Source organism: Choloepus didactylus, chromosome 13, assembly GCF_015220235.1.
Source record: "Choloepus didactylus isolate mChoDid1 chromosome 13, mChoDid1.pri, whole genome shotgun sequence".
NCBI lineage: Eukaryota > Metazoa > Chordata > Mammalia > Pilosa > Megalonychidae > Choloepus > Choloepus didactylus.
Window position 1 is genome coordinate 72377363 of NC_051319.1, and position 285587 is coordinate 72662949.

Sequence of the window (285587 nt, forward strand, 5' to 3'; positions counted from 1 at the left end):
CAGGGAGTGAGGGGGTACAGAAGTAACTTAAGCTTGGCTTCTGACACCCTTGGCACCTGGCTAGAACAGGATCCACTGAGAATTAAAGGGACCACATTTCTTTACACCAGTGGGGAGCTGTGGACTGACAGGCACCACCTGTTGGGAAGGACTGGAAAAGGGCAGAGTCTGAAGGCCTTACAGGAAAGTCTGGCAACCTGCTGAGTCTCAGCCTCAGGAAAATTTGTTACTGATTACATCTTGCTCCTGAGACCTAGGCCTGTCCTGGTCTGGGAAATCTGATTGGGGGTAATCAAGGAAATCAGATGCCTAGACAATAAAAAGTATGAGCCCCCCACTAGGGAAAATGAAATTATGGCCTGGTCAAAAGAAACAAACTTACATTTCAAATGAGATACAGGACTTGAAACAACTAATTAAAGATGTTCAAGCAAATCTTCTAAATCCGATTGATGAGGCAAAGGAAAATATAACAAAGAGATGAAGGATATAAAGAAGACACTGGGTGTAATCACAAGGGTCCTTCAAAATAGGGGAGGATATAAGAATGATGCAATGTGAGAAGAACTCGATTACTGGCTTTGAAGATGGAGGAAGGAGGCCATCAGTCAAGGAATGAAGGAAGCTTCTAGAAGCAGGAAAAGGCAAGGAAATGGATCCTCCCCTAGAGCCTCCAGAAAGAAATGCAGCCCTGCAGACACCTTGATGTTGAGCCCAGTGAGACCCATGTTGGAGTTTCAGCCTACAGACTACATGATAATAAATTTTCATTGTTTCAAGCAAAAACAAGGTGGGGGGGGGGCATGAGGAAATTTGGAGGGTGATGGATGTGTTCATTATCCTGATTGTGGTGATGGTTTCACAGGTGTATGCATATGTCAAAACTTTTCCAATTGTACATTTTAAATATATGCAGTTCACTAGATAAGCCAATTAAAACTTAATAAAGCTGTTAAAATATATACTGAAATGCCATAGTGATTTTTTAAAGTGTGGTATTGGTGAAAGAATAAATAAATGGTAGCAGTGGACCAGAAGAGAGAGCTCAGAGATAGACCCATGTGCTTTATTATACATGAGACCTTCATCTTTGTTAAAAGTTGTCTCCTCAAATCAATGAGGAAAGGACTGATGTTTAGTTAGTAGATGGTGTGGAGAAGCCTGATTTACTTTAAGGAGAAAAAAAGATAGGATTTCTTCAAAATTAAGGATTTCCCTTTGATAACATATACCATAAACAATGTTATCAGATAATTAAAATATTTTAATGTCTAAAACTGGCAAGGAAGGGACTATTATTTAGAATAGACAAAGGAATTTCTGGAAATCAACCCGAAAAAACACAATGGAAAAAAGGGCAAATGACATGAACAAGTAATTTACAAAATGGAAATCCAAAAGCTAAAACTAAATGAAGATGCTCTCACTGAGTGGGGCCCATGCACATTGCATGGGAGTCTTCCATTTATTTAGAATATTAGAAACTTCCTCTGTTGTCTTAGAAGGGTGCTAGCACAATATGCTCAGACCCACTCCCTCTCTTTCCAGTGGGTCCCCTAGCCATTTCAGGCCAGGGGTTAGAATTTTATTTCCTATGGGGTCAGGGACCAAGAACAACAGCTGATTTTTAATTCAGTACTTAATGAATACAAAATACTTCTGAATATCTATCAATTAGAAAAAAGTTAATAAAACCTGTGTTCCTTTCTCATTTAAAATATAAAATATTCCTTTAACTCTAAACCCAGTGTGTGTCCCTCCTGTCTCACATTCTCCTCCAGCTCAGAGGAATAACTGTCCTGAAATTGTTGTCTCATCCTCTTGCTTACCATCATATGATGGTATTCTGAAGGGTTTAAATACATACAAAATAACATACCTGCAAATATCGTTAATGTCTTCTGAGGATAATGTTCTTGAAAGCAATTAAAGACATTAAATTTTATTCTACCTAAAAAAATGAAGATGCTCAAGCTCATTAGTAGTAAGAAAAATGAAAATTCAAGCAATGATAAGACATTGTACTTGTAAGACTGGCAAAAATTAGAAAACCAGATAATATCTAGATTTGGCTGGGATGTGGAGGAATAGAGACTCTCATGTATTGCTAATGGGAGTGTAGAATCAAAGAGGAATATGAATGTGTGTGGTTGCTAATACAGCATTTTACCTTTCTGCTCTTGGGTTTATATACCTGAGAAATATTGATTGCTGAGGGAACATGTAGGAGAATATTTATTGCAGTCTTATTTGAAGTGTCAGGAAGTTGGATACAATGTGGGTGTCTTTTGGAGAGTAGAAAATGGCAATGGAGGATGTGGTTAAAATAAAAAGCAAACTAAAAGAGAGGCCTTGCATGGATCAGTGATAATATGAATAATGATATCAACCCTTGGCTCCTGAGTTATGTTTGTCTCTATATGTATTTATGAATAAATCTATCTCTTCTATTTATCTGTAATTATGTCCCTTTTTGCATTCTAATGTTGTTGGAGTCTGTTTACTTTCTAGATCAATATTGCCCTTTTCAAAGAATACACTTTTGATTTTGTTAATCTTTGTTTTCTAATTTATTAATGTGCACTTTTGTTATTTCCTCCCTTTTACTTAATTTTTAGATTTGCTCTATTTCCTCCTAAACTTCTTCAGGAGGCTACTTAGCCCCTTGATTACAAAATCACCATTTTCCAACACCCAATTTAACAGTTGATTTAGGTAAGAATCATCAAAGGTTATTACAAAATCGTTGGAGAACAGGATATTTACACTATCTCAAAGTGTCACCCCACACATTTCTTCTTAATTACTAAAAAAGAAAGCTACCTTACAATGAAGACACTACCTTAACCAAGCAATTAAAGATATCATCACCAGCCAATTGTTTTTTGAAAAGGTGGCAAAGACCACTCAATTGGGAAAGAACAGTCTTTTCAACAAATGGTGCTAGGAAAACTGGATCTCCACTTGCCAAAAAAAAAAAAAAAATGGATGACCCCTACATACAAAAATCAACTCAAAATGAATCAAAAACCTAAATATAAGAGCCAGAGCTATAAAACTCCTAGAACAAATCATAGGGAAGCATCTTCAGGACTTTTTGTTAGGCAATGTTTTCTTAGACTTTACACCCAAAGCTCAAGCAACAAAAGAAAAAATAGATAAATGGGACCTCATTGAAACAGAAAACTTTTGTGCCTCAAAGGACTTTATCATGAAAGTAAAATGACAACCTATAAAAAGGGAGAAAATATTTGGACCACATATCCAATAAAAGTTTAATATCCAGAATATATAAAGAAATCCTTCAACTTAAAAAAAGACAAACAACCCAATTTAAAAATGGGCAAAATGCTTCAATAGATATCTCTCCAAAGAAGATAGTCAAAAAACACATGAAAAGATGCTCAATATCAGTAGCCTTCAGGGAAATGCAAATCAAAACCACAATGAGATTCCTTTCACACCCATTAGAATGGCTGTTATTAAAAAGGTGGAAAATAATGAGTGTTGAAGAGAATGTAGAGAAGTGGAAACACTATTCATTGCTGGTGGCAATGTAAAATGGCAGAACCACTGTGGAAGACAGTTTGACATTTCCTCAGAAAGCTAAGTATAGAGCTACCATATGATCTGGCAACCCCACCACTAGGTGCTCAAACATATATTTGCACACCGATGTTCATAGCAGCATTATTCACAATTGTCAAAAGATGGAAGCAACTCAAGTGTCCATCAACAAATGAAGGGATAAACAAAATGTGATATATACATACACATTAAAAAGGAATGAAGTCTGATACAAGCAGCAACCTGGATGAATCTTGAAGACATCATGGTGAGTGAAATAAGCCAGTCACAAAAAGACAAATATTGTATGGTCTCACTGATTTGAAACAATTAGAATAAGCAAACTCGTAGGGTCAGCTCTAGACTGTAGGTTACCAGGAGTCAGGGTGGGGATAGGGAATGGGAAGTTAAGGCTTAAAACATACAGGGTTCCTATTAGGAATGATGGAAATGTTTTGGTGATGGACAGTGATGATGATAGCACAACACTGTGAACACAATTAACAGCATTAAAATAGATATCTGAATATGATTAAAAGGGAAAATGTTCAATTGTATCTATGGTAACAGAATGAAAAATTTTTTTAAATATCCATGGAACTACCCTACACACTGAACCCTAAGTTAAACCATGGGCTTTAATTAATAGTACAATTATAAACATGTGCTATCATCAATTGTAACAAATATTCCACACCAACGCAAGGTGTTGGTGGTGGGGGCAAATGGGAATCCTGTATTTTATACATGATTGTTCTATAAACCCACAACTTCTCTAATAAAGAAAAATACATAAAGTATTTTTGAAATGCAACCTGGGAGCAAGCAGATGCCAGCCACGTGCCTTCATGGCTAACAAACGTTTTCAGACACCATTGGCCCTCCTTCAGTGAAAGTACCCTGTGTTGATGCCTTACGTTGGACACTTTATGGCCTTAAGACTGTAACTTTGTGTGCCAGTTTGAATGTATTATGTTCCCCCAAATGCCATTGTCTTTGATGTAATCTTGTGTGGGTAGACCTATCAGTGTTAATTAGATTGTAATTCTTTGAATGTTTCCATGGAGATACACCCCATCCAACTGTGGGTGATGACTCTAATTGGATAATTTCCATGGAGGTGTTGGCCAGCCCATTCAGGGTGGGTCTGAATTAAATTACTGGAGCAGTATATAAGATCAGACAGAAGGAGCAAGCTGCTACAGCCAAGAGGGACACTGAAGAAAGCACAGGAGCTGCAGATGAGAGACAGTTTGAAGACAGCCGTTGAAAGCAGACTCTTGCTCTGGAGAAGCTAAGAGAGGACAAATACCCCAAGTGCAACTAAGATTGACATTTTTGAGGAACTGCTACCTAGAGAGGAACGTCCTGGGAGAAAGCCATTTTGAAACCAGAACTCTGGAGCAGACACCAGCCACGTGCCTTCCCAGCTAACAGAGGTTTTCCAGACACCATGGACATCCTCCAGTGAAGGTACCTGATTGCTGATGTGTTACCTTGGACACTTTATGGCCGTAAGAGTATAACTTTGTAACCAAATAAACCCCCTTTATAAAAGCTGATCCATTTCTGGTGTTTTGCATTCCAGCATTAGCAAACTAGAACATTTTGTAACCAAATAAACCCCCTTTATAAAAGCCACTCCATCTCTGGTACTTTGCTAATAGCAGCATGCAAACTGGAACAGATTTTGGTACCAGAGAAGTGGGGTGCTGCTGAGCTTGCAAATACCAAACATGGAACCCAACCACCATTTCAGTACAAGCCAGGATTGGAGATGGAGTTATCCAGACAGGATTTGTGGAAAATACTGTTGTCTGATGGTTTTAACCCCTGTGTGCTACATGCCAAGCCAACCAGATATTTGTGAGGTCTATATATACGGAACCACTGCAGGTCTGGTCTGGAAGGGACACAGAAGGAACAAATTGAAGGAAAAATTTTTTCAAGGACAGAATCATGGAAATTGAGGTCTGGAGTCAAGAAATCTCAGGCAAAAAGAGCAGAGCAATCCAGAGCAATCCACATGGAAAGGGTGAGTTTGCCCTGGAGGTCGAGGGTAGGCCTTCCACCTCAATGCTCAGGAAGAGTGCTGCCACTCCAGGCCCAAGAGACAGTGGAGCACATTCCCTGGGGATTGGGAGAGCCTGGCTGCCACCCCACTGTTCAGAGAGGGGAGAGCTTTTGCCTCGGAGAGGCAGAGTCCAGGTGACATCCCGATGTGTGAGGCAGGTGGGGCTGAGAAGAAGGTGGTCTTCCCAATGTGTGGATATATTAGAGCACTCACCCCAGCGTTTGGAGAGAAAAGGGCTGCCACATAAGCCCATGGAAAGCATAGGACTGCCACTCTCTCAAGCCCCAAGGATAAAATGTCATTCCTTAAATGACTCTCCGACTTTGAAATTGAATGGAGTTTGCCCTGCAGGTTTTAGGAACTGTTTTGGTCCCTTAAACCCTGTTTTTCTAACTGTTTCTCCTTATGGCAATGGGAATGTTTATACTATCAATGTCCCTCCTTTGTATATTGGAAGTACATAACTTGTTCTAAGTTTCACAGTTCCACAATCAGAGGGGAATTTTTGCTTTAGGACAGACCACTCCTGTAACTGATTTTGATGGGATCTTGTGCTTACCTATTGTTACTGAAATGACTTAAGTTTCTGTGATATTGTGATGGGATGAATCTATTTTGTATTTGGAAAGAACATGTTTTCCTGGGGTCCAGTGGGTGGAATGTGCTGGTTCACATATATTATATCCCCCAGAAAAAGCCATATTCTTTAATGCAACCTTATGGGGGCAGATGTATTAGTGTTGATTAGATTGGAACCTTCTGATTAGGTTGTTTCCATGGAGATGTGACCCACCCAACTGTAGTGATGACTCTGATTAGATAATTTCCATGGAGGTATGGCTCTACCCATTCAGCATGGGCCTTGATTAGTTCACTGGAGCCCTATACAAGCTCAGACAAAAGGAGCTCACTGATAGCTGCAGCTGAAAGACACATTGTGAAGACAGCTGTTGGAAGCTGACACTGACATTTTGGAGAAGACCATTTTGAAATGCAACCTGGGAGCAAGCAGATGCCAGCCACATGCCTTCCCAGCTAATAGAGGGTTTCAGACACCATTGGCCATCCTTCAGTGAAAGTACCCTGTGCTGATGCCTTACCTTGGACACTGTATGTCCTTAAGACTGTAACTTTGTAACAAAATAAACCCCCTTTATAAAAGCCATTCTATCTCTGGTATTTTGCAAACAGCAGCATTAGAAAACTGGAACAGATACCATCACCAATGATGGAATAAACTGACATTATGTGCTTCCTAATGTGATGCAATGGAAAGTACACATCAATATAAAGAAAAATTAACAGATCTAATTACAAGGAAGCAACGAGGCAATTCAACAATTTTAAGACTTCCTATAAGTTAATGGTCTGGACTCTTAAAAATATCAACATCATGAAAAATAAAAATGTTCCAGAACAAAGAGGCAATAACTAAATGTATTGCATTAAACATGACTAAATTTTAGATCTAAAAATTATAAAGAACATTATTGAAATAATTGGAAAGATTTTAATACTTGTATAGATAAGTCTTAAGGTATATTTTGGGTACACAGGAAAATGTTCTTGTTCTTAGGAGACATCTGAAGTATTTAAGAATGAAGTATGTTGTCTGCAACTTATTTTGTGTTTCAGCACAAAAAGTATATATACAAAAAGAGAAAGCAAATGCAATAAATATTAATAATTGGTGAATCTAAGTAAAAGGGGTACATACAGATGTTCACTGTACCATTTTTTCACTTTTCTCTAGGTTCAAAAATTTTTTAAATGAAAAGTTAGGGGAGACAGGGGTGTAAATCTCCCTGGCAATGCAGGATATGACTCCCGGGGATGAATCTGGACCTGGCATCATGGGATTGAGAATATCTTCTTGACCAAAAGGGGGATGCAAAATGAGACAAAATACTTTCAGTGGCTGAGAGATTTCAAGTGGAGTCAAGAGGACACTGTGGTGGACATTCTTATGCACTATTAGATAACACCTCTTAGATTTTAATGTATTGGAATAGCTAGAAGTAAATACCTGAAACTACCAAACTCCAACCCAGTAGTCTGGACTCCTGAAGATGATTGTATGATAATGTAGATTACAAGGGGTGACAGTGTGATTGTGAAGGCCTTGTGGCTCACACTCCCTTTGTCTAGTGTGTGGATGGATGTGTAGAAAAGTGGGGACAAAAACTAAATGACAAATAGGGTGGGATGGGGAGGAATGGTTTGGGTGTTCTTTTTTCACTTTTATTTTTTATTCTTATTCTGATTCTTTCTGATGTAAGGAAAATGTTCAGAAATAGATTGTGGTGAATGCATAACTATATGATCGTGCTGTGAACAGTTGATTGTATACCATGGATGATTGTATGGTATGTGAATATATTTCAATAAAACTGTGTTTAAAAAAAAAAAAGTTAGGGGAGAATAAAACTGTAGCTTATTCAGCATTTTGTTGTGAGAAGAGCTGTAGTTCACCATGTTGCCAAACTTAGAAATCAAGATACTATTCTTTTAGAAGAAAATAAGTTTCTAAAATGTCTTCCTGGCAACGTACTGCTAGTATCTCTAGGCTTCATGGGATAAGAAATCTTTCATTCAATGAAATGTGATTTAGGCCTTCAAGTTAGGATATTTTTCTGCTATAATCTTATTCTTATTTCAGCTGAATGCAGTCTCTTCATTTGCTCAAGCAACAGGAACTGCATGCTTGCCTAGGTTCAAGCTAAAGGCTAGGAGCCAGGGATCCAAAATCAAGACAACCTTGTGGGGAAGACCAGCAAGTAAATGAGCAATTATGGTATGGTTAGTGTAAAATAGGGATTAACATAGGGTCTTAAGAATATAACAATAATTTATTATAAAGTGGTTTATAAAAATATAATAATTATACAATATGATGTGTTTTTAGTCTCTTAAAGAAATAAACAGGTATAAAATAACTTGTACCTAACACCATTTAAAAAAAATAAATTGGAATGAGAAAAACAGGATTCTATTCATGAGGAGGGAGAACTTTGGTGGGACTTAAGCTTTCTACCACAAAATGCCCTGTGTAGCTTCCTTTTGACTCTTATGTTTTATTCTAGCAACGGAAAGGTGAAAAGTCCCCTTGTATCAGATTCTCAAGAGACTCTAAGATAGAGACTTGCCTAAAGGAGGTTTAAATTAAAGCGTGCCCTCAAGAATAACCCCTGTAGGGAGTAAGGGTAGCTAGACTGGGCAGAGGGAGTTGTTGAACTGTGGGTGCAACTACAAAGGGAGCCTGGAGCTGAAATGGCCCTTTAGAGATTTTCTTTTCTTTTTCTTTTTATTTTAACAGTTTTATTCACACATCATACAATCCATCCTAAGAGAACAATCAATGGCTTTTGGTATAATCACATAGTTATGCATTCACCACTACAGTTAAAATGAGAACATAGTCATTTCTTCGAAGAAAAAAATCCCATACCCCTTATATCCCCCTATTATTTACGTTAAGCTTTGGTATAATGCCTTTGTTATATTTAATGAAAGACTATTACAATGTTACTGTTAACTAAAGACCTTAGTTTACATTAATTGTATTTTCCCCATATACCACCCTAATACTAACACCTTGTAATAGTGATATATGTTTGTTCTAGTTAATGTAAGAACTTTCTTATATTTATACAATTATCCACCATCATTGTCCACTCTAGATTTTGCTAAATTATACAGTCCCAGTTTTTGTCCTCTAGTTTACCTTCTGGTGACACACGACTCTAACCTTCCTTTCTCAACCATATTCACACTCAGCTTTGTTAATTACACTTACAGTATTGTGCTACCATCACACAGTATTGTGCTATCAATTTTCAAACCTTTACAATCAACCTTATTGAACATTCTGTACTCCTTAAACATCAATTGCCCAATTTCTTCCCTCTTTCTATCTCCTGATAACCTATGCTCTCTAATTTAACTCTCAGAGTTTTCTCATTATAGTTAGTTCATATTAGTGAGAGCATACAGTATTTGTCCTGTTGTTTCTGGCTTATTTTGCATAACATAATGTCCTCAAGGTTCATCCATGTTGTTGCATGCATCATGACTTTATTCCATCTTACAGCTGCTTAATATTCTATCATGTGTATATACCACAGTTTGTTTATACACTCATCAGTTGATGGGTATTTGGGCTGTTTCCATCTATTGGCAATCGTGAATAACACTGCCATAAACATTGGTGTGCAAATGTCTGTTCGTGTCCCTGCTTTCAGTTCTTCCAAGTATGTACCTAGTAATGGGATTGCTGGATCATATGGCAATTCTATACTTAGCTTGCTGAGGAACTGCCAAACTGCTTTCTAGAGAGGCTGAACTATTCTACATTCCCACCAATAGTGAATACGTGTACCTATTTCTCCACATCCTTTCCAGCATTTATAGTTTTCTGGTTTTTTGATAATGGCCACTCTAGTAGGTGTGAGATGGTATCTAATTGTGGTTTTGATTTGCATTTTCTGAATAGCTAGTGAAGTTGAGCATCTATACACATGCGTTTGAGCCATTTGTATTTCTTTGAAAAAGTTTCTATCCATGTCTTTTGCCCATTTTTAAATTGGGCTGTTTGTCTTTTTGTTGTTCAGTTGTAGGATCTCTTTATAGATTCTGGATATTAAACCCTTATGTTGTTTCCAATTATTGTCTCCCATTGAGTAGGCTGCCTTTTTACTTTCTTGACAAAGTCCTTTGACATACAAAAGTATTCAATTTTGAGGAGATTCCAATTATCTATTTCTTCTTTCATTGCTTGCACTTTGGGTGTTGGAGTAGTTCTGAATCAAGGCAAGGCAACCTAGCCTTGGGTGAGGCAACTACCTTCAATGGGGCAACTTATAGAAAGAGCAGTAACTGTGAGCATCCAGCAGCAAGAGTTCTGTGGCCAACACTTCCAGTAGATGAGAGAATGAGTGCCTGCTTTTGAAGAGGGCATCTGTGCACTACATCTCAGACTCCACTGTACCAAAGAAGGACTTCACATAATTAGCTCAAGCAGCTTGGGCAGGGAAAGCAGAATTCGAAAGCTGAGTGTTTCTCTTCTGGAAAGTAAGTACCCCAGGGACAGTTTGTTACCTACTCAGACCAAAAGAAGGCCAAGCCCTTTAGAAAAGAGGTAATTGCAAGTTGAGATCTAAGTGAGTTAATGCATAGAGTCATTCATTCATTCAACAATTATCTAGCATCACCTGGAGAAGGCCCACTGAAGAGGGAGCAGGAGACTAGTTCTAGTAACAGTTCTGTCACTGAAAACAGGATCTTTGAGGAAATCGTTTATTGTCCCTAGGCTTCCGTTTCTTTTTCTGTTCAATGAGAAGGTGGATTAGATGCTGCATTAGTTAGAATTATTTTATTTGTGAGCACTAGAACCCACTTTAGCCAGCTTAAAAATAAAAAAGAAAGGGGGGGATTAAATAAATTTGTATCTCACTGATTCAGGGGCTGGATCGAAGCTGGGCTTCAGGAACAGACTGAAGTGCTGTATACACTCCATCCCCACATCTCTGCATCTGCTTCATTCTTTAGTCTTGCTGCAGTGCAGTTGACTCCATTCTTAGATTCACGTGAGGAAAATCTACAGTAGCTTGCAGTTCTATTCTCCTTTCCTCAAGAGAGCAGCCACAATCAGGCTAGCATTTTCTGGTCCCAGTTCCATGCTGTCTGGGAACACAGAGCTCATTAGCCTCATTTGGATCAAGGAAACAACCTCTGATTCAACTGTGTCCAGGTAGCAAACACAGTGAGGGAGGGAGGTTTCCAGAAAAGATTGAGGGAAAAGTTCAAACCTGTTGTCCACTGCTGTTATCTCTAAAATCCTATGATTTGGTAAAAGAAATAACTCCCAAAGTAAATCTCATTTTTCACTGATCCTTAAATAATGCTTTAAATTGTCATTTAAAAATTATGATGGTTAATTAAAATTATAAATTATCAATAGAAATTCAATAATTAAATGAAGAACACTGAAGCAAAAAACTCTAGGCAAAATGCACTGACAACTTCCCTGTTCCTATTTAGACCCAAAACAAAACTGACAGTGTTCACCTAGTAATAACACATCTAGAAGTGCAGAGGAGAAAATGGCTGAGTTTTTAAACCATTGGGACTGCAGTTGGTTTTTCCTGATTCCTAATTAGTTTGTGGCTTATACAAATTTCTGATACTCACTTACAGTAAAGGTCATAATCTATAACCAGGAGCATAGTTGTCATAACAGTTGTGAAGTGATTGACAGAAAGAGGCCATTGACACAAGCAGAGGATTCTGTCTCCTTTAATTTAGGTAAAGGATACAGCTCATCTGCACACAGAGCAGGGGACACGGCAGTGTTCCCAGGCCTAGGTGCAAACTTCCCTGTCCTTCAAACCCACAAAGCCATGCTGCCAATGAAGTGATCTGACTTGGAAGATGATCCAATAGGTCTTTCAAGAAGTCCATTCCCTTCCATCTCAGTGACCTTTATGCCACATTAACTCCTTCAAACCATTCTGGAGACTCTCACCACCTGATTGCCTGGGGATAGTTTACTGCGGAAGTTGATGTTGATTCACCTACTCATGCCATAAATACTCAGGAATGAGCTAAGGTAGGTTAGACTGGGTAAACCTGTATCAACCTTGCCAATGAAAAATCTCCAAGCAGGATCAGACCACAGACCTACCTACAGTCATTTTTTATCAATGCAAGAAAATACAGAAATACACAAGTATTTAGCAATTTTGGTGACAGTCTAGAGCAAAGATTGGCACACTACAGCCAGAGCACCAAATCCAGCCCTCCATCAGTTTTTGTAAATAAACTTTTGTTGGAACACAGCCATGCCCATTCATTTGTGTATCATCTATGGCTACTTTTTTGCTATAGCAGCAGAATTGAGTAGTTACGACAGAGACTAGATGGCCCACAAAGCCTAAAGTATTTACTCTCTGACCCTTTATAGAAAAATTTTGCTGACCCCTGGTCCACAGACAAAAGAAAATTACTCATAACATCTATATTGACAATCTATAACATTACAAATTTGCCACATAGTTATATACGATCCTGCTTTAAAGACTTGTTTTCTGAATGTGATTTCTCATGTAGACTTGTCTTAAAAATGTGATTTAGAAGAGATGTTCTTTTCCATAAATGGAGCTGGGTGAATAGGATGTCAATATGGAAAAAAGAAATCTTGGACCACAGCTCATGCTATACTCAAAAATCCATTCCCAATGGTGTATAGATCTAAACATGAAAGATAAAACAATAAAACTTTAAAAGAAAAACATAGGTGAATATCTTCATGACTTTGGAGTAGGCAAAGATTTCTTACATAGGACACAACAAAGCATTAACCATAAAGAAAAAAAATGTTAATTAGGCTACATTAAAGTTGAGAACCTCTTTTACTTTCCACAGACGGCCGCAACCATGAGAACATCATCTTCTGCCATTAAGTCCCAATTACACCCATGTCCGTTTCCCTGCCTGGTGTGTTCTTTGGTCTTAAGGCTATGCTGGGCTGAAACACTGACCTTCTACCAATGCCCACTCCATTCCCTGACCATCTCCAAATATGCAGAATTCTCTGACCTCCCAAATGACTTTTCAATCACTATCCTAGCCCCAAAGAGCTCCAATCACTGACCTTCCCACAAGGACACCCTAATCACCGACCAACCTCTAGGACACTCCATCCCTCACTTCCCCCTCAAGAATGTCCCAATCACTGACTTACCCTTAACGGCATATAATCACTGTCCTCCCTTCCCTCCCCCCGGAAAGCCCTAATCTGTGACCTCTTCCCAAGGTTGCTCCAATCACTGACTTTCTCCCAAGAACACCCGAATCGCTGACCTTTCCCCAAAGATACCACAACCACTGATCTCCCAAATGATGCCCTAATCACTGTCCTCAATACCCATCTCCCCCCAAAAAAACACTTAAGAACCTCTGTTTGCCAAAAGATACCACCAAGAAAGTGCATATGCATGCTACATGATGGAAGAGGATATTTGCAACACACATAACTGACTCATATCCAGAATGTATAAAGAATTCCTACAAATCAATATACAAAAGACAGATACATTGGGAAAATTATCATAAACTTGAATGACAGCTCAAAATAGGGTATATCTAATTGGCCAAATCTGTGAAAAGGTGTTCAACTTTATTAGTCAACATGGAAATGCAAAATAAAACTTCATTGCAATATCACCACATGCCCTCTACAGTGAGTAAAATGTAGAATGACAGATAATACCAAGTATTGGCAAGGATGTAGATCATCTGGAACTTTCATATGCTGCTGACAGGAATATAAATTGGTATTATTTACTAAAGATAATATCAGTATCTACTAAAGATGGACATATTCATATCCCATGGGCCAGCATTTCCACTCTGAGATATGGAACTATGTTCACTAAAAAACAAGTACAAAAATTTTCATAGCATTACTGTTTATAACAGCCCAAACTGGAAATAATTCATAACCAAAATAGTAGAATGAATAAATAAATTGTGGGTATATTCATACCAACAATAAGAGTAAAAAATATTGCTACACACAACATCATGGATAAATCTCACAAACAAAATGTTGGGTTGAAAAAGTTAGACATGAAGGAATACATGCTTTATGATTCCATATACATAAAGATTAAAAATAGGTGAAACTAAAAGATTGGGGACTGACAGCTTGATGTGCTGAGCCCTCTGTCTTGGGGCTGGCCCCTATGAAGCTTGTTGCTGCAAAGAGAGGCTAAACCTGCTTATAATTGTGCCTAAGAGTCTCCCCCTGGGCCTCTTTGTTGCTCAGATGTGGCCCTCTCTCCCTAACTAAGCCACCTTGGCGGGTGATCTCGCTGCCCTCCCTCTACGTGGGACCTGACTCACAGGGGTGTAAATCTCCCTGGCAACACAGGATATGACTCCCAGGGATGAATCTGGACCCGGCATCTTGGGATTGAGAACATCTTCTTGACCAAAAGGGGGATGCGAAATGAAATGAAATAAAGATTCAGTGGCTGAAAGATTTCAAATGGAGTCGAGAGGTCACTCTGGTGGACATTCTTACACACTATACAGATAACACTTTTTAAGTTTTAATATATGGGAATAGCTAGAAGTAAATACCTGAAACTAACAACCTCCAACCCAGTAGCCTTGACTCTTGAAGACAATTGTATAACAATGGAGCTTACAAGGGGTGGCACTGTGATTGCACCCCCTTTATCCAGTGTATGGATGGATGAGTAGAAAAATGGGGATAAAACCTAAATGAAAAATAGGGCTGGATGAGGGTGTGTGTGATTGGGGTGTTCTTTTTTTATTTTTATTTTTTATTCTGATTCTTATCCTTTCTGGTGTAAGGAAAATGTTCAAAAACAGATTGGGATGATGAATGCACAACTATAAGATGGTACTGTGAACAGTTGATTGTACCCAGTGGATGATTGTATGGTTTGTGAATATATCTCAATGAAACTGAATTTAAAAAAAAATAGGTGAAACTAATCTATGGTGTTAGAAACCAGGATAGTGGTTACCTTTGGGGTTGGGAGAAATGACTGGAAGGGGACAAAAGGGGACTTCCAGGATGCTGATAATGTTCTATTGTTTTATTCTGGGTGCTGGTTATATGAGTGTTCAATTTATGAAAATATATTGGTTGTATGCTTATGATTTGTGCAGGTTTTTTTGTGTATATATTATACTTTTATTTTAAAGTTCTTTTTGAAAAAGGCTAAAGCAAATCAGTGTCACAGAAGTTGGGACAGTGGATAACTTTCAAGAGAAGGCAGATAACAATTAGGAAAAGGAACGAGTACAGATAATGTTCTATATTTTGATCTAAGTGGGAGTTTTATAGTCATGTTCACACTTGTGATTTCTGTTCCTTTCTGTTTATGTGTATGTTATACTACAATAAAAAAGTTTATTTTAAAAAGAAAGTTTGATTTATGTTAGATTGTTCGTGTCTGTGGTCTTGACATAGTGACTTGAACACAATATGTATTCTAAAATACATTTTTTTGTTACTGATAATTATATGGATTACACCAACAACTGGTAAGCCCAGGATCCTGTTATGGTTCAGTATTTAAAAATCATCAGTTACCATTGAACCAAGTCTGATACTAGGAAGTTTTCTGGGAGCAGCTTATATATAAATCATATTTGTTGTTTATTCTGATTGTTCTTTGTGCCAATTTGGATATACTATGTTCTCCACAAAAGCCATGTTCTTTTAATCCAATCTTGTGGGATATTTGAATTAGGTTATTTCCATGGAGATATGACTCACCCAACCGTAGGTGAGACATTTTGATTAGATATTTCCATGAAGGTGTGGCATCGCCATTCAGGGTGGGCCTTAGATCACTGGAGTCCTTTAAGAGGTTCAGGAAGAGAGACAGGAACAGAACCTGACAGAGATGCACAGAGATACTGGGAGATGCAGGCAGAAGATGGTTGGAGATGCTAAGCTAAGAGATGAAGCCCAGAGTTTGCCCCAGAGAAGCTAAGAGAGGACTCCCAGATGGTTAGAGAGAAACGCAACCCAGGAGCAAAGGACAAGCAGACGCCAGCCACGTGACTTCCCAACTGACAGAGGTGTTCTGGACGCCACTGGCCTTTTTCATAGTCAAGGTTTCTTTCTCTGGATGCCTTAGTTTGGACACTTTTACAGCCTTAGAACTATAAATTTGTGACGTAATAAACCCCCTTAAAAAAAGCTAATCCATTTCTGGTGTTTGGCATATTTGCATAACAGCTTTAGCAAACTGGAACATGCCTCAATATCCTTTTCAGAAGAATGAAATACTGTCTGTTTGCACTAAAAATAAAAGCTGGCCATTTTTTTTCTAGCAACTGCAGCACTTTATTACTTCCCTCCACAATTCAGTGGGATGAATCATTAGCTATTGTACTCAGAACTGGAGCTGCTATAACGTCATTTGCAAAAACATCATGTTGTGGCTTTGATACACACGCAATGGAGAAAAAGGAAAATTGTGGGTTGCCACAGCAACTGTAATGTAGGTATTTATCTGAATAAGGTTTTGATTATTTCTGCTAATGATTACTCTAATTCCTTTATATTTTTGTATCGATATGGCTGAGTAATGGTTGATACGGGAATTACTTAGAAGTATTGAATTTCCATAAATGTAAGTTGTCAGTGCATAATGCTCTGGTCATATGCTTGCCTTTAATTATGTCATTTGTTTTAAGAATAACCCTGTTTTAAAAATACTTTTGACATTTTTTCTCAGGAAATATTTCTAAGCAAGCAGCAAACAACACATTTCCATCTGGAACATCACATTTAGCTAATGTGACTTTAAGGCACTTTGATAGAGTATTCTATTATAGTTGTAGAAAATGAGACAGAAGCAGAAAGATAATAAATTACTTAAGGTCATAAAGCAAATTAGGGCAGAACTATTTTTGAGATTTTGCTCAGTATGAGCCATTCGTTAGGTCTAGTTTTAGTGAAACATGTGCTGTGACCTGTTTAGTATAGCACAATTCTACCATAATCAAATGCCTGTTCACATTTGACTATACTCTTCCAGTTACACACACTTATTTGTGTGTCTCCAAGTCCAGTGTATCTCCAGGAGTACCTCACCTGAGATTTTAAATGTTCTGCTCATCCAAACTGTCTTCCAGCCAAATTAATATATACAAAGCACAGCACTAGGTGCTATACAAAATACAAAAGTGAGAAATGTGATCTCCAGCCTCAGAGATTACAATTTAATATTTCTTTGCATGAGCACAGTATCAGTAAAAACAAAACAAACAAAAAAAAAAAAACAAGGAGACTCTGGAATGCCCACTCTCTTTCTCCAGAGTTTGGCACATTCCTGGACTACTTTTATTTCAAAATGGACACACTTCATGTCTAACAGAATATTCTTTGATTTCTTTATCTCATTTTCCCCCTTCTACACACAATTTCTAAAGTAAAGAGGAAAATGTTACTCTTCCTCATTTTTTTCTCCATTTGCAGCCTTCTTTTTTCCCTCTCCCTCTTCCCACTTCCTATCAGCTCTTTTCCATTGATGAATTGTATAAATTTAATGTATCACTAATTTGTCAAATATTGACACTGAACAGAATATGCTGAGTTACCAAACCATGCTGAGTTGATTCACATGTTTTGTGAAGGGAGAAATCATTTAAATAAACTCTAGCTGAAGGATATCCACAATAAACATTGTATAAAATTGTATAAAATTATAATTTTAAGGCAATTAGACAATTAGCAACATGAACAAGGTATCACTCCCCAAACCATTCAAACAGCTCTAACTCAGCATTATACAAAGTTCACACAGATGACTATTCCCTGAAATTGTTTGAATTTAAAAGAAAGAGTAGCTAAATTTTTCTGTTACTATATTTGGAAGACAGAAATTTCTAGTTAATAAAAATTGGCTAATTTAGGATGGAATATCAAAATGAAAGATGGATTTTTCGCAAGCACACAAAGTAAGTAAAGAATTCTCGATAATCCAAAAGTTCCTGAATCCTCAGATCGAGGCCATATTCTATAGTGGTTAAGGGCATATTGGGTACTAGATGGCGTGGGTTGACTCCCAGCCTTCCCACAAGCTGTGTGTGCAAAGGACAGCTTATCTAACCTCTCAGTGCCTCAGGTTGCTCATGTAAAGGGAGACTAATAGTCACGACTTAAAACTGATACATTTAAACTACTTAGAACAGTGCCTGGCACATTAACAGCCCAAAGTTGTTAATATGTTAGTTGTTATTTGCATTATTTGATAGTGACATTGATTCAAAGAAACCAGAGCTATTACTAAATGAAATTTAAAACAAATGAAAATGAATAGAAGTGAAGACGCTTGCACATTGCTGCACTTGCCTATGCATTTCTCCTGCATGTATATTGTTAGATGAGTACACAGCAATCCTATTTTGACTTCAGATGGCACACCATCTGTTCCTGGCCCAGTGGTTTTATCTCAGTAGGCTTCTTTAGCACAGTGGTGTGTGCACTGGCATAGGGCACAGAGGAGGACCTGAGTGGCAGCCCTCACAAAGAGAGATAAAGATGACAATATCATTTTCCACCTCCATCCTACCACTTGTTTCAGTTTTTGCTTCTGACTCTGCTGCCAAGCTTCCAGCTTTGCCCTAGATTCAAGTCTGCAGGCCTCATTTTCTGAAAGGCACAATAAGCACTGAGTGGTTTCTTAGCTAATGTAATTAAGTCATTGTCACCCCATCCATTTTCTTAAAATAGCAGATTATTTTCTCTCCTTCCTCCTAGCACCATTTCTTGGCTAATTTAATTGACTCATCATCACCCTATCCATTTACTTAAAATAGAAGATTGTTTTCTACCCCTTCTTTCTTCTTCCTTTCCAGTCCTAAGTGAAATTCAGTTGACTATAAAATGTAATGGCTTCTTTGTTTCTTCTATTTCCACCCAACATTTTTTTTTAAAGCTACTCACCCAATTTTTAATTCTAATCTGGAGGGTCTTCAAAATAGAATTGAATGTCAGTAACCAACAGAAAGACCTGCTTTTTCTGGCCTGGTCCTAAATATGTATGGGACATGTTTTCAGCCCTGTGACACCTGACTGCCCCTCTTGAGACAGGGAATGTTTCAGCAGGATGAGTACTTGGGAAGAATGCCCTGTAGGACATAGCTGCTACCTTTTAAGATGACTTTCCATTGATCTGACAAACACTCTGCTTTCTTATGCTCAACATTATAAATAACATTCTTAAAATGTAATTTTCTACATAAAATAAATATGCCCTCAAAGTGGCTTGATACCATGGATAACCTATTCATGTTCTGTTTTAAAGCCAGTTTCCCCACTTATGCACTAGATCCCATCCTCTCTTACCCTTTAAAGGACATTGCTCCAGTAGCTCTCACTCTCTTTTCCCATATCATCAATTTTTTCACTCTCTACTACATCATTTCCATCAGTCCATAAGCATGACACTATTTCTACCATCTCTAATAAAAATGCATAAAAACTACTTTTGATCCCACTTCCTCCTCTGTCTACTGCCCAATTTCTCTACAGCTAAATGCCTCAAAAGAGTCATCTGTGCATTCTGTCTCCAATTTTTCCTTTTCCTCTCTTTCTCTTGAACCTACTCCAGTAAAGTTTTTTACCCCACATTTCACCAAAATTGTTCTTGTCAAGGCCACCAAGTGACTTCCATGTTGATAATTCCAGTGCTCAATTCTCAGTTCTCATCTTACCTGACCTGTTAGGGGCATTTGACAATATTGATCATTCTCTCCTCCTTGATGTACTTTTTTCACTTGGCTTCCACCACACCACACCACACTCTTGGTTTTCTTCCTACATCCCTGGATGTTTCTTTTCAGTCCCTGGCTGTCTTTGCCTCTTCTCCCTAACCTCTTTTTTTTTTTTTTTTTTTTTTTTTTTTTTTTTTTTTTACTTGTTTATGCCATCTCCAGTATGGTTCTTTCTTTTTTTTTTTTAAATAAATTCAAAGTTATAGGAACAGTTGCAAAAATAATACTAACCCCATACACAGAATTCCCTCATACCCTGACCCCCCTCCCCCAATAGCTCAATCCACCAACTTTAACATGCTGTCACATCACTATTTCTTTCCCTCCCTCCCTCCTTATCATCCATTATCTATTGCTCTGTCTTCTGAACATATGAGAGCTAGCTGCACACATCCTTGAACATACGCTATAATTCATGTATACACTTCCCATGAACAAGAACGTTCTTTTATGCAATCCCATTAAGCGCAGCTAAGAAGTACAAGAGATTCAACAATGATACAAAGCTTACATTCTATATTTCCTTCTCCTTATGTCTCAACTGTGTCCCTTTGAGCCACCTGTCCTCCATCTTCCAATCCCATCCAAGTTCATCCTTGGCATTCAATTGTCATCTATTTAGACTGTCTTTTTTTTTTTTTTTTTTTTTTTCAGTTGTGGAAACATATATACTGCCTAAATCTTCCCATTCCACCCCCTCTCTAGCCTTCCATTAGTGGGATTAATCACATTTAGAATGTTGTAATGCTCTTTCCCACCATCCATTACTAGAAATTTCCCTTCACCTCAAACAGCAACCCTACACTCATTTCTTAACTCCCCATTGCCCCTTTCCCCATTTCTCTTAACCCATACTCTACTTTTCATCTCTATGGTTATATTCTCTGATAATTTCTTTGTGTTTACTGTGGGGCTTAAAATTAACCTCTTAAATCCATAACAATCTTGTTTTTCTTTGATACCACCTTCACTTCAATACGACACATAAACTATGTTCCTATACTCCTCCATTCCCCCACCTTTATATAGTTGTCTAAAATTACATATTTTACATTGAGTTCAAAACCACTGATTTGTCATTAGGTTTGTGTATTTTATATCATGTAGGAAGTAAATAGTGGAGTTACAGTTCAAAAATTATTGACTTCTATTTGTATTCCATTGTGGTTGGAGAATGTGTTTTGAGTAGATTCAATTTTTTTTTTTTTAAATTTCTTGAGGCTTGTTTTATGTCCCAGTTTATGGTCCCCTCTGGAGAAAGATCTGTGATCACTAGAGAAAAATGAGTGTCCTGGTGATTTGGGATGTAAGGTACTATACATGTCTGTTAAAATTCTCTATATCTCTTTCTCCTTTCCTTGTTTCTCTGTTGGTTGGGCTCCCTTTAGTATCTGAAATAGGGCAGGTCTTTTATTGGCAAAGTCTCTCAGCATTTGTTTGTCTATGAAAAATTTAAGCTCTCCCTCAAATTTGAAGGAGAGTTTTGCTGGATAAAGTATTCTTGGTTGGAAATTTTTGTCTCTCAGAATTTTAAATATGTCATGCCACTGCCGTCTCGCCTCCATGGTGGCCGCTGAGTAGTCACTACTTAGTCTTATGTTGTTTCCTTTGTATGTGGTAAATTGCTTTTCTCTTGCTGCTTTCAGAACTTGCTCCTTCGCTTCAGTATTTGAGAGTCTGATCAGAATATGTTTCAGAGTGGGTTTATTTGGATTTATTCTATTTGGAGTTCGCTGGGCATTTATGCTTTGTGTGTTTATATTGTGTAGAAGGTTTGGGAAGTTTTCCCCAACAATTTCTTTGAATACTCTTCCTAGACCTTTACCCTTTTCTTCCCCTTCTGGGACACCAATGAGTCTTAAGTTTGGACATTTTATTTTATCTATTGTATCCCTGAGAACCATTTCAATTTTTTCGATTTTTTTCTCCATTCTTTCTTTTGTTTTTTCATTTTCTGTTCTGTGGACTTCTAGGACATTGAGACATTGTTCAGCTTCCTCTAGTCTTGTATTGTGAATATCCAGAGTCTTTCTAATTTGGCCAACAGTTTCTTTTATTTCCATAAGATCTTCTATTTTTTTATTTACTCTTGCAATGTCTTCTTTATGCTCTTCTAGGGTCTTCTTTATGTCGCTTATTTCCTGGGCCATGGACTTCTTGATGTCCTTTAAGTCCTGTGCCATGTTTTCATTCCTTGATTGAAGCTCTTTGATTAATTTTGCCAGGTACTGTGTCTCTTCAGATATCTTGATTTATGTGTTTGGAGTTGGATTCTCCATATCGTCTGGTTTTATCATATGCATTAAGATTTTCTGTTGTTTTTGGCCTCTTGGCATTTGCTTTGCTTGATAGGGTTCTTTCAAGTTGGAAAAAAAATACCAATCTAATTTTTCAGAAACACAGTTTGGTGATGCACACTTTCTCTAACTAACCAGCAGATGGCATCTGTGAGTCACCTATACCCCTCAAGTCAGTTCTCCACCTTGTCCCCGCAGTGTGTGGGGAAATGATTCTTGTGGGGTTCAGTTGGAGAACTCAGTTTGGGTGTGTTGCTGGAGCCGTCTGCCCTGAATGTGGGGTGTGTGTACAGATGGCCAGGGAGGAAGGACAGTTTTAATATATAAATCCCCCAGGTTTCAGGAGATTAAAGGCCGCCACAAGAGTCTAAGCCTTTGTTTCATTTCAGCCCCAGACCCTCTCTCTCGCTGTCCCACAAACCAGCGGACTTGGCGTAGTGTCCCTGGGTTCTCCGTGCGGGTCCCCTCTCCCATCCACGATCCTCCAGGGCCTCTGCCGAGAGAATGCTGTGCTACGTCACCAGTGCGTGCCGTCCCTCAAGGGAAGCCCTGGGCCACGGAGGGGCGCTTTCAGCCTGATGCAAAGATGGCTGAACGGGGCATCTCAACCCCACCTCCTCGCACAGTTCCTCCTTCCCAGCTCCGGGATAACTGGCGGGGCTCTGGGCTGTGGGCAAGGCCCCGGGCAGGAGTTTATCCAGCCCTCCGGGGAGCCAGCTGCTAGCTGCAGGGTTTCTTTCTGCTTCCGGCTCCCCCATCCATTTCCCCAGCCCCAAGGGAATCTGCAGCGGGTTATCTTCCAGGCCAGACACAGAGAGGCTGGCCCAGCCCCCTCTTGCTGTGTTTTACTGCGTGGTTCCCACTATTGCAACTGCAGCTGCTCCAGGGTTTTTCCCTTTTTTTTAAAAAAAAAAGAGCCCATCGGTCTCCAAACACCAAACCCTGGCTTCCCCAGACTGCCACGCAGCTGCGGGACTTCCAGCCAGCTTACTCGCTCGTTTCAGAATGCAGACTCCCGGTTTCACCAAGTATACGGCCCCTCTGGAACTAGGAGACCTCATCCAGCTGGTGCATTGCTGTACTGGTATTCTGGGTCACTTTCTGGTTTTTATCTAGTGTTTTTCACAGAGGTGTTTTTTCGCCCTGTCACACCTAGCCACCATTTTAGTTTCTCCTCTCCCTAACCTCTTAAAGTTGGAGTGACCCAGGCTCAGTCCTCAGCATTCGCATTCTGTCTCTCTATATCTACACTCACTCCTGTCATGACCTCATCTATGTTCCAGGCTGTAAATGCCATCTCTAGTCCAACAACTCCAAATATATCTCTCCAGCTCAGACTTCTTTCTTGAATTCCTGACTACTTAACATCTCCACTTGTATAGTACCTCAAACATAATTCCGGATCTTACACTTCGCGCAGGTCCCATTTGCAGACTTCCCCATCTTAGTTCATGGGCACTCCATCCTGCATCTGCTCAGGTCAAAAATCTTTTTAGAGTTATCCTTGACTCCCTTCTCTTTCACACCTTACACCCAATCTGCCAGCAAATCCTATTTGGCTCTACCTTCAAAATATACCCAAAATCTGATTATTTCTCACCATTTCACAGTTATATCCACTATCCTGGCCATGAGCCACCATCCTCTCTGCCTTGGACTAATCCAATAGCCTCTCTCTTATCTCCCTTCCTCCTCCTTTCGCCCCATAGACTAGTCTCGAAATAGCAACCAGAGTGAGCTTTTAAAGTGTGAGATGGATCATGTCTGTTCAGAAAAATCCTCCAGAAACTTCTCATTTTACCCAAAGTAAAAAACAAAACTCTTACAAAAGGCTCCAGCTCCTTCCTAACCTGGCACCCCATTACCTCCCTGACCTTACCTTTTTTTCTACTCTCCCCCTCACTCACTGGCCTCCTTGCTCCTGCTTGCCTACCCCAGCGTACACCTGTTTGAGGATTTTTCCTCTGGTTATTCCCTCTGCCACAAATGCTCCTTCCCCAGGTATCCTCTTTGCTCTTCCTCCCTTCCTTCAAGGCTTCTGTCAAATGTAAACTTCTCATTGAGACCCACCCTGACCATCTACTAAAACTGTGTGTGCAGACACGCTCAATCGCAAACATGCACATGACCATTTACACATCCCGCTGGTGCTCCTGGTCACCCTCACTCTGTTCTATTTGTTCTTTTTTTTTTCTGTTGCAGTCACCACCTTCTAATATAAAATTTACTTATTTATTTATTTATTGTCTGTCTTCTTAGATAAAACTAAGTTCCTTTTTTTAATTCACAGATGTGCTCTAAGCAGTTGGCAAAATATGTGCATTTGGTAGAAAGCTGCTGATCTATGTAAAATAATGAAGAGTCACTTTCTCAGGTAATGCCAAATGAGATTTTAAAAATCCTGTGGTGGACTAATAGTCCTCCATATTCTAATGCAGAGTGAGGCCCACACCCACTACCAGATGTGTTTGTTTTCACTGATTGAGCCACCAGTGAAGGCAGCTTCTAGGAAAAAGTATTTCAACTATATTCCTAATAGGAATTCAAACTGAATGGAAGACTGGTTAAAAGAAAAGTGGATTATGCAACTCCTGAAAAAGAATTTATCTCAAAGGAAGCATCCCAGCATGAAAAACTCAACTCAGTAATAAGGCCTGAGATTTCAAAAGGAGTTTGGGCTATAGAGTAATGCTGGGATTGAATTTACCTCTGACCCAACCTCCCACAACTTCTCTCACCTTCCTAATCACTAGCATGGAGTACATGGACAGGAAAATGTGTGAATAAATACTTAAGGTTCCAACTCCTTAAACTGGGTAACACCTCAGGCCCCAAGCACCCCCAATTTGGTATTCTACAAGAGGGCAGAACACAGGGAAGAGGAAACAGTTTCCCAACCCATTTTAGAAAAGTGGACACTAGCAGTGTGGGGCAGAGTGTGGTGACAGCGGAGCATGCTGACTGGTAGCTGCAGTCACCCTGTCATCTGCTACCAGCAGCATATGGGTAGACTGACAGCATCAGGGCAAGCAGCAGCCCCAATTCCACTAGTCTGAAAGTTCTGATGCACGTAACTGCAAAACCTTGGACTTCTTTCACTGTTGTCTCTTACATGCATATCTCTGGGGTTGTAGAGGTTGTCAGATAGTATCATATATCAGATGAGGCCACTGTGTGTGACACTGCTTTGACTTTGCTCTGGGCTCTGTTTGGAGGGGCCTGTCCCCAGCATGAGCAACAACGCAAGGGAGGGGGGCTGGGGTCCTGGTGAAGCAGCTAGGATGGGCGAGGCCAACTTGTGAACGGTGACTTTAAGTGGAGCACTGAGCAGCAGTTCAGAGCAGAGCTGTGGTGCCAACTTGCACAGCAGCCTGGCTGAGGGCCTGGAGCAGGGGGAGGGCAGAGCCAGGCAGATCCCAGAGCAAAGTGAAAGCAAGGTCACACACACAGTGGCCTCGCCTGATTATGACAGCAGATGGCAAGCTCTAAAAACCCCAGAGATGTGTCCTTAAAGAGAGAACCTCAAAAGAGGTCCAAAGTTTTACAGTTACATAAGTGAGAGCTTTCAAACTAATGGAATTTGGGCCTAAATATTAAGGTGATTTTATTTGTTCCCATAAGCCAGACAGTTATAGGGACAATTAGAATTACAAACATGCTTATGACTGTCCCAAAAGAAATGCTGTCTCACGCAGTAGCAAAGTAGAGATTTCTGGAACACAAACACAAAGGCTAATCCTGTGGGTGACTAAATTATAAGCAAATTGAATTTTCAATCCCCTGGGTCTCTTTTGTTCAAGTTAGGGCATTGACGGGGAAAAAAAGGGACTTTGAAAACTGGTATGGGGACCCTACGGTCAGATTCTAGTGACACTTGTTACATGGCCTCTAAATGCTGCTGAGCATTCTTTGCTAGTAGAAGCAGACCCTCTTCCTTGTGTGACCTATGAGGAGGCACCAAACACACCAAAAGAATAGCAAGACTTTGCCAATTTAGACTGATAGGAACATGTAGAATATGTATGAGATCTTAAGATTGGATCAGGGTAGAGGGAATAGAAAGTAGGTTCAAATCAACTTTATTGATATGGGTGTACAAAGCAGAGATTCTGGATTCAATATGTAAGCTCTGGAAACTGAGCGGCTTTAACCGTTTGCTTGGTTGTTCACTGAAACTGTTCCTGAAGGATGATATGATTCTGGGTGGCAAGGACCAAGTGGTTGTGCTTATTCAGCAAAGACAAGGTGAGTGTGGCCAACGTAATGGGCAGCTCAGTTGAAGCAGTAGTCAGAACTGTTTGACCCTGAGAGATCTTTGGTGTTAGTGACTGATTGTCGTGACTCTTTGATCTAAATTAGATGGACAATCTAGTGAAGTCTTACTTTAGTATAATAATTTAGTATAATCTGTATTTTGCATGATTTGTATCAGCAGGAAAGTGCTGATGAACAGAAAGAAGTCTGACTCAAATCACACAATAGAAAGTCCTAGTTCCTTAACCAATTCCCAGATTTGAGCCTGTTCACACACCCAGAGCCCCTGAATAGAAGGGAGGCTAGGTTCCCCTAAGGAAGGACCTTGCTACACACCCAGAAATTAATAATGTAAGTCTTCTTCCTACCCTTCCCAAAGGGACCTGTAGTCATTGACCAGGGTGACTGTGCATTGGGAAAGGTGGAATAACCACACTTTATAGAGATTACAAGTCCCTGGCTCTAAACTGGCACTAATTGCTAGAGGATCAAAGCCCCACCACCAATCCGAGTACAGGCTTATGAAGGTCAAGTGAATATTGGAGTTTTGGCATAGATCTGCTTCCCAGCAAGCCCATCGGGTTCCTGAACTCATTCTGTGGTTATTTCTCCAGTTCTGGAAGGCATAGTTGGAATAGACATTGTGTTAGTCTGCTAATGCTGCCGGAATGCAAAACACCAGAGATGGATTGGCTTTTATAAAAGGGGGTTATTTGGTTACACAGTTACAGTCTTAAGGCCATAAAGCATCCAAGTTAAGACATCAGCAATTGACTACCTTCACTGGAGGATGACCAATGGTGTCCGGAAAACCTCTGTTAGCTGGGAAGGCACATGGCTGGTGTCTGCTCCAAGTGCTGGTTTCAAAATGGCTTTCTCCCAGGACATTCCTCTCTAGGCTGCAGTTCCTCAAAAGTGTCACTCTTAGTTGCACTTGGGGTATTTGTCCTCTCTTAGCTTCTCCGGGGCAAGAGTCTGCTTTCAACGGCCGTCTTCAACTGTCTCTCATCTGCAGCTCCTGTGCTTTCTTCAAAGTGTCCCTCTTGGCTGTTGCTCCTCTTCAAAATGTCACTCACAGCTGCACTGAGTTCCCTCTGCCCGTCAGCTCATTTATATGGCTCCACTGATCAAGGCCCACCCTAAATGGGTGGGGCCACACCTCCACGGAAATATCTCATCAGAGTTATCACCTACCATTGGGTGGGGCGCATTTCCATGCAAACAACCTAATCCAAACGTTCCAATTTAATCCCCACTAATATGTCTGCCCCACAAGATTGCATCAAAGAATATGGCTTTTTCTGGGGGACATAATACATTCAAACCAGCACAGACATACTCAGACGTGAGCTGTATCCCCACATTTATTTCCTGACTCTTGGAGTAAGGCTATTATGGTAGGAAAGACCACATGGAAGCCACCAGAACTGCTTCTACTTACCAAATAGTGTTCTTACTGGTTTGCCTCCCTGCTCAAACCCTGATTGATACAACTACTAACTCAGATTATTTTAAAGTTTACCTGGGACACTAATATGATTCCAGCTATATATAATTAGGGAGAAATATGGAGAAAAGAAGACTGATGACTTGGTACTCAGCTGCTAGTCATTCCAGAAGCAGCACCATCACTGTCATTAATATACATGGCGTTTTAAAAAACTTTTTACAATATGTGATCATACAAAGAAGTAGGAATTTATACTTATGAAATTTAACTGTTATATTTGGTAGTACATGGCTTAATGTCAGATTGGGTACATTTATTTTATAAAACTAAAATAGAATATTAAATTATAGGATTAAGTTTATTTTGGGCCTTTATATTTTAGTCTCCTTTGGCAATGTCTCTTGCCAAGGATAAAAGTGAACATTTCTGCTTATTTGGGTTATCAAAATCCAATGGCTTTCAAATATGGTATAGTTCACTGATTTCCAGAATTCTAGAATTGAATGTGTAATAAAGAAGTTTGCAAAAGGAAATTTTAGAATTAGCAATGCCAGTTTGAATGTATTATGTCCCCCAAAATGTCATTATCTTTGATGCAGTCTTTTGTGGGCAGGCATATTAGTGTTGATTCTATTGTAATTCTTTGAATGACTGTTTCCATGGAGATGTGACCCACCTATTCAGCGTGGGCCTTGATTAGTTCACTGGAGCCCTATAAAAACTCAGACAGAAGGAGTGAGCTTGCTAAAGCCATGAGGGTCATGTTGCAGAATGCACAGGAACTGAGAGAGGAACTGCAGACAGTTTGAAGACGGCCATTGAAAGCAGACTTTTGTTCTGGAGAAGCTAAGAGAGGAAAAACACCCCAAGAGCAACTGAGAGTGAAATTTTTGAGGAACTGCAGCCTAGAAAGGAGCGTGTTGGGAGAAAGTCATTTTGAAACCAGAACTCTGGAGCAGATGCCAGCCACGTGCCTTCCCAGCTAACAGAGGTTTTCCAGACGCCATTGGCCATCCTCCAGTGAAGGTACCTGATTGTTGATGACTTACCTTGGACACTTTATGGCCTTAAGACTGTAACTTTGTAACCAAATAAATCACCTTTATAAAAGCAGATCCATTTCTGGTGTTTTGCATTCCAGCAGCATTAGCAAACTAAAACAAATGGTAACCACTAATTTACTGGGATGATAGTAAATGTGTACGGAGGAGTGGGGCATTTGTTCAGGGTATATAACCAACTTCATGGGTGATAACATATTAGACACGAATTTCATTGCCCGCCCCACCCACAGCACCATGTAAAGAACCTACCCCAAGGGCTATAAACAGAGAGCAGCCTTTTCTCTGGTGGCTTTCTTGTTCGCATGAAATACATTTGAATTTTGGCTTTGGTCTTTGACTTCTGTGAGATTTACATCCTTTATTTGAGCTATTCGGAAGACTCTGATCTCTCCAAACAAAAAAGATTTGACACTAAAAGCAATTAGAAATAGCTCCATTTTTCTAGAGTGCATCTAGCAAGCAGACTTAGCTCCTCTCCCTCTTTCAGAAGTTTTTCTTGAAGTTCTTGAGATTTCAGGGTGCTAAAATCTATGTGAAGCAAAATCAACTGCATAGACCCAATCTCTCATTCCTGCAATTAACAATCTATTGCATAGAATCATAATTACCTTTTTTAAATCAGACTGTGAAATAAGCTCACTAAATAGTGGCACAAAGGAAATACGGATACGTGATGCTATCAAATTTCTTTTTGGTCTTAAAATTATTTTTTCATATAATATTTACTAAGATTTAATTCCCTATATAATTTCTGCCTGCCTCCTATAATTTAATTCACTATGTAATTGGTTTTTTTTTTAATTTTACTCTAAGTAATAAAAACTGTTTAAGAAAATTTTGAGCTCTGACCTAAAATAAATTTTCTTAAAAAAAAAAAGAGAAAACTATGACAGACACCTATGAACAATGGCACCTGAATTTGACATGTTATCAGTTTATCATGTTTCTCTTGAATATTGTTTCTTTTCTTTTACAAAATGAAACCTTTCAGATATCATTTATAAGTATGTACTGAGTTTTGTTTAATGATCTAGTATCCAAGAGTGTTGCTGAATGTCCTATTTGTTCTAAGGACAATTCTGTTTCCTTCTTTTAATTTCTTATAATTCATTTCCTTTGTTTATTCTATTGCCCAGACCAGGGCTTCCAGTACAGTACAATGTTCACTGGAAAACAGGGAGAGGAGGTATCTTTGTTCTATTTTTTTCCTTAATGGGAAATCGTCAAATGTTTCACCATTAATAATAATGGTCGTGGAAGTCTGGTAAATAACTGTATTAGTTATTAACCAGTCAGAAAAACAGAAATCACTGTAAGTATTTCAAACAGAGGGAAGTTCACTCAGAGAACTAATTACAAAATTATTAAAAAGGCAAAAAAGCAAAAAAGATGAAAGTGGTGTTACTCAGAGCCCAGAAATGCTGCTGCTGCTGCCTTTGGAGCCAGAAGCAGAAGGAAACAAACGGCTCTTTGCCCCTTACCACTTTTTAATTCCTCAGCATTGTCTCCCTCCCACTGGTAGACCCTAACCAAACCCCAGCTGGCCAAGGGCGTATGGGAAATGTAGTTGCCAGGCTTCTACCCTCTGTGATAGAGAAGAGAAAATCCAAGTGCAGGAATGGAGCTGACAGTGAAGACAAATAAACTGCACAATATCCTTTTTCAGAGAAGGGATGTTTCTGTCCATTCACAGTCTTTGAAGAGTTTTTATCATGCTTGCTTTTCTACATTAATGACATGATAATATGGGTTTTCTTTTTTAATTTCTTAATGAGGACAATTATGAATGATGTTGAAGATTTTCTCGTTAAACTTGCCTCACATTCCTGCTATAAATCCTACTTGGTCATGATGCATTATAATCACATATATACACACGTACATATATTTTATCTGTATATGCACATATATGCCAGATTTTATTTGCTAATATTTTATTTAGGGCTTTTACATCTATGTTCATCAGCAAAATTGACCTTTAATTTTCCTTTCTTCAAGCTGTCCTTGTGCAATTTTGTATCAAAGTTATACCAGTTATACCAGTTTGTGTCTTTTCCTTACTTTTTAATTCTCTGGAAGATTATGTGTTATTTGAAAGTTTCGCTTTAAAAATCTCATATAAAACTCTAAACCTGGTACTTTAAATTAGGATATATTTTAGATTAATGGTTTTATGTTTATTCATATTTTCTTTTCTTTTTTGAATCAGTTTCTAGAATAATATTTTTCTAGAAAATTGTGTTTTTAAAAGGTTTTCAAATTTAATAACATAAAAGCATTTAAAAGTATTTTATTATAATTTTTTAAATCTCAACTCTATCAGCTAGCTTTTGCTGCATAACAAAACTTGTCAAAATATAGTTGCAAAAAACATTAAGCATTTATTATTTGTTATGATTCTATGGGTCAGATAGAAAACTGTGGATCAGTTTTCTTCTGGTCTGGACCAGTTTGGGGCTGGATGATTAGTCTGGCATGACCTTTCTCACATATCTAGTGGTTGACAGGCTGTTTGATCTAGGGAGGCCTGTCTGAAAATATCTTTTCTTTTACTTGGGAGTTTAATCAGTTCAGGCTTATTGTGATTTCTGATATATTTGAATCTTTTATTACTACCAATCCTATTGTGTGCCTTTTCTTTTTTTGCCTTGTGTTGGAGTAATTGACTTTTCCTTACCCTTATTCTTATTTAGAGTTACACGTTTTATATCTGTTCTTCTAATGATCACCTTAAAATTTTTATCCTGCATACATGTCTTTAAAATATTCAAATCTACAAATATGTCTACCTTCTTCCTGACTAATTCTCACCACTACTTCTCTGCCTAACTCCTATCATCTTCCATAGTATTGTTCTCTGGTAGTTTGGTTTATTTATAAATATTTTATGTTTTGACTAAGCTTACATACCAAAACAAAAATAAACAAAAAACAATTTGAAAGCTACAAAATGGTGTACAGTGAAAAGACTTCCTCCCATCTCTGTCCCTTGCCTCCAAGGTCCCTTTCCACAGACGTCCCTTAGTACCAGCTTCTTGTATATCCATCCTGAGGCAGTGTGTGCATAAGCAAGCACTTAAGGGTGTGTACATTTTTTCCTTTCTCATGTAAATGGTATCATGTGACTTACATAGTTCTACACATTGATTTTTTATCTAAAATATTTCTTGGGGAGTATTTTATATCACTACATACAGAGCTTCCTCATTCTTTTTTATAGCTATATAATAACCATTTTATGTATGCATCATAATATATTTAAGCAATCACCTACTATAGATATTGAAGTTTTCATGTTTTTGCTACTAAAAACAATACTGTAGGGAATATATTTGTATAGACCTCATTCTATACAATATATGTATATATCTGTAGGATCAATTCCTCCAAGTGTAATTGCTGTGTCAAATGGCATGTTTGTTTTCCTTTCAATAAATTCTTCTCCAAATCCATTTCATTATCTTCCTGTAGCCTGTCCCATTAAAACTTACTGTGTAACCTTCTCCATGTACTTTCTGCTTTTTCTGGCTACATATTGACAGTCAGAGTAACCTTGTAAGTCACATGTTAAAAAGGACAGAGTCACCATCAGCTGAGGTCCCTGTGTGACTTCAAGAATCAGACCTCCACTTCTATACCCTCTCCTCCCTCCCCTGCCCCTGCCACTAGGAAATCTTGCACTGGGCTATTTTGTGCACAAAAAATACAGTTTGTTTCTGTTAAATAAATGGAATTGTGGAGTTTATTTGAATCAGCAACTAACATTTCTCTATCCAATGATCTTACAAGCTTATCAAATATATTTTTAACATAATGTAAGAAAGAAACTATTTCTTCATATCCTTGCCACAGTGTACAAGAAACTCTTGTCTAGAAATCAGACAGGTAAAGAAGGTATCATATTCAAGTTGCATTTCTCTTTTATGACTTCAGTCAAAAGTCTCTTTCTCTGTTTTCAAATGTTTAAGAGCCATTGGCTTGTTCAAACATTACAATTACATGGAACTTTGAATAGGAAGTGAGCTATGGTAGGTCTGTATAGATCAGAATGAAATAGCAACACATCCTAAAGTAATTTGGGTTGAGAATAAAAATGTATATTGGGGGCCCCCGTGAAGAGCTGGGGGAGGATGCAAAGGTGTTGGACTTCCTCACCTGGATTGTTGCTGATGTTCTCACAAACACTGGGGACTGACGGCTTGATGTGCTGAGCCCTCTGTCTTGGATCTGGCCCCTATAAAGCTTGTTACTGCAAGGAGAGGCTAAACCTGCTTATAATTGTGCCTAAGAGTCTCCCCCTGAATGCCTCTTTGTTGCTCAGATGTGGCCCTCTCTCTCTAACTAAGCCACCTTGGGGGTGACCTCGCTGCCCTCCCCCACTATGTGGGACCTGACTCCAAGGGGTATAAATCTCCCTGGCAATGCAGGATATGACTCCCAGGGATGAATCTGGACCCAGCATCTTGGGATTGAGAACATCTTCTTGACCAAAAGGGGGATGCGAAATGAAACGAAATAAAGTTTCAGTGGCTGAGAGATTTCAAATGGCGTCGAGAGGTCACTCTGGTGGACATTCTTACGCACTATATAGATAACATTTCTTAGGTTTTAATATATGGGAATAGCTAGAAGTAAATACCTGAAACTACCAAACTCCAACCCAGTAGCCTCGACTCTTGAAGATGATTGTATAACAATGTAGCTTACAATGGGTGACAGTGTGATTGTGAAAACCCTGTGGATCACACTCCCTGTATCCAGTGTATGGCTGGATGAGTAGAAAAATGGGAACAAAACCCAAATGAAAAATAGGGTGGGATGGGGGGGTGATTTGGGTGTTCTTTTTTTATTTTTATTTTTATTTTTATTTCTTATTCTTATTCTTATCCCTTCTGGTGTAAGCAAAATGTTCAAAAATAGATTGGGGTGATGAATGCACAACTATAAGATGGTAATGTGAATAGTTGATTGTACACCATGGATGATTGTATGGTATATGAATGTATCTCAACAAAACTGAATTTTTTAAAAAAGTGCCATTGGCATTTCCTTCTCTGTGAACAGTCAGTTCATATACTATGCCCATATTTCTGTGGAATTGTGGTCTTTTTCTTATGTTCATCATTACTTGCATGTATTTTTTTCCCAGGTTGTCATTTGTCTTTTAACTTTGCATATGGTACTTTTTTTTGTCCTGCAGGAATTTTTTGTTTTATATGGGATAAGGTTTTCAATATTTTTCTTTATGATTTCCTGGTTTTTTCTTCTTTTTTGTCATATGTAGATAGCCCTTCCCCACTTCAAAATTTTAATATATTTTCTTCCATATTTTTATAGTTTGATTTTTTACATTTAAATCTTTGATACATCTAGATTTTATTTTAGTGTAGGGTTTTAGGTAAACAGGAGTCAAATTTGTTTTTTTCCCGTATAGGTCCCAGTCTTTCTAATACACTAATTGCTTAATCTACCTCCTCTGCAAGTGCTATCATATACTAAATTCCAACATATTAGAATCATTTCTGTGCTTTCTCTTCCATTCCACTGATTTGTCTATCTATTGGCATGCCAGTACTACATTATTCCAATTATTGTAACTTTATAACATTTTAATGTCTTATAGGGAGAGTTCTTATTCATTACTCTTTTATTTCATATTTTCCCCAAATTATTCTGGCTTATTTTTCCTTATAGACTCTGAAATCACCTTATCTAGTTCTCATAGATAGAATCTGCTTTTTGGGGGGGAGGGGGGAGAGATCACCTTATTTTAAACACCCAAATTATCATTCTTCCTGTTGTTTTATTAGGTCAATGCTCATTTGGCTTTATGCATATGTTTACTAGTTCTTTGATCGCCATCACTTGTTGCACCTCACTCTTCCTTAACTTGTTCTTTCGGTTTAAGAGAGTTCTTTCCATTTAGGTCTGTAAGAGGCAGACTCCCTCCATCTGCTTGTTTGTAAACGTCTTAATTTCCTTTTCACTGTTGAACAATAGTTTCACTAGAAATAGAATGGTATTTTGACAGTTCTTTACCTCCACCACTTTGAAAGTATTATTCTTTGTTTTCTGGTTTCTATTGATATAGTTGCTGTTGTCCATGAAATTTTTCTTCCAGGTTGCCTTTCAGATTTTTCTCAGTGTCTGAGGTGTTTTGTAGTCCCATTGTTTTTTCCAGGTTGGCTTAAGAATTATTTTATTTTAGATATTTGTATTATCATTGTAATATATCTGGGTGTGAACTGATTTTTATTTCATCTTCTCCAAACTCAGTGTGCAACTTTAATCTGGAGATTTAGTTCTGTCATCATTTCTAGAAAATTCTCAACTGTTATGTTTTGTATATAGCCTCTCCTGCATTTTCTCCATTCTCTCTGAAGCCACTTTTAGACATATACTGGGTCTTTCAGTCTGTCCTTCATATCTCTTAGCCTCTCAGTTTGATTCTCCATCCTTTTCTGAACCATTCTGAATAATTTTCTTGGTTCCATTTTCCATTTTACTACATCTTTCTTCAGCTATATATAATCTTTATTTAAAGAAGTACACTGAATATTTAAATTCAAATGACTGAGTTTTCATTTCTAGAAATTATATATTTTTAATGAAAATTCTCTGCTTTCTTTCATATTTATTATCCTGTAATTTTGGTTCCTATTTTTTTCTTTTAGCTTTTTAATAATTTGAAAGATAATTGTTTTGCAGACATATTTTTCTATAACCCAAGTTCTTAAGGTTGCTTATCCTCCTGTTTCTTGTATTTTTTGTGGACTGTTTTCCAATTTCATGTTTTGTCATTTTTTTATTGTGTACCTTGAACAAATTTTTTCATTTTTGACTGTGACTCTTGAGTGCAGAATTCATGTGGCCATTGTTGAAGGAGCATCCCTATACAGCAGTTTTGTGTTTGCTTCTGCCAGGCACCCTAGGAGTTTTTCACTGGAATCTAGTGCCAGTTTTAATATTAATATCTCAGCTTGGAGTTCCCTCACCACAGGGGTAGAATAAATTCAGAGTCCACATCCAGGAGAGGCTTGGCTTTAAGTTTTGGCTTCCCATGGAGGAGAGGAAGGGAGAATCTTTATCCCAGAGTTTTGCTCCGAGCAAGCTTCCTTGACTCTTTTCTGATTTGACAGTTTTTTCTAGTGCTTTTAACCCCAGAGAGGAGCTCCTTCCAAGCGTCATCACTTTTTATAGGAAGTATCAGTTCCATATCTCTGCCTTGAAAGGTCCAAGGCCGTATGATGTTCTCCTAGGAATATTAACCCCAGCCTCTGGCTATTAAAGTCTATATTTATAACCAGTAATTTGCCTTAGTATCAGTTAATACACCTCCCACTCTAGAGATGAGTTATCTATCATTTCTGGCTCCTGAACTTTCTCTTTCTTTTAGGCTCAGTTACAGATTTTAAATATTTCTCTATGTTTTATGGAACATTTTTCTGAGTTCAAAAATTCATTTTAAGATTTTTATTATGTTCTGTTTTAGCTCAGAATCTACACTAATTTTCTATCACTTATTCATAAATGCAGCAGTATTGGGTTTCTGTGCACTAACATTCCATTGTATGTTTATTTTTGCCTGGTTACCTCTCAAACTGTACATCTAATTGGTACTGCCCATTTAGTTTAGGATCTCATCAAAGCTATTAAGAAAGTGCATTTATATACTGAGGTGTAACCAAGCATAACTCTTAGCCCTCTGCTGTGTTCTAGATAGATCTTTTTCAGAATTAAGAGTAAACATAATTGTGAGAGCATCACAAAACAAGTGACTTAGGCTCTTGTTTACCTGTGATTTGATGTCATGCCCTCTGGCTTATAAAGTTTTGAATAGCAATTCCTGTTTTTAATAAAACCACAATAAAAATATTTTCTATTATGTTATCCAACACCCATTATACATAAAAGGGCTTATGATAAATTTGTCCTAAAGTTTAGTTCTGGAAAAACATGTGCCCACATCAAAGATTTTGCATATATTCCCATATCAGAAAATGAAAAATGTACTCTGTAATGTACTTTATGTTCACTTATGTTCACCTCAATTACCAGGAAACATGAAGTCCAAACCAGTGCTTATTGACAATAAATAAATTTCTGGCGCATGCCAGATAACTTCTACCCCCTGAATTCCCTTCAGATAATTTATGTTTCTTTCAAAATTGTAAAATCGTGTTCTCATTTTGCGTGGTGCTTCCATTCTAACCTGTCAAATTAATAATTCATTAAACATGGAATCTTCCTATGTATTACTGTACATAAGCTTTTTTTCCTTTCTCTAGAATTTGGCTCTCAAAGCTAGGTGCTCTTACCTTTCTATCTTATACTCTCTCTTCTCTGCTGTTATCACCACTATTTCTTTAGACTTCATCATGTGCCACATAAGATTTAAGTTTGCTAATAGCATTTTATTTTGTGTAGAAGTCAACAATTTACAATGCCCTTTTACTCTGAACTCGTTTTAAAGTCATTTTTCTCTGATCCCAGAGGATGAATTGTCTTTTCCCTCCACAGTGCCAAATCCTCTGCAGAGGCTCCTGATCCACCCCCTCGACATCCCCAGACATGCTTGCATTCTTTATGTCTTCTCCCTTATCTTCCGTCTCTTCCTGTTCACTGAATCATTATTCTAAGAACTTTCATAATTCCCTCATCTTCTTCATGCATTTCCTCAAATGTCATCTTCTCAATGAAGTCTACATTGACCACCCTCTTTGAAATTTCAACCCCTCTCCACTTCCTATTCCTCTTTCCTTACCTGCTTGTTTCTTTAGTCCTTAGCACTTATCTTTAGCACTGCTCTCTGAAGAGACATATATTTTTTATATGTACATTTTTACCATCTCCTCACTTGGCATATAGTAGGCAGTCAATAAACACTGGTTGAATGAATGGATAATAGCATTGCTCTTCATTTGTCTAACCTACAGTAAATACTATATCTTATTAGATATCTGAATTTTAATTTGGCTTGATACTCTCCCATCCATATATCACACAACTATTATTCTCCTGCTAGCATGCATTTATCTCATCTAAGTTATTATTTTTAAGGAGGAATCTAAAGGGTAGATGGCAGCTATGGGAAAATGTCCAGAAAACAGAAATGAATTTTGGATTTTTTCTCCTCCTCTACTTCAGTACTATCTATCCTAAATGATAATATTTGGGGTAAATGAACAAAGTGTGTCCCTTCACTTCTTTGATGCTTCCACTTGCTTATTATAATCAGGATAAGTTGTCTTGTGAAATCAATAGCTGAGAACTGTAAGAATTGGTTTGTCTATGTATTCTCTCTAGAAATAGTCTCTATATATTTGCAAGAGCTTTACTGATTCTTTCTAAAGTTTCATGACTCATTTCTTGTAAATAGCTTTCTTCTTTGAATTTCACCGAAGTCCTAATGGAGCAAATGACTCCATTCACACAGGAAAGTAATGGATTGGATCAGCAAGCAGAGTCTATCTCAGACAGAGCCAGCTTCACGTGTGTGCAATCTGTGCTCAGCCCAAAGGCAATGATAGAATTTTTATTCTACTTTTCCATAGACCCAAGTACACTACTGGTGACATTGTTCACTGTGCATTCCACCATGAATTTCCCATCTTCCACTTTTCTTGTTATTGTGCTTTTTTCCCATTCCATTCCTGGTGTTGAACCAATACACTGTTTGTAAAGTTGCAGACATTCTGGTTTTTTCTGCCATCAGCTTTATTTTCTCCAAACTTCTTTCCCAGGTTATAAAAAACTATCTTGTGCCCTCAGTTATTATGGTGAGGGATTTGCTGTCAGAAGCAATGCCACGACCTGCCTTGGCCATCACACCCATTTTTTTGCAGAGCTGGCATGGGACCGTTGCTTGCCTATCATTAAAAAGCACGGATTCTTGGTGAAAATGGAGGGTTCTGATGTCAATATAAATTAAAAATTCCTTATAGATTGAGCCAGTGTTTCTGGTTTAGCCAAGAAGGCTCACAAACAATCTCAGACCATGAGGAAGTAGACTTGGATCTAGGAATAGGTATTCTGGAATTGTCTAAGTTGTCTGCTGCCCAGGCCCATACCTGCAGTATATGCCTATAAAGGAATCACAGATCTCAACAACAACAATGGAAGCCAAAAGACAGTGGCATCTTACCTCAATGTGTTGATAGAAAATAACTGTCAAATTAGAATTCAGTACGTTCCCATTGTTTTGTGTAGAGACATGGAAGATGAAAGAAAAAAGATGGAAAAGTTCCACCGCGTGAATACTAACCACAGGAAAGCTGATGTAGCTTTAATATTATCAGGCTTTTACACAAAAAGCATTACTGTAGATAAAGGAACACTTTGTAATGATAAAAGGTCCAGGTCAATTCATCAGGAAGATAAAAAATATTCTAAATTTGTATGGACTTAATAATATGGCCTCAAATTTTAAAAAGCAAAAATTGACATCACTACAAGTGGAATTAGACAAAACCATACTTATGGTGGGTGATTTTAACCCACCTCTTTGGATATTGACAGAATATGCAGACTCAAAAAATTAGAAAGGATATAGAAGATTTAAACTGCATGATTAGCAAACTTTACTTAAAAGACATATGGAGGAAACTGTACCCACAACTCAGGAAACATTCATTTCAAGCACACAAAGAACATTTTCAATGATAGAATATGGACTGGGCAAGTCTTAACCAAATTTCAAAAGACTGTAATCAAGCAGTGTGTTTTATGACCTCAGCAGAATTAAGTAAGAAATCAATATCTGAAAATTGCCATACCTTGGAAATTTTACAAGATCATTACAAATAACCCATGGGTCAAAGAAATCACAAAGAAAATTAGAAAATATTTTGAAATGACTGAAAATAAAAATAAAAACTTGTGGGAATGGAGTTAAAGCAGTGCTTAATGAAAAATCTGTACCTTTAATACATATACTGGAAAATAAGCAAAGCTAAAATGAGCTAAATATTAATAATAGTAACTTAAAAGAAAAACAAATTAAACCCAAGGAAAATAAAAACACAAAAATAATAAATATGAGAGCAAAATTAATGAAACAAAAAGCAAACATTCAGTAGAAAGGATCAAGAAAATCAAAGGTGTGTTCTTTGAAAAGACTATTAAAATTGATAATATATACATGTATATATGGCATCAGTACTGATTTTATAGATAATAAATATATAATAAAAAATGTAAATAAATTTATACCAATACATTTGAAAATTTAGATGAAAAATCCCTAGAAAAATACTATTAACTAATAAACAAAAAGAAATAAAAAATGATATCATTATAACTATTAAGGAAATTAAATATTTAATTAAAACCCTTGCCACAAAGAAAACACTAAGTCCAAATGGCTTTGCTAGTTAATTCTAAAGAACATTTAAATAAGTAATAATGCCAACCTTACACACACTCTTCCAGAGAATAGAAAAAGAGAAAGTACTCTCTAATTTACTTTAGGAGATTATCAAGGAAATGAGACCAAAATCTGACAATGATAGTACAGGAAAGAAATAAGAAATCTTACTTGTGAAAATATATGCAAAAAATTTCCAAACAAAACATTAGGAAAACAAAAGTACAGGTATCAAAAGCATACTATATTATGACAATGCATTCCTAGACTATAACGTAGATTTAACATTAGAAAATCAATCAGACTAAAGGAGAGTAAAGGATAAAACATTCAACAAATTAAAAAGTCATATCATACTAATGGATGCAGAAAAATAATTTGGTAACAGTTAACATTTATTAATGATTTTTAAAAAGTCTTTAGCAAGCTAGAATAGAAGGGAACTTTCTTAAGCTGATAAAGATAACTGCACAAAAACTACAGTAAATGTTAGACAATGGTGAATATTGAAAGTTTTCCCTTTGATAATGGAATCTAGACAAAGATTGATGCCCACTAACACCATTTCTAGCCAACTTTAAAATTGAGGTAGTAGCCAGTAAAGTAAGGCAAGAGAAAAAAAAAAGGTATAAAAATAAGAAAAGAAGAAATAAAATTGATTGTATTTGAATACTTTGACAATATAAAAGAAGCTCTCAGGAATCATTAGGATTAACAAGTTCGGTTTAGCAAGTTGTTGACAATATGTAACTACACAGAAATTAATTTTAATTCAATGTGCTAGCCACAATGTTAAAAAATGAAATTGTAAAAAATAGTATTTACAATAGCATCAAAATATACAATATACTTAGGGAGACATCTAATGAAAGATGTGCAAGAATGCTATGCAAAAATCTATAAAATACTATTGAGAGATATTCTTTAGGTAATAAATTGAAAAATAACCAAAATATAGCCAATCATGGATTGGGAGATTCTAAATTCTAAAGATGTCAGTTTTCCCAAAAATGATTTTTTTATAGTCCCAAACAGAACTCCAGAAACCCTTCTTTTTTGTAAAAATTAATAAGCTGACTCCAAAAGTTATATGGGAATATAAAGGGCCTAGAATAGTCAAAGCAATTTTTAAAAAGAAAAAATAAAATTGGAGACTATGCACTACCTAATTTCAAGACATATTATAAAGCTAAAGTAAATAAAGCTACAGTAAATCAAGACATCGTGCTTTTGGCGTAAGTATAGACATATAGATCAGTGAAATAAATAGAGAGTACAGAAATATGATCCAGGCATACTTGTATGGTCAAATGATGTTTATCAAAAGGGCCAATGTAATTTATTAGGGAAATAATATTTACTTCAATAAATAATGCTGGAATTGGATATCATATAGAATATGAATGAATCTCAACTCTTACCTCACACCACATACAAAAATTAACTCAAAATGAATCGTATACTTAAAAATAAAACTATAAAATTTCTAGAAGAAACATGGAGAAAGTTTTCTGACACATTGGAGTAGGCAAAGATTCCTTATATGCAACACAAAAAGTGAAAACCACACAAGAAAAAAAAAGGTGAAAAATTTGACTTCAACAAAATTTGTATCTTCTGCTCTTCCAAAGACATCATGAAAAAATGAAAAGGCAAGCCACAGACTGGAGAATATATTTGCAATACATGTATCTGACAAATGACTTATATCCAGAATTATATAAAGAACTCTTACAAGGGAATATTAAGAAGACAACAAATTTTTAAATAGGCGAAAGATTTACTCATATCAAAAAAAGCCAAAAAATGAATGAAAAGATGCTCAACATCATTAATCAACAGAGAAATGCAAACTTAAATCACAATGAAATACCACTCCACATACACTAGAATGGCTAAAATTAAAGACTGACAATACAAGTGTTGGTAAGGATATAGAGCAACTGGAACTCTCACTCATTACTACTAGGTATGTAGAATTGGAAAACAATTTCCAGTTTGGAAAACAATTTGGCAGTTTCTCATAATGCTAACTAAATACTTCCTATATGACCCATGAATTCGACTTCATTTCCCAAGAGAAATGAAAACATATACACACGACTGTTCATAGCAGCTTTGTCCATAATAGGAAAAACTGGAAGCAATCACTCCAAATGTCCATCAATAGGTAAATGCATAAACAAATCATGGTACATCCATAAAATGGAATACCACTCAGAACTAAAAAGGAATGAACTACTGATACATGTAATAATGGATGAATCTCAGAAATATTACGCGGCCCAAAAGAAGTCAGACACAAAACAGTACATATCTATGACTCCATTTATATGAAATTCTAGAAAATGCAAAATGATCTATAGTAGCAGAAAGCACATCATTGGTTACCTTGAGCCAGGGTTGGGATGGGATATAAAGGAACATGAGGGATCTATTTAGGGAGATGAAAATATTCTATATTTTGAAGGTGGTGGTGGTTATATAGTTACACATTTATTGAAAGTCATCAGTTTCAATATTTAACTGTGTGTACAGTTAACTGCAGACTTAAATGATTGTACTGTTAACTTCACATAACTTAACACTTAACCATACACAAAACTATACACTTAAATTATTGCATTTGAAATTATACCTCAGTAAAATCTATTTTAAGAAAGTTTTTTTTTCTAATCATCTAAAGATGATTCTAAAATGTATATGGCAATGCAAAGGGCCAAATATAGTTGAGGCATTCTCAAAGAACAAGAGGAAAAACTTGCTGTACTAGATAGTAAGACAATGTAAGCAGAGTAATTGAAACAGTGTGGTTGAGGAGAGACAAGTCCAGACAGCCTTGGCTTTTCCTTCCACTTTTTGTGGATTCTAAGCAGCTGGCTCAGCAGGTCCTCCTTGCTAACAAGGCCACTTCCTGGCCCAGCCTGCAAGGCTTAGTGGCAGGTCACAGGAGGGCAGTGGCCAGGTGTTTGAAACCCCAGGGGGCACTTAAGACCAAGATGTCTGCCAACCCAGGAGTGAGTGGAGTGGCCACAGCTTCTGGGATCCCAGGAGCAGGAAGGGCTGCTGAGGATTTTCCTCCAAGCCCTGAGGGGTCAGGGTTACAGCAGCAAGATGTACCAGCCCTCAAAACCTGAAAAATACTCTGAAGGGAGGTGGATTCACTATAAAAGGAAAACACTGGGTAGTTTACCAACCAGAAAAACAAACAAACATGCAAATGTGCATTATTTATGGCTAAATTTGAGACATGAAAAATTACAAGGGGAATCATGACAAGGGACAGCAGGAGCTATTCTTATAGTACACAGAGAAAATGTAAGGAAAAAGACAAGGTAGGGGCTACAGAGCTGCTCAGAAATGTAGCCGGATGGATGGGCTGATACAAATACCTGGACTGGATTTGGCAGCTTCTGTGGAGCAAAAAACACAGATAAGCTAATAGACTGATGGGAAAACCCAAACTAGAATAAGAAAATTATGGGAACAGAAAAAAAGGACAGGGATTGTCTGGGAACTAGTTCCCAACTTCTTTTATGGAGGAGGCCCCAAATGTTCTTGAATTTGCTGAATACCAGAGGCTACAGGTGGTTATTTTAGGTTTTTGGTTTGTTTGTTTTTTAATTTATTTTTGGTCAGGACTGCCCTTGATGTCCTTTTGTCAGCCTCTATAATTGATATGGATGTTCTGGATATGAAACATACTGGTTCTGTTTATTCAATATCACCCTTGTTGGTGACCTTGATAACAATTAGCCAGATTCGTAGTCAAGAACAGCCTGTCCTTGCCAAGATTGTGTATTCAAACAATGTTTCATACCAAGAAGAAAAAAATACTTAGTTTTCTTGTATACAATTCAATATATGGATGGTTACACATTGCTATCTCCTGGTTTAATAGTCCCGAAGGCAGGTAGAAGTCGCCAGTGTTTTACATGCTTACCATGGACCATTGAGGCTTAAACAGAACAGTGACCAACATTATTCCCACAGTGCAGTGATTCCTAAACTTTACTGCCTGTTAGGGTCACTTAGATAGCTTCTAAGAACTCCCAATACCAGACGAATATTCTGATATAAGACTTAAGTCAATTGCATTCCCAGATACTAACAGCCAACAACTTCAAAACATAATTAAAGAGAAATAGTATCAGAGAATATCAAGTATCTAGGAATAACTATAACAAAAAATATCAAGGACCTCTTTAGGGGAAATCATAAAACTTTATTAAGAAATATATAAGTCCTAAATAAATGGAGAGATATCTTTGTGTTCATGAATAGAAAGACTTATTGTTGTGAATAGATCAATTCTCGCCAAACTGATCTAAACACCCAGTGTAATTCAATTGAAATTCCTACAGGAGTTTTCATGGAACTTGATAAGATTATCCTAAAATTTATATTGAAGAGAAGAAGCTCACAGAAAGAGGGTTTTCTCTTCCAGGTACCAAGATTTTGGTATATTAAAAGTTATAGTTAATAAGATGGTGTGGGATTGGTACAACAACAGACAAATTGACCAGTGGAATCAAATGGTTATTCGTTGGGAAAAAGATGTAACTGGATTCCTACCTCACATCATATTAAAGACGTCTACTCAAGAGGAATTGATAACTTTACTGTCAATAAAAAAAAAAGCAACTTTAAATCTTTTAGTAGAAAGTATAGATGAACATCTGTTAGACTGTATTAAAAGTGAGAACTTTTGTTCAATAGCACTAATAATCAGAGAAATGCAATAAAGACAACAGTGAGATACCATTTTACATCAGTTTTAAAGAGAACAACCTAAAAAGTCTGTGCTAAGTGTTGGGAAGGCTGTAGATCTGCAGAACCAGATATTGCTCATGGAAATGCAAATTGGCAAATTGGTGTGGTATTTTGGGGAAAAATGTTGTCATTATCAGCCCAAATTGAGCATTCATATAACCTATGGTTCAACAATCCACTCCTGGGAACACATGAAAAGAACAATGTAAAAAATGATTGTATCCCCACTTATCATAAAAGCAAAAACAGAAATGTCCCATTTGCCCCTCAACAGGACAGTGGATGAATAATTTGTGATATATTCACAGGAAAATATTGCACAGGAGTCAAAATGAATAAATTACAGTGATGTTAACAATCTGGGTTAATCTTGGCAACATAATGTTACTTGAGAAGGATAAGTCCCAAATTATTACCTATAGTATGAGAGGCTTTTTATAAATATGAAAACAATTAAAAATGCACTTTTAAAGAATACAAATAGATGCAATAAAACTATATAAAAACAAAGCTAAAGAATGAGAGCTATAACAATATAGCTGCTTGTTAGAATTCTTACTGAATGACTAACTGATTTTAATATTTTATATATTTGTTTTATCGATTGGTGTACTGGTTTGTATATATTATGTCCCCCAGAAAAAGCCCCGTTCTTTGATGCAATCTTGTCAGAGCAGACATATTAGTGGGGATTAAGTTGGAATATTTGGATTAGGTTGTTTCCATGGAAATGCGTCCCACCCAATGTGGGTGATAACTGACTGGAGAGTTTCCACGGAGGTGTGGCCTCACCCATTCAGCGGGGGCCTTGATTAGTTTACTGAAGCACTATGTAAGCTCGGACAGAAGAAACAAGCCTTCTACAGCCAAGAGGGACACTTTGAAGACTGCACAGGAGCTCCAGATGAGAGACAGTTTGAATATGGCCGTTGAAACCAGACTTTTGCTCTGGAGAAGCTAAAAGAGGAAAAACGTCCCAAGAGCAACTAAGAGTGACATTTTTGAGGAACTGCAGCCTAGAGAGGAACATTCTGGGAGAAAGCCATTTTTAAAACCAGAACTTCGGAGCCAATGCCAGCAACGTGCCTTCCCAGCTGACAGAGATTTCCTGGACACCATTGGCCATCCTCCAGTGAAGGTACCTGATTGCTGATGTGTTACCTTGGACACTTTATGGCCTTAAGATTGTAACTGTGTAACCAAATAAACCCTCTTTTGTAAAAGCCAATCCATTTCTGGTGTTTTGCATTCTGGCAGCATTAGCAAACTAGAACAATATAACCTGTATATTGGCAATATACAGGTTAATGGAACATGAAAGTAGAACTGAAATTGTTCTGTGATGGACAAAACAGTATGTTGGGCAGGTCTTGTTTGGATCAGGAAACTGCGATAAGCCCCTATGAGTAACTTCCTCTTTTCTAAACCAAGAAATTGCTATGGAGATAATTCTTTTTAATAAAGGTAACTTAAAAATTTCTTTTTCATCTTTCTCCTCCAGCTTTTACAAAGATGTTCAAAGAAAAACAATATGACGTTTAGTACACATATTAAAATATTTTTATATGTGGGAGAACAAATTAATGTCAATCTTGCAAGGTATTGAAAAAGGGATGATATTAGGGGAAAAATATAATCAATGAGTAGAAAAATGGGGACAAAATTAATTGAAAATAGGGTGGGTTGGAGGGGGATGGAATGCTTTGGGTGTTCTTTTTTATCTTTATTTTTATTTTTGTTTTTATTTTTTTTTGGAGTAAGAAAATGTTCAAAAATTGATTGCAGTGATGAATGCACAACTATATGATGGTACTGTGAACAGCTGATTGTACACTGTGGATGATTGTATGGTATGTGAATATATCTCAATAAAACTGAATTTAAAAATATATGACATTAAAAAATTCCTATTAACTTGTCAAACAGCCAAAACGATAACCCCAAATAAAATAAGCAATTTAATTTCTCTTTTTATTAGAGAATTTGTAGGTTTACAGAAAAATCATGGATAAAATACAGGCTTGCCATATACGACCCTATTATTAACACCTTGCATTAGTGTCATACATTTGTGGTACTTGAAAGAACATTTTTATAATTGTTCTATTAACTATACTCCATTGTTTATAATAGGATTTATTCTAGTAACATATATAGTCTAAAATTTCCTCTTTTAATCACATTCAAATATATAATTCAGTGTTGTTAATTATGTTCACGATGTTGTGCTACCATCACCACCATCCATTACCAAAATTTTACAGTCAACCCAGATAGAAACTCTGTAAAATTTAAGCATTTGCTTCCCTTTCCTTACACCTACCTCAGCCTCTGGTAACCTTTATTTTAGATTCTGACTCTGAGTTTGCTTATTCTAATTATTTCATATCATGCATAATATTCCATTGTATGTTTATACCACATTTTATTTATCCATTCATCAGTTCCTGGTCACTTGGGTTGCTTCCAACTTTTGCCAATTGTGAATAATGCTGCTATGGAGTGACGTCATCAACGTGGCAATGTCAGACATTCCCTGAAAAAGTCTCCCCAGAGATTTAGTGACTAAAAGGACAAATCCTACTTGTTTAGAATCTGGAGGATAGTAGAGCCTGGAGGAGGACTCCACAATAGATGAATCAAAGAAACAAAAAATATCAGGTAGGAGCATTCCTGAACGCGGGTCCATTCCATTCCCCTCCTCCTACTCAGTCGTGAGCAGTGCGGGAGTCGCACACTGGCCTCCCACAGCAGACAGAGACTGGACTGACTCCCAGCAGCAAGTTAGAACTCCACACGTTTCCAGGCTCGGGGACTTTTTCTTTCTACCTACTTCTTGGTAGGGTAGAATATGTAATTCTATCTTGTCAAAGAAGGGAAAAATGAAAGAAAAAGAAAAAAATGTCTAGAAGACAATACATGTGCTGTTTTGAAGCTGTTATGTACCCCTGGAAAGGCCATGTTCTTTTAACCCATTCCTGTGGGGGCAGAACTATTAAGGGTGGGACTTTTGGGTTAGGTTATTTCAACTGAGAAGTGACCCACCCATTCAACGTGGGTCTTAATCCTTTACTGGAGTCCTTTGTGAGAGGATAAAAGGCAGAAAAAGCCAAGAGAGACAGAGAGAAACTCCCAGAGAGCTTGGAGAGAAAAACCCCAGAGTTGCTAAGAGAGGACCCACAAAAACTCAGAGAGGAGGCCACTGGAACCAGAATATGAAAGCAATGAGACCTGGGAGCAAAGGAGCAGCAGACACTGGCCATGTGCCTTGCTATCTGACAGGGGAGCCTCAGATGCCAGCAGCCTGTCTTCAGAGTCCCTTCTGATGCCTTAATTGGGACATTTTCATGCCCTTAGAACTGTAAATTTGTGAATTCCCATTGTAAAAGCCAACCTATTTCTGGTATATGGCATTCTGGCAGCTTTAGCAAACCAAAACCATGCATAAATAGTAGAATGCTGCATGGAATTGAAATGGCCCAGGCAGAATCTCATGTGAGGATAATTACTCCTTATAAGGGGAAAACCCCAATTATTAAGAATGTTCAGATTAATGGAAATTAAACTGGGGAAGAAATCAACTTCCAAAATGCTGGTGATTGATTAAAAGCAAACAGATGAGGACCAAGATGTGGCAAAGGTGCTTTTCCCCCAAAGAATCTTTGAACAACTACTGAAAACTGGCAGAGTCATGACCTCAAAGCTCTGGAAAAGGTTTGCAGTAACTGGGAGAATGCCAAATCAAGAAAATGCAGTCTTTAGCACCATAGGAAAAAGTTTGTGGTTCCCTTGCTAGCCCTTCCTCAATGCCTCCCTGGTGCAGTGTACAGCCAACCTGTGCTCCCATTGACAGTACCAGGCCCTGTTCTGGAGGAAGCAGAGTAACCCCTATGCACATACTGGGTAAACTGTATGTTAGGGCTGATCTATCAGGTGACAGCCTGAAAGACTGAACCAGGAAACCCTCTTGGGCTTACCCTCCTAGAACTTACCCTGCAGGCGGAATTAGCTTGCAAACAGCTAAAGATGTATAAGAAACAATTAAGTTGAGGTGTTCCGGGGCAAAGAATAACCTGCTTTAAGTCATACAAAAGGAGGGGGAGAAAGTCAATTTCATAGGGAGTAGATGGGGCATTCAAATACCTGGATATGGAGGAATTCCTAAGTCCATGAGCAAGCACAAGCTCAGGACAAGACATAGGTTCAGAAGAGATGGAAAAGACCCTGCACATCACATTTGCCTCAGGCCAATCTTCTTGATAGGAGGCTAGACTCTAAGGGAGTGTACCAGTCAATACAGAGCCACTTGCAAAGACTGTGAAAGGTGTTTTGTGGTTTGGTTTGTAGTTTTTGTTAGCTTCTGCTACTCAAGGAAATTCTGTCATATCACTAGCTGATAGAAACTTAAGAAATAGCTCAGAAACTAAATCCCAGAGTTAGCACTTTAAAATATTAAAATGTACAGTGAGCAACAAAACATTACAAGATGAACAAAGAAACAGGAAATGGTGCCCATTTGAAAGAACAAAATAGAAAACCAGAAACCATTCACAAACAGACCATACTTTAGACATAGTGCTCAAGGAGATAAAGGAAAACACAGAGAATGAACTAAAGGATATCAGGAGAACAATGAATGAACAATATGAGAATCTCAGTAAAGAGACAGAAATTTTAAAAAGAAACCAAACAAATACAGGAGTCAAAGAACACAATAACTGAAATGAAAAATTCCCTAGAGGGTTTCAACAGTAGATTGGAGATTGCAGAAAAAAATAATCTGTGAACTTGAAGACAAGACAATTGAAATTATTCAGGCTGAGGAGCAGATGGAAAAAAGGATGTAAAAAATGAACAGAGCTTAGGACACATCATCAAGTGTACCAATACACTCATTGTATGAGTCCTAGGAGGAGAAGAAAGAAAGAAAAGGGAAAAAGGAATTCAAAGAAATAATGGCCAAAAAAATTCCCAAATTTAATGAAAGATATGAATATGTATAATCAAGATGCCCAAGAAACCCCAAACAGGATAAATTTGAAGAGACCCACACCCATACACATAGTAGCCAAAGGTTGAATACCAAGGACAAGGAGAGAGTTCTGAAAGCTGTAAGAGAAAGGCAATGTGTTATATAAAATGGAATTCCCAAAAGATTAAGTGCCAATTGATCAGAGAAAGTTACTATATACTGATAAAGGGGTCAATTCAACAAGTAGATATAACAATTATAAGTTTTTATGCACCTAATGGAAGAGACTCAAAGTATATGAAGCAAATATTGACAGATTTGAAGGGAGAAATATCACGTTCTACTTAAATAGTAGGAGACTTCAATTCACCACTTTAAATAATGGACAGAACTTTTAGACAGATCAATAAGGGAATAGAAGATTCATACAATACTATAAACCGACTAGACCTTACAGACATATATAGAACGCTTCCACTCAGTAGCAGCAGAATACACATTCTTCTCCAGTGCAAATGGATCATTCTCCAGAATATACCATCTGTTAGGTCACAAAACAAGTTTCAACAAATCCAAAAATATTGAAATCATACAATGTATATTCTCCAGCCACAGTGGAATGAAGCTAGGTATCAATAACAGAAGGAGGATTGAAGAATTCACAAATATGTGGAAATTAAACAACACACTCTTACACAACCAGTGAGTCACAAAAAAAGCACAAGGGAAATTAGGAAATATTTTGAGGCAAATGAAAATGAAAACACAGCATACTGTAACTTACGGGATGCAGAAAAGGCAGTGCTGAGAATGAAATGTATAGCTCTAAATGCTTACATTTGAAAAGAAAAAAAAAAAGATCTCAAATCAGAGGCTTAACCTCACAACTGGGTTGGGGTGGGGTGTTCTAGAAAAGAAAGGCAAACTAAACCCAAAGTGAGCATAAGAAAGTAAACCACATACACACAAAAAGTGGAGATAAATGAAATAGAGAACAGAAAACAATAGAGAGAATAAATGAAACCAAAAGTTGGTTCTTTGAAAAGATCAATAAAATCAACAAACCATTAGCTAGACTGACAAAAAAAGAGAGAGAATGACAGTAACTAAAATCAGAAATGAAAGGAGGACATTACTACTAACCTCAAAGAAATAAAAAGGACCCTAAGAGAATGCTATGAACAACTGTGTGCCAAAAAAATGAGATAACACATGAAGTGGACAAATTCCAGAAAAACACAAACTACCTATACTGACTCAAGAAGAAATTGATCTTAACAGACCAATAATAAGTAAGGAGATAATCAATACCTCCCAACAAAGAAAAGCCTAGGATCAGATGGCTTCACTGGTGAATTTTACCAAACATTCCTTGAAGAATTAACACCAATCCTGCCCAAACTCTTCCAAGAAATTGAAGAGGAGGGAACACTCCCTAACTCATTCTGTCAGGCCAACTTGACCCAAATACCAAAGCCAAACAAAGATACGACAGGAAATGATCATTACAGACCAATATTCCTTATGGATATGGAGGCAAAAAACCTTAACAAAATATGAGCAAACTGAATCAAATAGCATGCTAGAGGAATTACATACCACGATCAAGTAGGATTTATCGCAGGTATGCCAGGGTAGTTCAACATAAGAAAATCAATTAATGTAATACATCACATTAACAGAACAAAGGAAAAAAAACACACCTGATCATCACAATTGATGCAGAAAAGGTATTTGATGAAAGCTAACACCCCCTTTTCATAAAAATATGTAGAAAACTAGGAATAGAAGGAAATTTCCTCAACATGATAAAGGGTGTATATGAAAAACCCACTGTTAACATCATACTGAATGATGAAAAACTGAAAACTTTCCTCTAACATCAGGAATAAGACATGGATGCCCACTGTCACCACTGTTATTCAACATTGCACTGGGAGTTCTAGCCAGAGTGACCAGGCAAGAAAAGATATAAAATCATCCAAAGTTTAAAGGAAGAGGCAAAACTTCCCAATTTGCAGATGACTTGGCCTTATAGGTAGAAAATCCTGAAAAATCCACAACAAAGCTACTGGAGCTAATAAATGAATTCAGAAAAGTGGTGGAGAACAAGATTGGCACAAAAAATTGGTAGTGTTTCTATACACTGGTAATCAATACCTTGAAAAAAAAATTCCATTTACAATAGCAACTAAAAGAATCAAATATCTAGGAACAAATTTAACCAAGGATGTAAAGTACTTGTCCATGGGAAACTACAAACATTGCTAAAAGAAATCAAATAAGACCTAAATAAATAGATATAGTCCATGTTCATGGATTGGATGACCAAATAATATTAAGATGTCAATTCTACCCAAAGAGATTTACAGATTCAACACAATCTCAATCAAAATTTCAACAGCTTTCTTTGCAGAAATGTAAATGCCAATCATCACATTTATATGGAAGGTTAAGGGGCCCAAATAGCCAAAATCATCTTGAAAAAGAAGGATGCAATTGGAAGACTCACAGACTCACAGTTTTCGATTTTAAAACTTATTACAAAGCTGCAGTAACCCAACAGTACGGTACTGGCACGAAGATAATATGTAGACAAATGGAATAGAATTGAGAGTTCAGAAATAGATCCTCATATCTATGACCATCTGATTTTTGACGAGGGTGCCAAGTCCACTCAATGGGGAAAGAATAATATCTTAAACAAATGTTGTTAGGAAAACTACATATCCATAGGCAAAAAATGAAGGTGGACCCCTACCTCATGCAATATACAAAATTAACTCAAAGTAGATCAAAGACCTAAATATAAGAACCAGAACCAGAAAACTCTTAGAACAAAATACAGGGAAGCATCCTCTGGGCCTTGTGTTAGGCAATGTTTTCTTAGACTTTGCAGCAAAAACCCAAACAACAAAAGAAAAAATAGATAAATGGGGCCTCATCAAAATTTAAAACTTTTGTGCATCAAAGGACTTTATCACAATTTAAAGCACAACCTGCAGAATGAGAGAAAACATTTGGAAACCACATATCCAATAAGGATTTAATATCCAGAATACATAAAGGAATGCTACAACTCAACAACAAAAAGGCAAACAGCTCAACAACAGGAAAATAAGAAGTGTCGGAGAACATGTAGAGAAATAGGAACACTGGTTCATTGTTAATGGGAATGTATAATGGTCCAGCCACTTTGATGAACAGTTTGTTCATTTTTCTGTTAAGTATAGAATTACTGTATTTCCTGCAATCTCACTTCTAAGTATATATCCAAAAGACTTGAAAGTAGGAGCCCAAACAAATATTTGCACAATGAAGTTCATAGCAGCATTATTCACAATTGCCAGATGATGAAAGCAATCCAAATGTCCATCCACAGATGATGGATAAACAAAATGTGTTATATATATACAATAGAATATTATTCAGCTGTAAAAAGAATGAATTTCTGATGCATGTTACAATATGGATGAACCTTGAATACAGCATTGTGAGTAAAATAAGCCAGACACACAAAGACAAATATTGTATGAGTTCACTGATATGTAATAATTAGAATAAGCAAATTCATGGAGTTGGAAACTTAAATACAGGTTACCAGGGCTGGGATGGGGGTAGGGAATGGGGAGTTAATGTTTAATGAGTACAGAATTTATGTTTGGGTGATGGAAAAGTTTTGGTCATGGATGGTGGTGATGGTAGCACAACAATGTGAATGTAATTAACACCTCTGCATTGCATAATAGAATGGTGTTAAAATGGGAAATTTTAGGTTATAGGTATGTTACCAGTTTAAAAACTTTAAAAATCCGTTAAAACACAGTGAACTCTAATGTAAATATGGACTATACTTAATAGTATAATCATAATAATATTTTTCATCAAAGATAACATATTTATCCTTGATTTTAATAATCATTACTGTAGCACACTAATGCAAAGTGCTAAATAGAGAAACTTCACATGTGAAGGGGGTCTAGGGGAACACTTGTATTTTCTGCATGATTTTTCTGCAAACCTACAAGTTCTCCAATTAAAAAAAAACTTGAAAAAAAAGCAAACATAAGCTTGAAATAATCATGAAGGTGCACTATCTTTTATGAATGATTGCTGTGTAGAGGTTTCAAGGAAGTAATTTAAGCAACAATATTTTAAAGTTCAAAGGTTATATAGGATATGTTAATTACATGCTCATATAGTTAAACTTTACTGTTGAAGCAACATAATTAGCATATTTTATCTTTCTGCCTGACTCATTGCTACCTTCTAAATAAATCCAAACTCCTCAGCATGACCTGGTCTGTCTCCACAGGTCCAACCTCATTTTCTCTCTGTGTCCCCTTCCACCCTTCTCTAGCCATACATTCATTCTCTAGTTCTCTAAGGGCATCATACACTTTCATGTCTCACTGATTTTATACATGCTGTCCTTTTATACCTAGAAAATCTCAAGCTTCCTTTCTTTCTTTGATAATTCCTCTCAAGCATCTATTCTTTTAGAAAGCCCTTCTGGACTTCTACAGGCTGAGTCAAATGTCCTTTTCTAGAACTATTTCTATGATAACACTTAGCAAACTGCACCCAACTTCCTCTTCTCAAGAGAGAAGTGTTGAAGCCGGAAGTTGTGGTGGCAGCTTCTTGATTCATCAGCTTCCTGACTAAAGCTAAGCCAGAGCAGGGCGTGGGCAGAGTCTGCATGCAGTTGCAACGCAAGGGACAGAGTATGAGATGCTCAATCCCATGGCAAGGTGGCACTGGGAACACGGTCAAGACCAAGAGCCATCTTTGAAATGGTGGGTTAGACACAAAGAGGAGACAAGTTGTTTGTGGGTACAAAAGGCAGAGCCTGGGAAGACCCCAGAGGCAGAAAGGTATCAGAGGTAGCATGAGTTTCAAGGAGCTGTAGAAACACAAAACAGTGCCGTATTGCTGGTTTTACTTGTTTTTCACTATCCCCCACCCCCATCCCCACCCCATCAGTTTTAAGAGCAGAGATTTTCATCACTGAATCTCCAGCACCTACTATGGGCCCTGCCACACAGTAGGTAGGCAGTAAACATCTGTTAAATTGAATTGAGTTAAATTGAATTGAGCCTTATTAACCCTCATTTAAAGACCATTCTTTAAAACCTCTTGCAAAGTACAATTCTAGGAAACCTTCCCTCATCCTCCACTTAAAAGGATCCTCTTAGAAATACTAGCTGTATGTCTCTTGGTATCTCTCAGGGTTTCTTTAAACATTCTACCTAGTATCATACATGTTTGGATGTGTCCTATTTCTTCTGAGTGTATCCTCCCTATGGGCAAGATCATTGTCTGAAACATCTTTGAAGGTCCCACAGGGCTTTCTACACAGTAGAAGTGTCACAGGTTGATTTCTTGATTGAAATGATGAGTCTTTTGATGGCTGCTGTGCATTACTCCTATTTCCCACCATTTCTGATTTGTTTTAGTCTTTGTTCTTCCATATGGGTATTGAATTATAAAGAAACAACCTTGTGTAGAATCCAAAGTCAGTCCAATGTCTTTAAAAGAAAAAGGAAATAAATATATTTTCCTTTACTAAAATTCCTTTAAAAACCAACGAGTATTCTTTTGTACGAGATAGGTTTTTGTTTTAACCTAGCTATCAGAGTTGCTCAGTATTACTTTACTTTGGCTATGTAGATCTGATTTGTGGTACATTTTGGAATTTGAAATGAGAAACTCATGTACCACTTATACTCTGATCCTCTGATTGAACTGTGCCTCCTTATAACTGAGAATTGTTGGTTAAAACACACACACACACACACACACACCAAACCCCATTTAGGTTTTGTCTGTGCCATTAAATGTGTGATGTGTGTGTGTCTTCTTATATATATGTAAGTATTTATCATCAATTTTCTTTTTTAAGAATTACAAAAGGGTAAAGGGGCATTTTTTGAAATACTTATTTAATCTAGGACTGAGCTGTTTAATACCATGGCCATAATTACATGTTGCTGTTCAAGTGCATGAGCACTTGAAATGTGACTATTCAAATTGGGATGAGCTCTAAGTTTAACAAATATAAACCAGATCGGACATTTAGTTCGAAAAATATAAAATATCATTAATAGATTTTTATATTGATTACATGTTGAAATGACAATATTTTTTATATATTGGGTTAAATAAACTATATTATTAATATTATTTTACCTGTTTGTTTTCTGAGCCTACAAAACATTTAAAATTACAGGTATGACTTGCATTATATTTCTGTAGGATAGTATTGGTCTAGTATGTACTACAATTTAGTTTACTTTTACTATAAAAATATTGCAAGGAAGTTGTGAAAAAATTCTACTCTGATAATGGAGACAAATTATTGATAGTCTACTGTGCTGCAGGCATTGATATTTTACATGAGTTATTTCATTTAATCCTCCCCAAACCTTACTAGATAGGTATTATTCCTGGTAGGCTAGAGCTCAGAAAGGTTAAGAAAATTGCCTCCAGGTCTAAGATCAGATAGCTAACAAGCTGCAAAACAAACCCAAATCCACCTGACCCTAGAGTTGGTTCTTTTTTCACTAAAGAACCTGACTTTCCACTGTCTTTCCTTTCCAGAGACTGCACCAAATGCTACCAGAAATTCTAAAACCACCCTCAGTTATGAGTCCTCACTAGCCTATTACTTCAAAGTAAGGTCACATTTCCTTTTTTTGCCTAAATGAAAATAATTCATAAATTATGCATAAATCCCCACCTCAAATTATTAGGAATTCCAGTCTTTCCCCATGGTCCTTGTTCTGGTTTGCTAAAGCTGCCGTTATGCAAAATACCAGAAATGGATGGGCTTTTGTAAAGGGGATTTATTAGGTTACACATTTATAGTTCTAAGGCCATAAAAGTGTCCCAACTAAGGCATCAACAAGAGGACACATTCACTGAAGAAAGGCTGATGGCATCCAGAACACATTTGTCAGCCAGGAAGGCACTTGGCTGGAGTCTACTGGTCCTTTGCTCCCAGGTTCTAATTTCAAAATGACTTTCTCCAAAATGTCTCTGGGCTTCTGTCTCTCTTAGCTTCTCTCTCTCAGAAACTGTGCATCCTTGCTTGTCTCCCAGGTCTTTTCTCTCTAAGCCTCTGAGGGTTCTCTTTTAGCTTCTCTAGGGCAAACTCGGTGCTTCATCTCTTAACTAGCATCTCCAAGCGTCTGGGTCTGTGTTGGCCCTTGAACTCTCTTAAGAACTACAGCAAACCAAAGAAGACCCACCCTGAATGGGCAGGAGTCACATCTCCATGGAAATAACCTAATCAAAAGATTGCAACCACAATAGGTCTGTCCCCACAAGATTGGATTAAAAGAACAGTCCTTTCTGGGGTACATAATAGAGTCAAACTGGAACAGTCCTCCTGCCCCATATAATCAAAAATGACGCATGTTTGTTTACTAATGCCTGAAAATTGATCCACTTGTCTTTGTGGCTTGACAGTGGAGTGGAAACTCAGATACGCTCTTCAGGCTAGCAGACCACCCTGCAGCTGGCCTAGAGAAGGGTTGATTCAGTGACAGGGAGTGGCTGTATTAGTTTTCTTTTGCTGTGTAACAATTTACCACAAATCTAGTGGCTTGAAACAGTAACCATTTGTTAGTTCATAATTTCAGTAGGTCAGAAGTCCAGCACAGTGTGGCTAAGTTCTTTGCTCACGATATCACAGGCTGAAACCAAGGTGTTGGCTGGACTGAATTGTTGTCTGGAGGCTCTGGGAAGAAAATCTATTTCCAAGTTCATTTTTATTGTTGGCAGAATTCAGTTCCTTGCAGTTATAGGACTGATGTCCCCTTTCCTTGCTGGGTGTCAGCAGGGGCTGCTGTGGGTTCCTAGAGTTTGCCTGCATTCCTTGCCAGGTAGCCCCCTTCATCTTCAAGCCAGCAATGCCACATTGAATACTTTTCATACTTTGAATTTCTCTGACTTCTCCTTCTGCCACCAGCCAGAGAAAGCTCTCTGCTTTTAAGGGTTCATGTGATTAGATCAGGCTCACTAGACAATCTCTATATCTTAGGGTCGACTCTGCCATTGTAACAGAATGTAACATAATCACAGGAATGAGATCTCATCCTATTGATGCAGAACATTAAAGGGGGCCATTTTTAGAATTTTGTCTGACACAGTCCCAGGGATTACATAGGACATGTACATTACCACATTGACAGTGGCAGAGAGCAAGTCACCAGAATCCTCCCCACTATTTAGCTTAGCTAGTCATGAGGACAAAAGCCAGTGCTTAATCACTCTCAGGCAGCAACACTTGCTGGGGCCTGGAATGGGGAATGGGATGTTAAGGATCTTGGTTTGTCATCTTCCCTTTCTTTCAACTTCACCCCTACTTCTTACTCATCAGCACACCTTCTTGTGAAAGTAACATGTAGAGCTCTGTGTTGGGATGAAGTGGCCACATTTCTGTCCCACCTGTTTTGAGGGCGTGAATCTCTGGGAGCTTTGGGGGCTGCTAGCAGATCAGTGTCCACTCTTGCTGGAGCCCTGATAAACCACAATGATGGAGTCCCACTGTATCTGCTGAGTGGCTTCCTGCCAGGTCACTGGGATTGGTTCTGCTGGTTCCTCTGGGCCAAGGATCTTCCTCAAGGTACAGGCAAGAGGGCTTTCTGCTCTGAGTGAAGCCCTGGTGCTGAGATTGAATCACTGGTACATACTCTACTCCTGCTTGGTTATCTGCCAATACTCAGCACAAAATCAGCTGCGGTTCTTGGTCTCTCTGGGAACATATCTTTAATGTGCCAATTGCTGAACCTTTGTTCACTAAGCTTTGTGCTCCTTTTTAAAATGCCTTTCTCTTTATTGCCACTGTTTTGGTTTGCTAAAGCTGCCAGAATGCAATATATCAGAAATTGGTTGGATTTTTCAATGGGGATTTATTAGTTAGCAGATTTACAGTTCTAAGGCCATGAAAACGTCCAAATTAAGGCATCAAGAGGAAACTACTTTCTGTGAGAAGAGGCTGCTGGCATCCGGGGCTCCTCTGTCACATGGGAAGGCACATGGTGATGTCTGCTGGTCCTTCTCTCCTGGGACCTGGTTTCAAAATGGCTCTGTCAGTTTCTGTGGGTCCTTCTTGCTTCTTTCAGGGTGTTTTTTTTCCAAGTTCTCTGTCTCTGTGAGCTCTCTTAAAGGACTCCAACAAATGATTAAGAACCACCTTGAATTAGGTGGGTCACATCTCCATGGAAACAACTTAATCAAAAGGTTCCACCCAACAATAGGTCTGCACCCACAAGAATGTATTAAAACAACATGGCATTTTCTGGGTTACATAACAGTTTCAAACCAGCACAGCCACTACTGTTTACTTGTTAGGTTTCTTTTAGTTGGTTCATATTTTTTACTTAAACATAGAAAAGAAACTTTATCTCTTTCATATTTGGAAGTTCTGTATTACTTGCCAAATATAGGGGTTAATTGTAAAAACAGATAAATAAATACAATGAAATTCTTAGTCTCTGGTGGTCTCTAACCTGACATAGCAGAGTGATTCTCAAAAGGCTGCTTTCCTCTTCCTGGGTTGTCCTGAGAGGCATTTTTATTTCAATTCCTAACTTTTTTTTTTTTTTTTTTTAAGCCAAAGGGCTACAATGCAAATTAGATTACAGGCAATGTATTGAAGCTAGGTGTTAGAGGTTGAATTGTGTCCCCCCAAAAGATGTATTGAAGTCGTGACTCTTGGTACTTGTGAATGACCTTATTTGAAAATAGGGCCATTGCAGATGGAATTAGTTAAGTTAAAATGACTGGATCCTTGATGCAATATGACTGATGCCCTTATGAGAAGGGGAGGAGAGACGCAGACACAGGGGATAATGCCAGGTGGCAATGCAGGCAGAGACTGAAGTCCTGCAGCTGCAGGGCAAGGGACATCAGTGATTGCCGGTAAACCACGAGAAGCTAGGAAGAGGCAAGGAAGGACTCTCCCCTACAGGTTTCAGAAGAGGCGTGGCCCTGCCCATACCTTGATTTTTTTATTTTGGACTTCTAGCTTCCAGAATTGTGAGACAATGAATTTCTGCTGTTTTTAAGCCCCCGAGTTTGTGATACTTTGTTACAAGCAGCTCTAGGAAACTGAGACAGAGGGCAGGATGCATGAACCAATCTCTCTCTCTCCCTATCTCTGTACCTCCAGCCCCCTCCTGAGTGTATTACCAAAAAACGTCTCCCATGCCACCAGAATTGTGCAATCCATAGTTTGGAAAACACTAATCTGACTACCTTCTTTCCAGAGACCCATTTCACATTTCTGTCCCTACAAGAAACCTTTCCTGAGCCATACTGACCTGAGTGATCCCCAGTGGCATTCATAAGGCTACTTTGTCTAATTATTCAAATGTTGCCATGTAACATTTCATTAAGGACAAAGGCCATGTTTTATACTGCGTTTTCCCACAGCATTTGGTATGCCACCTGGCAAACAGCAGGCATTCAATGAATATTTGTGGTTTGATGGAGTAGTAAGGGTCAGCTCTAGGTAAAAGGGTAAAGCAAAGTTTGACTTAGGTTTCCTTCCATACTTCTTCAGCTATGTTGGCCATTTTCTCTTTTCTCAATAAGTTCTGCATGTGTCCTGATTTTTCCCAACCTCCTCAAATCATAATTTCATGTGTCATGTATCTCATTATTTTATTGGCTAATTAGCTAAGATACTTGACGTTTGCCACTAGATTTTATGCTGCTTGACTGTCTTGTATATAATTTTTTGTATCTTCTATCATACCAAAGAGAGACTCTATATACATGTATTCAACAAATATTTGTTGTATAAATAAATGAATACATGTTGTGTCATTTGTGTCTTGGAGTGTCCCTGTTCCATCTTCAGGAAAAAAATACTAAATCCCAAATCTAAAACAATCTTGGAATGCCTGTGTTATATTTTCAGGAAAAAATACAAATCAATGGGATTTACTAACTTTATTATTAGCTAAGGTCCTAAGCACATATATAGAAAAGCTTTGACATTTTGACTCAGAATAATAAAAACAATAAATTTCCTACCATATTCCTCTGCCTTTCCTGCTTCTTTTTGGTTGGCTTGGCCGTTTGGATGTTCCTCTCAAGAAGCAATATAAGTGTCTACAGCTTTATACAGAGCTGAGGTCTCCTTCTCAGTACCCCAAGCAATTTACATACACTTCCAATTAGGGTTGATCACAAAATTTATCATCCAAACCCGGGTGTTCTTGAAAATGGAAGGGTCACAATTTACTACTAATCCAAGACAAGAAGTATTCCTGAGAAACCAGGAAATTTGGTCATATTATTTTAAAAATCGTTACCTACTAAATGTATGTCTCTTGTCATTCAACTGTAAAGCTATTCTAGGTCTGGGCCTCATTTATCTTAGCTTCCTTTGTTGCCTAGAACAGTGCCTGGTATGTGGTCCTGGTAGAAGAAATGTTAGTGCCTGTTTAAAAATGTTCATTTAACTGAATATTTTACTACCTTGCTGTAGAACTCAAACTGTCTTATTCCATTTGGGCCTTTTAAAAATGAGCCATTTTCTCAGTATTACAAAAGTAGGGCAATGAGCTTAATTATATGCTTGGGTAATGATAATTAACCAAGCAAATAGCATAAACCCAGCCTAAGAACTTTAAATGATTTCTTGCAATGATTTCTCACAACAACCCTGGGAGGTAGGGATTACTGCTCCCATTTAAAAAGATTGAGGCTTAGAAAGATCAATAACCTTGCCCAGGGTCACCCAGCTAATTATGCAGCAGAGTTTGGATTTAACTCCAGATTATGACTCTTTACACCATCTTGCCTATATGTGAGAAATAGCTACTGTTCTAGTTTGCTAATGCTGCCAGAATGCAAAACACCAGAGATGGATTGGCTTTTATAAAAGGGGGTTTATTTGGTTACACAGTTACAGTCTTAAGGCCATAAAGTGTCCAAGGTAACACATCAGCAATTGGGTACCTTCACTGGAGGATGGCCAGTGGCATCCGGAAAACCTCTATTAGCTGGGAAGGCACGTGGCTGGTGTCTGCTCCCAAGTTCTGGTTTCAAAATGGCTTTCTCCCAGGACATTCCTCTCTAGGCTGCAGTTCCTCCAAAATGTCACTCTCAGTTGCTGTTGGGACATTTGTCCTCTATTAGCTTCTCTGGAGCAAAAGTCTGCTTTCAATGGCTGTCTTCAAACTGTCTCTCATCTACAGCTACTCTCTCAGCTTCTGTGCATTCTTCAAAGTGTCCCTCTTGGTTGTAGCAAGTCTGCTCCTTCTGTCTGAGCTTATATAGTGCTCTAGTAAACTCATCAAGACCTGTGCTGAATGGGTGGGGCCACACCTACACAGAAACTATTCAATCAGAGTCATCACCCACAGTTGAGTGGGGCACATCTACATGGAAACACTCAAAGAATTACAATCTAATCAACACTGATACGTCTGCCCACACAAGATTACATCAAAGATAATGGCGTTATGGGGAACATAATATATTCAAACTGGCGCAGCTACTATCAAATTTTGGAAAGCAATTAAAAGGATATTAGCATATTTGAAGGCAAATCCATTTGCTTTAAAATTCTTAAAGGAAAATTTATTTAACTAAATAACAGATTGCAGAATCAGGCCAGTGTGGTCACCATGTGAGCTCATAAGAAGTGCTGTTGTCCTTGGTATTAGTATTTTTATTTGTTATGGCACTTATGTACTATTTTAATTTTGTTGAGATCATTTTCTCGTTTATGGATTAGTAACTGCGCAAATACAGTTTCTTTTATAACAGTTGCATACACCTTTATCAGTATTTTCAATGTACATTATGTGAATAAATTATGAAATGTCTCTTTTCTACTCCTGTTCTTTTAGAATAAGACTTTGCTTGGTAACAATTTGAAGGACAACACAGACATATCAAAATAACTCCAGAAAATTTATGAGTTGATAAAAATGCAATTACAAACTACATTTGACTTTGCTAAAACACAAATGCAAAGTCTATTTAATTTGGCAAAATATAATCCAAATCGTAAGGGATAATCTATATCTTTCAGTTGTTTTTAAATCACAAAGGATAAACTAAACATGTAAAGAGACTATGCTGTAATATAATACTGAGCAGATAATTTTGTATGCAGACCCTTATAGAAAAGGTATCCTTCAACTGAATGGCTTGTCTTCTTAATTGACTTTTTTCTACTGACAAGAGAGGTATATAATTAGCTTTATCAACCAAAATTAGATTCTATCATGGTATTCAATCACATATGGTGTTTTGATATAAAAATATGAAAATAAATGTTTACATAATGCATATTATCCTCTATGGGTAAATGACAGGAAATGTTACTACTTAAGGCATTCAAGGGAGATGACTACACTTGTAATTCAAAGGGAGGTGTCAGAGCCCGAGGGGGCTTTGCCAGTCAAAAGACCAAAGAAGACACCGAGCATTTTCTGAAACATGAACTTTATATTGGGGCTTACTCACAGGGAAGCAGAAATCAGCAGAAATCAAATGGTTTTTTTCTCACAGGGTGGGTACTGCTTTTGCAGGGAGGTTGGCCACAGGCTTGAAAGAGGACAGCAAGCCAATTATAAAGGATTAAGACAAAGACATTCCTAAGGGTGGGAAAGCAGCCTGTGACATGGGGGTGGTGCAGGAAAGAATTATACGATGGGGCTTTGTAAATAACCACAAGAGTGGTAACACTTGGGGGCCAGGAAGCAGGTAGACTAGATTAGCATTCTTGCTCTTTTGTGAGAACAAGAGTTTCTCACCTCCTGCTTACTTCCCGTTTAAAGTTACAATTTATCCTTTTTCTCTGTACTGGCTTACAAAGATGACAGGTTAAACATTAGCTGCCTAGGTCATGCAGACTACTGAGCACCAAGGTTGGCAGGCCAGTTTTGTTCAGGCCAGGGGCTACCACAGGAGGATTACAAATATATGTATCAAGTTCAGAAATATTTTCTGGTTCTTTGCCCCAGAAACTTTTAGTATCACACCAGAAAGCTTCCTCTAGTTTATTACATATTCCTATTCAGTTATTCTTTTTCCTATTTGGTGGAATAGGATACTGGGATATCATTTGGTAAAAATTGTGTTACATATCAGGAAAATGGTTATCACTATACTCAGGGTAACTGGATAATTAAAATGTTCATGTTATGATATAGATAAGGATCTTATGGTCAACTAATAGAAATTGGGAACAAGAGGAAATGTAAAATTAAAAACTGGTCTTTATTGCCTTAAACTTTTTATTAACTCAGGGGACTTTTTTTCCCATTTATTTTAGGCACCTGGGATACATCAGTTGAACAAAACAGACAAAAATCCCTACATCTATTGGAGGAGACAGGCATTGAAAGATAAATACACGAAATAAATAAATTATAAAGGTTGTTGCAAGGTGTGAAATGCCATGCTGAGAAAAGAAAAACAGCAAGGTAGCAAGGACTGAGTTGAGGGAGCGCAGTTCAATTTTAAACAGCATAGTAAAGCTCGTTGAGATTTGAGCAGAATTGACAGAAGTGAAGGATTGAGGGAAGAATGTTAAAGGCAGAGGGAACAGCCCTTGCAAAGACCCTGTGTTAATTTGTCTGGCATATTCAAACCCCAAGTGGTTGGAGATGGAGTCAGAGACATAAAGGGAAAACAAATTCAAGGACTTTGAAGGCCATTGTAAAGACAATAGCTTATGCACTCAATGAAAGAGGGACACTGGATGATTCTGACCAATGAGATATGAACTTTCTGGCTGTTGTTGATGGTGGACAAAGACAGTTAAGAAGGACGCTGTTTAAATGTTAACACAGGCCAGAGATCATTGGAGGTATTGCAGGTGATAAGTAATCTGATTCTCAATGTATTTTGAAAGTACAACCAACGGACTTTCTTGACAGACTGGACTTGAAGACGAGAGAATGAGAGCAACCACGGATGACTGAAAAGTTTTCGGCCTGAGCAACGAGGAGGATGCCTTGTCATCCACCAAGATGGGGAAAGCACTCATTGCTACATTATATTCAAAATATTGCAGGCTTGACAACTTACTCCCGCGGTGTTGTGCTCCTTCCCTATCCTTTGGACTACTAGAAAAAGTTTTGTAGGCATTTTGGTGGGGTGTTGGCTTGGTAGTAACTTACTTCTGAGATATACATAATAAACGTTTAAAAGAATCACAGAGGTGTTGTAGACGAGACATTTTCACACATTTCATATGTTAGGTTGATGTTCTCCGCTATAAGACAGCTAATGACGGACTCAACGGTTCTGATTTTTAAATAAAGCGGTGGTCCAAGGATTTCAGCGCACCTTCAGTTCTACCGCAAACCACTGAGAGCTGCCTACCCTCACCGCTCAAGCTCGGACCCTCCCTCGTCAGTGCGCGTCCGCGGCCCCACGTCGCGCGCAGGCACCGCCCCTCCGCGTGGTCCGAGGTGGGGTCGGAAGCAGCGGCGGCCCTGATCGCGGAGCCGAAGCGGGAAAGCTAGCCGGCGGCCGCAACTCGGCCGGGGGTGGGGAAGTGTTCCCGCGCGCTCCCGCCCAGCCCTGGTCGCCATCTTCCCGGTGCGCCGTCTTCTGTGCGGGTTCCAGCCCTGGCTCTTCGCCCTTCGCACGCACCGAGGCGGCTTCCTAGCTCGCCCGGGTTGAGGGCCCTACGCCCCGCGAAGCTTTTCGACGAGGTCCGCCGGCAGGCCAGTCTGTCTTCGGGGCGTGGCTGAGGGCGGGGCTGGCGCTGCAGCTGCGCGGCGGCGTCCGGCTCTCCCGTCGCTCCCCGAGCGCGCGCCGCCTCTCGCGCTGTCTGAGCGCGAGCCTGGACGGGGAAGGAGGGAGCCAGGAAGCGGCGTGCGCGTCGGGGAGCGCAGCTGCGGGCGTGGGGGTGGCAAGAGCCGCGGAGCGGGTGCCGGAGACAAAGGCGACGGTGAGTGCCTCGCTGGCCCGGGTCGGGCGCCGACCCTTATGGCTTGCCCTCGCAGCCCCCAAGTCGAGGCCGGTCGCCTCAAACCCCCGCCGCCGAGTGCTCCCAGGCGAGAGCGGCTCGGCCCTCCCTGCCTCGCGCTGAGGGCTCCCGGCTGAGCCTGCGGCTCCATTTCAGGTCTGGGCGAGGTTCTCTTGCCTTTGGATTTCTTTCATTCCCTATGGGAAATTGTTTCAAGATCATTTCAAAATTCACGGCAGGCGGGAGGCTGAAGAAGTCAGCTGCCCGTCTGATGTGAAATGGAAATAAAGATCCCCTCCCCCAACTTTAATGGTCTGGAACTCGGGAGGGTGGGACCAGGGGCGGGCGGAGAGGGTCGGGGTCCTCCAGGTGAGAGTTTCGAAGGGGCGGGTACCCCCGGTGCGGGAACCCGGACTGTCGTCCGATGCTTCCGTCGCGTTCTGTCCGCGGGTCTCGCTGTGGGTCTTCTCCGGTCCCCGAAAAGAAAGCCCTAGCCACCTCAGAGGAGGAGTTCGTGCTACTCTTACAGGTTGTTTTATCCAACGCCTGCTGCATTAGTTGTGATTTTTCGTAGCGGATGTGGTAGGTAGCGGTTCGCTGATGCTGCATTTGTAGCTGAAAAGGAGGTCGGTTCTGCTGACTTCATATGTAGATGAAACAACATTAGGATTCCTCTTCAGCTGTTATGATTTTAAATAATCAGCTTTTGTGGGAGACTTTGGTGGCGACGTGCAGCTTACAAATTAAACGTTTTCTCTAAGGGTCTGGCATGTAGCAGATGCTCAATAAATTATTGGATGGATGAATGAACCTCCAAAAATCTAACAAACCTGATCTTGGGAATATACCCTCTTGACTCAGATTAAAGTAAAAACATTGGCAAATGCCACGTACTTTTTTGTTTATATGCTTGTTTTTGGTTTTTACCTAACATAGACATAAGAAGTTAGTGTGCTTTTTTGAGAAACTGTGACATAGTCTTGAGTTGCTTTTTGAATACGGGAGAATTCAATTTATTAAAAAATAATGATGCACTGATATAATTAAACTTCACCATTTGTTCAGCAGATATTCATTAAGCACCACCTGTGTACTGGAACCTTTGTTGGATACTGAGTATTCAGGGGTGAACAAAACATACAGTTATTCTTTTCTTAAACTCGAGCATGAAGTTCTCTCCTTATCGATGTTGCCAATGTGAAAGGTCTTACAGCCCTAGTGCCTACTTAAGTTTGGAAAGATGGCTGGTGAACTGCAGGAAGTGAAGACCCATAACAATCTAAAAGTTAATCAGTAACTTTATTGGGCTAAGATTATTGGGTTACACTTTCATATTGTCAGTTTATAAAATTATTCCCTTCCGTCCGCCCACCCTCCAATTTAGAAGGCTTTGGTACAGTGTATTTCCGTGTATTTATTGAGTCATATACCTCTGGTTTTGTTTTCTGTAGATAATCTTTGAACTAACAGTGTTTTCTATTTTTAAAGAAGAAAAATGGTGAATTCCTAATCTTTAAGAAATGTATTTAAGTAAATCACCTTTTCATGGATTTTATTTTGACCTTTTTTCCTCTATTTACATATAAGTTTTGACTTGATAGAGCTGCAGAGGGAAGTGTTCTTAGTAATAATTTGTGGTTCCATGTTTGGACTTTCCCTTTAGTATTGTAGCTGAGATAAAACTGCTCCTTAATAAACAGGATGATATTTATAGTATTTTATTTTTGCTTTTGGATATAGGTTGCATTGCCTGTTTTTATCTTACTTATGTGTTTTAAAAAAACGGTATTAGAAGCATTGTAAGTCATATTATTTGGGTTATTGCATGTACTTGTCTATTTCTCATGCTTATTCTATAGTATCACTAATTAGAGGCCTGCATTATTTTGACTGCTTCAGAAGCCCAAATTAATGTGCTCCAAAGTCAGTCTTGATCATTAAAAGATGACATAGATTCATAATTTTTTTTTTACAGTTAGCTTTTAAATTTAGGTGGGCCTTTTGACTTGTCAGTGCTTATAACATGTTATAAATTGTTGAAGATAATGTGTACATTCAAGTAGAACTTTCAGATTTTAGATTTATGGCTGCTCTTCTTAGGAATAATAAGGAAAGTAGTCCTCAAATTTTATTGGTAGAGAATTGTGATGGTTTGTCTTTAAATTAATATTCCTTGTGTAAGGGTTACTTGACCATATACAGTTGCAGTCTGGTGTTGATGAGAGACCTAAAAGTAAATAATAGTCACAACAAAAAAACAATTCAAGCAAGCTGTGATATGTTGAATAAAAAGTGCTTGGCATATTTTATTTGGGTAAGAACTTTATCAGAATTCTCAACAATCAGCAGCTTGGAGACATGTTAAAATTATTTTTCTAAGAAATAAGAACCCATAATGACTTTTTTTTTTTTTTTTTTAAATCATCTTGAAATACTGTAACTGCTTTCAAAGTATTATTTCTACCTTGGGGTAGTTCATAATGTTTTGAGGTTAAATAAATTCTGGGATTATCCCATTTTATGACTTAAAATTGTTTAGAAATGTTGCTGGTGTTGTCCCCTTCATTGAAGTATGGAAGGGGGGGTCATTGTTTTGTAAGACCTTCTAGGATGATTTAGAAAGGGTTTCTTTTATCAGATTAATTAATAGTGATGAACAATTATGCTGATGTGGCATATTGCACCTGGGCCCATATTTGCCTGTATAATCCTGAGAGTTTGTCAATGAGTATTTGAATAAAACATTTCTAAAGTGTTTTATAATCTTATTCCTCACATAAATTCTCTAGGAAGGTTGCTATTGTATTTTTGTCCCAGTTGTCTTTTTATCTTTAAAGTGATTAGGTTTCTTACCTGCTTTAGGATGAATCTGGGATATTTTGTGAAAGCTTTGTAAGATTTTTCTCACAATTGCAAATGAATATTTGTTTTGATTTGTTACCTTGTTCTCAATCTCAATTCTCATGAAAGAAATATTTTAACATTTTGTTGAATGATAAATGTTAGTTATGTTTTAGATTGTCTCAGAGGGTAGCATTAATGGGTGCCCTGTGCCTTCTTGAAAGGAACTGAGTGCAACATGTGCTTATCCTTAATACTTACTTGCTTGTCAGGTGAAGACATTTTTCTGATTTTTTTTCTTAGTACCTGGAATTTAACTTATTAATAATTAACTTTATGCATCCCATTGCCTCAGTTCAAATCTTAACTATATTTGAACCTTTCTATAATACCAACCAATAATAAATAGAACTGAATTTAGCTGAAACTTCTCTGGTACCCTATCCAAAGGGAGTTCCTGAACTGCAAAGCCAAAAAAGATTTGGTAATAAGGTGTCGTTATCATGATACTGTAAAATACCATTTGTATTTTAGTCAAAAAGGATTATAGTAAAACAGACTCCCTCTGTTTCCTAGAAAGTGTTGGATAGAAAATTGTGTTCAATCTTGGTAGCTTTGAAAGTGATTAAATGACAATATTGTACCATACACTGATATTTACCCACTTAGAAAATCATGCCAAGATTTCTTATGAAGTTTTCGTAATTTGATTTTTGTAACGAGCTTTTGTTTCATTTGACCTAATTTACTTTCACTTTTTGCTTTGCAAAACAAAAATGAATTTTACTATATGCAGCATTATAAATATTTGGAACCTTATATATAGTGGGAACCAATGGATATTTGAGAAACCTATATGTTTAGTGATGGGACTTGATAAGGTTTAAGTAGAAAACAATTTTCTTCTTACTATCACTGTGCTTTCAAACTATCCCTGTAGATTGAATGATTGCCTTCCTCTGGATGAGCTCTTAGGAAGATCAGATAGCCTTTGTGGTCATTTTTAGATAATAAAAAGTCTTCTTGTCACTTATCACAATAATAGTCTTATTTTATCATTGGAAGTTTAAGTTCAGTTAACAGTCAGCATCCAAACTCTTACACAGTTTAGAACTTATCTTTCTTACCTCAGCACTGCTTCAGACTTATAAGTCTGCTTTGAAAGAAAAGTCCTAGTTGGCTTCTCTTTTTATTTTGCCAGCTCTTCTCCAACATGGTGTCCTCACCTTTCTAGGGTCCAACTCAGTGATAAGAGGGGAGGGAGACTGGTAGATACCTTTTATATGTCGCTAAGTATATTGTGATCTGCTTCTGGTACTTTCTGAATTGAGCAGGTTGTTCAAAACTGACTGTTTCTCCAGGAGTTCTGGAAATGATTTTCTTGGGATATTTCATTGCTGGGAACCTCCAAGTACAATTCCTGTGATATAATTTGTCTCTGGCTCCAGTCTCCTGGTCTTCCAGGTTCCCTCTTCTGCAGCTCACTTTGCTCATGGAGTGTTTTAGTCTTTAAGGTAGTTCTGTAACATTTTAACAAGATCTGCCCATACCTTATTAAGGTTACTTCATGGGGTGCAGTTCAGTTTCAAGCATCCAACTAGGGCCTCAGCATCCCGTCTTTCCAGTTCCTTCTCTCAAGTACCTCTGCTCCGAAGTTCTTCAGTCTGTCTGGCACCGGCAATCCATTGCTGCTACCACCTTTTTACTGTCCCAAGGCCCCTTCCCCCTTGCCCTCACTTGAATATTTATAGGCTTTGAATCCATGATTTCTCCTTATACATATTCTCAGTTCTCTCGGAGCTGTCTTCCTCTCATTGTCCTTACCTGACAAAACCCTCAGCTCTGGTTATATCCAGTTTTCCATCTATTCCAACCTGCACATTGAAGTTGAACATGACTTGAGGAAAACACACAGCATGCTGACCTGGTCTCCCTTAAATTCATGGCCACAGACCTTGGACCTCGGGAGGGCCCTTAGTGCTGCCCACAATCCTGTAATTCTAGTGCATTTCTTTGGTTGAGTCACTGTCCCACTCCCCTAAGCGACTCTTCATTTTCATCCGATGACCTTGTTTCCTGTATTTTAAAAATGAAAGTAATAAGAAGACCTGTGCATGTCCCATTACCACATCTGCCAGTCAGCTTTCATCTCTGCCTTTTCTACAGTGCTGTGCCCGGTGCCTCTACTCTTGTCCTTTCTCTCATTAAGGACATTGTATTGCCTCAGTATTCATCTCCGTTCTGCCAGTGAGCTGCATCACCAGTGTTTCCCATTACTATCGGATTATTTCTGTCAGCATTTGGCTATGATGAAATATCTCTCATCTTAAACAAACAAAACCTCCCCTAATACTGCATCTTTCTTCAGCTACTGTTCTCCAAAGGAGTTACTGATATTTCTGGTCACCCAAATTCCCTGACTTTTTTTGGATCCACTCCATCCATGTATTTTTCTCTACCATTCTACAGTAGCTGTTCTTGTTGAGGTTACTAGTGCCCTCCTTGGTGATAAATTCCCTACTGAGTTCTCAATACTAATCTCACTGGATATAGTAGCAGCAACATTTGACATGGTTGATGTTTCTTTCTTCTTTGAAACGTTTCTTCACTTCTGAGACACTACTGCTTCTTTTCAGTTTTTCTTACTGGTTCCTTTTTGTTACCCCAACTTCTAAACAAGGAGGCAGTGTCCCAGAGCTCTCTCTATGTTTAGACCACTCCTATGTTTATACTTAGTCCCTGGTGATCTCATTCCATGCTCTAGCTAGAAATATCATATATTTCAAACTGAAAACTTTATCTTCAGCTTGGCTCTCTTTCCTGCCCTCCAGACTTGTATAACCAACTGCCTACTCAGCATTTCCAGTTTGATGTCTTAAAGGTATCCCAAATTTAACACATCCAAAACTGAACTCCTCATCCTCCCACTTCTCCCCCGTTCCCTTCCCCCATCTGCTAATTGTTCCTGTCCGTCTTCCTTATCTTTTAAATCATCAGCTCCGTCTTTCGGTTTCTCTGGCTGAAAACCTTGTAGTCATTTGTGACTCCTCTTTCTCTCATACCCCTACGTCTAATTCAGCTTAATGTGCTATGAAAGTATGTCCTTACTCTACCTTAAAATCTCCTTCAAGAATAAATGTAATCAACAACTTGCTGTCTTCAACTGCTGCCACTCTAAGCAACCATCATGTCTTCCCTGTGTTATTTCAGTAGTCTCCTTTGTGGTCTCCCTGCTGCTTCTGCCGTTTTTCGGTTCTCAACATATAGCAACCAAGGTGATCCTTACAAGGCCTTCCGTGAACCGTGCCTACTGCTTTCTCCTTGGCTTACTCCACTCCACAAGGCCTCCATGAAGTTTCTTGAATCAGCCAAGCACCATCTTGCCTCAGTGCCTTTAGGAAAAGAGCTTTATTTTATTCACTGCAGAATCCCCAGTATTCAGAACAGTGGCTGGCACGTGGTGGGCATTCGATAAATATTTGCTGAATGAATGTCTGTTTTTTGTGTTCTTGGTAACAGCTTAAGGAAAAACAAATTTAGATAGAAGAGGAAAAGATAAGTTTCAAACAAATTTTTGTGTTATGATGAGTGAAAATAAATAGTAAAAAGGTGAGAGACAGAGGAGGTAGGGAAGGAATGAACAGAGGTGGGACAAATGGAATAAAAGAAAGGAAAGCCTGATTTGAAAGTAGGGTGGCAGCACTTAAGAAAAAAAAAACTACTTTGGGCTTGCCCCATATTTTATTTAAGCTTCGCTTCTTGAACTTTTAGTGTTGGCAATTTACAAGGACTTAGATGCTTCAAGTTGGACTGTATTATACCTTGCTTTTATCAGGGCTAAATGGGCAAATGAGATTGGAAGCCAAAACTTAGTTGATTTTCTATTATTGCTAAACTCCTTTTGTTAAAGAAAAACAATTACTGTTATCAAGAAAGTAATTTACCTGACTGTATTCTTAGCATTTCTTATTTTTTTGTACAAATCTCAAACAGAAATCTCATAGTTTTAGGGATGGATTTTTCAGTGTGTGTGTGTGTGTGTGTGTGTGTGTGCGTGTATATATATATATTTATTTATTTTTATATACTTTTTTTTGAGGTAACATATACACAACTCAAAATTTCCCATCTTAACCACTTTCAAGGGTACAGTTTGGTGGAACTACTTACATTCACATTGTTGTGCTGTAAGTACCACCATCCATTACAGAAATTTTTTCATCACCCCGATGAGAAACTCTACCCATTAAACAATAATTCCCCATTCCTCTCCTCAGCTGCACTCCGTGATAACCCGTAGTCTACTTTCTGTCTCCATGAATTTGCATATTCTATGCATTTCATATAAATGGAATCATAATATTTTTCCTTTTGTGTCTGGCTTACTGCAAATAACAATGTTTTCAAGTCAAGTGATATTGTATGCATATACATATTTGTGCTCTAAATGAAGAATGTTTGAATATACTTAAATGCATTTTTTCCAAACAGTGGTTTAACTGATATTGAGGTGGAAAATGAGAGTGCAAGGGAAATTAATGATATGCAAACTTGAAGTATTTCATTCTGCTGAGAAGATTTTTGTTGTAGTTTTTAAAATCCCTTTTTTCTGCTCTGTAGGTCTCATTTCCTGTTGATTTTTTAAAAATACTTTAAATAAATTATGAGATAGGTGGCTTAGAAAATTCCTGAATGGATGATTTTTTATGTGTAAATACAATATCTCGATAAAACAGTCAAACTTTGGCATTCATTTCTCTATTTTTGTGTAATATACAGTAATTTATGTCTTCATTGTCTTGTCTTATAGACTTGGGTGTGGCATGCTTGGGTATCTTTAAAGCTTTTATGCAAATGAAATTTAAACTTAAATGCTTGATCTTTTGCTTTAACTGCTCAGCAAAATATCCATAGAATAAGACTTGATACCACGTTTTTTCCTTTCAGGTTATAACCTATAACTACTATAATTTTTTTAAAGTTTATTTACACATCATCTAAAATCATTTTGGATGACGCCCTGGGAAGTGTTTGCCTACACTAGAATTCGTATGTTAGATTTCAGATACAAAATAACTGACTTGGATTAATAGGATCCTTATTTCTGAACTGGTTTGTAGCCCTACCACTAAGTTTATTTCAGCTGTGTTCATAATTTGAGGCATGCCATTACTATACTGCTTTAATTTCATAATGTTCTATATAGATTGTGAAGTAACCAAAATGATCATATTGAGAAAAGTGAATCCAATTACATAATAGGCTGTGATCTAAGACTCATAAGGGGTAACTGCCAATAATAAAATAATGCATTGAAGGGTACATTCATTTATTTATTCAATTCATGTATCAAAATACTCAGAATAAAATAGAAATTCTTTATACTCAGCCAGAAGGCCCTATGTGATTAGGCCTTGACAACCTCCTCAGAGCACTCGCAGCTTTCCTCACTACACTATAGCTATATTTATCTGCTCAATTTCTTAAACATACCAAGTTTGTTTTTGCTTTAGGGGCTTTACACTAGTTATTTCTTATGTCTGAAATGGTCTTCCTCACATCTTTTCAAGGCTGGCCCCTTCATATCTTTTAGATCTCAGCTTAAATATCACCCCCTCATTTCCTCACAACTCAGTTAAAAATATCCTCTACCACTGTTTTGTTTTCTTCATAGCATTTATCACTCCTTGGAATTAAGGATTTTATTATTATTATGTATTGTGTCTCCAGATAGATCATAAGCTTCAAAAGAGCAGGGACCCCTTTGTCTTGTTCCTTGCTATCCACAATACCCAGAGCAACACCTTGCACAAAGCAAATATTTAGGGGAAAAAAAAAAGTGCCGAATGAATGAAACAAGGTACCAATCTTTCTTGTGAATAAATTTCAGTGCACTGAATTTTAAAGTGACAAAAGGGTTTTTCTTCTAGCCTAGGGAAGTAGGAAACTGGATTATTCAGCCAAAAGCCTGTTTAAAAAAAGGATGAGAAAATTTGGAAACTGTTCTGATGATATTTAGCCCAAAGTATTACGTAGAACCAGTGGTGTGCTGGAGCCATGGAGCTGATTTTGCACATCTCTTTCCAACCCCATGTTCAGTGACATCACGTTGGTAGTTGGAATTTGGCCTTCGTATGTGTATTTATGCCTCAGGTGCTACAAATCAGGGCCTTTTCCCCAGAAAACTGGTTGTTAATTATTTATCAGGTGGAACCATATGTAATTGCTGTTTCCATAAATCAAAAATGGTTGAAATTTGGCAATTTCTTGTGGTTTAACCTAGTAAAATTACTTATTTTAGTTTAAAGATAATTTCCTCAGCTTACCTTGTTTCTTTTCCAAAATTGAGTTCCCTTTACATCTGAGGATTACTTCTAGCTTCATTTAATGTGTAAAAATTGGATGTTTATGTTTGTGTATTTATTATTGAACTGTATATTTAATTGTTTAGATTGTTCCAAAGTAGGCACAAAAGATCTTGAGGCCTTTGAGGGTGTTCTTGTTTTTGTTGCTGAGAACTAAGCCCGTTGAAAGGTATCCTTTTTCATGTGAAGAGAGCGTAGCTGATTCAGTTTGAGTTTTATATATATATATAGTTATCTATTTTTTCATTTGCTTTTCATAATGATCTACATAAACATGCCTAAATTCAGTTTGTTTGTTTGTTTATTTATTTATTTTCTTTTGGTTGAGAAGTGATTTTTTTTTCCTCTCGCCATTTTCACCCTCTAATTGCTCAGATACTTTCTCTGATCATTTACTGTTACTCTGTGATTTTTCTTATGAATCAGTGTCTCTAAGTCAGTGAGATGATAATGCCTCAAATTTTGGTAGTTTTCTCATTGTCTTTCTTGCTGTCCTCTGGGCCTCCCAAGCCATTTCTTGCCCTGCCCCCCCCCCCCCCACACACACACCTTAATAGGGAGGCATGGGGTTACTTTTTTCTTATGGGCACCATTTTCCTATCCGAAGAAAGTCATCTTTTAAAAATTGAACTTTATTGGCTCTGGGGATTTTACTAGCATTTCTTCAGCAGTATTTGCATTACGTTAACACTGAATAGTTATTTTCTTGTTCAAATTCAAATAATGAATGCTATTGAATTAAAAAAGGGCACCTAGATTTCTTATCCTTTAACTTAATTGTTCTCTCTTATGCATAAGCACTAAAACAAGAATTTGTATTCAGTGTAGAAAAATCAGAAAATACATAATAAGCTATAGAAAAAAAGCTCATGCATAATCTTACCATCCTAAGTTAACCCCTCATAATGTGTTGATGAATGTCCTTCTAGACAAATACATGAATATATGTTTTTCCACAAAAGTAAGGTCTTAATTACTCATACTATTCTATAATGCCTCACTTTAGCAATATTGTAATCATAAAGACATTGTTTTTTTGCTACTTCAATTTGAAAAGGGTCTTTTTGGAGAGTGAAAATTTTGTTTGACAGGGAATAAAGCTGTACATAAAAGTTGTGATTAAAAACAATGATGTTTAGAAAGAATAGAATGTGATGTCACCTCTAGTCAAAATTACTTCAGCTGTGATTTTTTTCTTAATCAGCACTCTTAACCATAGTTGTTGCACAATAGTCTGATTGTGTTATATTTGCTAAGGAAAACAGTACATGAGTCTGTAGAATTGTTTTACTAATAACCCTAGGGCAAGTTATGGACCTGTAGATAAGTTCATATTTTTTGATCTGTCGCAAGTCCTACTGATGCCTAAATATTAAAATAATTTTAGACTAGAAATGTGATTTGTTGAAGGCCTGCATTTATCCTTATGACAATTTCATTAGTTATTGCTACTTTTTTTATATGTTAGAATGAGGAGTGAAGAAGTTCTTGGAATAGAAAATTTTTACATGTAAGAATTCTTTCATTAATGTTTGATTTTTGTTTCATGAATGTGAAAACCCTTGTAGAAGAATCACAAGGATATTATATTGGTATGCGCATCCTTTGGAAATCACCGGCTACAGTTTTGTCAAGTGGTTGTTTAGGTCTTGAAGTAGCAGTTTTTAAAGCTAATCAAGAATACTTTAATGGTTGTGTAGTTTAAATGACTTTTGCTTTACCACAGTAATATGGATTACATAGGGTGGAGTAGAAGCTGTTTATTGTTCTTCACTTCTGTTGTATTACTGTTTGCTCACAAGCTCTACAGTCTCTTCTGGAGAAACTAAAGTAGGCATTTCTCTTACCTTGCTGTGTTGCTTCCTGTATGATGCACATGTTGATGAAAATATTTGTCATGTGGTAAAGAAGAATAAAAAAGTTGATGTGGGTTTTTCTACTGAGAAGTGATGTATTTGTTGTCTAAACTGGAGACTGCCAGTCAGTCCTTAAAAAAATGTTTTTCGTTTCATGTCTTTGTGTTTGTGAATGGATATGCAAGGGCCTCTGCTTGTGAAAGATGAAGGGAATCTTGGGATAAATTAAAAAAAAAAGTGTCTAAAACTATTCCGTACATCTTAGTGTTTAAAAAATTGGTATATATTTTAAAGTTTTACCTCAGAATGAATTTTTAACCTCCCATTTTTATATTTATTTTGTGACTGATGACTTTATTTTTGTAAAATTGGCACATACACACTGTAAAGGAGCCCAGAAATTAATCACATAGATTGGAAGTGGCAGAACTGATATTCAAAGCCTGGTGTATCTGATTTCTGGAGCCAGGAAACTTGGGAAGCTCTGTAAGTAGAAGAAAAGAAAGAATATGGACTTTGAAATTAGGCACACCTCAGTTTGATCCCTGGTTTTGTCACATATTTGCTGCATGACTTAGGTAAGTCTTTACCCTAAGTGATTTTCGTTTTCTTTTTCTGATACATAAGGATAATAGGTTTGTCAGGATTAAATGAGGTAACACAAAAATAAAGCATTTGGTTTGTAGAAAGTGTTAATAAATGTTTCCATTTCCTTTCTACTACACTGTATTGTTTTAAAATATTCGGAAGCCATTAAGACATTTAACTTGGAAGTGAATGACAATCAAGAAATTGGAAATATATATAACTCAGGTGGACTCATGTTGTAGGATTCTTTTAATTTACTTGGCAAGGAAGAGAGTGGATCTTTTGATTTGAGAAATGGAATTATTTGTATATAGTGGAAACAATAGTGTGCATAAAGAAGTCTGTTTAAAAGGAAGGTATGACTGAAACATGAAAAAAAGTTCAACTTTAATAATAAATGAAAATTAAAGCAGATGTGAAATAACAGGTTTCCCTTATCTAAGATTTAAGAAATGTGCTAATGCAGACCCTAGTACAGGGCACAGACATATCACTGAAGGGAGTATAAATCTGTAGGACCCTTTTCAAAAGCAATTTGGCATATGTCAAAGGGTAGTATGCATTATTTCCACCTCTGAGAGTATATTCTGAGGAAATAACCCTTTTTTTCCCTTCCCCCCCCCCTTTTTAGGGGAGGGAGGTATTTTCTTTTTTAAACAATAGCTTTATTGAGATATAATTCATGTATCATAAATTCACCCTTTTAAAGTATATGATTAAGTGGTTTTTAGTATATTCACAGGTTGTGCATCCATCACAACTATCTAAGTTTAATATTTTAATCACCCTAAAAAAGGAACACTACCCATTAGCAGTGACTCCCCATCCCCACTAGCCCCTGGAAACCATTACTCTTTATGGATTTGCCTGTTTTTGACATTTCTTGTAAAGGAGTCATTGTTATGTTATCTTTTGTGCCTGGCTTCTTTCACTTAGCGTATTTTCAAGGTTCATCTATGTTGTAGCTTGTATTAATACTTCATTTTTTTAACAACTAAAATTATTACATTGTATGGATATACCATATTTCATCCATTCATTAGTTAATGGCCATTTAGGTTGTTTCCATATTTTGGCTGAGTATTGCTGCAGGGAACCTTTGCACATAAGTTTTTGTATGGACATATGCTTTTATTTCTCTTGGATATATACCTAGCAGTGGAATTGCTGGGTTATATGGTAACTCTGTGTATAACATTTTGAGGAACTGCTAGACTTTTCCAAAGCAGGTGCGCTATTCTACATTACCACTGGCATTGTAGGAAATAGTGGCCTTTTGTGTCTGGCTTCTCTCATTTAGCAGAATGTTTTCAAGTTTCATCCATTTGTAGCATGTATCAGTATTTCATTCTTTGATATGGCTGAATAATATTCCAGTGAATGGATATACTGTATTTTGTTAATCCTTGAAAAAGGAAAAAAGCTTTCTACCCAAAGATGTTCAGTGAAGCATTATTTCCGAAAAAGAACAATTGAAAATTAATTTTCAACATGGGATAGTTAGGTTAGATACGTCTGTATGTATCATTCATTAGTAATTTATTATGGAGGGATTCTAGGGGAAATGATTGTTAGAGTGGTAAAGTAGGATATAAAATTTTATGTGTACAATTGGTATTCAGTATACATACAGGAGATTTGGTGGATGGTGATTATCAGTTTTTTAAAACATTTCTACATTTTCCATACTTTTCATAACAATCATACATTTCTTTTATAATCAGAGTAAAACAATTTTTTTTAAAAAACCACAGCTGTAGCTGTGTTGCACTGACATAAATTTATTCAACCAAGAGAAAGCAAAATCATTTAGTCCTAGGAATGTTACTAGTAATTTGTTGTATATTATAAATAAAATGACTTCAGATTACAGCTAAGGGAAATTTTCTTAATAGCCACTTTTTTTTTTAGAGGAGTTTTAGGTTTACAGAAAAATTACACAGAAAGTACAGGGTCCCATATAATAAACACACAGATTCTCCAATTAACATCTTGCTTTAGTGTGGTACATTTGTTACAATTGATGAACCAATATTGATACATTACTGTTAACTGAAGTCCATGGTTTATCTTAGGGTTCACTTTTTGTGCATAGAGTTCTACGGGTTTTGACACATGGTAATGTTGTGTATCTACAATAACAATACAGAAGAGTTTCACTGCTGGGCTCCACCTATTTGTCCCTCTCCCCCGCTGAACCCCTGGCAATCACTGATATTTTTACTGTCTGTGGTTTTGCCTTTACCAGGATGTCATATAGTTGGAATTATATAATATATAGTTTTTTCAGACTGGCATTCACTAGCAGTATGTATTTAAGGTTCCTTCATGTCTTTTTGTAGCTTGATAGTTTATTTCTTATTGCTGAATAATAATCTTTTGTATGGATGTACCATAGTTTGTTCCTCCATTTACCTTTTTTTTTTTTTTTTTTTCCATTTGCCTATTAACACATATCTTGGTTGCTTCCAATTTTTGGCCCTCATAAATAAAGATTCTGTAAATACTTGTGAGCAGGTTTTACATGTACATAAGTTATCAACTCATTTGGGTAAATACCTAGGAGCACAATTGCTGGACCTATGGTTAGCCTATATTTAGCTTTGTAAGAAACTGCCAGACAGTCTTTTACAGTGGCTGTACCATCTTGTGTTCCTACCAGCAGTGAATGCAAGTTCTGTTCTCCACATCCTTGCCAATATTTGCTGTTGTCAGTGTTTTGGATTTTAGCCATTCTATTATGTGTGTAATGATACCTTATTGTTTTTGCAATTTCCTAATGACATGATGTTGAGCATTTTTTCATACGCTTGTTTGTCATCTGTATATTTTTGGTGAGGTGTCCAGATCTTTTGCCTGTTTTGTAATTGTGTTGTTTGTTTTCTTACTGTTGAGTTTTAAGAGTTGTTTGTATATTTTGGATACATGTCCTTTATCAGATATGTGTTTTCAAATGTTTTCTTCCAGTCTATGGCTTGTCTTCATTCTCCTAACAATATCTTCAGCAGAGCAATAAGGATTTACTTTTAATTCTTCATGTTGACATTAAAATCTCAGTTCATAATTGTATCATAGAACAATACTAACTGTTTTGTGGCTTGACTTCTAAAAAGGGGGGAAGCATTGTCTATTTTAAACTTAATGATCAGTATTGTATCAGAGTTCATAGCAAGGAACAGACACCCCTCTAGGGTTTTCAAGCAGAAAACCTTATAAAATTTACAAATTTATAAAACCTTATAAAATTGAGGATAGGATGGAAGAGTCAGAGGGTCATCACTGGACTAATATATTTAGGAATCATCGCTGGACTAATATATTTAAGAATATAACAACATAGCTGTGACTGAGATGTCAGAAAGCTGAAACTGGTAACCAGATAAAGGAATACTGAATCCAGCTACAATGACTGCTTTTAGATAGCCTCAAATCTGGTGACTAGAATTTGTCTACTGCATTTAAACATTCGTTTATGGCATTGCTCACCACGTAAAACAGCAGCAGAAAGATAGTTTCCTTCTCACTTCTGCTACCAAATTGCATAGGAGGCCTTCTTACTGGCAGAACCTGATTTGCGTTCTGAATCCTAAGTGTAAGGGAAAGTCTGGGTAATGTAGTGGGTTTTTTTGTTGTTCTTGTTCTAGTTTGCTAATGCTGCCGGAATGCAAAACACTAGAGATGGATTGGCTTTTATAAAAAGGGGTTTATTTGGTTACATAGTTTCAGTCTTAAGGCCATAAAGTGTCCAAAGTAACACATCAGCAATTGGGGACCTTCACTGGAGGATGGCCAGTGGTGTCCAGAAAACCTCTGTTAGCTGGGAAGGCATGTGGCTGGCGTCTGCTCCCAAGTTCTGGTTTCAAAATGGCTTTCTCCCAGAATGTTCCTCTCTATGCTGCAGTTCCTCAAAAATGTAACTCTTAGTTGCACTTGGGGTATTTATCCCCTCTTAGCTTCTCCGGAGCAAGAGTCTGCTTCCAACTGCCATCTTCAAAATGTCTCTCGTCTGCAGCAACTGTGCTTTCTTCAAAGTGTCCCTCTTGGCTGTAGCAGCTTGCTCCTTCTGTCTGATCTTATATAATGCTCCAGTAATTTAATTCAGACCCACCCTGAATGGGTGGGCCAACACTTGCATGGAAATTATCCAATGAGAGTCATCACCCACAGTAGGGTGGGGCGCAAAGAATTACAATCTAATTAACACTGATAGGTCTTTCCACACAAGTTTACATCAAAGATAAGGGCATTTTGGGGGGGGGGACATAAAACATTCAAACTGGCACAGTTATTGTTATTTATTATTATTATTATTATTATTATTATTATTATTTTTTTTTTTTTTTTTAGCTTTCCTGTCTCTGAGGTACAGGAAGGCATGTTTAGGGAGTGGTGGGAAAGAATGGATGCCAAGTGCTACCTGATTAATCTAACGTATCTAACCTTTAGAAGAAGTTTTTTGTTTATGAGATGATAAGGCTCTACTTGCAACATATTTTAAAGGTGGTCAGGTTAAGACTTTGAACTCTCTTAAGTATTACAGAGCAAGTTAGGATGTTAGCTTCAGTTGCAATCCATTCATTACAGCAGAAAGTGTTAGGTAATGTTCTAGTTGACCTGGAAACTTAGCTTTAAAAGTATCTGTTAACTACTTGGAAGGAAAAAGAAATGACGTTTTGGTAAAGAACCAAAATCTTTATCCCATGGATTTGTTTATTCACTGTATGGAAAATATTGCTATAAATCAAATTATTCGCTTGTCAGAGCAGCTAAATGGGCATATTTTCCTGTCAGAAAAGGTCTGACTTGTTTTTCAAATCTAATAAGCATGTCAGTACTTGCACCTTGTGACAATCACTTCACTTTCACTTCTGAATTCTGATTCCAAGATTGATTGATTGATTGATAAGGCAATTGGTCTTGCTGTGAGTTTGCAGCCTGCAATGCAGTAAAGTATCATCTATCTCAGTATTTTTTTTTTGTTTGCTCGCACGAGACTCTCCCTCAGTAGCATTGTATTTTTGGTGCATGGAGAAGATGCAAGGCAATGTACCATATTAAGATTTGAGATGGTTGAGAAGTATGACTTTCTTTTATAGCATAGACAAGCTATTGTGAACGGGAAGGTGGAGAAGAAAAAGTGATGCCTGGACACATCACTTAAAAAAGAGAATACAGAAGGAAGTTGATGATCTGGAAATTGATTTCCTTAAAACTGTCCAAGCTGGTCTACCCCCTGGAAAGTATCAAACCCTTACCCCAGTTGAAGACCTTTGAGTTAAGGGAGCTTTTTTCCTTCTTAACTGGTGTTGTGTTTTTGGCCTTTTAAGTAAATTATCTCATTTATTTTTAAATTTTGCCTTGAAAGGCTTGTTTTGACTAACTGTATAACTGACATTTTGATGAAACCAGTGTAGTATTTATGGTATTCTACAGATCAATGAATATAATAATCAAGACCTCATAGATGTGATTGCCAAAATACAAAAATTAGAAAAACAGAAACAATCTCTACCTAATACTCTATACCAATATAAATTTATGATTTTCTGGAGTTGAGTATAAAAAGGAAACCTTAGAAATAGTAGCAGACTCAACAACATTAGCCATTAGGGAAATGCATATTAAAACCATAATGAGATACCACTTTACACCCACTAGGATGGCTATTACTAAAAACCATCTAGTCATTGTTGAAGATATGGAGAAATTGGAACTCTCATGCATTGCTGGTGGCAATATAAAATAGTGCAGGTGCTTGGAAGATAGGTTGGCATTTTGTTAAGAAGTTAAATGTGTAATTACCATATGACCTGGCAATTCCACTTTTAGGTTAGGTATATACCACAAAGAATTGAAAGCAGGGACTCAGGACAGTTACTTGTACACTGATGTTCATAGCAGCATTATTCACAAATAACCAAAAGGTGGAAATAGCCCTAGTGTCCACTGGCTGATGGGTGGATAATCAAAATATGGCATATCCATAAAGTAGAATACCTTTCACCCATCAAAAGGAATGGCATTCTGATACATGCTACAATGTTGATGAACCTTGGAAATTTATGCTAAGTGAAATAAGCCAGAAACAAAAGGACAAGTGTTGTATGCTTCCACATATATAAAATACCTAGAATAAGCAAATTCATAGATACAGAAAGAAGATTAGTGGTTATCTGGGGGTAGGGAGTGAGAGAATGGAGAATTACTGTTTTTTTGGGTTAAGAGTCTATTTTGGGTGATGAACAAGTTTTAGTAATAGTATTACAACATTGTAAAAGTGTTTACCACTGAATTGAACACTTAAAAATGATCAAAATGCCAAATTTTGTGTTACATATATGTTACCACAATTTAAAAAGAAAAGTTTAGGTAATGGAGGGTGGTGAAATGGTAGTACAACATTGTAAAAGTAATTAATGCCACTCACTTGTACCATTAAAAATGGTTAAAATGGCAGAATTTATGTCATATATATATAAACACAAAAGAATAATAGAAAAGGATGGGGGTAATATAAAAACTCTTAGGGTTGGAGAAGACCTTCATAAAATTCTGAAGCCATAAAGACAAATTTGCCTGATTTATGAGTAAGATAGAAAGTAATAAAATTTTTCTACAGATTATAGTTGCAGGTAGTTTCAAAGATGCTGGTTCTTTGTTATATGGGTTAGTCATGTCAAATTGCCCATAATGAAATTATGCTTACATACTGAAAGTGTGTATTATGATGCAGGGAATTCATGTATACATGAAAGACTTGTTTAGAATGGTGGTTCTCAACCCTGGCAATACATTTTAAAAACAATCTGGAGGAATTTTAACAGTATACAGGTTTCTGGGCACCACTCCCAGGAATTGATTAATTTACCTGACATGGAGCTTTGGCTTTAATATTTCTCTTAAAAACTCATCAATTGATTTTACAGTTTAGTCAGAAATGAAAACTACAATTTTACAGCTTTTTTTTTTTTATTTTTTTTTTTTATTTTTTATTTTTTAGCTTTGATCCTTGTTTTGTTTGTTTGCTGCTCTTTTCCTTCCCCTTCCTTTAAACTTCTTGATTTGTTGTGTTAGATGACCAAATATAACATTCTGGAGTCCAAAAGTAAAACTCCACATTACCATTTCACAGCCATAGCTGTTTTCTTTGAATATGAATCCTTATCTTTTTTCAGAAGTTCAGTTTTCAAAATACATAAAAGATCAGCCCATTTACATTTAATTATCTTGCAGATTTTATCTTGCCTTATCTTTTATGCTCTTCAGCACAAAGAACCATTCGAAGTGCTGATGTTGTAACAAACATGACCCTGTATTATGTCTTGTGCCTTCCTAGTGAGTCCTTTGGTTAGTTAAGGGGTTATTTGCTCTTGACAATGGACAAGGTTGTATATATGCAGAAATGGATGGCATTAAAGTTAGAAGCAGTCTGTCCTGTTCTCTTAATAAAACTATTGATTATTAACCTTTAAAATGAAGACCTTCATATTGAATAAAAAATATTTGTTGGAGTGTTGAGCACATAGAGATATTTTGATAGTATAACTTTCATATTTGTCTGATTTTAATCTAAAATTAACTTATTTTCCTTTTCACAAATTTTTCTATGACTTACACTCCTCTTATAACAGTTTGTCAGTGACCATTTTTACTTTTGGGCATTAGTGTGCTAGCGCATGATTGAAATGCATGAAGAGAATTAATGCAACTTCCCAAGTCTCTCCTAATGAAGACAACTGGGACAAATTAAACAAATGTGTTGGCTCTCACAAGATAGGTTGGGATGCCATCAGTGGGATGTCAGCAACCCGTGCATTTACTTAGTATTAATGCCGGACTGGATCACTACTGGTGATAGGAAATGTACATCTGATAGAATAGTGACACTGTCATGCAGGGACCCAAATAAGTACATGCTATTTGGGTTAATATTCAAAAAGACAGGAACATTATCTCTTAGGCAGAAGGCTGAATTAAATTGGGACACTCCTGAGAATACAGATTATGTCAGTCCGGATGAAACTAAAATGTAACGGTCTTTTTTGACATAAAATAGAAAATTAATACAAGACAAAGAAGACATTACTGAGCAGTGTAGTAACGGTGCATTTTGTCTTGAAGGGAAAATATGTTGTGCCTTTCAATTGTATGTTTTTCTGTTGTGAGATTGAATCACATTTACTTATTCAACAAATATATACTGAGTGCTTGCTATGGGCCGGGCACTGTTATTGAATCTCCATTCTAGTTGGTGACTATAAGCAATAAGTAAATGAGTAAGATCTATAGAATGCCAAAGTAGGGAACAGAAGATTGCAAATATAATTGTGATGGCGAAGAAAGGGCTCAACAAAAAGATGATAAAAAGATAGTCATTAGTTGCTCACTGCCTAGATACCCCTGAAGATGGAGAAGGTGATTAAGTGAGAGGAAAGGGTAGCAACAAACAAGATAAAATTTAACAAATGTCTATGAATACTGAAACTTTCTATAAATATATTTTTATTTTTGTATGCTGGGCTGTTGGGATAGCTGGAAGGAGGTAGATGACATGGTAGAACTATAACCTGTAGCATCTTTTAAGATTTGCTTTATGGCTACTCATTGAATTGTGCTTTGAAAGTCTTCACCTTTCTATATATACCCTATGTTGCATAATGGGGAAAGAACTGATACTGTGCAATTGTAACCCTTAACAATTTTTGAAATTACCTGTATAACTGCTTGTTGAGCTGTACCTCAAAAGTTAACACCTTTCTTTATCTATGTTATATTTTACAATGATGGAAATATATATCTGAAAGTTGTGGAACTGGGACCTGTGACAGTCTTTGAAATTTGCTCTCTGGTTACTTGTTGAATCATACTTCAAAAGTTATCACTATTATTTACGTATTAATAAAATTTTAAAAAAGAGTCATTAAAATATCCTTTTGTGATAATACTATATTGGCAGCAACCTAAATATCCATTGATAGGGGATTGGTTAAATTTATCTTGATGCACCTATGTAGTGAAATGCTGTATAGCAAATAAAAAAATAAGTCCTTCATGTATGTAATGTTCTCCAAGACATATGAAGTGATAAAAGCAAGGTGCAGAATGGTATGTAGAGTATTCTTGCTATTTATGTGCATCATCACATTTATGAGCTATTTGTTGGCCATGTTGAAGGAAGGGCAAAATTCTCTTTTGAGAGTAATGGATTGTAGTGATCATGAATTTAAACATCTAGTAATGTGACTTTTTTCACCTTTAATCAAATGGAGACTTTCCAGTTTGATTAGGTTGCTCTCTTATTAACTGTATGCTTCCATATATGCAAATGTGTTTTGGAAAGTTGTGTGGAAAGATAAGTAATATTTACTTATTTATAAAATAAAATATTTTCCTATGGGGAGAAAAGACCATCTACTTTTCTTAATAAAATAAAACTAAATGCAGCATTATTAAAGCTAATCTAAGGAAATGGAATATATTTTTTTTTCTCTAAATTTTGTAAAATAAAAGTATGGAAATTTTCAATAGTGAGTTGCAAATGAAGTGACTTCTGTAGGTTTTATTAATTTAGACATTTTATATGGTTTTTAAAGTCATAACGTGAGGATAAATACCTTATATTCTCTTTTGGTACTTTTGTTCTCACTCATGCAAAATGGCTTGTTTTGGATCAGTTTGACCTCAAAACATAATCACAAATGTGCAGAGCAGATGAAGCCTTTATTTAGCTCCATTCTCATTTCCTCTTATACCCATAGCCATTATAATTCCATGAAGTATTAGGAAACCTTTAAAAAAATTCTTCCTTGCCTTATCCCTTTCCTCATCTAAAAATGACAAGACAAGTATTTGTTAGTCTACAAAGTCATTTTAAAAGTTACTATGTCTTAAAAAAACATTTTAGATGACATCTTACCCTGTAAGAAATCAGCATTCTATATGAATAGATTGACAAACTAGCATTTAGATTTCTTTCTGGTTTTTTAAACAGGTTCAAATAAAAAAAAATTTGACTCTCCCTACTTCCAGTCTTATTGAAAATGTTTCATTTGTTTCTTTAGAAAGGTAATTAGTATAGGAAAATAAAATTCATTCAGTTATTTTTATGATGAGCAATTCTTCTGAGGTTTTTTTTTTTTTTTTTTTTTTGTGAAACATGCACTTAAATCTCACATTTTAGGAAGTCGTAATCTTATTAGGGTAGGCTAGGTCGATATGCTTTAATTTGGCCATTATCTGCTCATGTTTAAAATACTTTATGAATTTAGATGTTATAGAACCTTAGAATTGATTTGGGCTATAGATCATCTAGTCTGACTTTCTCCCTTCTGTGTCCCTGACACTTAAAAACTGATTGAGACCATGAATTCACCTTTTTTTTTTTTTTTTTAATCTTCATTTTATTGAGATATATTCACATACCACGCAGTCATACAAAACAAATCGTACTTTCGATTGTTTACAGTACCATTACATAGTGGTACATTCATCACCCAAATCAATCCCTGACACCTTCATTGGCACACACACAAAAATAACAAGAATAATAATTAGAGTGAAAAAGAGCAATTGAAGTAAAAAAGAACACTGGGTACCTTGTCTGTTTGTTTCCTTCCCCTATTTTTCTACTCATCCATCCATAAACTAGACAAAGTGGAGTGTGGTCCTTATGGCTTTCCCAATCCCATTGTCACCCCTCATAAGCTACATTTTTATACAACTGTCTTCAAGATTCATGGGTTCTGGGTTGTAGTTTGATAGTTTCAGGTATCCACCACCAGCTACCCCAATTCTTTAGAACCTAAAAAGGGTTGTCTAAAGTGTGCATAAGAGTGCCCACCAGAGTGACCTCTCGGCTCCTTTTGGAATCTCTCTGCCACTGAAGCTTATTTCATTTCCTTTCACATCCCCCTTTTGGTCAAGAAGATGTTCTCCGTCCCATGATGCCAGGTCTACATTCCTCCCCGGGAGTCATATTCCACGTTGCCAGGGAGATTCACTCCCCTGGGTGTCTGATCCCACGTAGAGGGGAGGGCAGTGATTTCACCTTTCAAGTTGGCTTAGCCAGAGAGAGAGCGCCACATCTGAGCAACAAAGAGGCAATGAATTCACCTTTTGTGTAGGCAACACAGTATGTTTTTTTTTTTAAATCTTCATTTTATTGAGATATAGTCACATACCACGCAGTCATACAAAACAAATTGTACATTCGATTGTTCACAGTACCATTACATAGTTGTACCTTCATCACCTAAATCAATCACTGACACCTTCATTAGCACACACACAAAAATAACAAGAATAATAATTAAAGTGAAAAGGAGCAATTAAAGCAAAAAAGAACACTGGGTACCTTTGTCTGTCTGTTCGTTTGTTTGTTTGTTTCCTTCCCCTATTTTTCTACTCATCCATCCATAAACTAGACAAAGTGAAGTGTGGTCCTTATGGCTTTCCCAATCCCATTGTCACCCCTCATAAGCTGCATTATTATACAATTGTCTCTGCGATTCATGGGTTCTGGGTTGTAGTTTGATAGTTTCAGGTATCTACCACCAGCTACCCCAATTCTTTAGAACCTAAAAAGGGTTGTCTAAAGTGTGCGTAAGAGTGCCCACCAGAGTGACCTCTCGGCTCCTTTTGGAATCTCTCTGCCACTGAAGCTTATTGCATTTCCTTTCACATCCCCCTTTTGGTCAAGAAGATGTTCTCCATCCCACAATGCCAGGTCTACATTCCTCCCCAGGAGTCATATTCCACGTTGCCAGAGACATTCACTTCCCTGGGTGTCTGATCCCACGTAGAGGGGAGGGCAGTGATTTCACCTTTCAAGTTGGCTTAGCTAGAGAGAGAGGGCCACATCTGAGCAACTAAGAGGCATTCGGGAGGAGGCTCTTAGGCACAATTATAGGGAGGCCTAGCCTCTCCTTTGCCGCAACAGTTTTCCCAAGGGTAATCCTGTGGTAGAGGGCTCAACCCATCAAACCACCAGTTCCCTATGTCTGTTGTCATGTTATCAACCATCGAGGTGGGGTAGGCCAATACCCCTGCATTCTCCACAGGCTCATCAAGGGGGCTCTACATATTTTTTTCCTTGTTTTTTTTTAACTTTTTTTTTTTTACATCAACTGTATGAGAAATAAAAAAATTGAAAAAAACTAATTAAGAAAAAAAAACATACGGTAAAAGAACATTTCAAAGAGACCGTAACAAGGGAGTAAGAAAAAGACAGCTAACCTAAGATAACTATTTTACTTCCAACATGTTCCTACTCTACCCCAAGAAAGTTACATAATATAGCAACATTTCCGTGAACTTGTTCCTACTATACCCATCAGAAATTAACAGACCATAGTCATTCCTGGGCATTCCCAGAACGTTAAATTTACCCGTGATAGCTTATCTGTTCTTCTTGGATTATTGTTCCCCCTTCCTTAAGTGCTGTCTTTTGCTAGTTCCCCTACATTCTACATTATAAACCATTTGTTTTACATTTTTCGAAGTTCACATTAGTGGTAGCATATAATATTTCTCTTTTTGTGCCTGGCTTATTTCGCTCAGCATTATGTCTTCAAGGTTCATCCATGTTGTCATATGTTTCACGAGATCGTTCCTTCTTATTGCCGTGTAGTATTCCATCATGTGTATGTACCACATTTTATTTATCCACTCATCTGTTGAAGGACATTTGGGTTGTTTCCATCTCTTGGCAATTGTGAATCATGCTGCTATGAACACTGGCTTGCAGATATCTGTTCCTGTCAGTGCTTTCCGATCTTCCGGGTATATACCGAGAAGTGCAATCACTGGATCGAAGGGTAACTCTATATCTAGTTTTCTAAGGAACTGCCAGGCTGACTTCCAGAGTGGCTGAACCATTATATAGTCCCACCAACAATGAATAAGAGTTCCAATTTCTCCACATCCCCTCCAGCATTTGTAGTTTTCTGTTTGTTTAATGGCAGCTATTCTAATCGGTGTGAGATGGTATCTCATTGTGGTCTTAATTTGCATCTCTCTAATAGCTGGTGAAGCTGAACATTTTTTCATGTGTTTCTTGGCCATTTGTATTTCCTCTTCAGAGAACTGTCTTTTCATATCTTTTGCCCATTTTATAATTGGGCTGTCTGAACTACTGTCATTGAGTTGTAGGATTTCTTTATATATGCAAGATACCAGTCTTTTGTCAGATACATGGTTTCCAAAAATGTTTTCCCATTGAGTTGGCTGCCTCTTTACCTTTTTGAGAAATTCCTTTGAGGTGCAGAAACTTCTAAGCTTGAGGAGTTCCCATTTGTCTATTTTTTCTTTTGTTGCTTGTGCTTTGGGTGTGAAGTCTAGGAAGTGTCCCCCTAATACAAGGTCTTGAAGATGTTTTCCTACATTATCTTCTAGGAGTTTTATGGTACTTTCTTTTATATTGAGATCTTTAATCCATTTTGAGTTAATTTTTGTGTAGGGTGTGAGGTAGGGGTCCTGTTTCATTCTTTTGGATATGAATATCCAACTCTCCCAGCCCCATTTGTTGAAAAGGCCATTATGACCCAGTTTAGTGACTTTGGAGGCGTTATCAAAGATCAGTCGGCCATAGATCTGGGGGTCTATCTCCAAATTCTCAATTCGATTCCATTGATCTATATGTCTGTCTTTGTGCCAGTACCGTGCTGTTTTGACAACTGTGGCTTTATAATAAGCTTCAACGTCAGGGAGTGTAAGTCCTCCCACTTCGTTTTTCTTTTTTAGAGTGTCTTTAGTAATTTGAGGCATCTTCCCTTTCCAAATAAATTTGATAACTAGCTTTTCCAAGTCTGCAAAGTAGGTTGTTGGAATTTTGATTGGGATTGCATTGAATCTGTAGATGAGTTTGGGTAGAATTGACATCTTAATGACATGAAGTCACTGTGGCAGTTCCTATCCATGAACGTGGAATATTTTTCCATCTTTTAAGGTCCCCTTGTATTTCTTTTAGTAGAGTTATGTAGTTTTCTTTGTATAGGTCTTTTACATCTTTGGTTAAGTTTATTCCTAGGTACTTGATTTTTTTAGTTGCTGTTGAAAATGGTATCTTTTTCTTGAGTGTCTCTTAGTTTGTTCACTTCTAGCATATAGAAACATTACTGACTTATGTGCATTAATCTTGTATCCCGCTACTTTGCTAAATTTGTTTATTAGCTCTAGTAGCTGTATCGTCGATTTCTCAGGATTTTCCAGATATAAGATGATATCATCTGCAAACAATGACAGTTTTACTTCTTCTTTTCCAGTTTGGATGCCTTTTATTTCTTTGTCTGGCGGGATTGCCCTGGCTAGCACTTCCAGCACAATGTTGAATCACAGTGGTGATAGCGGGCATCCTTGTCTTGTTCCTGATCTTAGAGGGGAGGCTTTCAGTCTCTCACCATTGAGTACTATGCTGGCTGTGGGTTTTTCATATATGCTCTTTATCATATTGAGGAAGTTTCCTTCAATTCCTACCTTTTGAAGTGTTTTTATCAAAAACGGGTGTTGGATTTTGTCAGATGCTTTTTCAGCATCTATTGAGATGATCATTTGAGTTTTTCCCTTTCGAATTGTTAATGTGTTGTAATACATTGAGTTTCTTATGTTGAACCATCCTTGTGTGCCTGGAATGCACCCCACTTGGTCATGGTGTATGATTTTTTTAATGTGTCTTTTGATTCGATTTGCAAGTATTTTGTTGAGGATTTTTGCATCTATATTCATTAGGGAGATTGGCCGGTAGTTTTCCTTTTTTGTAGCATCTTTGCCTGGTTTTCTTATTAGATTGATGTTAGCTTCATAGAATGAGTTAGGTAGTGTTCCATTTTCTTCAGTGTTTTGAAAGAGTTTAAGTAAGATTGGTGTCAGTTCTTTTTGGAAAGTTTTGTAGAATTCCCCTGTGAAGCCATCTGGCCCTGGGCATTTATTTGTGGGAAGGTTTTTGACGACTGATTGGATGTCTTTGCTTGTGATAGGTTGGTTGAGGTCTTCTGTCTCTTCTTTGGTCAGTCTAGGTTGTTCATATGTTTCCAGGATATTGTCCATTTCCTCTACATTATCCAGTTTGTTGCCATACAGTTGTTCATAGTATCCTCTTATAATTTTTTAAATTTCTTCGGGATCTGCAGTTATGTCACCTTTCTCATTCATTATTTTGTTTATATGGGTCTTCTGTCTTTTTGATTTTGTCAGTCTACCTAGGGGCTTGTCAATCTTGTTGATCTTCTCAAAGAACCAGCTTTTGGTGATATTTATCCTCTCTATTTTTTTTTGTTCTCTATGTCATTTATTTCTGCTTTAATCCTTGTTATTTCTTTTCTTCTACTTGGTTTAGGATTGGTTTGCTGTTCATTTTCTAGCTTCTTCAGTTGATCCATTAGTTCTTTGATTCTGGCTCTTTCTTCCTTTTTAATATATGCGTTTAGTGCTGTAAATTTCCCCCTCAGTACTGCTTTTGCTGCATCCCGTAGGTTTTGGTATGTTGTGTTCTCATTTTCATTCGTCTCTATATATTTAGCAATTTCTCTTGCTATTTCTTCTTTAACCCACTGATTGTTTAGGAGTGTGTTGTTTAACCTCCAGGTATTTGTGAATTTTCTGAGTCCCTGATGGTTATTGACATCTAATTGTATTCCATTGTGGTCATAGAATGTGCTTTGAATAATTTCAATCTTTTTAAATTTACTGAGCCTTGCTTTATGTCCCAGCGTATGATCTATTCTGGAGAAAGTCCTGTGAGCACTAGAGAAATATGTGTATCCTGGTGATTTGGGATTTAATATTCTATATGTGTCTGTTAAATCTAATTCATTTATCAGATTGTTTAGGTTTTCAGTTTCCTTATTGGTCTTCTGTCCGGTTGATCTATCTATAGATCTATCTATAGGAGAGAGTGATGTGTTGAAGTCTCCCACAATTATTGTGGAAACATCACTTGCTTGCTTTAGTTTTGCCATTGTTTCTCTCATGTATTTTGTGGCAACTTGATTGGGTGCATAAACATTTACGATTGTTATTTCTTGTTGTCGAATTGCCCCTTTTATTAGTATGTAATGGCCTTCTTTGTCTCTCAAAACATCCCTGCATTTAAAGTCTATTTTATCTGAGATTAGTATTGCTGCACCTGCTTTCTTTTGGCTGTAGCTTGCATGAAATATTTTTTTCCATCCTTTCACTTTCAATTTCTTTGTGTCCCTGTGTCTGAGATGAGTCAACATACTGATGGTTCATTTTTTTTAATCCATTCTGCGAATCTATATCTTTTAATTGGGGATTTTAATCCATTTACATTCAACGTTATAACTGTGAAGGCATTTCTTGAATCAGCCATCTTATCCTTTGGTTTATGTTTGTCATATATATTTTTCCCCTCTGTTAATATCCTTTAATGTACCCATACCGAATCTCTTTAGTACCGAACCTTTCTCCAAGTCTCTCTCTCCTTTCTTTGTTTCGCTGTCTGTAGGGCTCCCTTTAGTATCTCCAGTAAGGCACGTCTCTTGTTAGCAAATTTTCTCAGCATTTGTCTGTCTGTGAAAAATTTAGGCTCTCCCTCAAATTTGAAGGAGAGCTTTGCTGGATAAAGTATTCTTGGTTCGAAATTTTTCTCACTCAGAATTTTAAATATATCGTGCCACTGCCTTCTTGCCTCCATGGTGGCTGCTGAGTAGTCACTACTTAGTCTTATGCTGTTTCCTTTGTATGTGGTGAATTGCTTTTCTCTTGCTGCTTTCAGAACTTGCTCCTTCTCTTCCGTGTTTGACAGTGTGATCAGAATATGTTTTGGAGTGGGTTTATTTGGATTTATTCTATTTGGCGTTCGCTGAGCATTTATGATTTGTGTATTTATGTTGTTTAGAAGATTTGGGAAGTTTTCCCCAACAATTTCTTTGAATACTCTTCCTAGACCTTTACCCTTTTCTTCCCCTTCTGGGACACCAATGAGTCTTATATTTGGACGTTTCATATTATCTATCGTATCACTTAAGTCCGTTTCGATTTTTTCGATTTTTTTCCCCATTCTTTCTTTTATGCTTTCATTTTCCATTCTGTCATCTTCCAGGTCACTGATTCGATGTTCATCTTCCTCTAGTCTTGTACTATGAGTGTCCAGAATCTTTTTAATTTGTCAACAGTTTCTTTAATTTCCATAAGATCATCCATTTTTTTATTTAGTCTTGCAATGTCTTCTTTATGCCCTTCTAGGGCCTTCTTGATATCCTTTGTATCCCGTACTATGGTCTCATTGTTCATCTTTAGTTCTTTGAGTAGCTGCTCTAGGTGCTGTGTCTCTTCTGGTCTTTTGATTTGGGTGCTTGGGCTTGGGTTATCCGTATCGTCTGGTTTTTTCATATGCTTTATAATTTTCTGTTGTTTTTGGCCTCTTGGCATTTGCTTAACTTGATAGGGTTCTTTTAGGGTTTGTAGACCAATTGAAGTCCTTATCTCTAATTTATCAGATCTACAGCTTCGTGGAGTACACTTTCTCTAACTAACAGGCAGGTGGCGTCCACGAGCCACCTGTTCTCCACAAGCCAGTTCTCCCCTGCTTAGCCTTTGTGGTGAGTGGGGGAGTGAGTCTTGTGGGGTCCAATTGGTGTACCAAGCTTGCATGTGTAGTTGGTGTTGCCCGCTCTGTATATGGGGCGTGTGTCTGGGCCGTCAGGGACGGGGGGTGACTCTAACAATCAAATCTCCCTGGTGTTCCTGGAGTTTTAAAGCTGCTGCAATAGTCTAATCCTTCAGTTCAGTCCTGCCACAGTTTGTCTCTGCCCCTGACGCACAAGTCCTTGGTATTGGCATATGGCTCCTGAGACTTGGGAGTGGGTCCCTCTTCCAGTCTGTGCACCCCCTGGTCCTCTGTTGAGGGATGACTGTGCTATGTCACAGGTGAGTGCCGTCCCCCCCAGGGCGGTTCTGGTCTGCTGGGCTGTGTAGGGAAGCTCCCTGTCTGCTGAAATGATGGTTGAATGGGGCTTTGTTAATTCACACTGCTCCCCCTCTCAACTCTGGGACAACCAGCTGAGGTTGCAGGAAAGGCTAATGTCCACGCCCAGTTTTGTGGTGTTTGCGTGTTATTTGAAGCACTTCTGTCACACTGGGTTTTCTGGGGCAGCTCTGGGCTATGGGGCCGGCAACGGGCAGGAGTGTTTCCTTTCCACCAGGATGATGGCTGTGAGCGGACACCCCCCTTTTCTTGGGAAGTTGCGGTGTTTAGTGAATTTTCTCAGCCACTGGATTATTGCCTTTTGTCTCAGAGCTCTCTTAGTTCTGCTCTTGTCTTGACTTTCCCAAATTGCAAGTCTTTGAGGCTTTCTGTATTGGGCTTCTTAGAGTAATTATTTTAGAAACAGAAAAAAAAAAGATACAAAAAAAAAAAAAGCCCTCCTTGCAGATCTAATGGGTTATTGAAATGCTAAGAGACAAAGCAGTTAGGGCCATTAAGGAAAGATCCAGGGGGACAAGAGATCAGTTTTTATCCGGGATGTGCATATGAGCCTGAGGGCCTGAGCTCTGCCCTTCCCCTTTCTATGTTCACCAGAACTCCAAAAATCTCCGCTTTCATTTTGGAGTTTTTCTTGCTGTTTTTTGCTATGTCTGTCTTCTCTCTGCTGGGCTGGCTGCTCTCAGATTCTCTGGTGTCTGGTCTCAGTCTGTCTCTGGTTGAAGTTTGGATCAGTAGAATGAGTTTCCGATAAGAGCTGCCACTGCAGTTCTCCCTTCTCCTTCCCAGCACTGACGGCCCGTCCTCCCACGGGACTGAACCTGGCAGGGAGGGGCACAGGTCCCCTGGCCGCAAAAACTTACAGATTTCGCTGATCTCAGCAGTTTGACATGTTCATGAGTGTTGTATGAAGTATGCCCAAAGTCAAATTGCTCTGTTGTGTGCAGTCCAAGCAGTTCCTGGCTTTCTACCTACTTTCCTCGAGGAGTAACTAAAACATACAGCTCGCCAATCTGCCATCTTGCCCCGCCTCCCACAACATGTTTTGGGAGGACATTACACTTGAAGTTGGTTCCTCCGTTTTTAAAACCCAAATTGCCTTCCTGAAGCTTCTACAGAATTGCCTTACTTCCACTGTCTTGGCCAATGCACACTGTAAGTCTTCTACTGTTTCATGTTCTGTGCTAAGGCCTACACATACTTGAATTCAGGCTGTCGTATCTTTCCCATGTCCTTTCTGCTAGGCTAAACTTACTCTCAAGTTTCTTGAATTCTTAAGTGACATGATTTTCGGATCCCTTGCCATCTTGCTTTCTCTTCCCTGGATACATTTTAGTTTATTAATGCCTTAAATATAATACTCCAAACTGGATGCCTCCTGAAACTGAAATTCTGGGGCTAGGTTCCCCCATAATTTGGAGGTGGAGCCACAGTTTAGAGTCTCTTTAATATAAGTGCCCTGAGGGGAGGCACAGTATCCATTGCAACAGTGCCTGTCATAGATTTGAGGATTGGGGAATGCTTCATGAAGGAAGGGACAGCCACATTGAGTCCTGAAGAGTATGCGAGGCAAAGGTGAACAGCAAGCGTGATGCCCTGTCGGAGAGAGAGCGAGAGAGAGAGCATGAGCGAGCCCGGTGGTTTTGGTAACACAAAGGAATTGAGAATTGTTGGATGGCACACAATTATGGGTGTGGGGTGAGTGGAAGAAGTTGTAAATGAGATTGAAGAGAAAAGCAGGGACCAAATCATAAAGATCCTTAGAAGTCATAGTACGGACTGAATTTTTCCTGAGGTAAATATATAAAGGGAGTTTTAAGTAACATGATCAGACATTCATTTTAGCAGGATCATTCTAGCTAAAATGAGAATGAGCTGGAAAGAGCCAAGACTGTTGACCAGTTAGCAGCTGTTGTGGTGTTTGTTAGCAAGATGATAGTGGTGCCTAGACCTAGGCTAATGGCTGTAGTGTCGGGAAGAAACAGATTGGGAAAATAGTTGAGAGGTACAATTGACAGAACTTGGTGATTGGCTCTAAGGGATAAGGTGGAAAGGTACGAATCAAGGACAACACTTCTTGTTCATGGCTTGGGGAACTGGGTAAATGAGAGAGAACTTAAATTGAATTGGGGTGGAGGCATGGTAGGGAAGGGGTATGAGTTTGGTTAAGCCTTATGCTGAGGTAGGACATCATGGGGGATATGTACTAGGTGCAATTGGATATATGAGGTTAAAATGAAAGATTCTTTAGGCTGGAGAGATTTAGGCTAGAGATAGTTTTGGGCCAGAGATGTAGATTTGGTTGCCAGTAACATGTGTATGTGTTAATTGAGCTCAGGGGAGTGGCTGAAATAACCTCAGGGGGAGTATGCAGAGTGAAAGAAGAAGGCATAGGACAAAACCCTTAAGACCTGTAATCTAATATTAATATGTGAGCTAAGACACTCCACCCCACCCCCTGTGATTTTGAGTGGATTATTTAGGAACCAGCAAAAAAGAAGGAACTCAGGTCTATTCTAATATATTTATTTAGTAGAAACTGCTCACTTAAATTGTTTGATTTGAGGAGTATAAAAATGTCTTCAAATGACCGCCACTCAGCTGTTACAATATCTGAAATTAATGTTAGAGATTCTCTAGTTTGGGTTAAGGCATTGTTACTTGAGGCGTTCCCTGTTAAAATGTAGATATTCTTAAAAGAGCTAAAATTTTAATCCATTATTGGTGTTCTGTTTTTTTAGGTGAGTAACTTTTATTCTGGAATTCAGTTTGAAAAGCAGATAGGTATTTGAGGAAGATTAGGTTTGGAAAGCATGACATTGTTGAGGAGTGTGGGGCCACAGAATAACATGGACCTGGAGCATTGAGGTCACCAAGAACCTAGTTAAGGAGATAAAAAGAGTGAAGGTGATTGGAAAAGGGGAGTAAACGAGTCAAAGGGCAAAGAGGTAGTCACTGAAAAGGGAATAAGAGAACATTTAAGAGGACAAAGAACTAAATAGGGGGAGAATCTTGAAAGAATTTCAGTTAGAGTAACCTTATAGTTTATCATCTAAACCAGGACATACTGAGATTGAAAGGCTGTTGATAATTACATTCTGAAAACAAGAATAAACTGAGACTATCCCAGGCAAAAAGGATGAATGCACACACTAGTTATAATGTAAATACTCCAATAACATTATATTAAAAGAGTCTCAGATTTTAGCTACCATGATACGTACTGAGTATCATATAATCTTATTACATTCTTACATTAACCCTTTGAGGTCAGTAGAATTGTTTCATTGTATGGTTGATGAAACCAAAGCTCAGTGAGGTAAAATAACTTCTCTGTAATTCCCCATGGCAGTAAGAATTGGAAAACATGTTCATCTGACCATAAACAAAATTTAATACTGCACTGTACTGCAGTTGCTGTAGGTGTGTGTATGTATTAAAAATGTCCTCTGACTTGCTAAGAAAATTCCTAGCATAATGTTATATCAGAATATTAAGTCCCATTCCCCTTCTAATAGTCACAGTTCTGAAAGGCTTATTGTGTGCCCGACCAAGTTCTTAGCATTTTGCATTGTATTAACCTGATTTAAACCTCACAGTAACTTATTAATTATTTCCATTTTATAAGGTTTAGGAAAGTGGAGGCATGGAGAGGTTGAGCAATTTGCTTAAAATTAACACATCTTACAGGTGGCAGAGGCAGAATTCAAACCCTGATGGTTTGACTCCAGAGCCTGTTTTCTTAACTGCTATGGTATATCACCTCTCCTAGATCATCTTCTTTTTCATTTCTTCTGGTAATAGAATTGCTAGGGTGGATGGGAAATCTGTGTTTAACTTTATAAGAAAACTGCCAAACTGTTTTTCAAAGTAGTTGTATCATTTCGCATTCCCACCAGTAGCGCATCTTTATTACCTCATCACTCTTTTTCTGTTTCTTATTTAAGGCATATGCAGCACTTTCCACCAGATACTGAATCTCCAGTAGCTAGAAATAGTTTTTTTTCTCCCTTTTTAAACTTTGTCTCATTCTCAGCTACCCACATTTATATCCTCACTTGTATCCATTTCTGTCACCTACTACATCTTTTTTTTTAGATTCAGTTTTATTGAGATATAGTCACATACCATACAGTCATACACGGCGTGTAATCAACTGTTCACAGTTCCATCATATAGTTGTGCATTCATCACCAGAATCAGTTTTTGAACATTTTCATTACTCCAAAAAGAATGAAAATAAGAATATAAAATAAAAGTAAAAAAGAACACCCAAATCATTCCATCCCCCGCATCCCACCCTATTTTTCATTAGTTTTTGTCTCCATTTTCCACTTTTCCATCCATACTCTGGACAGAGGAAGTGTGAGCCACAAGGTTCTCACAATCACACTGTCACACCATGCAACTTACATAGTTTTACAGTTGTTTTCAAGAATCAAGGCCACTGGGTTGCAGTTTGACAGTTTCAGGTATTTCCCTCTAGCCACTCCAGTACACCAAAACCTAAGAAGAGATATCTATATATGCATAATAATGCCCTCCATAATGACCTCTCTATTCCACCTGAGATCTCTCAGCCTCCCCCTCCTTGGTCAAGAAGGTTTTCTCAGTCCCATGATGCTGTGTCCAGCCCACCCCCGGGAGCCTTGTCCCACGTTGCCAGAGAGATCCACACTCCTGGGAGTCATGTTCCATGCAGGGGGGGAGAGCAGTGAGTTCACCTGCCAAGTGGGCTTAGAGAGGCCACATCGGAGCAACAAAGAGACGCTCGGGGAAGACTCCGAAGCAGCCAGTCTTACCTCCGCAGCAACAAGCCTCATAAGGGCAAGCCCCAAGATCAAGGGCCTGGCCCACCAAATTGTCAGTCCTCAGTGTTTGTGAGAATATCAGTAATAACCGAGGTGTGGATGTCCAACATTTCTGCAACCTACTACATTTTCAGGGACTAGGAATGTTAACAGCACCAGCAAACAATAGCAAGAGGCAAAACAAAAATGTCTTGAGTTTCAGGTGTCACCACTGGCTACATTATTTGCCCAGCTAATTTTCACTTAAAATGTTGACGTGAATGGATGCATTCATTTCGTTGCAATATTGTTATGGGAGAAATAAATGGTAGGGACTTACTGCAGCACTAATAGTCATTATACTGGTTAGTTAGGTGATTTAGGGCAAATTTCTTTACCTTTCTGAATATGTAAAATGAGGAAATTGGACTAAATTTCTTATAAATCTTTGTCCCTTCCAGATCTATATTTTTTTGGGAAAAGAAAAAAGGAGCTGGTGCTTGATATTAAATGAGCAAGGAAATAGGATGTGTATTTAAGCACATATTTTTCTCTCAACATTAGAGTAATCTAACAGGATCAAACCCTGATAATTTTTTTTTATTAAATTTTATTTTTTCTCAATGCTTGCTTACCAAAATTTAGTCCACATTACAGTGACATTAGATACAAATAATTTCTTAAACATAATCAAAAGATACTTCTACAAGTACTAAATGATTTCATCTAAATCAAACACCAGAGCAGTGGATAACAGTTCAAACTAAAAAGGTCCTTATGGGCTTTACTTAATCAGCATTTTTTTTAATATTCATTTTACTGAGATATATTCACATACCACACAGTCATACAAAACAAATCGTACATTTGATTGTTCACAGTACCATTACATAGTTATACATTCATCACCAAAATCAGTCCCTGACAACTTCAGTGGCACACTCACAAAAATAGCAAGAATAATAATTAAAGTGAAAAAGAGCAATTAAAGTAAAAAAGAACACTGGGTGCCTTTGTCTGTTTGTTTGTTTCCTTCTCCCATTTTTCTACTCATCCATCCATAAACTAGACAAAGGGGAGTGTGGTCCTTATGGCTTTCGCAATCTCATTGTCACCTCTCATAAGCTACATTTTTATACAATTGTCTTCAGGATTCATGGGTTCTTGGTTGTAGTTTGATGGTTTCAGGTATCTGCTGCCAGCTACCCCAATTCATTAGAACCTAAAAAGGGTTGTCTAAATTGTGCGTAAGAGATTCGTTTTGGAATCTCTCTGCCACTGAAGCTTATTTCATTTCCTTTCATTTCCCCCTTTTGGTAAAGAGGATGTTCTCCATCCCACAATATCGGGTCTGCATTCCTCCCCAGGAGTCATATTCCACGTTGCCAGGGAGATTCATTCTCCTGGGTGTCTGATCCCACATACGGGGGAGGGCAGTGATTTCACCTTTCAAGTTGGCCTAGCTAGAGAAATAGGGCCACATCTGAGCAACTATCCTTTGGTGAAAAGTAGAAACTAAACAAAAATGTTACTGTAAGACTTAGGACTTCAACTCTCATAGTTTGATCAGCTTAAACTTTGAAGACTTTTGAATTGCAGTGGATTAGGCACTTGAAAATAGATTTTATTATTTTTAAGTTCATAAGAGGATATGAGGATTGGAAGGAATCATAAAGTTGGTCTAATTCACCCATCTGTGGAACTTTTGAATCACTATTGAAACATTCCAACTGCTGATAGGTATTCTCTGCATCCCAAGATAGGACATGCTACTTTTAGGTAGCAGTGACTCAAAAAGATATTCTATATGTTGAACATATACCATTCATTGATTGTAGTTCTTCCATTTGGAATGTTGCAGAACTAGCATAATTTTTCTGTACGACTGCCCTAAAACTATTTGAAAGGTAGCAATGTTAACTCATTTCTTTAAAGGCCCAGTCTTTTTATAGCAGAATAATGGAACTGAGACAGTAACTTGAAGAAGAAAAATCCCTGGGTGGGGGTACACACTTTTGATGTTGTCTAAAATAAAATATAATGGTTAAACTCAGCTTAGGAAATAATGCAATTTGTTCTTTTTTTTTTTTTTTTTTTTTTATCAATAACACTGGCAGATGGGGAGAGAGGTGGCATTCAGTGGGGTACAGAAAGCATCAAAGCTTGCCAGAATTTAACATTAATTCAGTGGGATATGGTTTCTTGCCATTTTTCGTGAATTGTAATCAGAATGAGAAGTACATTTTAGTAGTAATACCCAGATGAACTCTGAGTGATTATATTAAAATGTCTTTCTGGTTGACAGTTAAATTGCTTAATATTTTTTATCTAATTCCTGTCAGATGTATATTCCGTGGACCACAATTGAATGAATAATGTTGAAATTCACCAAATTTCCTTTTTGCCAAATTTTACTAGGTTAGAGTGCTCCTTTTGGCATATGCTTTCTTTCTGATCAGTAATTATATATTCTTGATCCTTAACATTGAGATGTTACATTTTTAAGTTATTTTTTCTGAAGAGAAAGATTGTGGCCATGATTTTCAAACTTGATGCATTTGAAAAGGTCTTGTTTTCATATTAATCAGTCTTGCTACCATTTATTAATGTGTAATGCTTTATTTTGTTTTAAACAGCTTTATTGAGGCATAATTAGCATAAAAGCAGTTGCACATACTTACAGTGTACAGTTTGATAAGTTTTGCATATGAATATACCCAGCACCATACTCGAGATAATGAAAATATTTGTCCCTCCCCCCAAAATTTCTTTCAGCCTTGTGTAGTTCCTCTCTGCCCATCTCCCCATCACAGGCAGGCAGCTGATGTGCTGTTACTAGGGATTAGTTTGCATTTCTAGAATTTTATATAAGTAGACTTTACAGTATAAGCTCTTTTTTGAGTTGCCCCTTTCACTAAATATAATTATTTTGAGATTCTTCTATGTCTATGAGGGCGTAATAGTTCATTCCTTTTTATTGCAAGTAGTAATATATTGAAGGGCTATACCGCACTTTTGTTTATCCATCCACTTGGTGGACAGTTGGGTTGTTTCCAGTTTTAGGCTATCGCAAATAAAGCCACTATGGTCAGTCTTTGTGTGGACATACACTTTCAATTCTCCTTTGACAAATACTTAGGACTGCAATGGCTTGGTTATATGGTAGGCATATGTTTAATTTTTTAAGAAACTGCCAAACTATTTTCCCAAGTGGTTATACCATTTTACATTCCTGCCGGCAGTGTATGAGTGTTCCAAGTGATCTGTGTTCTTGCCATCACTTAGTATGGTCATTCTTTTTTTTTAAATGCGATTTTATTGAGATATATTCACACACCATATAAGCCATCCAAAGTATACAATCCATGGCTCACAGTATTATTATATAAATATGCATTCATCACCACAGTCAATTTTAGAGCGTTTTCATTACTCCAAAGTTTGGTTATTCTTTTGATTTTAGGTATTCTAGTAAGTATACTGTGCCAGTTTGAATGTATTGTGTTCCCCAAACGCCATTATCTTTGATGGAATCTTGTGGGGCAGACATAGTAGTGGGGATTAAGTTGGAACATTTGGATTAGGTTGTTTGCATGGAGATGGGCCCCACCCAACTGTAGATGACAACTGATGGGATATTTCCATGGAGGCGTGGCCCCACCCTTTCAGGGTGGGCCTTGATCAGTGGAGCCATATAAATGAGCTGACTCAAAGAGAATGAACTCAGTGCAGCTGTGAGTGATGTTCTGAAGAGGAGCAAGCTTGCTAGAGAGAAACGTCCTGGGAGAAGGCCTTTTTGAAACCAGAACTTTGGAGCAGACGCCAGCCACGTGCCTTCCCAGCTAACAGAGGTTTTCCAGATGCCATTTGCCATCCTCCAGTGAAGCATTAGCAAACTAGAACATATACAATGGTATTTTATTGTGATTTTAATTTACATTTTTCTAATGAATAATGATGTCTCAGTTTGCCAGGGCTGCTATAACGTTTACCTCAGACTGCTTGGCTTAAACTTTAGGAATATATTGTCTCTTCATTTTGGAGGGTGGAAGTCCAAAATTAAGGTATCAGTGGGCCATACTCTCTCCGAAGCCTGTAGCATTCTTGTGGTGGCATGCCAGCAATCCTCTTGTTACATGGTGATGTCTCCTTGTCTCTTCCTTAGTCCTACTACTTTCTCCAAGTTTCCTTTGCTTACAAGGATTCCACTTACACATTGGATTAAGGTCCAGTCTGATTCACTTTAGCCTTATCCTAATAGGATCTTTGAGAATCCTGTTGACAAATGAGTTCATACCCATAGGACCAGGGATTAGGGCTTGAATACGTCTTTGTGTGGGGGCATGATCCCATAATCCAATTCACTATGGATGTTGAACATCTCTTCATGTGCTTATTTGCTCTGTGTATGTCTTCTTTGGTAAAGAGTGTGTTGAGATCATTTGCCTTTTTGAAACTGGGCATTATTATTGAGTTTTGAGAGTTCTTTATATACTCTTGATACAAGTCCTTTTTTAGATGCATGATTTGCAGATACTGTCTTTGCAAATGTGGCTTGTCTTTTTCATCTTATTAACGGTGTCTTGGAAAGAGCATAAATTCTTAATTTTGATGAAGTCCAGTTTATCACTTTTGTTTTTCTTGGATCATTCTTTTGTCTTACATCTAAGGGATCTTTGCCTGAGCCAAGGCTACAAAGATTTTCTCCTATGTTTCCTTCAATAAGTATTAAAATTTAGGTTTTACCTTTACATCTTTGGTTCATTTTGAGTTAATTTTTGTATATGGGATGAAGTATGGATTCATTTGTTCCAGTTCCATTTGTTGACAAGGCTATCTTTTGTTCACTAGGTTGCCTTTGTACTTTTGTGGAAGGTCAATTGACCATACGTTAATAGGTCTATTTTTGGACTGCAATTTTGCTTTATTGATCTATTTGTCTTTCAATGCCAATAACACTGTCCTGATTATTGTGACATTATAATATTGTAACATTATAAATGTGTCTTCTAAAATTGATGTTCTTTTTCAAAGTTGTTTTGGCTATTTTGGTTCCTTTGTTTTTCCATATGAATTTTAGAATCCATTTGTCAATTTTTACAAAAAAAAAAAGCCTGGGATTATGATTGGAATTACTTTGAATCTGTTTCTCAAATTGAGGGGAATTAACCTCTTCCTCTGATCGATGAACCTGATGTACTTGTTTATTTATATCTTCTTTGCACATCGTTTGATAATTTATTCCTAAGTAGGTCATATTTTTTATGACACTGTAAATGAAATATTGGATCTGAATTTTATTTTTGATTGTTCTTTGATAGGCATAGAATTGATTCCTGATTATTAATCTTATATTCTGCAGTCTTCTAAACTCATTTATTGGTTCTAGTAGGTCTTCTATAGATTACATGGGATTTTTCAGCATGGACTATTGTGTTATCCACAAATGAAGGCAGTTTTACTTCTTCCTTTCCAGTCTGGATGTCTTTTTATTTCTTTTCCTTGCCTTATTGCATTTACCAGTACAGTGCTGAAGAGAAGTAGCGAGAGTGAACGTCTTTGCCTTGTTCTTCATCTATGAGGGAAAGCATTTGGTCTTCTGCTATTAAGTATGATGTTAGCTGTAGTTTTTTATGGATGCCTTTACCAGATTGCAGAAGATCTTCAGTCTTTGCTGAGAATTTTTTTTTAGGAGTGGTTGTTGGATTTTGACAGTTGCTTTTTCTGCATCTATTGAGTTGATCATATGGTTCTTTTTCATTTTGCTAAAATAATGCATTATTTTACTTACCTTTTGAATGTTAAAGCAACTTTTTTTATGTTGCTGAATTTGAATTGCTATGTTTTGTTAAGAATTTTTTCCATCTGTGTTCATAAGGGATATTATTCTATAGTTTTCTTATAATGTCTTTGGTTTTGGTATCAGAGTATTACTTATCTCTTAGAATGAATTGGGACGTCCCTCCTCTTCTATTTCTGGAAGAGTTTCTATAGAATTAGTATTATTTATTCTGTAAATGTTTGATAGAATTCACCAGTAAAGCCTTTGAGGCCTGGAGTTTTCCTTGTGGAAAGATTTTCAACTCCAGATTCAATTTCTTTAATAGATATGTGGCTGTTTAGATTATTTATTTCTTCTTGAGTAAGCTTTGGTAGCTTGTATGTTTCAAGGAATTTGTCCATTTAATCTAGGTTTAATTTATTGCATAAAGTTTTTCATAAGCTCCCCTTATTATTCTACTCTTTAATAACAACTTTATTGGGGTACATTTTACATGCCTTAGCATTCACCCTTGTAAAGTGTATAATTCAGTGCTGTTTAGTATACTGACAGAGCTGTGCAATCATCACCATTGTTTAATTTTAGAACATTTTATCATCCCTAAAAGAGATTCCATGCCCATTAGCAGTTATAATCTATTTTCTCCTACCAGCTCCTGACAACCCCTAAGGTACTTCTGTCTCAATGGATTTGCCTATTCTGAACATTTCGTATAAATGAATTCATACAATATGTGGCCTTTTGTGACTGGCTTTCATTTAGCCCAACATTTTTGAGGTTCATCCATGTCATACTTTATACCAATACCTCATTTCTTTTATGGCCAAATAATATTTGATTTTATGGCTATGCTATGTTTTATTTATCTGTTCTTCAGTTGATGGACATTTGGGTTGTTTCAGCTTTTTTGCTGTTTTGAAGAATGCCGCTATGAACTTTTGTGACAACGTATGTTTTCATTTATCTTGAATTTATACCTAGGAGTAGAATTGTTGGGTAATTAACTATGCCATACTGTTTTCCAAAGCAGCTGCACTGTTTGAATTCTCATCAGCAGTGTATGAGTGTTCTGATTTCTCCACATTCTTGTCAACACTTGTAATTATCTTTTATTTTAAACATTCTGGTGGATGTGAAGTGGTATCTCATTGCAGTTTTCTTTTAAATTCAATTTTATTGAGATTGTTCACATACCATACAGTCATCCAAAGTGCACAATCAATTCCCCACAGTACCATCACATAGCTCTGCATCCATCACCACAATTAATTTTTTTTTCAATTTTTTAGGATATTCTCATTTTTCCAGAAAAGAAATAAAAAAGAAAACTCGAATGCTCCCATACCCCTAACCCCTTCCCTCCATTATTGACTCGTAGTATTGGTGTAGTACATTTGTTACTGTTGATGAAAGAATGTTAAAATACTATGAGCTATAGTACATAGTTTGGAATATGTATATTTTCCCCCTATATACTCCTCTGTTATTAACTTCTAGTTATAGTGTCATACATTTGTTCCAGTTCATGAAAGAGATTTCTAATATTTGTACAGTTAATCACGGACATTGTCCACCACAAGATTCACTGTTTTATACATTCCCCTCTTTTAACCTCCGGCTTTCCTTCTGGTGACATATGTGACTCTAAGCTTCCCTTTCCACCACATTCACACACCATTCAGCACCGTTAGTTATTCTCACAATAATGTGCTACCGTCACCTCTATCAAACTTTGTTAAAAATTCTGCTCATAATAAGCAATTGTTTCTCCTTCTTTAGCCTCGTTCTATATCTGGTAACCTATATTTCGTGAGTATGAGTTTACAGATTATAATTAGTTCACATCAGTGAGACCATACAATATTTGTGCTTTTGTGTCTGACTTATTTCACTCAATGTAGTGCCCTGAAGGTTTCTTCATCAACCCATTTTTTTTTGACTGTTTTGTTTACACAGCATACATTCTGTCCTGTGTAAACAATCGATGGCTCCCTATATAATCACATATTTATGCATTCACCACCATCACTGCTGTCTATATAAGAATACCTCCATTTCTTCCACAAAGAAGGAGGAAGAGTCAAAGAGTGTAGAGAGACAAAAGAAAAAGAAAGAAAAAAAATGACAGCTAAAAAGCAACAACAGGAAAGGTAGAATTAAACTAAAGTACAATAAAAGAGTCAGACAACATCACCAATGCCAGGAGTCCCATACCCCTCCCTTATACCCCTGTCTTACAGGCATTTAGCTTTGGTAATATTGCCTTTGTTACATTAAAAAAAGCATAATACAGTGTTTCTGTTAACTATAGTCTCTAGTTTGTATTGATTGTATTTTTCCCCAATATCACCCATTTTAAACACATTGCAAGGTTTTCATTCCTTTGTTCTCTCTTATGTAAAAACATTTGTACATTTCATCACAATTGTTGATCACTTTAGGTTTCAGTGAGTGATACAGTCCCAGTCTTTATCTTTCCTCTTTCCTCTGGTGTCCCACATGCTCCTAAACTTCCTCTTTCAACCATATTCAGAGTCACCTTTGTTCAGTGTCCTTACCTGGTTGCGCTACCATCACCTGAAATTGTGTTTCAGACCTCTCACTTCTGTCTTTTCCTATCTGTCTGTAATGTTCCCTTTAGTATTTCCTATAGAGCAGGTATCTTGTTCACAAACTCTGTCATTGTCTGTTTGTCAGAGAATATTTTAAACTCTCCCTCATATTTGAAGGGCAGTTTTGCCAGATACAGGATTCTTGGCTGGTGGTTTTTCTCTTTCAGTATCTTAAATATATCACACTACTTCCTTCTTGCCTCCATGGTTTCTACTGAGAAGTCTGCACAGAGTTGTATCAAGCTTCCTTTGTATCACATGGATTGCTTTTCTCTTGCTGCTTTCAGGATTCTCTCTGTCTTTGATGATTGATAATCTGATTATGAAGGGTCTTGGCATAGGTTTATTCATATCCATTCTGTTTGGGGTACGCTGCACTTCTTGGATCTATAATTTTATGTCTCTCATAAGAGATGGGAAATTTTCATTGATTGTTTCCTCTATTATCGTTTCTGCCTGTTTTTCCTTCTCTTCCCCTTCTGGGACACCCGTGACATGTACATTCATGCTTTTCATGTTGTCATTCAGTTCCCTGAGACATTGCTCATATTTTTCCATTTTTTTCCCTATCTGTTCTTTTGTGTGTAGGCTTTCAGGTGTCTTGTTCTCCAGTTCCTGAATGTTTTCTTCTGCCTCTTGAAATCTGCTGTTGTTTGTCTCCATTGTGTTTTTCATCTCTTGTGTTGTGCCTTTCATTTCCATAGATTCTGCCAGTTGTTTTTTCAAACTTTCGATTTCTACCTAATGTTTGCCAAGTGCTTTCTTAAATCCTTCATCTCCTTTGCTATATCTTCGCTGAACTCGTTGACTTGTGTTTTGAATTGATTTAGCATATTTATTTGAAAATCTTTAATTGATTGTTTCATTAAAGTGAAACAATATCTCAGCTGTATCTCAGTTGAGGTATAAGTTTATTCCTTTGACTGGACCATATCTTCATTTTTCTTAGTGTAATTTGTAGTTTTCTATAAATCAATTGGGGTTACCCCAATCTAATTTTCCCAAAGCAGAATGGGTTAAGGTCTCAAAATGGGGCTATATGCAGTGTCAAGTTTCCCTGAGGGTGTGTCTTAGAAGATTGATAGACTTTCCTATGAGGCCTGTAGCCACTGTGCTTTTCCTAACCTGCCCAGGAGGTGGTGCCTGTCAGCCTGTTGCTCCCATCTGATGTAAGGAGGTGTGGCCCTTTAGTTCTCACCTTAGTTTATTTCTGTTTTGATTGTTTTCCCCCAGGCCCTTGAGTCTGAGTTCTGAAGGGAGGGTAGGCAATAGATCTGTGCCCCACCTCCTTCCTCTTAGGGAAGATACTCCCCCTAGAGAGTTATCTTCTGCATATTAAGTAACTCCGTTGTCTCTCTGACTCTGTTAACCCCACCCTGTCTGGGTCAGAGCGCTGCAAACTGAAAATGGCTGAGGCTTTCTCCACTGACCTTCTCAGGTTGACAGAGAGAGAAAGGGAAAGAAAGCCCCTTTTCAGAGCCAGTCCACAGCCTCCCAGTTTCTCCCATCAGTGAGAGAGCATCTAGTGTTCTGGGCTTCCTTTCCTGGGACACAAGTGTTTTCTGGCTCTCTAAGGTCAGTTGTCTCTAAAAGCCTCTGTATTTTTTTTTTTTTTTAATTAATTTGTTCTTCCGTCAGACACACTTCCTCTCCACTGGGAGCGACCTTAGGTACTTTGCTGTTTGTTAGGGGTTTGTCTATGTTTATAGCTTGTATTTAGCAGTCCACATTTGTTAATTAAAACCCCAATTGGAGCTGGGCTGAGGTATATTCTCTTGCTTGGGGAATGCTGCTTTCTCCTACAGTGAGGTCTTGCAGCTCAGCCTACTCTGGGGGGAGGGGCTCCCAGCACGGTTCTGCAGTTTTTACTTACAGTTTTTTTTTTTAAATGAGATTGTTCACATACCATACAGTTATCTAAGGATCCAAAGTGTACAATCATTTGCCCATGGTACCATCATAAAGTTTTGCATCCATCACCACAATTAATGCTTGTTAATTAAAACCCCAGTTGGAGCTTGGCTGAGCTGTGTTCGCTTGTTCAGATAATGCTGCTCTCTGTCACAGCGAGGCTTTGCAGTTCAGGCTGTGGGGAAAAGCGGCTCTTGGCTTGGGCCTGCAGTTTTGTTTTGTTTTAATTGACTCTTTTAAAAAATTAACTGTATCAAAAAAAATTTTTTTTTTAAATTCAATAAAAAGACATTTCAAACAAACCATAACAAGGGAGTAAGAAAAGGCAACTAACCTAAAATAACTACTGTACTTCCAATATGTTACTACTCCAAGAAAATAACTTTATATAGCAAGATTTCTGTGAACTTGTTACTACCATACCCACCAGAAATTAACAAACCATAGTCATTCCTGGGCTTTCCCAGAAGATTAAATTTATCAGGTCTGCAGTTTTTACTTACAGATTTTATACTGTGATCTCTGGCACTCCTCTCAGTTTAGGTTGGTGTATGATGAGTGGGCAGTCACGTTTGTCCCCCCGCAGATTATTTACTAGTTGTTCCTGGTTGTTTATTAGTTGCTCCAGGGGACTAACTAAATTTCACACCTCTCTATGCTGTCATCTTGCCCCAATTCTCATTGCGGTTTTGATTTGCATTCCCCTAATGACTATTGATGTTGTGTATCTTTACATGTGCTTATTGGCTATTTACATGGTTTTTAGAGCAGTGTGTATTCAGAACATTTGATCATTTTTTTCCATGTTTTTTTAAAAATTAAATTCAGTTTTATTGAGATATAGTCACATCCATGGTGTAGAATCAACTGTTCATCATATAGTTATGCATTCATCACTCCACTCTATTTTTGAACATTTTTCTTACACCAGAAAGAATCAGAATAAAAAATAAAAGTAAAAAAGAACACCCAAATCATCTCCCCCATCCCACCTTGTTTTTCATTTCATTTTTGTCCCCATTTTCCTACTCATCCATCCATACACTGGATAAAGGGAGTGTGATCCACAAGGTTTTCACAATCACACTGTCACCCATTGTAAGCTACATTGTTACACAATTGTCTTCAACAGTCAAGTCTACTGGGTTGGAGTTAGATAGTTTCAGGTATTTACTTCTAGCTATTCCAATACATTAAACCCTAAAAAGGATTATGTATATAGTACATAAGAATATCCACCAGAGTGACTTCTTGACTCCATTTGAAATCTCTCAGCCAGTAAAACTTTATTTCGTTTCATTTAGCATCCCCCTTTTGGTCAAGATGTTCTCAATCCCATGGTGTTGGGTCCAGATTCATGCCTGGGAGTCATATACTGCTTTGCCAGGGAGATTTACATCTCTTGGAGTCAGGTCCCATGTAAGGGGGAGGGCAGTGAGTTCACCTGCTGAGTTGGATTAGCTAGAGAGGGAGGGCCACATCTGTGCAACAAAGAGGTACTTAGGGGGCATTTACTCTTTTTAAGTCTAGTTATTTGTTTTATTAATATTGAGTTTTAAGAGTTCTTTATATATTCTGGATACAAGTCCTTTATCAAATATACAACTATACGTTGAGTTGTTTTTTCATTTCTTGACTGGGTCTTTTGAAGCTCAAAGTTTTTAAATTTTGATAAAATCCAATTTATCTGTTTTTTTCTTTTGTTGTTTGTGCCTTTGGGATCATATGTAAGAAACCATTGCCTAATTCGAGGTTACACAGATTTATATCTATGTTTTCTTCTAAGAGTTTTAAAGTTTTAGCTCTTACATTTAGATCTAGGACTCATTTTGAATTTGTTTTTGTATATGGTGTGAAGTAAGTGTCCAGCTTCATCCTTTTGAATGTGGATATCCAATTGTTCCAGTGCCATATTCTTTCTCTGTTGAATAGTCTTGGTACCCTTGTCGAAAAATCAGTTGACCACTGATGTGAGGGTTTATTTCTAGACTCTGAGCTCTATTCCATTGGTCTGTATGCCCAGCCTTATAGAAGTACCACACTGTTTTGATTACTGTAGCTTTGTGTAGCAAGTTTTGAAATCAGGAAGTGTGCGTCCTCCAACTTTGTTTCCTTTTTTAGATTATTTTGGGTATTCAAGGTGTTTTGCATTTCCATATAAATTTTAGGATCAGCTTATCAATTTCTGAAAAAAAGCCAGGTCATATTTTGATAGGGAATTGTATTGAATCTTTATATCAATCTGGGGAGCATTGTATTTTAACAATATTAAACAATATTAAATCTTCCAATCTATGAACATGGGATATCTCTCCATTTATTTAGAACGTATTTAGACAAAACAATATGTTGTAGTTTTCAGTGTAGAAGTCTTGCACTTCTATGGTTAAATTTATTTTTAAGTATTTTTTTGATGTTATTGTAAATGGATTGTTTTCTTAATTTCGTTTTCAGTCTAAGCATAGCCTTGTGGTTCATTAATTTAGATCTGAAGGAATTTGTGTGCAAAGAGTAATATGTGGCATCCCTAATGTATTGTCTTCATTTTTCTTTAAATGAAATACTAATGTCCCTCGTAATATGGAACCTTGAAATTTTAAACTATCATTATTTAAATAGTTGAATTTTTAGGCAATTCCAGGATGTGATTGGTTCTGAGAGAGAAATTGCTTTTTTGTTTTTATGGCTGGAATTCTAAGAATTTGTTCAAGTATATTTTGAAGAGAGAATCTTGTGGCTCAGTGATGGTTTGGATGGAATGAAGGAGAGTATGATAGTAAGGATTCCCAGGTTTCTGGCTTGAGCACTAACTACATAGATCATGGTGCTGTTTATTGAGATGAGAAAGACTGAAGGAGTAATGCATTTAGGACTATGAGTTCATTTTGGACAAATTAAAATTTAAGCTTGTTTGCTTTATTTTGTTAAGTGCTTATATGTTAATTTGGAGGCTTATAAATGGAGAAGTATGTCTCAGAGACATAAAATAACAGGCCCGAGGTCACATAACTATTTAATTGCAGAATTAGAACTCAAACCTAGGGTCCTCTAACCTGTAACCTCTATCTCTTATGCTCTGCTGTGTCTTCAGGGCAGAAAAACATGCTTGGCTTTGACTGTAACATTTTATGTTTCCTGCATGCCGATGTAAATATATAGTCAGATGGGCTACAGAGTCCAGGCAGGTGACTGTGAGCCAGATGGTAATACAAGAAAGAGTGGTGGCATCTATGGGGAATTGCAAAGCACAGTTGCTTATCATTTCTAACAGATTGTTACCATGTGGGAATATGGGCAGTATTGCCCAATATTCTGATTTTTCAAGAGAGGTCAGAAATCTGGACTTTCATGTGAAGTCTTCTGATTTATAAATGTTAGCAGCTATCCTTTAACATAGTGTAGGTCATTCTTGTTTGGGTTCACCAAACATTTGTGTGCTAGATTATGCTCAGCGGGCAGCCTTTGATACAGAGTTGCACCCAGTATACTAAGGAGGCTACAGTAAACTTCTGATGGGGAAAAAGTGTTAGCTATGTATAATAAGCGCATTATAAACTTTGAGATGCACAAAGCTTGGTTTGAACATGGTGTTTATTGAGTCTAATGTTTGAGTTCAGTTTTCATAATGATCTGTTAGTAATAGATTAGGAAGGTAGTTCCCTGTAGTTTTTTGCCTTCTAATTACATGCTTTCATTTGCAGATAGCACCAGTTATGAGTGTGTGGATTTTTGAGTGAAACCTCCAACCCAAATGAAAAGAAACCTTCAAGGAACAATTTCTACAACACTGAATCTGTAGAGTCATCTGTGTGCATAATATGGAATGTTCTCAGCCCAGAGATAGCTGAATGGGTTGCTGTGTTGACAAGGAGTGGTGAGTCTAATGATCTCCCAATGATAGTTAAATAATTTAAATCCTTTCCCTAAAAAGAGGACTGTTCTTCTATGTTCTTAGCATTTATCGACTGTCAAATAGTAATTTTTGTGTTGCAAGGGAATGGCAGCAGCATAATTTAAGAGAATTTTTTTTCCATAACAGCATGTTTAACGTATGATTGCAGAGTTTGACATTGTTCTTCTGGTTAGACTCATCCCTTCCTTTGTCTGTGTAATTTTCTCTTTTATTTGTTCTCTAGTTCAATCATACCACCCCCCAAGGCCTGTCTTTGAAATATTCAGCTAATACTGAGTTGCCAGTCATGATAGTTACCAGCATCCATTCTTATCTCTGTTATGGTAGGTCTTGTTCCCTTTGGTGGTGATTATTTTAGGAATGGGCATGTGTGCTGGTTTGGATGTTTTATGTCCCCCAAAATGCCATTATCTTTGATGCAGTCTTGTGTGGGCAGGAAACGTTTTGGTGTTGATTGGGTTGGAGACTTTTGATTGGATGTTTCTGTGGAGATGTGATCACTCAACTGTGAGCAAGATCTTTCACTGGATAATTTCCATGGAGGTGTGGCCCCGCCCATTCAGCATGGGCCTTGATTAGTTTACTGGAGTACTGTATAAGCTCAGACAGAAGGAGCAAGCTTGCTACAGCCAAGAGGGACACTTTGGAGAATGCACAAAAGCTGAGAAAGGAGCTGCAGATGAGAGACAGTTTGAAGATGGCCATTGAAAGCAGACTCTTGCTCCAGAGAAGCTAAGAGAGGACAAACGTCCCAAGAGCAACTGAAGTGAAATTTTGAAGTGGAGCTGTGGCCGAGAGAGGAATGTCCTGGGAGAAAACCATTTTGACAGCAGAGCTTGGAGCGGATGCCAGCTGTGTGCTTTCCCAGCTAACAGAGGTTTTCTGGATGCCATTGACCATCTTCCATTGAAGGTACCCGATTGTTGGATGCATTACCTTGGACACTTTATGGCCCTAAGACCGTAACTGTGTAACCAAATAAACCCTCTTTATAAAAGCCAATCCATTTCTGGTGTTTTGCATTCCAGCAGCATTAGCAAACTAGGACAGATTTTGGTACCAGAGAAGTGGGGCGCTTTTGCTGCTGAGTTTGCAAATACCAAACATGTTGGAACAGCTTTTTAAATAGAGAAGGGGAAGATTCTGGAAGAATTGTGAGGAGCTTGCTAGAAAAGGCCTAAACTGCTTTGAAGAGACTGTGGAAATATGGACTCTAAAAATCTAAATATACTTCTGATGAGGCCTTGAGCAGAAATGATGAATGTGTCTTTGCCAACTGGAAGAAAGCCAATCTTTGTTTTAAAGTGGCAGAGAATTTGGCAAAATTGAATCCTGCTGTCAGATGGAAGGAAGAATTTGAGAGCGATGAGCTGGGATACTTGGCTGATGAGATTTCGAAACTAGGGGTTGTAGATATAGCATAGCTTCTCCTTGCAGCTTGTAGTAAAATGCGAGCAGAGAGAGAGAAACTTAGAACTGAACTCTTGGATTCCAAGAATCCAGAAACTGATGGTTTGGAAAATTCCAGGTTTCCAGGGGGTAGAACCCCAGAAGCTACAGCCCAGTGTGGGGATTTAACCAAACATGGAACCCGACCGCCATTTCAGTACCAAGCAGAATTGGAGATGGAGTTATCCAGAAAGGATTTGTGGGAAGTCCTGCTTTCTGACGGTTTTGACCTGTGTGTGTCATGCGAAGCCAACAGAATTTTTGCGAGATCTTTATAGATGGAGCTGTTGCTGGTCTGGACTGGAAGAGACAGACAAGGAACAAATTGAAGGAAAAATTTCCTCAAAGACAGAGCCACAGAGGTTGAGGTATGGAGTTAAGTGCTATCGGGCTGGGAGAGCAGAGTGGCCCACACGCATGGAAAGGGTGAGTTTGCCATGGAGGTTGAGGGCGGGCCTTTTGCCGCGATGCTCGGGAAAAGTTCTGCCACCCCAAGCCCCAAAGAAGGTAGAGCACATTCCCAGGGGACAGGGGAGAGCCTGGCTGCCACCCCACTCTTCTGAAGGGGTTGAGTGTGTGCCCCAGAGTTGGAAGGGAATCTGGTGCTGCCCCAATGTTGAGGATGGTGGGGCCGAGAAGGTGGTCTGCCCAATGTGTCGATATGTTGCAATACTTACCCCAGCATTTGGAGAGAAAAGGGCTGCCACAAAGGCCCTTAGGAAGGGTTAGACTCCCGCTCTCTCAAGCCCCAGGGATGCAACATCATTCTGTTAATGACTCTCAGACTTTGAAATCTAATGGAGTTTGCCCTGTGGGTTTTAGGAATTGTTTTGATCCCTTAAACCCTGTTTTCCTTTCAGTTTCTCCTTATGGCAATGGGAAAGTTTATCCTATGAATGCCCCTCCTTTGTATATTGGAAGTACATAAATTGTTGTGAATTTCACAGGTCCACAGCTAGAGGGGAGTTATGCCTTAGGACAAACCATGCCTGTGACTGATTTAATAGGATCTTGTATTTAACTATTGTTACTGAAATAATTTAAGTTTTTGTGATATTGTGATGGGATGAATGTATTTTGTATATGGAAAGATCATGTCATTTTGGGGTACAGGGGGTGGAATGTGCTGGTTTGGACGGTTTTATGCCCCCCAAAACACCATTATCTTTGATGGAGTCTTGTGTGGGCAGGAAACCTATTGGTGTTGATTGGGTTGGAAACTTTTGATTGAATGTTTTGGATGTTTCCATGGAGATGTGATCACTCAGCTGTGGGCAAGGTCTTTCATTGGGTAATTTCCATGGAGTTGTGGCCCCGCCCATTCAGCATGGGCCTTTATTAGTTTACTGGAGCACTATATAAGCTCAGACAGAAGGAGCAAGCTTGCTACAGCCAAGAGGGACACCTTGAAGAATGCACAGGAGCTGAGAGAGAAGCTGCAGCTTACAGAGACATTTTGGAGATGACCTTTGAAAGCAGAATTTTGCTCCTGAGAAGCTACAAGAGGACAAACATCCCAAGAGCAACTGAGAGTGATATTTTGAAGAGGAGCTGTGGCCTAAAGAGGAATGTTCTGGGAGAAAGCCATTTTGAAACGCAAACTGGGAGCAAGCAGATGCCAGCCACGTGCCTTCCCAGCTAGGAGAGGTTTTCCAGACGTCATTGGCCATCCTCCAGTGAAGGCACCCAATTGTTGATGCGTTACCTTGGACGCTTTATGGCCTTAAGACTGTAATTGTGTAACCAAATAAACCCCCTTTTATAAAAGCCAGTCCATTTCTGGTATTTTGCAGTCTGACAGCATTAGCACACTAGAACAGCATGTGATCCACTTTTGGTCAATGGGAGATAAAGGGGAAGTCAGCAAGAGACTTACAGGAAATGCTTTCTTGCTTTTGAGAAAAAGAAAGAAAAGCAGTGGTCCCTCTTCTCCCCAGAGCTGTTTGTGTTTGGATGTGACATACGGAACTGCTGCAGCCGTCTTGCTACTAATGTGAAGGTAATGCCCATCATTGAAGGATGGCAGAGCCAAGAGAAAGCAGAGAAACAGAACTGGAGCCCTATTTACTCTGTCTGGAGCCATCCTACCTATGAACTTCCTTGTTATATGAGATAAAGTTCCTTATTGTTTAAGCAATTTTGCCTTCGGTTTTCTGTTAACCAGCTGAAAGTCATTCTGACTCATTTGATTTCTCACTTTTCTGATTAGTCAAAGCCCTATCTTTTAATATCTCTTGCATTTCTACTTGATTATGTTTCTTGCTGTCGAGTAATGTTTAATTGTGCTTGTATATGTTGCCTTTGCAGCATATTATATACTTTGTGATGTCAAGGGCTATGTTTATATCCCTGTCATGTTTAAATACTAGTACTATTTTCTTAACAAAATGATTAGTATGTATTTACTGAATTAAATGTCTGAATGGTAGAGTGTTTGAAAAACCAATTCACAGAATTGAATAGTTATAGAAGGTTTCTTTTAATTCACACTCTTTTCTTTAACTGCACTGCTTCCCTCTAAGGTGATGAGTGAAGTTAAGTTTGGCTTTAAGATGACCCATGTGTAACATATGTTCACGTGGTTAGTTCTACCCTAAAAATGTTGCTTGATTTTGTCTTTTGTTACTGTTCAGCTTTATCTTAAAAATCAGCTGCACTCCCATATGTTTGAGTACTGGCTTTGAATCTTTTTTTTTTTTTTTCCTTCATTTTATTGAGATATATTCACATACCACGCAGTCATACAAAACAAATCGTACTTTCGATTGTTCACAGTACCATTACATAGTTGTACATTCATCACCCAAATCAATCCCTGACACCTTCATTAGCACACACACAAGAATAACAAGAATAATAATTAGAGTGAAAAAGAGCAATTGAAGTAAAAAGAACACTGGGTACCTTTGTCTGTTTGTTTCCTTCCCCTATTTTTCTACTCATCCATCCATAAACTAGACAAAGTGGAGTGTGGTCCTTATGGCTTTCCCAATCTCCTTGTCACCCCTCATAAGCTACATTTTTATACAACTGTCTTCGAGATTCATGGGTTCTGGGTTGTAGTTTGATAGTTTCAGGTATCCACCACCAGCTACCCCAATTCTTTAGAACCTAAAAAGGGTTGTCTAAAGTGTGCGTAAGAGTGCCCACCAGAGTGACCTCTCGGCTCCTTTTGGATTCTCTCTGCCACTGAAGCTTATTTCATTTCCTTTCACATCCCCCTTTTGGTCAAGAAGATGTTCTCCGTCCCACGATGCCAGGTCTACATTCCTCCCCGGGAGTCATATTCCACGTTGCCAGGGAGATTCACTTCCCTGGTTGTCTGATCCCACGTAGGGGGGAGGGCAGTGATTTCACCTTTCAAGTTGGCTTAGCTAGAGAGACAGGGCCACATCTGAGCAACAAAGAGGCATTCGGGAGGAGGCTCTTAGGCACAACCATAGGGAGGCCTAGCCTCTCCTTTGCAGCAACCGTCTTCCCAAGGGTAAAACCTGTGGTAGAGGGCTCGACCCATCAAACCACCAGTCCCCTATGTCTGTGGGCATGTTAGCAACCATGGAGGTGGGGTAGGCGAATACCCCTGCATTCTCCACAGGCTCCTCAAGGGGGCACTACATCTTTTCTTTTTCCTTGTTTTTTTTTTTTTTTTAACTTTCCCTTCTTTTTTAAATCAACTGTATGAAAAAAATTTAAAAAGAAAACAAACATACTATAAAAGAACATTTCAAAGAGACCATAACAAGGGAGTAAGAAAAAGACAACTAACCTAAGATAACTGCTTAACTTCCAACATGTTCCTATTTTACCCCAAGAAAGTTACCTAATATAGCAACATTTCTGTGAACTTGCTCCTACTATATCCATCAGAAATTAACAGACCATAGTCATTCCTGGGCATCCCCAGAACGTTAAATAGCTTATCTGTTCTTCTTGGATTATTTTTCCCCCTTCCTTAATTGCTCTCTATTGCTAGTTCCCCTACATTCTACATTATAAGCCATTTGTTTTACATTTTTCAAAGTTCACATTAGTGGTAGCATATAATATTTCTCTTTTTGTGCTTGGCTTATTTCGCTTAGCATTATGTCCTCAAGGTTCATCCATGTTGTCATATGTTTCACGAGATCGTTCCTTCTTACTGCCGTGCAGTATTCCATCGTGTGTATATACCACATTTTATTTATCCACTCATCTGTTGAAGGACATTTGGGTTGTTTCCATCTTTTGGCAATTGTGAATAATGCTGCTATGAACATTGGCGTGCAGATATCTGTTCGTGTCACTGCTTTCCGACCTTCCGGTTATATACCGAGAAGTGCAATCGCTGGATCGAATGGTAACTCTATATCTAGTTTTCTAAGGAACTGCCAGACTGACTTCCAGAGTGGCTGAACCATGATACAGTCCCACCAACAGTGAATAAGAGTTCCAATTTCTCCACCTCCCCTCCAGCATTTGTAGTTTCCTGTTTGTTTAATGGCAGCCATTCTAACTGGTGTTAGATGGTATCTCATTGTGGTCTTAATTTGCATCTCTCTAATAGCTAGTGAAGCTGAACATTTTTTCATGTGTTTCTTGCCCATTTGTATTTCCTCTTCAGAGAACTGTCTTTTCATATCTTTTGCCCATTTTATAATTGGGCCGACTGTACTATTGTCATTGAGTTGTAGGATTTCTTTATATATGTAAGATACCAGTCTTCTGTCAGATACATGGTTTCCAAAAATTTTTTCCCATTGAGTTGGCTGCCTCTTTACCTTTTTGAGAAATTCCTTTGAGGTGCAGAAACTTCTAAGCTTGAGGAGTTCCCATTTATCTATTTTCTCTTTTGTTGCTTGTGTTTGGGTGTAAAGTCTAGGAAGTGGCCGCCTAATACAAGGTCTTGAAGATGTTTTCCTACATTATCTTCTAGAAGTTTTATGGTACTTTCTTTTATATTGAGATCTTTGGTCCATTTTGAGTTAATTTTTGTGTAGGGGGTGAGGTAGGGGTCCTCTTTCATTCTTTTGGATATGGATATCCAACTCTCCCAGCCCCATTTGTTGAAAAGACCATTATGACTCAGTTCAGTGACTTTGGGGGCCTTATCAAAGATCACTCGGCCATAGATCTGAGGGTCTGTCTCCGGATTCTCAATTCGATTCCATTGATCTATATGTCTATCTTTGTGCCAGTACCATGCTGTTTTGGCAACTGTGGCTTTATAATAAGCTTCAAAGTCAGGGAGTGTAAGTCCTCCCACTTCGTTTTTCTTTTTTAGAGTGTCTTTAGCAATTCGAGGCATCTTCCCTTTCCAAATAAATTTGATAACTAGCTTTTCCAAGTCTGCAAAGTAGGTTGTTGGAATTTTGATTGGGATTGCATTGAATCTGTAGATGAGTTTGGGTAGAATTGACATCTTAATGACATTTAGCCTTCCTATGCATGAACATGGGATATTTTTCCATCTTTTAAGGTCCCCTTCTATTTCTTTTAGTAGAGTTATGTAGTTTTCTTTGTACAGGTCTTTTACATCTTTGGTTAAGTTTATTCCTAGGTACTTGATTTTTTTAGTTGCTATTGAAAATGGTATCTTTTTCTTGAGTGTCTCTTCAGTTTGTTCATTTCTAGCATATAGAAACATTACTGACTTATGTGCATTAACCTTGTATCCCGCTACTTTGCTAAATTTGTTTATTAGCTCTAGTAGCTGTATCGTCGATTTCTCAGGGTTTTCTAGATATAAGATCATATCATCTGCAAGCAATGACAGTTTTACTTCTTCTTTTCCATTTTGGATGCCTTTTATTTCTTTGTCTTGCCGGATTGCCCTGGCTAGCACTTCCAGCACAATGTTGAATAACAGTGGTGATAGCGGGCATCCTTGTCTTGTTCCTGATCTTAGAGGAAAGGCTTTCAGTCTCTCACCATTGAGTACTCTGCTGGTTGTGGGTTTTTCATATATGCTCTTTATTATGTTGAGGAAGTTTCCTTCAATTCCTACCTTTTGAAGTGTTTTTATCAAAAAGGGATATTGGATTTTGTCAAATGCTTTTTCAGCATCTATTGAGATGATCAATTGATTTTTCCCTTTTGACTTGTTAATGTGTTGTAATACATTGATTGATTTTCTTATGTTGAACCATCCTTGCATGCCTGGAATGAACCCCACTTGGTCATGGTGTATGATTTTTTTAATGTGTCTTTGGATTCGATTTGCAAGTATTTTGTTGAGGATTTTTGCATCTATATTCATTAGGGAGATTGGCCGGTAGTTTTCCTTTTTTGTAGCATCTTTGCCTGGTTTGGGTATTAGATTGATGTTAGCTTCATAAAATGAGTTAGGTAGTGTTCAGTTTTCTTCAATGTTTTGAAAGAGTTTGAGTATGATTGGTGTCAGTTCTTTCTGGAAAGTTTGGTAGAATTCCCCTGTGAAGCCATCTGGCCCTGGGCATTTATTTGTGGGAAGATTTTTGATGACTGATTGGATCTCTTTGCTTGTGATTGGTTGGTTGAGGTCTTCTATTTCTTCTCTGGTCAGTCTAGGTTGTTCATATGTTTCCAGGAAATTGTCCATTTCTTCTACATTATCCAGTTTGTTGCCATACAGTTGTTCATAATATCCTCTTATAATTTTTTTAATTTCTTCAGGATCTGCAGTTATCTCACCTTTTTCATTCATTATTTTGTTTATATGGGTCTTCTCTCTTTTTGATTTTGTCAGTCTAGCTAGGGGCTTGTCAATCTTGTTGATCTTCTCAAAGAACCAACTTTTGGTGATATTTATCCTCTCTGTTGTTTTTTTGTTCTCTATGTCATTTATTTCTGCTTTACTCCTTGTTATTTCTTTTCTTGTACTTGGTTTAGGATTGGTTTGCTGTTCATTTTCTAGCTTCTTCAGTTGATCCATTAGTTCTTTGATTTTGGCTCTTTCTTCCTTTTTAATATATGCGTTTAGTGCTATAAATTTCCCCCTTAGCACTGCTTTTGCTGCATCCCATAGGTTTTGGTATGTTGTGTTCTCATTTTCATTCGTCTCTATATATTTAGCAATTTCTCTTGCTATTTCTTCTTTAACCCACTGATTGTTTAGGAGTGTGTTGTTTAACCTCCACGTTTTTGTGAATTTTCTAAGTCTCTGATGGTTATTGACTTCTAATTGTATTCCATTGTGGTCAGAGAATGTGCTTTGAATAATTTCAATCTTTTTAAATTTATTGAGGCTTGTTTTATGTCCCAGCATATGATCTATTCTGGAGAAAGTTCCATGAGCACTAGAAAAGTATGTGTATCCTGGTGATTTGGGATGTAATGTCCTGTATATGTCTGTTAAATCTAATTCATTTATCAGATTGTTTAGGTTTTCAATTTCCTTATTGGTCTTCTGTCTGGTTGATCTATCTATAGGAGAGAGTGATGTGTTGAAGTCTCCCACAATTATTGTGGAAACATCGATTGTTTCCTTTAGTTTTGCCAGTGTTTCTCTCATGTATTTTGTGGCACCTTGATTGGGTGCATAGACATTTACGATTGTTATTTCTTCTTGCTGAATTGCCCCTTTTATTAGTATGTAGTGGCCTTCTTTGTCTCTCAAAACATCCCTACATTTGAAGTCTATTTTATCTGAGATTAATATTGCTACACCTGCTTTCTTTTGGCTGTAGCTTGCATGAAATATTTTTTTCCATGCTTTCACTTTCAGTTTCTTTGTGTCCCTGTGTCTAAGATGAGTCCCTTGTATGCAACATATTGATGGTTCATTTTTTTTGATCCATTCTGCGAATCTATATCTTTTAATTGGGGAGTTTAATCCATTTACATTCAACGTTATAACCGTGAAGGCATTTCGTGAATCAGGCATCTTATCCTTTGTTTTATGTTTGTCATATTTTTCCCTCTGTCTATTAATATCCTTTATTGTACCCATACCGAATCTCTTTAGTACTGAACCTTTCTCCAAGTCTCTCTGTCCTGTCTTTGTTTCTCTGTCTGTAGGGCTCCCTTTAGTATCTCCAGTAGGGCAGGTCTCTTGTTAGCAAATTCTCTCAGCATTTGTTTGTCTGTGAAAAATTTAATCTCTCCCTCAAATTTGAAGGAGAGCTTTGCTGGATAAAGTATTCTTGGCTGGAAATTTTTCTCACTCAGAATTTTAAATATATTGTGCCACTGCCTTCTCGCCTCCATGGTGGCTGCTGAGTAGTCACTACTTAGTCTTATGCTGTTTCCTTTGTATGTGGTGAATTGCTTTTCTCTTGCTGCTTTCAGAACTTGCTCCTTCTCTTCTGTGTTTGACAGTGTGATCAGTATATGTCTCGGAGTGGGTTTATTTGTATTTATTCTATTTGGAGTTCCCTGAGCATTTATGATTTGTGTATTTATGTTGTTTAGAAGATTTGGGAAGTTTTCCCCAACAATTTCTTTGACTACTCTTCCTAAACCTTTACCCTTTTCTTCCCCTTCTGGGACACCAATGAGTCTTATATTTGGACGTTTCATATTATGTATCATATCCCTGAGGTCCATTTCGATTTTTTCAATTTTTTTCCCCATTCTTTCTTTTATGCTTTCATTTTCCATTTTGTCATCTTCCAGGTCACTGATTCGTTGTTCACCTTCGTCTAGTCTTGTACTATGAGTGTCCAGAATCTTTTTAATTTGGTCAACAGTTTCTTTAATTTCCATAAGATCATCCATTTTTTTATTTAGTCTTGCAATGTCTTCTTTATGCTCTTCTAAGGTCGTCTTGATTTCCTTTGTATCCTGTACTATGGTCTCATTGTTCATCTTTAGTTCTTTGAGTAGCTGCTCTAGGTTCTGTGTGTCTTCTGATCTTTTGATTTGGGTGCTTGGGCTTGGGTTATCCATATCATCTGGTTTTTTCATATGCTTTATAATTTTCTGTTGTTTTTGGCCTCGTGGCATTTGCTGAACTTGATAGGGTTCTTTTAGGATTTGTAGACCAATTGAAGTCCTTATCTCTAATTTATCAGATCTACAGCTTCGTGGCGTACACTTTCTCTAACCAGCAGGTGGCGTCCACGAGCCACCTGTTCTCCACAAGCCAGTTCTCCCCTGCTTAGTCTGTTTGGTGAGTGGGGAAGTGAGTCTTGTGGGGTCCAATTGGTGTACCAAGCTTGCGTGTGTAGTTGGTGTTGCCTGCCCTGTATATTGGGCGTGTTTCTGGGCAGTCATGGAGGGGGGGTTGCTCTAGCAATCAAATCTCCCTGGTGATCCTAGAGTTTTAAAGCTGCTGCAATAGTCTAATCCTTCAGTTCAGTCCTGCCACAGTTTGTCTCTGCCACTGACCCACAAGTCCTTGGTATTGGCGTATGGCTCCTGAGACTTGGGAGTGGGTCCCTCTTCCAGGCTGTGCACCCCGGGTCCTCTGTTGAGGGATGACTGTGCTATGTCACAGGTGAGTGCCGTCCCCCCAGGGCAGTTCTGGGCTGCTGGGCTGTGTAGGGAGTCTCCCAGTCTGCTGAAATGATGGCTGAATGGGGTTTTGTTAATTCACACTGCTCCACCTTCCCAACTCTGGGACAATCAGCTGAGGTTGCAGGGAAGGCTAATGTCCACGCCCAGTTTTGTGGTGTGTGCCTGTTATTTGAAGCACTTCCGTCACACTGGGTTGTGTGGGGCAGCTCTGGGCTATGGGGCTGGCGATGGGCAGGAGTGTTTCCTGTCCACCAGGATGATGGCTGTGAGCGGACACTCCCCTTTTCTTGGGAAGTTGTGGTGTTTAGTGAATTTTCTCATCCACTGGATTATTGCCTTTTGTCTCAGAGCTCTCTTAGTTCTGCTCTTGACTTGACCTGCCCAAATTGCAAGTCTTTGAAGCTTTCTGTATTGGGCTTCTTAGAGTAATTGTTTTAGAAAATGAAAAAAGCATTAAAAAAAAAAAAGGGCCCTCCTCAGAGATCTAATGGGTTATTGAAATGGTAAGAGACAAAGCAACCAGGGCCATTAAGGAAAGGTCTACAGGGCAGAGAGATCAGCTTTTCTTTGGGATTTGCATATGCACCTCAGGGCCTGAGCTCTGCCCTTCCCCTTTCTGTGTTCATCAGAACTCCAAAAATCCTCCACTTTTATTTTGGAGTTTTTTGTGTTGTTTTTTTTTTTTTTTTCCCTATGCCTGTCTCCTCTCTGCTGGGCTGGTTGCTCTCAGATTCTCTGGTGTCTGGTCTCAGTCTGTCTATGGTTGGAATTTGGATCAGTAGAATGAGTTTCCGATAAGGGCTGCCACTGCAGTTCTCCCTTCTCCTTCCTGGAGCTGACAGCCCCTCCTCCCACGGGACTGAGCGTGGCAGGGAGTGGCGCGGGTCCCCTGGCCGCAAAAACTTACAGATTTCGCTGATCTCAGCAGTTCCACGTTTTCATGAGTGTGTATGAAGTATGCCTAAAGTCAGATTGCTCTCTGGTGTCCAGTCCACGCAGTTCCTGGCTTTCTACCTACTTTCTTGGAGGAGTAACTAAAACATACAGCTCACCAGTGCGCCATCTTGCCCCGCCTCTGGCTTTCAATCTTATAAATGAAATTTGGTTTTCTTCTCTGTGTATAAAAATGGAGAATTAGTTTACCTTTTGTTTTCTGTGCTACTTATAGGAATGAGAGGCATGGATAATAAGAAACATAATTCAGGAATAATTTGAATTTGGCTTTGGAATACACGTTCACAAAAAGATTCCCTTAAAAGCACATCCCAGTTCTGCGTTTAGGACCTAGTATATGTGTATATTGGGAGGGCTGGGTACAGTAGGAGGAGTCTTATCACAAAATGGATTATCTAGTTGTTTACATTTTAAAGCTCTATGAAAGAAAACTGTTTATTTTCCTAACTTAAGATATCCATCTACTCGTCTACATTTTCTTTTAAGTACTGCTATTATGATCTTGAAAAAGCATGGAAGAAGAACCACTTTTTTTTCCAGAAAATCTGTGGTGGTGTTTCCAGTTTTGTTAAGAAGGGAACTCATGAACCTGTGTGGTAATCTGGTGATACATTCTGAATTCTTCAAAAAGAGATTTACATTCAGGGAAGAATTTACTTTTTATTCCTTGAGGGGTTGTGATTAAAATCTGAGGGAATAACTTTTAAGAAGATGGGAAAAGTCTTATGATTTGCTTGACTGAGTAGTTTAAATGCAGTAATACCATTGTCCATTGTCTTAGTTTGGCAGGGCTCCATGACAAATAACACATGGTGTCTTGGTTTAAACAGCAAGAATGTATTGGCTCACAGTTTAGTGGCTACAAGTCCAAAATCACCGTGTCATGAAGCCCATACTCTCCTGGAGACAGTAGCATTCTGGTGATGGTGGCTATCTCCTTGATTTCTCCTGTGGCTTTCTCTGACTTCCTCTGGCTTCTGCATCTTCTGGTTTCTCAGTTTCCAAATTTCCTCTCTTAAGTCCTCCAGTAATACCCATTAAGATTCACCCTGATTGAATTTGATCACCCCTTAACTAATAATAATATATTTAAAAGGTTCTATTTACAAATAGGTTCATACCCACAGAACACAGACTAAGATTAAGAACACATCATTTGTGGGGTAGGTGATTCAGTCTCTGTCACTGAGTAACAGAAATTTAAATCACTGAGATCAACTTTAAAGTGCTTTATCTCATATGTATTATGAAGAGTTTGTAATAAGGAACATGTATCTTAGCCTAAGGTTGTTGTGGCAGGCATGTACCCTAGTAACCTAGACTGAAAAAATCAGACTGAATCTTAGAACATCTGTTGAGAACAGGCTGATTCTGAGCAGTATCCTATATATATACATAGGAAGGATTATGACAGCACAGGTGCTCACTTTCAAGTTCAGCCTTTGTGCATATCCAGGAGTGTTTTCTGAAAATTGACTCTTGGAGGTGGGATTCTAGTTGTAAGGCCAAGAGCACATTGTTAAGGCTTTTTAACACCTTGTCCAGTTTTTGCTCTGTAATCCTAGGATGGATCAGAATGACTTTTCTCTGATCTCATGAAATTCTTGGTGTATTATAATTTTTTTTTTTTTTTTGGTCTGCCAATTTGGGCAAAAAATATTTGTTATTGTCTTCATTTTTATTTCTTTATTTGATAATGAATTTTAATATTTTTTTTTTTTTTGGTCTGCCAATTTGGGCAAAAAATATTTGTTATTGTCTTCATTTTTATTTCTTTATTTGATAACGAATTTTAATATTTTTCATGTATCTATTACCTGATCTTGTCTCATTTTTCCTTCAGGATTTTTAAAGTTTTTAAGTGGTCTTTATATGTCTATTCATTTGAGAGGGATATATAGTAAATTAAAAGAATGGGCTGTGGAACCAGAATGTTTGTGTTTGAATCATGGTTCCATTATGAGCAAATTTGTACCTTGTTTTTTTTCCTCTATAAAATGGGGATACTAATAGTATCTAGTCCATATAATTGCCATGAGCATTAAAGAATTAATATACAGAAAGCACTGACAAGTACCTTATACACAGTAAGCAGAGTAAGGCACACATAAAAGAAATGTATCAACAGAATTATTAATATAAACAGATATTAAAAATAGAAATAGAAATTCACATGTTAGTAAAGAGTTATGTTCTTGGTTATGCTAAACATGCCTTGCATTACAATAATCTTAAAAATTCTGACTTATCCTCAGTATTTAAAATATGACATTTCATAGCCCAAGTGATAGTTTTAGTCTATTCAAGATACTTACTATATTGCTGAAATACGCCTTTTAAAATATGCCATTTGAAATCACCTTTTTTATCCTGGCATTATCATTAAGAATTATTTTTTACTTTATTTCTTATGTTAAAAACTCTCGTGAGCACCTTTCCCTTTGCCAATTAGTATACTTAAAGCGGGCTGAAGCTTGGCCTTGTGCTTACTCACTGTTCTAACCCAGATTAGCACCAAGACCAAAGAACATGCCTGGCATGGAGTTACCCATGAGTTTAATTAGGGATTTACAAGACAGGAGATGATTCTTCCTGATGGCCGTGGATCCGGAAACTGAAGTCAGTCAACTTTCTGCAAGGGGGTTGGAGGGGGAGAGCACAATCCAGCAGCGGAGTGCCAAGGGGGAGCTTATAAAGGATTGTGACAGTGAAGTTTCTCGCCAGAAAATTCTCGCCAGATTTGGTTACAATAGGATCTCATGAGCTTTGGTTACCAGCAGTGATTAGGGGAGGGAAGTTTTAATGCTTTTCACCCTGGAAAGGGGAGGAGTGCTGTTGACTTTTTTTTTTTTAATCCGTTTAATGAGATATATTCACATAACCATGCAGTCATACAAAACAAATCGTACATTCGATTGTTCACAGTACCATTACATAGTTGTGCATTCATCACCAAAATCAATCCCTGGCACCTTCATTACCACACACACAAAAATAACAAGAATAATAATTAAAGTGAAAAAGAGCAATTAACGTGAAAAAGAACACTGGGTGCCTTTGTTTGTTTGTTTGTTTCCTTCCCCCATTTTTCTACTCATCCATCCATAAACTAGACAAAGGGGAGTGTGGTCCTTATGGCTTTCCCAATCCCATTGTCATCCCTCATAAGCTATATTTTTATACAATCGTCTTCAAGATTCATGGGTTCCGGGTTGTAATTTGATGGTTTCAGGTATCTACCGCCAGCTACCCCAATTCATTAGAACCTAAAAAGAGCTGTGCTGTTGACTTTTAATGTTGTTCCTAGTGATGTAGATGGCTGCTGCAGCTGAGGGGGCAGGATCCAGGGCCCTGGGTCCTCACACTCACCGTATCTTTTCGCTCTGCACACTGAAGACTAACTGTGATTGGATTGAATTGCATGTTTACTATTTTTCTCAGCCCTTTGCCAGAGTCAAGAGGCATATTTGTCAACGGCAATTTCCTTTTTTTTCTTTGCTTTATTAGAGAAGTTGTGGGTCTACAGAACAATCATGCATAAAATAAGGATTTCCAAATACTGCCCCACCACCAACACCTTGCGTTGATGTGGAACATTTGTTGCAATTGATGATAGCACATTTTTATAATTCTGTTAATTAAAGTCTATAGTTTAACTTAAAGTTTACTGTTTGTGTAATGTCATTCTGTGGGTTTTTAAAAAATATTTATTGTTACCTTATATTCAATTTAACATTTCCCCTTTTAATCATTTTGATGTATCTGTTTCCGTCTGTTAATTGTATTCAAAGTGTTGTGCTACCATCACCACAATCCATTACCAAAAATTTCTATCATTCCAAATAGGAAGACTGTACGTTTTAAGCCTTAACCTCCCATTCCCCATCCCTGCCCTGGTAACGTGTATTCTAGATTCTGATCTATGGGGTTTGCTTATTCTAATCACTTCAAAGCAGTGAGATCATACAATATTTGTCCTTTTGTGTCTGGCTTATTTCACTCAATATGATGTCTTCAAGGTTCATCCATGCTGTCACATGTATCAGGACTTCATTCCTTTTTATAGCTGAATAATGTTCCATTGTATGTATGTACCACAGTCTTATCTGTCTACTCCTTGGTTGATGGACACTTGGGTTGCTTCTATCTTTTGGCAATTGTGAATAATGATGCTATGAACATCTGTGTGCGAATATCTATTTGAGCACCTGCTTCCAGTTCTTCTGGGTATATACCCAGTAGTGCAATTGCTTTGTCATATGGTAGTTCTATACCTAGCTTTCTGAAGAACTGCCTGTCTTTGATGAATGAATGTTCCTATTTCTCTGTGTCCTCTCTAACACTTGTTATTTCCTGTTTTTTGCTTTTTTTTTTTTTTTTTTTTTTAAATAGCAGCCATTCTAATGGGTCTGAAATGGTATCTCATTGTGGTTTTGATTTGCCTTTCCCTGAAGGCTAATAATGTTGAGCATCTTTTTATATGCTCTCTGGCAATTTGTTTATCTTCTTAGGAAAGATGCCTATTCACGTCTTTTGCCTATTTAAATATTGGCTTGTCTTTTTGTTGAAGGATTTTTTTTAATATATATTTGATATTAATCCTTAATTGGATAAGTGGTTTCCAAATATTTTCTGCCATTGAGTAGGTTGCCCTTTTATTTTCATGATGAAGTCCTTTGAGGAACAAAAGTTTTTTATTTTGATGCAGTCCCATTTATCTGTTTATCTTTTGTTGCTTGTGCTTTTGGTGTAAAATCTAAGACACCATTGCCTAACACAAAGTCCTGAACGTGCTTCCCTGCATTTTCTTCTAGGAGTTTGATAGTTTGAGCTCTTATATTTAGGTCTTTGATCCATTTCGAGTTGATTTTTGTGTATGGTGTGAGGTAGGGTGTGCCAGTTTGAATATATTGTGTCCCCCAAACGCCGTTATCTTTGATGTAGTCTTGTGGGGCAGACATTTTGGTGCTGATTAGATTTGCTTGGAAAGTGCCCCACCCAGCTGTGGGTGATGACTCTGATGAGATATTCTCATGGAGACATGGCCCCACCCATTCAGGGTGGGCCTTGATCAGTGGAGCCATATAAATGAGCTGACTCAAAGAGAAGGAACTCAGTGCAGCTGTGAGTGACGTTTTGAAGAGGAGCAAGCTTGCTAGAGAGGAACGTCCTGGGGAGAAAGCCATTTTGAAACCAGAACTTTGGAGCAGACGCCAGCCATGTGCCTTCCCAGCTAACAGAGGTTTTCCAGACGCCATTGGCCATCCTCCAGTGAAGGTACCCGATTGTTGATGACTTACCTTGGACACTCTGTGTCCTTAAGACTGTAACTTTGTAACCAAATAAACCCCCTTTTATAAAAGCCAATCCATCTCTGGTGTTTTGCATTCTGGCAGCATTAGCAAACTAGAACATAGGGGAACGGCGGTTTTCTTTATGAATAATGCGTGTGTGGATCGATATTCAAGTACAACTTTGTAAACCATTCCAGATTTTCCCTCCTTGCTAAATGTGTAGCTATTAATTCTAGTTTATATCATGATTCACAAAACAGTTGTTACTGAAATGAATTCTTTTTTCATTGATAAAATGAAATCATTTTCAAATGATAAAGAGGGCCAAAATTGTTGAATGCTTTTCTTACAAATGCCAATAGCTGCTTTGCCTTCAGTGTCAGTGTCTTCATGTAGTTGTAAAGAAAAATGTCATTAGCCATACCTGTGATAGTAATTACTCTTTCACATTGTGTCCGTATTGTCATGTGATATGTAATGACATCATTTGATGTACTTTTGCCAGTAGCGCCTTTTGCATTCTCATTGAGAGTCTATGTCATTAACTTTGCAGGTATACTTTTACAAATCAGCAATAGTATGAGAAGTGTACCTTTTTTGCTAGGAGGAGTTCAATTTTGATGCTTCATAGCTTTATGCTTTTGGCACTTCTGGTGATGTGATATGGAAGCTTCATTTGGAACAACATTTTGTGCCTGTTCTGGGGGGATGAGGGGGGAAGGTGGGTAATGATTGTTTTACCAGAGATGTCACCAGACTTCCAAGAATGTGTTATGGCTTCATTTTGTTTGTAATAGTTAAATATTTTAGGAAACTGGAATTTATTTGTTATAAATTGGTATTCATCTGATTTGGGGGGTGAAATAAGGAGAGGCAAATTGATAGTTAATTGTCCCAGTACAGTTTATTAAATAATATCTCTTTCCCCCCAATAAGATTGCCATTTTATTCATTTATTAAATTCTTGTTGTATTTTATTTCTAGATTCCTTATTCTGTGCTGCTCTTCTGTTTATGTGCTTGTAACGGTTTTAATTATTATACCTTTATAATATATTTAATATCTTAAAAGGCTGTTCTCTTTTTACTCTTATTTTCAGAATTGTCTTGGATAATTCTTACATTTTTATATTTCCTTGTGAATTTTAGAGTTTTCCTTGTCTAGTTCTCAAAAAATTATGTTAAATATACTCTTGATGTTTTCTTGTGTCCTTTTATAAGTTTCATAGGTCCTGCATGTCTCTTCTAAAGCTTCTACCTCGTTATTTGATTTCTTGTAGTTGTTATTGTAAATGGGATTTTTTGTTTCTTTTTGCATTTAAGGTTTCCTCTGTTTATTGTTAGCATTAGGGAGAGTATTACTTTATTTTTAGCATTAGGGAGAGTATTACTTGATTAAGTTTTAGTTAGCCATCTTACTAAATTCACATAGTATTTCTAATAGTTTCTCAATTGATTCACTTAGCTTTTCTGGGAAAGCAGTCCTTATTTGTAACTAAACAATTTTGCTTTATCCTTTTCCAGACTCTATCTTTCATATTGCTTTGCTTACCGATTGCACTGGCTAGAACATGCTTGTCTTGTTCATTAATTTAATACTTCTAATGTTTCAGTAAATGGTTACATTAATTGGTATGTTTATAATACCTCATCATTGGTCATGAAGCTGACCTTTTAGCTTTCTTTATAAATATATAAATATAAAAGAAATACCAGTTTACTTTTGTAAATTTTTAAACAATCAGAAGTAGATGTCATTATTATCAATTCCATTTTGACATATGTTTATTCCAGCTTTTAAAATGTTAATTCTCACCATCTCATAATTGCTGCAAACTAATAATTGTTAAATTATTTCTACCTGGTTATACTGTACTTCACTTTTAATCTTTGGTAGTGTGTAAACTTCTTCCTTTTTTGGTAAATGCAAGAATATGGTGCTTGCTTTTAGTTCTATGCTTTAAAATATTCTATTTCTATAAGTTGTTGGCTTATATGTATTTACATATGTCCTAATTTAAAAATATTTATTTGGATGGAGCTGTCATGAATTAGGAGTTAATTTTTATTATCTGATTAGGGAGGTTCTTGATAGCTTATTTTTTAGCTGCTAATAAGAAATGATTATCCATTTTAGAGATGGAAAAAACTCAGAAAATATTTGTGTAGTAGTCGTAACAATCACAGTTTCCTGGTTTAGTGGTCATAAAGCTGACCTCTGAGTCTTTTTTCCTACTCTGACTTAACAGCATCTTGCTCTGGGTACCAATCTGCTAGAGCTCTCTGGCAAGTTAGTTGTTTAACCCACACACACACACACACACACACACGAAGAATAATTCGTTCACCAAATGTGGGAGAGTGGGGAAATGTGTACTTTGTAGAAAATCATTAAAGTGCAGAGGTAAAATGGGATATTCTTTCAAATATGCCCCTCTCAATGGTTCTGAATTTCTCCTATTCTAACTTGTCTTATTCCAATCATAAATCTAATAATAGCTAATCTATAATCTAATCAGTCTAATTTGTCTGAGTCTCATCAACTGATTTATTCTAATAATTAATGAAGGAGCTTGGGGAGATTTTAGGGAAGAGAATAATTGGTATGTGCTCTTCAGTTTTGGGAATTTGATCCAAAACTATTTACTATACATTCTTTATCTATAGTTAGAAAATATAGTTAGAAAATATTTCACAAAAGTCAAATAATAGTTCAATAATTTAAGGGAATGGAAATTGATATTATTCCCAGTTTTTTGGTTAATGGTTTAGACCAGAAGTGTTGGAAAGTAATTGCCATCTAAGGGACTGTGCTATGCTTATGTAAATAGAACTGGTGGCTGTAATGTGTGGCCTGACCATATTACGATAATCCTTGCCACTGCAGCTGGAATTTATTGTAGCTGTTGCTGTATGTCCTCAGTTTAAAGGCCTAGATTTCTGTGAAGAAATCATAAAAAATAGTCCTTTTGTGGTTGTGATTAAGGGATGTTTTCTGGGCAGTGTGAGAAAATGCTCTGCTTGTTTTTTGCTGCAATGACAGAAGACATGTTTTTATAAACATTTATAAAAGAAGCCATTTCTTCTTTGAAAGATGTAGTCACATGCAAAATATCATTTTCATTTATTATTGCCATCAAATAATAATTGTGAATGCTTTTAATATTCATGCTCACTGGAAAATGCTTATATTTTAGGGGCTGATACTAATTAAATGAAATATGTTCATTTTATGTTAGATGTAGACATTTTCCACCTGGGATCATATTTCTATGAATGTCTCCCTATTTCTATAACTTTTTTAAAAAAGATTGACCTGTAAAATCTCATTAAGTCATCAATGTTATCTATACAGTCATAGGTTTTGGGTTCACGTCATCATATTCTCACATATGTGAAATAATATATATAAGGTTATTATTGACAGCATTGTTTTGGAGTTGTAAAAGATTAGGAACAACTCAAATTTCCGTTAATAGAAGACTAATTATGTCCATAAAATAGAATACAGCATTTGAAAATTGAGGGAAGCAGTTTTTAAAAATTTATGGAAATCGCTAAATGGTGTAAGCTCATTTGTGTAAAGAAAAAAATGAATATAGGTATATGTTTGTATACTCATGGAATACCTAAAGGGATATACAATATGCTATTAATGTATGGTACTTGGTAAAAAATACAAATTCCTTCGAATTTTCGCTTTTATCAACTCATCATCATCTCTAGGGGCGAGATCCTCCATCTGCGTTTTTAAGAAGCATTTTATTCATGTTTTTTTAAATGCTTTCAGAAGCTTGTGAAGTACATTTAAGGTAATAATTTCAATTTGATCACCTAAAAATACAACTAATTGTCACATTTTGGAAACATTTCATAGTGCTTTGTTTCTAAGACTTTGAAGTATCTGTTTTATATTCAGATCTGATAGTAACTTCACACTGCCTCCGTATTTTTCATTTATTTATTTTTTCCATTTAACCATGAATGAATCATCCAGGGAACAGGCTAAGCTATACTTCACCCCAATGAATTTTGCTAGTCTTAATTCTTTTCTCTAACTTAGTTAAAATTCTAAGGTGTTATACATTATAAGAATTCCAGTGGTATAACAGCATTAAAAAATACTGTGTTTTCATCCCAAAGTGATTTGGGCAGATAATAAAGAATATATTTACAGCCCCCCCCCACCCCGAGGAGCTGGGGGAAGGTGCAGAAGTGTTGGACTTCCTCACCTGGACTGGTGTTGACGTTGTCACAAACATTGGGACTGGCGATTTGATGTGCTGAGCCCTCGATCATGGGACTTCCCTTATGAAGCTCTTTACTGCAAAGGAGAGGCTAAACTTGTATATAGTTGTGCCTAAGAGTCTCCCCTTGAGTACCTCTTTGTTGCTCAGATGTGGCCCTCTCTCTCTCTAACTGAGCTACCTCGACAAGTGAACTCACTGCCCTCCCGGCTACGTGGGACCCGACTCCGAGGGGTGTAAATCTCCCTGGCAACGCAGGATATGACTCCTGGGGATGAATCTGGACCTGGCATCGTGGGATTGAGAACATCTTCTTGACCAAAAGGGGGATGCAAAATGAGATGAAATAGTTTCAGTGGCTGAGAGAGTTCAAATGGAGTCTAGAGGTCACTCTGGTGGACATTCTTATGCACTATATAGATAACACCTCTTAGATTTTAATGTATTGGAATAGCTAGAAGTAAATACCTGAAACTACCAAACTCCAACCCAGGAGTCTGGACTCCTGAAGACGATTATATAATAATGTAGATTACAAGGGGTGACAGTGTGATTGTGAAAACCTTGTGGATCACTCCCCCTTTATCTAGTGTATGGATGGATGAGTAGAAAAATGGGGATAAAAACTAAATGACAAATAGGGTGGGATGGGGTCTGGTTTGGGTTTTCTTTTTTCACTTTTATTTTTTATTCTTATTCTGATTCTTTCTGATGTAAGGAAAATGTTCAGAAATAGATTGTGGTGATGAATGCATAACTATATGATCGTACTGTGAACAGTTGATTGTATACCATGGATGATTGTATGGTATGTGAATATATTTCAATAAAACTGAATTTAAAAAAAAATACTGTGTTTCAATAAAAACTGACTGTATGTTGATTTTATTTTGCAACAGACTGACCTGTTTAGTGTCGACTGAAAATATTTTTATCCTCATGGTCTTGGTAGTTTTGTGTTGTTCCCATAAGATGAATTCAGTCATAAATTATCATTTGAGAGCAAGGTCAAGCAGTTGTTAAGGATTTTATCCAGCCCAAAGACAGTACCTGAGACCTAGTAAACAATGGAAAAGAAGTGTAAATTTTCCTTCATGTTTTTTTTCCTTTTCCAAGAAAATTTTAGGGGCATGTATGTTCTAAAACAAAATAAATATCTCATAAAGTATTTTTTACATGTCGAGTTAATTATTTGCAAATTTTGGTTTCCCTGATTTAAATTTTCTGAAATTAGCATTCTAAAATTATTGTAGAAATGGCTACTTTTTCTTGTGTTTATTCCTTAGAAGTATTATTCTATAATCATGCTTTTAAGTGAGTATCCGGCTATAACCCACAATTGCATCATAATATTAGAAGTCGTTTTTAAAAATAACTTTTGGCAGACTTTGAGGTACAATTTACTCCTTTTGTGGCTGTTTTTATTTGAATGTTTAAGACTGAGCTGCTGCACTTATATTTGCTCTGTGAGTTGGTAGAGAAGGGTGCAGGGGGTGGCGTGGCTTGGGAAGGGTAGAGGTTTATTCCTCACTGTGAGTTTTGAGAAAAGATAATGAAGTCCTTTATGTTCCCTTTCTACAGACCTACATTTCAAAGACTTACATTTTAATAAGAATAGGTTGTGCAGCTGCAACCCTGGCAACAAGGCCAAAGAGAAAAGAATTGAGGCAGCATTCCAGAAATCAAGGGAGGCAATGGCTTCATATGAAGTTGAGCTAATGAAACTGATAAAAATAGAAAGCATTTAGTAGAAGTAAAATCAGAACTTTCTTTGGTGTAGTGAATTTTGAAATTTTCCATGCACACATTGTATTACTTAAAAAGTTCTAAAGTTATAAGCTGCTCATTCAGTAAGACTAGCTATATTCTCCTTTAGTATAAAAGTAATCTTGGAAATTAATATTCCTGTAAATTATATCTAAAATGTAATTGGTGTTGGCCTGATTTTGGTGAAGCCTGGACATATTTCAAAATAGCGTATATATCAAGTTTGTCAGGTAATTTTTACAAACTAGTTCTTAGGTTTTAGTAACTTTAAAATTGATGTTCATAGTAGTTTTAATGTGAGTTCTCATGGTTATTGGACTCTTCAGTTGCCCTTAAATAATTTGTTAAACATACTCTCTTTTCTCAGCAACCATGGCCATGGCTATTTATCATCAAACCATAATTTAATTATTACCTGTTAGGTAGACATTTAGGGTGTTTCCAGGTTTTGTCCCCCTAGCATAAGAAGAAATATTGCAATAAAACATTTGTACATATAGATATTTTCCTTTCTTCTGGATTACTTGGGATAAATTTCCAAAAGTGTGATACTAATGTGTTAAATACGGTTAAAAAATACTAATTTCTAAAAGGACAACCGATTTACATTGCCACCATAAATACGTATGAGTGCTGGTTTTGCTGCTTCCTTACCAGCATTAAATATTACAACATATTTAAAATATTAAATAACATGAAGTGTAGTCGCCTTTTTTAATTTCCATTTCTTTAATTAGCAAGGATGGACTTTTTAAAACAGCTCATCAGGTACTTCCCCTTTGTGGAGTTTCCATTTATCTACTAGAAATCCATTGTATTTTTTAGCTAATCCCTCCAAGAATCTCTCAAATTGAGTGTGACAAACTTCTCATTCATTCAGTACCAACTTACCAATACATGCCAGAGTCTGTTATAACCATGAACAAAACAGACATGATGTAGCTGCAAACTCCTAGAGCTGGCTAGGCTATTAAATATTGTGTTCAATTTTCACATGAAAAAACTGAGATCCCACCCAAAATTACATGATCAATAATTACCCTAAGGATTTGTGGCCAAACTGGAATTGAAACTGCAGGCATTTTTGCTTCCCTACTATTCTGTTTATTTATCCTCTTTCCTTTTCCTAACATGATACCAGATTTCCCTGCCACTGCCCCTGCCCTTCCACTCCTGTGGATGCCTGATGGTCCACACCAGTCAGCCTAGTCCTAGTCAATCTCTTGGTTCATAGTACCACTTGGCTTATTCCATTCCTTTGGCCATAGTGTTTGGTTCAGGAATGTTTTCGTTTCCTAGGCTGCTCAAAGCAAATACCATGACATGGGTTGTGTTAAACAGTGGGAATTTATTCACTCATAGTTTTGGGTCCTGGGAAGTGTTCAGATAAAGGCGTTATCAAGGCAGTATTTTCTTCCCAAAGACCAGCTGCCTGTGATCCTTGATTCCTCTGCCACATGGCAAGGCAACATGGTGGTGTATGCTGGTCTCTCTCTTTTCTTCGAGGTTTTGTTGATTTTAGTTTCTTGCTTCTGTGGCTTTCTCTTTCTTTAAATTTCATTCTTTTATAAAAGTCTCCAGAATGGGATTAAGACCTATCCTAATTGAGTGGGACACACTTCAACTGAAGTAACCTCATCATAAGGTCCTACTAACAATGGGTTTACACCCACAGGAATGTATTAAATTTAAGAACATTTTTGGGGGTACATACAACTTCAGACCACTACAAGGGGTGAACATATCATCCAGGTTGATCAAAGTGAAGGGTAGCCTTGACTTGTCATTACTGTTAAGTTGTGTGCATTTTAAAATTTTCTTTATGTTTTCACTTTTTAATCTAAGTTATTTAGTTATATGTTGAGTTTCCAAACATGACATTTTATTTTAGCTAATCTTATGTCGTTAATTTCTTTTATCCTATTATTATAAGAGAATGTAGTCTGAATGTTGTCTAGAGTATTCTGAGGCATACTTTTTGGCCTACTACATGACCTATCGATGTGTATGTGCCATGTGTATATGAAAATAATATGTATACTCTTGGTTGTGTTCATAATTTTATTGCTTGAATCTTCATTGTGCTTATATTTCCAACAGCAATTGATTTATCTTCTTCTCCCAGCATTTCTGGTGGCTTTTCCCGATGTATATTGAGGCTTTGTTGAGTGTGGATGTGTTCATAATGATTATGTTTTTGTTCTATTATTTTTCCAGTATATAATATTTAACTTAATCCTTTTATGATACTTTTTGCCTTAAATTTTATATTGTCAGTTATTAAGATTGCTACCTTAGCTTTCTTTTGGTTCATACTTCTCTTACTTATCCTTTAAGTATATTTCCTATAGGCAGTATGTTGTTTTATCATCTTATTTTTAACCCAACTTAAAAAAATATTTTTATCCCATTTTATCTTTAAATTGGCAAGTTTAACTCATTTACATTGTTTTATATGTTGTTCTAAAAGGAAAATTTTGTTACTTTTTCTTCCCTGATTTTCATTGGATAGTTTGAATTTTCTTTTTTTTTTTTTTTTTTTTGTTTGTTTGTTTGCTTTTAGGAAGGTACCCTTCTATTTATTGTTTTATATTTCTTATACTTATCACTAGCTCTTTTTTCCCCTCAAATAAGAGACTCTGGCACACTCATATGTTCCTTTGGTGTGTCCTCTGATTCTCCATCCCTGATATTGATATTGCTAATATTTTAATTTAGAGTTGTTATGGATACCAAGGTATTTAATTGCTTTTTCTTTATCTCTTGCAGCACCACCTGTATTTCTTTTTCTTTTGAATATTCCTCTAAAAGGTTTTGTATAGTGGGTGTTCATGTGGCATTCTGGGGCTTTGTGTGCTTGAGAGTATTTTTGTGATAACATCATATTTGATTGACATTTTGTTTGGATTAGAATTCTAAGTTTAAAGTTCTCTTCTTTCAAGACTTTAAAATACAGGTCACAGTCCCTTTGAGTTCCAACGTCAAAAATGATCTGAAAACTGAAAGGTTTTTTTCTTAAATACTAACAAGTACAATTATGGGTGGTGCCCCAGACATGCCTGTGAATGTTACATAATATATGTGTATACGGTATTACCTTTCTGAAATCTGAAAAATTCAAAATTCTGAAAAACTTTTGACTTCCCAAGGATTATGATAAAGGATTGTAGATCTGTATTACTCTATCCTTGCATTCAGTGTTAACTGTTGAGATTTCTGATATCAGATTTATCTTTTTTACCTCTGTCATTAGTCTGTTCCTTTTTTCTTCATCATTTTAGAGTTTTTCCTTTGGTGTTCCTAAATTATCTGGATCTCTTTTTTGGCTTTTTGAGTACTTATAATCTTGAGTTCTTTTATCTTTGGTTCTGGGACAATTCTCATTATTTTTTTGAAATGCTTTATTTTTTTCCTCTCATTCTGTAATTCCTGTTTTTCTGGATATTCTCTATTTTTCATATTCATTATTTCCAGTTAATTGTTTTTCATGGTTCTTTGACTTCACAGTACTATTATCTTCCTTTGGGTTCTTAGGTATACATTCTTTTTCTTTTTCTTTTTTTGGCATAAAGGTTGACATGTAGATCATTTAAACAAAATAGTCCAAAATTAAATACATATGGTAAATTGATTTTTTTTTTTTTACATTTTTAAAAATTGTGATTGTTCACATACCATACACTTACCCAAAGATCCAAAGTGTACAGTCAGTTGCCCCTGGTACCATCATACAGCTGTGCATCCATCACCACAATTCATTTTTGTTTTTCAATTTTAGAACATTTTCATTACTCCAGAAAAGAAGTAAAGACAAGAAAAGGAAACTCAGATCCTCCCGTATCCCTAACCACCCCCCTCCATTGTTACTGTTGATGAAAGAACGTTAAAATACTAACTGTAGTATATAGTTTGCAATAGGTGTTATTTTTTCCCTCTGTGCCCCTCTATTATTAACTTCTAGTTATAGTGTCATACATTTGTTCTAGTTCATGAAAGAGATTTCTAATATTTGTACAGTTAGTTAGGGACATTGCCCACGACAAGGTTCAGTTTTATACATTCCCCTCTTTTAACCTCCAACTTTCCTTCTGGTGACATATGTGACTCTGAGCTTCCCCTTTCTACCCCATTCATGCACCATTCAGCACTGTTAATTATTCTCACAATGTGCTGCCGTCACTTCTGTTCATTTCCAAGCATTTAAGTTCACCCTAGTTGAACATTCTGCTCATAATAAGCAAACACTCCCCATTCTTTAGCCTCATTCTGTATCCTGGTAACTTATATTTCATGTCTTTGAGTTTACATATTATAATTAGTTCATATTAATGAGACCCTGCAATATTTGTCCTTATGTGTCTGAGTTATTTCATTCAATATAGTGCCCTCAGGGTTTCTTCATCAACCCATTTTTTTTAACAATGGTTTTGTTCACACACCATACATTCTATCCTAAGTAAACAATTGATGGTTCCCTGTGTAGTTATGTATTTATGTATTCACCACCCTCACCACTATCTATATAAGGACATCTCCATTTCTTCCACAAAGCAGGAGGAAGAGTCAAAGAAGGTAGAGAGGCAAAAGAAAAAGAAAAAAGAAAGAGGAAAAAAAAAAAAAACAACACAACGTGACAGCTAGGAAGCAGCAAAAGGAAAGATACCTTAAACTAAAGTAGAATAAAGAGTCAGACAACATCACCAGTGCCAAGAGCCACATACCCCCTCCCTTATGCACCCCTCTTATATGGATTTAGCCATGGTATATTGCCTTTGTTACATTAAAGGAAGCATAATGCAATGTTTCTGTTAATTATAGTCTCTAGTTTACATTGGTTGTATTTTTACCCCAATACCTCCCTATTTTTAACACTTTGCAAGGTTGACATTGATTTGTTCTCCCTCATGAAAAAAATATATTTGTATATTTTGTCACAATTGTTGAACACTCTAGGTTTGACTGAGTTATACAGTCCCGTCTTTATCTTTCCTCTTTCCTTCTGGTGTCCCACATGCTCCTAATTTTCCTCTTTCAATGATATTCTTAGTTACCTTTGTTCAATGTACTTACATTGCTGTTCTACCATCACCCGAAATTGTGTTCCAAACCTCTCACTCCTGTCTTTTCCTGTCTGTCTGTAGTGTTCCCTTTAGTATTTCTGTAGAGCACGTATCTTGTTCACAAACTCTGTCATTGTCTGTTTGTCCGAGAATATTTTCAACTCTCCCTCATATTTGAAGGGCAGTTTTGCTGGATATAGGATTCTTGGTTGGTGGTTTTTCTCTTTCAGTATCTTAAATATGTCACACCACTTCGTTCTTGCCTCCGTGGTTTCTACTGAGAAATCCACATATAGTCTTATGAAGCTTCCTTTGTATGTTATGGATCACTTTTCTCTTGCTGCTTTCAGGATTCTCTCTTTATCTTTGGCATTTGATAATCTGATTATTAAGTGTCTTGATGTATGCCTATTCAGATCTATTCTGTTTGGGGTACGCTGCACTTCTTGAATCTGTAATTTTATGTTTTTCATAAGAGATGGGAAATTTTCATTGATTATTTTCTCTATTATTGCTTCTGCCCCTTTCCCTTCTCTTTTCCTTTTGGGACACCCATGACATGTACATTCATGTGCTTCATGTTGTCATTCAGTTCTCTTGAGACGTTGCTCATATTTTTCTATTCTTTTCCCTATCTGTTCTTTTGTGTGTAGGCTTTCATGTGTCTGGTTTTCCAGTTCCTCACTATTTTCTCCTGCTTCTGAAGATCGATTGTTGTGTGTTTCTGTTGTGTCTTTTGTCTCTTGTGTTGTGCCTTTCATTTCCATAGATTCTGCCAGTTGTTTTCTCGAACATTGATTTCCACCTTATGCACGCCCAGTGTTTTCTTTATAGCCTTCATCTCCTTTGCCATATCTTCCCTAAACTTTTTGAATTGATTTAGCATTAGTTGTTTCAATTCCTGTATCTCAGTTGAAGTGTAAATTTGTTCCTTTGACTGAGCCATAACTTTGTTTTACTTAGTGTAGTTTGTAGTTTCCTATTGTCTAGGCATCTGGTTTCCTCGGTTACCCCAATCAGATTTTCCCAGACCAGAACAGACTCAGGTCCCAGAAGGAAGAAATACTCAGTATCCGGTTTCCCTGAGGGTGTGTCTTAGAGGATTGACACCCCTGTGAAGCCTCAAGCCACTGTGCTTTTCTGTCCAGCAGGTGGCGCCTGTCAGCCTGTCACTCCCGACAGGTGTAAGGAGGTGTGGCCCAGGCTCTGGGGTCTGGTTCTGAATGGAAGGTGGGTACTAGATCTGGGCATCATATTTTTCCTCTTAGGAAGATACGCTCTCTAGGGAATTTTCATTTGATATAAATAGTTCCTTTGTCTCTCTGACTCTGGTGCCTCCACCCTTGTCTGGGTCAGAGTGCTGTGAGCCGAAAATGCCTGAGGCTTTCTACTGCAGAGAAAATGGCTGAGGCTTTCTCCACTGAGCTGCTCAGGTTGAGGGAGAGAAAAAAGGGACAGAATGCCCCCTTCAGGGTCAGTCCATGGCCCCCAGTTTCACCCGTTGGCCAGTGATAGCACCCGGTCGTCTGGGCTCCCCCTCGCGAGACAGAGAAGTCCCCTGGCTCTTGAAGTGAGTCATCACTAAAAGCCTCTGTCTGCTTGTTGGGGATTTGCAGCTTGCATTGATCAGTCCACTTTTGCCAATTAATATCCCAGTTGGAGGTGGACTGAGGTATATTCGCTTATTCAGAGAGTGCTGCTCTCTATAACAGTGAGGCTTTGCCGTTTGGGCTGCCATGGGGGAGTGGGCTCCTAGCTCGGATCCGCAGTTTGTACTCACAGATTCCATGCTGCAATCTCAGGCATTCCTCCCAATCCAGGTTGGTGCATGATGTGTGGACAATCATGCTTGTCCCCCAGCAGTTATTGCAGATCATTTACTAGTTGTTTTTGATTGTTTATTAGTTTCTCTGGGGGCATTAACTAACTTCCACTCCTCTCTATGCCGCCATCTTCTTCCTCTCTCTTAGGTATACATTCTTGAATCATCCATTCCAATAATTCTATTTCAGATGGTGTAAGTTGTTCAGTGTTTTTCTTTTTTTATATATATATTAGTTTTATTTATTTATTATAGATGTCTATTTATTTTGGCTGGTGCACTAATGATCTCTTGGAAGGTATTAGCTACCTTCATTAAACTCTAGTAATGAATATGAGGGAATGGACAATGGCCATATCTTCCTGTTTGTCAGTGCAGACGAGTTTAATTAGAGGGAGAGCTTGAGTCTTAGGTCAAATAGCCAGCAGCCACCGTAGGATATCTGTTAAGTTCTCCTTTTGGTTGCCATTACTATATCAGGCAACTTCTGATCAAGGTTTTGTCTTTTAAACTTTCCGAGGTATGCAGTACTGGGAAGAATTAGTCAGTCTCCTTAGATTGTAAGTTGACTCACCAGCCCAGTAGGGTTTTTTTTGGGGGGGTGGGGGTGGGGGGTGCATTATTAGTCACCCTGCACTTGTTTTCATGAGCTTTTACTTCCCCAGGGGCTGTTGCTGCTGATTTCAGTGGTGAAGTGACAATTAAGGGAAAAACAGGGATAGAACTTAAACAAGCTTTTAGCTAGTCTGTCTATTAACTCTACCGCCCTTTGTCCCTGGCTGCAGGTTACCAGGTTCCTCACAGACACAAGTTCGGTACAACTTTCAGTAACCCCAGTTTTGTTTATTTCTTTTTGTTGTTTTGTTTTGCTGTTATTGTTCCTGGAATTTAGATTTATGCCTTGATTTTGTCTAGGCTTGATTTTGGAGGAAGCAAATGCTAGTTTGTCATCTTGTTGGCAGTCAGATGACCTCATTTAAGCCAATAAAGAGTTAATACAAAAATTTCCTCTAAGACACATGGAAATCTTTCATTAAAAAGTATTTGCATGCAAAATGTATACATGCCATATGAGTATAATTACATACGGGTTCCGTTTATTGCTGGATAGCAAACTGGCCCAAAACTTAGAGCTTAAAACAAGAAGTATTTTATTTTATTACATCTCACAATTTTGTAACTAGTGCCCTGCTGGCAACAGTGCCAGGCAGAACCCTGTTCCAGGTTTGGGTCTCTTGCTGCGTAAAGAATTCAGAGATGAGCGGGGCCAGTAGGAATATGAAGTAAAGTTTATTAAGGAAAAACAGAAAGAATACATGTTAAAGAGATAACATAGACATGTTCAAGGGAGAAGCGTGCGCTGAGTGGGAGTGGGTTGGCTTGTTATATAGAAAGTGATTGGCACCTTTGAACACCAGGTATCATCTTTGTTCTAGGAGAAGGTAGTTATCGTGGTTACCTGAACTTTTGACCTGCCCTTGTGTATCTAAACTTTGTATTTGGGCAGATGTTTAACAACCTTTATGACCCTACACTTTCTGTCATTAACTAAGAATTTGCTTTGCGCCCATGATTTTACAAGCTTTTATAGTTTGAGGAGGTTTCAGAGCTTTAGGGGAAATTTTTGTCTCATGAGAAGTTCAGAAGTCTGCATTAACTCTTTTGAAGCTGAATGGAAGATCAGGGACCACAGCCTTAATGCCCTGTTCTTTCCTTCCTTAACTTTGTGTATCAGGAGTTTGCTCAGGGATAAGTGATTCTTCTCTTACATGTGGCGTCCACACAAGTCGATGGTATTCAGCTGACAGATGGGTTGGACAGTAGGATCATGGGTGGCTTCATTCACATCTGGTGCTTTGGTGAGGATGGCTGGAGGTCTGCACTCAACTGGGATTGTTAAACAGTGTGCTTATTGTGATCTTTCTGACATGGCAGTTTTAGGTTAGTTGGACCTCTGAGCAGAAGCTATAATGCTTTTAAGAACTCATAAATTCCAGAATATGATGCATGCCACATTCCATTAATCAAACAAGTCAGCAAAGTTGCCTGAATTCATGGTAGGGGAATTTGACTCTGTCAGTTGGAGGAATAACCAAGAATTTGTAGACATTTTTAATATATCACATAAAGTTACTAGAATTTTTGTTCCTAGTTGTGGTTTTTCGGAGAATCCCATTAGAGAATTGGCTCATGGAATCTTTTCTGAAGGGGATTTTCTGGGGTAGAGGGATATCTTCCATTTCTTTTTCAGTTCATTTTTATAATAATAACTTTTCTTCATAGCATTGATTCTCAACCAAGGGAACCACTCCCCAGGGACAGACACTCAACAGTGCCTGCTGATATTTTTGGTTGTCACAACTAGGGAATGCTGCTGGCGTCTAGGGGATGGAGGCCAGGGATGCTGCCAGACATCCTGCAATGCACAAATCAGGCACCCACAACAAGGAATTATCTGGCCCAAAACATCAGTAGTGCCAAATATGAGAAAATCCTGCCTTATGGGAATAGAGTTGGTATAATCCTCAAGAGAAAACTTTGATTCAGAGGAGTTACAGACTAATGCCACTTAGTTAATAAGTGGTAGAGTCTAATTTTCTGATGCCAAATTCCATGCGTTCTATGTACTATATATTTTTTTATGTTGAAAAAATTTCATTAGGTTTTTACTCGCAAATACTGGTGACAAGATACTATGTCAAGTGCTGTAAGAGATATAATTATAATTCAGATTCCACCTTGGGAGGAGCTTGCAAAAATACGTCATAATTGTAATTTCAGGTTACCGAACTAGACCTTAAAGAGAGGAAATATTTTGTCTTTAGGGTTCTTTGTGCTGTGGTTTCCTCATTTCCAAAATAAGGATTATACTTACCTTTTAGGACTGTAAAAATTAAATAAGATAATATTTGTCAAGGTACATAGTATAATGCTTGATTAGCACTTAGATCTTAGCTTTTTCCTTGTCAGGGGTTTACACCTTTTATCTTTATAATCTAGGGATATTTTCTGTCATCATTGCTTTTTTTAAAAATTAAATTCAGTTTTATGGAGCTATATCCATATGCCATACAGTCATCCATGGTGTACACTCAGCTGTTCATAGTACCATCATATAGTTATGCATTCATCACCCCAATCTATTTTTGAACATTTTCCTTACCCCAGAAAGAATAAGAAATAAAAGTAAAAAAGAACACTCAAATCACCCCCCATCCCACCCTATTTTTCATTTAGGTTCTGTCCCCATTTTTCTACTCATCCATCCATACACTGGATAAAGGGAGTACGATCCACAGGGTTTTCACCATCACACTGTCAGCCATTGTAAGCTGCATTCTTATACAATCGTTTTCAAGAGTCAAGGCTACCTGATTGGTGTTTCATAGTTTCAGGTATTTACTTCTAGCTATTCCAGTACATTAAAACTAAAAAGGGTTAACTATATAGTATGTAAGAGTGTCCACCAGAGTGACCTCTTGACTCCATTTGAAATCTCTCAGCCACTGAAACTATTTTGTTTTCATTTTGCAACCCCCTTTCATCATCATTGATTTTTTTTTTTTTTTTAATAAACCATTTGCTTTACATTTTTCAAAGTTCACATTAGTGATAGCATATAATATTTCTCTTTTTGTGCCTGGCTTATTTCGCTCAGCATTATGTCTTCAAGGTTCATCCATGTTGTCATATGTTTCACGAGGTCGTTCCTTCTTACTGCCGTGTAGTATTCCATCGTGTGTATATACCACATTTTATTTATCCACTCATCTGTTGAAGGACATTTGGGTTGTTTCCATCTCTTGGCAATTGTGAATAATGCTGCTACGAACATTGGCGTGCAGATATCTGTTCGTGTCACTGCTTTCCGACCTTCTGGGTATATACCGAGAAGTGCAATCGATGGATCGAACGGTAAGTCTATATCTAGTTTTCTAAGGAACTGCCAGACTGACTTCCAGAGTGGCTGAACCATTATACAGTCCCACCAACAATGAATAAGAGTTCCAATTTCTCCACAACCCCTCCAGCATTTGTAGTTTCCTGTTTGTTTAATGGCAGCCATTCTAATCAGTGTGAGATGGTATCTCATTGTGGTCTTAATTTGCATCTCTCTAATAGCTGGTGAAGCTGAACATTTTTTCATGTGTTTCTTGGCCATTTGTATTTCCTCTTCAGAGAACTGTCTTTTCATATCTTTTGCCCATTTTATAATTGGGCTGTCTGTACTATTGTCATTGAGTTGTAGGATTTCTTTATATATGCAAGATACCAGTCTTTTGTCAGATACATGGTTTCCAAAAATTTTTTCCCATTGAGTTGGCTGCCTCTTTACCTTTTTGAGAAATTCCTTTGAGGTGCAGAAACTTCTAAGCTTGAGGAGTTCCCATTTATCTATTTTTTCTTTTGTTGCTTGTGTTTGGGTGTAAAGTCTAGGAAGTGGCCACCTAATACAAGGTCTTGAAGATGTTTTCCTACATTATCTTCTAGGAGTTTTATGGTATTTTCTTTTATATTGAGATCTTTGGTCCATTTTGAGTTAATTTTTGTGTAGGGGGTGAGGTAGGGGTCTTCTTTCATTCTTTTGGATATGGATTTCCAATTCTCCCAGCCCCATTTGTTGAAAAGACCATTATGACTCAGTTCAGTGACTTTGGGGGCCTTATCAAAGATCAGTCGGCCATAGATCTGAGGGTCTATCTCTGAATTCTCAATTCGATTCCATTGATCTATATGTCTATCTTTGTGCCAGTACCATGCTGTTTTGGCAACTGTGGCTTTATACTAAGCTTCAACGTCAGGAAGTGTAAGTCCCCTCACTTCGTTTTTCTTTTTTAGATTGTCTTTAGCAATTCGAGGCATCTTCCCTTTCCAAATAAATTTGATAACTAGCTTTTCCAAGTCTGCAAAGTAGGTTGTTGGAATTTTGATTGGGATTGTATTGAATCTGTAGATGAGTTTCGGTAGAATTGACATCTTAATGACATTTAGTCTTCCTATCCATGAACATGGAATATTTTTCCATCTTTTAAGGTCCCCTTGTATTTCTTTTAGTAGAGTTATGTAGTTTTCTTTGTATAGGTCTTTTACATCTTTGGTTAAGTTTATTCCTAGGTACTTGATTTTTTTAGTTGCTATTGAAAATGGTATCTTTTTCTTGAGTGTCTCTTCAGTTTGTTCATTTCTAGCATATAGAAACATTACTGACTTATGTGCATTAATCTTGTGTCCCGCTACTTTGCTAAATTTATTAGCTCTAGTAGCTGTATCGTCGATTTCTCAGGGTTTTCTAGATATAAGATCATATCATCTGCAAACAATGACAGTTTTACTTCTTCTTTTCCTATTTGGATGCCTTTTATTTCTTTGTCTTGCCGGATTGCCCTGGCTAGCACTTCCAGCACGATGTTGAATAACAGTGGTGACAGCGGGCATCCTTGTCTTGTTCCTGATCTTAGAGGGAAGGCTTTCAGTCTCTCACCATTGAGTACTCTGCTGGCTGTGGGTTTTTCATATATGCTCTTTATCATGTTGAGGAAGTTTCCTTCAATTCCTACCTTTTGAAGTGTTTTTATCAAAAACGGATGTTGGATTTTGTCAAATGCTTTTTCAGCATCTATTGAGATGATCAATTGATTTTTCCCTTTTGACTTGTTAATGTGTTGTAATACATTGATTGATTTTCTTATGTTGAACCATCCTTGCATGCCTGGAATGAACCCCACTTGGTCATGGTGTATGATTTTTTTAATGTGTCTTTGGATTCGATTTTCAAGTATTTTGTTGAGGATTTTTGCATCTATATTCATTAGGGAGATTGGCCGATAGTTTTCCTTTTTTGTAGCATCTTTGCCTGGTTTTGGTATTAGATTGATGTTAGCTTCATAAAATGAGTTAGGTAGTGTTCCATTTTCTTCAGTGTTTTGAAAGAGTTTGAGTAAGATTGGTGTCAGTTCTTTCTGGAAAGTTTGGTAGAATTCCCCTGTGAAGCCATCTGGCCCTGGGCATTTATTTGTGGGAAGATTTTTGATGACTGATTGGATCTCTTTGCTTGTGATGGGTTGGTTGAGGTCTTCTGTTTCTTCTCCGGTCAGTCTAGGTTGTTCATATGTTTCCAGGAAATTGTCCATTTCCTCTACATTATCCAGTTTGTTGCCATACAGTTGTTCATAGTATCCTCTTATAATTTTTTAAATTTCTTCGGGATCTGCAGTTATGTCACCTTTTCCATTCATTATTTTGTTTATATGGGTCTTCTCTCTTTTTGATTTTGTCAGTCTAGCTAGGGGCTTGTCAATCTTGTTGATCTTCTCAAAGAACCAGCTTTTGGTGATATTTATCCTCTCTATTGTTTTTTTGTTCTCTATGTCATTTATTTCTGCTTTAATCCTTGTTATTTCTTTTCTTCTACTTGGTTTAGGATTGTTTTGCTGTTCATTTTCTAGCTTCTTCAGTTGATCCATTAGTTCTTTGATTTTGGCTCTTTCTTCCTTTTTAATATATGTGTTTAGTGCTATAAATTTCCCCCTTAGCACTGCTTTTGCTGCATGCCATAGGTTTTGGTATGCTGTATTCTCATTTTCATTTGTCTCTATATATTTAGCAATTTCTCTTGCTATTTCTTCTTTAACCCACTGATTGTTTAAGAGTGCGCTGTTTAACCTCCAGGTATTTGTGAATTTTCTAAGTCTCTGATGGTTATTGACTTCTAATTGTATTCCATTGTGGTCAGAGAATGTGCTTTGAATAATTTCAATCTTTTTAAATTTATTGAGGCTTGTTTTATGTCCCAGCATATGATCTATTCTGGAGAAAGTTCCATGAGCACTAGAAAAGTATGTGTATCCTGGTGATTTGGGATGTAATGTCCTGTATATGTCTGTTAAATCTAATTCATTTATCAGATTGTTTAGGTTTTCAATTTCGTTATTGGTCTTCTGTCTGGTTGATCTATCTATAGGAGAGAGTGATGTGTTGAAGTCTCCCACAATTATTGTGGAAACATCAATTGCTTCCTTTAGTTTTGCCAGTGTTTCTCTCATGTATTTTGTGGCACCTTGATTGGGTGCATAGACATTTACGATTGTTATTTCTTCTTGTTGAATTGCCCCCTTTATTAGTATGTAGTGGCCTTCTTTGTCTCTCAAAACATCCCTACATTTAAAGTCTATTTTATCTGAGATTAATATTGCTACACCTGCTTTCCTTTGGATGTAGCTTGCATGAAATATTTTTTTCCATCCTTTCACTTTCAATTTCTTTGTGTCCCTGTGTCTAAGATGAGTCTCTTGTATGCAACATATTGATGGTTCATTTTTTTTGATCCATTCTGCGAATCTATATCTTTTGATTGGGGAGTTTAATACATTTACATTCAACGTTATAACCGTGAAGGCATTTCTTGAATCAGCCATCTTATCCTTTGGTTTATGTTTGTCATATTTTTCCCCTCTCTCTATTAATATCGTTTGTGGTACCCGTACCGAATGTCTTTAGTACTGAACCTTTCTCCAAGTCTCTCTGTCCTGTCTTTGTTTCTCTGTCTGTAGGGCTCCGTTTAGTATCTCCAGTAGGGCAGGTCTCTTGTTAGCAAATTCTCTCAGCATTTGTCTGCCTGTGAAAAATTTAAGCTCTCCCTCAAATTTGAAGGAGAGCTTTGCTGAATAAAGTATTCTTGGCTGGAAATTTTTCTCACTCAGAATTTTAAATATATCGTGTCACTGCCTTCTTGCCTCCATGGTGGCTGCTGTGTAGTCACTACTTAGCCTTATGCTGTTTCCTTTGTATGTAGTGAATTGCTTTTCTCTTGCTGCTTTCAGAACTTGCTCCTTCTCTTCTGTGTTTGACAGTGTGATCAGAATATGTCTCGGAGTGGGTTTATTTGGATTTATTCTATTTGGAGTTCGCTGAGCATTTATGATTTGTGTATTTATGTTGTTTAGAAGATTTGGGAAGTTTTCCCCAACAATTTCTTTGAATACTCTTCCTAGACCTTTACCCTTTTCTTCCCCTTCTGGAACACCAATGAGTCTTATATTCGGACGTTTCATATTATCTATCATATCCCTGAGGTCCATTTCAATTTTTTCAATTTTTTCCCCATTCTTTCTTTTATGCTTTCATTTTCCATTCTGTCATCTTCCAGGTCACTGATTCGTTGTTCAACTTCCTCTAGTCTTGTACTGTGAGTGTCCAGAATCTTTTTAATTTGGTCAACAGTTTCTTTAATTTCCATAAAATCATCCATTTTTTTATTTAGTCTTGCAATGTCTTCTTTATGCTCTTCTAGGTTCTTCTTGATCTCCTTTGTCTCCCGTACTATGGTCTCATTGTTCATCTTTAGTTCTTTGAGTAGCTGCTCTAGGTGCTGTGTCTCTTCTGATCTTTTGATTTGGGTGCTTGGGCTTGGGTTATCCATATCATCTGGTTTTTTCATATGCTTTATAATTTTCTGTTGTTTTTGGCCTCTTGGCATTTGCTGAACTTGATAGGGTTCTTTTAGGATTTGTAGACCAATTGAAGTCCTTATCTCTAATTTATCAGATCTACAGCTTCGTGGCGTACACTTTCTCCAACCAGCAGGTGGCGTCCACGAGCCACCTGTTCTCCACAAGCCAGTTCTCCCCTGCTTAGTCTGTTTGGTGAGTGGGGAAGTGAGTCTTGTGGGGTCCAATTGGTGTACCAAGCTTGTGTGTGTAGTTGGTGTTGCCTGCCCTGTATATGGGGCGTGTTTCTGGGCAGTCAGGGAGGGGGGTGGCTCTAGCAATCAAATCTCCCTGGTGATCCTAAAGTTTTAAAGCTGCTGCAATAGTCTAATCCTTCAGTTCAGTCCTGCCACAGTTTGTCTCTGCCACTGACCCACAAGTCCTTGGTATTGGCGTATGGCTCCTGAGACTTGGGAGTGGGTCCCTCTTCCAGGCTGTGCACCCCGGGTCCTCTGTTGAGGGATGACTGTGCTATGTCACAGTGAGTGCCGTCCCCCCAGGGCAGTTCTGGGCTGCTGGGCTGTGTAGGGAGTCTCCCAGTCTGCTGAAATGATGGCTGAATGGGGCTTTGTTAATTCACACTGCTCCACCTTCCCAACTCTGGGACAATCAGCTGAGGTTGCAGGGAAGGCTAATGTCCACATCCAGTTTTGTGGTGTGTGCCTGTTATTTGAAGCGCTTCTGTCACACTGGGTTGTCTGGGGCAGCTCTGGGCTATGGGGCTGGCGACGGGCAGGAGTGTTTCCTGTCCACATCATTGATTTTTGAATAAACCATAAAGTAAGAGAATAGAGAATCCAAGAATATTGAATTTCTTATTTGACCCACATGATTTGTTTAAATTGTGGACCAGACAACTGATGTTTATAGTCCTTGTTCTTTGTTTTCTGACTGGTATTTTCTGTTTCTGAAATATTCTTCATAATTGTGGTTTCATTATCAAAGCTTCCCTTTAATTCAAGCTTTTACTTTGAATATGAAAATGAAGATCCTGTCACTAGATTAAAAAATGTTTTTCCAATATTGTTCGGGATTATCACTATACAGAGTGATTCAAAATGTTCTTTGGTAACTAGATTATATATGAACAATGAGTCACAGCCACTTGTAGGAAAGCAGTCACAAGTATTTCTGTAATGCTCAAGTAGGTGCTTTTGTATAACAGAGAGCTTGCATTCTAATGGCTAGTTCATCCCAGGCCCTCTGTAATATATCATCATTGATAGCTGAAATGGCAGAAAGAACGAATTAGTTCTTCAAGTCTGCAAAGAATAAGTGGTCCCAACTCTATGTTTTTTTTGTATGTCCCCACTACAAGTAGTATGGTATAATAGCTGGTCATCTAAGTGGCTGTTATTTCAATAGCAGATCACAGTTTTGAGCAGAATGCCTTACCTGGTGCTATGATACGTGTTTGTTCAAGAAACTCTGGACTATACGATAGAAGTGAGGTAGAGCCCCATCCTGTTGGAAAATGAAATTGTGGGAGATTTCTTTAGTTGCACAAAAGCACACTCCATCAGCTTGTCTATAAATATGAGATCTTTTGTCACTGCACTGTTCTCTGCAAAAAAAAAATAATTGAAAACCCAGTGTATGATATGACACAAAAGCATTAACTTTTTTTTTCAATTTGGAATGATTTTAATTTTTTAATGTAATTTTATTAAGATATATTCACACATCATACAGTCTATCTAAAGTATCAGTGGTTCACAGTATCATCACATCTTTGTGTATTCATCACCAGGATCATTTTTAGAACATTTGCGTTACTTCAGAAAAAGAAATAAAAAGAAAAAAGAAGACCCAAGCATGCCATATCCTTTACCCCTCCCTCTTATTGATCACTAGTATTGCACTGTAGTCAATTTTAAGGCTTGAAATAGAGTTAGGTTAACTAAGACAGTGTGGTATTTTTCAGAGAGAGATATGTAGATCAGTGGAAAAGAGCAAAACATCCAGAAGTAGATGCATACAAACATAGGCAACTGACTTTTTTCTTTTCCTTCCTTCCTTCCTTCCTTCCTTCCTTGCTTTCTTTGTTTCTTCCTTCCTTCCTTTGTTTGTTTGTTTGTTTCTTTCTTTCTTTCTTTCCCTTTCTTTTCTTTTCTTTTCTTTTCTTTCCTTTTCTTTTTTTTTGGGGGGAGGGGGCTATATAGTTATACAATCATTATCAAGGCTACTGGATTACAGTCCAGCAACTTCAGGTGTTTCCTTCTGGCCATTCTAAAACACTAGACAGTAAAAATAATTATCTATATAATGAGTCAGTATTCATAGTCATTTTTTAAATCCAAATTTCTCATTTACACCTCCTCTCTCTCATTTGCTCTTTCACTCAATCTTCAGGGATAACTGGGCAATGACGATTTTTAACTTCTTTGTGCTGCATACTGGTGCTGATCTTATGGGGTAGAGGAATGCAACTTTTTGATTTCTTGGAGAGACTGGAACCTCCAGGTTTGAGGGCTTATCCCACATAGATTCAATCTGGAGGCCTTAAGTTTCTGAGAAAATAATCTAACTAAGAAAAACTTTCTTAGAGACTTAGATAGAGCCCAGTGTACCACGTAGGGTTTTCAGGAATAATGTTGGTTGGGGTTTGGCATACTGTGGTAGTTTGCAATGTCTGGCTAAAGAAAAACATTAACCTTTAATTCTTTTAATGTGCTGCTGGATTCAATTTGCAAGTATTTTCTTGAGGATTTTTGCATCTATATTCATTAAAGAGATTGGTCTGTAATTTTCTTTTTTTGTAGTATCTTTGTCTGATTTTGGTATTAGGGTGATGTTGGCTTCATAGAATGAGTTGGGTAGCTTCCCCCATTTGTTCTAGTTTGCTAATGATGCTGGAATGTGAAACACCAGAAATTGATTGGCTTTTATAAAAGAGGGTTTATTTGGTTACACAGTTACAGTCTTAAGGCCATAAAGTGTCCAAGGTAACACGTCAGCAATCGGGTGCCTTCACTGGAGGATGGCCAGTGGCATCCGGAAAACCTCTGTTAGCTGGGAAGGCACGTGGCTGGCGCCTCCTCCAAGTTCTGGTTTCAAAATGGCTTTCTCCCAGGACGTTCCTCTCTAGACTGCAGCTCCTCTTCAAAATGTCACTATCAGTTGCTCTTGGGGCATTTGTCTTCTCTTAGGTTCTCGGAGCAAGAGTATGCTTTCAATGTCCATCTTCATGCTGTCTCTCATCTGCAGCTCCTATGCTTTCTTCAAAGTGTCCCTCTTGGCTGTGTCAAGCTACCTCCTCCTGTCTGAGCTTATATAGTGCTCCAGTAAACTAATCAAGGCCCATGATGAATGGGTGGGGCCACACCTTCATGGAAACTATCCAATCAGAGTTATCATCCACAGTTGGGTAGAGCACATTTCCAACAACCTAGTCCAAATGTTCCAACTTAATCCCCACTAAATATGTCTGCCCCCACAAGATTGCATCAAGATAATGGCGTTTTGAGGGACATAATCCATCCAAACCAGCACTCCCCTCTTCAGTTTTTTTGAAGAGCTTGAGCAGGATTGGTACTAATTCTTTCTTGAATGCTTGGTAGAATTCACATGTGAAGCCATCTGGTCCTGCACTTTACTTTTCTGGGAAGCTTTTTGATGACTGACTCAGTCTCTTTACTTGATATTGGTTTGTTAAGATCGTCTGTTTCTTCTGGAGTCAATGTTGGTTGTTTATGGTTTTCTAAGTTGTCTGTTTCATCTAGTCTATTAAAAGCATATAGTTGCTCATATGTCTTCTCATTATCTCCTTTATTTCTGCAGGGTCAGTAGTTATGTTTCCTTTCCTGTTTCTGATTGCACTATTTGCTTCCGCTCGCTCTCTCTTTTTTGTTAAGCTAGCTAGGGATCTATCAATTTTGTTGATTTTCTCAAAGAACCAATTTCAGGTTTTATTGATTCTCTCTATTGTTTTCCTGTTTTCAGTTATATTTATTTCTGCTCTAATCTTTGTTATTTCTTTCCTTCTGTTTGCTTTGGGGTTAGTTTGCTGTTCTTTCTCTAGTTCCTCCAGGTGAACAGTTAATTCCTCAATTTTTTCTCTCTCTTTTAATACAGGTATTTAGGGCAGTAGATTTCTCTTTCAGCACCGCCTTTGCTGCATCCCTTAAGTTTTGATATGTTGTGTTTTCATTGTCATTTGCCTCGAGGTATTTACTAATTTATTTTGTAATTTCTTCTTTGCCCACTGGTTTTCTAAGAGGGTGTTGTTGAGCCTCCATATATTTGTGGATTTTATAATTTTCTGCCTGTTATTTATTTCCACCTTCATTCCTTATGATCTGAGAAAGTATTTTTTATAGTATCAGTATTTTTAAATTTGTTGAGACTTGCTTTGTGACCCAACATGTGGTCTATCCTAGAGAATGTTCCATGAGCACTTGAGAAAAATGTGTATACTGCTGTTGTGGGGTATAGTGTTCTATAAATGTCTTGTCAAATCCAGTTCATTTATTGTAAAATTCAACATCTCTGTTTCCTTATTGATCCTCTGTCTAGATGTTCTGTCCATTGATGGGAGCGGTGTATTTAAGTCTCCAACTATTATTGTAGAGGTATCTGCTACTTTCAGTGTTCTCAGTGTTTCCCTCATGAATTTTGGAGTACTCTGGCTTGATGCATAAATATTTATTATTGTTATATTTTCTTGATTAATTGACCCTTTTATTAATATATAGTGTCCTTCTTTGTCTCTTTTAATTGATTTACTTTTGAAGTCTAATTTATCTGATACTAGTTTAGCTACTCCCGCTTTTTCTGGTTGCTGATTGCACGAAATACCTTTTTACAACCTTTCACTTTGAGCCTATTTCTGTCCTTGTGTCTAAAGTGAGTTTCTTGTAGACAGCATGTAGATGGGTCCCATGTTTTAATCCATTCTGTCAGTCTGTGTCTTTTTATTGGGGACTTTAATCCATTAACATTTAGTGTTATTACTGTAAGGGCAGTGCTTTCTTGTACCTTTTTGTCTTTTGGATTTTATCTGTCGTGTCTTATTTTTTCCCCTCTCTCCTTTAACCCTTCCTGATAATCTTCATTTCTACACTCTTCTCCAAACCTCTGTCTCTTGTCTTCTCCTATCAGCCTGTAACACTCCCTTTAATATTTCTTGTAGCACTGGTCTCTTATTCACAAGCTCTCTCAGTGTGTGTTTGTCTGAAAATATTTTAATCTCTCACTCAGTTTTGAAGGATAGTTTTGCTGGATATAGAATTCTTAGTTGGCATTTCTTCTCTTTCAGTATCTTAAATATATCATGCCACTGTCTTCTCACCTCCATGGTTTCTGCGGAGAAATCTGTACATAGTTTTATCAAGCTTCCCTTGTTTGTGATGGATTGCTTTTCTCTTGCTGCTTTCGGAATTCTCTCTTTGTCTTCAATATTGAACAATCTGATCAGTAAGTGTCCTGCAGTATGTCTTTTGGGATTCATTCTGTTTGGGGTACTCTGTACTTCTTGAATCTATAATTTTCTATCTTTCTTAAGAGTTGGGAAATTTTCCGTGAATATTTCTTCTGTATTCTTTCTGCCCCCTTTCCCCTCTCTTCTCCCTCTGAGTCATCTGTAACACATGTATTCGTGTGCTTCATGTTGTCACTCAGCTCTCTTAGACCCTTCTTGTATTTTTCCAGTCTTTTTACCAGCCGTTCCTTTGTGTGTATGAATTCAAATGTCTTGTCTTCCAATTCACTGATCCTTTCTTCTGCCTGTTCACATCCACTGTTTTATCCCTCCATTGTCTTTTTCATCTTGTCCATTATGCCCTTCATTCCCATAAATTCTGCCATTTGTTTTTTTCAACACTTTATGAATTTCTTCTTATGGTCATCCATTGTCTTTCTTATATCCTTCATCTTGTTTGCTCTATCTTCCCTCAGTTCATTGACTTGATTTTTGAATTGATTTAGGAGATTTGTTTGAACATCTTTAATTAATTCTTCCTTCAGTTCATTGAATTGATTTAGCATTAGTTGCCTTAACTCTTGTATCTCAGTTGATCTATTAGTTTTTTCCTTTGGCTGGTCCATATTTTCATGTTTCCTAGTATGGCTCATTATCTTAAGCTGTCTAGGCATCTGAATTTCTTGTTTAGTTTATTCTGGAGCTCATTTTCACTCTTACCTAGGGTTTCCTTGTTGATTGGCTTTGTTCTCTAACCTTTGTTGTTCAGTTCAGCTTATTCTAGACCTCTACCTTAGGTTCTGTTTAGTTGATCAGAATTTTTCACCTCTTGTTTTTCTATTTCTTGCCCTGCCTCTGTGTAGCCTTTTTGTGTGAGGGTCTCCTCAGATATGGTCAACGCCAGTCAGGTTTTCCCTGTTCAGAGAGGCCCAGGTCTCAGGAGGAGGGTATGGTGTTTCCTCGAGAATGAGACTCTCCTGTGAGGCCTTTAGATTCTGTGCTTTTCCTATCATGTCCAGCAGGTGGCGCTTTTCATCCCTTAGCTTCCTGAACAGTGTAAGGAGATATGGAGCCTTTAGTTCTCCGGGTGACCCTGCCGCTGTCAGGGGTGTGGCTGGCTAAATTTGGTTTCTGAGTTCTCTGAAGGGCTGCCACTCGAGCAGGGCCACATGCGCGCGCGCGCGCGCGCACACACACACACACACACACACACACACACACACACACTTTTCTTGGGTGAAGTTATGCCCTTTAGGGAGTTGTTTCCCTCACTAGATTTATTGCCTTGGCTGTCAGAGCTATCTTCCCTCTGCTCTTGCCTGGGCCCACATTGCAAGTCTTTAGGCTTTCTGTAATGGGCTACTTAAAATAGTTATTTTAAAAAAAAGAGAGGGAAAGATTAAAATAAAAAAAAAAAAAAAGAAAAGAAAAAGAAAGGCCCAGTATGGACTATTTAAAGAAAAGGACTTTAATTCCATCCTTACAGTTCTGATGGGCTACTGAAATGAAAAAAGACAAGGAGTTGGAGAGCAATTAAGGAACAAACAAGAAACAAGAAAAACTGGCTTTTCAGGGAAGGGTGCTGGCCTCCTGTGTTTGCTTATGTGCGTGATTCTGTTTGAGCCCAGCCCTTCTCTGTATTATGTTCACCCCCAACTGCAAAAGTCTCTGTTTTTTTGCTGGTTTTGCTAGCCCTATCTCCTCGCCACTGGACTGACTGTTCCTAGATTCTCCAGTGTCTCATCTGAGTGTATCTGTGGTTGGAGTTTTTGTTCAGCAGTCAGAGTTTGTTAATCAGTTCTGCAACTGGGGCTGGGTTGAACCTCCCTCCTGGTTCATGGCACTGATGGCCCCTTCTCAGGAAACCAGCTGCAAAACATTCGGTTGTACCTGGCAAGGAGGAGGGCGGTCCCCCCTGGCCACGAGAACTTACAGTTTTCGCTGATCTCAGGTGCTCCACATGCTCAAAGCTGTTGTATGTTGCATGTCCAAACTCAAATTTCCTTGAGGCATCCATTCCACCCAGTTCCTGGCTATCTACCAGCTGCCCCAGAGGATTATCTAAAACCCACACCTTACCACTTTGCCATCTTGCCCCACCTCAGGATTAACTTTTGAAGAATACCTTATATGTTCTATCCCAATATATTTAACCTTCGTTGCCACATATGCAGACATTCTGGTGATTCATTTTCCCCCTTTAGTGAAGCTTAGCCCCGTCACTGAGCCTTATGCAACCTTCCTTATCTACCTCTGTCAGGGCCAGAAGCAAAGGCAAGTAGTAAGATTGCAGCTTCCCAGTTTAATGAAAATGCCCCAAGCTGTGCACTACTTAGATGCCTCTCTCTCCTTCTCAGAGTACTGGGACTTCACAGATTGGTATAAAAGTGTGATTTACCACTTGAGAAGACAAATGAAAAGGAAGGGGGGACTCTATTATTTGGTGCATAGTAATACATTTCTTAAAAAGGACTCTTTTTAATTTTAATTTTTGCTTTAATTTTTTTGTTTGACTTTATTTTTAAAGTAGTTGTAGGTTGTGGTGGCTTGGAGTCATATACCCCAGAAAAACATTTTCTTAAACTTAAGTCATTCATGTGGATGTAAACCCATTGTAAACAGGACCCTTAGATGAGATTACTTCACTGACAACTTGACCTAACTGAATCAGGACAAATCTTAATCCTATTTCTTGAGTCTTTTATAAGCAAAATGAAATTCACACAAGGGAGAAAGCCATAGGGAGCAGCCAGAAGCTCAAAGTCAGCAGAACATGGAAGAGAGAGAAGTCAGGAGAGGGTGCTATGTACATTGCCATGTGACAGATAAGCCAAGAACCAAGGATTGCTAGCAGCTGGCCCCAAAATGTCACAGTCTTCTGGGAGAAAGCATTGCCTTGATGGCATCCTGATTTTGGGCTTCTTCTAGCCTCAAAACCATGAGCCAGTAAATTCCCATTATTTTAGCCATCCCATCGCATGGTATTTGCTTTAGCAGCCAAGAAACTAAAACATATGTTTATAGGAAAATTATGCAGAATGTTCAGAGTTCCCTTATCTCCCCACTTCAATACAGTTTCTCTTATTAACATTTTGCATTAGTGTGGTATATTTACTACAATTAATTAAACTGTTATATTACATTATATTGCTTTACATTACATTATTAACAAAAGTTCATAGATTATATTAGGATTCACTTTTTGTTCAGTTTTCTTTTTTTAAAAAAATTACATTGTAGTAACATATATTAAACATAAAAATACCCATTTTAGGTACTCAAAAGTATACAATTCGTTGGTGCTGATTACATTCTAAATGTTGTGCTATTATCACCAGCATCCCTTACCAAAACTTTTCCATGACCCCAAACTGAAACTTTGTACCCATTAAATGTTAACACCCCATTCCCTACCCATACCCTGGCCCTGGTAACCTGTATTCTAGTTTCTGGCTCTATGAATGTGCATATTCTAATTATTTCATGTTAGTGAAATCATACAACGTTTGTCCTTCTACATCTGGCTTATTTCCCTCACCTTTTGGCCTTGTGAATAATACTGTTATGAACATCAGTGTTTTCGTTTCCTTGGACGTTCAAGCAAATGCCATGCAATGGGGTTGGCTTAAACAATGGAAATGTATTAGCTCATGGTTTTCAGGCTAGAAAAAAAGTCCAAATCAAGGCATCATCAAAGTGATGGTTTCTTCCTGAAGACTAGTGTCATGTTGCTGGTTCTTGGTGATTCTTGGTTCTGGTCTCCTCTCTCACATGACAATGCACCTGGGGCCAATCTGGGCCTGTCCTTTCTCTTCTGGGTTCTGTTGACTTTCACCTCTTTACTTCCCATGGCCTTCTCTTTTGTCTATCTGAATTTCATTCTGCTTATAAAGGACTCCAGTAATAATATTGAGACCCATCCTGATTGAGGTGGGCCACACCTTAACTAATGTAACCTCATCAGAAGGTCCTACCTAAACAATGAGTTCATACCCACAGGAATGGCTTCAAGTTTAAGAACATGTTTTTCTGGGGTATGTACAACTCCAAACCACCAGAATTAGTATGCAGATAACTATTTGAGACCCTGTTCTCAATTCTTTTGGGTATATACCTAGAAGTGGGATTGCCGGGTCACATGGTAATTCTATACTTAATTTTGTGAGGAACTGCTAAACTGTTGTCTACTGTGGTTGTACCATTTTAAATTCCTGCCAACAATGTATGAGGTTTCTTATTTCTCCACATCCTTGCCCAAACCAGTTTTCTGTTTGTTTAATAAAAGCCATTCTGTGACTTGATTATTTCTTACATCGATTTGGATCCCTGCAAGCTGCTTCTGTATGCAGGTTCTGGGATGGCGAGCCAGAGACAAGTGTCCTGGTTTAGTCCTTCAGGCTGCCACCGGATAGATTGGTATGGACAGACATAGACCCCAATACAGCATAGGGGTTACTCTGCTCCTTCCAGAACTGGAACCAGGGACCCACACTTGAGAGCACAGGCTGGCTCCACACCAAGCGGTAAGGTGTTGTGGGAATGGGGGGAAGCAACAGCGCCAAAAGATTTTCATACCTTTTTACCTTTTTTATTTAATTTTTTTTTCCTTATTAGAGAAGTTGTAGATTTACAGAACAATCATGCATAAAATACAGGATTCCCAGATGTGCCAGTTTGAAACTGTTATGTACCCCAGAAAAGCCATGCTCTTTTAATCCAGTCTTGTGGATGTAGACTTCCACTGGGTGGGATCTTTTGATTAGGTTGTTTACATGGAGATTTGACTCCATCCATTCAAGGTGGGTCTTAATTAGTTTACTGGAGTCCTTAAGAGAGCTCAGGGAGAAAGAGAGTGCTCAGAGCCAACACAGACTAAGACGTTTGGAGATGGAGACAGAAAGACGTTTGGAGATGCTAAGCTAAGAGATGAAGCTCAGAGCTTGCCCTGGAGAAGCTAAGAGAGACATTTTGGAGAGAAGCTAAGATATGTAATCCAGAGTTTGCCCCTGGGAGAAGCTAAGACAGAAGCCCAGAGACAATTTGGAGAAAGCCATGTAAACCAGAAGCTGAGTCCAGCAGAGAACGACCAGCCGAGCCAGGCATGTGCCTTCACATGTGACAGAGAAACCCCAGTTGCCATCAGCCTTTCTTCAGAGAAGGTATCTACCTCTTGATGCCTTAATTTGGATATTTTCATGCCTTAGAACTATAAATTTGTGAACTAATAACCCCCCATGGTAAAAGCCAATCCATTTCTGGTATATTGTATTTCGGCAGCTTAGCAAACTGGAACACCATATACCACCCCACCACCAACCCCTTGCATTGATGTGGAACATTTTCTATAATTGATGATAGCACATTTTAATATTTGTACTATTAATTCTGGTCCATGGTTAATTTAGGGTTCACTGTATAGTATAGTTCCATGTTTGTTTTAATTTTTATTCTGTTATACATACAGTCTAACATTTCCCCCTTTTAATCATATTCAGGTGTATATTTCAGTGCTGTTAATTATGTTGACCTTGTTGTGCTACCGTCACTACCATCCATTATCAAAACATTTCCATCATTCTAAACGGTAACCTTGTACATTATAAGCCTTAACTTCCCATTCCTTACCCCAGCCCCATCCCCTGGTAACCTATATTCTAGATTCTTACTCTGAGTTTACTTATTCTAATTATTTCAAATCAGTAAGATCATACAATATTTGTTCTTTTGTGTCTGGCTTATTTCTTCAAGGTTCGTCCATGGTGTTGCATGTATCAGGACTTTTCATTTCTTTTTACAGCTGAATAATATTCCATTGTAAGTATATACCATATTCTATTTATTTCCTACCATTTTTAAATTGCTTTTTTTCTTGGTCCTATGTCTGCTCACTTATTGCAACCCTTTAATTGTTTTCTGTAATCACGAGAAAGACGTTTCTGCCAGGTTTGGCTTGTTGTTTAAAAATTCTGTGAGGGTGCAGAACTCTGTAACATCTTTTTTGCCATCTTGGTGACATCACTCTCCTGTTCATTTCATTTTGAATCACCTCCTGTTGGTCATTGTCATGTCTCCAGAACCTAGTACATAGCAGTTGTTCAACAATATCTGTCAAATGCATACCTATATGCATATTTTGAAGCAAAACAAATATTGATGAGGCAGAAATGTTTGTTCTGTGTTGTAAGTTTGCCTTTGTTTTCATAACTGTTTCTTGAACTCTCCTACAAAATATTTGGTATTAAGAAACAAATGTGATTCTCTGGTGCCATTACCCAATTTATATAATGCTACTGGTGTCTGTAAAATATACAGACATTTGTTGAAATTCTACATTCAAGATATGTGCTAAAGTCTTTTTCTGTTATCCTGTTAAGAGTTGGTGTCAGAGAGAGTTAATAATTTCCTGATTTGAGAACAGGAACATAAAATGGAAGCTATATGTGCAGGTAATTTTTATTTTTCTCACTGCTACACTGCACTTAAAGTTAAACATTACAAAGGGAGATAATACTTTTCAGTTGTTAATATGATACCACCAGGTGTTTTTATGTGTTTTTGTGTAAGTGTTTATGCATTCTTTGTATTGTCCGCAAATTGAATTCACTTACGTATTATCTCTGAGATTGTCATGCTAAGATAACTTGCTTTAAAAATTTATTCTTATTCTCATGTTTGCCTATAAATTGCCAACACTATGTACAGAAATAAATACCATTTTAAGGGCTGAATGGTAAAAGATGATAGAAGAATAAATTTTCTTTACTGTAAGCAAGGAAAAGGGGCAATTGCTTTAACCATACACTGGAATCCCACCTTTATGTATTATTAACATTTTCCTTTAACAGTAGCTACAGCCTTGTCCTTGTTACCATCTGTTTTAGTTGCCAGGATGATGTGACAAATACTATGCAGTGAGTTAGTTTAAGCAACAGTAATTTATTGTTCATGATTTCAAAGGTAGAAGCCATGCTTCTTCCTGGGGTCAGGATCATTCTGGATGCTGGCAATCCTTGGGGTTCCTTGGCTTTCCCAGCATATGGCAGTACCCTCTTTTTTCTCGTCCAGGTTCTGTTGGCTTCCAGCTTCTAGTGTCTCCAAGTGATTTTCTCTTCATAACTCTTCCAGTAATAGGATTAAGCCCAAGATCATTCATTTGGGCTACATCTTAACTAAAAGTAACATCTTGATTTCCTCTTTGTATTTTTCATTACTAGTGTATAGAAACGCTACTGATTTCTGCATGTTGATCTTGTACTCTGCCACTTTGCTGAATTCGTTTGTTAACTCTGGTTGTTTCCTTGTGGAGTTTTCAGGATTTTCTAGATACAGGAGCATACCATTTGCAAATAGGGAAAGTTTTACTTCTTCCTTTCCAGTTAGACGCCGTTTGTTTCTTTTTCTTGCCTCATTGCTCTTGCTAGAACTTCAGTACAAGTCTGAAAAACAGTGGGCAACCCTGGTCTTTTTCCTTACCTTAGAAGGAAAGCTTTCAGTCTTTCACCGTTAAGTATGATGGTAGCTATGGGGTTTTCATATATGCTTTTACCTTTGAGGAAGTTTCCTTCTCTTCCTAGTGTTCTGTGATTTTATCAAGAAGTCATTTTGTCAAATGCCTTATCTCTGTCAATTGAGATGATCATGTGTTTTTCCCCTTCATTCTACTAATGTGGTGTATTACATTAATTGATTTTCTTATGCTGAACTACCCTTGCATACCTGGGATAAATCCCACTTGATGGTGGTATATAATTCTTTTAATGTGCTGCTAGATTTTTCGGACTTGTGTATTAGGGTGATGAATGAGTTTAGGGTGTGTTCCCTCCTCTTATATGTTATGGACTACTTTGAACAGGATGGGGTTAACTCTTCTTGGAATGTTTGTTAAAATTCACCAGTGAAGCTATCTGGTCCTGGGCTTTTCTTTGTTAGATGGTTTTTGGTAACTGATTGTTCCAGTTTGCTAATGCTGCCATTTGGAAAATACCAGGAAATGGATTTGCTTTTATAAAGGGGGTTTATTTAGTTACAAAGTTACAGTCTTAAGGTCATACAGTGTCCAAGGTAAGGCCTCAACAATAGAGTACCTTCGCTGAAAGATGGCCATTGACATCCGGAAAGCCTCTGTTAGCTCAGAAGGCACGTGGCTGGTGTCCACTTGCTCCCAGGTTGTGTTTCTAAATGGTGTTCTCCAAAATGTTGCTCTTGGGGCGTTTTGTCCTCTCTTAGCTGCAGCTCTTCCAAAATGTCACTCTAGTTGCTCTGAGGTCCTTCTGTCTGTGACTTCCTTTATACGACTCCAGTGATCCAGTTAACACCCACCCCAAATGGGCAGGTTAACACCTCCAATCAAACATTTCACTCACAGTTGATTGAGTCACATCTCCATGGAGACACTCAATCCAAGTATTCCAATCTAATCAACACTAATACATCTGCCCCAAGATTGTATCAAATAATATGGCTTTTGATGGGACTTAATATATTCAAAGTAGCACACTGATCTGTGTCTTTACCTGTCATTGGTCTGTTGAGATCTTCTCTTTCTTTTTAAGTTAGTGTAGACAGTTTGTGTTTTTCTGGAATTTGTCCATTCCAGAACAAGTCTAATTAGTTTTGTTTAATTTTTTGGTGTACAGTTGTTCAATGTATCTTATCATCCCTTTTCTTTCTGTGGGTTTGGTAGTAATGTCCCCTTTCATTTCTGATTTTAGTGATTTTTGTCCTCTTTTTTTTGTTTTCAGTCTAGCTGAAGGTTGTCAATTGTTTTGATCTTTACAAAAAACCTGCTTTTGGTTTCATTGATTCTGTTGCTTTTTATTCTTGGTTTCATTTATCTCCACTCTGATCTTTTTGTTATTTCCTTCCTTCTGCTCACTTTGAGTTTACTTTGCTTTTCTTTTTCCTCCAGTTTTGAGGTTAGGTTTCTGACTGGAGATGTTTTTCTTTTTTAATGTAAGCGTTTAGAGCTATGTGTTTCCGTCTCAGCTTTGCCTTTGCTGCCTACTGTCAAAGTTTGGATATGTTGTGTTTTGATTTCATTTCCCAAAGGTAGTTCCTAATTTCCCTTGTGCTTTCTTCCTTTACCCGTTGATTAAGAATGCAGTGTTTAATTTCCACGTAGTTGTGAATTTTCCACTTCTAGCTTCATTACACTGTGGTCAGAGAAGATACATTATATAATTTCAATGTTTTTGAATTTATTGAAACAAATTTGGGGACCTAAAATGTGGTCTGTTTTAGTTTCTGACGCTGCTTAAAGAAGATACCATGAAATGGGTTAGCTATAAATAATGGAAATTTATTAGCTTGCAGTTTGAGGCCATAAGAATATTCAAATCAAGGCATGAATCAAGGTGATGCTTTCTTCCTTAAAACTGGCTGCCAGCAGTCCTTGGCTCCTTTGCCACATGGCAAGGCACATCGTGCTGTCCGCTGGTCTCTTCCTTATCTTCTGGGTTTCTTTGCTTCAATGACTTTCTCCCTCTCTCTCTCTCTCTCTCTCTCTCTCTCTCTCTGTATTCCTTCAGTTTATAAAGGACTTCAGTAATAGTATTGTCTCATCCTAAATGAGGTGGCTCACACTTTAACTGAGTAGCCTTGTCAGAAGGTCCTATTTATAGTAGTTTACACCCACAGGAATGGATTAAAGAAAACGTTTTTCTGGGTTTCATACATTCCAAATCACCACATAGTCTTTCTAGAGAATGATCCGTGTGTACTAGAGAAGAATGTGTATCCTGCTGCTGTTGGGTGAAGTGTTCTATATATGTCTGTTAGGACTAGTTGGTTTATAGTGTCATTCAAGTTTTCTGTTTCCTTACAGATCTTCTGTCTTGATGTTCTATCCATTATTGAGAGTGTTGCATTGAATTCTCCTACTATTTAAGTAAAAACATCTATTTCTCCATTTAAATTTGTCAATATTTGCTTCATTTATCTTGGAGCTCTGTCATTAGCTGCATATATATTTATAATTGTTATGTCTTCTTGTTGAATTGACCCTTTTATCAGTATATGGTGACCTTCTTTGTCCCTTGGAACAGTTTTTTGACTTAACATCTGTTTTATCTGATATTAGCTTAGCTACCCTAGCTCTCTTTTAGTTACTGTTTGTGTTTTGGTTTGCTAATGCTGCCATTATGCAAAATACCAGTGTTCTAGTTTGCTAATGCTGCGGAATACAAAACACCAGAGATGGATTGGCTTTTATAAAAAGGGGGTTTATTTGGCTATACAGTTACAGTCTTAAGGCCATAAAGTGTCCAAGGTAACACATCAGTAATCAGGTACCTTCACTGGAGAATGGCAAATGGCATCCGGAAAACCTGTTAGCTGAGAAGGCACGTGGCTGGCGTCTGCTCCAAAGTTCTGGTTTCAAAATGGCTTTCTCCCAGGACATTCCTCTCTAGCAAGCTTGCTCCTCTTCAGAATGTCACTCACAGCTGCACTGAGTTCCATCCCTTTGAGTCAGCACGTTTATATGGCTCCACTGATCAAGGCCCACCCTGAATGGGTGGGGCCACACCTCCATGGAAATATCCCTTCAGTTATCATCTACAGTTGGGTGGGGCGCATCTCCATGCAAACAACCTAATCCAAACGTTCCAATTTATAATCCCAACTGTTATGTCTGCCCCACAAGATTGCATCAAAGTTACAGTCTAAAGGCATGAAAATGTGCAAATAAAGGCATCGACACAAGTATACCTTCACTGAAGGAAGGCCAATGACATCCAGAAAACCTTTGTTAGCTGGGAAGGCATGTGGCTGGCATCTGCTGATCCCAGGTTGTGTTCCAGCTCCACTCTCAGCTCCTGTGTGTTCTTCAAAGTGTCTCTGTTGGCTGGAACACCTCCTTCTGTCTGTGAATACCTTTATAGGACTCCAGTGATTCAGTTAAGACCCACCCTGAATGAGTGGAGTAACACCTCCATGGAAATTATCCAATCAAGTTCTCACCCACAGTTGATTGAGTCACACCTCCATGGAAACAATCACAGGATTCTAACCTAATCAACACTAATATGTCTGTCCCCACAAGATTCCATCAAAGAACGTGGAGTTTTGGGGGGCATAATACATCCAAACTGGCACAACTTGTATAGTATGTATTTTTTCCATCATTTTACTTTCAACCTACTTGTGCCTTTGAATTTAAGGTGGGTCTCTCACTTATACATCATATAGTTGAGTAGTGCTTTTAAATCCATTCTGCCAATCTCTGCCTTTTGACTGGAGCATTTCATCTATTTACATTTAAAATAGTTACTGATAAGGCAGGACTTTTTTCTGCCATTCTGTTATTTGGTCTTTAAGCTGTATACCTTTTTCTGCCCGTCAATTTGTCCATTAATATCTAGTTTCTTATTTATTTTCTTTTTTGTATTGTACCATTTTGAGTCCCTTCTTCCTTCTGTATGTATTTTTCATGTATTTTCTTTTTGGTTTTACTCTGTCCTAGGATTTGATATGTTAAATGTACCATGATCACATTTGATTTGATACCAACATAACTCCAGTTGTATATACATGCACTGTTCCTATACCCCTCCATTCCTCCACTTTTTTGTTACACTTGTTGCAAATTATATCTTTATACATTGTATTCCCAAGACCATAGTGTTTTCATTACTCTTTATGCATTTGCATTTTAGAACCTGTAGAAAGCAAAACGTGGGGTTACATACCATAAATATAATTCAGTAGTACTGACATTTATATTAACTGTTATAATTACCTTTACCAGAAGTTTTTATTTCTTTATGCTCTTTCAGTCCACTCTCTAGTGTCCTTTCTTTTCAGTCTGACAGACTCCTTTAGCATTGCTTGTAAGGCATGTCTAGTGGTGACAAACTCCCTTAGCTTTTGTCTGTCTGGGAACATCTTAATCTCTTCCTCATTTTTGAAAGATGGTCTCGCTGGGTATAAAATTCTTGGATGCCAATTTTCTTTTAGCACTTTAAATACTTTGTCCTAGTGCCTTCTTTCATCCATGTGTTGATGAGAAATTGGCACTTACCTTAGTAGATAACATGTTGCTCTTGTCTTGCAGCTTTCAGAAGTCTCGCCTTGTCCTTGTCCTTCAGCAGTTTGATTACTGTGAATCTGGATGTGATTCTCTTTGAGTTTATCATGTTTGGGTTTCATTGGGCTTCTTGAATGTGCATATTTAAATCTTTTGTTAAAACTGGGAAGTTTTTTTGCAAGAATTCCTTTGAGTATTTCTTCTGCCCCCTTTTCTCTCTCTTCTCTTTCTGATTCCCATAATGTGTATACTGATAGTATCCCATGGGTCCCTTAGAATATGTTCACTGTTGAAAATTATTTTATTCTTTTTTCACCTCAGCGTGAGTCATTTCAATTATATTGACTTGAATCATACTCAGTTATCTTAACTTTGCATTCATAGATTCTTTCTTCTGTCAGCTCCAGACTACTGTTCAAATCCTCTAGAGAATTTTTCGTTTCACTTACTGTCTTCAACTCCAGTGTTTGTTTTATTCTCTTTAAAAATGTATGCTTCTTTATTGACAATCTGTTATTTTTCTCTCATTTTCTTGATATCTTTTAGTTCTTTCTCTGTGCTTTCTTTCATCTCATTGAGCATATTGAGGGTCATTTTTTTAAAGTCTTTGTCCAGGATGTATGAAATCTAGTTTTCTTTGTTAGTGACTTCTGAATTTTTATCTTGTTCCTTTGACTGGGCTATCATTTCCTGTTTCTTTGTTTTACAGTCTTTTCTAGCATACTGTACATTTTAATATTTTAAAGTGTTAACCCTGGGATACAGGTGTTGAGGTGTCTGTTCCTTAACTTTGTATCCAGCTAGTGATAGGACAAGAGATTTCCTTGAGTAGTAGGAGCTAACAAAAACAAAAAAGCGCTTTCATAATCTTTGCTTAAGGGTTGTGCATTGGCTGGTGAGTTTCTTCAGAGTTTAGCCTTCTTTTCAGAAGATCAGCTTGAGAAGAATGTGAAATGCAGGGTCCTCTGTCTTTTCTGAGTTTGAGTCCTATCCTAGGACTGGGCTTGCTGATAGCCTTTTGAATTCCACCATTTACAGGAATTGGAATGTCCCTGGTACTCCGCAGGACACTCTGTTATATGACTTAAAGCAGGTAATCTTTTGCTCCAGGTTACTTTGACCTAATAGTTTCTTGCAGTTCTTTAGTTGTCTCCAAGCTACTTCTTCCTGCAGGGCAAATTCTGGGAGGGCAAGCTAGAGAAGAGTTTCATGGTTCAATTTTCAGACTTGTCATGGGATAGATTAGCATGGCTCCAGTATGTGCATATGCTCTGAAACTGGGCTAGGGATCCACAGTGGGAGCACAGCTTGCCCCACACTGCCCTTGGGAGAAGGTGGGGAAGGGCGAGCCAGCTAAGGGCACCATGAGGGTGTCTTACGGGTTTTAGATTGAGTTTTTATGATTCCACAATCTGAAATCAGTTACCATAACCATTTAACTGTTTTCTAGAGTTTTGAAGAAGATGGCTCTACACCTTTTTCTATTTGTTCAAAGATTCTGTGGGGTAACGGCACCCTGAAGCATCTTATGCTGTCATTTTGGTCTACCAGAAGTCGTGTTTTGATTTAATTTTGTTTCTTCTCATTTCCTCTTCAAAATTCCCAGTGGATTCTGGTATGGTATTCTTCTAGTATTTTTTTTTCTTTAAGCCTGTGGAATCAGTTCTGTACTTTTGCAGATTTTTTTTAACCTCTTTTGTTAGGGAGAGATCAGCTCTTTTTTCGTCTAGATCTTAAATTTGAATTTTGTCTTTTTATTACCACAGGCAGTAGTCCAATTACATGTTATTTTTAAGTAGGGGAATAGGAGGTTTAATATTTGATTCTTTCAATTTACAGTAAAGCTGGTAGCAGTATATTTGTTGAAATCTTTCAGAAAAATTCCCTAATTTCCTACGCCACTGCCATGTAACTGTACATAGGGCTCATTCTTCTAAAAGTTTCCTTTTCTCGTCAGTGTCTACCTTAAGAAACTTAAATTTTCATACAGAGTTAAAATGCTTGAGAAAATCTTAATTCTTAGCTATAGGGAGGGCTACATGCAGACCTGAGTAATTGTTGATAATTAATAATTTATGGTTAATTTGGCTCAGAGCTCCAAAAGTGTATATAAATGGTGTAGTTTTGGGTTAGTCTTTATGAATGGTCATAAAGTTGTCATAAATATTGCCACTACCTTAACAGTCTGACTTATTAGTGTTGAGGAAAAATATGATAAATAAGATGCAGTGTATATTAGATATAACCTGTTTTTTTGTTGTTGTTGTTTTGTGCTCATCATTATAAGCTATAACTTGAGAATCCCTAGATATGTCATTCATAGAGAAGTTTTTTTCTTTTCTTTAGATACTGTTAGGCTCTTACACAAGGAATGTTTAAACCAATTTAAACTTAGTTATCATATTGTAGCAGCTGCTAAATACTGTGTCGATACCATTTGATGTTGGAATTGGGGGAAAACTTCATGACCCAATAACGTAAATTATCCCTTACTGTATAATTACTATGTGCCAGCTATGATGTTAACACTTTGATAATGCATTTTGATATACACTTGTGGCAACTGTTGGGTTGGAGAAACTTAAAACAAATGGGAGAGCTCTTTAAAGAGTATGATTTAGTTCTTTTGTCATAGCAAATTGGTCTTATAAAGTTTTTCCCAGCCAAAATAAATAAATAAATAAAATGACAGCTGAAAATACCTCATTTATTTGGGGGAAAATATCAAGTTAACATACAAAGTCCTAAGGCAATTGCCACAAAGTAAGTAAGAATCACCTGTAACTCACAGCAGTCTTTTTCCTCTCCAGGGATTAATCTGAAACAATATCAAAGCCTTACCTTGTTCCATACCTAGATAAGACTGTACTTTGTGCTCAGCTGCCTTTCAGAACCCAGAGGGATTGAGATGGGATTCCATGCCTGGCCAAGAAGCATGAATTACACAAACTTCTCATTCTTTAAACCTTTTAATCATCTCTTCTCATCCCTTTGTCTTACAAAACAGACTTGGCGGACATTTCAGGCAGTAGTTAGATATTAAGGAAGCATTCCTTTCTAGAACTTTGATATCTGAAGCCTTCTCTACTAAGCCTGAGTAAATGCACCTCATTATTTAAATGGATTTTTTTATAATTAATAGCTGATAGTTTAACTAAATTATAATTATTTATTCAAATATCTAATGTAAGATACTGTATATTGTTAATCTTAGTGTATACCATAGACATATAAATTATATATACTTTTAAATCTGTTTTTGACAAATATTCCATTGCCATCATTTGGAGTGATTGGCTTAAGTAAGTTTTTACTATATCTTAATACTGACCTGCCTCACTTTCCCTTTTACTTATGGACAGTAATAAGTGTGTCCATTTACTATTGTATTTCTGTATGAGTAGTACTTCCTTCAAGTAAGGGACGAGAAAATTTCTGTCTACCTGCCTAGGTAGGCATCAGAGAAGCTTGTCTCTCTCCTCAGGTCTGTTGGTGAAGAAAAAAAATAGTGGTAATGACAATAATAATAACAACATTAGTAGCAACAACAATTACATATATGGAGATATATACATATATACACACACACACACACACACGTATATGCTTACTGTGTGCGAAACTGTTCTAAGCAATTTAAATTTACTCATTTAATCTTCACACAAACTTATGAGGTTAGATGCTATTATAACCTCCATTTTATAGAACAGCAAACTAAAGCATACAAAGATTAAATTGATCAAGATCATACAGCTAGTAGTTTGGAGAATCTGGGATTCAAAATTAGGCTGTGTATGGTTTCATAGTCTAAATTCTAAACCAACACACCATACTACCTTTCTAGGCTTGCACTCACACACCGATTTCCAGTATAAATTTGTACTATCCATGTGTTATGAGAATCCCAAGACAAGGAATTACCCTAAAACCTCTGTTTGAGCTTGTGAGCTTCACCTTGTGATATATAAACAGGAGCAAATGCAAACTGCTATTTAGGCATGCTTTTTCAACCAGGGAGCACTGGACTTTCACAGAAAAAACAACGCTCTACTCAAGATGAATTAATAATACAATAATTCCAGAAACTGTCCAGCATGAGGGAGAGGCAGTAGACAAAATAAAACCAGTAATTGGAACACCAGGAATGAATTTAACGGAAAAATCAGCAATTAATTTAAAATATGTCTATTTAAAAACTCTAAGTGAAAGGCTATTATCCTGGAATAGATAAGTTTGAATTAAAACCAGATAGAACTTGTTAAAATGACATATGTGATCTTTGAAATAAAAGTCTTTAGTTGGAGGAAAAGGTCAACAGTTGGGTTAAATAGCAGAGTAGAAATGGGTGAAGAGTCTTAAATAAATAACAATAAATCGGAAACTAAAGATTCTAAGCATTTAGAACAAAATGCAAAGGGAGGATCTTCAAAGCGTCTATGTAGAAAAAATAAGTTTATTTTCAAAGGATTAGCAGCCAGGGTGAAAGCAGCTGACTTCTCATCAGCAATAATAGTATAACATCTACAAAAAAAGACTGAAGAAAAAGCACTGTCAACCAAGAATTCTATACTTCTGTATCTAAACTGTCACTTAAGAATAAGGGCAAAGTAGAGACGTTCTGTTAACAGTTAATACATCTGGGTGAAGGATATCTATTTCAGTATTCTCCAGTTTGAAAGGACTCATACAATACCCAGCACAATAAATAAAAAAGAAGTACACCAAGTCGTATCTTTCTGGAATTTGAGGATTCCAGGGGTAAATAGAAGACCTTTGAACCTTCCAGAGAAGTCAGGGAAATAGGTCACATATAAAGGAAAGAAACTGGAATGTCAACAGTTTCTTAGCAGCAACCTTGGAAAGTAGCAGGCAGTAAACGATGTCTTTAAAATTCTGCAGGAGAGATTTTTTTTTTTTTTTTTTACATTTTGTTTTGAAATAAATTCAAAGTTATAGGAACAGTTGCAAAAACAATACAAACCCATACACAGAACTCCAGCATTCCCTGACCCCTGCCCAGATACCCTGATCCACTAACTTTAACATGTTGTCACACCGCTATTTCTTTCCCTCCCTTCCTCCCTCCCTTCCTCTCTCCCTCTCTGCCTATCATCCATCATCTATTGCTCTGTCTTCTGAACATATGAGCACTAGCTGCACACATCCTTGAACAAACACTATAATTCACATATACAATTCCTGTGAGCAAGAACATTCTTTTATGCAATCCCATTAAGTGCAGCTAAGAAGCACAAGAGATTCAACAATGATACAAAGCTTACATTCTATATTTCCTTTTCCTTATGTTTCAACTGTGTCCGTTTGATCCCACCCAGGGTCATCCTTGGCATTCAATTGTCATCTATTTAGATTGTTTTTTTTTTTTTTCCTCAATTGTGGAAAAATATATACAGCCTAAATCTTCTCATTGTACCCCCTCCCTAGCATTCCATTAGTGGGATTAATCACATTTAGAATGTTATAATGCTATCACCTTCCCACCATGCATATTACTGGAAATTTCCCTTCATCTCAAACAGCAACCCTACACTCATTTCTTAACTCCCCATTGCCCGTTCCCCCATTTCTCTTAACCCATACTCCACTTTTCATCTCTATGGTCATATTCTCTGATAATTTCTCTCTGTTTACTGTGGGGCTTAAAATTAAACTCTTAAATCCATAACAATCTTTTCTTTGATACAACTTAATTTCAGTAGGACACATAAACTATGTACCTATACTCCTCCATTCCCCCACCTTTATATAGTTCTTTCAAAAATTACATATTTTACATTGAGTTCAAAACCACTGATTTGTCATTATAGTTTGTGTATTTTATATCATGTAGGAAGTAAATAGTGAAGTTACAATTCAAAAATTGTTCACTTCTATTTTGTATTCCTTTGTGGTCAGAGATTGTGCTTTGAATATGTTCGATTGTTTTTGTTTTTTTTTTAATTAATTGAGACTTGTTTTATGTCTCAGCATATGGTCCATGCTGGAGAAGGATCCATGATCACTAGAGAAATATGAGTATCCTGGTGATTTGGGATGTAAGGTTCTGTATATATCTGTTAAAATTCTCTACATATGTTTTTCCTTCCTGTGTTTCTCTGTCAGTAGGGCTCCCTTTAGTATCTGAAGTAGGGCAGGTCTTTTACTGGCAGAGTCTCTCAGCATTTGTTCGTCTGTGAAAAATTTAAGCTCTCTCTCAAATTTTTTTTTTAAACTCTTCATTTTATTGAGATATATTCACATACCACGCAGTCATACAAAACAAATCGTACATTCGATTGTTCACAGTACCATTACATAGTTGTCCATTCATCACCTAAATCAATCCCTGACACCTTCATTGGCACTCACGCAAAAATAACAAGAGTAATAATTAAAGTGAAAAAGAGCAATTGAAGTAAAAAAGAACACTGGGTACCTTTGTCTATTTGTTTGTTTGTTTCCTTCCCCTGTTTTTCTACTCATCCATCCATAAACTAGACAAAGTGGAGTGTGGTCCTTATGGCTTTCCCAATCCCATTGTCACCCCTCATAAGCTACATTTTTATACAATTATCTTCGAGATTCATGGGTTCTGGGTTGTATTTTGATAGTTTCAAGTATCCACCACCAGTTACCCAAATTCTTTAGAACCTAAAAAGGGTTGTCTACATTGTGTGTAAGAGTGCCCAGCAGAGTGACCTCTCGGCTCCTTTTGGAATCTCTCTGCCACTGAAGCTTATTGCATTTCCTTTCACATCCCCCTTTTGGTCAAGAAGATGTTCTCCATCCCATGATGCCAGGTCTACATTCCTCCCCGGGAGTCATATTCCACGTTGCCAGGGACATTCACTCCCTTGGGTGTCTGATCCCACGTAGAAGGGAGGGCAGTGATTTCACCTTTCAACTTGGCTTAGCTAGAGAGAGAGGGCCACATCTGAGCAACAAAGAGGCATTCAGGAGGAGGCTCTTAGGCACAATTATAGGGAGGCCTAGCCTCTCCTTTGCAGCAACAGTCTTCCCAAGGGTAATCCTGTGGTAGAGGGCTCAACCCATCGAACCACCAGTCTTCTATGTCTGTTGTCATGTTATCAACCATCGAGGTGGGGTAGGCCAATACCCCTGCATTCTCCACAGGCTCCTCAAGGGTGCTCTACATATTTTTTTCCCTGTTTTTTTTTTAGCTTTTTTTTTTTTCTTTTTTAACATCAACTGTATGAAAAATAAAAAAATTGAAAAAAAAATAATTAAGAAAAAAAACCATACAATAAAAGAACATTTCAAGGAGACCATAACAAGGGAGTAAGAAAAAGACAGCTAACCTAAGATAACTGTTTTACTTCCAACATGTTCCTACTCTACCCCAAGAAAGTTACATGATATAGCAACATTTCCGTGAACTTGTTTCTACTATACCCACCAGAAATTAACAGACCATAGTCATTCCTGGGCATTCCCAGAACGTTAAATTTACCCATGATAGCTTATCTGTTCTTCTTGCATTATTGTTCCCCCTTCCTAAGTGCTGTCTATCGCTAGTTCCCCTACATTCTACATTATAAATCATTTGTTTTACATTTCTCGAAGTTCACATTAGTGGTAGCATATAATATTTGTCTTTTTGTGCCTGGCTTATTTCGCTCAGCATTATGTCTTCAAGGTTCATCCATGTTGTCATGTTTCACGACATCGTTCCTTCTTATTGCCGTGTAGTATTCCATCATGTGTATGTACCACATTTTATTTATCCACTCATCTGTTGAAGGACATTTGGGTTGTTTCCATCTCTTGGCAATTGTGAATCATGCTGCTATGAACACTGGCTTGCAGATATCTGTTCCTGTCAGTGCTTTCCGACCTTCCGGGTATATACCGAAAAGTGCAATCGCTGGATCAAAGGGTAACTCTATATCTAGTTTTCTAAGGAACTGCCAGACTGACTTCCAGAGTGGCTGAACCATTATACAGTCCCACCAACAATGAATAAGAGTTCCAATTTCTCCACATCCCCTCCAGCATTTGTAGTTTCCTGTTTGTTTAATGGCGGCCATTCTAATCGGTGTGAGATGGTATCTCATTGTGGTCTTAATTTGCATCTCTGTAATAGCTAGTGAAGCTGAACATTTTTTCATGTGTTTCTTGGCCATTTGTATTTCCTCTTCAGAGAACTGTCTTTTCATATCTTTTGCCCATTTTATAATTGGGCTGTCTGAACTACTGTCATTGAGTTGTAGGATTTCTTTATATATGCAAGATATCAGTCTTTTGTCGGATACATGGTTTCCAAAAATGTTTTCCCATTGAGTTGGCTGCCTCTTTACCTTTTTGACAAATTCCTTTGAGGTACAGAAACTTCTAAGCTTGAGGAGTTCCCATTTGTCTATTTTTTCTTTTGTTGCTTGTGCTTTGGGTGTGAAGTCTAGGAAGTGTCCCCCTAATACAAGGTCTTGAAGATGTTTTCCTACATTATCTTCTAGTTTTATGGTACTTTCTTTTATATTGAGATCTTTAATCCGTTTTGAGTTAATTTTTGTGTAGCGTGTGAGGTAGGGGTCCTCTTTCATTCTTTTGGATATGAATATCCAACTCTCCCAGCCCCATTTGTTGAAAAGGCCATTATGACCCAGTTCAGTGACTTTGGGGGCGTTATCAAAGATCAGTCAGCCATAGATCTGGGGGTCTATCTCCAAATTCTCAATTCGATTCCGTTGATCTGTATGTCTGTCTTTGTGCCAGTACCGTGCTGTTTTGACAACTGTGGCTTTATAATAAGCTTCAACGTCAGGGAGTGTAAGTCCTCCCACTTCGTTTTTCTTTTTTAGAGTGTCTTTAGCAATTTGAGGCATCTTCCCTTTCCAAATAAATTTGATAACTAGCTTTTCCAAGTCTGCAAAGTAGGTTGTTGGAATTTTGATTGGGATTGCATTGAATCTGTAGATGAGTTTGGGTAGAATTGACATCTTAATGACATTTAGCCTTCCTATCCATGAACGTGGAATATTTTTCCATCTTTTAAGGTCCCCTTGTATTTCTTTTAGTAGAGTTATGTAGTTTTCTTTGTATAGGTCTTTTACATCTTTGGTTAAGTTTATTCCTAGGTACTTGATTTTTTTAGTTGCTATTGAAAATGGTATCTTTTTCTTGAGTGTCCCTTCAGTTTGTTCACTTCTAGCATATAGAAACATTACTGACTTATGTGCATTAATCTTGTATCCCGCTACTTTGCTAAATTTGTTTATTAGCTCTAGTAGCTGTATCGTCGATTTCTCAGGGTTTTCCAGATATAAGATCATATCATCTGCAAGCAATGACAGTTTTACTTCTTCTTTTCTACTTCGGATGCCTTTTATTTCTTTGTCTGGTTGGATTTCCCTGGCTAGCACTTCCAGCACAATGTTGAATAACGGTGATAGCGGGCATCTTTGTCTTGTTCCTGATCTTAGAGGGAAGGTTTTCAGTCTCACCATTGAGTACTATGCTGGCTGTGGGTTTTTCATATATGTTCTTTAACATATTGAGGAAGTTTCCTTCAATTCCTACCTTTTGAAGTGTTTTTATCAAAAACGGATGTTGGATTTTGTCAGATGCGTTTTCAGCATCTATTGAGATGATCATTTGATTTTTCCCTTTCAAATTGTTAATGTGTTGTTATACATTGATTGATTTTCTTATGTTGAACCATCCTTGCATGCCTGGAATAAACCCCACTTGGTCATGGTGTATGATTTTTTTAATGTGTCTTTGGATTCGATTTGCAAGTATTTTGTTGAGGATTTTTGCATCTGTATTCATTAGGTAGATTGGCCGGTAGTTTTCCTTTTTTGTAGCATCTTTGGTTTTGGTATTAGATTGATGTTAGCTTCATAAAATGAGTTAGGCAGTGTTCCATTTTCTTCAATGTTTTGAAAGAGTTTGAGTAAGATTGGTGTCAGTTCTTTTTGGAAAGTTTGGTAGAATTCCCCTGTGAAGCCATCTGGCCCTGGGCATTTATTTGTTGGAAGCTTTTTGATGACTGTTTGGATCTCTTTGCTTGTGATGGGTTGGTTGAGGTCTTCTGTTTCTTCTTTGGTCAGTCTAGGTTGTTCATATGTTTCCAGAAATTGTCCATTTCCTCTACATTATCCAGTTTGTTGCCATACAGTTGTTCATAGTATCCTCTTATAATTTTTTAAATTTCTTCGGGATCTGCAGTTATGTCACCTTTCTCATTCATTGTTTTGTTTATATGGGTCTTCTCTCTTTTTGGTTTTGTCAGTCTAGCTAGGGGCTTGTCAATCTTGATGATCTTCTCAATCAACTTTTGGTGTTATTTATCCTCTCTATTGTTTTTTTGTTCTCTATGTCATTTATTTCTGCTTTAATCCTTGTTATTTCTTTTCTTCTACTTGGTTTAGGATTGGTTTGCTGTTCATTTTCTAGCTTCTTCAGTTGATCCATTAGTTCTTTGATTTTGGCTCTTTCTTCCTTTTTAATATATGTGTTTAGTGCTATAAATTTCCCCCTTAGCACTGCTTTTGCTGCATCCCATAAGTTTTGGTATGTTGTGTTCTCATTTTCATTCATCTCTATATATTTAGCAATTTCTCTTGCTATTTCTTCTTTAACCCACTGATTGTTTAGGAGTGTGTTGTTTAACCTCCAGGTATTTGTGAATTTTCTAAGTCCCTGATGGTTATTGACATCTAATTGTATTCCATTGTGGTCATAGAATGTGCTTTGAATAATTTCAATCTTTTTAAATTTATTGAGCTTGTTTTATGTCCCAGCATGTGATCTATTCTGGAGAAAGTCCCTGAGCACTAGAGAAGTATGTGTATCCTGGTGATTTGGGATGTAATGTTCTATATATGTCTGTTAAATCTAATTCATTTATCAGATTGTTTAGGTTTTCAACTTCCTTATTGGTCTTCTGTCTTGTTGATCTATCTAAGGAGAGAGTGATGTGTTGAAGTCTCTCACAATTATTGTGGAAACATCAGTTGCTTCCTTTAGTTTTGCCAGTGTTTCTCTCATGTATTTAGTGGCACCTTGATTGGGTGCATAAACATTTGTGATTGTTATTTCTTGTTGAATTGCCCCTTTTATTAGTATGTAGTGGCCTTCTTTGTCTCTCAAAACATCCCTACATTTAAAGTCTATTTTATCTGAGATTAATATTGCTAAGCCTGCTTTCCTTTGGCTGTAGCTTGCATGAAATATTTTTTTCCGTCCTTTCACTTTCAATTTCTTTGTGTTCCTGTGTCTAAGATGAGTCTCTTGTATGCAACATATTGATGGTTTATTTTTTTTAATCCTTTCTGCGAATCTATATCTTTTGATTGGGGATTTTAATCCATTTACATTCAACGTTATAACTGTGAAGGCATTTCTTGAATCAGCCATCTTGTCGATTGGTTTTTGTTTGTCATATATATTTTTCCCCTGTCTCTATTAATATCCTTTAATGTACCCATACTGAACCTCTTTAGTACTGAACCTTTCTCCAAGTCTCTCTCTCCTTTCCTTGTTTCTCTGTCTGTAGGGCTCCCTTTAGTATCTCCAGTAGGGCAGGTCTCTTGTTAGCAAATTCTGTCAGCATTTGTTTGTCTGAAAAATTTAATCTCTCCCTCAAATTTGAAGGAGAGCTTTGCTGGATAAAGTATTCTTGGTTGAAAATTTTTCTCACTGAGAATTTTAAATATATCGTGCCATTGCCTTCTCGCCTCAATGGTGGCTGCTGAGTAGTCACTACTTAGTCTTATGCTGTTTCCTTTGTATGTGGTGAATTGCTTTTCTCTTGCTGCTTTCAGAACTTGCTCCTTCTCTTCCGTGTTTGACAGTGTGATCAGAATATGTTTCGGAGTGGGTTTATTTGGATTTATTCTATTTGGCGTTCGCTGGACATTTATGATTTGTGTATTGATGGTGTTTTAGAAGATTTGGGAAATTTTCCCCAACAATTTCTTTGAATACTTTTCCTACACGTTTACCCTTTTCTTCCCCTTCTGGAATACCAATGAGTCTTATATTCTCATGTTTTATATCATCTATCATATCCCTGAGGTCCGTTTTTATTTTTTCGATTTTTTTCCCCATTCTTTTTTTTGTGCTTTCATTTTCCATTCTGTCATCTTCCAGGTCACTGATTCGTTGTTCAACTTCCTCTAGTCTTGTACTATGAGTATCCAGAGTCTTTTTAATTTGGTCAACAGTTTCTTTAATTTCCATAAGATCATCTATTTTTTTATTTAGTCTTGCAATGTCTTCTTTATGCTCTTCTAGGGTCTTCTTGATATCCTTTCTATGCTGTACTGTGGTCTCATTGTTCATCTTCAGTCCTTTGATTAGTTGTCTATGTACTGTGTGTCTTCTGATCTTTTGATTTGGGTGCTTGGGCTTGGGTTATCCGTATCGTCTGGTTTTTTCATATGCTTTATAATTTTCTGTTGTTTTTGGCCTCTTGGCATTTGCTTAACTTGATAGGGTTCTTTTAGGATTTGTAGACCAATTGAATTCCTTATCTCTAATTTATCAGATCTACAGCTTCGTGGAGTACACTTTCTCTAACTAACCAGCCGGTGGCGTCTAAGATCCACCTGTTCTCCACAAGCCAGTTCTCCCCTGCTTAGCCTTTGTAGTGAGTGGGGGAGTGAGTCTTGTGGGGTCCAATTGGTGTACCAAGCTTGCATGTGTAGTTTGTGTTGCCCACCCTGTTTATGGAGCGTGTGTCTGGGCTGTCAGGGACGAGGGGTGGCTCTAACAATCAAATCTCCCTGGTGTTCTTGGAGTTTTAAAGCTGCTGCAATAGTCTCATCCTTCAGTCCTGCTACATTTTTTCTCTGCCACTGACGCACAAGTCCTTGGTATTGGCATATGGCTCCTGAGACTTGGGAGTGGGTCCCTCTTCCAGTCTGTGCACCCCCTGGTCCTCTTATTGAGGGATGACTGTGCTATGTCACAGGTGAGTGCCGTCCCCCCAGGGCGGTTCTGGGCTGCTGGGCTGTGTAGAGAGGCTCCCAGTCTACTGAAATGATGGCTGAATGGGGTTTTGTTAATTCACACTGCTCCACCTTCTCAACTCTGGGACAACCAGCTGAGGGTACAGGGAAGGCTAATGTCCATGCCCAGTTTTGTGGTGTGTGCATGTTATTTGAAGCACTTCCGTCACACTGGTTTGTCTGGGGCACCTCTCGCTATGGGGCTGGCGATAGGCAGGAGTGTTTCTTGTCCACCAAGATGATGGCTGTGAGCGGACACCCCGCTTTTCTTGGGAAGTTGTGGTGTTTAGTGAATTTTCTCAGCCACTGGATTATTACTTTTTGTCTCAGAGCTCTCTTATTTCTGCTCTTGCCTTGAGCTGCCCAAATTGCAAGTCTTTGAGGCTTTCTGTATTGGGCTTCTTAGAGTAATTGTTTTAGAAACAGAAAAGAAAAAGATACAAAAGAAAAAAAAAAAAAGCCCTCCTTGCAGATCTAATGGGTTATTGAAATGCTAAGAGACAATGCAATTAGGGCCATTAAGGAAAGATCCAGGGGGCGGAGAGATCAGTTTTTCTTCGGGATTTGCATATGAGCGTCACGGCCTGAGCTCTGCCCTTCCCCTTTCTATGTTCACCAGAACTCCAAAAATCCTCCGCTTTTATTATGGAGTTTTTCTTGCTGTTTTTTGCTATGCCTGTCTCCTCTCTGCTGGGCTGGCTGCTCTCAGATTCTCTGGTGTCTGGTCTCAGTTTATCCGTGGTTGGTGTTTGGATCAGTAGAATGAGTTTCCAATTGGAGCTGCCACAGCAGTTCTCCCTTCTTCCCAGCGCTGACTGCCCGTCCTTCCACGGGACTGAGCCTGGCAGGGTGGGTCATGGGTCCCCTGGCCGCAAAAACTTACAGATTTCGCTGATCTCATCAGTTTGATGTGTTCATGAGTGTTGTATGAAGTATGCCCAAAGTCAGATTGCTCTGTGGTGTCCAGTCCAAGCACTTCCTGGCTTTCTACCTACTTTCCTGGAGGAGTAACTAAAACATACACCTCACCAATCCGGCATCTTGCCCTGCCTCCTCTCCCTCTAATTTGAAGGAGAGTTTTGCTGGATAAAGTATTCTTGGTTGGAAATTTTTCTCTCTCAGAGTTTTAAATATGTCATGCCACTGCCTTTTCACCTCCATGATGGCCACTGAGTAGTCACAACTTAGTCTTATGTTGTTTCCTTTACACGTAGTGAATTTCTTTTCTCTTGCTGCTTTCAGAAGTTGCTCCTTCTCTTCAGTATTTGACAGTCTGATCAGAATATGTCTTGGAGTGGGTTTATTTCGATTTATTCTGTTTGGAGTTCGCTGGACATTTTTGCTTTGTGTATTTATATTGTGTAGAAGGTTTGGGAAGTTTTCCCCAATAATTTCTTTGAATACTCTTTCTAGACCTTTACCCTTCTCTTCCCCTTCTGGGACACCAATGAGTCTTAAATTTGGAAGTTTTATTTTATCTGTTGTATCCCTGAGATCCGTTTTGAGTTTTTTCTCCATTCTTTCTTTTGTTTTTTCATTTTCTGCTCTGTGGACGTCTAGGACACTGAGTCGTTTTTCAACTTCCTGTAGTCTTGTATTATGAGTACCCAGAGTCTTTTTAATTTGGCCAACAATTTCTTTTATTTCCATAAGATCTTCTATTTTTTTATTTAATCTTGTTATTTCTTCTTTATGCTCTTCTAGGGTCTTCTTTATGTCCCTTTTATGCTGTTCCATGGTCTTCTTCATGTCTTTTATATCCTGTGCCATGTTTTCATTCCTCGATTGTGAGTGTTTGATTAATTGTGCCAAGTACTGTGTGTCTTCTGATACTTTGATTTTGGTTTTTGGGATTGGGTTCTCCATATTGTCTGGTTTTATCATATGCATTAAGATTTTCTGTTGTTTTTGGCCTCTTGGCATTTGCTTTGCTTGATAGAGTTCTTTCAAGTTGTAAAAAAAAAAAAAAATACCGATCTAGTTTTTCAGAATTACAAGTTAGTGGTGTACCCATTCTCCAACTAACTAGCAGATGGCGTCTGTTAGTCACCTATACCCCTCAAATCAGTTCTCCCCAACTCTGTCTCTGTGGTGTGTGGGGAAATGATTTTTGTGGGGTTCAGTTGGTGGACTCAGTTTGGGTTTGTTGTTGGAGCTGTCCGCCCTGAACGTGGCACGTGTGTCTGGGTGGTCAGGGAGGCAGGGCTGCTTTATTATTCAAACCTCCCAGGTGTTCCCGGAGATTCAAGGCTGTTGCAAGAGTCTAAGCCTTCATTTCAGTTTTGTCCCAGATTTTCTCTGTCGCTGCCCAATGAACCACCGGCATTGACGTAGCGTCCCTTGGTTTTCCAAGCGGGCCCCCGTTCTCAGCTGTGATCTTCCAGGACCTCTGCTGAGGGAAGGCTGTGCTACGTCACTGTTGCATGTCGTCCCTCAAGGGAAGCCCCGGGCTGCCGGGCCCTGCAGGGGTGTTCTCTGCCTGATGCAAAGATTAGCCTATAATTCTTGACTGGTGTAAATTCTGAATGAAAGGCAGGTAGTAGAGCTGGGCCCCAGCCCTTTCCTCTTAGAGAAGATAGACGCCTTAGGGGGAGGTCATTAGCATTTCAGTGGTCTCTGTCTGCCTGTGCCACACCCCTGTCTGGGTCACAGAACTGGGAGCTGAAAATGGCCGAGGCTTTCTCCAGAGTCGAAAAAGGAACAGAGCTAGTCCAAGGCAACCCTCCGGCTCTCCAAGGTCAGTTGTCACCCAAAGCCTCTGTCTACTTTTTGTGGATTCGTACCTTGTAGTGAGATCACACTTGCTTATTAAAACCCCAGTTGGAGCTCAGCTGAGCTATATTCGTTCACTGGGAGAAAGCTTCTTTCTTGCACCATGAGGCTTTGTAGCTCGTGCTGTGGGGGAGGGGGTCTCCCGATTTGGATCCGCAGTTCTTACTTACAGATTTTATTCTGTGATCTCAGGCATTCCTCCCAATTCAGGTTGGTGTATGATGAGTCGACCGCACGTCTCTCCCCCAGCAGTTATTCTGGGTTATTTACTAGTTGTTTCTGGTTTTTTTTAGTTGTTCAGGGGGACTACTTAGCTTCAGCTTCTCTCTATGCCGCCATCTTTGAACCTCTCCTTTGAAGGAGAGATTTTTAACTTGATATTTTATATTTAGCCAAATGGTCTATCAAATGTCAAATGCAAGGAATGGAAACATTTTCCTTCCATGTACTCTTTCTTTGGAAGCTACTGGAGTATGTTATTTCACAGAATATGCTGAGGGGGGTGAAAAAAGAGGGAGATATTATTCTCAGTACCTGGGCATCCAACCTAGGAACAAGGGAGCGTGTCTGGAGAAGAGCTAGTCCAGATTGAAAGAAGAGGGTAGATACATTTACATATGTGTTTGGGTATTTGGAAGATACAGTATTTTAAAGATCTGATATGATACATGGAAAAACTAAACAAATAAAAAGCTCAGCAGTTATTGAGTTGAGGGAAAACGAGTATTCAAGAAAGTATAGGTAATCCTAATAGGCTACTTGTTTCAGTAATGACAGTCATAATATCATAAACATGAACATACATATTGATTGAATCTACTTTAACAGGAACTCAGTTTATATTGCCTAAAAATTGTATCTATAATTATGAAAGGTTGAATTGGAGGAGTAGAGGGCGGTCTCCCCTTTTGTTCTATGCAGTCCCTCTTCACCCCCTCACAGGTCCCAGCAGCTCAGGCAGCAGGAGGAACTGCAGCTGCCAGGCCAGCCCAGCTTCCTGAAGGCCACCTCCACTGCCACCGTGCCCAGGAGGAAGGTCAGTTCAGCCAAAGGGGTGTGAAGGAAAATTCTAAGTAGAGACCTGCAAGGTTGTCAGCTAAACCCACAAGGTTGTTACATTTGTTTCCAAAAGAAGAAACAGATTTTAAGCTGGAAAGTCACTTTAATAACTGTTTAGGAAAAATTACAACTAGGTTTTCAGTATATATATTAAGAATTGTGTAAAATCAGTATATATATTAAGAATTGTGTAAAATCAGTATAAAATCAGTATATATATCAGTATATATATTTAAATCAGTATATATATTAAGAATTGTGTAAAAGTTCATAATGTCTGTATATAGATTTTTTTAAATTAAATTCAGTTTTATTGAAGTATATTCACATACTGTACAATCATCCATGGTGTACAATCACCTGTTCACAGTACCATCATATAGTTATGCATTCATCACCCCAGTCTATTTTTGAACATTTTCTTTACATCAGAAGGAGTCAGAATAAGAATAAATAGTTAAAGTAAAAAAGAACACCCAAATCATTCCCCCATCCCACCCTATTTTTCATTTAGTTTTTTGTCCCCATTTTTCTACTCATCCATCTGTACACTAGATAAAGGGAGTGTGATCCACAAGGCTTTCACAATCACATTGTCACCCCTTGTAACTACATCGTTATGCAGTCGTCTTCAGGAGTCCAGGCTTCTGGGTTGGAGTTTGATAGTTTCAGGTATTTACTTCTAGGTATTCCAGTACATTAAAACCTGAAAAGTGTTATCTATTTAGTGCATAAGAATGTCCACCAGAGTGACCTTTAGACTCCATTTGAAATCTCTCAGCCACTGAAACTTTATTTCATTTCATTTCGCATCCCCCTTTTGTTCAAGAAGATGTTCTCAATCCCACCATATTGGGTCCAGATTCATCCCTGGGAGTCATATTCTGAGTTGCCAGGGAGATTTACACCCCTGGAAGTCAGATTCCATGTTGGGGGGTGGGCAGTGAGTTCATCTGCCGAGTTGGCTTAGCTAGAGAGAGAGAGAAAGGGCCACATCTGAGCAACAGAGAGGTACTCGGGGAGACTCTTAGGCACAGTTATCAGCAGGTTTAGCCTCTCCTTTGCAGTAATGAGCGTCATAAGGGCAAGTCCCATGATAGAGGGCTAGGCACTTCAAACCGCCAGTCCTCAAGGTTTGTGAGAACATCATAAATAATCCAGGTGAGGAAGTCCAACACTTCCACATTTCCCCCCCAGCTTCTCATGGGGCCCCTGCTGTATGTGGATTTTTAAAACAACTAATAAAATCTCAATTATGCAAGGAAAATGAATTGTAGAAAAAGAGGTTAGGAAGTTAACAGAGAGGGGTGGATCAGGGATTTGTCATTTTAGCATTCATTGATTTAAAAAGAAAATCTTTGTGCTTGTATTATGTTAATTAACGGTAAAGATTTGTTTAATGTAAGAATGCAATTTATAGTATGGTTTTGTTCATAGGATTTGAATATTTGTAAATGTATGGTGGTGATGCCATCAAGCAAGAAAGGTAATCATAGAGAAACAGATATGGGGAAAAAGACAGTGACTTCAGTTTTGCAAATATTGCCTTTGAGGTAACGAGGATGACCACATAAAATGTTCAGTAGCAGCTGAGTATAAATGTCTAAATAGATTCAGAAGAGAAGTTCAGGGTGTTAATAGAGTTTTCAATCCCATCAACTAATACATTCAGACCCTACTGTGTGCTAAACAATCATTATTTTTAACTCAAGTTGACTAGAGAATGGTATGGGGGAGTGAATAAAGAGATGGAAAAGGGAGAAAGAAAAAGGGGGAGAGAGAGAAACTGAGAAGGAGAAAGAAGATAGCTCAGGAGGAGAGGAAAGGGGGAAGATTATTAAAGAGATGTAAAGATAAACATGGCAGTCATTCCCACACAAGAGAGAGAAGAAATTCTGGTAGTAGAGAATGGGAGCATAGTTTTAATGTATATCACTTTTGTCTTTGTTTATATTGCATGTTCTTTCAGGTTTGAGTCAACATGCTATTCTCTCTTAAATCCCCTATAATAATGATTGGTATATGTTTGGTATTAAGTACTTGTGTTTTAATTGAGAGAGAAGAGGTAGAAAGACAAAGCCTGAATAGATTGTGAAATGTTATTTAACTACACGTTAGACAGTGTTAATGTCCAAATAGATTTTTAGAAGTAAACCTAAACAAAATTATAATAGGATGAAAGATTTATAGTCCTGGGATAAGGAAGGCCTTCTTAAGTAAGAAAAAAACCCAAAAATCTGTGATGAAAAGTGACATTTGACTACATAAGACTTTTTTATTTTGTTTTATTATTTTTAAAATTCAGTTTTATTGAAATATAGTCATATACCATACAGTCATCCACAGTATACAATCAGCTGCTCATAGTACCATCATATAGTTTTGCATTCATCACCACAGTTTTTGAATATTTTCGTTACTCCAAAGAAAAAAAAAAAAGAATAGAAGTAAAAAAAAGAAGACCCAAAGCATTCCATCCCCTCTCCCCCCATTTTAAATTTAATTTTTGTCCCCATCAGTGTATGTCATCTGTTCATACACTGGGTAAAGGGAGTGTGAGCCACAAGGTTTTCACAAACACACCTATAAGCTATATAGTAACACAGTCATCTTCAAGAATCAAGGCTACTAGGTTGCAGTTCCACAGTTTCAGGTATTTCCTTCTAGTTATTCCAATACACTAAAAACTAAAAAGGGATATCTATTTAATGCATAAGAATGCCCTCCACAGTGACCTCTTGACTCCATTTGAAATCTCTCAGCCACTGAAACTTATTTTGTTTCATTTCGCTTCCCTCTTTTAGTCAAGAAGATTTTCTCAATCCCATGATGCAGGGTCCAGGCTCATCCCTGGGGGTCATGTCCCATGTAGTGGGGAGGGCAGTGAGTTTACCTGCCACATGGACTTGGGGTAGGGTGGGGGGGGGGGCACATCTGAGCAACAAAGAGGTTCTCTGGGGGTGACTCTAATGCACAGTTATAAGTAGGCTTAACCTCTCCTTTGCATTAACAAGCTTCCTAAGGGCAAACCCCAAGATTGAGGGCTTGGTCTACTAAATTGCTAGTCCTCAATGTTTGTGAGAATATAAGTAATAACCTAGTTGGGGAAGTCCAACATTTCTGCATTTTATCCCAGTCCTCAGGGGGGACCTGCAAATACATTTGTGTTCTCTGCCCAAATTACTTTGGGATATATTGGGATTTCATACTACATAAGACTTTAAAACTTCCATAAGAAATCTATAAACAAAGTGAAAAAACAAAGTTATATTTCAAAATATTTGAAAATCCTATACACTGAAATCTACATATGCTGTGTTCCTAGATTAGAACACGCAATATTTTTAAAAAGCAGTTCTCTCCCAATGATTGCTAGTTAAAAGCAATCTCAAATCGTAGTCCCAGGAGGCTTTTTTTTTTCCCCCCGGTAGAAATTGACAAGCTGATTTAAAAATGTATATGGAAATGGAAAGGACCTAGAATATTCAAAACAGTTTTACAAAAGATTAGAGTTAGAAGAGTTATCGCTGTCTTCAAGTCTTACTATAAAGCTACAGCAATCAGGACACTATGATACTGGCATAAAGATCAACAAATAAACCAATGTAACATAATAAACAGCTCAGAAAGAGACCCAAACTTACATACTCAGTTGATTTTCAACAAATGTGCCACATCAATCCAATGGGAAAAGGAGTCTTAGTCTTAAATAAATGATGCTAGGAACAACTGGATATCCATATGGAAAAAATAAATCTTGACCTCTATACCTCCAAAAAATTAATTCAAAATGGATAATAAACCTAAGAATAAAAACTAAAATGGGAGAAAATCTTTGCAACTTTAGGATAGTCTAAAATTTCTTAGGACACAAAAAGCACAAATCATTAAAAAAAAGATAAATTGATAAATTTGGTTCATCAAAATTAAAAACTTAAGCTCTTTGAAAGATACCGTTAGGAAAGGCAAAGGAAAACCTGAGCTAAAACATTCATAGTCCATATATCAGACAAAGGAGTTGGTCTAGAATATGTAAAGAACACAACCCAGTAAGACAACTTAATTAAAAAATGGGCAAAAGATTTGAACATCCACTTAACAAAAGAAGAATAGTTAGAAAATATGTGAATGACCAAAAGCACATGAAAGATTTAATATCATTAGTTATCAAGAAAGTGCAAATTAAAACCACAATGAGAAAATTTGTCATACCCACTAAAATGACTAAAATTAAAAAGACTGACAGTACAGTGTTGAAAGTTTGTGGAGCAACTGGAACTCTCATACATTGCTCAAAGGAATGAAAAACGGCAAATGATTTGGAAAACTGGTGGACAGTTTCTTATAAAGTTAAAAATGTACTTATTATTTGATCCAGCAGTTCCATTCCTAGACATTTACTCAGGAGAAATGAAAACTTTTGTCCACTCAAAGGCCTGTATACACTTAATCATAGCAGCTTTATTCTTAACGGCCATAAAACTAGAATAACAGTAATATCCAAATGGATGAACAAATTGTAGGATATCCCTATGATGGAATTTTATTCAACAACAAGAAGTAGTTAACTACTTATACAGGCAATGGATGAATTTCAAAAACATGTTGAGCAAAATAAGCCAGAGTAAAAAAGAGTATGTATTGTGTGATTTTTGCCTTTAGATGGAACTATAGGAAAGACTAATCTGTAGTCAGTCATTTGAAGGATAAGTAAAAAATTATCCTGCACAATTCAACAATGGCATGAGCCATGTGTGCATATACAACTGCGCGTTTTGAAATTGAGTCCAGGGAAGAATAGTTTATTTGGACTCTGATTAAGTAATACCACAGAAAAGTACATCTGCCATAAATGCATAGTCTGAAACTCTTCTTCAAATGAATTCAGTTTTAAAAAATGGATCTTGTACCACAAGTCATCATCAAAGTACCATTTTAACCTGGTTGTGCTGAATTTAGTGCTGCTGCCACTATGAATAAGAGTTGATAATTCCAATTTGGTCATTGATGAGTAATTTTTGCATTTCTGGGAGAAACCGTTGTTATCTGCTTCAGACCCCAATGCCCCTCTCCCCTCAAAAATTTTGCCATGTTCTTCAGAGTCTCCAGCAAGGATGTTCAGTTTTACAAGATTCTGTTTTGCAGTTCATCCCTGAACTTCACCACTCATTATGATCAACTGCTAATTGTTACTGTTTGCTTGTTTTACATATATTTCACTTAAAATTTTACCATTTAAAAATATATAGAATTACATATAGTGTAAATGTGCTAATTGTTTAACAATTTTAGAGGTATATAACTGTAACCACCACCTGGGTCACGGGAGAGAACATTGCCAGCGTTTCAAATGTCTGCAAGCAACTCTTCCTAGTTGCAAATCCCTGCTCTCAGTCCTAAAGGCAGCCACTCTCCTGACTTTTATTCTAATAGTTTCCTTGGTTGACTTTTGTGTGAATCTCTAAACAAAACAGTTCAGTTTGACCTAGTTTTGCAATTCATATAAATGATATCATTGTTTCAGTACAGTTCTTTATAATATAAAGTGTCTTCTTGTATATCATCTAATTTAATGCTTATTTCACATCTGTGAAATTGGCAGTGCAGCATTTTATCGCTGAGAAAACTGAGGGTAATTGAGATTGTTGCTCATTCTGACATTTTTAAAAATTAATGAAATACTAGAGCTGCCACTGATCTTTTATTTTAAAGTCTAAATTATTAACTTTTGAGTTAAAGTATTTCAGATTAAAAAAATTAAAAAGAAATTAACTGGCTAAAGTTACAGCCATTGTCCTGTTTTTCAAATAATTTCATAGAAATTATTGGTTTTTTGGAAGTTGACCTAAAATTCAACTTTCTTAAGTTGTGGGTAGGATATTGGAACCTAACTTGTTTTAAATTGTCAGCAGCAAAACTGTTCACACAAGTAAAAGGCTTGTATGTGTAGCATTTCATTTAGGTACGGAAAATGAGAAGGAGGGGAAACTAATATTAGTGATTATTATTGTGACCTGAGAACGAACCCTTGTCAGACAATACTACTACACTTTTCTTCTTTCTGTCCGTTTCATTTATAAATCCAGAGACTGGGCTTTTAATTGAAGGAAGGACTGTTAGACCCTAGCTAAGTGATCTTAGATAATTCACTTCAAGCTATTTGTCTTTAGTGTCCTTGTGTTTAAAATTTAAGTTCCGTGATGTTATCTTTATGGTCCCTTCCGTTTCTAAAATCCTATGAATCTGTGAGTCTGTGAAATACCCTCTTGTGATGTAGACCAGTCTGACCCCTTATTTATGTGTAGAATGTGCTGAGCTGTGTATAAAAGCCAAGTTTTGATGTTGATGTTGCAAAGTGATACTCCTTTTATTTCTTCAAATTAAAAAGTCTAAGGTTTTCTAAGGTGGACTTGTTTTAAGTATGTATACTTTGGAAAAAAAATTCTAAAAAGGAAGTTGGTTTTAAAAAGGAAGAAGATAGAAAGTGTATCAGTATCACTTCTAAGACATGTTTGAGACATTTTATATTTATATCTTAACAAATAAACAAATGTGTAGGAAACATCCCCTTGGTTTGAAAATACATTTTAACAGATCTGTCATCTGCATGGAAATATGTAAGAAAAGTTCTATATCCTGTTTGCCTCCAAAAATAGAACCACAAATTATTGTACTTTAAACATTCTTCAACTAAATCTTAAGAAAGTGGAAGTATTGTGAGTGCCATCTTCAAAGAAGTGCTTGGGAGTGGGGAGAATGTATATTTAAAAATTTATGCAGTAACATAGATTTACTGTAAATGGGAAGGAAATATGAATTTGGATCGAGGTGATAAAATGAAGGACTTATTGATTGTAAAGTAGGAAACCATTTTAAATTTTAAGTGTTAAAACAGAAGAAAGCATTTAATCAGTTAAAAGGAAAGGAAATACAATACCTCTTAATGTGAAGTTAACCTCTGAAAGTGGATTCTGGCAAAGGTATTAGTAAATAAAAAGGAAATTGCCTAGCTTTATATGTAAATGAGAAAATATGATACTGATTACTAAACCAAACAATAGATTTGGAAAAGTCAATGTTCAAATACAATAGCTATGAAAACATCAGAGTAGCTCCATAGCTGTATGTGCTACAGAGAATTTTCAGTTTCAGAGACATATGTATTTTCATAGAATCAATTAAAAGAGATTTCATTTCACATTAACTTCTGAATAACTCAGGTCTTTGATCCAGAGTAGAGTTTAACTACTTAAATAGCAACAGTGAAGTAAAGTTCATGATGGTGTGAATTTAATCCTTTCCTTTCATAAATGGAGGGAAGCAAGTGAAACATACTGTGCCTTTGGACAAAGCCAGTTGCAACACTACTGCTTCCTTGATTTGGAGACTGGGTTAGATAAGGAATGTTCATCCTGACTGAAAACTGACTGCTGAAACATTCCAAGTTTGGAATTTCAACCATGGCAAGAATGTAAATTTTCTGCGTTCTAATTTTCCTCCTTGGATATATGCTTAAATCTTAACATGATTCTCCTGTAGTATGTTTTTAGGGATGACTGGAGCTAGGGATTCATGTCATCTGGACTTTTCTCTTCTCTTTTGTCTCTACGTGTCAGCATTATTGTCTGAGCTATATACTCCATGAAGTGTAGAGCATGGTTGACTAAGGTCTGCCTTGAGGTCAACGGCTCTGCAATCAAGAAGAAAAGATAGATTTTACTCTCCGTCCAATTCCAGATAGAAAATTGCCTGAAAAGGATTCTCATTAGCTCAGCTTCGTTGGCCAGCCAGGGTGGGTTATGAAGTACTTTGGTGGACATGCATTCATTCCTGTGGTGTGATGGTGATGGGATAGAGATCTAAGGGTCTGTTCACAAAAAAAAGCCTTATTTAATCCCTTCCATATTTCATGTACAATTCTAATTTTGATGAATAATGTGATAATTTTGTTTATAGCTTTTGTTGAGCTGTAGCTGCTTGATTATCTTCTCAAGAGTTGATTATGTCAATTACTATCTGGATTGTCTCCGACAAAAAGGGACTCAAGTGAAGAAACCTATATGAAACTATGGTTGATATTTCTTGGAATTAGAGAATTTTGTATGGCAATCACTGTTCTAATTAGTGATTTAAAAAAATCAGTGTAACTAAAATAATTCATATTTTTAGTCATAAATACAAATGCTCTATGAAGGCAAGAATTTCTGTCTGCTTTTATTGCTATATCCCTAGCACCTGACACTGAAGGAGATAAAAAAAATTTGTTGAATGAATATCAGTTTGTGAAAATCTTGATTTTTCAGTATTCATTTTTTAAGGTAATACTTTTAATTTTATCACAGATTGAAGAAATAAAAGCCTCTCAAGGATATGTAAAGTAACTTTGTTCTTTTTTCTTTTTTTCTAGACTACCAGTTGTAAGCCCTGAGTCAAGACAACAGGTTTTATACCATACATTCCCGGTGGTTAAGAAACAAGTCTCTGTGGAACCAGAAGCAAAGAAAGGAAACATTCTGACATTTTCTTTATTAAATTGACTGCATAAGTTACTTGACTTACAGGAACAAAAACACAGTGAAATACTAAAATTATCATTTGGCATCATTGGACATACATCACATTGAGGAGCGTGCTTTGTGGAGCTTCCTGAGTTGAGATTTGGAACCTTCATTGGTGCTCATTTATACTTTGAACTATAAGCATGAGTGAATTCTGGCTGTGTTTCAACTGCTGTATTGCAGAACAGCCTCAGCCTGTAAGTATGCAGTAATACGTGTACACATGGGATGGGGTGCTTATGATATATACCACTGCTTTTCAAATTGAGAATCAGGACTCGAGGAGTAATTGCAGGGCAGTTCTAGGGAGTGTCACAGAGACAAGTCAGTGGAACTCTGAATATTTCTTAAAAGGAAAAAAATTTTTAAGTAAATACTGTGTCAAGAACTGTGCTAGACCATTGTGCATGACTAAAATTGTGTTTTTCTACCAAGTAGACAGCTTCCAGAAGGACAGTGAGAGACAAAGCAGAAACCCTGTGGTAAATAAATCTACATTGTCTCTTGTACATAAATCTACTCCACTGGATATCAGTGGGGTAGAAGATGTGGCACCTAAATTGCCTTCACATCCTTCTCAGCTTATCGTCTCATTTTCCTCACAGTAACCCTCTGAGGAAAAGATCTTTATCCATACTTTCAGTTCAGACAGGTCCAGGTTTTTGCCAAAAGTCATGTAGATTGTAAATGGTCTTGGCTGACCCCATTTTTGTGCTGTCTAACCTGGGCACATACTGTTTTCTTTACCAAAATCCTGTACTCCAACCCCCCAAATCCAGCAAATTTCTATTCATCTTTTAAGATGCCTAGATCAAATGTAAACTTTATAAAATCTTTTCCAGCTTTCTCCTGACTTAGATAATGCCTTACCTGTATTCCCAAAACTTTTTAGTTCATTTTTCTACTACCGCTTAGAACTCTTTGAATAGTAAATACCTTATTATTTTGCAGGCTCTCCCACCACATTTTGAATTCTTTAGGGTCTGTAAGTCTGTAAGCATATTTAACTTCATATCCTTATTATCAAATATAGTATCTTAGAGAATATAGGTACTTACGCTAGCTGGCTGAATAAATAAGTGAATCTACATGTTATTCTGTTTTGTTTATATTTGTAACAACAGAAAAGAGTGAGGGTTAAAATTTAAATTTTAAATTTACACCCATTATACATGAATGAATTTTTTTATTTAAAAAATTCACAATATAGACAGAAGAGAATACAAGAAATGAAAGTCATTCTTTTGCCCCTCCTCCAGTCTCACTGATCCCCAGGTAAATCACTTTCAGAAGTTGGTGTATATCCCTCTAGATATCCGTCAGTATATATATATATGTATGTATTTATATAGATTTGATTATTTTAAGTAAATATTTTTACACTGTCCATGTGTTCTGTCAGCACTTAACAGTAAGCCTCAGAGATTATTTCATGTTTAAATATAAATCTATTGCATCATTATTTATAAATTTATGGTATTCATGATATCAAGGTACTATAATATATATTTAATTTTTCTAGTGATGGTCATAATATATACACACACACACACACGCATACACAAATCATCATTTAATTTGCACTCATCTGGCTATTGGTGAAGTTATTTTTCCTCTTCATAGAATTGCATATTAACAGTGTTTACAATTTTTAATTGGATTGTTTGACTTTGACTTTTTGTACCTCTGAATATATATTGTTCTAACAATCCTTTGTTACAGGTGTCTCGGTATATCAACTGGTTTTTTAACTTTGTGGAATCTTTCACTGTATACAGGTTTTCCTTAGGGAGACTTTCACCACCATACTATTTTAAAGACTTACTATCCTATTTTTATAACCTGCTTTTATAATTTTAGTTTTTATCTCTAGTCTTTTGATTCATGTAGCATGGAAGATTGATTAGTTTGTATAGCGTGAGGTAGGGGTCTAATTGTTTTTTCATGCTAATAAGCTATTTAAAGACAGTTCATTAAATACTCAATTTCTTCATTAGTGATTTGAAATATCATCTTTATTATATACTACATTTTCTGCTATTTAAGTAATCTGTTTCTGAAATCTGTTCTGTTCTGTTGGTACAGGTGCTTACGCCTGTGCCATGACCATGCTGTTTTTATTGCTGCAGTTAACGTGGCATGTTTTGTTCTCTCCTAGGGGAAATCTCTTTTATAGCTCTTCTTTCTTCAGCTGTATTCGTAATGTCTTATTTTTAAATCTGGATTGTGATTACATGAGTCCTTATTACGTTATTCTTTATATCTTTTTCTTCAAATGAGATATTTCATATTTCATTTTTTAATCCTGTAAGTGTTTACTTTGGGATTATATGAAGTTACGTGAGAATTGGAATCATGACAATGTTGAGTAATTCCACTGAGAAACATGTGATGTCTTCACTTATGTAGATCTTCTCATATTCTTTTAGTAAAGGTTTAAGATTTCATCATGTAAGGTTTGCTTATTTCTCATTAGTCATTCTAAATATTGTATGGATTTTATTACAATTCCAAATAGAATTATGTTTTTCTATTACATTTCTTAATTTTTACTAGTGTATAGGAAACTTAATTTTTATATTCTAAATTTGTAATCAGCCACTTGACTGAACACTTTGATTAGTTTAATAGTTACTTAGTTGAAGCTCTTAATATTTTCTAAATATCTCCCAATAGTGACAATGTTTTAGTCTGTTTCTGATATTTAAACCTTTATCCTTTTGTTGTCGTATTGCATTGGCTGAGACCTCCAGTATAATGTTGAATACTGTCTTGCTGCTTGAACATCCTGGCTTATCCTGCTTTTAGTGGGAAAGGCCTTAATTAATTAATTAATTAATTATTTTTCATAATTCAATTTTATTGAGATATATTCACATACCATGCAGACGTATAAAGCGTACAATCAGTTGTTCACAGTACCACCATCTAGTTGTGCGTCCATCACCAAATTAATTTTTGAACATTTTCATTGCCACACACATAAAAGCAATAAGAATAAAAATTAAAGTGAAAAAGAACGATTAAAGTAAAAAAGAGCACTGGGTGTTTTTGTTTTTTGGTTTTTTTTTTTTTTGCCCTCGTTTTTCTACTCATCCATCCATACACTGGACAAAGGGGAGTGTGATCCACATGGTTTTCCCAATCACATCATCACCCTCATAAGCTACATTTTTATACAATCATCTTCAGGATTCAAGGGTTCTGGGTTGTAGTTTATTGATAGTTTCAGGTATTTACTGCTAGCTATTTCAATTCATTAGACCCTGAAAAGGGTTATCTATATTGTGCGTAAGAGTGCCCACCAGAGTGACCTCTCGGCTCCTTTTGGAATCTCTCAGCCACTGAAACTTATTTCCTTTCACATCCCCCTTTTGGTCAAGAAGGGCCTTAATTTATTTAAGCACAAAATGGATGTGAGTATGTTTGGCTGCAAATTCTTTAAGACTGCATATGCATTTAAGTTGTTAGATAATTTATAATGTAGGATATTACTAAGAATTACATTTTAAGCAGTTTTTAAGATTATAGAATATTTGCATAATACTACCATTTTTTTTAAAGATTGATTTGTATATTGCCAGTATTCAGTTTACAGAATGGAGTAAATCCAGTTCAGTTATGTGATATAGGCGTATCTTTGCCAATAGCTAAAATAGGAAGACAAAGATTAAGAATTTAAACAGCAGGAGCATAAGATCTTGGAATTATAAATAGAAGACACCAGAAATAAGTTTCTCCAACAAAAGAATGTGCAATTGGAGATTTTTACATGTAACATTTAACATGCTATTATTGGATTATTGTTTAATAATATGTGAGTGAAATATTCCACAGAAATTACATGGATATCCAGTTTCTTAACCTTTTTACTTGCTCAGAAAAATTACACAAAATTTAACAGGGCTATATGGTTATCGTAGTGGAAGAATAACTTGCTTGTTGACATCAAGAAAACACTTTTAAAGGGTTCACTAAGAATTTTATGTATTACAAAATATGAAAACATCCTTGCAGTTTCCTTACACGGTATCAAAACTGCCTTATTTGAAAGCTGCTTGGTCATCTCTAAAATTTTCTTTTCTAAAAGTATTTACTGAAATAGAGATCTACATGCCAGCTTCCCACTCACTCTTTACCACCCCCTGTTCTTGCACATTCCATGTGTGAAAAAGGAGCAACCCAATATTGGGAACAAAATATGCAGTTTTCTGAGCAGAACATAAGAATCATAGTTTTTCTTCCTACGCCTTAATTTTGACACAGTACAATAAATAGTATAATGTAGTTCAAAATTTTTTTGAGCCATGGTAATCTAAAATTCTTAAACTGACTATAGTATAAATGCTGTAATTGCTGGTTGTAGCTGTAGCCAGGGTTGTAGATTTAAAATTGGATGATTGCTGCTTTGCTGCTTAAATTAAAAAAAAAAAAGGTTTGTTAGCTGTTTACAGGACTGAAGTGAATTCTTTACCTATTTACTATATTGTATCTAAGTACTGGTGAACTTGTAAGTTATCCTTAAAAACAGTGAACATTGATTTACAGAAAAAAAATACTTTTCTATTCAGATTTCCTGCCTTCCTCATTTTATGTTTCCCACATGTCTCTCATTTGCTGTAATGCTATTTGTCTCCAAAATGTGTTGTTTTAATTAGACATGTTTGCATGCGGTCACCATAATTTTGATGCATGTAACAACAGTGGTATTTCTACAGTGAACCGGATACTGATGAAATCACACTAGCAAAACAAACATCATCTGCCCTCATGGCTCTCACGTTAGTGGAGGAGATATTTAGTGAATGAATAAGTAAATGATACGTGAGGTTATTGCACTATATGCAAAATGAAAGCAGTGTTAAGGGGATAGAGGACGATGTGGGGCACATGGTATTAATTTAAATATGGTGTTTAGTGAAGGCCTCCTGATGAAGTGATAATTAAGCAGGGAAATAAGGGAGTACATCACACCAATATCCAGGGAAGAGCATTTTAGTCAGGGAATCTATCCAGCAGGTATCAACGTCAGTCTAATAAATACTAGTTAAGCTAGACGTTCTGGTGTTTTCCTTCTACATCCCATCAGATTGTTGTGAGCATCCTTAGGGTGAGCATCTCCTACTTTGCAGACCATTGAATTACAAAATGAATCAGAGCACAGAGCTCTGTAGTTCATAAACAGAATTATGTTATCTTTATTATAATAAAATGTTAATCACTGCTAAAAGGAAATGAAAAGAAACTCAGAAAAAAATGTTCATGAACAGGAAAAAAAACTGGTCAAATAATCAAAGTGTATATATGTGTTTATTTATATTTGTCTCTTAGAAAATACTGTTGATCGTTACGTTCATAAAGAAAGTGTTTCTCATCTAGGAGGTCATCTTAAGTGGAATCAGTTTGAACTGCTGTTAACTAGCTGCTTAGATGCTAACACTGAAACATTTCTTAAAATATCTATTGTTTGCAACTTATCTGATTGTATCTGGTGGATTGTTACGTTTAATTAGAAAACAGTCTTCAGTTACAAGTTTTGCCATTTGTGTAAATGGCATGAAAGTGCATCTTTTCACAGGGTAGTAAATTCTTAAAATGGCTAAAATAAAGGCTCTTCTAAGGCACCAGTAGCCTGAAGCTAGCATGAAGTGTGTTTATTTTATTTATTTATTTTGTGTGTGTGTGTGGACTCATAGGTTTTATTAAAACCTAAAGACAGCAAGAATGAAAAGGATTAAATCTTTGCCTAGAGTTAGTGTGAACTGGGTTCTGCTTCTCACTTGACCTTGGTGTATACAAATAGGAAAAAGTAATGATGTTAAGGAACTCAAGATTTATTATGTTTTAAATCAGTAAAACAAGTAAAGTCCAGGTAATAAACTATACGTTATTGTAGAAGAATGATATTTTAATGCAAGTTTTATGTAATCTGTGGCTAAAGATTATACTTGTATTTATGATATATATAGGATATGGAACATTTTTTAAGCACTTTTTAAGAATTTGTTCATCTGTGGTGCAAATTAAAGGTAAACATTCCATTTCTCATCCTTCTGTGTCTTAAACCTGTTGACAGTGAATTGAAAATATTAGAGATCAATTTTATTAGCAACTCTCAGATGTAAGACAAATGCCAGCTCAGACCTCAGTGTAACTCTTTTAAGTACCCAGTACTCTAAAGTTTGGTCTGGTCTTTCATCACCTTTGTACACAGTAAAAATGCCTGATTTTTAGAGAAGATAAGTTTGGAGCTTCAGTCCATCTACTTTTGGGGATTGAGCTTTCTTCAAATTGCTTAAAACTATTTCTCATGCTGAGTTGCCTCGATTTTAACAGATGGGACATCATTTTGTTGTTTTTATTTGTGATTTGTTTTCTGTTTTCATTTGCAAAATAAAAATAACTTCCATACCACAAAAAAAATTTTAGTTCTTAAAGGCATCTAAGCAAACATCTAGTCAAATGTGTGTATGTTCATGCATGCATACAGATTTGAAAACTATACTAAGTTAACTAATAAACTAAGTTGTTTAAGACTAGTGAGTTAATGAATGGAAGAACTTCTGCATTTTAAGACCAGTGTTCTTTTTAGTGTGTGTTTTAGTAAATTTTCCCAAATGGAAATGAATACCTCTATTGGATATTAAGTTGGATTTTGAGACTATGCGACTATACATCACTAGTTTTGATAAATTATGGTGAAACCAGCAGTTTCAACATTATAAAAAGCTCTTCTTGCCTTCATTTTTACAGCAAATACTGATATACATGCCAATCATTCTGTTTCTTACTACCTCCTGCTTTTTTTTCTCTGTGACTATTGGTTAGTTTTGGTTTGATTTTATTTATTCTTGCATTATGTACATTGGTAGTTGTTTGGCTTGTCTTCTCTGGGATCTTAACATACATAGATACTTCTTCATGTTTCTGTTATATACATATGCATATATTCAAAAGCCATTAAGGTACTGGAAACAGTGTTAGCTATGTGTCAGTCCTGCTTTTAAGATAAGTAAGCAGTCTCCTTCATTCAACAAAGGAAAGATATGACTAGATGCTATCTTCTCTCTTAGTGTTAGAACAGATGAAATTAGTTAGAAACATAAGACAGATGTGCTTTCAACATTGCTTAGCTGTGGGAAATTGAACTCATTTTTAGGAGCCCAAAGTGTGTATAGTTACAAAAAACCAAACAAGTTTTTCCTTTTTGTTTCCTCCATATGAAATCTGGTTCTCTATGGGCTGTAGAGTTGTTCAGATATGGGTTTGAATACCAATGTCAATACTTATTTACTGTTTCATGTTGAGCAGATTAATTAACCTGTAAATGGAATAGTGATAATAGTGATATCTATCGCCTTCTGGAAGCCCTGTTTTCATAGTGAGCTGATTACAAAAGGACTTTGAGAGTCTACAAATAATTTGCATCCTGGATTTGTAAATCTAATATATTCACAAGTGACACTTATTTTATAGGATTCAATATATTAAAGTAGATAATAGATTGAAGTACATTTAACAAGATAATTTATGTAAAGTGGTTAGCATAATACCCGGTATACAGTAAGTACTCTTATTATGGATACTGAGTTGATAAATTGCAATTTCCTGTCATCTTAAATAATTTTTTTTTTTAAATCTCCATTGGTTATTTATTTCCAAGCACATCCTATTTGAACTAAGCAGAAACTTCAAAGCTTCAAGAGTTAGTTTCTTATTAGAGGTATTTTATTTTGATTTAATTTGTAGATATCCAGTTGTCTAACATAAGAGGTGACTTGGGGCTGAATTTATATGTTTATTCTCTTCCCTCTTGAAACTACTTTACATGACAGTAAAGTAGTTTTTCAACAAAAGTATAAGAAAAAGATAAAACCCGTAAGGAAAAAGAGAATGGAGAGAAGAGATAACAGTGGACAATAGGTAATAAAAAGCAGTTGGATGGTGGAATAGCCTTTGACTTAGCTGAATGCAGGCACAGCTTAATTGCCTACAGAGGGATCTTGGTACCCTTGACCTAGTTCATGAGGAAAGCTGTTATCTGCTGCCTACCCTTAGGGGGAAATAATGAGGATATAATGAAATAATCCATTTCCAAACTCGTTTGACAGTGCAAGTATTGTTCTTGAATCTTGAAGAGTAACTCTCTGTAGTTGACTCAGTGTAGGCCATTATATTACTTTATATTTTCTTGTCCAGTATACATCGTGTCTTTCCAGTCATTGACTGAAATTAGGTATGCTGTGCACACTCACCCATGTATGCAGTGCATAGACATACAGTACACAGAAGCTCAGGTGGACTCCCTGGAGTAAGGGTTTTGATAAAAGCATTGAAAATATATCATTAGTACTTAGAAAAGATTTTTTAAACTTATTTTCTACCTCAGTTTTCGTACTTGGAATATATGACTTAAACCAATTCTAACTTTAAATAGTAGAAGGAGAAAAAGAACTCGTGTTCCCCTCAGATTTCTTGCTGAGAGATGGGAACAGCTAGTTCCTTCAGTTTTGCATTTAGCGATTTTACCCTTGTAAAGGTCACTCAAAACTGGCTTAGAGATTCCTTTTAAAAACAAATTTTGAAGCCTCCTACAAACTTCTCATCTGTTACCAGCTGTGAAATTGATGCTGAGTGGGAAGAGATTAGTTATCTATGAAACCGTAAAGGGTAAAATACAGACAGTGCTGCATTTAGGATTGGGTGCTAAGTACTTTACTAGCAACCCACCCATTTATTAATAAATATTTCCAGCAAGAAATATTTTGCCTTTGTATACTTTGAGCTAGATAAACCCTGCTTGTAACTCTGCTTGCCTGTTTTGATTTCTCTGTGGTAATCTATGGTGTTCTTATCTTGTGTCCTGAAGACTTGTTTTACAAACCCAGTCACCTGAGAGCCACTGCAGTGAGTCGGTCCAACTCTGGGTGCCAGAGAATAATAATTAGCATTTATTGTCCCCACAGTAGAAGATCCAGCAAGTGAGTACACCGGAAAAGCTTTATTGATTTCTGAAGTTTGGACCTAACAGGAGAATTTGGAATCCAAAGTAGGGTATCTGGTTATTGAAGAGGAGATTTTTTTCAATCTCTGTGGTATCTAACCCCTTGTTTCTCTTCTATTTTGTCCCTTAACCTATTAATCAGGATTTTTGGGTCACCATCTTAGAAACCAGACTCTCATAGAGGGTTTTATCAGCTCATATTACCCATGAGAAGGCTGGATGTGGCTTCTTAAACATCTGTATCCAGGTCCTGGGACACTGTTAAGACTCTATTCTGTCTCTTTCTTGATTCTTTTTCACTTTGTACATTAGCTTCTTACTTTGTGACTACAGATGAGCACTTTTTTCTTCATAAAGAAATAAACATTATTGCCCTCAGCTTCAGATTCATAACCCATTTTCACAACCTTAGGAAGACAGGGCTTCTCTCTGCTTTAGTCTTTCCAGGGAGGGATTCTGCACCACTTTGTGTCATATGCCCACGCCTGTGGTCAGGGTGGTGGATGGTTGTGGTTTGCAGGCCATCAGAATCATATGGTTGAAGTTGGGAAAAGGTGATTTCCCCAAAGAAAGGAGGGAAGCTGCTGTTCCCAGAAGAAGCCAAGTGTGTAGGAAGAAACGGCATGTGTCCGCCATAAAGATTTATTCCTAACCATGCAGAAGGACAGAAGTGGAATCCCAGTTAGTCAGTTTGAGTATTAACTACTCTGGTAAAAATGTTAAAGTGTTCTCACATGCCTTAAGAACATTGAAAAATCTGTTATTCATTGTGTATCTGGAGTATCTTAAGTAAATGTTTAGGCATTAAAGAAAAGTTGAAATATATCAACAAATACCAGTAAAATAAATAAAAAATTAAGGGAATATGAACTGCACAAACTCTTTTATCTTTTAGTAAAATAGCTTGAATTTCTTTACCAAATACTGAAATAAACTTTGAAGCTATTTCACACCCCACTGGTAAAATAACCAAAGTGAAAAGTGAAAAAAGGCCAAAGACTTAATACTTGTTATACACCTTTACCAGGGTCAGTGAAGCCAGGGTCTGTAAGCCCATTGCTCCAGTTATCTTTTGACTTTGTGCCATATTAAATATGTTTTGTGTGAAAGATAAGAATCCGATAGGAAGAGGCTTCCTGTATTATCTTATGCAGTTGATTTATATGGTTTTCTTCCCCAGAATCATGAGTGCTTAAAGGAAAATTACTGTCTTATTTTGAGTGCTGTGTGAGAACTCATATTGATTAATAAATCTGTGATAAATTCCTCCAATGAATCACTTCATTTTATATTTAAGTCATGGAAATAATGCCTTTTTCCTAAGGTAACTCCTTTATTTTTGATGACTTTTAATAACTCTTCTTGTTCTGTTTTAATGTTTTGCTTATTGTAAATATTATAACGTTACCTTCAGAGTTGGTTCAGTGCAGCAGCAAAGGAGCTCATGGACAGATGGGGGAGGTAGCGGAGTCAGTTAATTCAAGTCAACACTGATATCTGTAAATAGGTGCATATGACATAGAAACCTCCATAGAACATTCCCGATATGTGTAGAATTTATCAAATCCTTAATGGAATAAAACCATGACTCATACTTGAAATGTATTTAGAAAACTTGGCTGGGCTCTAGAGATAAGGAATGAAAATGGTGAAAAGTTGATCATATGAGAGACTGAGGAAGGATTTGCAGTTTATTTCACTGTCTCCAGCCTATGGCATAGGAATAGGCCCTAGTTTTTGATAGAAACTATTCTTAAAAAAAAGTGAACCACATCGTGCAGTGGCTTGGTTGTTGTAGAGTTGTTTGTTGTTAATGAAAAAAACTATTCAACCTAATGGTTTTCTGAATAGTTAAAACACACGCACAAATTATAAAACTTTAGTGGATAGGGCAGGTTAACAAATGGGGATATAAGGTAGTGACTTAAGCAATAGCAGTAAGGCATCAAGTGAGAGTTTGTCAGACGTCCTCAGATTCAAAGGGGAAATTAAATATCACACATGGCAATTCAAGGTACTAGCAAGTGTGTTAATGTATTTAAGTGATTAGAGCTGGGCCTGGCATGTAGTAAGCACTTTACCCATTATTATGACCTATTCATTTTTTAAACAGTCAGCTGTTAATCTTTAGAGCAGTGTTTCTAAAACATTGTACAGCTATCATCACTTGGAACCTTGTTAGATGGCAAATTTCCAGCCCTGCCCCAGACCTGCTGGATATGAAACTCTGAGAGTGGAACCCAGAAACTTGTGTTTTCATAAACCTTCAGGGATTTGGTACACACGGAAGTTTGAGAGCCACTGCTTTATAGAATACATGCAATATAATAACTAACACAGTGATGACAGTTGGAACGACCCCATGGGGCACAGCTTTACTATGAGGCAGAGAAAATAAAACCATTGGCTATGTAATTTTTAAGCAGAAATAGACACTCCATTAGAACTGGCATTGAATTTTTGAAATTTTCCATATATAATAGATCATTAAGAAATATTTGGTCATAATATTGGATTAAGACAAACTGTTTTAGAGAACTGAGCTGACATTGTTTCTTTATAAACCTTTTATTCATTCAACAGACATTTATTGTCTGCTGTGTCAGGCCACAGTTCCTGTCATAGAAGGACTCATGGTATTGTAGGAAAATTGAACTGTAAGCAGATAAATTATAATTCATTGTTTTTAGTGATATAATTGAGATCTGAGCCGTGTACTCTGAATGCTTAGACCAGGGATTATCCAACAGCCAGAACACAAAAGGTCACATTTGAGCGAGATGTTAAAGAATGGCTAGACGATTGTCAGATGGGAAGACAGTCTACTGTATTTTACAGATGGGGGCTGCATTACACACCTCATTTGACTTTCTCTAGGCCATGTAGTTAAGACAGTAGCATATCTTTCTCTTCCAACCTTTCATTTAGTTAGTCCACGCATAAATGACTGCTGTCTTAAAGCCTGAAAGTATCACTTTTTTTTTCTGCCACAGATGATAGGTATTCATTCTGTTTGTTTATTCTCTGTCCATTTCTAGAAGTACCTAGGAACAATTAAACATCTTCTAGTAAAAAGCTTGAATTTCTTTACCAAAATACTGAAATAAACTTTGAAGCTATTTCACACCCCACTGGTAAAATAACCAAAGTGAAAAAAGGCCTGTGCTCTTACTTTAGGCGTCCTGCCACCCTATTGGACTCACTGTAATTTGCTCCTTTGTAGTGTGTTGGCACATTTTAAACATCCCAGAGAATAGTCTTAAAAGAAGTTTTAACGTTTAAAATGATGAATCGCTTTTTTCTGGAAGTTATAATTGAACATTCTCAAAATCTGAAGGAGAAAAAATGTGTTTGAAAAATTAAGCCTGAAAACTAAGTGAAGGTAGTATTTATATATTTATGAATTTGTTCATTCAAAAAACATTTATGGTGAATTGATGCTGTATGCTGGCCCCTGTATATTCAAAAAATTTTTAATAAACTTTTTTTTTATTAGAGAAGTTTACAGAAAAGTCATGCAGAAAGTACAGAGTTTCCATGTACTTCCCCCCTACCCACCCATACAGTTTTCCCTGTTAACACTTTTTTGCATTAGTTTGGTAACTTTATTACAATTGATGAAACAATATTATTATGATTATAGTATTAACTATTGTCGATCATTTACATTAGGGTTCACTATTTGTGTTGTACAGTTCTGTGGTTTTTAAAAAATTTTTATTCTGATAACATATATACAACCTAAAATTTCCCCTTTTAACCACGTTCAAATATACTATTCAGTGGTGTCAATTACATTCACAATGTTGGGCTACCATCACCACCATCTATTACCAAAACTTTTCCATCAACCCAAACAGAAACTCTGTACCCATTAAGCATTAACTCTCCATTCCCTATGCCCATCCCGACCCCTGGCAACCTGCATTTTACTTTCTGATTCCATGAACTTGCATATTCTAATTATTTCATGTAAGTGAGATTATACAATATTTGTCCTTCTGTGTTTGGTTTATTTCACTCAACTTGATGTCTTTAAGGTTCATCCATGTTGTTGCAAGCATCAGAACTTGGTTACTTTTTATGGCTGAATAATATTCCACTGTATGTATATACTACATTTTGTTTATCCATTCATCAGCTGATGGACACTTGGGTTGCTTCCATCTTTTGGTAATTGTGAATTACGTTGGTGTGCAAATATCTGTTCAAGTTCCTGCTTTTGGTTCAAAAAGTGGGATTGCCACATCATGTGGTAATTCTGTATTCAGCCTCCTCAGGACATGCCAAACTGTTTTCCACAGTAGCTGCACCATTTTATGTTATCAACAACAATGCACTGAGGCTCTTATTTCTCTGCATCGTTGCCAGGTCTTGTTATTTTCCATTTTTTAATAATAGCCATTCTGGTGGGTGTGAGATGGTATCTCTTTGTGGTTTTGATTTTTATTTCCCTAATGGTTAGTGATGTTGAGCATCTTTTCATGTACTTTTTCGCCATTTGTCTATCTTCTTTGGAGAAATGTCTATTCAAGTCCTTTGCCTATTTTTAAATTGGGTTGTTCATCTTTCGTTGCCAAATTGTAGGAGTTCTTGTATTCTGAATATTAAACCTTTACCAGATATATGGTTTCCAAATATTTTCTTCCATTCTGTTGGTTGCCTTTTTACTTTCTTGTCAATGTCATTTGATGCAGTTTTTAATTTTGACAAAGTTCAGTTAATTTTTTTCTTTTGTTGCTTATGCTTTGGGTATAAAGTTTTAAGAATCCATTGTGTAATACTGGGTCCTGAAGATACTGCCCTATGTTTTTTTGTGGATTCAAATTTTATATAGAAGCATTTCTACCATTTAGTGGACAGTTTAAATGTGATGTGGGAAGTAAATTTTACTTTGTCAGAAGTGAGCTTGAGACATTCTGAGGGACAGAAGTGAGAGAGCACAGCATATTTAGGGAATTACAAGTAGCAGGCAAGAACTTACAATGAAAAGAAGGAAGACGTGAAAGGTGAGGCCAGAGAGGTAAGCGGAGTGGGGCTTCATGTGGCATTTCAGATGCTGTGGGGTTTTGGATTTATCTTGAATGTTTTGGAAAGCCATTGAGGGATTTGAAACTGGTGAGTGACATGATCATATTTGTATTTTAGAAAAGTAAATCTAGACACAGGGTGAAGAATATTGGGAGAGGAAAAGAATGTTGTAAAATTGGAAGCAAATAAGTTAGGAGGCTGCTTCAGTGATCTAGATGAAAGGTCATGGGGACTTGAAATAAGACTATGGCAGTGAAGTGGGAATTGAGAGACCACAAGGATAGAATCTACAGGATATGATGCTGATTAAATGTGACAGTATGAGGGAGGAGTGAAAGATGTCCCCCAAATCTGGCTTGAAGTACTGGTGGATGTGGTGTTTACCAAAATAGGGACTATGAGAGGAGGAATGGGTTGCAGAAGTAAGATTATACATTCAGTTTTGGTCATAGGAAGTTAAGTATCCTACTGACGTGCACATGCAGGTGCCAGTAATCAGCTGAGTGTATAGCCCAAACCCCAGAGAAGGGCTAGGAAGAAATATATTTACCTAGTCGTCAGCATAGAGTTACTAAGGTAAAGACGTGGGATGGGAAAAAGGGACCTGGGATATCCCGGAGAATGTTAATGTATATAAGATGAACAAAGGCAGAAGAGTAAGTAGCATTTAGCAAGATTAGTGGGAAACTAGAAAAGAGGGGTATCCTGGAAGGATAACCTCAGAATAATCCTTTGTCTAGAGAATTTTACATTCCAAGTTTTAAAAATAAATAGATGCTTACCAACTTTTAAGACCTACAAGGGTTGCCTTGATGGACATTATCATTGTAACCATACATCCATTCCACCCCTCCTCCATTGTGTAAGAGCCATCCAGTTTGAGGATCTACCCCAGGGCCCTTGGGGACTCCTAATTAGGCTGTGCTCTTCATCGCAGTCTCCTCTCCTTTAACAGTGATTGTCTTCAAAAGCTCAGCCCAAGTAAGACATTCTACAGGTGAGGAGTTGATCAAGAAAGGGCCAAGAACTCAAAGAGAGACCAGAGAAAGTTCTGTGTAGACTTCACAGCAAATTTTCCTTTTTAATAAAGAGCTATTCCTCCAGATGTCCTTATACAGAGATGGAAGACTTAGACTTACTGCAGCTCTGTTGCTAGTAGCCTGAGGCTAAAACTGGCACAAGTTAGTAGGAGGCGAGTAGGGCTGAGAGTACTGTAGGAAAAATGGACCATAAGCTCTGAACTATGTTGAACACTCTACCATTGGATTTACTGTTTAAATTATTGTTGCTTGGTGGTTTTATTTTCAAAAAAGAAGCATGTGATATATGTTCATGAATGATATATATCAATAACAAGGTCATACTAAATTGATATTATAGCTAATGTTTTAAAAAATACTTAAAATATGATGAGCACGATGTCTTCTAATAGTTTTGCAAGTATGACAGGAAGTGGGTAGGGAATTATTTTATAATTGTAAGGAATGAGAAAGAATGAGGACAAGATTAAAAATTTGGATGGAAATCAGACATGAAATTAATGTAATTTATTATTTCTACCTGTGTCACACCACTGTTACTAGTATACAAGTTAGATAAGTTTTTTAGTGCAATTTTATTGAGATATATTTACACACCATACAAACCATCCAAAGTATACAATCATTGGCTCACAGTGTCAGCAGAGTTGTGCATACATCACCATGATCAATTTTAGAACATTTTCATTACTCCAGAAAAGAAATAAAAATAAAAAAACCCAAATCCTCCCATACCCCTTCACCCTATTATTGACCCAGAATATTGATGTGGTAGATTACTGTTGATGAAAGAGTATTGCGATATTAGTTAACTATAGTCCATAGTTTGCAATAGGTACATTTCCCCCCATATATCCCTCTGTTATTAATTCCTTGTAATAGTGTTGTACATTTGTTCTAGTTCATGAAAGAACATTTTGGTATTTGTACACTTAATCATTGATGTCTACCATGAGATTCACTGTGTTATACATCCCCGTGTTTTAACATCCAACTTTCCTTCTGGTGACTTGCGTAACTCTAAACTTCCCTTTTCTACCACATTTACAGGCCATTCAGCACTGTTAATTATTCTCAAAATAGTGTGCTGCTGCCACCTCTGTCCATTTCCAGATGTTGAAGTTCAACCTAGTTAAACACTGTGCAGATATTAAGCAACTGCTCCCCATTCTTGAGCCTCATTCTATATCTTGGTAACCTGTATTCTATGTGTCATGTTTATGAGTTTACATAGTATAATTATTCACATGAAAATTATCAAATGTACACAAAAACAGGAAAGAGTACTCCCCTCCCATGTAAGCAGCTCTCAGCTTCAACAGTTTCAACATAGGGCCATCTTTGTTTTCTTCTAGACTCTCCCACACGCATACTGAATTATTTTAAAGCAAATTCTAAACATCACATTTCATCGCAAAGTATTTCAGAGTATAGCCCCTGGTAAGTTTCAGAATATATCCATGAAACCACCATTACATTAAAGATACTAAACATATCTGTCTCCCCTTGTCTTAGTTTCCTAGGGCTGCTGTACAAGGTACCACAAACTGGGTGGCTTGAAATGTCAAAAATTGATTCTCTCACAGTTCAGGAGGCTCAGGGTCTGAAATCAAGGTGTCAGTTGGGCCGTGCTCACTCAGAAGGCTCTAGGGAAGAACACTTCCTTGCTTCTTCCTTGATTCTAGTGGTTGCCGGCAATTCTTGGCCTTACTTGGTGTTTAGTTGTATCACTCCAATTTTTGCCTCTGTCTTCACATGGCCGTCTTCCCTCTCTGCATTTCTGTGTGTCTCCAGTCTCCCTCTCCTTTCCGGGATGCCTTGGACTTTGGGTTCACCCTAATTCATTATGACCTCATCTTAACTAATTACATCTGCAAGGACCCAGTTTCCAAATAAGGTCTCATTCTGAGCTGGGGCAGGGAGGGCACTATTAACCCACCATCTCCCCCAAAGTTCTTCATGCCCCTTTGTAATCCTTTTCTCCCTCATCCCCAGGCAGCCACTGATCTGCTTTCTGTTACTATACATTAATGTATACATATATTAGTTTGCATCTCTTAGAGTTTTATATAAATGGAATCATATAGTATATACCCTTTTGTCTGGTTTCTTTCACTCAGAATAATTGATAATTGAGATTCATCCCTAGCATGTCTCAATAATTCACTTTTATTGCAGAGCAAAGATTCTTTTTTTTAAGATAACCAAAATATTACCTTGCCCCCAAAATAAATTAACAGTAATTCGTTATAATCATCTAATATCCAGTCAGTTTAAAAATTTCCCCATTATCTCTTTAATATATTTTTATAGTTGGTTCAGATCAGGATGCAAACAAGGTCTACACAGTAGCAAGTCCTTTAAAATTAATCTTTCTTCTGCTACTTGCATATATACCAATTTATTAGTTCATTATCTTTAATAAAGATTTATTGTGATGGCAAGTAATTATGTAGAAATGTCATGGGAAGGGACATTTTGCCTAATTCCTTCCATCCTAAAAAAATAATTCATTTTTGTGTACTACCTCTGGTCCTGTCCTTATGCAGAATAACAGTTAATATTTTAAGTATGGAAGAGTTATTCAGATGGTTGACAGTCTGAATAAAGTTCCCTATAAAGAATAAAGTATGTTTCCAGGAAAGGAAGAACCATGACTCTTTGCTACTGACAATGGTTAGTACATGTCAGAGAGCAGAGTGCACCACTTCCTGTTTTTCTTTGCAGAGTCTCTACTTTGGAATTCCCCTGTTTGCCCATGATTTAATATAGCATATAAAAAAGTGTGCTGTCCCTTAAATGTCCACATTGTCTGAAAATACTGTGTTTTTATATTTTAAAATATTTCATTATCCTTAAAATTTAGGTTTTAAGTTCATTAAGGAAAATGTTATAATAGGAGTCTAAAAAGCACCTCAACCTGTGTTCTGGATTCCATCCCTTCTACCTTCTCTGGAACATGTAACATTGATTATCTTTTCTTTTTCTTTACCTCAGTCTCTCCTCTTTTACTGGATTTTTCTCATCAGAATTTAAACATGATCAACTCTCTCCCATCTTAAAAACAAAAAAATCAATCTGTCCTCATTTCCTTTTCTCCCTTCAGCTTCGGCCCTCTCTTGTCCCCAACTAGAAGACCAGACTTCTCAGAGTTGTCTCTGCTCAACGTCTACATTCATTTTCCTGCCGAGGAAATTCACATCCTCTGTTGGTGAGGTTTGGCGTGTGTCTGGATGAACATAAATAGCTTCCTAACAAGGCAAATTTAATGGAAAAGTAACAGTATATCCCAAAAGGGAAAGAGGCACAGTACTGTTAGCATCTTTCTTTACCTCAGTCGTAGAAAAGAGAAGCTCACTGAGGAAATTATGCTTTATCACCCCAAAAGAAGATGGGAAGAAGGGAAGTATGTAGAATGGAGTGGGTGGAAGTAGATAAACTGAGAGCCTGGGGAAAAGGTGGAAAGCAGGACGGCTGTGGGATGTCAAGTCTGCCACTGGGAGTCTTTCTGTGAGGCAGCTCTGAGAGCACCTGGAGCAGCTGTGTGCTGGAAGAAGATGACAGGAAACCTGTACATTGTCTTAGGAGAGTAGAAAATTGAAGACCGTAGACAAGGGATCTGGACTTTCCCTTGGTTTTCTGATACCATTTTAACCTGAAAATTTTATACTGACTAATGGGGCTCCAGATGACAGATGAAAATTCTTATTAACCCTTCAGGAAGGGCTTGAAGTAACTTAATTTGGAGAAATAAAGGGATGAGAATAGTCTGTTCTCTCATATTATAGACTAAGTCACATAATAGTTCTAAAGGAAAAAAAATGAAAACCTGTAAGTTAGGTTCTCAGATTCAAGAATATTGTAAGACATTATCTGATAACCAAGAAGTCCTGAAAAAAAACTACCATAATTTGAAAATAAAATTATGTGGCTACTGTTGGGGGGAAAAAAAATGACTGATCTAGATAGAGCAGGGGCAAGCAAACTGCTGGCAGGTCAAATCCAGCCTGCCACCTGTTTTCATGAGTACATTTTTATGGGAAGACAGCCACATTCATTTGGCTACATACTGTCGTGGCTGCTTTCACTCTTCGGTAACAGAGTTGGATAGCTGTGAGAGATGACATGGCCCGCAAGCCTAAAATACTATCTGTTCTTTAAGAAAAAGTTTGTGGACTTCTGAAGATGACCAAGTGAAGTTATTTCCTAGTACAATGAAATTACAAAGAGAAATAAAAATTATGAGTGAAAATATAAGAAATGTGGAAGATGTGTGTATATATGTATTTGTATGTGTGTATTATATATATAAAATCAAACATCCATATAATAGAAGCTCCAGAAGTAGCAAAAGGGAACAATACATAGAGCATTGTCAAAGTAATAATAGGAGACGATTTTTTCTAAGATGTAGAAATACCTGTTGTTTTTTTTTTTCTAGAAGAAAGGGATCAGTGTGTGCCATACAAAATTAGTTAAGTTAAAACCAATAAACTTAAAGCTAGCACAATGTCATTGCTGAATTCTGAGAATGAGGAAAAGAAATATTTCAAAGGGAAAACATCAGGTTGGCTTTGGGTTTCTAATTTGCAAGAATAACAGATAGAAGAAAATAATGTATACTGAGCCCTGAGGGAGAAAAAAAAGACTAGAATCTGGAATCTTTATCCCAAAGCTTCATATTATTTATTTGTCATAGTAAAAGAAATGCAGTTATTTGGTTCTGATAACCTTTTTTTTTTTTTTGACATTTTCTAACGCAATTATTAAGGAAGAACATAACAATGAAATTTAATCAAAAGATGGATCTTCAGATGTAAGGGGTATGAAACAATGATAAACAACAAATCTGGATAAAATATAGTTGTTTAAATGATGGTGAAACCATGCATAAATTATAGCATATGGTAAGAGTTTTCTTTAAATACAACAAACAAATAAAATACTAGCTTTAAACTAAGATTCAAATTATTTAAACAAAACCCCAAAGTTGAGGGGGGGGGGGCAGAATAAAGACTTAAATGGTCTCGCTTTGGCAATGGTGGGAGGTAGGGTGGGAGTGGGGAGGCATAATTTGGTAGAGGTATATATATATATATATTTATATTTTGGTAGAGGTATATTTTTAAGTGCATATGTTAAAAGTATGTAGGTAAACTGATAGAATAGGAATTAACAGAACTCTCACAACACCAGAGTGGGGAGAAATGGGAAGGAAAGGAGGGAGAATTAATTCTGCAAGTTAAGGGACAGGATAGAGCAGAACCAACAAAATACTTTCCACAAAGAAAAGTCTTAATATGTTTCCTGAAACAGAGATCTTTCAAGTCACATTCTCTGACAATGCAGCAAAAAAGTTACACAAAGTGAAAGATTACCAGGAAAGGAAGAGAGAATGAACCTCTTTGAAAATTAGAAGCTATGTTTAAAATCTCTTGAATTACACAGCAAATCAAAAGTTGAAATTTAATTATTTAAAAATAGTGTAAAATATTGGAACTTCATGAAAAAACTTACTGGATGAAGCTACAGCCATACCAAATGAATAGTGTTAAATGTGTACCTAACTGAATAAGAAAGCCAGAAATGAAAGAACCAAAACATTTTACCTCAAAACCTAGGAAAAAATGCAATAGAGAAGAAAATAGAATGAGAGAATATATAAAAGTAGAAGTTAATGATTTATAAAAATTGATAGAATTAAGACCAAAGCTAGTTGTTTCAAATGATGAAAAATAGTAAACGAATGGGATCAGTATAATTATGAGAGACTATATCCTGAGGCTGGAAAAATCTTGATAAGCATGTAGTGAGTGAGTATGGAGGTTGTTGGAAAAGAGATGGTCAGGAGCCAGTTCAGAGCCTGGCCTGCCCTGGGAAGGAATTTAGATTTTATTATCTTAAAATAGTTTTTAATTTCGTTCTCTTATACCACATTCACACACATACAAAAATTATATTAAGTAAATGCACAAAGGTATGTGTATATATAAAATCGTGTGTATATATAAGATGTGTATATAATCATATATATGTATATATGTATTTTTTAATAGCAAGAATTTTCACCCTTTTGGCGAATTTATATAAGTTAATGGGAAGAGTTACCTTCATGTTAATATTTTTAATGTATTAGAATAGCTCATTTTTTTCCAGAAAACCCACAAAGTTTTATATGTTGTGTGTATTTGAATACAGAACTATTTAAATACAGGGGGGAAAGTCTGGAAGGCAAGAAACCAAACTTAACAGGAATTACCTTGTGGGAGGTAGTTCTTTTTCTTTTTAAAAATGTGCTTGAGAATATTAGGAGTATTTAAGAATGTAAGAAAATATATGAGAGAAAAAGAATACAGCAAGACTGGTATATGATCTTAAGAAATGCTAATCAAACTAGCTCATGATCTTACATTGGAAAGACAAAAACATCTGAATAAAAACAAATTAGAGAAGTTTGCTGAAGTAGTATGCTGTACAGTAAATAGGTGGTATACTGATTTTTAAATATACACATGCTCTCCTTGCTTTTGTGGCTTTGTAGAAAATCATATTTTAACCCTGAGGAACTGTCCCTTGGGTCTGTCTTAAAACATTTTTAGGGTTTATCAGGAACATACCATACTTCAGTAGATGTGGACATAAAATATTATGTTCAAAGGCAACCTAATCCAACAAATTTATAACTTGCCTTGATTTTGAGGCAAGCTTCAATTTCAGGGGCAGTAGATTGTTGAAAGGGAAGTAAACTGGGATAAGCAGAGCTAGTATTAAGATGTTAACCCATCTGTGCCACTAACGGGTCATGGAAAACTTGGAATTGATGTAAGATAAACTTCAACTCCAGAAAAATCTCAGATGATAAGTGAAACACAGCAACAAGATAAGGCAGTAGTACCCCAAATGAGCTGAATGGGCGCCGTAGTGAGGACTCCAGCTGATAACTGAAGTTACTTGGGAAATAGTCCAGCACCCCATGAGAAGTGGTTGTCAAGAATTAGGACGAGTCTTCAGTCCCAGCCCAATTGACTTTGTTCCCAGCCAGAATAGACCAGAAGACAGTGACCAAGCCTCCCTATACAGGGCAGCTGTCAGATTTAGTTTGATGTGGAAGGGTATAATCTAAGTGATAACCATCCAGATATAATCAGTTTGTTTATGATGAAAGTTGGAAAGTGTTTAAAATCAGTCATACCCAAATTACAAGGTATTCTTTGCTAACAAAAATTGGTGACTGATGGCAATTTTATGTCTCAATTTTTTTAAAAGAATAAAACTTAAATGGGTATACAAATATGTGGATGGCCAAGGCTAGATCAAATAAATAACCTGATATAGATAAATAATAACCTGTTATTTTGCTTTACCAATCATTTTCTTATGTGTATATTTCTCTCAGAGATTCCATTATAAGAGGTAATTGTAGCAGGCCTAGATTTAGGCATTGTTGTGTCCTGGGAAATTTTATTATTTTATTAAACAGTCACTCATCCATAGTGTATAAATCCATCAGAGTAAGTCTACTTACTAATACGATCGTTATTTCAACACATTGTTTGTTCCCCATATTTTAGAAAAGGCGACGGCGGATTGACCGAAGTATGATTGGAGAGCCAACAAACTTCGTACACACAGCTCACGTAGGATCAGGAGACCTGTTCAGCGGAATGAATTCAGTGAGTATGGTGGGGAAACATGAAGACAGGACCTTCATGTCATGGGGCCTAGTCACATGGAAACTTTGATTGAGGCATGCATTTTTAATAGCACTATGTTAAATGAATTTATAGACCTCAACGATGTGAGAATAGAAAAGAAAATGAACAATGAAAAATTAATCTCATCTAAAATTGTCATTTGCCAAGTTATGTATTTGTTTCTGTTTCTTCTACTAAAGCTCTTCATAGCTGCCTTTCCCCTGAATACATTTTGATAACAAAAAAACAGGAACTTTAAAAATAGGTTGATGAGTATCCTAGGTGGAGCAAACAGGTTTGTCACTTCAGTTACTAGGTAAGCAAAGGAGTGACATTTGTGGCTTCCTGGAAAGGAAACAGCTTGTTTTAAATGTGTAGGAAAAGTACTTTGTTTTACTTGATTGCTTTTGTGGAAATGTAAGAAATGTCATGTTGCTGTCAAAATATAATTCAGTAGCTTTGTTTCCTGGATCAACATAGAGCCCTATTACTTTTCTTAATATGTTTATTATAATATATATAGACAGATAGAATGAGCAGTTTCAAATCTATTATATATGGGAAATTTTAATTTCTCATCAATAAATGTCTTTCCCACTTCAGATTTTTTTTTAAAATCCATATATGCAGAGTTTTTTGTTTTAATTTTTGAAAAATTTTTATTTGGAAGTAATTTCAAACTTAAAGGACAGTTGCAAAAATAAATCAAACCCCATACAGAGAACTTCAGCATACCTCCATAGACCCAGATACCCAGATACACCAATTTGAATATTTTGCCACCTTTACCATATCATTGTATGTCTGTTCATCTTCCGGACATTTGATAGCAGGTTGCACGCATCATACTCTTTGAACATATAATACTTCCATATACATTTCCTACAAACAAGGATATTCACTAATGTAATCACCTGCAGCACAGCTATCAAGTTCAAGAAACTTAACATTGATATAAAGCTTACAGTCTATATTCCAATTTTTCCAATGTCCCTTTGAGCCTTTTCTCCTCCATTCTTATATTCCGTTTATTCTCATATATTGCATTTAATTGTTATCTCTCTACCTTCTCTTTCTGAAGAATTAAATTTTAGACCATAGTATTTACTTTGTTAACTTTTTAAGTCTCATGTATGCACTTTGCAGAATTTCCATTAGGATTCCTATTTGGCATTTTGCCTCAATGAAGTCTGTCATTGTCCTTAACTTTTTTGTTTGCCATAAATTTAGGTAGAACTTGATGCCTGTGCTTTGCAGAGCTGCCATGTCAGCTCAGTTGCAGGATAAAGGCAGGACCTCAGCTTTTGTAGAGTTCTACCCTGCAGTCTCTAAACCCCCTCTACTTACTGAAATGGAATTTTTTTAAAAGTGTTTTACCCGTTTTTAGAACCAAATGAATCTCCTACGGGCTTTTTGTAGTAATTTCATAAATTAGTTTGCTATCCCTAAAAGGACACCTGGTGCCTCCCACAGAGGACTGAGTTCTTGAGTTAGGCAGGGTATTGACAATCAGTAAATTCCCTGAAAGTATTATTGATAGCTCTAATTTTGTATAAGCTTGTTCTGGAGAGAGAAATTATCTTCTCCTATGCAATATAATTAAGTACAAATAAGACAGAACCACAAAAAGGTATGCTATTTATCCAAAGAAAATATTTTATCTTAAATTGGTCTAGCCTTAGAAAATGAGCAGCTAATATTCTGAACATGGCTTGATACATATGAAACAGACTCACCTAAACTGTATTATAGAGTGGTCAAACGACTTGTAATTTATTTTTTTCCCCTAAATACACTTTTTCTTGAGTACCTTTCATACTAACTTCCAACCAGAAGAGATTTCTATGACCCTTTCAATAATATAGCCCCAATGGGTTCAAATACTGTATATTCACAGTCACAGTAATACATTTGATCTCAACACTGAAGTTACTTATTAGTAGAGAATGCAAATTATATAGTTTTGAAATTGAAGAATTGACTTTTGGAAGAAAAACATTCTTTTTTCTTAGAATCTATGTTGCTTTGTGAGTATATATTGTAAAAATATTAACATGATGTTTTTTTTAAATAGGCCTAAAATATCTACAAAAGCTAACATATTGTGTTAGGTAAGAAATTGATGGCAGGAGTGAATCAAGTTTGTGTCACATAACAGAACTAATTGATGACAGGCCATAACCTCCTTACACTGTGCATTAAATGAGCAAGTTAACTTAGAAAAAGACCTATAGATTTTAGTTTTATTAATCTCTCATCTAAAGTAGTATTTGATCAATGTGAAATAATAGGTGATACTCCAGTGTGATTATGTGATATCATTGGAGTAAAATGTTCCACGTAAGTAAATTTTGCAGATTAGTAAAAATGTACCCATTTAAAAGCAAAAACTATTCTCATTTAAAACTTTTTGGAGCCATATAAACTAAACATTTTATATTTTGCTATTCTCTTCTATTAGAATGTATTTATACCCTGACTTATTCTAAAAATAACTCAGGTAAGTCATCTTACTTTATTTAAACATAGTATATGGACTCAGGATCATCAATGATAAAGCACCTAGATGTCATGCTTTATATGACAGTAAGAGCTCAGTAAATAGTTGATAAATAGGTTAGTAAATGGATGATGTCCCTTCCCCCACCCTTGGAATTATGGAAGTGTGAGGCCCTTTGAGCTAATTCCTTATGTTTCTAAATTACACTGCCAGCTCTGACTCTCTTCACTGTTAGGTCATCACCCCCAAAACTTGCTCTAGCATTCTAGCCTGATTCTCTTAACTTGGACTTCCACACTGCTTCCAATTAGTGTGATAGCAATAATAATGATACATTATTATTACAGTGTGCCAGTGACTTTATGTGCCTTTATTTGCCAAGTACATTTTATGCATTTGCCACTGTTCCAGAAACTGGAGATATAAAAATAAATAAGAAAATATCCCAGCATTGCTATATCTCACAATCTTATCAGAAAATAGCGCTGTAATGTTATCAGGACAGATTATTATCTTAACCATTTAATGACAAGAAGTGTGATATTAGGTCCAAATTAATAAATAAACCTGGAATATAGTCCATGTCTTTGAACTATTAGATTCTTTTTTTTTTCTTTTTTTCTTTTGTTTGCAATGTCAGACTATTATGACTGTAGTAAGTATGTAAATTTTACCACATGGAATTTTAAGATTTATCTTTGACCCAGTTTCATTCATGCTTGCTTTCTTGTTACTCATCCTAAGTGTATGTGAGGCTGGGGACCTAAAGTTGAGTTCATCTGTATGCTTTTGACTGTTGTTGAAAAGTTACCAGGTGCCTTGTGAATAACAAAACTGACTTTTCATTTAGAATTGGAATAGAGAGAGAGGAAAGAGGGAGCAAGGGTGTGTGTGTGTGGAAAAAAAAAATGTTTCAATTACTAGCCTCACATTTGGCCTCATGATCACACAAAAAATTTAATTTATAGAAGGGTACTCTTAAGAAATGCCTATCTGAAAAAAAGTAGCCCAGCTGAAATGTTGGGAAGAGACTTGCTTACTTACATTTGACCTAGTTCCTGACATCGTTTTTTCACCTTCCTTTGCTTTGTTTCTATCTTGTTTTAGGTTAGCTCCATTCAGAACCAAATGCAGTCCAAGGGAGGCTATGGAGGCGGGATGTCTGCCAACGTGCAGCTCATGGACACTAAGGCAGGATAGCCCCAGGGATAGCCTTCTCCAGTGAGTACCGCAGAGCTGGGTGCCAGAACATCAGGAGTCATAAGTGGCCAACGAACATTAACCTTTTGGCTTAAACATTTTTTTTCCTTTATTTTTAAAATTATGAACTTATTGGAAAGGGCAAAATTATTTTACCTTTCAAGGGATGGTCATAGGAGTTACCATATTTTTGTTTGTTTTTCAAAGAGAGAAAGAATTTATTGCTATGTGTGAAGCAGGAGTTCAGGGTTTTTGAGGATTCAAACGGGGAGATGGAGTTGTTACCATTACAATATTAAGTACAAACAGGACTGAGACTAGTTGAGTTTGAATAATTTCAGGTATTAACTTTTGGCTATTCTACAATATAGAAAGAAAAAGCACTTTATAATGACTTAGTAATCATAATCATTTAATTCTTAATTTCTTGGTTACAGTTTCTCCCTTTTGTTTTTGTTCATTCCTCAGTGTTGATGGATATCTGGGTGATGCCTTTCTAACTTCTTCATGCTGAAAAGGGAAGTCAACACTATGTGATAGAGGAGTGAAACTGGTTGTCATTCTTGGAGAGACTTACCTCTGAGCTTCAGGGCTTTACTGATGTAGGAACAATCCAGAGGCTTTTAAGTCTCTGAAAAATAAACTTAAAAAGTAAATTAAAATTACAGGTTTAAATAAAAGGAATAGAAGGAGGTGATTTATAACTGTTACATTGGGGAAATCTTAGATAGAAACCAGGGTTTTCCTTAGGGTTTTCAGGAATAGTATTGAGAGTATCTGGTTGAGACCTGCATAAGAGTAACCTCCAGAATGATCTCCTGACTCAATTTGAAATCTTTTAGCCATTGAAAATTTTATTTCTTTTCCCCTTTTAGATCACAAATCCATTGCTAATCCCACAGTGTCAGGAAGGTCACCCCTGGAAGTCATGTCCCACATACGGGGGAAGGTAGTGAGTGTATTTGCAGAGTTTGGCTTACAGGGAGACCATGTTTGAGCAACATGGAGATTGTCAAGGGTTACTCTTAGGCTTAGGCATTATGTCATTACAGAAATAAGTTTTCCTTTTATTAGGCAGGGCTCATATATTTTAGAGTAAATTAGGACCCCTTATTGCTTGAGAGAATAATAGAAATTCCCCAGTTGGGGAAGTTTAATAGTTCCACACTTGCTTTCCCCAGTCCTTCAAGGGACCTTGCAAATACTTTTTCATTTTATGCCCAAAACACTCTGAAATGCCTCAGGGTATTACATGAACTTGTACAGAATACTAAGATCTCATTCCCTATTCTAGGTTCCATGTCAAATAAAGCTGAATGAGGCTGTTTAAATAAATTTCTCCTCCTTTGGTCTCACACAGAAATTAAGGTATTACCTTTTACCCTGTAGTTAGATTTACCTTCGTCCTAACCAGATCAGCCTCATTCATATCCCTAATTGAAATCTGATCTTTTTTCAGCTTCTTTAACAGTTGTTGTATGGAGTACTGTTGCTCCTTTAGTGCTTTGAGAGCTACAGAACTCTGAGCTTGAGTCTCAGGTGTCACACAGATATCCAGAGTTCCAGGGAGCTACCAGGTTATACACAAAGAGCAGAGGGTCTCAGAATTCAGAAATAACTGTTAAAGCTCAGGAGTTAATATGACTGCTGTAAGAGCTTGCTTTCTTACAAGCATTTTCTAAATGAACTATTTTCAGAATTAAAAACATTTGACAAGTGACTTATATTGGGGTCATCAATCACAAACCATAGCAGAAGTTTTGTCCTGTGACTTATACACATTTACCAGGTTTATGTTAATTAACAGGTAAAACATTATTTATATACTTGGCTTGCTTCTCTTTTAAAGTCCCTTTTTGTTGACCACATGTACTTTTGAGAAACATTAGAGTGTAGCATAACTGACAAGGAAATTTCGTTTCCATGGCATGTAACATTCTTCTAAGAACAGCCAGAACTATGACTAACAATATCATACTGTTGTCTAACAGCATGCAGATAAGTATCAGGATATAACATGGACAGTGAGAACATTGTTAAGTCTTTAGGAATTTTAAACAATCTTTAAATATAAGAATAACATTTCACCTGTACAAATTTAACCAAGAGAAGGTTGGAAGATCCCTTTTAATTTTTATAACAATTCTGAAACATTTCTTATATAATATATTACATTATTTTTAGCACCTCCTTTTACAAGGTGAAAGAACAAATCCTTTGCAACAATTTGAAATAAAACAATACTTTTTAGGGTTTGATTTTTTGGAGGGCAAAATGTCAAAAGTTGTTAGATTTGAACATCATGTTTTGGTTTCTTGTTTAACCAAATTGACAACTAAAAGTAAAATAGGAGTTAATATGTTTGTAAGAAAAAGACTTAAGTTCCTTTAAAAGTGAGACTTGTCTTCTAAGATAAAGGATGATAAGGTCAACATAAACATCAACAAGGATACTGTTCTGATATAGTATTTTTGTCTTCTAGATAGAATATTCAGATCATAAAAAAACTTTTTATAACCTTTCCTTGAGCAGACTATAATCTTCATTATTTTAACAGAAAACTAAACTCCAGTTTTGTATGAATAGATCATTTGACACAAAAGCTCTTAAAAATATTTATAAACAAACCTATCAAATTATTGATCAGCATTGACTATGACAAACAATTCACTTTCACAAACCTTCTACAGCTTTCCATATTCACCCACGTTTTGCCGTACACATTCTCAAGGACAAAATTACATACCTTTCTTTAATAAGCACACCTTGTATACTTTACATACCCGCATACTGTAAGTTACCAAAAAGATCATTGATACTGTCTTTAAACATCCTACAAAACATTTATTTTAAAATCAAGTTTGTTAAAATGGTAACTTAATTTCATTAAACACAAACTTACATTTTTTATCATCTTAAAGATCTAATAGATACAATGCTAGCTTATTTTATCAGTAAACTTGTATAAATTTAGGGAGAACATACCTTACTAGAATAAAATTTAATTTGTTTGGTTGAAAAAGTCATCCTAAAAACAGGAATAGGCCTAGACTTTGTCACTGCTTTTTTGCAGTATATTTGCCCCTTTTTTTTGGGAGGTTAAAAAAATCTCTGTTTCCATAATATCCTAAAATTATGAACAATCTCAAAAGCATCATACTCTGGAAAATATACTACAATCATATAATTTGTCTCATGCATAAATCCTGGAAAACTTTTCCTTAGCTCTCAAGGACATTTTCCTTTACTTTCTGAAGTTTGGCAGTTAGAGCTTATTCAAAACCCCTACTCCAAGGTGATTTATAGTTTAATAATGATTTGTTTATTGTGCTCACCATTGCAAAGGTATTATTGGAAAAAAAAATAATTTTAAATTGGGGAATTCTCTCAGGACAAGCATGGCCTATTACACAACATTTCCTCTGTGCCTACCATTTCCAATCTCCAGGCCTAGTAGAAGAATTCTAAACTAAGCCCACCCAACCCCATCTCTCTGCACCCAACCCTTCCTCTATAGCTGCCTTATCTGGTTCATTCATATTAAACCAAGGTTTAAGAGGCCCTTGGGGCAGGGCTAGGTGAACCTGAATGAGGCCTGGTCTTTTGAATTTGGTTTGTAAAAGTTTTAAATGAGGGCGGAGGGATTTATGACCCATAAGGTGTCCTTAGTATTGATGAGAGTTTCTATGCCCTTTTTTTAATGTAATCTTACTGAGAAATGTTCACACACCATACAAGCCATCTGAAGTATAATCACATAGTTGTGCGTTCATCACCATGATCAATTTTAGAACATTTGCATTACTCCAGAAAAAGAAATAAAAAGGGAAAAAAGAAATAAAAAGGGGAAAAAAAAAACCCCAAACACCCCCTACCCCTTATTTTCCACCCTCCCCTTATTGACCCCTAGTATTGCACTCTACCCAATTTTGTAAGATTTACAATAAAGGTAGGTTAACTAAGGCAGTATAGTATTCTCAGAGACAGATAATATAAATGAGTAAAACAGAATAAAACATCCAGAAGAAGATCCATACAAACATGCTATGCTGTTCTTTTAATTGTTTCCAATTATAAGATCTATTTTGCCTAAGGATGTTACCCAGACAATTGGAAAAGTTTTTGCTTTTTCCGGAGGCAGCCCTCTGCTGCCTTCAGGAAATTCTGGTTTCTTTCCAACGTGCAGGTTTGTTGATAGTAATTACAAGTATTAAGTCTTCAAACCCTGAAACCCTGGTACCTAGAGGAGGCATTGGTTATTTGTTTTGTTTTGTTTTTTCTTTTGGGACTCCAGGAGTACTAATTTTTAGATATAGATATTGATACAGATATAGGCACTTATTTATCTTTCTGCAATTCCAGTAGAGTTCCTTTAAGAGTTTTTGTTTGCTAATTTAGTACTACCATCTGGAGGTAAGAAAATATACATTGAATTAATAGACAGACACAAATAGGAAGTTAGACGCACACACAAAAACCGGAAACAAATATAAAACTCACTAATTTGAACTTGCCTTTTTCATCCTTTTTTTGGTATGCTTGAATATTTATTAGCCCAATCTGGGTTATAGGTTGCTAATATTGAAGTAACTAAGCTTTCTATTTTCTTTGGGCCCTCTATCTATAGATTGGGGTATTATTCTTCCAATTATATAAATCTGATATGGAGAATGGGGTCTGCACATGTACAGATCTCTCGGGCCTCCCTATTGGTCTATTCCTATAGGCACTTGCTGGAGGGGTAGAAGTTTTTCAGGTGGCTCTGCTGCTGGTTTTAGAGAATAGCCCTGGCCAAATTGAGTACCCTGACGGGTATGGGAGAGGGAGACCACTTCTGTATCAGGCTCTTCCACCTCCAGTAAAGGGGGATACAGAGGAGGATGAGGACAAGGGTAGGGGAGCTTCTTTCCTGATCTCTTGGCCCCTTGGCTATAGAGTGGAGGTGGAGCAGGTGAAAACATTAATAAAGCTTCTACTAGATCCTTGAGCTTTGAATTCGAGAGAACATTTTTCTTTTCTTTGCTAATTTTTACATGTAGAATTTTCATACGTCATCTCATCCCATTTCTGCTCTCTTCTGCAGAACAACTCTTAACTGTAATACAGTGTTCTTTTCTATAGAGCCCTTCTTAAGCCATTTCTCTCCTAATTCTAAATCATACCAAGGCCAGACTTTGTTTTTTTCATAGGCTCATAAGTAAAATCTTTCCAATTTTTCAAAATATGGCCCAAAGGGCTATTATTCAGGAATGCTTTTAGAATTTCCCATTTTAAAGAATTTAAGTATCACACCAATTAACAGGATTAAACACATAATTTCATTAAATACCAGTTAATTGTTGGATTAACTGTTGGATTACTTGTTTTCCAGGAGTATGCTCAAGAGACAAACTAAGGTCAGGGCCTCGAACCCCATACAGAATGATACTCAGAAAACAGAAGGGTGTAGAGGTCAGAGCAAGGGGGATTGTTCTAGAAGTGGAACCCAGGCCTCAAAACCCAGGTCCAGGGGACTTGAACCTCTGCACTAACTTCCCAGTCCACTTTTACTTTGGTGACCCACCCACCTAGTCAGATGTCTGGACTTGGAACTGGAAACTGTTTCTCTATTTGAAGCTTTTTAAAGTGCTGAGAGGGCCAGGAGTGCCAATCAGAGCAGAAGAAAACCCAGTTGCTGAGGCCTCTAGTCTAAGAGTTAGTGGCCACAAAGGGCTTGATTACTGTGCTTACCTGTCCTGCTGAGGCTCCAGAGCTTCAGGCATTAGACTTCTTGCTTCTTAGGGACCTGGTCCCACCAATTGCCAAGTTGATAGCAAACAAATGTGGGGTTCTCTGCCCTATGTGCCTAACAGCCAGTCTATGACACTAGGGTTTCAAAGAGAGAAAGCGGTTATTGCCATGCATGAAGCAGGAGATCAGATGGCCTATTGGCCCCAAAATCTGTCTCACCACATTTTTTCTTATTAGTTTTAGGTTGCTCTTTACCTCATGAAGAACTTTAAATGCTTTAAGCCTCTGGGTGGGAAGGAGGCTTTGACTGGGATTCTGGTGACAAGATGCCTCTTATGTGACCTTTAAAGATAATTATCTTGACTATCGATACTGTGGGTAATATGAGTAGTGAAGTAATTTTATATTTTAACGTTATATTATTTGTAACTCTTTCATTGTAAACTTTTCAAATTTAAAAATAAGACAGTGTTAAAAAGGATGAACCCTGAAAGTATAAAAATAATTGGATTTTCTCTTGGTTTTATAGGTTATTGTGAATTTTCTTTTTAATTTTTTTGTCTTGTGATTGTTTTTCTTTTCTTCCCTTTTTTTTAAATGACAAAAAAGAAGTGTGATGGCGTCTTATTCACCCTCTTGTGATTACTCCAGTGAGACAATACTGTTCTGCTCTGAAGAAGCTATTGTCAGATGAATACTGCATTTTCTTCAGCTGGCATGCATGCATTTGGACTCATGGACAGAGTTCTTTGGATTATGGCTTAATTTTCAGTTTTTGAGTCAATATGGATCTGATCTTAGCATGACCTTTTTTTGTGAATGCTAGCACCATTTGAAAATTTTTTTTTTCATTTTAAACATTTCTCTCTCCACCACCCACCCTTTGCCTTATATGATTTTATTGGTAAGCAAGGGTCTACTATTTGTTAACTTCTCACCATTTATGTATATTTGGAAGGTATGAGACCCAAAAGCACAATCTTTTTTTTTTTTTTTTTTCATTTGAAACTTCAGCAGAGTAGATATCTGCATGCTTTATGAAGTTGCTTTGTATGGGAGCCCACAGGGGGCTAGAAATTAAAATTTCTTTGCTGCCATGGGCTGATGATACTGCTGCTATTAGAGAAAGTTTAGCTGTGGTACCAAGTCACATCGGTTTTACAGAAAAAGATAATTAGTTTAATTGTTTTAGAAGTATGACTTTTGGTCTGTTTGATTAGAATTGCAATAAAAGAAAAACTTGCATTCATAAAGCTTCATTCTGTTGTAAATGTTCCTTATATTTATTTTGAGAGCAAGGACCTGTGATTGTGGACAGGTGTGGTAATCCTCTCATCCAGTCTGATTCTGAATAGCATCATCTCATTAGCTGTTTAGTTTCTTTGTGTACTCATTCTTTTTATTTTTATTTAATATTATGGTATTCAGTTGTTTGCAGTGGCAGTGTTGAACTTCAGGCCTTTGTTACTAACTGTAGACCTCCAGAGATGTTGGACTTTCTGTGTCCTGAATATTTTGGGGGCCATAGAAGTTGCCAGGAAGAACACACTGACCTGGCTGAATCATTGCCAGTGAAAACAACGTGGATGGTCACTTTTTATGGTATTGGTAAGAAGTCTTTGCTCAGGTTCCAAAATATATTCATCCTTTCACAAATTGTGCTGGCTCTTTTAATATTATACCAGTTCAAATATTTCTGTGTGTTCCTCCTTCCCTGTAACCATAGCCAGTGATTGTGTTCTCATTAAAATGCTTAAGTCGGCTTTAATCATATGTGTAATTCAGCCATATCTAACTGCATTTAACGGGATTAATTAACATTTCATCTGCAAAGTGGGCTTAGTTGAGAACTTAGAAAGCTGTAAGGAATTAGGTAATTGAATAAAGAAACAGCGATCATTTTCTCTTCTGCTTTCTTTTATCCTATTCTCCTTACCTTAGTCCCAGGATATTGTGAAACAGGTAACTGAACAAATGTTAGTTTTATGTAGGCAAAACATGAAAGCATTTCTCCCCTAGTTCTTTTGAAGTTAACTTACAAGTATAGCAGGGCTCCAGGATTACTCTTTCCTTGTATTTCTGCAATTTTCAGTCTTCAGAGATGTCAGAACCAAGCACAGAGAGAACTGGTCTAGAAAAAACATTTGGATCTTAGGAGTCACGTACTTAATAATCAAAATAGGTATTTTGTAGTTTGTTCAGTAACTTCTAAAATTTGATTCATTTGCTGTCACTGTGGCCATTGTATTCAGGGATTTGCCTGAGTGCTCTGGTCATTCTGCCCAGCCAGAATCATTTCCTGCCAGTGGCAGTGCAGTGTATAAGCTCTTTAAAGGACAGGTTGCATTTTATTGGCATTGTCAGTGCTGATGCTATTTAGTTTATTTCTATTTTGATTTTTAAAATTAGTACAATTTCTTGAACTTGTCACATAACTCCTGGAGCAACAATGAAGGGGCTGTGGTCTCTTTTTCCCAACTCATGGATTTATTTTATTATTTCCATTCTGCTATCTTTTCTGTTTCTCCAAGGACCAAGTATTACATGAGCTTTGGAGTGTTATCTCCATGCTAAGCCAAAGGCTGGATTCTTCAGCCTGTAACTGTTCTGCAGCTGCCACTAACTGTACAGGCACAGCAGCCACGCTGTATACAAGAGCACCTGTTAAGGGCTCCCAGGAAAGTGCCAGTCAATGCAAGAAAGAAGAAAATGACAACAACAAAAAAGAGACAATATTAACCTTGGGCATATATTTTTAGGGAGGACTGAGGATATTTGAGTGTGAAAGGGTGGGGAGTGGTGCAGCTTTCCCCCATTCATACATTGGATTGTAAATCTTGGGAGGTCATTTTTCACCGAAGCAATATATCTTGTTTTTAAACGAAAGCTTATTATATAAAAAGGATTTCCCTACTCAGAATTCATTAAGCTATTAATACTTTGCTGAAATACATGTTACCAGCTGTTAAGTCAGAAAATCTCAAGATTTAACTAATCACATGAATTCTGTTAAAATAGTGATCTGTATTCTATAAAAGAGGTACTTTTCCATGATGCAAGTGTGAAGTGGTGCCAGTGAACGTAAAGCAGCATTATCAGTGGGCTTTTAAAAATACTTTGTGAGTATATTAGCTTTCACTTATGTATTAAATTATAGAAGTGTCATTATAGAGAGCAAGTTTGCCTTGATTTTGTTTAAAATGATGTCTGCTCAGTGCCCAGAAGAAAAAATTGACATATTTTTATAATATAAGCATACTTTTTTTGTACATTGTGTTCATTCTTGAATAAAGTAAGTTCAGTGTTGGCTTGTAGATTTTAAAAAGAAATTATTGATTTTGATTCAATAAATGTTCTCTCTCAATCCTGGTTTGATTTTTCTTTTCAATTAGTTTGGTTTCTGTTTTCTCTCAAGGAGCATATATACCGGAGTTCACTTAGAGCATGTTTCAGTGTTCTTGTACCTTCGGTTATGACTATGATACAAAATAAATTTTAACTTCTGTAATCACAATTTTTAACTTTATAGTTTACCTTAGAATTTAACAAATGCCTAGTCAGAATGAACCATAAATGTTCGGAAATAGGACTTTTTATAAGAAAAATATCTTTATATAAGGTGGGATGAATTTAACAAATGCCTAGTCAGAATGAACCATAAAAGTTCGGAAATAGGACTTTTTATAAGAAAAATATCTTTATATAAGGTGGGATGAAAAGTTATTCAGAAAAGGTAGGTAAAAAGGGAAATAAGTTGGGAAAGTTTTGTTTTGTTTTTTTTTAATTAGTCTGTCAGCATCACAAATGATAGCTGATTTTTAACAGAATTACCAAATATCTACTTGAATTTCAGTTCTGAAGCATCTTGTCCTCACAATATTATATGTAGCAATGAAACTAGTTAAAATTAAATGAAATTAGAAATTCCCTTCCTCAGTCATACTAGCAATATTTCAAGTTTTGATAAGCTTCACATAGCTATTAGCTACTATACTGAATAGTTATAGAACATTTCCATCATTGTGGAAAGTTTGACCAGTGTAGGTTTAAAGAGCTCACTCCTAAAATAGTTTAGGACAGTGGTTCCCACTGGGGGCAATGTCTGGAGACATTTTTGGTTGTCACAACTTGGCACCAAGTGGGTACAGGGTAGACATTGGGGGCACAGCCTACAATGTACAAGACAGCTCTCCACAACATTATTTAACTCAAAATATCAGTGCCACAGTTGAGAAACCTGATTTTGGATAAAGAAGCTCTGTATGTCTGCATACTCACCAAAGACATCCTGTGAAGACTTTTCATTGCATTAAACCATGTGCATGTCAGTGAGGTGTTTTACTGGACAGATGCTGAGAAAAGATACAGTTACATTTAGCTATAATTAACCTAAAGATAGAAAAAAAAATATCAGTAAAGTATTTCAAGTTTTGATAACTTTTGTTCTTATCCATGGCAAAAGACTCTAAAAGGAAACAGAACAAGATGAAATTCTTTAAAAACTAAACTTCTAATATTATTCCAGTTAAGAAGAAAAGAAGATACCTAGCACCTTCACTTATTCAAAATATAGCCGACAGCCAAAAAATTGCACAAAGACTCAATTCTTAACTCCTTTTAAACTATATCTGCTGGGCTAATGAGCGTGATTGTTTTGAAACAAACAAAGTAGAAACCAGGAGCAAAGCTGTTAACAGGAAAGCATGTTAATAGCAACATAAGTGACAGCTGATAGGAAAAAAGGAAAAGCAGAAAGGTTATTTTCAAAAACCTGAAAAATACAGTAATCAAAAGAAGTAATCTCAGCTTATTTAAAGTAGGGCAAAAATTCCTATGTACTAAAAATATGGAAATGGCCATATTAATAAAAAACGAAATAATAAAAATGAGTCATCAAAAAGTTAAATTCTGTTGGCACATTTGATTTTTATGAAGGTAAGAAAATTTCTATACATTTCAGAATTGTAAAATCAAATGTTTAAATTGGTTAAAACAGGAAAGATTCTGATTGGTTAAAGGGGGAAATCATCATCTTCTCAGAAAACTCAACCAGAAAGATTTGCTGTATGTGGTATTTACGTTTAATAACATTATCAAATGAGATTGGTTTCATACTCACTCAACTGTATGCTACACCTAAAAATATCTATCAGGGAACTGGCTAGGAGAAGGAAAAAGGATCAAAGATTTTAAGTACTCGGTCAACCTGAGAAAACAGGCCAGCTGTTTAAAAAAATAAACCACATTGTATGAAACATATCCATCTGTTCTGGTTTGCTAAAGCTTCTGGAATGCAAAATACTGGGAATGGATTGGCTTTTATAATGGGGGTTTTACAGTTCTAAGGCCATAAAAATGTCCAAACTAAGGTGTCAACAAGAGGATACCTTCACTGAAGAAAGGCCGATAGCATCCAGAACACCTCTGTTAGCTGGAAAGGCACGTGGCTGGCATCTGCTGGCCCTTTGTTCCTGGGTTGCGTTGCTTTTGTCTTCTGATTTCAGTGGTTTTTTCCTTAAGCGTCTGTGGGTTCTCACTTAGCTTCTCCAGGACAAACTCTGGGCTTCATCTGTCAGCATCTCCAAACATCTGGATTTTTGTTGGCTCTGAACCCTCTTCTCTCTCTGTTAGTGCTCTTAAAGACTCCAGTAAACTAAGACCCACTTTGAATGGGTGGGGTCACACCTCCATGGAAATAATCTAATCAAAAGGTCCCACCCACAATAGTTCTGCCCCCACAAGATTGCATTAAAGAACCTGGCTTTTTATGGGTTACACAACAGATTCAAACCAGCACAGCATCACATTACAATTCAATATTAAATCTCATTTAATCATGCCTTTCAGGAAAACAACACTAGCGAAAATGAAATGGCTAAGTTTTCACCAATGTATATTATTAAATAAGATTTTTGTCATTTCAACTTACTTTCAAATAGCTTGCTTAATTTCAAATAAGTTTTCTGTCAGCTGATAAATGGATGAATGAAATATATACATACAGTAGAATATTATCCACCAATAAAAAGAAGTACTGATACATGCCACACAACATGGATGACTGCTGAAAACATTATGCTAAGGGAGAGAAGCCAGTCACAAAAGGCTACATACTGTATTATTCCATTTATAGAAAATGTCCAGAACAGGCAAATCTGTACAAACAGAAAGTAGACTGGTAGTTACTAGGTGCTGGGGTTAGTGCGGAAACAGGAGTGACTGATAAAGAGTATGTATAGGATTGCTTTGGGGGTTATGAAAATGTTCTAAAGCTGATTGTGATGATGATTACACAACTCTGAATATACTAAAACCCATTGAGTTGTACACTAAAAAGGAAGTATCTGAACCATAGGATGTTGCTATACTGAGAGCTCTATTCTGAGCTCATTTTTTTTTAATTCATTTTATTGAGATATATTCACATACCACGCAGTCATACAAAACAAATTGTACATTTGATTTTTCACAGTCCCATTACATAGTTGTGCATTCATCACCAAAATCAATCCCTGACACCTTCACTGGCACACTCAAACATAACAATAATAATTAATTAAACTGAAAAAGAGCAATTAAAGTAAAAAAGAACACTGGGTGCCTTTGTTTTTTCTTCCCCCATTTTTCTACTCATCCATCCATAAACTAGACAAAGGGGAATGTGGTCCTTATGGCTTTCCCAATCCCACTGTCACCCCTCATAAGCTACATTTTTATACAATTGTCTTCAAGATTCATGGGTTCTGGGTTGTAGTTTGATAGTTTCAGGTATCTACCACCACCTACCCCAATTCATTAGAACCTAAAAAGGGTTGTCTATATTGTGCATACGAGTGCCCACCAGAGTGACCTCTCGGCTCCTTTTGGAATCTCTCTGCCACTGAACCTTATTTCGTTTCCTTTCACTTCCCCCTTTTGGTCAAGAATATGTTCTCCATCCCACGATGCCAGGTCTGCATTCCTCCCCGGGGGTCATAGTCCACGTTCCCAGGGACATTCACTCCCCTGGGTGTCTGATCCCATGTAGGGGGGAGGGCAGTGATTTCATCTGCCAAGTTGGCTTAGCTACTGAGCTCATGTTTTAAAAGGACGTACGTAAAACGTGGAAGGAAAGGCACATAAGACAGACACAAAAAGTAGGACAAATGTATAACGGGAGTTAGAGACATAGTCTGGCATCTGCTAAAACGCATGAAAATCCAAAAATCCAAAAATGGACAGAGACAAGAAAAACAATACACCTTCTCCTTAATGTTTACTATTAGTATTCAGAGAAAGCTATTTAAATTTGTTTTGCATTTATTGTCTCCTTCAGAATGGCCCATTAAGAGAATTGAAACTAGTTAAATATCTTAATCTGACTTTGTATGTAGCACATTAGCTTTTGGTTTACATGATTTCGTAGACTGTACGAGTTTTTAAAAATTCTTTCTCTCAGATACATGCAACCTTCAGGCTCTCACTGACCCCTACCCTCTCACTGCCCATCATCTTAATAGTTTTCTTTCAGGACTGCTTTGATACCCTGGAAAATCATTATTCCCTGAGTTAGAAGATCCAAATGTTTGATTTAGGATGACATGAGGCTAGGCTGAGTGGTGGTCTTAGTATTGAAGACGGTCTGTTTCACTAAAAGCTATTAGTAGAAAAGTAAAGACAATACTTAGTTTTAAGTTCAAGATTTTTCCTTCTGTAAATCCAAATTCAAGAGTTCACTGGAGCATCTACAGCCCACTAAACTCAAGAGTCATCAGTCTTAGATAAATGATGGTGAGAGCCTACCTTGGGCATAGGGATTGTGCCAGTTTGGATATATTATGTCCCCCACAAGTCATGATCTTTTAACCCAATCTTGTTGGGTGGAATCTGTTTCTATGGAGATGTGACTCGCCCAACTATGGGTGATAACTTTGATTAAATTATTTCCATGGAGGTGTGGGCCCCACCCACTCAGGGTGGGTCTCGATTGGTTCACTGGAATACTTAAGAGAGCTCAGGAGCCAACATAGACACTTGCTGATGTTTGGAGATGCAGACAGAAGGATGTTTGGAAATGCTAAGCTAAGAGATGAAACCCAGAGATTGCCCTGGAGAAGCTAAGAGAGGGCCTCCAGATGCTTAGAGAGAAATGCTCTGGAGAAAGGATGCACAGGAGCTGAGAGAGAGGAGCCCAGAAACATTTTGGAGAAAGCCATTTTGAAACACAACCCGAGAGCAAAGGACTAGCAGATGCCAGCCATGCCTTCCCAGCTGACAGAGGTGTTCTGGATACCACCGGTCTTCCTTCACTGAGGTATCCTTTTGTTGATGCCTTAGGTTGGATGTTTTCATGGTCTTCAAACTGTAAATTTGTTACCTAATGTGCCAGTTTGAGTGTATTGTGTTCCCCAAATGCCATTATCTTTGTGGTCTTGTGTGGGGCAAACGTTTTTGGTGCTGGTTGGATTTGCTTGGAGTGTGCCCCACCCAGCTGTGGGAGATAATTTTGATGAGATGTTCCCATGGAGGTGTGGCCCCACCCATTCGGGGTGGGCCTTGATCGGTGGAGCTATATAAATGAGCTTACTCAAAGAGAGGAAAGAGAGTGCAGCTGGGAGTGATGTTTTGAAGAGGAGCAAGCTTGCTAGAGAGGAACGTCCTGGGAGAAAGCCGTTTTGAGGCCGGAGCTTTGGAGCAGATGCCAGCTGCATTCCTAGCTAACAGAGGTTTTCCGGAGGCCATTGGCCATCCTCCGGTGAGGGTACCCGATTGCTGATGTGTTACCTTGGACGCTTTGTGGCCTTAAGACTGTAATTGTGTAGTGAAATAAACCCCCATTTTATAAAAGCCTATCCATCTCTGGTGTTTTGCATTCTGCAGCATTAGCAAACTAGAACACCTAATAAACTCCCTTTCTAACAGCCAATCTGGCTTCTGGAAGATGGAGGATTAGGAGAAACAGGGCAAAAAAACCTCCATGAAAAATACTACATAAAAGACAGAAAGTGAACCAGAACACCAATTCCAATGATGCACCAGCTGGACAAGGTATGCTAAATCCACAGGGACCGTGCATTTGGTGAAACCGGGAATCTGCATTCTGAAACGAGTGAGCCTGCTGGAGAACCAGCAGCCATGCCATGGTCTGGGGAAACTGGGGGTTGGTGTTTGGAGTTGGGTTAGTTTTAAAAACCCAAAAGTGGCTCGGATCCAGCAGTGAGAACTGCACAGTGAAGCGTGATGGGAACTGCTTCCCCAAAACCTGTGGACATGCCTCAATATCTGGAGTGGATGATAGCCTCTTGCATACCCACAGCTAATTGTCTCAGAGCCAAGAAGGCAGAGGTCAGCAAAAAGGGGAAAATAACCACGCCCCATACAGCCATCTTCCTGGTGGGCTGGGAACGCTCCTGCCCCGCACCGCAGACCAGAGCTGCACCATGCAACCCAGCATGGCAGGAAGTCTTTCCAGCAACACACACACATGCCCCAATATCTGGCGTGGATGCTAGCCTTTCACATACCTGTAGCTAACTGTCCTGGAAATAGGAAGGCGGAGGTGTGCGGAAAGGGGGAAATTAACATGCCCCATATAGCCATCTTTTCAGTGGGCTGGAAATGCCCCTACACGGCCCTGCAGTCCAGAACTTCCCTTGAGGGACAGTGCACACTTGTGATGTAGCACAGTCTTCCCTCAGCAGAGGCCCTAGGAGGGCATGGTTTGGAAGAGGGACCCACTTGGAAGTCCCAAGGACCATAACCAATACCAGGGACTTGTGGGTCTGGCAGAGACAAGCTGTGGCAAGACTGAGCTGAAGGTTTAGACTCCTGCAACAGCTTTAAATCTCCAGGAACACCTGGGAGTTTTCATTATTAATGCCACCCTCCCTTCCTAATGACTCAGACACACACCCCACATTTGGGGTGGGCAGCACCAATTACACATGGAAATGTGGTGCACCAATTGGAACTCTACAAGATTCAGACCCCCACTCACCACAAAGAAAAAGTTGGGGAGAACTGGCTTGAGGAGAATAGGTGACTTGCAGATAACACCTGCTAGTTACTTAAAGTGTACTCCACCAAGCTGTAGCTCTGATAAATTAGAGATAATTGTTCTAATAAGCCTACATATCCTAAAAGAACCCTATCGAGTTAAACAAATGCCAAGAGGGCAAAAACAACAGAAAATTTTGAAGCATATGAAGAAATCAGATGATATGGATAACCCAAACCCAAACCCCCAAATCAAAAGATCAAGAAGACACAGTACTTGGAGCAATTAATCAAAGAACTAAAGACAAGCAACAAGAGCATGGCACAGGATATAAAGAACATGAAGAAGACCCCAGAAGAGCATAAAGAAGAAATTGCAAGAGTAAATAAAAAAAACAGATGATCTTATGGAAATAAACTGTCAACCAAATTAAAAAGATTCTGGATACTGACAGTACTAGATTACAGGAAGCTGAACAGTAAATCAGTGATCTCAAAGAGGACAGAACAGAAACTGAAATAACAAAAGAAAGAATGGGGAAAAAATTGAAAACATTGAAATCGACTTCAGGATAAGATGGAAAATACAATACAAAATGTCCAAATATAAGAGTGATTTGTGTTCCAGAAGGGGAAGAGAAGGGTAAAGGTCTAGGAAGAGCATTCCAAGAAATTATTGGGGAAAACTTCCCAAACCTTCTAAACAACATAAGTACACAAATCATAAATGCCCAGCAAACTCCAAACAGAATAAATCCCAATAAACCCACTCCGAGACATATTCTTATCAGATTGTCAAATGCTGAAGAGAGAGCAAGTTCTGAAAGCAGCAAGAGAAAAGCAATTCACCACATACAAAGGAAACAACATAAGACTAAGTTGTGACTACTCAGCGGCCACCATGGAGGTGAGAGGGCAAGGGCATGACATACTTAAAATTATGAAAGAGAGAAATTGCCAAGCAAGAATTCTTTATCCAGCAAAGCTCTCCTTCTAATTTGAGGGACAGCTTAAATTTTTCACAGACAGGCAAAGGCTGAGAGAATCTGCTAACAAGAGAACTGCCCTACTTGAGATACTAAAGGGAGCCCTACCAACAGAGAAACAAAAAGGAGAGAGGGATATGGAGAAAGGTTCAGTACTAAAGAGATTCAGTATGGGAATGTTAAAGGACATTAAAAGAGAGGGGGAAAATATATCCAACAAACAGAAACGAAAGGATAGGATGGCTGATTCAAGAAATGCCTTCACAGTAATAACGTTGAATGTAAATGGATTAAACTCCCCAATTAAAAGATATAGATTGGCAGAATGGATAAGAAAAATATGAACCATCAATATGTTGCATACAAGAGACTCATCTTAGACACAGGGACACAAAGAAATTGAAAGTGAAAGAATGCAAAAAAATATTTCATGCAAGCTACAGCCAAAAGAAAGCAGGAGTAGCAATATTAATCTCAGATAAAATAGATTTAAATGCAAGGATGTTATGGTAGACAAAGAAGGCCACTACATACGAATAAAAGGGACAATTCAACAAGAAATAACAATCATAAATGTTTATGCACCCAATCATGGTGCCACAAAATACATGAGACAAACATTGAAAAAACTAAAGGAAGCAATTGATGTTTCCACAATAATTGTGGGAGACTTCAACATATCACTCTCTCCTATAGATAGATCAACCAGACAGAAGACTAATAAGGAAACTGAAAACCTAAACAAGCTGATAAATGAATTTGAATTAACAGACATATATAGAACATTACATCCCAAATCATCAGGATACACATTCTTCTCTAGTGCTCATGGAACTTTCTCCAGAATAGATCATATGCTGGGACATAAAACAAGCCTCAATAAATTAAAAAAAAAAAAAATTTGAAATTATTTAAAACACATTCTCTGATCACAGTGTAATACAATTAGAAGTCAATAACTATCAGACTTAGAAAATTAAAAAATACCTGGAGGTTAAACAACACACTCCTAAACAATCAGTGGGTTAAAGAAAAAATAGCAAGAGTAATTGCTAAATATATAGAGACGAATGAAAATGAGAACACAACATGTCAAGAACATCTTCTTGACCAAAAGGGGGATGTGAAAGGAAATGAAATAAGCTTGAGTGGCAGAGAGATTCCAAAAGGAGCCAAGAGGTCACTCTGGTGGGCACTCTTACGCACAATTTAGACAACCCTTTTTAAGTTCTAAAGAATTGGGGTAGCTGGTGGTGGATACCTGAAACTATCAAACTACAACCCAGAACCCATGAATCTCAAAGACAATGGTATAAAAATGTAGCTTATGAGGGGTGACAATGGGATTGGGAAAGCCATAAGGACCACACTCCACTTTGTCTAGTTTATGGATGGATGAGTAGAAAAATAGGGGAAGGAAACAAACAAACAGACAAAGGTACCCAGTGTTCTTTTTTACTTCAATTGTTCTTTTTCATTTTAATTATTATTCTTGTTATTTTTATGTGTGTGCTAATGAAGGTGTCAGGGATTGATTTAGGTGATGAATGTACAACTATGTAATGGTACTGTGAACAATCGAATGTACGATTTGTTTTGTATGACTGCGTGGTATGTGAATATATCTCAATAAAATGAAGATTAAAAAACAAAACAAAACAACAAAAAAAAAACAAAACCAATGGGATGCAGTAAAAGCAGTAACGAGAGGGAAATTTATAGCACTAAACGCATAAATTAAAAAGGAAGAAAGAGCTAAAATCAAAGAACTAATGGAGCAACTAAAGAAGGTACAAAATGAACAGCAAACTAATCCTAAACTACATAGAAGAAAAGAAATAACAAGGATTAAATCAGAAATAAATGACATAGAGAATAAAAAAAATAGAATAAATAACACCAAAAGTTGGTTCTTTGAGAAGATCAACAAGATTGACAAGCCCCTACCTAGACTGACAAAATCAAAAAGAGAGAAGATCCAAGTAAACAAAATAATGTATGAGAGAGGAGACATTACTGTGGATCCCAAAGAAATTTTAAAAAATTATAAGAGGATACTATGAACAACTGTATGCCAACAAACTAGAAAATGTAGAGAAAATGGACAATTTCCTGGAAACACATGAACAACCTAGACTGACCAGAGAAGAAATAGAAGACCTCAACCAACCAATCACAAGCAAAGAGATCCAATCAATCATCAGAAAGCTTCCCACAAATAAATGCCCAGGGCCAGATGGCTTCACAGGGGAATTCTACCAAACTTTCCAAAAAGAACTGACACCAACCTTAAACTCTTTCAAAACACTGAAGGAAATGGAACACTACCCAACACATTTTATGAAGCTAACATCACTCTAATACCAAAACCAGGCAAAGATGCTACAAGAAAGGAAAACTACAGGCCAATCTCCCTAATGAATATAGATGTAAAAATTCTCAACAAAACAATTGCAAATCGAACCCAAAGACACATTAAAAAAATGATACACCATGACCAAATGGGGTTCATTCCAGGCATGCAAGGATGGGTCAACATAAGAAAATCAATGTATTATAACACATTAACAAATCAAAAGAGAAAAATCTAATGATCATCTCAATAGATGCTGAAAAAGCATTTGACAAAAACCAACATCCCTTCTTGATAAAAACACTTCAAAAGACAGGAATTGAAGGAAACTTCCTCAATATGATAAAGAGCATATATGAGAAACGCACAGCCAGCATAGTGCTCAATGGCAAGAGACTGAAAGCCTTCCCTCTAAGATCAGGAATGAGACAAGGATGACCGCTGTCACCACTGTTATTCAACATTGTGCTATAAATGCTAGCCAGGGCAATCAGGCAAGACAAAGAAATAAAAGGCATCCAAATTGGAAAGGAAGAAGTAAAACTGTCATTATTTGCAGATGATATGATCTTATATCTGGAAAACCCTGAGAAATTGACGGCACAGCTACTAGAGCTAATAAAAAAATTTAGCAAAGTAGTGGGATACAAGATTAATGCACATAAGTCAGTAATGTTTCTGTACACTAGAAATGACCGAAGTGAAGAGATACTCAAGAAAAAGATACCATTTTCAATAGCAACTAAAAAAAATAAAGTACCTAGGAATAAAGTTAACCAAAGATGTAAAAGATCTATACAAAGAAAACTACATAGCTCTACTAGAAGAAATAAAAAGGGATCTTGAAAGATGGGAAAATATTCTATGTTCATGGATAGGAAGGCTAAATGTCATTAAGATGTCAATTTTGCAATCCCAATCAAGATTTCAACAACCTACTTTGCAAAGTTGGAAAAGCTAGTTATCAAATTTATTTGGAAAGGGAAGATGCCTCGAATTGCTAAAAACAGTCTAAAAAAGAAAAACAAAGCAGGAGGACTTATACTCCCTGACTTGGAGGCGTATTAAAAAGCCACAGTAGTCAAAACAGCATGGTACTGGCACAAAGGTAGACATATTGATCAGTGGAATTGAATTGAGAATGTGGATATAGACTCCCCAGATACACGGTCAACTGATCTTTGATAAGGCTTCCAAAGCCACTGCACTGGGACACAACAGACTTTTCAACAAATGTGGCTGGAAGATTTGGATATCCACATCCAAAAGAATGAAAGAGGAAACCTACCTCACTCCCTATACAAAAATTAACTCAAAATGGGTTAAAGACCTCAACATAAGAGACAATACCATAAGACTCCTAGAAGATAATGTAGGGAAACATCTTCAAGACCTTGTATTAGATGGTCACTTCCTAGACCTTACACCCAAAGCACAAACAACAGAAGAAAAAATAGATAAATGGGAACTCCACAAACTTAAAAGTGTCTGTACCTCAAAGGAATTTATCAAAAAGGTGAAGAGGCAGCCAACTCAATGGGAAAAAATTTTTGGAAACTATGTACGTGATAAAAGAATGATATCTTGCATATATAAAGAAATCCTACAACTCAATGACAGTAGTATAGACAGCCCAATTATAAAATAGGCAAAAGATATGAAAAGACAGTTCTCTGAAGAGGAAATACAAATGGCCAAGAAACACACGGAAAAATATTCAGCTTCACTAGCTATTAGAGAGATGCAAATTAAGACCACAAGATACAATCTCACACCAATTAGAATGGCTGCCATTAAACAAACAGGTAACTACAGATGTTGGAGAGGATGTGGAGAAATTGGAACTCATATTCATTGTTGGTGGGACTGTATAGTGGTTCAGCCACTCTGGAAGAGAGTCAGGCAGTTCCTTAGAAAACTAGATATAGAGTTACCCTTCGATCCAGCAATTGCACTTCTCGGTATATACCTGAAAGATCTGAAAGCAGTGATGCAAACAGATATCTGCATGCCAATGTTCATAGTGGCAATAGTCACGATTGCCAAGAGATGGAGGCAACCCAAATGTCCTTCAACAGATGAGTGGATAAATAAAATGTGGTACATATCCATGGTGGAATACTATGCTCCAGTAAGGAGGAATGATGTCATGAAACATATAATAACATGGATGAACCTTGAAGATATAACCCTGAGCAAAATAAGCCAGGCACAAAAAGAGAAATATTATATGCTACCACTAATGTGAACACTGAAAAATATAAAATAAATCGTTTATAATGTAGAATGTAGGGGACCTAGTGATAGATAGCAATTAATGAAGGGGGAAAATAACCTATTAAGAACAGATAAGTTATTGTGGGTAAATTTAATGTTCTGGGAATGCTCAGGAAGGACTATGGTTTGTTAATTTCTGGTGGGTATGGTAGGAACAAGTTCACAGAAATGTTATCTTAGGTTATTTGTTTTTCATATTCCTTTGCTGGGTTATATCTGTATATTTTCTTGGGGGTAGAGTAGGAACATGTTTGAAATAATGTAGTTATTTTAGGTTAGTTGTCTTTTTCTTATTCCGTTGTTTTGGTTTGTTTGAAAAGTTTTCTTATTGTATGTTTTTTCTTTAATTTTTGGATATAGTTAATAGTTAATTAAAACAAAACAAAACATAACAAAAGAAAAAAAAAAAAGAAAAAATATGCAAAGTCCCTCTGAGGAGCTGGGGGAAAATGCAGAGGTGTTGGGCTTCCCCATCTGGATGGTTGCTGATGTGTTCACAAACATTGAGGACTGGCGGTTTGATGTGCCAAACCCTCTACCACGGGACTTGCCCTTGGGAAGCCTGTTACTGCAAAGGAGAGGCTAGGCCTGCTTATAATTGTGCCTAAGAGTCTCCTCCTGAATGCCTTTTTTTGCTCAGATGTGGCCCTCTCTCTCTAGCTAAGCCAACTCGGCAGGTGAAATCACTGCCCTCCCCCCTGTGTGGGTTCTGACATCCAGGGGTGTAAATCTCTCTGGCAACATGGAATATGACTCCTGGGGAGGAATCTAGACCCGGCATCATGGGATGGAGAATATCTTCTTGACCAAAAGGGGAATGAGAAATGAAATGAAATAAAGTTTCAGTGGCTGAGAGATTCCAAAAGGAGCCAAGAGATCACTATGGTGGGCACTGTTATGCACAATATAGATCACTCTTTTTAGGATTTAATGAATTGGAATAGCTAGTAGTAAATACCTGAACCTATCGAACTACAACCCAGTAGCCTTGAGTCTTGAAGACTACTGTATAAAAATGTAGCTTATGAGGGGTGACATTGTGATTATGAAGGCCATGCAGATCACACTCCCTTTTATCCAGTGTATGGATGGATGAGTAGAAAAATGGGGGCAAAAAAAAAACTAAAGGAAAAAGAGGGCGGGGGGCACAATTTGGGTGTTGTTTGTACTCTAATTTTTTTATTCTTATTTTCACTTTTTCTGGTACAAGGAAAATGTTAAAAAAATAGATTGGAGTGATGAATGAACAACTATATGATGGTAATGTGATCTGTGCCAGTTTGAATGTATTATGTCCCCCAGAAAAAGCCATATTCTTTGATGAAATCTTGTGGGGCAGACAGAATAGTGGGGATTAAGTTGGAACGTTTGAATTAGGTTGTTTGCATGCAGATGTGCCCCACCCAACTGTAGATGATAACTAATGGGATATTTCTATGGAGGCATGGCCCCACCCATTCGGGGTGGGCCTTGATCAGTGGAGCCATATAAATGAGCTCGCTCAAGGAGAGAAAACTAGTGCAGCTGGGAGTGATGTTTTGAAGAGAAGCAAGCTTGCTAGAGAGGAACATCCTGGGAGAAAGCCGTTTTGAGGCTGGAGCTTTGGAGCAGACGCCAGCTGCCTTCTTAGCTAACAGGTTTTCCGGATGCCATTGGCCATCCTCCGGTGAAAGTACCCGATTGCTGAGGTGTTACCTTGGACGCTTTGTGGCCTTAAGACTGTAACTGTGTAGTGAAATAAACCCCCGTTTTATAAAAGCCTATCCATCTCTGGTGTTTTGCATTCTGCAGCATTAGCAAACTAGAACATGATCAATGGAGTATATACTTTGTATGATTGTATGGTATGTGAATAAATCTTAATAATAATAAAGCCAATCCATTTCTGGCATCTTGCACAATGGCAGCTCTAGCAAACTGCAACAGGGACTCAGAGAGACTTCTTAAGCACTTTCATTTTGCTCCTGGGAGTAGCAAATAATAATAATACTTCTTCCAAAATCTTCAAAGCCTAACCTAGTTATCACATAATATTCATATTTTAAGCCATTGGAACACATTCTCTGTATCAGTGCATTTCAAATGTGTGAGCTAACCGAATCCTCTCCCTTAGATCCTAGGCTAAGCCACAAGCACCTGTAAAGCCCTTTTACTTCATGTTGCTGATGTGCCTGCTGTCCTGCCCCTTGGGTAGCTCTTCTCAAGAGCATCAGTCTTGTCCTGAGGCTGTCTGTTGGACCCAGCATGCACAGGCAGTGCCAGGAAAGTTCACTGCTGTTTCCATTTTGCAATAGTAGCCAATCATGATGTGCTGTTAGCCTGCATGGCCTCTGGCCTTAGCTCTGTTGTGCAGACTGGATGTGGCTGCCTCTACAGACAATGATTTAGTCACTTACTTTCTGTATCTATCCAAGCAGTGAAAATCAGGTAAACAAAACCTGCAGAAACTTGTGGAAATTTTTTATTGTGAATAAAAGACATTACAGGACATTGAAGAGAAGTTCAAGGATCATCACTGTGATGGTTAGGTTCATGTGTCAACTTGGCCAGGTGATGGTGTCCAGGTGTCTGGTCAAGCAAGCACTGGCCTAACCATTACTGCAAGGACATTTGTGGCTGGTTAATAAACCAGAAGGCTGGTTTACTAAATCATCAGTCAGTTGGCTGCAGCTGTAACTGGTTACATCAACGAGGGGCATGTCTTTCATAATGAGAATGCAATCAGCTAGATTTAATCTAATCAGTTGAAGACTTTTAAGCGAGACAGACAGAGGATCTTCACCACTTCTTTGGTTAACCAGCAAAGCATTTCCTGAGGAGTTCATCGAAGCTGCCAGTCATTTCCTGAGGAGTTCATTAAACACATTCATTTGAGTTGCCAATTTGCTGCCTGAGGAGTTCATGGAACATCTTCATCGGAGCTGTCAGTCTGCTGCCTGCCCTATGGAATCTGGACTTGTGTGTACCCACAGTTGTATGAGACACTTGTATAAATCTTATATTTATAGATATCTCTTGTTGATTCTGTTTCCTTAGAGAACCCTAACTAATACAACCCTCATTTGAAATTCTGTGAATATGGTGGCCTTGCTAAAAGCAAGGAATATAGTGACTTTTACCTTAGCAATATTTCTGAATTAAAGTGAGACACTGGTTTTTCAGGTATTCTTCCTAGAAGATGTAAAGCTAGGCCCACTGGCTCTCTACCCAGTATTGAACAATAAATCCTCATTATGGGATGTTGAACACAGTTAACCTGCAAGAGTAGTAAAGAGTTCATGCCTGGACTTAGAACTGATTGAAGCAAGACTCCAGAAAATCTGTATTTATGCAAGACCTCAGAACATCTGTATCAGGTAGGGTCCAGTCTGGAGATTGAAACCACATTAGGTATTTCAAATACCGGGGTTTAATGTGGTAAACCATTAGCACAAAGTTTGGAGGTCTAAAAGAGTAGAGGGGACACTCCAAGGTTAGCAACTATCAGAAGCAGCTATCAACCCAAGGAGAGGGGGAACAAAGTGGAAGAGGGGATTCCCAGAGCCCAGGAGCTTCAAGAGGGGCTGTTGCAGTTACGAACCTTTGCTGAGGGTCACTGCATGTCTAGTGTCAGAACCTCCAAGAGGGCCACCTCTAACATCTGGGAGTGAGATGTACCTCACCCATCATCCTCTGAGAAGGCATTCTGGGGCTGATGCCTGGAGGATGTCTCACAGGTGGTGGGTACCTCACTCACACCCCTGCTGAACCCTTAGAGCTGGTGTTCTTGTCCCCAAGAGATGAACCCAACTGTTGCACAGAATGATAAACACTGAGTGGAGCTGCTTCTGGAAGGATCCTGACAGGAGAAGGAAAACAAGGAGTCTTCTTTCTTCCCTCTTTTCAATCTGATATTCCCAAAGAGGATTAACTTGATCAGAGACATTTAAAAAAAAGAATCACTGTGATTGGAAGGATGAAAAGTTAAAGGAAATGGAAGATTCAAGTGGTCCAACCTGACTAATGGGAATTTCACAAAAAGAAAGCACGGAAAATGCTTCTGAAGAGGAATAAAATAGGATATAAAAAATGATGTCATCTCTTCCAGTCCACCAAGATAGCAGCATAAGATGCTCCAGAGTGCTGTCTTTCACAAAATGCTTGAACAACTGGCAAAAAAATGGCAGAACCATCTTCCTCAAACCCCCTAAAAACACTTAAAGGTTAGTAGTAAGGGGGAGAGTGCTGAATCAAGAAGATTCAGCTTTAAAAATGGTAGGAGAAGCTCGTGGCACCCTTGTGGTTCCTCCCTCACCCCTTTCTTGGCATGGTGTGGAGTGAGCCAGCATTAATATTGTGGGTCCCTGGCTCTGTTCCAGAGGAAACGGAGTACCCACTATGTGCATACTGGGTGCCAGTTTACTCGGTCACAGCCCGAAAGATCAAGCCAGGAAATTATCTCTAGCTCACCCTCCCAGAACTTGCCTTGGAGGCAGAAGCAACTTGCTGACAGCTAAAGCAGTGTAAGAAGCAATCAAGTCAAAGTAAACTGGGGCAAATGATTACCTGCTTTAATTCATACAATAGAGCCCCCAGAAGCAGGGAGAAAGCATTTCTTAGAGAGCTGACAGGGCATTCAAATTCCAGTAAATGGGAATTCCTAAGGCCAGGAGAAAGCACGAGCCCAGGACAAGAAGCAGTCTCAGAAAAGATGAAGAGGACTCTGCACTTCACAATCCCCTTGGGTTGATCTTACTGATAGGAGGGTTAAACTCTGAAGGAGAGCAACAGTCAATGGAAAGAAATTTGTGAACACTTTGAAAGGTGTTTTTTGTGTTTGTTTTTGTCAGCCCCTGCCAGTGAAGAAAATCTCTGTCATATCACAGACTGGTTGAAACAAATATAAGGAACAGACAGCTCAAGAGCTATATCATAGAGTTAACACTTAAAAATATTAAAAAGTGCAGTGTACAACAAAGGATTACAAGACAAAAAAAGAAACAGGAAATGATGGCCCATGCAAAAGACAAGAACAAAATCCAGTAACCATTAATGAAGAAGACTAAACTTTGGACACATCCTCAGTATGCTTAAGGAAGTAAAGGAAAACACAGAGAAAGAACTAAAGGATATAAGGAAAACAATGAAGAAACAATTTGAGAATACCAATAGATAGAAATTCTTAGGAAGCAAACAGATATACCAGAGTTGATGACCACAATAACTGAATAAAAAATTCCCTGGAGTGTTTCAATAGCATATTGGAGCTGGCAGACAAAAGAATCAGTGAACTTAAGATAGGGCAACCAAAATGATTCACCCTGAGGAACAGACAGAAAAAGGAATTAAAAAGAACAAGTAAACCCTAAGGAGACCTTGGGACAACATCAAGCATAGCAATATAAAAGCAAGCCTCCCCCCAAAAAATTGTCAGAGGAGTAGAAAATGATACAGGGAAAGAAGGAAGATTCAAAGAAATAATTCCTAAAAAACTTCCCAAATTTACCCAGGGACATGAATACACACATTCAAGAAGCCCAATGAATCTCAAACAGGATAAACTAAAAGAGTACCATGCCCAGACACATAGTAGTCAAACTGTTGAATACAAAGGATATGGAGAATTCTGAAAGCTCCAAGAGAAAGGCAATGTATTGTACAAGGAAGTCTCCAGTGAGATTAAGTGTCAATTTCGCATCAGAAACCAGGGAGGGAAGAAGGCAGTGGGACAAAATATTTCAAATGGTGAAAGAAAACAATTGCTAACCAAGAATTTTATATCTGGCAAGACTGTCTTTCAAAAATAAGGGAGAGATTAAGACATTCCCAGATAAACAAAAGCTGAGGGAGTTCATCACCACTAGACCTGCCTTACAAGCAATACTAAAGGGAGTTCTTCAGACTGAAAGGAATGGACACTAGACAGTGGGTTGAAGCAGCATAAAGAAGTAAGACCTGTGGTAAAGGTAACCATATGGATAATTATAAAGGTCAGTACTACTGTACTGTATGTATGGTATATAACCCCACTTTTTACTTCTTACAGGTTCTAAAATGCAAATGCAGAAAAAGTAACAAAGGTGGGGGATGGAGGAATATAGGAACATTGTACATGTATGCTATTGAAGTTAAGTTAGTATGAAACCAAATATGATTGTTATAGATTTAGGATGTTAAATTTTAGACCCATGGTAATCATAAAGAAAATATTTGAGAAATGTATACAGAAAGAAATAAGAGATTCAAAATGGTAACACAGAAAACAAATAAACATGAAAGTAGGCATTAAGAGAAGAACTGAGGGACAAAAAATTTATAAGGCTTACAAAGACCAAAGAGCAAAATGGCAGAAGAAAGTCCTGCATTATTGGTAGCTTAAATGTAAATGGACTAACCTCTCCAGTCAGAAAGCAGAGATTGGCAGAATGAATTAAAAAGCGTGACTCACTTATCTGCTGTTTACAAGAGAAGTACCTTAAATTTAAAGTCACAAGTAGGTTGAAAGTGAAAGGATGGAAAAAAATAAACAATGCAGATAGTAACCAAAAGAGAGCTGGGATAGTTATACTATCATGAAAAAATCAGACTTTCAGTAAAAAACTATCATGAGGGACAAAGAAAGTCACTATGTACTGATAAAAGAGTCAATTCAACAAGAAGACATAACAGTTAAAAATATATGTGCACCTAGTGGCAAAGCCCCAAAATATATGAAACAAATATTGATAGATTTGAATGGTGAAATTGGCAGCTCTAAATTAATAGTAGGAGATTTTAAAACACCATTTCCAATATGGATAGAACATCTAGACAGAAGACCAATGAGGAAATAGAAGACTTGAATGACCCTAAACTAACTAGAAAACTTTACCCAAAAGCACCAGAATACATATTGTTCTCTAGTCCACATGGAACATTCTTCAGGGTAGACCATAAGTTAGATCACAAAACAAGTCATGATAAATTCAAAAATATTGAAATAATACAATATATATTCTCCAACCACAATGGAATGAAGCTAGAAATCAATAACAGAGTGTTCTCAATCGCTAATGCTGCCATTGTACAAAACACCAGAAATGGATTGGCTTTTATAAAGGGGGGTTATTTGGTTACAAAGGTACATCTGAAGACCATGAAAAATGTCCAAAGTAAGGCACCAACACAAGTAAGTATACCTTCACTGAAGGAAGGCCAATGCCATCCGGTAAACCTCTGTTAGCTGGGAAGGCATATGGCTGGTATCTGCTGATGCCGGGTTGTGTTCCAGTTCCTCTCTCAACTCCTGTGCAATCTTCAAAATGTTGTTCTTCGGGTGTTTGTCCTCTCTTAGCTTTTTTGGAGCAAAGTGTCAGCAAAAGTCTGCTTTCAAAGGCCGTCTCCAAAATGTCTCTCTAAGCTGCACAGCCAGCTCCTTCTGTCCAAGCTCTTATATATGACTCCAGTGATTAAATTAAAGACCCAGGCTGAATGAGTGGGGCCACATTTCCATGGAAATATTCAATCAAGAGGTCACACCATAAAGGTGTCACTCACATTTGGGTGGGTCACATCTCCATAGAAACAATCAAAAGGTTCCAACCTAATCAACACTAATATGTCTGCCCCCACAAGATTGTACCAAAGAATATGGTGTTTTGGGAGACATAATATATCCAAACTGGCACACAGAGGAAGAACTATAAGATTCACAAATAGGTGGAAATTAAACAACATACTCTTAAGCAATGGGTCAAGGAAGAAATCATAAGGGAAATTAGGAAATATCTTCAGGTGAATGAAAATGAAAAGACAACATACCAAAACTGATGAGATGCAACAAAGGAAATGTTGAGAGGGAAATCCATAGCTCTAAATGCTTACCTTAGAAAAGAAAAAAAGATCTTAAATCAGAAACCTAAACTCACAACTGTAGTATCTAGTAAAAGAAGAGCAAAATAAACCCAAAGCAAGAGGAAGGAGGGAATAACAAAGATTAAAGTGGAGATAAATGAAATAGAGAATTAAAAAGAAAAAAGAAAAAAAAAGAGTGAATCAAGAAAACCAAAAGAAAAGATCAATATAATTGACAAACCTTTAGAAAAAAAAAGAGAGAGAGAGAGGATGATGATAACTAAAATCAGAAATGAAAAGGGGGACATTACTACTGATCCCATAGAAATAAAAAGGATTATAATAGGATATATGAACGACTGAACATGAAAAAATTAGATAAGCTAAAATAAATGGACAAATTCCTGGAAATACAGAAACTACCCATACTGACTAAAGAATGAATAGAAGATATCAACAAACTAATAACAAGTAAAGAGATTGAATCAGTCACCAAAAACCTCCAAAGAAATAAAAGTCCAGGACCAGAAGGTTTCCCTGGTGAATTTTAACAAACATTCCAAGAATTATTATCACCAATCTCGCTCAAAGTCTTCCAAAACACTGAACTGGAGGGATGACACCCTAACTCGTTCTATGAAGCCAAAATCACCCTAATACTAAAGCCAGATAAAGATACAAGAAAAGAACACTACAGACCAATATCTATTTGGAATACATACGAAAAGTCCTCAACAAAATACTAGCAAACCAAATCCAACAGTGCATTAAAGAATTATACACCATGATCAGTAGGATTTATCCTAAGTATGCAAGGGTGGTTCAACATAAGAATATCAATTAATGTAAAACACCATGTTTCTAGAATGAAGGGGAAAAAAAACACATGATCATCTCATTTGATGAAGAAAAGGTGTTTAACAAAACTGAGCACCCCCATCTTGATAAAACACTTAGAAAACTATGACTAGAAGAAAACTTCCTCAATATCACAAAGGGCATGTATGAAAAACCCACAGCTAACACTATACTCAACGGTGACAGACTGAAAGCTTTCCCTCTAAAACAAGGAACAGAGGGAGTGCAGCTGTGAGTGACGTTTTGAAGAAGAGCAAGCTTGCTAGAGAGGAATGTCCTGGGAGAAAGCCATTTTGAAACCAGAACTTTGGAGCAGATGCAAGCCACGTGCCTTCCCAGCTAACAGAGGTTTTCCGGACGCCATTAGCCATCCTCCGGTGAAGAGAACAGAGGTTTCAGGGAAAACCACCAGCATGAAATCTGGAGGGAAAGGGGATTTGAGAAAGTCACAGCCAAGCTCTACTTTCCTGGAGTAGAAGCTGTTGGAGCCACAAACTTCTAGTAACGTGATTTAGATGAGTGCCTGGAAGCTGTGTGTAGAATACCATGAGAATGAGAAACTCCTGGGGACCATGGTCCTACAGCCCTACCCCCTTTCTCCTGGCTTTTACTTCCAAGAACCCATCCAGATTCTCAAAGTGAGGGACTGAGGAAGATTGTGTGGTGGCTCTGTCATGAGTGGAGAAAGAGTAATCATTGTGAAATGTGTCCAGAAGCTTCTCCAAAACAAAGAACTCCTCTTCAAGGGAATATACTTTACCTGAGTCTTAACCCACTTGGGGGAAGGGTAATCCTGTCACTCCAGCATCCTCTAACTTTCCTGCTTCCCCTACATAAGGAAAAAAAAGCTATACCACTGGAGAAACACTTGTGAAGTTCATAGCCCAGAGACACAAGCCCACTTAAAGACCAAGATTTAATCATAAAATCAAATCTGCTTCCTCTTGCCTACATATTAACTACCACACTAGTAGAGCTAAAGTATCACAACAGTGGATTACAGTTTAAATTGCAGCAAGATGCAGGCATTCTCTGAGGGGAAAATTTAGGGAAGATCAGAGTTAAGAAGGGAGAAAAATACAAAGACAGGAGAGGAATTTGAAGTCTCTGACACCTACAGCTATAGCAAACATTAGACACAACAGAAGTCTTGTCCAGATTAACATAATTCCTCACATTAAAGGCCCATTTACCTTAGTTCCTATTACCTGATAAAATATATCTGGCCTTAAACAAATATAAAGCATGCAAAAAGGTAAGAACATGGTCTGAAGAGACGAAGCATTCATCAGAACCAGATTCTGATGTGACACCTTGGAACTGACAGTGAATTTAAAAAAATTGTTTAATATTTTTGGAGTTTTAATGGAGAAAATAGAGAATATGCAAGAATAAATGGCTAATGTAAGTAGAGAGAAGGAAACTCTAGAAAATATCAAAAAGAAGTTCTAGAAATCAAAATATTTTAATATTTGAAGAATGCCTTCACTGGGCTCATGAGTAAACTGGATATAGTCAAGGAAAAATCAGTGAGATTGAAGACAGGTGAGTAGAAATTCCCCTATATTAATTTAAAAAATGACAAAAAAATCTATGAAAATAAAAGAACAGAATATCCAAGAACTGTATGATAATTACAAAACTGTAACATACACCTATTTGTAATAACAGAAGAGAAGAGAGAGTGAATGGAGTAGAAGGATTGATAACTTTCTTAAATTAATAACAGAAAACAAACCACAATTCTAGGAAGATTAGAGAACATCAATAAGGACAAACACAGAAACAAAAAAATAGAAAACAAAAATAAAATTTTGGCATATAATTTACAAACTGCAGAAAAGCAAAGATTGAAAAACAGATCAAACTCAAAAAAGGCAAAGTGGTGGGGACCACATTACCTATACAGAAACAAGGATAATAATTACAACAGACTTCTCATCAGAAACTTACAAATAAGAAGAGAGTGGTATCAAATATTTTAAGTGTTAAAAGGAAAAAATATATAATGCCATCTAGAATTGGATACCTTGTGAAATGATCCTTTAAAAGCAAAGAAGAAATAAAGAGTTTTTCAGACAAAGAAGCACTGAATGAATCACCAACTGATTCTTCCTACCCCCCCCCCCCAAATGTTATAAAAACTCCTTCAGGGAGAAGTAAAATTATAAAGGCCAGAAATTTGGTTCTGCATAAAGGAAGAGCATTGGAAAAGAAATAATGAGGGTAAAATGTATTTTAATTTCCTTATTCTTAATTGATCTAAAAGATAACTTTTCTTTAAAGTAATAATAATAGCAATATATTGGATGATTATATCATATGGATAAATGAAATAACATGAGGGACATGAGGGACAGGAAGGAGGAATTGGGAATACTCTATTATAAGATAGTTGCATTATACATGAAGTGGTATAATGTTATTTGAAGATGGGCTTAGATTAGTTAAAAATGTATATTGGAAACTCAAGAGAAACTGCTAAAAACTTAAAAAAATAGCATAATTGATATGCTAAGATATATTTAAAATGGAATCATATAAAATGCTCAATTGGAACCAGAAAAGACAGAAAAAGGTGGGGGGTGGGGGGAGAAAAGGAACAAATGCAACAAATAGAAAACAGATTTGTGAATAGTAATTCAATTATTATATCACTAATTACTTTAAAATTTAATAGTCTAAATACACCAATTAAAATACAGACATTGTCTGAGTGGATAAAGAAACTAGACCCAACTATATGTCATCTATAAGAATCCACTCTAAGTATAAAGTCTTAATAAATAAAAATTAAAGAGATGGAGAAAGATATATATGCTAAACTAATTAAAAGAAAATATGAGTAGCAATATCAATTTTAAACATAGCAGATATTTCTGAACATTTAAAATTATCAGAGATAAAGAAATCATTACATAATAATAAAGGAATCAATTTTTCAAGAAGATATAACAATTCTAAATATGTATTGCACCTAACAACAGAGCATCAAAATACATGAGCTAACAACTGATAGAATTGAAAGAGGAAATAGACAAAATGATTATTAGAGTTGGAGACTTTAACACTCCTTTTTCAGTAATTTCTATATCAAGCAGGCAGAAAATCAGTAAGGATATAGTTGACCTGCACAACACTATCAATCGAAGTGACCTAATTGAAATTTATTTGAATACTTAATTCAACAACAGCAGAATACACATTATTCTTAAGTACACCTGGACCATTCACCAAGACAGATCACAGTCTGTGTCATAAATCACAGATTTAACAGATTTAAAAGAATAAAAATAATACAAAATATTTTTTCAGAACACAACAGAATTAAACTTAAAATCACTAAAAGGAAGATAGCTATAAAATGCCCAAATACTTGAAGATTAAATAACCCACTTTTCTATAACATGGGGTCAAAGAATAAGCCTCTAGAAAAATTAAAATATAATTTAAACTAAATGAAAATACATGTAATCATAATATTTTAAACTAAATGAACATACATGTAATCAAAATTTATTGGATGCAATAAAAACAGTGCTATGGCAGATACAAAATTGTTAAGTAGGAAGTTTTACAGATTATTCCCTCCACCAGCAAAATGAATGAGCTAAAAAAATAAATAAATAAAATGTTTGAAACTAACTAGGTGGAACCCAGGAACAAGATTAAGACATTTGGAAAAACCCAGGAAGTGCTGGATAAAGGGAAAGACTGCCAAAATTTCAGCTTTTGTAAGTGAAGTCAAGTGTGAACCAGTGACCAGCCCCCATTCCTCAGCTCTGCAGCAGTGGCTGAAGAAATAGCAGCACCTGCAGAATGTGGCCTGGATTCCAAGGATGGTCAGCTGTAGCCAGGCAGGCAAAGGAAAGATCATCTCCTAAATATTGGGGTTGGAAGATGAAGTTGGCCTGAGCAATCCCCAAAGGACCAAAGTCAACTCTAGCCTTGGTATAGGCCCTCTAGGAAGCAGTAGCTTCCAGTCCTACCAGCATTTACCAGGAATAAAGAGCCAATGCAATAAAAAAACAAAAAACAAAAAACAAAAAACAAAAAAAAAAACAAGGAACAAGACAAGGATGGTCATTGTCACCATAGTTTTTCAATAACATATGTAAATTCTAGCCAGAACAATCAGGCAAGAAAACAAATAAAAGGCATTCAATTGGAAAGGAAGAAGTGGAAACTTTCCCTATTTGCAGATGGACATGATCATATATAGAGAGATGAGAATATCCCAAAAGGCCACACCAAAGTTACTAATAAGTGATGCAGCATAGTGCTAGGGTACAAGATCAACATGCAAAAATCATCAGTGTTGCTAGTGGGAACGTAAAATGATACAGCCACTGTGGAAGACAGTTTGGCAGTTCCTCAGAAAATGAAATATTGAGTTGCCCTACAACCCAGCAATTCCACTACTCAGTATATACCCAGGATATCTGAAAGCAGGGACACAAACATTTTCAGACTGATGTTCATAGTGGCATTATTCACAATTGCCAAAAGATGGAAACAATCCAAGAGTCCATCAGCAGATGAGTGGATAAACAAAATGTGGTATATGCATATGATGGATTATGCAGAAATAAGAAGGAATGAAGCCCTGATGCATGTAACAACATGGATGAACCTTGAAGATATAATGCTGAGTGAAATAAGCCAGACACAAAAGGTCAGATGTTGTATGATTTCACTAATATGACCTAACTTAAATGTGTAAACTCAGTGTCTTAAAATGTAGAATATAGGGTACCTAGAGATAGACAAAAGCTAGAGAAGGGGGATCGGTTACCCAGTATGTACAGAATTGTTAATGAGGTTGAACGTAAATGTTTGGGAATGGACAGAGGTAATGGTAACTCATTATTGGGATTATAAATAATAGTGATGTACTGTAGGTGAATTTGATTGAAAGTGGTTGTTTAAAGTCATGTATGTAAATAAGTTCTTGCATGAAATACTACAAATGTAAAAAAATAATAAAAGGAATAGAGGAGTGTATGGGAAAAAATGTAACTATTGCAAACTATGGACTATAGTTAACAGTAATATTTTAATATTCTTTCATCAAAAGTAACAAATTTACCACACCAATACTATGGGTCTACAATTGGCGGGGGGTAAGAAAGAGTATGGGAGGATTTTTGTATTTATTTTTATTCTTATTCTTTCTGGAGTAATGAAATGTACTAAAATTGATCATGTGGATGTATACACACTATGTGATGATACTGTGAACCAGTGGTTGTGTACTTCAGATGGTTTGTGTGGTGTGTGAATATATCTCAATAAAATTGAAAAAGAAAATCAGTAGTGTTCTCTTCACACATAATATAATGAACACTCTGAAGAGGAAATCAAGAAAAAAATTCCAATTTATAATAGCAACTAAAAAAATTCAAATATGCAGGAATAAATTTAAGCAAGTTATGTAGAGGACTTATACATGGAAACTTACAAAACAATACTAAAAGAAATCAAAGAAGACCCAAAGAAGGACATTCTGTGTTAATGTATTGGAAGTCTAAGAATTTTAAAGATGTCAATTCTACCCAATTCGACTTACAGATTTAATACACCCCCAAACAAATTCCAACAGCCTCCTATGCTGAAACAGAAAAGCCAATCATGAAATTTATATGGAAGGGTAAGGGGCCCCAGATAGCCAAAACTATCTTGAATAAGAACATACACTTCCCGATTTAAAAGTTATCACAGAGGGGAAAGAAGATGGTGGCATAGAGAGGAGTCGAAGTTAGTTAGTCCCCCTGGAAAAACTAATAAACAGCCAGGAACAACTAGAAAGCAATCTGGAATAACTATGGGGGGACAAATGTGACCGTCCACTCATCATTCACCAACCTGAATTGGGAGGAATGCCCGAGATTGCAGCATAAAATCTGTAAGTAAAAACTGCGGACCCGAGCCAGGAACCCCCTCCCCCCACAACCCGCACTGCAAAGACTCGCTGTGCTCCTCACTATGCTAGAGTGCAGCACTTTCCGAGCAAGCGAATATAGCTCAGCTGAGCTCCAACTGGGGTTTTAATTAACACATGCTCAATACAAGCTATGAATCCCCAACAAGGAGACAGAGGCTTTTGACGACTGACCTTGGAGAGCTGGAGGACCTCTCTGGGAGTGAGGGGGAGCCCAGAGGACCGGGTGCTGTCCTTGGTCAATGGATGAAACTGAGGGGGGCCACAGACTGACCCTGAAGGGGGTCTTTCTGTCCCTTTTTTGGCTCAGTGAAGAAAGCCTCAGCCATTTTCAATTCCCAGCACTCTGACCCAGACAAGGGTGGAGATAGCAGAGTCAGAGTCTATTCAAATGCTAATGACCTCTCCCCAGGGGGTATATCTTCCCTAAGAAGAAAGAGGCAGTACCAAGCTCTACTACCCACCTTCCATTCAGAACCAGATCCCAGAGTCTGGGGGGAAAACAGCCACAGGCCACACCTCCTTACAACAGTCTGGAGCTACAGGCTGACAGGCACCACCTGCTGGGAAGAAAAGCACAATGACTTAAGGCCTCACATGGTGCATCAATCTTCTAAGACACCCTCAGGGAGATCTGAAACTATTGCCCCCTTCCAAGACCTGAGCCCGTTCTGGTCTTGGAAAACCTGATTGGAGAAACCAAGGAGGCCAGATGCCTAGACAAAAGAAAACTACAACCTACACTAGGAGGGACGAAGTTATGGCCCTGTCAAAGGAACAGACTTACACTTCAACTGAGACACAGGAATTTAAACTAGTGCTGGATCAATTCAGAAAGTTTAGGGAAGATATGGCAAAAGAGATGACGCATATAATGAAAACACTGGGTGTACAGAAGGCAGAAATCAAAAGTTTAGAAAAACAACTGACAATCTATGGAAATGAAAGGCACAACACATGAGATGAAGGACACAATGGAGACATATAACAGCAGATCTTGAGGCAGAGGAAAACACTCAGGAACTGGAGAACAAGGCACCTGAAAGCCTACACATAAAAGAACAGATAGGGATAAGAATGGAAAAATATGAGCAATGTCTCCAGGAACTTAAGGACAAAACAAAATGCAGGAATGTACATGTCATTGGTGTCCCAGAAGGAGAAGAGAAGGGCAGAAGCAATAATAGAGGAAATAATCAATGACGATTTCCCATCTCTTATGAAAGACATAAAATTATGAATCCAAAAAGCACAGCGTATCCCAAACAGAATAGCTCTGAATAGACCTATCCCAAGACACTTAATAATCACATTATCAAACATCAAAGATAAAAGGAGAATCCTGAAAGCAGTAAGAGAAAAGTGATCCATCACATACAAAGGAAGCTTGACAAGACTATGTGCAAACTTCTGAATAGAAACCACGGAGGCAGGAAGGAAGTGGGGTGATATATTTAAGATACTGAAAGAGAAAAACCACCAACCAAGAATCCTATATCCGGCAAAACTGTCCTTCAAATATGAGGCAGAGCTTAAAATATTCTCTGTCAAACAGAAAATGACAGTTTGTGAACAAGATACCTGCTCTATAGGAAACACTAAAGGGAGCACTACAGACAGAAAGGAAAAGACAGGAGTGAGAGGTTTGGAACACAATTTTGGGAGATAATAGCACAGCAATGTAAGTACACTGAACAAAGATGACTGTGAATATGGTTGAAAGAGGAAGGTTAGGAGCATGTTGGCACCAGAAAGAAAGAGGAAAGATAAAGACTGGGACTATATAACTCAGGGAAACCTAGGGTGCTCAACGATTGTGATAAAAGGTACAAATATGTTCTTACATGAGGTAGCACAAATGAATGTCAACATTGCTAGGTATTAAAAATGGAGTGGGATTGGGGGGAAATACAATCAATGCAAACTAGAGACTATAATTAACAGAATCATTCTACTATGCTTCCTTTAATATAATATAGGCAATAAACCAAAGCTTAATGCATATGCGGGGACACAGAGGAGGGGAATGGGACTCTTGGCATTGGTGATGTTGTCTGACTCTCTATTCTACTTTAGTTTAATGCTATCTTTCCTTTTGTGGCTTCCTAGCTGTCATGTTTTGTTTTTGTTTTTTCTTTTTTTTGTCTCTTTCTTCTTTTCTTTTTCTCCTATCTCTCTACCTTCGTTGACTCTTCCTCCCTCTTTGTGGAAGAAATGGAGATGTCTTTATACATCCATACATAGAGGCGATGGTGCTGAATACATAAATATGTGACTATACAGGGAACCATTGATTGTCTACTTAGGACGGAATGTATGGTGTGTGAACAAAACCATCTTAAAAAAATGGGTTGATGAAGAAACCTTGAGGGCAGTACATTGAGTGAAATAAGACAGATACATAAGGACAAATATTACAGGGCCTCACTGATATGAACTAATTATAATATGCAAACTCATAGACATGAAATGTAAGTTATCAGGATATAGAACAAGGCTAAAAAGTGGGGAGCAGTTGCTTAGGAGCATAATGTTCAACTAGGGTGAACTTAAACATTTGGAAATGGATAGAGGTGATGGTAGCATATTGTGAGAATAACTAACACTGCTGAATGGTGTGTGGAGGTGGTGGAAAGGGGAAGCTAAGTCACGTATGTCACCAGAAGGAAAGTTGGAGGTTAAAAGATGGGAATGTATAAAACAGTAAATTTTGTGGTGGACAATGTCTGTGGTTAACTGTACAAATACTAGAAATCTGTCTCATGAACTAGAACAAATGTATGACACTGTAACTAGAAGTTAATAACAGAAGGGCATATAGGAAAAAAATATATACCTATTGCAAACTATATACTACAGTTATAATGGGAGGATTTTTTTTTTAATTGAGATTTTTCAGATACCATACAACTATCCAAAGATCCAAAGTGTATAATCAGTTGCCCACGGCACCAGCATACATATAGCTGTGCATCCATTAAAAAAATTATTTTTTTTCAATTTTTAGAACATTTTCACTACTCCAGAAAAGAAATAAATACAAAAAAAAAAAAAAAAAAAAGGAAACTCAGATCCTCCCATACCCCTAACCATGCCCCCCTCCATTATAGATTTATAGTTTTGGTATAGTACATTTGTTACTGATGATGAAAGAATGTTAAAATACTACTAACTGTAGTATATAGTTTGCGATAGGTATATACTTTTTCCCTATATGCCTCTCTACTGTTAACTTCTAGTTATAGTGACATACATTTGTTCTAGTCCGTGAGAGAGATTTCTAATATTTGTATAGTTAATCACGGACATTGTCCACCACAAGATTCACTATTTTATACATTCCCATCTTTACCCTCAACTTTCCTTCTGTTGACATGCATGACTCTGAACTTACCTTTTCCACCACATTCACACACCTTTCAGCACATTAGTTATTCTCATAATGTTCTACCATCAGCCCTGTCCATTTCAAAACATTTAAGTTCACCCTAGTTGAACATTCTGCTCATAATAAGCAACCGCTCCCCATTCTTGAGCCTCATTTCTATATCTTGGTAACTTATATTTCATTTCTATGAGTTTACATACTATAATTAGTTCATATCAGTGAGACCCTGCAATATTTGCCTTTATGTGTCTGTCTTATTTCACTCAATATAGTGCCCTCGAGGTTTCTTCATCAACCCATTTCTTTTAAGGTGGTTTTCTTCACACACTATACATTCTGTCCTAAGTAAACAATCGTTGGTTCCCCATATAGTCACGTATTTATGTACTGAGCACCATGTGGCCGCTCACTATATAAGGATATCTCCATTTCTTCCACAAAGATGGAGGAAGAGTCAAAGAAGGCAGAAAGGCAAAAGAAAAAGAGAGAAAAACAAACAAATTAAAAAAAAGAACTTGATAGCTAGAAAGTGACAAAAGGATAGACAGCACTAACCTAAAGTAGAATGAAGAGTCAGACAACATCACCAATGCCAGGAGTCCCATACCCTTCCCCTATTCCCCACCCCCCATATGCATTTAGCTTTGGTATATTGCCTTTGTTACATTAAAGGAAGCATAATACAATGTTTCTGTTAATTTTAGCCTCTAGTTTGCATTGATTGTCTTCCCCCCCCCAATCCTACCCTCTTTTTAACACCTTGCAATGTTGACTTTCATTTGTTCTACCTCATGTAAAAACATATTTGTACCTTTTAATACACTCCTTGAGCATCCTAGGTTTCCCTGAGTTACACTGTCCCAGTCTTTACCGTTAGTCTTTTGTTCTGGTGTCCCACATGGTCTCAGCCTTCCTCTTTCAACTATATTCACAGTCATCTTTGTTCAGTGTACTTACATTGCTGTGCTACTATCTCCCAAAATTGTGTTCCAAACCTCTCACTCGTCTTTTCCTTTCTGTCTGCAGTGCTTCCTTTAGTGTTTCCTGTAGAGCAGGTACTTCATTCACAAACTCTGTCATTGTCTGTTTGTCAGAGAATATTTTAAGCTCTCCCTCATATTTGAAGGACGATTTTGCCAGATATAGGATTCTTGGTTGGTGGTTTTTCTCTTTCGGTATCTTAAATATATCAACCCACTTCCTTCTGGCCTCCATGGTTTCTGTTGAGAAATCTGCACATAGACTTACCAAGCTTCCTTTGTATGTGATAGATTGCTTTTCTCTTGCTGCTTTCAGGATTGTCTCTTTATCTTCGACGTTTGATAATGTGATTATTAAGTGTCTTGGCGTAGGCCTATTCGGATCTATTCTGTTTGGGGTATGCTAAGCTTCTTGGATTCGTAATTTTATGTCTTTCATGAGAGATGGGAAATTTTCATTGATTATTGCCTTTATTATTGCTTCTGCCCCCTTTCCCTTCTCTTCTCCTGCTGGGACACCAATGATATATAAATTCTTGCTTTTCACTTTGTATTTAAGTTCCCAGAGGCGTTGCTAGTATTTTTCCATTCTTTTCTCTATCTGTTCTTTTGTGTGTAGGATTTCAGGTGCCCTGTTCTCTAGTTCCTGAGTGTTTTCTTCTGCCTCTTGAGATCTGCTGTTGTATGTTTCCATTGTGTTTTTCATCTCTTGTGTTGCCTTTCATTTCCATAGTTTCTGCCAGTTGGTTTTTCGAACTTTCAGTTTCTACCTTATGTACGTCCTGTGTTTTCATTATATGGTTCAGCTCTTTCACCACATCTTCCCTAAACTTTTTGAATTCACTTATTATTAGTTGTTTCAATTCCTGTATCACAGCTGAAGTGTAAGTTTGTTCCTTTGACTGGGCCATAATTTCATTTTTCTTAGTGTAGGTTGTAATTTCTGTTGTCTAGGCATGGTTTCCTTGGTTACCCCAATCAGGTTTACCGAGACCAGAATAGGCTCAGATCCCAGAGAGAAGAAATATTCAGTATCTGGTTTCCCTGAGGGTGTGTCTTAGAAAATTGGCACACACTGTGATGCTTCAGGTGGCTGTGATTTTCTGCCCAGCAGGTGGCACCTGTTAGCCTATAATACTTGACTGGTGTGAGGAGGTATGGCCGTGTTCCCCCAGGCTCTGGGGTTTGATTCTGAATGGAAAGGGCCCCACCCCTTTCCTCTTAGAGAAGACAGACCCCGTAGAGGGAGGTCATTAGCATTTCAATGGTCTCTCTCTGCTTGTGCTATCTCCACCCTTCTCTGAGTCACAGCACTGGGAACTGAAAATGGCTGAGGCTTTCTCCACTGAGCTGAAAAAGAAACAGATAGTCCCCTTCAGACCTATTCCAAGGCGACCCTCTGGCTCTCCAAGGTCAGTCATCACCCAAAGCCTCTGTCTGCTTTCTGGGGATTTGCACCTGTAGTGAGCAGTTCACACTCGCTACTTAAAACCCCAGTTGGAGCTCAGCTGAGCTATATTAGCTTGCTGGGAGAGAGCTTCTCTCTGGCACCATGAAGCTTTGCAGCTCGGGCTATGGGGGAGGGGTCTCACGACTTGGATCCTCAGGTTTTACTTAGATTTTATGCTGTGATCTCGGGCATTCCTCCCAATTCAGGTTAGTGTATGATGAGTGGACGGTCTCGTTTGTCCCCCCACAGTTATTCCTGGATTATTTACTAGTTGTTTCTGTTTTTTTTTCAGTTGTTCTCTATGCTGCCATCTTCCCCTCAGTGCTGGTATGGGAGGATTTGCATTTCCTTTGTTTGTGTGTCTTTATTTCTTTTCTGGAATAATGAAAATGTTCCAAAAATTGAAAAAAAACCTTAACTGTGGTTATGGATTCACAGCTGTATGTTGGTACCATGGGCAAGTGATTGTATACTTTGGATCGTTGGATAATTATATGGTATATGAGCAATAGAAAAAAAATGGAAAAAAAATTCATCAGAAAGCTGCTGAAATCAAAACATGATATGGACATATAGACCAATGGAATGAAACTGAGAATTTCATCTATGGCTAACTGATTATTGACAAGGGGGCCAACTCCATTCCACAGGTTAGTAATAGTCTCTTCAAAGGATGATGCTGGGAAAACTGGATATCCATATGCAAAAGAATGAAAGTGGACCCCTATTTCACAGCATATACAGAACTTAACTCAAAATGTAACAAAGACCAAATATAAGAACTAAAACTACAAAGTATTTTGAAGAAAACATAGGGAAGCATATTCAGGAAAGTGTGTTAGGCAATGGTTTCTTAGATTTTACACCAAAAGCACCAGCAACCAAAGAAAATGGGAATATAAAATGGTACAGCCGCTGTGGAAAACAGTTTGGCAGTTCCTCAGAAAGTTAAGTACAGACTTACCATATGACCAGGCAATCTCATTTCTTGGTATATACCCAAAAGAATTTAAGCAGGGACTGGAACAGATATTTGCACACCGAAGTTCATAGCAGCATTATTCAAAATTGTCAAAAGAGGAAAGAAATCCAAGTGTCCATCAACAGATGAATGGATAAACAAAATGTAGTATATACATACAATGGAATATTCAGCCATAAAAAGGAATGAAGTTCTGATACGTATGACAACATGGATGAACCTTGAAGACATCATTTTCAGTGGAACAAGCCAGAACCCAACGGTCAAATACTGTATGACCTCAGCGATATGATATAATTAGAACAAGCAAATTGATAGCATCAGAAACTAGAATACAGGATACCAGGGACCAGGGTGAGGGTAAGGAATGGGAGTTAATGGTTAATTCGTACAGAATTTCTGGTCTGGGTGATGGAAAATTTGTAATGAATGGTGGTGATGGTAGCACAATGCTGTGAAAGTAATTAACTCCATTGAATTATATATTTGATTGTTAAAAAGGGAACTACCAGGTTGTACATATGGTTTTAGAATAAAAAATTTTAAAAACCAATATATCTGTACAACACACAGTACACCTTAATGTAAACTATGAACTATAGTTAATAGTACAATTATGATAATATTCTTTCATGTATTGTAACAAAGATAACACACACTAATGGAAAGTGTTAATAATAGGTGAGACTGAGTATGTGAAGGGGGTATATGGGAACTCTGTATTTGCTGCATGATTTTTCTGTAAACCTACAACTTCTCTATTAAAAAATTATTAAATGTTTATTTAAAAAGGAATGATGTGATCAGTGCTGGTGTTTTGAAATTTCAAAAAATTGTGGGGTGTTTTTGCGTTTATACATTCATACTTCACAGTCCTCAATGGACCTTTTTGTTCTGAAGACTCATGTATTTCTTTCACTCTGGGAAATTATTTTCTATTATCTCTCTGGTTATTCTTTCCTTTTCTGGGGATCACCAGATTTCTCAGTAGCAACACTAAGGTCTAAATTACAATGGAGCAATCCTCTCAAACTTCTGAAAGAAAATTATTTTGAACCTAGAATTCTGTTTACAGCCAAAGTCTCAATGAAGTGAGGAGGCAAAATGAAGATGTTCAGACAATCAAAGACCTAAAAACCTTACAATCCATAAACCCTTTGTGAAAAAACTTACTTGAGAGTATCTCAACAAAAACAAGTAAAACAAATGTAGTAGTTTTCAAAGAAATCACAGGGTTTCTAGGTCTGACTCAGACCAAAAACAACCTATCTAAATTAGAACAAACAATGAGAAAAATTTTGGAAAATTGTTTACAAGAAGTTTAATTGAATGGACACCATGTAATTGATAGGTGGAAGATTCATTAGCAAAAAAAATAAGGTGGGGGAAGGGGTTACTTATGCCCAGGCACTGTTTAGGTGCTGCTGTTTAAGGTCTGTCAAGGAGCTTTCCTTCTAGGGAAGGAGGTGCAGAGCAATAGACACTAAGCCAAATAAGTGAATTATATAAAACATTAGAAGATAAATGCTCTTGACAAAAAGCTAGAGATGACAGGTAGGAGTTGCTGTTTACAATTATCACTGCATTAAGATGGTAACATGGTGAAGAAAACACAAAACATGTTTTAATGTCAATAAACTAAAAGAAAAGAAAATTCTAGATATTCTAGTATAAAATAAACCATAAACATGTGCAATATAAAACACAATTTTGAGCAATTGACAGATGTAACCCAAGAGCCTAGAACAGAGGGCCATGCAAGAGATACTCAATAAATGTTCTGAACGGAATTTAAGAAAGGAAGAAATTGTCATTTGAGGGGTACAGTTTTAGAGATATGATTTCATTCTTTTAGAACTCATCATATATCTTGGTTGCACAGCAAATTATGCGTACATAATTACAACACTGTAGTCTATTTTTGAGGTAAAGCATGAAAAACAATTATAGTCACAGACCAGAATGTATGTTTTAGTAAATCTGACAAAAATTTCAGAATATGGGGGTGGGGGTGGGGGGAATGGGGAGACATATAAATGCTAATTTCCTTTATGAGCATATTGGGAATTCATGAAATACTGTCTGCACATGTATGTGTTTAAAATATCATTTTAAGTTATAAAGATACTAAGTGAATTTATGTTTAAAATAAAAACATAAAAATATAAGAAAAATTGGAAGGAGGGACGAGAGTGGTAAGTCTATTACATGCTTCATCTTTCATTGCATAAATCATCTGTATAATTCAAAACTGATGAATCAAGAAATAAAAGTATGCCCATATTCTTTAGAATTAAGGAGGCAACCCTCAGAAGAATTCAAAACAGAAATGGCTAGAAGTGGAAATGGGGCTTAGAAAGTAGATAAGAGACTTATTTGACATTTCATACTTTTCTATACTGCTTTTTCATTTTTACATGATTAATTTCATAATAATCATTTTCACCAGTGTTTGTCTCATGTATTTTGTGGCACCATGACTGGGTGCATAAACATTTATGATTGTTATTTCTTCTTGTTGAATTGCCCCTTTTATTAGTATGTAGTGGCCTTCTTTGTCTCTCATAACATCCTTGCATTTAAAGTCTATTTTATCTGAGATTAATATTGCTACTCCTGCTTTCTTTTGGCAGTAGCTTGCATGAAATATTTTTTCCATCCTTTCACTTTCAATTTCTTTGTGTCCCTGTGTCTAAGATGAGTCTCTTGTATGCAACATATTGATGGTTCATATTTTTCTTATCCATTCTGCCAATCTACATCTTTTAATTGGGGAATTTAATCCATTTACATTCAACATTATTACTGTGAAGGCATTTCTTGAATCAGTCATCCTATCCTTTGGTTTATGTTTGTCAGATGTATTTTTCCCCCACTCTCTCATATTGTCCTTTAATGAACCCATACTGGATCTCTTTAGTACTGAACCTTTCTCCATATCTCTCTCTCCTTTCTTTGTTTCTCTGTCAGTAGGGCTCCCTTTAGTATCTCAAGTAGGGCAGGTCTTTTATTAGAAAAATCTCTCAGCATTTGTTCGTGAAGAATTTAAGGTCTCCCTCGAATTTGAAGGAGAGCTTTGCTGGATAAAGAATTCTTGGTTGGCAATTTCTCTCTCTCAGAATTTTAAATATGTCATGACACTGCCTTCTCACCTCCACAGTGGCCACTGAGTAGTCACTACTTAGTCTTATGTTGTTTCCTTTGTATGTGGTGAACAGTTTTTCTCTTGCTGCTTTCAGAACTTGTTCCTTCTCTTCAGTATTTGACAGTCTGATCAGAATATGTTTTGGAGTGGGTTTATTTGCATTTATTCTATTTGGAGTTTGCTGGGCATTTATGCTTTGTGTATTTATGTTGTGTAGAAGGCTTGGGAAGTTTTCTCCAACAAGTTCTTTGAATACTCTTTCTAGACCTTTACCCTTCTCTTCCCCTTCTGGGACACTGAGTCTTATATTTGGACGTTTTATTTTATCTATTGTATCCCTGAGGTCCACTTAGATTTTAAAAAAATTTTTCCCCATTCTTTCTTTTGTTCTTTCATTTTCCATTTTGTTGTCCTCCAGGTCACTGATTCATTGTTCAGCTTGCTCTAGTCTTGTACTATGAGTATCTGGAATCTTTTTAATTTGGTCAACAGTTTCTTTCATTTCCATAAGATCATCTATTTTTTTAATTTACTCTTGCAATTTCTTCTTTTTTTTTTTTTTTTTTTTTTTTTGATTGTGCTCACCTTCCTTTAATTCAGTATGATATCTCCAAAACAGCATCTCTTAGGTTTCTCTTGAAGATTAGGGGCCCAAAGTATCTATAAAAATTTACAAATACTTAAGGAAAGTGGTCAGCTTAATTTGTTCACTCATTTGATCTTTCATTTATTCATACATTCATATATGTATTGAACCACTGAGCTGTGACATACAGTAGTAAACCAGACTGACATGATCCCTGCCCCTGTGGAGTTCCCAGTCTAGAAGAACCCTCCCTTCTGGCATCTCTATGGCCTGTCCCCTGGATGGTCAGTATGGAATCTGATCACAGAATTTAGACAGACCTAGCTTTCCAGTATTGCCTGGGCTATACCCAGAACTTATTGCTAGATAAAAAAGACTTGAAGAAGGGACAGGGGACTCTGATGCACAATATGCTCAACACCCTCTCCTGAGGGACAGAGCATCACATCCTGCCCTACTCAACATTTTATGAATAGCCTTTATAAAATGCAGGAATCCCCACATTAGGAGTCCTGCCTCCTTAAGATGGAAAGCAGAACTGAACTCTAGGGAGAGATCTAAGCTCCATAAATCAGTTGTTCCCCCTTAGGATTTTGGGTCAAGAGAGAAATGTGAGGAGACAACTGTCCAGTGAAATCCATGCCTGGTGAAGGTGGTAGGGGCATGAATGAGAGATACTGAGATTTCACAGGCAGCAGTAGTAGATGTCCTAGAGACGTGGTCCTGAGTTCAGCCTCAGCAGTGCCCAAACTCAGAGGTGGTGGGATTGTATTAACTTTTGGCTGTCTAGCCCCTAAACCAAATTCTCTGACCTGGGAAAGATTTCACTGAGTTACCTAATAACTGTTAATAAATTCTTTTTTTTTTTTTTTTTTTTTATCCTTGTTTGTCTTTTTTCTTTTTTTTTTTTTTAACTTTCCCTTCTTTTTTCAAATCAACTGTATGAAAAAAAAAGTTAAAAAGAAAACAAACATACAATAAAAGAACATTTCAAAGAGACCATAGCAAGGGAGTAAGAAAAAGACAACTAACCTAAGATAACTGCTTAACTTCCAACATGTTCCTACTTTACCCCAAGAAAGTTACATACTATAGCAACATTTCAGTGAACTTGTTCCTACTACATCCATCAGAAATTAACAGACCATAGTCATTTCTGGGCATCCCCAGAACGTTAAATAGCTTATCTGTTCTTCTTGGATTATTGTTCCCCCTTCCTTAATTGCTCTCTACTGCTAGTTCCCCTACATTCTACATTATAAACCATTTGTTTTACATTTTTCAAAGTTCACATTAGTGGTAGCATATAATATTTCTCTTTTTGTGCCTGGCTTATTTCGCTCAGCATTATGTCTTCAAGGTTCATCCATGTTGTCATATGTTTCACCAGATCGTTCCTTCTTACTGCCGCGTAGTATTCCATCGTGTGTATATACCACATTTTATTTATCCACTCATCTGTTGATGGGCATTTGGGTTGTTTCCATCTCTTGGCAATTGTGAATAATGCTGCTATGAACATTGGCGTGCAGATATCTGTTCGTGTCACTGCTTTCCGATCTTCCGGGTATATCCCGAGAAGTGCAATCGCTGGATCGAATGGTAGCTCTATATCTAGTTTTCTAAGGAACTGCCAGACTGACTTCCAGAGTGGCTGAACCATTACGCAGTCCCACCAACAATGAATAAGAGTTCCAATTTCTCCACATCCCCTCCAGCATTTGTAGTTTCCTGTTTGTTTAATGGCAGCCATTCTAACCGGTGTTAGATGGTATCTCATTGTGGTCTTAATTTGCATCTCTCTAATAGCTAGTGAAGCTGAACATTTTTTCATGTGTTTCTTGGCCATTTGTATTTCCTCTTCAGAGAACTGTCTTTTCATATCTTTTGCCCATTTTATAATTGGGCTCTCTGTGCTATTGTCATTGAGTTGTAGGATTTCTTTGTATATGCAAGATATCAGTCTTTTGTCAGATACATGGTTTCCAAAAATTTTTTCCCATTGAGTTGGCTGCCTCTTTACCTTTTTGAGAAATTCCTTTGAGGTGCAGAAACTTCTAAGCTTGAGGAGTTTCCCATTTATCTATTTTCTCTTTTGTTGCTTGTGCTTTGGGTGTAAAGTCCTAGGAAGTGGCCTCCTAATACAAGGTCTTGAAGATGTTTTCCTACATTATCTTCTAGGAGTTTAATGGTACTTTCTTTTATATTGAGATCTTTGGTCCATTTTGAGTTAATTTTTGTGTAGGGGGTGAGGTAGGGGTCCTCTTTCATTCTTTTGGATATGGATATCCAACTCTCCCAGCCCCATTTGTTGAAAAGACCATTATGGCTCAGTTCGGTGACTTTGGGGGCCTTATCAAAGATCAGTCGGCCATAGATCTGAGGGTCTATCTCTGAATTCTCAATTCGATTCCATTGATCTATATGTCTATCTTTGTGCCAGTACCATGCTGTTTTGGCAACTGTGGCTTTATAATAAGCTTCAAAGTCAGGGAGTGTAAGTCCTCCCACTTCGTTTTTCTTTTTTAAAGTGTCTTTAGCAATTCGAGGCATCTTCCCTTTCCAAATAAATTTGATAACTAGCTTTTCCAAGTCTGCAAAGTAGGTTGTTGGAATTTTGATTGGGATTGCATTGAATCTGTAGATGAGTTTGGGTAGAATTGACATCTTAATGACATTTAGCCTTCCTATCCATGAACATGGAATATTTTTCCATCTTTTAAGGTCCCCTTCTATTTCTTTTAGTAGAGTTATGTAGTTTTCTTTGTATAGGTCTTTTACATCTTGGTTAAGTTGATTCCTAGGTACTTGATTTTTTTAGTTGCTATTGAAAATGGTATCTTTTTCTTGAGTGTCTCTTCAGTTTTTTCATTTCTAGCATATAGAAACATTACTGACTTATGTGCATTAATCTTGTATCCCGTTACTTTGCTAAATTTGTTTATTAGCTCTAGTAGGTGTATCGTTGATTTCTCAGGGTTTTCTAGATATAAGATCATATCATCTGCAAACAATGACAGTTTTACTTCTTCTTTTCCAATTTGGATGCCTTTTATTTCTTTGTCTTGCCGGATTGCCCTGGCTAGCACTTCCAGCACAATGTTGAATAACAGTGGTGACAGCGGGCATCCTTGTCTTGTTCCTGATCTTAGAGGGAAGGCTTTCAGTCTCTCACCATTGAGTACTATGCTGGCTGTGGGTTTTTCATATATGCTCTTTATCATGTTGAGGAAGTTTCCTTCAATTCCTACCTTTTGAAGTGTTTTTATCAAAAACGGATGTTGGATTTTGTCAAATGCTTTTTCAGCATCTATTGAGATGATCAATTGATTTTTCCCTTTTGAGTTTTTAATGTGTTGTAATACATTGATTGTTTTTCTTATGTTGAACCATCCTTGCATGCCTGGAATGAACCCCACTTGGTCATGGTGTATGATTTTTTTAATGTGTCTTTGGATTCGATTTGCAAGTATTTTGTTGAGGATTTTTGCATCTATATTCATTAGGGAGATTGGCCGGTAGTTTTCCTTTTTTGTAGCATCTTTGCCTGGTTTTGGTATTAGATTGATGTTAGCTTCATAAAATGAATTAGGTAGTGTTCCATTTTTTTCAATGTTTGAAAGAGTTTGAGTAAGATTGGTGTCAGTTCTTTCTGGAAAGTTTGGTAGAATTCCCCTGTGAAGCCATCTGGCCCTGGGCATTTATTTGTGGGAAGATTTTTGATGACTGATTGGATCTCTTTGCTTGTGATGGGTTGGTTGAGGTCTTCTATTTCTTCTCTGGTCAGTCTAGGTTGTTCATATGTTTCCAGGAAATTGTCCATTTCTTCTACATTATCCAGTTTGTTGCCATACAGTTGTTCATAATATCCTCTTATAATTTTTTTAATTTCTTCAGGATCTGCAGTTATGTCACCTTTTTCATTCTTTATTTTGTTTTATATGGGTCTTCTCTCTTTTTGATTTTGTCAGTCTAGCTAGGGGCTTGTCAATCTTGTTGATCTTCTCAAAGAACCAACTTTTGGTGATATTTATCCTTTCTATTGTTTTTTTGTTCTCTATTTCATTTATTTCTGCTTTAATCCTTGTTATTTCTTTTCTTGTACTTGGTTTAGGATTGGTTTGCTGTTCATTTCTAGCTTCTTCAGTTGATCCATTAGTTCTTTGATTTTGGCTCTTTCTTTCCTTTTTAATATATGCGTTTAGTGCTATAAATTTCCCCCTTAGCACTGCTTTTGCTGCATCCCATAGGTTTTGGTATGTTGTGTTCTCATTTTCATTCGTCTCTATATATTTAGCAATTCTCTTGCTATTTCTTCTTTAACCCACTGATTGTTTAGGAGTGTTTTGTTTAACCTCCAGGTATTTGTGAATTTTCTAAGTCTCTGATGGTTATTGACTTCTAATGTATTCCATTGTGGTCAGAGAATGTGCTTTGAATAATTTCAATCTTTTTAAATTTATTGAGGCTTGTTTTATGTCCCAGCATATGATCTATTCTGGAGAAAGTTCCGTGAGCACTAGAAAAGTATGTGTATCCTGTTGATTTGGGATGTAATGTCCTGTAGATGTCTGTTAAATCTAATTCATTTATCAGATTGTTTAGGTTTCAATTTCCTTATTGGTCTTCTGTCTGGTTGATCTATCTATAGGAGGAGAGTGATGTGTTGAAGTCTCCCACAATTATTGTGGAACATCAATTGCTTCCTTTAGTTTTGCCAATGTTTCTCTCATGTATTTTGTGGCACCTTGATTGGGTGCATAGACATTTACGATTGTTATTTCTTCTTGCTGAATTGCCCCTTTTATTAGTATGTAGTGGCCTTCTTTGTCTCTCAAAACATCCCTGCATTTGAAGTCTATTTTATCTGAGATTAATATTGCTACAACCTGCTTTCTTTTGGCTGTAGCTTGCATGAAATATTTTTTTCCATCCTTTCACTTTCAGTTTCTTTGTGTCCCTGTGTCTAAGATGAGTCTCTTGTATGCAACATATTGATGGTTCATTTTTTTGATCCATTCTGCGAATCTATATCTTTTAATTGGGGAGTTTAATCCATTTACATTCAACGTTAAAAACCGTGAAGGCATTTCTTGAATCGGCCATCTTATCCTTTGGATTATGTTTGCCATATTTTTCCCTCTCTCTATTAATATCCTTTATTGTACCCATACCGAATCTCTTTAGTACTGAACCTTTCTCCAAGTCTCTCTGTCCTGTCTTTGTTTCTCTGTCTGTAGGGCTCCCTTTAGTATCTCCAGTAGGGCAGGTCTCTTGTTAGCAAATTCTCTCAGCATTTCTTTGTCTGTGAAAAATTTAAGCTCTCCCTCAAATTTGAAGGAGAGCTTTGCTGGATAAAGTATTCTTGGCTGGAAATTCCTCTCACTCAGAATTTTAAATATATCGTGCCACTGCCTTCACCGCCTCCATGGTGGCTGCTGAGTAGTCACTACTTAGTCTTATGCTGTTTCCTTTGTATGTGGTGAATTGCTTTTCTCTTGCTGCTTTCAGAACTTGCTCCTTCTCTTCTATGTTTGACAGTGTGATCAGTATATGTCTCGGAGTGGGTTTTTTTGGATTTATTCTATTTGGAGTTCGCTGAGCATTTATGATTTGTGTATTTATGTTGTTTAGAAGATTTGGGAAGTTTTCCCCAACAATTTCTTTGAATACTCTTCCTAGACCTTTACCCTTTTCTTCCCCTTCTGGGACACCAATGAGTCTTATATTCGGACGTTTCATATTATCTATCATATCCCTGAGGTCCATTTCGAGTTTTTCAATTTTTTTCCCCATTCTTTCTTTATGCTTTCATTTTCCATTCTGTCATCTTCCAGGTCACTGATTCGTTGTTCAACTTCCTCTAGTCTTGTACTATGAGTGTCCAGAATCTTTTTAATTTGGTCAACAGTTTCTTTAATTTCCATAAGATCATCCATTTTTTTATTTAGTCTTGCAATGTCTTCTTTATGCTCTTCTAGGGTCTTCTTGATTTCCTTCATATCCCGTACTAGGGTCCTCATTGTTCATCTTTAGTTCTTTGAGTAGCTGCTCTAGGTGTGTCTCTTCTGGTCTTTTGATTTGGGTGCTTGGGCTTGGGTTATCCATATCGTCTGGTTTTTTCATATGCTTTATAATTTTCTGTTGTTTTTGGCCTCGTGGCATTTGCTGTCCTTGATAGGGTTCTTTTAGGGTTTGTAGACCAGTTGAAGTCCTTATCTCTAATTTATCAGATCTACAGCTTCGTGGAGTACACTTTCTCTAACTAACCAGCAGGTGGCGTCCACGAGCCACCTGTTCTCCACAAGCCAGATCTCCCCTGCTTAGGCCTTTTGGTGAGTGGGGGAGTGAGTCTTGTGGGGCCCAATTGGTGTCCCGAAGCTTGCGTGTGTAGTTGGTGTTGCCTGCCCTGTATGTGGGGCGTGTTTTCTGGGCAGTCGGGGAGGGGGGGTGGCCCTAACAATCAAATCTCCCTGATGATCCTAGAGTTTTAAAGCTACTGCAATAGTCTAATCCTTCAGTTCAGTCCTGCCACAGTTTGGTCTCTGCCACTGACCCACAAGTCTTGGTATTGGCGTATGGCTCCTGAGACTTGCAAGTGGGCCCCTCTTCCAGGCTGTGCACCCCGGGTCCTCTGTTGAGGGATGACTGTGCTATGTCGGCAGGTGAGTGCCGTCCCCCCAGGGCAGTTCTGGGCTGCTGGGCTGTGTTGGGAGGCTCCCAGTCTGCTCAAATGATGGCTGAATGGGGCTCTGTTAATTCACACTGCTCCCCCTTCCCAGCTCTGGGACATTCAGCTGAGGTTGCAGGGAAGGCTAATGTCCACGCCCAGTTTTTGGTGTGTGCCTGTTATTTGAAGCACTTCCGTCACACTGGGTTGTCTGGGGCAGCTCTGGGCTATGGGGCTGGCGATGGGCAGGAGTGTTTCCTGTCCACCAGGATGGTGGCTGTGAGCGGACACCCCCCTTTTCTTGGGAAGTTGTGTTGTTTAGTGAATTTTCTCAGCCACTGGATTATTGCCTTTTGTCTCAGAGCTCTCTTAGTTCTGCTCTTGACTTGACGTGCCCAAATTTCAATTCTTTGAAGCTTTCTGTATTGAGCTTCTTAGAGTAATTGTTTTAGAAAAAGCAAAAAGGATTTAAAAAAAAAAAAAAACAAAAAAAAAACGGCCCTCCTCAGAGATCTAATGGGTTATTGAAATGCTAATAGACAAAGCAACCAGGGCCATTAAGGAAAAGTGCCCAGGGCAGAGAGATCAGCCTTGCTTCGGGATTTGCATATGCGCCTCAAGGCCTGATCTCCGCCCTTCCCCTTTCTGTGTTCACCAGAACTCCAAAAATCCTCTGCTTTTATTTTGGAGTTTTTCGTGTTGTTTTTTTTCTATGCCTGTCTCCTCTCTGCTGGGCTGGCTGCTCTCAGAGTCTCTGGTGTCTGGCCTCAGTCTATCTATGGTTGGAGTTTGAATCAGTAGAATGAGTTCCGGTAAGAGCAGCCACTGCAATTCTCCCTCTCCTTCCTGGAGCTGACAGCCCCTCCTCCCCCGGGACTGAGCCTGGCAGGGAGGGGCGCGGGTCCCCTGGCCGCAAAAACTTACAGATTTCGCTGATCTCAGCAGTTCCACGTTTTCATGAGTGTTGTATGAAGTATGCCCAAAGACAGATTGCTCTGTGGTGTCCAGTCCACGCAGTTCCTGGCTTTTTACCTACTTTCCTGGAGGAGTAACTAAAACATACAGCTCACCAGTCTGCCATCTTGCCCCACCTCAGCATTTGTTTTTAATAGCTGACTTATTCAGAATAAACTTTACAATAAATGAGAGCCTAGTTCTCCATTCAAAACAGAGGGAATGATCAATTTTGTCAACTGTTACTGAAAGGTTGAAAACAGTAAGGACAGAGAATTGACTTTTGGACTTGGCAAGTGGAGGTCACTAGTAGCCATAATGAGAGAAGTTTCAAGTGAGTGGTTGGGATTAAATCTTGATTGGAGTCTGTACAAGAGAGAATGAGGGTGAAAAGTGGAGACAGTAAGTACAGAAAATCTGTAACTATAAAGGAGAGCAGAGAAATAGTGCTGAAGCTGGAGAGGAGCGGGAATGTCAAAAAAGTTTTTTATTTATTTTTTTAAAGACAGAAAATATTCCAGAATATTGAATGTTGTTGAGAACTACCTGCGGTCGCAGTTGATTCGTTTGGGGGAGGGTGGCGGCCGGTTGCTAAATCCTAGGCTCCCAGGATTGCTCCGAGGGTACCGGCGGCGGGGGCTCTTTCCCGGAGGCGAGGGCGAGGCGGGGGACTTGGCCAGGTCCCCGGCGGAGGCGTGCAAGTATGGAGGGCGGCGAGAAAGGAACAGGCGGGACACGGTTCTTTTAGGGTGATGAAAACCAAGAGAGAGTTTATTAGGGGAGAGTACAAGCTTATATTGGGCGGTTTAGAGGGCGGGGTAGCTATAAGGGTTAAAGGCTTGGATTGGTTCTGAGAGGGCGCGGAGGTTGATTGAAAAGGGGCGGGAGTTGCTCCGGTAACGGGGAGTGGGTGGGCAAGGTAAAGGGGGGCGGTTTTTCTCCGGCAAGCCCTCCCCAATGGTTTTTACTTTGGGGTGAGGAAATGGGGCCTGCATTCGGCTCCACTTTCTCAGGCCCGGGGGGCCGTGGAGGGCGCAACCACCCGTGCCCCACTACCTTTCCTAGGGGCTGATCAGTTCCCCTGGCCCAGGCCTGCCAAGTCAGAACTCGATAACAGTGTCCCGCATTTCCCCCTTCTTTTCTAATTAGAGGAAGAAGCTTACCGGAGAGATCTGCCAAGGGGTGAGGGAAAGGGGAGGTGGGGGAAGGGATAGGGGTAGATGGTAGTTAGAGAGGCTGGAGCTCGAGGTTGGTGCGATGTTCAGGCGATCGAGAAGGGCCTCGCGGTCGGCGGGTTGACCGGTGGCGGTGAGGTCGCGGAGGGTTGGTTTCATCTCGGAGTAGGGAGCGTCAGAGGTGGCGAGTCGCTGGTACTTGGACTTGCACGAACGAGGAAAAAATAGCATCCGTTTGTTTCCTTACAAGCTGGACAATTCTGCGGATAATGTAGGGTCCTAAGGTGAGAGCTAGAATAATCATTAGTAGGGGGCCGAGGAGAGGGAGGAGGTATGGGAGGAGGGGGGTAAAGATGTGGGACCAATAGCTGGTGGCTTCACGGTCTTTTTGCGTTGTTCTAGTCCCTCTCGGACCTTTTTTAGGCTGTCCTCGGCGAGACCTGTGGAATTGGCATATACACAGCACTCTTCTCCTAGGGCGGTGCAGAGGCCTCCTTCTTTGAGGAGGAGAAGGTCGAGGCCTCGGCGGTTTTGGAGTACGACCTCAGAGAGGGAATTGACAGAATTTTTAAGATGAGAAATAGCGTCTTGTAGGTGACGAATGTCCTCGTCAACAGCCGCCCGGAGGTGAGTTAGGGCGGAGCCTTGACTGGCTAATGCAGCGATTCCGGTGCCAGCGCCTGCAAGACCTAGGAGGGAGGCAATCGTGAGGACGGTGATGGGCTCTCGCTTTTGCAGTGGGGCAGAAGCTGCAGTTGTTTCCAGGCGGAGGAAGAAGTCTTCCTCGCTGTGGTATAGGACCCTAGGGATGAGGACAATTAGGAGGCAAGTTTCATTAGTTGTATTGAGGGTTTGTACATTAAGGCAGGGGGTAAGTCCTGTAGAGGAGCAGAGCCATTGGGAGGAGTTGTGGGGAATAAGAAACTTGGCAGAGCTGCTGGGAGAGGAGTAGTTGGCACAAGCTGTGAGGCTGGGAGAGTTACTCGAGCGAGGGCGGATGCACTTTCCTGTAAAGGAGACTGAATGAAAGGTTAAGGGGACGGCAGAGGTATTCCAATTGCATTCCGAAGGGCTGTCCTCTGTGTTTTCTGAAAAAGAGAGGTTGGAGGCGACTGGCTCATACAGGGGGGAGGAAGTGGAGAGGCAAAGCCAACAAGAGGAGGTAAGATTGGGGTTGGAGGAATTCACTGAGGTGAAGGCCGCTTGGATAAGGTCGAGGAGGGGAGAGGAGTAACGAGAGGGGGGCAGAAAAGGTTGGGGTGGTGGGGTTGGCGATGCGTTGTTTGCAGCTGAGGTGCGGCTGGTTGGAGCTGAGGTGCGGCTGGAGAGCTGTGGAAAAAGGGGGTTAATGACTTTATTGGGACCTATACCAGAGGGTGTTTTTAAAGCAGTGTTTTGGCATGGTTGGCTTACAGCCTCCTTTTTTATTAGAATAAGTGATCCTCGGTCGGCTCCTTTCTCATAGATTCTGAAGCCCCAAGTTTGACCGAGTAACCAGGAGGGATCAGTGGGGAGCTGCACTGTAAGATTAAGATGTGTGCAGGATCCCTCACTTTCTTGGCCGAGCCAGTTAACAGTAGGGAGTTTGCACCCTGTAGGGGCCCACTTTAGGGTAAGGTAATGATCAGGAACAGGAGGCTTCCAATTAGTGGCTAATGTTTCACACCCCCAGTATGCACAGTAGTACTCGTTGGGGGAATTGCAGTACGATTTTTCAGGATTTGAGGATGGGCACATGTAATATTGGGCCTGGGGGTTACTTACCTTTCGAGCGCAGGTTTCTTCGACTCTGGAGACAAAGGTGGTGAAAGGCTCATTCGGCTCCTGGAAGAGCTTGGTGAATTTATTAGGCCGACAGGCGGAACAGCTGGCAAAAGCTCGCAAGGCAATTCCCCGAAGGATAGGCCAAAAGGTGGCAGGTGCATTAATATAAGCAGATGTATTTATAAACGCTCCCGTGCCCAAGTAAGCTTCGGGGTGATAATAGACTCCAGTGGCTGCGTCTTGCTCGCTTTGCTTAGCTGCTTCCGCCTGGAAGTGAGCACGCCAATCAACAAACTGGCCGGGGTTAAGGATGGAACGGGCAAGCAAGGCCCAGTCTTGGGGGAGGCAAAAGTTCATGGCGATATCCTGTAGTATTTGGGAAGCGTATGGGCTACCTAACCCGTCCTCCTTGACGGCCCTGCGAAGCTGCTTGATAGTATCTGAGTCAATGGGATACCAGTCATACGGTTTCTGTGGTGTGGGGGTAAGGTTAAGAGGAAAGCAGCGAAAAGCAACGAGAGAAAGGAGGGCGCGCTTGCAGAGGGCTTGGCGCGGGAAGTGGGGGGTAAGGGGGAGCGTAGCCCCAAGGGTTGCCTTGAGGTGTAGAAGGCAGCCAGGGGTTGTTAGTCGGCAGGGTGGGAGGGGCGGCGGCAGCTGCCGGTAGCGGCTCCGAGGGGGAGCTCGCCGAAGGGGGAGGCGGAAGTGGGAGGCCCCAAGCGTCGCAAGACGGCGGCGCGGTGGGAGTGGCTAAGGCATAAGATGGTGGACTAGCCCCGTCCTGCGAAAGGGCGGGGCCCAAGGCATAAGATGGCGGACTAACTCCGCCCTGTGAAAGGGCGGGGTAAAGCGCATGCGGTTTCCGGCCCAGCTTAGGGCTGACGTCATCGCCGGCGCACTTCCTCCCCTCGATGGAAGAAGAAGGAGGAAGTTTCGCCATCTTGGCGAGGCTTAGTATTGCTTTGTTTTGGGGGGGCGATTTCGAGCGCGTTGTTAATTTGCTCGACTAAGGATTCTGTGTCTGAATCGTGGTCTACATTAGTATCGCTGTCTGAATCTGTTGGCTGGGTTGATAGGGCCTCCTTGGATTTAATGGGGCCTCGATCAGGGGGGAGGGAGCCTTGAAGGCAGGAGCGGACGGTTATTAAGGTGGGGAGCAAGCCGGGAGGGAAGCGCTTGCTCTCATGTTCCATGGCGTTGGTGACCCGATCAATAAGGCGATCATAGTAACAGGGTCCCAAAGATGGCAAGTGGTGAGCCATGGGTTAAGGGCAGCAGGAGGTCCCAGTATACCTGCAGCTGCCGGACAGACACTTTACAGCGATGTGTGTCTAGGAGACCCGCCAGAGCGCGAACTTGGGGTGCTTGGCGTGCAGATAGACGATTACCCATAGCGGAGTGAGAAAAGAGAAAAAAGGGGGGTTGATTATTGAGTAAAGAAAATGAGGTAAATCGTGGCCACGAGGCTGAAAGAGACGGTGAGAATAGAAGGCAGGACCCTCTAGTAGCGAGAGCAGTTTGGGGGGGCAGTTGCAAAGAGGCACACCGCGCTAAACAACGAAACAAAGACAACAGAGGACCACAGCAAAGTAATGGAGGGGAAGAGGGAAAGCTACTGGAGGAAGAGTGTTAGGAGGAATGTGGGGGATATAGGAAGAGAAGACGAAAGGTAGTCGGGGGTAAGAGTTAGGTTAACGCGGGAAAGGAAGAGCGGCCCGGGCGCGGAGACGGCGTGGGAGGGGGCGGCTCCGCGGGGGCGGTGAGGGAGAGGCGGCCCTTACTTTGCAGGCGAGGAGAAGGGGAGCTGGAGAGGCGTCCGGGTGAGCGGGTGGTTTCACTGGACCGCTGCGTGGAGAGGACTTTTAATTCCAGGGGCCCCACGTTGGGCGCCAGTTGCGGTCGCAGTTGATTCGTCTGTGGGAGGGTGGCGGCCGGTTGCTAAATCCTAGGCTCCCAGGATTGCTCCGAGGGTACCGGCGGCGGGGGCTCTTTCCCGAGGGCGAGGCGGGGGACTTGGCCAGGTCCCCGGCGGGAGGCGTGCAAGTATGGAGGGCGGCGAGAAAGGAACAGGCGGGACACGGTTCTTTTAGGGTGATGAAAAACCAAGAGAGAGCGTTTATTAGGGGAGAGTAACAAGCTTATATTGGGCGGTTTAGAGGGCGGGGTAGCTATAAGGGGTTAAAGGCTTGGATTGGTTCTGCGTGGGGGCGGTGGTTGATTGAAATGGGGGGGGTGTTGCCCGGGTACGGGGTTGTGGGTGGGCAAGGTAAAGGGGGCGGTTTTCTCCGGCAAGCCCTCCCCAATGGTTTTTACTTTGGGGTGAGGAAATGGGGCCTGCATTCGGCTCCACTTTCTCAGGCCCGGGGGGCCGTGGAGGGCGCAACCACCCGTGCCCCACTACCTTTCCTAGGGGCTGATCAGTTCCCCTGGCCCCGGCCCGCCAAGACAGAAACTCGATAACAGTGTCCCGCACCTACCTAGTGAGGAAATGAAATAAAAAAAAAGGTTTACAAGAGGGGAGAGATAATTGTAGAGCAAGGTGCTTGAATAGCTAAGAGGGTTAGTTAGATTCATTCCACTATATAGCAATTCAGAATATGATCAAAGTGGGTTTATATGTCATTGGGAAAAGGGTGGAGTATTCAGTAAATTGGTGCTGAGACAACTGTCTTCTCTAAAGAAAAGAAAATGAAATTCCTCCTTTATATCATAAACAAAATAAATTCCTAATGGGTATAAAGGCCCAGATATAAAAAAGTAAAACATCAATTCTCAGAAGAACATGTATTAGAACATCTTTATGACTTTGGAGTGGAAAAGGATTTCTTAACAGACACAAAAGCATACTTGATAAAGAAAAACATTAAAAGACATGGATCCACTAAAATAAATTCCCATACTACAGGTTTATCATAAAATTAGTTAAAAGAAGTCACATATTAGAAGAACATATTTGCAGCAAAGATAGCCAACAAAGGATTAGTATTCAGAGTATGTAAAGGATCAGCAGGAAAAAGATAGTCAGCCCAACAGAAAAAAGTAGGAAAAGAATATGAACACACGTCATAATGGAAGAAATCATAATAGCCAATAAATATATGACAAGATGATCTGTCTCACTAGAAATCAGGAAATGCAAATTAAAAACAATCTGATATCATTTCATACCTATCAGTTTGACAAAAATCAGATGAGTCTTTTTATAACAACACAGTAAGAATGTAGAGAGATGGGGCCGCGTCGCACACAGTTGGAGTATAAACAGCATAACCATATTTAAAAAGCATTTAAAAAATTACTGGAAAAAGTTGAATGTGTACATACCCTGTAACTCAGCAGTAGCAATTCTTGGTGTATATATATATATATATATATATATATATATATATATATATATGAACTTTTACATGGCTGCAAGAATCCATATACCAAGATTTTTATCAAATTGGTTTGCAATATCAAAAAAAACCAAATAATCCTACTTATCAACAGAGGAATAAATAACAAAACTAGTTTATTCTTACAATGGAATAAACAGTAAGAGTTAAAGAACTAGATTTCATGTGACAAAATAGATAAATGCCCAAAACCTAAAACTATATGATGAAAAGCAAGTTGCAGAAAAAATACAAGGAGCATAACACCATTTACATTTTAAAACCACAAAACAATACTTACATATTGTTTTTTAATACATACATATTGGAAAAAGTATAAAAACAAGTATGGGAATGATATTCTCCAACTATAAAATAGTGATTTTTCCTAGACAGAGACAAGAGAAAGAGAGGTGGGAGTTTAATTTTTAAGATATTAAAACAACAGGAATAGATCTTTAAGCAAATATGGCAAAATATAACAACCATCAAATGTGGGAGATACATTCATGAGTGTTATATTCTAATAGTTGAAATATTAAAAATTAAATTTTAAATTAAAAATTACTAGTAGCTTAGATATTGTCCTCTAAAAATTATATAATATGGGGTGGAGCAAGATGGCAGCATAGAGAGGTGTGGAATTTAGTTAGTCCTCTAGAGCAACTAGTAAATAACCAAGAACAACTAGGAAACAATCTGGAAACAACTTTCAGGAGACATCCGTGAATGGACACATATTGTACCACCAGCTGGAATGGATGGAGCAGCTGAGATTGCAGCTCAGAAATCATAAGTAAAGCTCTGCAAACTGGGAGCTGGCACCCCTCCCCCACTTGGGCAGCCAAGCTGAAACAGGTGCCGTGTAGAAAAAAGAAATAGGTTATAGGGAAAAGGTAACTCAACCAAGCTCCAATTGTGGTTTTAATTAACACATTTGGACTACTGAATACAAACTACAAGCAAGGAGCACGAAGGGAAACAGATTCCTTCAAGCAGGGAGCAGGCGGGATGATGGGAAAAAAATACATAAATAAATAAAACAGAGACTTTTGGAGACGCTGACCTCAGAATACCGGAAGCGTCTGTGTCCCAAGAAATCTGAGGGGCTGGTGACTAGCTCTGAAAAGTGGGCTTCTGCTCTTTTTCCATTTTTTTTTCTGTCATTCTAAGCAGCCAATTAGAGAAAGCCTCAGGTATCTTCAATTTCCTGCTGACCCAGGCAAGTGTGGAGTTAACAGAGCCAGAAAGACAAAGGAGGAATTCAAATGGAGAAAATAACTCCCTAGGGGGTGTATCTTCCCTAAGAAAAGGGGGGTGGGACCAGCTCAAGTGGCAGCCCTCCCTCAGAGAATTCAGACCCCAGGGCCTGGGGGAAAACATACAAACAAACCAGAAACAATTTAAGCTTGGCTTCTGACACTTCTGGCCCCTCACTAGGTCACGGTCCACAGTGAATTAAAGGGACTGCACCTCTTTATGCTGGTGGGAAGCTGCAGGCTGACAAATGCCACCTGCTGGGCTTGATAGGGGAAGCACAACAGTCTAGAGGCCTCACAGGAAAGTTTGTCAATCTTCTAGGACCCACCCTCAGGGAAACCTAATACTGAATACACAGCCTTTTCCTGAGACCTGAGCCCCTCTGGTCTGGGAAAATCTGATTGGGGCATTCAAGGAAACCAGATGCCTAGACAACAGAAAACAAAAAAATCATACTAGGAAAAATGAAGATATGGCCCAGTCAAAGGAACAAATTTACACTTCAGCTGAGATACAGGAATTGAAACAGCTAATTATTAATCAAACAAACCTCCTAAATCAATTAAAAAATCAATCCAAAAATCAATATAACGAGTTGGGGGAAGATGTGGCAAAAGAGATGAAGGGTATAAAGAAGACATTGGGTGAACATAAGGAAGAAATCAACAGTTTGAAAAACAAGTGGCATTATGGGAATGAAAAGCACAACACAAGAGATGAGGGACACAATGGTGACATACAGCAGCAGATTTCAAGAGGCAGAAGAAAATATTCATGTACTGGAGAACAGGACATCTGAAACCCCACCCACAAAAGAACAGATGGGGAAAAGAAAGGAGAGATATGAGCCACATCTCAGGGAACTGAGAGACAACATGAAGTGTATGAATGTACGTGTCACGGGCGTCTCAGAGGGGAAGAGAAGGGAAAAGGAGCAGAGGCAATAATGGAGGAAATAGGCACTGAAAATTTCCCATACCATATGCAAGACACAAAATTACAGATCCAAGAAGCACAGCAAACTCCAAACAGAATAGATCTGAATAGACTTATGCCATGGCACTTAATAATCAGATTATCAAATGTCAAAGACAAAGAGAAAATTCTGGTAGCAGCACGAGAAAAGTGACCCATCACATACAAGGGAAGATCGTTAAGACTTTGTGCAGATTTCTTAGTAGAAACCATGGAGTTCACAAATTTACAGATCTAAGGCCATGAAAATGTCCAAATTAAGACATCAAGAGGTAGTTACCTTCTCTGAGGAAGAGGCTGATGGCATCTGGAACACCTCTGTCAGCTGGGAAGGCATGTGGCTGATGTCTGCTGGTCCTTGGCTCCCGGGTTGCATTGCTTTCAGCTGATTTCAGTGGCTTTCTCTTTAAGCGTCTGTGGATTCTCTGGGGCAAACTCTGGGCTTCATCTCTTAGGTTAGCTTTTCCAAATATCTGGGTGTGTGTTGGC

The 285587-nt window shown here is 37.7% G+C and overlaps 1 protein-coding gene across 6 annotated transcripts; it reads left to right on the forward strand.

Moving 5' to 3' along the window:
- Positions 1 to 65595: 65595 nt before the first annotated feature.
- CDC42SE2 (CDC42 small effector 2) lies at positions 65596 to 229446 on the forward strand. 6 transcript variants are annotated; one of them, XM_037802296.1, is made up of 7 exons: positions 65600 to 66078; positions 114484 to 114656; positions 187320 to 187413; positions 195844 to 196191; positions 218641 to 218742; positions 222371 to 222484; positions 228803 to 229446. In XM_037802296.1, the coding sequence occupies exons 4-6, from the start codon at positions 196138 to 196140 to the stop codon at positions 222461 to 222463; spliced, it is 249 nt and encodes an 82-aa protein (XP_037658224.1). In that variant the 5' UTR covers positions 65600 to 66078; positions 114484 to 114656; positions 187320 to 187413; positions 195844 to 196137; the 3' UTR covers positions 222464 to 222484; positions 228803 to 229446. The 6 variants fall into 6 exon arrangements, with proteins under 6 accessions (XP_037658223.1, XP_037658222.1, XP_037658224.1 ...); XM_037802295.1 differs by lacking the exons at positions 187320 to 187413; positions 228803 to 229446 and adding an exon at positions 222932 to 228714 and having other exon boundaries at positions 65596 to 66078; XM_037802294.1 differs by lacking the exon at positions 187320 to 187413 and having other exon boundaries at positions 65597 to 66078; positions 228723 to 229446.
- The last annotated feature ends 56141 nt before the right edge of the window (positions 229447 to 285587 follow it).

Coding starts and splice junctions, on each gene's coding strand:
- CDC42SE2 (XM_037802295.1), top strand. CDS start 196,138: ATGAGTGAATTCTGGCTGTGTTTCAACTGCTGTATTGCAGAACAGCCT. Junction 196,192..218,640: donor TTGCAGAACAGCCTCAGCCT/GTAAGTATGCAG, acceptor CCCATATTTTAG/AAAAGGCGACGGCGGATTGA. Junction 218,743..222,370: donor TGTTCAGCGGAATGAATTCA/GTGAGTATGGTG, acceptor ATCTTGTTTTAG/GTTAGCTCCATTCAGAACCA.